General features: G+C 49.6%; 8 protein-coding genes and 2 long non-coding RNA genes across 14 annotated transcripts; 6 read left to right on the plus strand and 4 right to left on the minus strand.

Annotated features, from left to right (window-relative positions):
* The first annotated feature begins 4,787 nt into the window (after positions 1-4,787).
* Acot11 (acyl-CoA thioesterase 11) lies at positions 4,788-57,846 on the plus strand. 4 transcript variants are annotated; one of them, XM_087904772.1, is made up of 17 exons: positions 4,806-4,913; positions 8,535-9,204; positions 32,463-32,670; positions 33,265-33,334; positions 38,574-38,634; positions 39,516-39,614; positions 39,943-40,078; positions 43,521-43,674; positions 44,986-45,105; positions 46,312-46,456; positions 47,492-47,547; positions 48,787-48,853; positions 49,162-49,245; positions 50,172-50,302; positions 52,355-52,486; positions 53,050-53,176; positions 53,996-57,846. In XM_087904772.1, the coding sequence occupies exons 2-17, from the start codon at positions 9,040-9,042 to the stop codon at positions 54,149-54,151; spliced, it is 1,911 nt and encodes a 636-aa protein (XP_087760898.1). In that variant the 5' UTR covers positions 4,806-4,913; positions 8,535-9,039; the 3' UTR covers positions 54,152-57,846. The 4 variants fall into 4 exon arrangements, with proteins under 4 accessions (XP_085542483.1, XP_048309218.1, XP_087760898.1 ...); XM_085686357.2 differs by lacking the exon at positions 8,535-9,204 and having other exon boundaries at positions 4,788-4,913; XM_048453261.3 differs by lacking the exon at positions 8,535-9,204 and having other exon boundaries at positions 4,798-5,018.
* Positions 54,189-68,245, minus strand: Fam151a (family with sequence similarity 151 member A). Its single transcript, XM_048453262.3, has 8 exons — positions 67,842-68,245; positions 65,930-66,076; positions 60,091-60,243; positions 58,886-59,045; positions 56,718-56,942; positions 56,155-56,294; positions 55,374-55,517; positions 54,189-54,942 (listed from the first exon to the last, which is right to left on the minus strand). The coding sequence occupies exons 1-8, from the start codon at positions 67,966-67,968 to the stop codon at positions 54,269-54,271; spliced, it is 1,770 nt and encodes a 589-aa protein (XP_048309219.2). The 5' UTR covers positions 67,969-68,245; the 3' UTR covers positions 54,189-54,268.
* A 4,437-nt stretch (positions 68,246-72,682) lies between these two features.
* Positions 72,683-125,661, plus strand: Mroh7 (maestro heat like repeat family member 7). The gene is made up of 24 exons (XM_048453253.3): positions 72,683-72,746; positions 77,768-77,803; positions 78,715-79,890; positions 88,838-88,902; positions 93,091-93,150; positions 94,337-94,416; positions 94,646-94,775; positions 96,595-96,690; positions 97,486-97,590; positions 97,713-97,848; positions 100,713-100,825; positions 101,523-101,699; positions 102,056-102,210; positions 104,570-104,708; positions 104,909-105,099; positions 109,766-109,903; positions 111,711-111,825; positions 115,036-115,176; positions 115,814-115,993; positions 116,332-116,487; positions 117,090-117,212; positions 121,184-121,286; positions 124,645-124,707; positions 125,256-125,661. The coding sequence occupies exons 3-24, from the start codon at positions 78,789-78,791 to the stop codon at positions 125,498-125,500; spliced, it is 3,813 nt and encodes a 1,270-aa protein (XP_048309210.3). The 5' UTR covers positions 72,683-72,746; positions 77,768-77,803; positions 78,715-78,788; the 3' UTR covers positions 125,501-125,661.
* A 1,244-nt stretch (positions 125,662-126,905) lies between these two features.
* Positions 126,906-147,108, plus strand: Ttc4 (tetratricopeptide repeat domain 4). The gene is made up of 10 exons (XM_048453252.3): positions 126,906-127,335; positions 127,865-127,982; positions 129,422-129,583; positions 132,166-132,243; positions 134,212-134,336; positions 135,222-135,308; positions 140,815-141,032; positions 141,466-141,547; positions 144,943-145,025; positions 145,917-147,108. Exons 1-10 carry the CDS (start codon positions 127,225-127,227, stop codon positions 146,011-146,013), a joined length of 1,161 nt encoding a protein of 386 aa, XP_048309209.1. The 5' UTR covers positions 126,906-127,224; the 3' UTR covers positions 146,014-147,108.
* Positions 147,109-153,187: 6,079 nt separating this feature from the next.
* Pars2 (prolyl-tRNA synthetase 2, mitochondrial) lies at positions 153,188-157,769 on the minus strand. Of its 2 annotated transcripts, none has more exons than XM_048453251.3 (2): positions 157,717-157,769; positions 153,188-155,309 (listed from the first exon to the last, which is right to left on the minus strand). In XM_048453251.3, exon 2 carries the CDS (start codon positions 155,294-155,296, stop codon positions 153,869-153,871), a length of 1,428 nt encoding a protein of 475 aa, XP_048309208.2. In that variant the 5' UTR covers positions 155,297-155,309; positions 157,717-157,769; the 3' UTR covers positions 153,188-153,868. The 2 variants fall into 2 exon arrangements, with proteins under 2 accessions (XP_048309208.2, XP_048309206.2); XM_048453249.3 differs by lacking the exon at positions 157,717-157,769 and adding an exon at positions 155,631-157,676.
* Positions 157,770-167,791: 10,022 nt separating this feature from the next.
* Positions 167,792-188,605, minus strand: Ttc22 (tetratricopeptide repeat domain 22). The gene is made up of 7 exons (XM_048453248.3): positions 187,478-188,605; positions 173,573-173,628; positions 173,322-173,437; positions 172,119-172,237; positions 171,307-171,468; positions 169,405-169,557; positions 167,792-169,053 (listed from the first exon to the last, which is right to left on the minus strand). The coding sequence occupies exons 1-7, from the start codon at positions 188,036-188,038 to the stop codon at positions 168,517-168,519; spliced, it is 1,704 nt and encodes a 567-aa protein (XP_048309205.3). The 5' UTR covers positions 188,039-188,605; the 3' UTR covers positions 167,792-168,516.
* LOC125412469 (uncharacterized) lies at positions 170,398-173,071 on the plus strand. The gene is made up of 2 exons (XR_007235606.3): positions 170,398-170,741; positions 172,782-173,071. It is a non-coding gene; the product is annotated as an uncharacterized LOC125412469 (long non-coding RNA).
* A 4,430-nt stretch (positions 188,606-193,035) lies between the features above and the next one.
* On the plus strand, positions 193,036-218,412 carry Cimap2 (ciliary microtubule associated protein 2). The gene is made up of 10 exons (XM_087904773.1): positions 193,036-193,144; positions 194,334-194,421; positions 194,764-194,928; positions 195,110-195,232; positions 197,166-197,303; positions 197,420-197,563; positions 199,700-199,861; positions 200,682-200,807; positions 203,952-204,085; positions 218,118-218,412. Exons 1-10 carry the CDS (start codon positions 193,092-193,094, stop codon positions 218,188-218,190), a joined length of 1,206 nt encoding a protein of 401 aa, XP_087760899.1. The 5' UTR covers positions 193,036-193,091; the 3' UTR covers positions 218,191-218,412.
* A 9,775-nt stretch (positions 218,413-228,187) lies between these two features.
* Dhcr24 (24-dehydrocholesterol reductase) lies at positions 228,188-258,159 on the minus strand. Its single transcript, XM_048453247.3, has 9 exons — positions 257,871-258,159; positions 254,867-255,022; positions 245,790-245,895; positions 245,137-245,255; positions 243,410-243,673; positions 238,382-238,525; positions 231,283-231,480; positions 230,759-230,937; positions 228,188-230,675 (listed from the first exon to the last, which is right to left on the minus strand). Exons 1-9 carry the CDS (start codon positions 258,099-258,101, stop codon positions 230,522-230,524), a joined length of 1,551 nt encoding a protein of 516 aa, XP_048309204.1. The 5' UTR covers positions 258,102-258,159; the 3' UTR covers positions 228,188-230,521.
* Positions 258,160-268,583: 10,424 nt separating this feature from the next.
* On the plus strand, positions 268,584-269,309 carry LOC125412611 (uncharacterized). The gene is made up of 2 exons (XR_007235641.3): positions 268,584-268,721; positions 269,085-269,309. It is a non-coding gene; the product is annotated as an uncharacterized LOC125412611 (long non-coding RNA).
* The last annotated feature ends 13,555 nt before the right edge of the window (positions 269,310-282,864 follow it).

Here is a 282,864-nt window from a genome sequence, read left to right on the forward strand (position 1 = left end):
CACAATGTATAATATAATATAAACAAAAAGTATTTGTTTAATCTTAAACAATTATGTTTTAGAAAGAGTTTTTTTAAATCAAAACAAAACAAAACAACAAAGAAATTGAAGATCAAAGAAATAAGTTGGCACGCTGCAATTTGCAGAGCCAGTTAGTGGCAGAGCTAGATTCAAACACAAGTCTTTGGCTTTCAGTCTAGGGCTCAGCTCATTTTCTGACAGAATCTCTCTGGTCAAGCACATGTTTAGGGGCTGGTATGGAGTCAGATGTGAGGGTAGAGACAAGTTAAGTCCTCCCACTTAACTCATGTAGTGAGCTCATCCTCTCTAGTACTGGAGGGCAGACATGTCCACAAACCCTTATAATCTAGTGTGCTAGGTGTATGACCATGTCATGATGTGAAGTTTGGAAATGAGAGTGTTTTGACCACAATCCATTAAGACTGCTGTCTCTTCATTTTGACTTCCCCTTCATAGAACTTCCACCAGGTCAGGCAGTGCTGGAATAGCTGTGGGCTCTTGTGATATGGCTACAGAGAAGTAGCACTGAGACCACATGTATTATGGATTTAAGAGGATATATGTAGGTGGTTGGTTTTTAAGTCACTCCCAATATAGTTATCTTATTGATAGTTATCCTTGTTTAGATTTGGAGGAACAATAGATACCCAATTAATTAAAAAGAAAACAGAGATAGAAGATAAAGAGAACATAAGTAGATGAGACCAAAAGAATAGATCTAACCAAAGAATGTCAATAATCACATTACTTGTAAATGGCCTAAACATTCCAACAAAAGGGGAGAGATTGTCAGATTAGTTTAAAAAATTAGATTTAAGGATCTGCAGCGGTGGTTCAGCCATTAAAAACACTGGCTGCAGCCAGGTGGTGTATGCCTTTAATCCTAGCACTTGGAAGACAGAGGCAGGTGGATCTCTGTGAGTTCGAGTCCAGCCTGGTCTACAGAGGGAGTTCCAGGACAGCTAGAGCTATTACTGTAATGGATTAATACAAAATGCTGTGGATCCCCAAGTGGCTGCAGTGGCAGAAACTGCAGGTCAAGAGGTGGCAGTGGGTAGTGGGTCCTGAGAGAAGCCAGTCCCAGGCAGGGACTGCACATGAGACCATGCTGCAGGTCTCTGAAGGTCTCCCAGGCAGCGAGCCATGTGTCACAGGTGAGAGACAGATAGATAGGCACGCCATGCAGAGTGAGGCTGGATAGTTATTTAGTGGGTTATAGAAGTATGGAAGGGAAGGGGGAGAAGGAGAAGAACAGAGAGAGAGAGAAAAAAAGAAAGAGAAAGGGAGAGACAGAAAGAGAAGGGAAAGGCAGAAGCTGCCTCTTCAAGAGGAAGATGGAAAGGGAAGAGACTCAGGTTGCAAGCAGGAAGGAAGATCTGCCTGCTGGCTGTGGCTGTGGAGGGAGGGAGTGTGGCTTGTCTCTTAAAGAGATAAAACAGATCATTACAGTTACTCAGAGAAACCCTGTCTCAAAAACCCAAAACAAACCACTGGCTGCTCTGCCAGATTACCTGGGTTGGATTCCAAGCACCCATATGGTGGTACACAATGGCTTGTAACTACAATTGCAGCAGATTCAATGCCCTCTTTTGGCCTCTGCATGTATGTGGTGAAGAGATATATATGCAGGCAAAAATGTCCATACACACAGAACAAAACAAATCAAGAGAAAACAAAAAGTAAGCTCCAAAGACATGGTGTTTATAAGTACTATAGTCTTACAGTGTAAACTCACAGACAAAAAAACAAAGATTATAAAAGATACAGTGTGCTAAAATTAATCAGAAGGAAGTAGATTCAGGAGCAAAGAACACCATTATTGTATTAGTTACTCTCACTTTTCGTGTGTGACAAAAACAACTCAAGGAAAGAGTTTATTTTGGCTCACAGTTTGAGGACACAGTCCACCATGGTGGCTCACAGTTTGAGGGTACAGTCTGCTACAGTGGCTCACAGTTTGAGGGTACAGTCCACCACAGTGACTCACAGTTTGAGGGTACAGTCTGCAATGGTGACTCACAGTTTGAGGGTGCAGTCCTCCACAGTTGCTCACAGTTTGAGGGTATTATCTGCCACAGTGGCTTACAGTTTGAGGGTACAGTCCGTCACAGTGACTCACAGTTTGAGGGCACAGTTCACCCTGGTGGCTCACAGTTTGAGGGTACACTCTGTCTTGGCAATTCACAGTTTGAGGGTACAGTCTACCGTGGTGGCTCACAGTTTGAGGGTACACTCTGTCTTGGCGACTCACAGTTTAAGGGTATAGTCTACCGTGGTGGCTCAGAGTTTGAGGGTATAGTCTGCTGTGGTGGCTAATAGTTTGAAGGTACAGTCCGCTATGGTAGGGAGGGCATGGTCACATGTTGTCCATAATCAGAAAGCAGAGAGAAATGAATGCTGATGCTCAGGTCACTTTCTCTTTTTTATTCAGGGCAAGTCTTTACCTCACTAAACCTTATAGACACACCTAGAGATGGTGTTTCCGTGGTGAGTCTAAATCCCCTCAAGTTAACAAGCAAGACTAGTCTTAACATATATCAAGGATAAAAGATGATAGTTATATAATGATAAGAGAATCATTTTGTTAATCAGCCATTACAATTCTGCATGATTGTACACTTAATTACAAAGAATCAAACTACGTGAAGCAAAACACAATAAAATTTCAAAAAGAAATTAACAAATACACAATTATAGTAGATTTCAATATCTCCTTTCTCTGAAATTTTATTTATTTATTTATTTAGGCAAGGTTTTTCTGTGTAGTCCTGACTCTGAAGACCAGGTTGGCTTTGAACTCATAGAAATCCACCTGTTTTTGCCTCCTGAGTGCTAGGTTTAAAGGCGTGTGCTACCACCACCTGGTAATTGGCTTTTTAAAATTCCATATATAAGAAAGGTCAGGTGGTATTTGTAGTTCCGTACCTGGCTTATTTCACTTTAACATAGTGCCCCCAGGATTCATCTAATTATTACAACTAATAGATGCGATGGTTAGTTTAAACTGTCAATTTGACATAATTTGGGATGGGAGTCTCCACATGGTGGAGCCTCCACCACCCTAAAGGTGCCCACTCATACAGGAACGCATACCCTACCACTCTGAGAGAGCATAACCAGTAAGGTTATTTTCTAAAAAGGACAGTTTGAGGGCTGACTGTGTGACTCAATTGGTAGAGTGCTTGCTTGGCATCCACAGAGCCCTACGTTAAATCTACAGCACCATAGCAAACAGGCGGGCCCGCAATCCTAGCACTTGCAGGTGGAGGCAGGAGGATCAGAAATTCACAACCATCCTGGCCCACATAGGCCGCTGTCGGGAAAACAAACACAGTATCAAGATAGTCTGAGGGCTGGGATGTAGCCGTGTGATAGAGTATGTGATTAGGCCATGGATTCATTGCCAGCTTCACAAAAAGAAAGAAAAGGAGATAATCTGAATTTCTCGAGGGTTCCACCACTTGCTTCTGGTGTCACACTAAAGTAAGCCATGGTTGATGGCAGACTCACGGCAGTCTGCCAGAGCGAGAATTCCCCTTCCCTGCAAGATCTGGTAGTCCCATGGGGCTCCTGGTGTCCCTGGATGTGTCTCATCTGCACTTGGAAAATGGTCTTGCTTGTCATTTGCTGTCAGAGACACCTAGGTATCTAGGAGCTGAGGCTGGGTCTTGATGCTCCCAGCTGAGGCAGAGCTGGTCGGTGGCTGACTGATGCCAAAGCCCATGGCTCTGACTGTGAAGGTCTCATTCTTGGTGTGCTCTAAGCAAGGTCATACAAGTGACGGAAGGAAGACCTTTGTTGTCACCAGAGGTCTCCCACTGGAGGACTTCTGGGACCCAGTGTGGGTAGCCTCAGTAGGTGGCTCTTTGTTCATAAACAGCTATCCTTTTGTCCCTAGAGTGGCTGGGGCAGGCCAAGTTCCCAAGGAACTCTTTGGGCGTCTGTCTGGAGGGACAAGCTCCTCCAGGTCCCACCTCCCTGTAGAATGCACTGGACTACTAAAGTCCCCACCTCCTCTGCTCCTCTTTCAGGGACCGCCATTGAGTTATCTGATCCCTTCTGAGTTTGACAGATGAGCCAGTGTCTCAAACATGAACACTGGTGGGCATCTTTTACGTGGCCCTCCATCCAGTCCTATTTGTGTGTTCAGTAGCAAGTAGTTCATACTGCATATTGTGTAAGGTAAATATCAAACCCAGGGCAGGGGCAGGTGGGGGGGGGGTCGGTGTTGAAGGATAGGGTTGGGGGCTGCATCCTCACCTCTAGTCTATCTGGAAGCCACCCCTTTGTGTTATCAGTGGCTCTCTCGGAGTGATGAGGTCAGTGGGTGCTGTTGCCTTTGTCTAGTTCTGAATCATCTATTTTTCTGCACCCTCCCTCCCCGAGTCAATAATCCTACGAGTATCCTGGGGGTTCTGTGTAGTATCTCATCCTAGCACACACATGGCAGTACTGGGCACATAGTAAAGGTCTGGTTGAATAGCAGCTAATACTAAGACTAGCAAGCACCGCTTGAGAAGTAGCAGTCAACTTTTGCTTCCAGTGGCGAGCAGGTGCCCACTTTTCCACCTCTGTCCTGTGACCAGGGCTTGACAACTTCCGGGCTGAAGTGTCTACTGTCGGTTGGGGTCCTGTGCTCCAATATCGTCCACCCGGGACCTGGACCTCTGGAATCTGCTGACCCCACCGCCCTGGCTGGCCCCACCCGCTCCAAGCATGGGAGGGAGGGCATAGATTGGCCCAGGAACTTGTCTGGCCGCTCCCGCCTTCTGTCTACAGTCGGCGCTTCCGCCGCCGAACTCCAGCCTCCCTATGGTCGCTGCTCTGGCACCCAAGGAGTCCTGGACTCCGCCCTGCCAACCGTGGGGGGTCAGGATTATCCCAGCACTTGGGTAAGACCCCCGCCCCACACGCACGTGTCACCCTTCCTCTTCTGGAAGGGCACACGTGTCCCTGGCGTCTCAGCTCGGTGGGTCGCCTTCCTGTGCAGCTCTCAGGTTGGTCTCTGCTAGGTACGGTCCTCTACTCAGGCGAGCGTTGCTTGGGTGCTGGCCTCCATGAGGATGGGGGAGGGCCTCAGGCTGGCCACCGGGGACCTGAGGGTTCAGACTCCCCAGAAGGTGCGCCTTGTGATGACTTACTCGGCATAGCGTGAGGTGAGAACAATTCTTGAGCAAAAGCCAAATCTGGAAAGTTGGGCTGGGTCCAGACCCTCAGCAGCTGGCCACGTGGGAGGTCCACTCGCACCAGGAGCTGGCAGAGACTAGATTCCGTGTATCAGAACCTATTGGGCAGAATGGTATTCAGGGTTGGCTAAACTCCGCTCCCCACCTCCGTGAGCGCTGCCTCTCCTTTCCCTGGGGCAGTTAGTGGGCTTCCCCTTGCTCCCCTTTAGAGGCTTTTTCTCCACAAAGCGTGGGGTTTAGAGCGAGTGCTCGACTCTGGGCTCTGAATAGTCACCTCCGTTTCCTCTTCTGCGGGTGTCACTACTCTTTTCCTAGCCCCTCCCTTCACTGATGCCCCACCCACTCTTTATCTCAAAGCTTCCTTTAATCTGCCGGGCCACACTGCCGGGCCCCAGAGGCTGTGTGACAGAGAGGGTGACAGTATTCCTGCAAGCCTTCATTTGATCAGAGGTTTAAGCAGGCAGGTACTTCCGTTCACTGTGTCCCCTTGTAAGATTGCTAGATGCTCATTGAACGTCTGTGTTCAAGGCTCTCACTGTGAAGGGACAGGGTGTTCTGATGAATCTGTGCCATCTCCACTGCCAGCTTACTTGAGGTTAAAAAAAAAAAAAGAGGACACCAACATAAATCAACTATAGAGAAAGAGCACTTGGTAGGGAACGTGGTCTTCCTCCCATGCACAATGCCCTGGGCTCGAGTTCCAGCAAGGACCAGGGATACAGGACTGTGAAGTGTGAACAGGCCCATGCTTCTGTGCAGACTATTGAGGCGGGGTCGAGGAGGCTACCTGGAGATGGGACATTTCAGCTGCTGTTGCTGTGGCGACAGACTGTCAAGTCTCTGGGTCTCCTTATCATATCCCCACCGTATTGTGCCATTGATCTGTCTCTCTGGTCCAGCAGAATTGACATCTCTAGGGGATTTGTTAGGCAGGCTTAACTTCTGCTCTACTGAAACAAAAACCTTGTCGAATGGGGGCTAGAAAGATGGCTCAGCAGTTAAGAGAACTGGCTGCTCTTCCAGAGGACCAGGGTTCAATTCCCAGCACCCACATAGTGGCTCACACCCATCAGTTCCAGGGGATCTGATATCCTCTTCTGACTTCCAAGGGCACTAGTGGTGAAGTAGCTCACAAACATACATGCTGGCGAAACACTCATCCATATAGAATTAGAAAGAAAAACAAAAAACCTGGGTGGAACCCAGCACCCTGAACATTAAGGGGCCCTTTGGGTAGCCCTGCAGGCTGAAGTTTGAGCCCTTCTAGGACCTAGTACAGGCACCTGAATATGAGACTGTGGTCTGGATGTTGGGGAAGGGGCTCAGAGATGAGGGAGATGTGGTCCCTGTCCTTGAGACTCCATGGATGCCCTTGGAAACATCTCTGTAGTAACAGGTGAGGCAGAACCTCTGAGGGCTCACAGGAACCAGTTCAGACAGGATATTGCTCTGTGAGTCGCAGGAGCTTCTGTAGAGAGATTGAGCTCTCTGTTGTGCACTCCTGAGATTTAGCCTCACTCAAGCCCTCTCTGATGTCTGAGTGAAGCTCCTCCCACAGGGTGCCTGTGGCAGATTCAGTCGCATGGGGTTCTGGACTTATGGTCAGGAGCTGAGTCTAGACAATTTCCACCAAGTATGTCTTTTCAAGCATCCTTTTCCATCTCTGGTTTTTACTTTGTTTGTGTCTAAGATAGAGGCGCTGGACTGAGGCTGGTGAGCCTGAGGCTGGTGAGTCTGAGGTGGTCCTCCGGAGAGAGGGGAGCCTGGGGTTGGAGGCTGTGAGTTGAGTAGCCTTACCTGACATTAGGTATGGACTCAGTAAGATGAGCTGAGTCCAGGTCTCTTGATCTGCTGTCTTCCTTGCAAGGCTTCATCATGTTGGGCCTGCTTACCAGGCACAGAGGAGCCACAGTGCTTAAACCCTGTTGCTGGTCTGTGAGTCCCTCTGTGGCAGGTTCCTGCTTTCCCGTAAGGTGGCACTCCCCAAAGCCCAGGACTATGCTGTCCTATCAGGCCTTTCCCCATACCCCTCCTCCCAACCTGCCCAAGCCCATTCAGGCTCTAGGCTGGCATGAGTACCACCTCCTCTAGAAGCCACCTGGATCTCTCTAGTCCTCAGTGCCATGTGTGCTCTGTGTGTGTGTGTGTGTGTGTGTGTGTGTGTGTGTAGGCCAGAGTTATCTTCTTCAATTGCTTCCTCATCTTTAAAACCATTTTCATTGATTTCAGTTATTGAGTATGTGTGTGTGTATGCCAGCGGGGCACATGTGCCACACATCTCTAGAGGTCAGAGGGCAACTTTGTGTGGTCAGTTCCACCACTGTGTGGTTCGGGTATTGTTGGGCAGAGTCTTAGTCAGTGTTCTGTTGCTGTGAAGAGACACATGACTAAGGCAACTCCCATAAAAGGAAGCATCTCATTGGGGGCTTGCTCACAGACTCAGAAGTTTATCATCATGGTGGGGAGCGTGGAGGCCTCAGGCAGACATGGTGCTGGAGAAGTAGATTTCCACATCCAGATCCACAGGCAGGGCAGCAGGTCAATACTGCAGCTGGCTTGGGCTTATGAATCCTCAAAACCAGTCCCCCAGTGACACACTTCCTCCCACAGCCCACACCTATTCTGACAAGGCCACACCTCCTATTTCTTCTCAAATAGTGCAACTCCCTGATGACCAAGCATTCAGATATATGAGCCTGTGGGAGTCATTCCCATTTAAACCACCACAGGCAGTGAGCACCCTTCACACGCTGAGCCTCCTCATGGTCTCACTTTAGTTTTTGAGACAGGATCTCTCAGTGAACCTGAAACTTACCCATTCTGTTAGACAGGCTAGTCAGCAAGCCCCAGGGATCGTGTGTGTGTGTGTGTGTGTGTGTGTGTGTGTATCTGCCTCCCTAGGGATCACAGGTGCCCACCACTCAGGTCTTCATGCGTGTAATAACAAGCACTTTGCAAACCGAGCCATCTCCCCATCCTCCACCTCGATTCAGAGGATATTTGTTTTTAATGTGTCTGCATCCAGATGTGTATACATGAATGCAGATGCCCTTGGAGCTCAGAGACATTGTATCTCCTAGAGCAAGAGTTACAGATGGTTGTGAGCCACCTGACATGGGTGTGGGAACCGAACTTGGCTCCTCTAGAAGAGCAGCAAGTGCCCTTTGCCACTGAGCCATTTCTCCATTCCCTTAGCCTAGGCTGGTCTTGAATTCATGGCTGTCCTTCTACCTCAGCTTCCAGAGTATTGGGATTGCAGGCATGAGGTAGCACGTTGGGTGCCCATCTTGCTGTCTTTGGTGTACAACTTCAGTTTCTCCTTTGCAGAGGCCGAGTGCTGGTAGCTGACAAGAATGCACAAGGCAGTGCGTGAGAGCCCTGGATTCCTAGAGCAGAGGCTTTGAGAGAGGAGGGGACTTGCTCGGAGGCCTGGGCGTGAACTCAGAGCCTTTGGCAGAGGACATTTTATCAGCTGCGTAGTGAGGACGGAAGAAGAAGCAGGAAGAAGAAGCAGGGGGCAGACGAGACCGTCAGACAGTCCCATCTGCTCTGTATTGGCGCCTAGGATGCATCCCTTCCCAGCCCCTAGGACTGTCCTTGTGGGGTAGGAGCAGGACCAGCAGGAAGTCTGAATCACAGAAGGGGTCTGGTGTTCTAGGACTCATCTTTAGCCACTTGTTCACCTTTCCTTTGGCCTCCAAGACTTTTTTGTGCTGTCCAGTGTGGGCGTTAAGCCCTCTGGCTCAAATCTCTTGCAGAAGTGACAAAGGAAAGGAAAAATCCTGGAGGGCTTTCACCTGTTGGTGGCCTTGGAGGCTAACTACTGCGTGGCATGCAGAGTGGACTTTGGCAGGTGCCTCTATTAGAAGAAGAATCACCGGTTTATAAGGAAGTGGCTGTTGGGGGCTGGTGTACTGTCTCCCGGTTCAGCAGTTGCGGGGTACAGGCAGCCTGGGCGCAGGAGCCAGTGGGCAGCACTCCGGAAGGTGAAATCCTGGTAGGTGGGTCTGGTGTCTCTCTAGGAGGCGTTGGCAGCTCTCTGGCATCCTGCCATGCTCCAGCCTGCCCTCTTGCGGATGAATGGAATCCCTGGCAAGAGAGCTGGAGCTCTGGGATCTTGGAGCCATTCTGTTAACTAAGGGCAGTGGGTAGAGGGTTGGAGTTTGGCTGAGTCTAGAAGCTTAGTCTGGTGGTGCCAGTAGGTGGGCACCAGTTCCCATGTGGCTGTGGCCCAGCTGGCGGGTGCTAGGGAGCCTGCTGTGCTAGGGTTGGGGGGGGTGCACAGAGGGTGGCTTGAGGAGAGGCCAGGACACGGGGCGGAGATATTAACAGCTGGCTCCGGAGGGGCGGGAGCTCGGGAGGAGGAGCTGTGAGAAGCCGGCTGCTTTTGGAGCTGCTGGCCGCCTGTGGCCCAGGTGACCAGAGGCCCTTGAACAGCGCACAGAACCCCCAGGGCCTGGCAGGTTGAGCAGCAATGATCCAGAATGTGGGAAACCACTTACGAAGGGTATGGAATGGTGGGCTAGGGTGGACCGGGAACCAAATGTGGCTCTTCCCTTATGTGGGGCCCAGAAAGTAGATGCTTTCGTCTTAAGTCAGGATCTGCATCTCCAGCCTCACTGTCTGCTGTTCTGTAGTTCTCTCTGGAAGGAGAACTCACAGAACCCACGGACTTCTTAAGTTACAACTGGTAGAGTCGCCAAAGAGCCCTGGGGAGAGCAGGCTCCCTTAGGCTGGCAGTTTAGGGCTGGGTGGAACGGAATCCTCTGTAGCAAGTTCTGGAATTCATCCTGGTGCTGTGTGTGTGTGTGGTGTGTGTGTGTGTGGTGTGTCCGTCCTGTGTACAGCTCTCTTGCCTTCTGAACTCGGGGCTCGGTGTCTCATGACCTCCTATCTCAGGACTCCAAGTCTATGGACCTGACAGAATTTAGGGTGTGAGGGAGTGTGTGTGCAGACAAGAACAGGAGAGTAAGGACACGACCCTGTGAGGAACAGGCCATGTGGGAAACGTCCTGTGGGGTGACCTTTGGGAATATATTTTCCTGGAACCTCCTAACTGGGACTTTGGAGCAGAGATAGATGCTGAGGTCCCAGAAACACCCAAGCGCTCAGCGACTCACTGGGGGCCTTTGGCCTGGTGCCTGGAGAAGGACCCAGGACCGTCTGGACAGCCTGTGCGTGGCACAGTAGGTGCCAAATGAGGACGTTTTAGAAGAGGCCTTTAAAAAGGGACCCTGGGGGCAAGTACATGTCTCACCCGCCTCTTTGCCAGCTGCCATTCAGCTCAGCATTCCCAGCCCCAGGGGCTGATATCTCATCAAGTCCCTTCCATCTGCTCTCACAGCAGAGGGCACCTCTGAAGGTAAGGTAACTGTGGCACCTGCTCACCTGCTCAGACTTACCTAGCAGGTCACCGTCTTGGTGGCATGCTTGCCCTGGTCTCTCTCCAGGTCCCATCATCCATCCCTCTGTGTTGGTAGTAGCATCATACTGACTGGCCTCCTCTGCCTCGGTGAGCCCCCTAGACTCTCACCAGTTGCTGCACACTCTGTACCTCCCCCCCCCCCCCCAGTGATCTCAGCCTCCCTGTGCCTCCCCTAGCCTGCTGTCTCTCTGGTAGCTTCCGTCTCAGCCCTCAGATTCAGCTGGGATGCTGCCTCCTTCAGAAAGTCTTTCTAGATTTTCCATGACGCCATGTACCCTTTGTGAGCCCTGCTCTCACTGGGATGGGAGCTTGGCTTGTATCTCCATCTCCGTACCCCAGCGAACTTTACAAGCTGTGCTTAGCGTACCTAGGCCTGGCCAGGGGCCAGAGGATACCTAGAGAATGAATGTGGGCATACAGTTCTTCAGCCAGGCCCAGGGTGGAATCTGAGCCACTGGGCCTCTTGCTTTTGTCCCCTGAGCCCCGGGTAGAATGTCCTCAGACTCTGACTTTGCCAGGCGGCATGCTGAGCGCATGCACATTTACTTGCTCTGTTCAGTGAGGCAGGCTTGTTTTACCATCCCCGTGGTGGCTACTCTTCACTGTCAGCTTGGCTGGGCTCAGAATCTGGGGATGTCTGCGAGAGTGTTTCTGTAGAGGTCTAAGTGAGAAGGAAGACCCATCCCGAATGTGGGTGACACAATCCTATGACTGGGGCCCTGACTGAATAAAAGGAGAAAAAGGAGAAAGTATCAGGGTACCAGCACCATCTCTGTGCTCCCTGACTGTGGACACGGTGTGACCAGCTGCCACCATCAGGTCCTTGCCTGATAGACTGTGTTTCCTCAAACTGTGAGCCAGGACGAGCCCTCCCGTCCTTAAGCCCCTCTGTTGGGTATTTGGTTATAGCTGGAAGGAAAGCAACCAATGCTGTCCACCCTGCTGCTCCCTCCCCATCCTCAACCCAGGTAACTCAGGCTCAGAGGGGTCAGCAGCCTGTTAAACAGCCCAGAGGCAGGAAGTGGCAGAGCTGGGATTTGAACTCAGTGGTCCTGGTTCAGAACTTTTCTGAACATGAGCGTAGCATTCCTACCCTGAACCCTGACTCAGCTCGGCTAGCATCTAGCCGCTGGCTATGGATCTGGGTGTTGAGTGTGGAAATTGGGCCACAGGGCCCCAGAAACCTCACATTAGTTAAAATGACATTCCTCGCCACCTTTGAACTTGTGCCTGGTTGGCAGATCTTGAATTTCTGTGGCCTCTTCTTAATTTCTTTTGCTCCTATGGAAAAAAAGAAGAATTTGGGAACACTTTCTTTTTCTTAGTACTGAGCTATTTTTATTTTTGTATTTGAGACAGGGTCTCATGTAACCCAGGCTCATGCTGGTTTCAAATTTGATGAAGATGTTGCCAAAGATGACCTTGAACTTCTGATCCTCAGTTCTAGCCCAGTCCAGGTCAGCTTCCTATGGGGCTTAGCAGCTGTTTATTTGACCCCATTCTCCTGAGACTCCTAATGGCAAGCTGGAGGAGACCAGAACCAGCGGTGGGCATCTGTGCTCGCTCATAGGCCTGGGTGCTACTGCAGACCTCCATAGGACCCATTGATTCCTTTGAACCCCAGGACACCGGAAGTAGCTTCTCCTTCCTCTCCAGCCTTGTCAGGGGTCTAGACCAGAAAACGTTGAAGTTTGGGAAACAGCCCTTGGATTGAAATCTTGCTTTCTCCCTCCCCCTACTATTTCTTCCTCTTCTTTTTTGTTTTGTTTTGAGATAGTTTCACTATGTAGCTCAGATTGGCCTCCTATTCCTAATCCTCCTGCCTCAGCTTCCTGAGTAATGGGATTACAAGTATGTGCCATCGTGGCAGGCTTGGATTAGAATTTCATTATCAGGTCTGGGAAGTTGGCTCAATGAGTAAAAACGCTTGATGTGCAAACAAGAGGCTATGCATTCAAATCCCAAGCATCTATGCAAAACCTTGGCACAGCTATGAGAGGCAGGAAGTGGCAAAACTGGAATTTGAACTCAGTGGTCCTGGTTCAGAGATTTTTCTGGACATGAGGCTTAGCATTCCTACCCTGAGCCCTGACTCAACTCGGTTAGCATCTCGCCTCTGGCTATAGATCTGGGTGTTGGGTCCCAGCACTGAAGGATAGAAACAGGTCGATCCCGGGAATTAGCTGAAATTCTAGCCTAGCTTAAATTGCCAGCTTCTAGCTTAGTGAGAGATCTTGCCTCAAAGCGATGATGTGGAGAGGACAGGACACTTGACATCACCTCTGACCTCGCGCATGTGCACAGACATACATACCTACATGTGTACCACACACACACACACACACACACACACACATACACACACACGTAGGAAAAAAAATCTCATGTTCACCTATTCATGGTGTGACTTTAGGTCAGGTGTTTGTCCCCAAACCCCTGTGTGCTGGGCGATTCTAGAAGTCCCCAACCTTGGGTCTGAAGAGTTGGCATACGCCTCTGATGGTGGTCCTCACCATGTGGCAGCAGAGGGGAGGCATATAGACAGAAAATGACAATGCCCATCATACAGGAGTGGATGCATCGAGGCTCAACAGTTTGTTCAGGAGCTGCATGTGAACCCCAGACTCGGCCACGGACTGATGCACAGTGTTCTCGATCTGTCTAGTTGGTTAGTTTTTATCCTAACACAGCTCAGTCATCACTTCCCCTTTGGCTCCCATCCCACGTGACCCCAGAGTTAACAATGCCACCTTACAACGCTGCACCCAATTCGCTTGCTCCCTGCATGGGTGTCGACTGAGGGTATGGCAGGTGCACGAGTGTGCTGTGACTTGTGATAGTATGGATCCCAGCTGTTGAGCTAGTAGAGGAGAGATAAAGGCAGGCAAGCCATGGCAATGGACACCTGCCATAAATACTGCAAATGACCGTAATAATGAGTGTCATCTAAGGATTACCTGTGTCTGAGCATGCATGGACTCAGTCCTTATAACTCCGAATACTCTTGTGCCCTCTCTTAAGGATGAAATGGAGACAGAGAGGTTGAATCTCCTTCCCGAGGTCACACAATTGTCAAGGGACGTTGAATGGCTTTAAACTCAGGCTATCTAGAGAGCAAGAACTGAGAGGGTGGGGGTGGGGTCCCGAGCAGGAGGTCTGGAGGCTGAGGAGGTGGGTCTCATCTGGGCAGAGGGAACCCTTCCCTTGCAGGCTTTAAGGCAGGGGAGTGCCAGGCACCTTGAGTTCTGAATGAGGCTTCACTGGTTCAGAGTGCCTGAGCCTGGGAGGAGCAGCTGCCAGCTGGCTGAAGCTGGAGGGAGTACAGTTGGCCTTGGAGTCTGGGCTGGAGTCTGGAGCCTTGTTGGTGTTATCTTTGAGCTTTCTGGGGGTTCTCTGGTCCCCTGCTTTAATTTTTTTTTTAAATTATTTTATTTTTGAAACAGGGTCTCACAATGTAGCCTGGGCTGCTCTTGAACTCCCAGAGATCTGCCTGACTCTGCTTCTCCAGTGAGGGGTGGAAGGTATAGACCACCATCCCTGGTGTTTCTTGGCTTAATACCTGATTTTCTTTAATTGCCAGCTCCAAATGGTCCCAGCTAGCTTCCTATCCCCACTGCTCCTCACAAGAGGGAGTTTGGTTAGGACCAACCAGGAACCCATGAGGAGCCTGGGCTTGGGAAGTTGCTAGCCTGGGGCCCCTTCTTTCATCTTCAGTGTGACTATGGAAGCATCTGCATCTCCAGTGAGTGGCCTTGCTGTCGTCCCTTGTGAAGTTTCCTGTGCTCATTCTGTGCACTGACAGTGTAGGCTGGGGCACCCAGGCTGTCTGAGCTGACCTCACAACACACTTGCCAGGGTCTGGGGCTCCTGGACCACCGCTCCTCACCCGTGCCTAGTGAAGGGGTCCAGAGACACCAACTCATTTTGCCGGTGTTGACCACACTCATCATCTGTGAGCCACTTCCGCCTCTGCGGGTGTTGTTAGGAGCGGAGATGCTGGTGAGCCACAGAACTTGCATGACACTGGTCGGGTTAAATAATCACTCCTGTTTCTCATCAATCTGTGGGTTTCTGCCATGGTTCAGTGGCAGGGCTTGTTGGTCAGGTGAGATGGCAAAATGGTGGTTTCTGCTGAGGCCCTGCTAAATGTCAGTCCCTAAGTGTTTTACATGGCTGGTTTTCAACTGGCTTTATAGCTGAGAAAGTCAAGGCCCTGGTTTTACATCACTTTGAATCTTGTCTGGGGACTAGAGAGATGGTTCAGCAGTTAAGAGCACTTATTGCTCTTCCAGAGGACCCCGGTTCTATTTACAGCACCCATGGTGGCTAAAAGCCCTCTGTAACTCCAGCTCCAGGGGATCCAATGCCCTCTTCTAGCTCCACAGGAACCAGGCACAGCGGAGTACCCAGATATACAAGCAGGCAAAGTACCCATATACACAAAATAAATACATTAAAAATAAAATTCTTGTCTGACCCCAGGCTCCAGCTGGGCAAGACCCTGAATGCTGTGGCCTCTCACCTTGTCCTAGGCCGACCTGGGAGAGTTGACAGCCTGGCATCTTTGCCTTAGGCCTGCTCTGTCCAGTGGCTCTAGGACAGATGGTACAGCCAGCTGGGTCCCTTGCCAGTCTCCTGGCCACAGGCCTGTGTGTGTCCCTGCCATTCCGGGAGTAGCCTCCCTGCAGGTAGGGCATGGAATTAGAGTCATGGCAATGATGAAAAGGACCAGTGTACGTTAGGGACATAGGAATGACCCAAACCAGACCTGGCCTCCATAGGGCAACTGAGGTGGCCATAAACTGATATTGACAGCACAGCATTGCTAGGCTGTGGCAGAGGAAGACTGAGGTGGCCCTCATCACTCAAGAGCGGCCCAGGCAGGCTTCCTGGAGTAGGTGACAGCTCACCCTGTAAACTTCTCTATGGGGGCAAGCAGGGTTCAGCAGAGAGAGGCACATGTATGGAGAGCCAGGAAAGAGCCTGTTCCACAAGTAAAGGTGAGTGGCCCTTGTTGACTGAATTTCTGTTCCCCTTGCCATGTGATATAGGTACCTTTTCAAGAGCTTCCTCGGTAGCCATTACCACCCTCGGTAGATGATATGTTGATGAATTAATGTTACTTGAGGCAGCCCAGAGGGCAGAGCCAGCTCTGAGAGTGAGAAAATCAGGACCTTGGTGACATATTCGTGCCTTAGGCAAGTCCTGTGGACAACTCGGCTTCCACTTCCTTTCCAGTGGCGGAGGGAAACCTGTCTCTGGCAGGATTTGCTGAGATGTAAATGACTATGTGTGCAGAACCCCAGTAGGAAGTCTGTAAGGGCTGCCACACTGCTGTAGGAATGGCTGCGTGCTGTACGCTGGCTGGCTCTCAGGGCGTCTCTCTCCCTCTCTCCCTCCCTTCTTCTCTCCCTCCCTGTTGGGATATTTTAGACACTTTGGCCTTGAAATATGTGGTTGAGGCTGTCCTTGAACTCCTGATCATCCTGCCTCCCCTTCCCAAGAGCTGGGTCTTTGGTGTGTGTCACTGCTGGGCTTCTCAGGATATTTCTCACCTCCTCATGGGCACATTCACTTCACAGTTTAGGGAGTGCTGTATGAACCTTGCCTTGGCCCTTCAGAGGTCTTGGAACCAGCGCTACACCAGCGGCCCAGACTGGACCTTTGTCCCACATGCTCGCTGGGACCTGAGGTCCTGCTTCTCACTCCTTGGCCTTGCCCTATCTGTGACTTGAGAACAGGTTGTGATCCACCCTGGGGTGTGTCCTGGCCTGGGTCAAAGAACTAAAAGAGCTGGCTGTGGAACTCCTTAAGGCAACTCTGGTTTCCCAAAGCTATGCGGGCCCTCATTTCCTTCAGGTCCCTTATGAGGCCTGAAGAGACCAGACCAGCATCTTGTTCTTCCCAAGATTACAGTCCTGTAAGGTGTGTGTGATTTTCTTGTGTGCATGAATTCTGTGCACACGTGTGTATATTGCATATATATGTTCAGGACTCATTGATAGAGGTCAGAGGAGGACAACAAGTGTCTTGCTCTATTCCTCTTCTTATTCCCTTGAGACAGGTCTCTCACTGAACTTGGGGCTAGGCTGGCAGCCAGAAAGCCGCAACAAACTTCCTGTCAAACACACACGTATACTCACACCACCACACACATACACCATACACACACACACATACACACTCACACACACACTATAGCATGACCCCACAATACCACACCACACACACACCATCACATTCACACACCACACACACACACACACACCACACACCACAATCACATATACACACACCACACAACCACACAACCACATGCCACATATATACCACACACACCACAACCATACACACACCACACCACACATCACACACACACCACAACCATACACACATACCACACTCACACACACACACACCACAACCATACACACACACACCACACTCACACACACACACACCACACACACACCACACACACACCACAATCATACACACACACCACACTCACACACACACACCACACCACACACACACACCACACACACACCACAATCTTACACACACACACCACACTTCCCTCCCACATCACTGTGCTTTCAGGCCCACATGGCCATGGTTGATGTTTTATTTGTATACTAGGGTTTTAATCTCATGATTGAGCAGCAAGTGCTCTTATCCACTGGGCCACCCCGCCCCCAACCATCTGACTGGCTCTCTACCAGCTCTCTCCCAGCCTGACTGTAACTGGGCATGTGGGGTCCTGCTGGGCCCTGTCACTGAGCAAGTTTGTATTAGCCGACATTTCCATGATGGAGGAGATTCATTTTCAGAGAGCGGGTGATGTGTTTGGTGAGGAGCCTCTGGGAGGTAAAGGCATTTGCCCCCAAGCTCTGTGACTCCAGTTCCATCCCTGAGATCCACGTGGTTGAAGGCGAGACTGGAGAACTGCCTCTCACAGGTTGTTCTCTGACCTTCCTCACACAGGCGTGCTGCACTCGCCTCCCCCAACCGCTATACGTAAATAACTAAATTAAATGTCGTAAAATTTTTTTCAAACGAGAGCAGTGAGCCAAAGGTTTAATGACTGTGGGGCTAGGGAAGGGGCCATCTTTAAAGGGAGCCAGATGTTGGGGGGGAAGCCCTGGTTGTTTCCCAGCTCCCCCCCCCCCCCAGCCTCTCCCCAGGGCCCTGAGGCCCTCTGAGTCAGCTTAGTCCACCCTTCTCTTGCTTTGAAGATAAAAATCAAGCTTCCGGGGTTGCAAGGCTGGGAAGGTGTGTCTCACTTGAGGTGAATTTGAGCCTGTTGCCTTGGCCCTTTGGTTGGGGGATTGATGGTCCTGACCTGGCAGCTCTGATTTTTTTTTTTACCTGAAAAGAGCCCCAAACCCAGGAGGGCCCCACTGGTCATACTTGCTCTGGCTGAGAGCCAAAAGGCAACCTTGGAGAGTCTCTGCAGTACCTCGCACTGGTGACCGGCTCCCTAGGGATCCTCCTGCCACACCTGTGCTGGCTTTCCTTTGCCCTTGACTGGCAGTCCTGGTGCGGAGGGGTTCTCTCTCTGCCGTCCATGCCTCCTTCCCCTCATCTGCTCAGTTCAGGTCGCTGTTTTACAGAGTAGAGCTGAAGATGAAGGGTTACCCAAGGGCTCAGCCCAGCATACAGTAAACGCACACCAAAGAGCGGATTTCTAAAATGGACCTTTGAGCTGGTTCCTGAGCACTTCTTAGATGCTAGGTGCCTATGCTGTGGGCAGCTCTCTGACTCTGGGGGCTCCCTCCATCTGCTGTACCCCTTAGCAGATGAACAAGTTCCAGGATTTCCAGCCTCCATGTAAGCAAAGCCATTCGAGTCCCAGGTCGCCTGCCAACCACTGCTCGAGGGGTCCCGGTTTCCACTTGACTGCCTCTCAACCTTTTCCCAAGTCACTCTGCCTGGACTAGGCCCCTGCATCTCTGTCCTCCTTCCCCATCTGCCTTCACTCTGCTCACCATGTCAGGGAGCCTGTCAGGGGCTCCCTTTGCACCAGGCTGATGGCTCCCTGGGTCTTTTCACAAGTTTATTCCTGTCTACATCCTCCCCCGCATCCCGGAGACCATGTCTGTTGTAGTTTACTAGGACTGCAAAGCAAACCACACTGAAACTCCGTGGCTTAGTGAACCCACCGGTTAGTGATGCATTGTGATTTGCGACTTGGAAGCTTGGACAAGGCTGGGCGGAGCTCCGCAGGGCGATTCATCTGCCCTGTGGCCCAGGTGGAGGTTACTGGGTGGTGTCTAGCTTATGGGTAAGCTCACTGCGGGTATAGCTTCACTAGCATTGTGGTGAACATTGGTTGCCAGGTCGGGCTTAGCCGGGAATGTCATTCAGAGCACCCTCAAGCGACATGCGGATTCTTTGTTGAGATGATCAGATTTCTTACCTGGCGGCTAGGTCCCCCACAGTTCCAGGAGGCCTAGGCTTCCCATGACATTGGTTGAAATGTCACTGAAGGTGACTCAGACCCAGGGGAGAGGATTAGACTCCACCTCCTCGTAAGTCTTCATACCCTTTATACAGGTCTGGAGTCCCGGGAACCTCAGAAGCTAGTATGTGCTGATGGTTATGTTTTTACTTGCTTGTTTTTTAACAGAGCGGCGCAAATCAGAACTTTGATATATTCGGTGCACGTTTAACACTATCTGGAAAATTCTTTTAAATTTTATTCTTATTTCGTGTGCTTTGGTATTTTACCTGTATATAGGTCTGTGTGAAGGTGTTGGATCCTGGAGTTACAGACAGTTGTGTGCCGCCATGTGGGTGCTGGGAATTGAACCAAGGTCCTCTCCAAGAGTAGTCTTTTTTGTTATGTTGTTTTTTTGAGACAGCATTTTTCTGTAGCTTGGAGCCTATCCTGGAACTTGCTCTGTAGACCAAGCTGCCCTTGAACTCACAGAGATCCACCTGTCTCTGTCTCCCGAGTGCTGGGATTAAAGGTGTATGCCACCACTGCTTTGTGCTGAGTCATCTTTCCAGCCCTTCTGGAAAATTCTTGATCCCTTTCCTTGCTCATTTTTTTTCTGGGTTCCCCCAACTCAGTACCTATCACTTCCTGCTTGCTTCAAGCCCCTTCCCTCCTTGTCTCTGACTCTAAGCAAGGACTCTCAGCCAGCAGTTCTGATGCTAGCTGGATCTCTGACATATGCCCTGAACAGGACCTACCCAGGACCCAGGTGCCATTCCTTCCTGCTAACAGCACTGCTAGCAAGCAGACCCTCTTCATTCTGAGGCCCCCCCCCTCACACACACACACACACACACACACACACACACACACACACACACACACGCCCAGTGTGGGCAGACCTGAAAGGCAGGTCCCATCACCCTCCACTTACAGACTCCAGCACTTTGAGTCAAATCTGCACTCTGGGGATCTGCCCAGCCTCGGGCCACGTGGACCACGCTGCCTTCTCGGCTTCTCACCCACTGCCCTCTGACGTCATAACTATCCTCTTGGGGCTTCGCATCCCCCTTCTTTAGAAACCCCCCTCCAAGTCTTTCATAATTGCTTCTTCTCATTCATTCATGCATTTAGCCAGATCTCAGCAGGAGCCCTCCCCCATTACCACCTCAGACTGGAAAATTACCTTCTCTTTTCTTTTGTTTATTTCTCTTTTCTTTGTGAGACAGGGTCTCCTGTAGCCTAGCCTGACCTTAAGCTTTGTAGCTGGGACTGAACTTGAACTTCTGATCCTTCTGCCCCCATCTTCCAAGTCCTGGGATAGTATCACAACTGCTTTATGCAGTGCTGGGGATCAAACTTCCTGAATGTTAGGCAAGCACTCTGCCCACTAAGCCACACCCCTAGCCCTGTTTTCTTTCCTTCTTTAAATGGTCTTGTCCCCTTTTTGCTTGTCGTGAGAGAACAGACAGACCCTTCTTTTCAGTGTTCTGTAGAAATGAATGGGATCCTCCCCTCCTCCCCAACAGGGTTTCTCTGTGTAGCCCGGGCTGTCCTGGAACTCACGCTGTAAACCAGGCTGGCCTCAAACTCAGAGATCCACCTGCCTCTGCCTCCCTAGTGCTGGGATTAAAGGTGTGTGCCACCACCACTTGGAACAAATGGGAGTTTTAACAGAGATAACAGCATCGATCTGTAGAGCTGGTTTCTTTCTAACTGCTCTTCTGGAGTCCTCTTGACCTTCCCTCTTAACTGTTACCCTCCAGGCCTGGTTTTTAGCCAGCCCTCAGATGCTCAGCTGGAGGACTGAGCCCAGACCATGCCTAGTCAGGTACCCTCCCTGCTCTCCCTCCAGCCTGTTGTCTGTCCTGTCTGGAGGCTAGTCCCACTCCTTCTGGTTTCCCACTCACAGGGCTGGGCCTCAAGCAAATCCCAGCCTGTGGATGCCCCCTCCACGCTGAGTCATTCCTTCCTCTCCTCCCCTCTCCCACTCTACTGGGCTGGCAAGCCTCAGCCGCCACAGGGCCGCACTTTGGTTAACAGCAGGAGTTAAACAGCTGAGTTTAAGGACAGATGAACTCAGGAGGCTGTTTTCACATCAACAACTATTAAGCTGGTGCCAGCCCTGCACTAACCAGAGGACAGTGACAGAAATGCTGAAACACAGGCCTGTGAAGCAGGCCTTTTCCCGGCTCCCCAGCTTGGCTTTTTGGTCTGTTTAACCTTTTAGGCAGCTGCTGATGAGCAGGCCCATCTTTATTCAAGCCATTCGATGCAATGCTGAGTGGAAAAGAAAATGGGGCTCCACGGGAAATGCCTCAAGCCTCCATCTCCACGGCTTGGTCCTGTACAAATGCAAAATACTGAAGATAGTTCATTGTGGCCCAGCAGGCTTCTCCCAGTGCTTGGCCCACCTTGTTCCCACCAAACCCCAGCTGCCCTCCAGTAATCCCAGACTTTAATTCCAGGAGCCTGTTTCCTGCCCAAGGTTCTGGAGCCTTCCTAGATCTGGGTAGCATAGCCTTGTGGCAGTCATTAAGTGTGGGATGCCTACGAGGACCACAGACTCTGTCCTGACCAGCCATGATTCTCAGTTGAAATGAAGCCCTAGTGTAGACAGGCTTTGTGTCCAATTGGTAGTGAAAATTGGCAAGAAAATTGAATAGGTAAAATAATTGGTAGAAAAAAGGAATGTTATGGCCACAGGCCCTAACTGCCTTAGCATTCTCTGTACAGACTACCTGGCCCTTCTCAGCAGATGTCTTACCTCTGGGCCCTGTGGGCCTAGGGTTTTGTTTGTTTGTTTTTTTTCCCGAGACAGGGTTTCTCTGTAGCTTTAGAGCCTGTCCTGACACTAGCTCTTGTAAACCAGTTTGGCCTCGAACTCAACGATATCCGGCTGCCTCTTCCTCCCAAGTGCTGGGATTAAAGGTGTGTGCCACCACCGTCAGACTGGGCCTAGGTTTTTTAGCAACACAAATTGTTGCAGTGTATGACACTTCCTGTGTGTCAGGTCCTGGTCTAAGCACCCTGACTCCTTCCTGTGTACCAGCTTTTCCATTTTAGAGATGGCTTAGGCCACTCCCTGTGCTGAGTGACAGGATATGTTCAGTCAGTAAATCATGCCCCTGCTTCCACCACCCTGCAATGCTTCTTGGGAATGCTTCTGAAACACAGAGGAGAACTAAGTTGGGTTGAGTCAGAGGAGGCTGGGTCAGGGGTGGGGGCAGGGAGGACAAAGTGGCAGAAGGGTTTGAGGATGCCTGAGGGTTAGTAGAAGGGGCCCCACTTGCTGGGGGAAGGCCTGAGCACCAACCCTTAGCAGGGTGGAGGCGGCAGGGCCTAGAGAGCAGCTGGAGGGGCCCAGCCCGGCTGCCAGCTTCCTGGGGCAGGAAATCTTAGCTGCCCAGAGTCTCACAAACTGTAAGCAGCTCAGGCCCAGGAATGTATGGTGTGGAGTGGGGATCAGGAGGGGCCTCTTTCCTGTCCTTCCTCTCTCTCTCTCTCTCTCTCTCTCTCCCTCTCCCTCTCTCTGCATGCACTCTTTTTTTGTTTTGTTGCACCCCAACCTGTTGCTTCCCCCCTTTTTTCTTTTCTCTTCTTTCTCCCTCTTCCCAGCCTCCTTTCTTTTCTCTCTCTGATTCCCCACCCCCATAATGGTTTTGTCCTTTTCTTTCCCTTCCTTCTTGTTCTCTTTTCCTCTCCAGAAGGAACTGTGATATCTATGGCTGCTGTGCCCAGCTCCAGGGTAAATGAGGTGGCTTGCAGGATGGCAGGGTCTGGCTGGGCCCATTGCCTGGCTTCCCGTTGCCATGGTAACCCAGAGGCTGGCCGAGCTGCATTCTTGGCCCTGTGGTGGGGAGGGCGAAGGGTTCTGATGGGGGAGAAGCCAGGGCTTTTCTTCAGAACCCCCTGAATGGCCCACCTCAGTGCCAGGGCTCCCTGTGGAGGATTGCTGGATGTCGGCGATTTGGGGCTGGGTGTGGTCAGTTTGGTTCTTGGGCCACACAGTGGGGTCAGTTTACATTTAGGTCAGACTGCTTGTGCTCAAAACATTCTAGCCTCTTCCTAGTTCTCTTGGTGATGGGGTGGGCAGTGGCGGACAGCCTGAGGCGGGAGGCCCACAGGGAGGCGTGGAGGAAGAGGGCGGGAGACAGGAGGCCTGGGCAGCAGAGGGGTTTACAGGAGCGAGTGAGGCCCTCTGTTTCTGGGGCAAGCTTGCTCATGCCAGACAGCCACAGGAGTGCATGTGGTGGGTTACAGCACTGGACCCGAGCAGGGTCTGACCAGCTGGCGTCACGTGAACCCATTCCCCAGAGCTGCGGATGGGCTAAGTCGCTTCCAGCATTTTCCTCCCTGGTGGTGAGCAGCTGGACAGACAGGGTTTCCGAAAGAGTTTTGATCTGGGTCCTGACACCAACACTGCCCCTGCAGGAGGACATGAGGCGGAGTCTCAGGAACCCAGATATAGGTGTGGGTGCTGGCCCGACCTGCCTGTGGTAGTATCAAACGCCCAGAGACGGAACTGACTCTCCTGTCTGCTAGATGGAAGTTAGTACAGCAAAGCTACACAAGTGTGTCCCAAGTCCCAGTCCTATCCTTACAGGCATGTGATCTTCTGTATTTATGGGCCAGTCACTTATTCTTCTTGAGCCTCTGTTTTTCCATCTGTAAAATGGGAACGGGACACCCAACTATTAGGGTTGTGTGAAGATTAAAAAAGTAAACACAGTGGGGCATGGCAGATGGAAGTCTGTAATACCAGTGCGTGGGAGGCACTGGCTAGTTTGAGACCAGCCTGGGCTGCATAGTAAGTCTGAGATCTGCCTGGGTTATAGAATGAGACCCCCATCTCGAAAACAAAAATGTCCTTAAGGGAGGGTAATTATTCTCCATCTCACCCGCCCCTCACCGTGTCACCGACCCCTCTCAGTTTCATGAGCTGAGGAATCTGAGTTCAGAGGGCGAAATACTTGCTCACAATCCACAGGCTGTAAGTCCTGGTACATTGTAGGCCCAGTGCCCAAACAATACAGAGAAGTTGGAGCAGGGATGCTGTCCAGGGGAAAGCTGAATCCTGGTCACATGGCCCCCGCACCCCTGGATGTGACAACGTTGCCCACGCTACTTCTTGCCTAGTCTGTTCTCACCTGAACCCTGACTCTGGGACAGCAGCCTGCTTAGACCTCCTTCCTGGGCAGGCAGACCCAGCCTGGTGGCAGGTCCTTGCACGGACAGAGGCCAGACATCTGTGATTGACAAAGTCCTTTGACTGTGTCCCCTCGTTGGCAGCCCAGGTCATCCTTACTAAGTCTTCAGAGCCTCATTTTACAGACAAGGAAACTGTCCCTTGGGGCTGCTGGGTGGCTGGGCAGAAGGGAAGAGAGATACCCAGGCCCTCCAGAGAGGGCTGGGCTGGATTAGACGCAAATGCCATTCAGACTCTAGAATCTTCCTTCTCCACATTCCTGCTTCCCAAAGTGGGAGATGGGCTGCTGGGCTCTGGGATGTCTACCCAGCTACTCCTTGCTCTCCAGCCTTTTCCACATAGTGCTCCTTGGCGGGCCTGGGTAGTTCTGGTGACTAGCTGATGGCAGGCATCCTATTGCGGATGAGGTTATTTTTATCCTTGGGGTGGAGGGAGACAGATGATGATGTGCTGTGTTCTAGAATGGTCCGCATTCTTCCTGCCTGTGGTTGGCATTAATTGGAACTGAGGGCCCAATGAACAAACTCTTGTATTTATGCCACAACAGGCCAGGCTTGCTTCCTAGGCCTTGTGGGTACCAGGAGTCGAGAGAGGATTCCTGCTCCGTGTGTCTCTTTGCTTGAATGCGCCCAGAGTTAAAATAATAGCATCACCATGGAGAGCAGTATTGGGGGGAGGTGTACTGCCTTGGAGGCCTGGGCAGGCAGTTCTTCCTGCCTTTCATGGCTGGAAGGTCTTGACAGTTTGGCCAAGGGCCATTTGAAAGACGAGGATACCCAGAGCTAATGACCCCTGTTTCTCAGGCTCCCACCGTGTGCCAGGTGTCATGCTGGTGTTCATGTTATGTGCAGGTGGATGGGGCCAGAGATCGATGTCATGTGTCTTCTTCATATTATTCTTTACCATATTTGTTGAGACAGGGTCCCTAATTGAACTTGAAGCTTGTATACCTGTGTTTTTTTTGAGGACTTATTTTGATTTCTTTGAAAAATAAAAAAAAGTCTTGGGACTATACTAGGAGCAGGAGGGCTCAGATATTAGGTGCTTCTGGTTAGCTTTAAAAATTTTGGTAAATTATGCATACATATGTACGCATGTAGGCTTGTGCACGTGTGGCTGCTCACTGAGGTCAGAAGAGGGCGTCAGAGTCTCTGGGGCCAGACATATTGACATTTGTGAACCTTCTGAAGTGGGTGCTGGGAACTGAACTCTGGTGATGTTCTCCTGCAAGAACGTCACACGCTCTTCACTACCGACCAATGTCTCCAGACCCTCGGTTCAACCTTCTTTTCCGAGGAACTAGCCTTCCACGGGTGTTCAACACTTCTACATTTCTGCCAGGACTCTAAGGGATCCTGTTTCCGTGTCTTGCCCCACCTCCCCACTTATTTCCCATGAATTAATTAATTAATTAATTAATTAATTAATTAATTATGTATACAGTGTTCTGTCTGCATATATGCCACCAGACCAGAAGAGGGCACCAGATCTCATTATAGATGGTTGTGAGCCACCATGTGGTTGCTGAGAATTGAACTCAGGACCTCCGGAAGAGCAGGCAGCGTTCCTAACCTCTAAGCCATCTCTCCAGCAACCCCCCCATGATTTTATTTTATTTTATTTTATTTTATTTTATTTTGAGACAGTGTCTGTATTAGTTACTTTTCTGTTACCATGATAAAACCACCATGACCAAAGCATCTTATAAGAGAAAGCATTTGACTGAGGGGTTTGCCAACAGTTTCAGGGGGTGAGTCCTTGACCATCCCGAGGGGGAGCATGGCAGCAGGTGGAGATGCTTGGCAATGGAGAAGTAGCTGAGAGATTGCATCCTTGTGTGCAAGTAGGAGGCAGAGGAGAGAACGCTAACTGGGGATAGTGGGGCTTTTGAAATGTCAAAACCCACCCCAGAGACACACTAGGCTATACTTCCTATGTTCTGCCAACAGTGTGTGTGTGTGTGTGTGTGGTGGTGGTGGTGGTGGTGTGGGAGAGGTGGGATGGCATATGATAACATAGGACAAATGTTCAAACATACGAGTTTACGGGGCCGCCATTCTCATTCAGACCACCACAGAGTCTCTGTGTACCCCAGGCTAGCCTCTTTACTTCCTGATGAATCCAGTGGCTGGGTGGTTGTCCTGGCTGCACCCAGCTCCCTGAGAGGCTGGGGCCATGGCCTCCTTTTGAGGACAGCACTCAGTGCAGGCACCCATTACATGGCACAGTGCTGCCAACTTCAGACAATGAGGTCTTTCATGGGGCCTGACTGGTGGCTCCCAGGGTGGGCCAGAGGGTCCTCTTCCCACCTCCTTTTGGGATGCCCTTCCAGCCCTTCTCATGGCCCTGTGAGAGACAGGATGACGGGGGAGGGGAGCGAGGAGCTCTAACAGCAGTCTGTGCCCTGTGGTCCAGTGGCCCGTACGTTGCTGGTTTTTCAGATTCCCTTAGCATCCCTCCCAGGAGGATGATAATTGGTGTCTAACCCCACCCCACCCTCAGCTGCTCTGTGGCCCTGCTGAGTTCACAGTAGAAAGGACAGCTTCTCCTGGCTTAGTTTCAGAAGTCTGACTCAGTTTTATAGTGTTAGATAGTGCTCAATAAATATTCTCTGTGGGTGGATGTGTGCCAGGAGCATAATATCGTAATAGGTTTGATCTCCTTTAGCGTCATCCCCGAGATGACCCTTGGAAGCAGATATTACGATCCTATTTTTTTTCTTTTCTTTTTTTGAGATGGAGTCTTTCTATGTAGATTGGACTGTCCTAGAACTCTCTATGTAGACCAGACTGACGTAGAATTCACAGAGATTTGCCTGCCTCTGACCCTATGTCCATGGGCAAGGAAACTGAGGCCTGTAAAGAGGTGGAGCAGCTTGCCCGAGATTCTACAGGTTCATTACGTAACTGCACTTGAATCCAAACCCGGTGACCCAACACCTGTTTCATGAGTTTCTTCCAAGTCTTTCCCACCTACCTCTCCCTCCAGGGTATTGTCTCTCTTGCCCTAGGGCTGTGGTTCTAGAATTGACCCACAGACTGTGCTGCCTGCCCTCACTAACCGCTGTAGGCTGTTCCCTCCTCCTGGGTAGCCTCATCATACCCCAGACCTGCCTTCATGCTTCAAGGTTCAACTGGAGCTCCGTTTCCTCTCTCCCTTCTACAGGTGGTTATTGGGCACCTGCTCTGTGCCTGGCCTGGGTTCCTCTCTTTATCCTGATGGGGAGGCAACACTGCTTGGTCCGTGCTGTGATGGAGACAGTAGGAGAAAGGGGAGGAGAAGAGGCAGGGCCAGGTGTGGGGGATTTTACAACAGAACAGAGCTGAAGCGAGAAGATGCTCTGAGGATCCCGTGTAATTCGGAGCCGTGAGAACAGCTGTTGGACTTGCAGTGGCTGGATCTCGAGCCTGACAGCAGTGGAGAGCCATCCAGTGGTCTCGAGCAAGGGACATGCCTGGTAGGACTACTCTTTAGGAAGGGGCAGAGTGCCACAAGGAGACCTGTGGTGGGGGCAGCATTATGGAGATCTGATTAGGCCTCCCGGGGAGGCAAGGCGTAGCAAGTGGCTGTGGTTGAGGGTTTTGTTTTAATGGAGCCTGAGAGTGGCCAGTAGATTGTGGGGACCTGAGGCCAGGCTGTGGAAATATGTACAGTGAGAAATACAGGGGCCAGCGTGGGCAGGCAGTGGGCTGAACCATGCATTTAAGGAGTTGGGATCACTGGGACTTGGCTATTTGTACCGTGGAGGAAATGGAGGAGAGGCTGTTGTCAGGTTGCCTAGCAGCAACGTGGATCATGAGAGCTTTGATTGGCTCTCCATCTAGGTGACACTGGGCAGCCTTTTGCTTCGTGTCTTTTCTCTCACTGTAGAGGGTTTGGACAAGGTAGCTTCTTCTTCTCCAACCCAATAGGTCTGTGATATGACACTGGCCAGGACGGGAACCCAAGCCCACGGATGGCATAGTCAGCTGGGGCCTAGGTCAGGACTCAAATCTGGCCAGGTTTGGGGTGGCCTGGAGCCAGTGCCTGGCATAGCTGCAGTCTGGGAAGCTCTGTCTCTGACCTCCACATGCCCGCCCTCCCTGTCCGCTATCTTGGCCCTGCCTGCCTGGCCCTGACTTCATCCCAGACTTCTGCTCTCCTGGGAGGAGTGGCCGTACTCTCGAGTCCCCATTGGCTGAAGCTTGCCTGCTGCACACACCCCTGCCTCCTGCTGGCTGCCTTCCCATCTTGGCTGCTGGGATTGAGCCCAGGGAGAGAGTGGAGTCTGAGACACTTTTGCGATAGCAATTGGAGGCCCTGATCTTGTTGCCTGGGCGTCTGTAAGGTTCTAAGAACTCCCCACCATGAAAATGGGGTAGGGAAATGGAGCCTACCTGCCTCCTCCCTGTGGTCCCACGTCCAGAACATTAAGTCCCTTGTATCAACATCCATGCAGACCCCCAGTGCACAGTTAGGCTGGAGAGGCTTTTGGCAGTGGTTTCCATGGCGATGGATCCTGCTACTTGAGTGTGGCAGCCGTCAGGCAGCCTTTGAGAGCCTGAAAGGTGGGTAACTGTCTGTGTGGACTCCCACCCAGGCCGAGAGTTCCTAGGTCTGCTGCCCTCTTCTCCCCTTGGGGCCTAGTGCTGCTTTGCACCCAGGTACTCTTGGGAGAGGCGCAGCAGTTGAACAGGCCTGGTTCATCTCTGTCGTGCTAGGCTAGGAGTCATAGGCTTTGAACGAGTTACCTTGGGAAGTTTTGAGTTTATCAGGTTCGCTCCAGGACCTTAATGAGAGACTGTGGCCCAAGAGCCAGCTCTGTCCTCATCCCACAGCTGAAGCAGGCTCACACCTGTTTCTGTCATGTGACTGGCTGGGGTTTTGTGCTGCTGTTTCCGAGGCCTGGAGCCATGGCCTGCTCTTGTCCTAGGAGACCCTGGGGACCGTGTATATAGCCCGAAGGAGCTCACATCACACTTAGGGCCCCAGGACTGTGGCTGCGCTATGCCATCACCTCCTGCTTCAGTTTCCTTGTCTGTGACATGGTGTTACTAGAGCGCCTGCCTCACAGGTCTGTGGTTGGAATAACACTAGACCACCACACGTGTACCCCTGAGAGAGTACGCAGCACCTGAGTGCTGTGTCAGCAAGCTGTGTCTGTGACTGCCACTGACCGTGAGAACCTGAACCCAGTGTTTGCTGTCCCCCCCCCCCCCATCAATCCTTCTCACAAGTGCAGGTGTGCCCAGCTCTGCACACTTCTGACTACGGGGACAGATAAACCAAGATGGGACAGCAGGTCTCTTATCAGAAGGGCTACCCGGTATGTCCCCCTTTCCATCTGGTGAGTAGGAAAAGGTACACACTTATATGTGGGGTGCAGAACTTTCTCTGTTGGCTCTTCATCTGGGTCAGGTGACAGTGATACCCAAGACTCCATAGTCAGTAGATTTGAATGATGAAGAAGACAACGCTGACTGAGGTATTGCTTCCGAGGCCCTCAAGGAGAGGGGAGCCTGAGAAAGGGGTCTGCGGCCTGTGGGGAAGAGGAGCCACACGTGGGACACTGTATTGGGAGCGATTCCCAGGCTCCACTGACTCAGGCCTCCTGCGTAGGAGGAGCATGAGTCTTCCTTTTATCCCTTCCTTTTCCTTCCCTTTCCTGCCCCCAACCCCAGGTCTCATTTTTTTTTCTTTTGTCATATAACTGTTATTCTTTACTGAGAGAAGCTACTCCTTAGCCCACACATTCATGTTTCATTGTTCGGCAACACAGGTCAGTGGTGAACCTCTATGGAACTCCATCCAAAGGATTCCTTACCATTCTGAAATCACTCGGCACCTTGATACCAGTCTTCCTCGTCTCTTCCTAAATCTCTCATGAAATCTTAATTCCTATAGAAATCTGCACATACCTTCTTTCTTAGTTCAAAGCTGCACCAAACTTACAGGGCCACTGTGAATGTGCCAACAACATGAGCCCGCAGACGCTTGCCTGGACCGCCATGCCTCTGAGGTTTCGGCAATGCACCGGCAGTCACGGCAGTGAATGCCCACCACACCAACGTCCTTCCTGGGTCTCAGACCGTTGGAGAATCTGGCTGTCACTTTTCACAGTGTGCTCCTTCCTCGGGTCCTACTATTTCCAGCGCAGCCTGGCTGTCTGCTTTGACCTGGAGCATTTGCTCCATTTGTTTTCCAGATCACTACTTGAGACGTTCTCATTGTTATTATTTTTAAGCAGCATTTCACTGTGGAGCCCTGGCTGGCGCAGGGCTCACTCTCTATGTGGTTCTGACTGGCCTTGACCCACGGAGTTCTAGGTGTCTCTGCCTCCTGCATCCAATCCTGGGATTGAAGGTGTATACTACCAGGCCTGAAAGTTAAACATCTTAAAATATGTAGTTCAGTGGAATTAACTGAATTTGTATTGAGCCCCCTTGACCTCTATCTCCAGAACTTTCCACCTTTTTGAACCAGAGTCCCCACCCCATGAAGCAGTAGGTCAGTTCTTAGCCATACCATGGTACTATGAATATGATCCAAGGGTGTCCTATGAGTGACTTCTTGTGTTTGTTCTTTGGTGACTGCTGTGTCTTAGTATAATGTCAGCCATTTTCATGTATTTTTGAAAATATGTCAGAATTTCCTTCCTTCTTAATGCTGAGATAGAGACATGGCACTCCATGCATATACTTGCTACATTTAAAACATTTTTTTTTATTTATTAGTATTGTCTGTGTAAGTGTGTGTGTGTGTGTGTGTGTGTGTGTGTGTGAATGTGAGTGTATGTATGTGTGCACACAGAGGCCAAAAGAAGGCATCAAGGATCTTTCTTCACCACTTTCCACCTGTTCCTTTGAGGCAGAGCTTCTCTCTGAACCCAGAACCCAAATTTTCTTAGCTAGGCTGGAAGCCAGTGAGCTCCGGTGTTTCTCAGATCTATTGGCTTTGGGGTTCTGGGTAGTCATTGTCGGTCATCAGACACAACTGAAGAGCCAACAGAGAAAGTTCTGGAACCCACACCTGAGAAGTGGGGCTTTGAGCTTGGTGTTTCCTTTCCTGTTCTCAGGCAGGATGGTCCCTTTCCCTCCCATGAGTGCCACCCATGGTTCCCTCCTGGCTCTGTTCACCTTGGGGCTGGGGTCACAGGAGTTTGTAAGGCGCTCAGTGTTTTAATGGCTTTTGCCGTGAAGAGACACCATGACCAAGGCAACTTGCAGAAGAGTTTATTGGAGGCTTACAGTTTCAGAGGGTGAGTTCGTGACCATCATGGCACTGACTATGGCAATAGATAGGCACACATGGCGCTGCAGCAACAGCTGAGATACAGCCGTGATGCAAAGAGCTAACTGGAAATGGCATGGGCTTTAGAGCCCACTCCAGTGACACCTCCAACAGGGCCACACCTCCTGATCCTTCCCAAACAGTTCCATCGTCTGGGGACCAAGCATTCAAGTATATGAGCCCGTGGTGGGGGGCATTCTCATTCATACCATCATGTTTGGCTTGCAATGTGGGTGCTGGGATCTGAACTCTGGTCCCCAGGACTTTGCTGCCAGTGCTCTTACATGCTGAGTCATCTCTCTAGGCCCCTACCATCTCTTTTGGGAGGGGATGTCTTTCAAGAGAGAAACTCAAAATAAAATATGGTGGCATACCTATAATTCCAGTCTTTTAGAGACTGAAGAAGAGCAAGAACTCAGTCAACGTGATATGCTGTTTAAAAAAAAAAAAGATTGTCAGGCACATGCTTTTAATCCCAGCACTCAGGAGGCAGAGGCAGTTGGAACTCTGTGAGTTCGAGGTCAGCCTGGTCTACAGAGCTAGTTAGTTCCAGGACAGGCTCCTAAGCTACAGAGAAACCCTGTCTTGAAAAACAAAAACAAACAAACAAACAAAAACCAAAAAAAAGAAAAGAAAAGAAAGAAAATAGATCAATCAAAAGGGAAACTGTAAAGGTTGCCCACAAGTTGTAACAAGGAAGTAGACACACCCCTAAGAGGGAGCTGGCACAGGTGGCATTCCCCTGAACTCTGAGAGCATGGACTGGAGGATCATGGGTGGTGGCCAGTCTTGATTGGACTGGTGAGAGGTGGTCTTCACTGCTCCTCCTCCTCTACTTGAGGTGTCAGGGTTGGCAGAACAGAGACATGCAGAATGCTGGCCGACCATGTTTTCCTCCCCTGTCCCCAGGGCTTTGCCTCTATGTTCTCTGGTCGCACATCCCGGAAGTCAATCTCACATCCAGAGCACGAAGACACCATGGCAGAGGGTGAGGAGTACCGGAACCCCACGGAGGTGCAGATGAGCCAGTTGGTGCTGCCCTGCCACACTAACCACCGTGGGGAACTGAGCATCGGACAGTTGCTCAAATGGATCGACACCACGGCCTGCCTGTCAGGTGAGGCCCTGCTCCAGACTCTCCATCATGTCCCCACTGCTTGCCCTGTAGAAGCTGGGTAGGGGCCTTAGTTTTTAAAGAGGGTCCCTTTCTCTCTGATGATCACCACACTTGTCCTCCTCTGGCCTTAGTTCCTGCTGGTCCCTTGTCTCAAAGCCTCTGTTCATCTCCTAGCTGTCTGAGCAGCCTGTCCATCTCCTCTAGTCCCCTAGCCCTGGGTGTTGGTACTATGTGGATGTCCTGGTCTGCCACTACTGCAGCCTTAACCAAAGCTATTTCCCAACTGGCTGGTAAAGACCGGGCACGGACTGATTGTGAATGTGCATGATCCTTTCCATGTTGGCTTTTGTCACACCTGTGTTCTCCAGCCTTTAGGTCTAACGCGGTGACTTGGCTATACCAGCAGGGTTTTTGAGAGGCTCTAGCCACCCATGGGGTCAGGAAAAGGGCTCCACAAGGGACAAGGGACTGAGGCAGGGAAGCAGAAGTGGGAAAAGAAAGATGGCGGAGAAGCCTCTGGAAGAGGGGGACGTGTTCAGAGACCTGTGTGACATGGGGAGGCAGCTAACATTTGGCTTTCTTATTCTGAGCCAGCGGAGAGGCACGCTGGCTGTCCCTGTGTCACGGCTTCTATGGATGACATCTACTTTGACCACACCATTAGGTAAGTGGCCCTCCAACGTCACTACCCTCCTGGTCTCCCCACCTCCAGCACAGGACTTGCATCCCTATCTCCCCACCTACCAGGCTGTGTGGCTCTTGGAGCTGACTCAGTCCACGGAGGGTTTTGGAAGGTAGAACCATGGTGTCTTGGGGGTGGAGCATCTTTCTGCAAGTGCCTGAGATAGTGGTGGGTTAGGAGTGGCCTTGTTGCTTCATGCTGTCCGGGGTGGGGCCAGGGAAGTTGTCTCAGGTTTACGGTTGGGAAGAGGCCTCTGGTGGAGTATGGAGGCCCAAGGCAGAGCCAACAGCTCAGGGCTATGTGACTTTGGGTGGATCTCTCTCTCTGGACTTTTCTTTCCTTACCTGTAAAAATGGAAGGACTTGAATTTTCTGGGAAACACCTCCTTTATCTCAGACATTTCTTCATAGGTCCCTTGTCACTGGATTCTAGGGAGGCTCCCCTGACAAGGTACCAGGGCCCAGCCTGTGCTAGAAGAGTGAGCCAGCCTTGGCTCATACCCATCTCAGCTCTTACTCAAGGGATGCCTTTTCTTTTTCAGTGGCCATACAGCTTACAAAGCTTGTCGTTAGCCTGCATGCTTTGCCCCTGTCTTCATCCTGCTGGGACACAAGGAGGCTGCTGAGCCCTCGGCCCGGGACAGGCCTCACATAAAGCTCTTGCTACTGCAGTGCCCACTCCTAGACATGCCAGTGTATAAGCTAAGGGCTTGTTCAGGGCTGCCTGGCACCCTGTGTGTGACTAGTAAGGAGGATGTTTGGCCAGTCCCTGTACTCAAGTCAGCCACCCGTTCACTACACACTCAGTATTGGTTAATGTGTTGGCTGGTTTTATGTCAACTTAACCCAAGCTGTCATATTCAGAAGGGACCTCAAGTGAGAAAATGCTCCCATCAGATTGACCGATGGGCAAGCCTGTGGGACATTTTCTTGATTACTGATCGATGTGGGAGGGCCCACTCTATGTAGTAGCACTTGGGCAGGTGGTCCTGGGCTGTCTAAGAAAGCAGGTTGAGCAAGCCACGGGGAGCAAACCAGCAAGTGGCGTTCCTCCACGGTCTCTGCTCCAGCTTCTGTCCCCAGAGCTCTGCCCTGACGGCTTTAGATGATGAACTGTGATGTGGGGGTGGGAGTGAAATAAACTGCTTCCTCCCAAGCTGCTTTTTGGTCATGGCGTTTCATCACAGCAGTAGAAACACTAGTAAAGATCGCTCAGAGCCTTTCTGGGTTGATGTCATGCTAGGTTTGGGGACACAATTCACCAGAACACAATCCTTATGCCCAGGACTGCCCAGTCTGCCGAGGGATAGATGGAGAAATGCCATTTACATTTGTAGTGGGAAGGTGGGGCCTGAAGTGTGGCTCAGAGCGTGTGTTCAGCATGCAGGAGCCCTGGGTTCGATCCCCATCCCCACCATAACAGAAAAGCAGCAAGTCCTACAGTGAGGATGAGCTCTGACAAGGTGTTGCTTTGTCATATACTTTACCCCTTAGCTCTGGATCAGTTTCACCTTGACAGAAAGGCTTCATCCCTGAAGGCGGTGCTGAGTTCTTATGTGCTCCAGCTCAGTTCCCTTTTTTTTTTTTTTTTTCTTTTTTTGGGTTTTCAAGACAGGGTTTCCTCTGTGGCTTTGGAGACTGTCCTAAAAGCAGCTCTTGTAGACAAGGCTGGCCTCGAACTCACAAAGATCCGCCTGCCTCTGCCTCCCAAGTTCTGGGATTAAAGGTGTGCGCCACCACTGCCCGGCTCAGTTCCCTTCTTATCAACATCTTTTATATTTTATCAATATGTTGCTTAGAATGCCTTTCTGACTTGTTAGCCTATTTAATAATGAGGTATGAGGTTTTTGTTGTTAGTATCCTCATTTTGTCGAGGAGGAAACTGAGGTAACTTGTTCAGGTCACACAGCAGGCAGAAGACCCAGGACTCACTCTCAGGCACAGAGTCTGGCCCTAGGGTCCTTGGGCGTTGGGGGCGGGGCATCAGGGCAGGTTGTCAGGGGGACTTCCTGGCGCGGTCTGAGCTGGCTGGGAGGACAATGAACTTTGTGCTTTGTGCTTTGGAGGGTAGGATGCCTTATCTGGGTCTGCTCTGGACCCTGCTGCTGATTTGGGGTCTTCTCATCAGGAAGCATGGAGAGGGCTAGGGTGCACACCAGGTGTGGGGACCAGAAGGTGACAATGAGTCTGTGCAGAGGAGTACAGAAGGAGGGTACATTGTAGGGAGCCTCGATAGAAGGTGCAGCGCCTGACCACAGGTGCAGGTTTCCATTTGTTTGTTTTAAGTTTTTGCCGTTTAGAAATATTTCAAGCCAGGCATGGGGGTGCACATTTATAGTCTTAGTGTTTGGGAGGCTGAGATGGGGCCATTGATTTATATATATATATATATATATATATATATATATATATATATATACTAATTGAATTAAGTAAAAATAACTAAAAACACGTAACACGTCAAGGGACCCCCATGACTGTAATACCACTACTCAGGAGCTGAGGCAGGAGAATCATGAGTTCAAGGTCAGCCTCGAGTACATAATGAGACCCTGTGCCAAACAATACAATACAAAGCAAAATGTTTTCAAACATATCTGTCAGGACAAGAATTGATTTTATACAACTTTTGCATGATTACCGCGTCTGAAAAGTGGCCGATTATTTCTCCCCACCAGTTTGCAAATCAGCTCTGTGTGTGTGTGTGTGTGTGTGTGTGTGTGTGTGAGAGAGAGAGAGAGAGAGAGAGAGAGAGAGAGAGAGAGAGGCCAGTGGAGGCCAGAAGCATTCGATTCTTGGAAGTGAGTTTATAGGTGGTTGTGAACCATGGGACATGGATGTTGGGAACTGAACTCAGAGTCATCTCTCTGGCCCTCTCAGGCCTCTTCTTGTACCACAGAAAGATAAGTCAATTTTAAATCTTCAATCTCCTATTCCCTGTGAGGAATCTATTCCCAGACCCCTGATGGGTGCCTGTAACCCTGACTGGCACCAATCCCTTCACATACCATGATGCCTCCTGTAGGTACACAGCCATGATGAAGCTTAATTTAAAACTAGGTACAATCAGGGTTTAACAAAGAAAGGCTATGCCAGGCCTGGGGGCACAGCCTATAACCCCAGCTATGCTGGAGCCTAGAGTGGGAAGATAATGAATTCAAGACCAGCACGAGCTACAGAGTGAGTTCAAGGCCAACCTGGGCATCTTGAAATTCGGTTTAGGGATAGAACCTGGGACCCTAGGGTCAATCTCCAGCATTGAAGTAGAGGAGATGAGAAAGATTATAATAAAACTGATCAATTATAACAATATGCTTTCACTAGAAACTTTGAAGTTATTTATCTCTTTTTAAACTTCTAAACTAATTTTATGTGTATGGATGTTTTGCCTGCATGGATGGCTGTGTACCATGTGCATGCAGTGTTCACAGAGGCCAGAAGAGGGCATCAGATCCCCTGGAACTGGAGTTTTAGGTGTTTGTGAGCTGCCATGTAGATGCTGGAATTGAACCTGGGTCCTCTAGAGGAGTAGCTAGTGCAGGGTTTCTCTGTGTATCCCCTGTGGCTGTCCTGAAACTCACTCTGTAGACCAGGCTGGCCTTGAGCTCACGGAGATCCACTTGCCTCTGCCTCCCAAGTGCTGGGATCAAAGATGTGCCCCACCACCGCCTGGCTCTTTTCTAACTTCCGGTCATGAAAACTTCTAAGCACATGGGAATTAGGATACACCATTATTGCTAGGATCCAACAGTTGCTGCTTTGCTGCCTTGCTTTAGCTACACATGAACAATTGTGTGTAAAAATACACGTTACAGAGGACACTTTTCTGCCTGAGTGCCAGTATTGCTGAAAACAGTAACAGAGGTGACATGTCCAGCTCTGTGAGAGAGGTCACTCACCAAGCCCCTGAACTGACTAGCCAGGTGCTGGGTCAAGCCACCCGCCTCTCACTGGGTTGTAGAGGTTTACACAGTCCTCATGCATCCTCAGAGCTATACACAAGGAAAGGAACTCAGAGAAGTGACGTGACTTACCCCAGGTCACCTACTGGTGGTGTGACAGTTAGAGCAGACCACGACAAACCTAGTCTTGTGTGGCCACACTATGACCTTGTGACCGGAATGCTCAGTGGAACTGATACTTCCAGGCTTTGGTGGGGGGCAGTGCACTCAGCATGTTCATGAACCAAGGTGCAGAGAGGTCAAAGGACTTCTTGAGGTCACAGTGATTGAACTGGACCAGCTTTCTAGCCTTTTGTACTCCTCATCCCCATAGCCCATCAGCTGGGCATACTCTGCTGTCTCCAGTTAGGTGCAGGGCTTTACTTGGCTCCTGGAGATCTAGGTGGACTTGTGAAGTATTCCCGAAAGGACAGGCTACAGCTGGGAAGAACTGGGCTGGTTCATTCAACACAGCTCATCTAGAATCCCGGCCTTGTTTGGTGTTAGTTGGGAGACCTTGTCAGCTGGGTGACCTTGGACAAATGACTTAACATCTCTGATGTTCAACCCCCTCCAAACCCATCTTCAAGTTGGAGAGTCAAATGTGGCAATGCACACACAGCATCTTGAAGTGTTCCATTTCCCTGCCTGTTCCTCTCTCCACCCATCAGCACTTGGCAGCATTTGGTATATGTGGATGTGTTAACTTGGTCACTGTTTATGGAGGTCTCGCCCTGCCGCAGGGGCTTGGTGTGTTGTTGAGCAAAACATATGCTCCCTGGGCAGGGATGTGGCTCCCAGTCGAGCTTCCCACACAGTCCCTGGCTTTATGAACCACAGAAATGAAACAGAAGAAGAGAGAACAAAAACCAGGGGCTTTGGCCCAGGTGGTTTAAGGGCTGGGGAGGTGGAGGTCACACTCTAGGAGGAATGTTGGAAGGTGAGCTCTGGACACTGTGCAGGTAGGGGAGCTGCCTCAGGGAGGGAACTGTAGGCAAAATGAGGTCATGTAGCCCCTGGACATTGTGGGCAAGCGGAGGAATCAAGATGCATAAAACAGTTCTGGAAGCTCTGATGTCACCACCAGGAACCTCCGATGTGGAATGACTGCTCATGTCTGCTGGCTTGGGGACATGGCAGATGTGAATATGTTCTGGGAGTCTCCAGTGCTCTTGTCAGTTACCCCCCTCCTCCACTATCTCTGAGGTGCTGGGTGTCTGAGGCCCCTGTCCTCTTCCTCGTTCCCTCTGGAAGGCTCACCTCCTGATTTCCTCTCCCCAGTGTCGGCCAAGTGGTGAATATCAAGGCCAAGGTGAACCGGGCCTTCAACTCCAGCATGGAGGTGTGTGTGGCTGGCCCTGCTGGGGGTGGGAAGACATTTCTAGTCCACTCTGTTTTTGAAGATCCAGACCCAAGACCCTTCACATCGTAGGACCCTGACTAGAGTTCCAAAATGGCCGACCAGAGGAGGCACACCCTAAGGCCTTCCTTGATAATATCCCATAGCCAGGAGGGAGCAGGGAGGCCAGGAAGGGGAGTAGGCTTGCTCAGGGCTTCCACTCCTGGCCAGACACATTCAGTAGCAGGTGGTGAAAGCCGAGGAAGGCAGTACTGTATCTGGTCACGGTGCTGCAGTGGGAGAGACTGGGCCTTCTCCTATTAGCTCACCTCAGTGGCCTCTGTCCCCACATCTGTACAGTGGGTCATGGCTCCTGCATTCAGGACCCCGAAGGTTTAGTCAGTGGATAGCTTTGTGAGCTACCAAGGACTTCATTTCTTCTCCTGGGCTTCATTTAGGTCGTGTAATTTCACCTAGTGAGCCATTGATTCCTGAGAGCTCCAGATGTTGGAAGAACAGGGTCCTGACCTTGCTTCTGGGCAGCACACAGATGCCCAGTTCCTTCCGAGGCATCCCACAGATCTGTTCTTTCAGTATCAACAGTGGACAGGGGCACATTTTAACCCCTTTCAGTGATCACTCCCATTTTATAGATGAGGACACAGACTCAGAGAAGGGAATTGCCCAAGGTTTTCCAGGGAACCAAGGGAAAGTCAGAACCAACTCCATGTCCCTGGTGTTCCACACCTGATGGCTGATATAGAAACTCCAGAGACCCAGCCTGGGTGGCTCTTTAGTCGCACCAAGCTGCGGGCCTTGAGTGGTCAGCTTCCTTCCCTCCCTCCCCCCACGCCCTTCCCCCTCCTTTCTCTCTCTCTCTCCAGGTGGGCATCCAGGTGGTCTCTGAGGACCTGTGTTCAGAGAAGCAATGGAGTGTGTGCAAGGCCCTGGCTACCTTTGTGGCTCACCGGGAGCTCTCCAAGGTAGACAGCTGCCCCCGCCGCTCTGTTATACCCACCTTTCCCCTGGTGGGACCCTCTGCAATTCTACCAAGGTGCCTCCTCCTCCTTTCCCCATCTCTCCCTGCGTATTTCAACAGGAGGAGTCTTCAGAACACTGCATTCTAAACAGATCCCTCTATGTTCTGGGCCTTTGCCCAAGAAGGGATCTTAGTGAGAATGGGGACAGGAAGGTGGGCACAGAGGGGAGAGATCTCTGCAGTGCCCCCTGCCCCCCAGAAACACATACCAGCCTCAGGCAGGCCACTGTGCTGTCTCAGGAAACTTGCCCCCCCTATCTCTTGGCCAACAGGTGAAGCTGAAGCAGGTCATACCAGTGACAGAGGAGGAGAAAACGGAACACGGGGTGGCAGCCGAGCGCCGCCGCATGCGACTAGTCTACGCAGACACCATCAAGGACCTCCTGGCCCACTGTGCCATCCAGGATGGTGAGTGTGGGTATATGCATAAGAGGGCAGCTGGATATACGCAGGAGGGCAGCTGGTGTCCTCAAACCCCCTTTGAGTGGAAAGAGGAAGGGATTCCCTATGGACCTGTGTCCCTGGTAGCCTGAGCCTCCTCTGGCCTCCTGGGCCTCCAGATCCCTTCCAGGGAAAGCAGGTGCCAGGGCCACTCAGTCACAGCCCCGCAGCAGTGGAGATGGGGTGGGGACTTATGGAAATCCCTGTCACTCACAGTCCGTTTGGGCCTTTGGAGATGTATGGGATGAGAGTGTGGGAAGGTGGTGTTGGGCTAGGCTTTGAAGACTTAGAGGAATTTTAAAGTGTCTGTGTACAAGCGTGTATGTTTTCCTTTTTCACCCACAAAAGTAAAAAAGATGAAAAGCAAGGCTCCCTCCATCCCAGAGCTCAGGCCATCTCTCCCGAGGCAAAGACTGCTACCTGGGTTTGAATATCTTTCTAGGGAGGCTCCCTGTAGATTTAAGTAATATGTGTGTTATTTGGTTTCCTGGTTTTTTGCCCCAGAGGGAACACATAGGATACATTGTTGTGTATCTTTATCTTGATTCATTTTTTCTATAAATTTCTCTCTCTCTCTCTCTCTCTCTCTCTCTCTCTCTCTCTCTCTCTCTCTCTCTCTCCAGTATTTCTCTGTGTATCTCTGGCTTTCCTGGGACTCATTCACTCTGTAGACCAGGCTGACCTTGATCTCACAGAGGTCCACTTGCCTCTGCCTCCCTAAGTGCTGGAATTAAAGGTGTGTGCCACTACTGCAAGGTCTTATCATTCTGGAGACTGAGGCAGGAGGGTCGTGGTTAGAGGCCAACCTTGATTACACTTGATTACAAATTCAAGGCCACCCTGGGTGACTTCGGGAGCTCTTGTCTCAAAACAAACAAACCAAACCTGAGCCTTGGCTGGGTGTAGTGGTTCACACTGGCAGTTCCAACCCAACAGTGATACAACACAGGAGGCTGAGGCAGGAGGATCACTGTAGTGATAGGAGCAGTGGTCTGCATTCCCGCCTGGATCCCGGCTAGATTACACCCATAATAATTACACGGAAATTGTATTCTTTTAAACACTGCCTGGCCCATTATATCCACTCCCTTATTGGCTAACTATCACATATTGATCTAACCCATTTCTAATAATCTGTGTATCACCACGAGATCATGGCTTCCCGGGAAAATTCTAACCCACGTCCATCTCAGAGAGGAGAGCCATGGCGTCTGCCTCATTGCCTTCTTCCCAGCATTCTGTTCTGTCTACTCCGCCCACCTAATTTTCTGCCCTTTTAAAAGGCCAAGGCAGTCTCTTTATCAACCGTTGAAAGTAACACATAGATAGATAAGCCTTCTACATCACACGAGTTCAAGACAAGCCTGGCTCTACAACAAGTTTGAGGCCAGCTTGTATGACATGAAACCCCATCTCATCCCCTTACACCTCCCTCCTCTCAAAATACTTGCAAGAACACCTGGTGCGGTGGCTTATTCCTGTAATTCTAGCACCTGGAAGGCTGAGGCAGGAACTTGCTGTGAGTTTGTTCCTGAGCCCGTATAATGAGTTTCAGGCAAGTCTGGGTTACAGATAAGGACCCTCTCTCAAAAACCTCGGGAGAGGATCAGTGAGCTGGCTCAGCATGTAAAGGAACTTGTGCAAGCTTGATGACCTGGGTTCAGTCCCCGGAACCTACTTAAAGGTGGAAGGAGAGAACTGACTCCCCAAAATTGTCCTTTGACTTTCAAATGCATCCTGTGGCGAAAAGCAACCCCCACATCATCATCATCATCATCACCCCCACTTCTCAATAATAATAAATTAACAAAACAAAAAAAGAGCCAGACAGTGTGTCAGTCCCTATAATCTCAGCACTTGAGAGGCAGAGGCAGGAGGATCATCACAACTTTAAGGCCAGCCTGTTCTGCATATTGATTTCCAACCCAGCCAGAGCTACAAGGAAAGACCTTGTCTCAAAACAAACAAAAAAACACAGAGGTCCTGGTAGAGTACTTGGCTAGCATGCACACGACCTTGCGTTCAATTCCCAGCACTGAAAACAATGAAACCCACAAGCCAGGTAATCGTTGCCAAAACAGGGAGAGAACAGACAGAACTCACTGACTGCGTGCTGAGCTCTGAGTTCCCTGAACCCCGTTGTGCTGGACTTAGGGGATGCTAGAGGAAGCCCAACTCTTCCAGGTGGTTTGTTTCTATGGATCTATCCATTCCGTCACAACCCCCCCACCCCACATCCCTGCTTTCCCGACAACCTGTCTATAAGGATCAGTCTAGGTACCTCTGCCTGGCATCCAAGCCTCAGACTTGGGCTTAGGTCATTCTCAGCTTCTGCTTCCCTGTCCTGCCTTTCCTGAGACATCTCACCAAGCTGTTCACCCGAGTAAAAATCATCCCTCTGTTGGGTGCTCTGCAGAGGACTCTCTTAGGATTCTGTAGACACATAGCCCCTTACTTCCATAGCCCCTTGCTTCAGTTGGGCATGTTGGCATTATCTCCCTGGACCCCTGAGGCCCTGTTTGCACATTGACCCTTTTCTACCCTGGGTATCCTAATGCTACTCCTGCAAGGAATAGGGGCTGGTCATTAGCAAGGAGCAGGACTGTCCTGAAACTGTAGCCACTGACTGAACTGAGCACATTACAGCCACAACCATCCCTCACTGACACACAGTCCTGTCTGGCTAGGGCTGATACTTGCTCCTTACAGATGGGTGTCTGAGAACCAGTAATTTGCTTGATGCATCCAAGGTCATACAGCCTGTGTTGGGTGAGGCAGGGGTTGGCTCAGGTGTGCCTTGTCTCACAGCCCAGCCATGCTGTCTGCTTTTCTGTGGTGGGCTTATGCCCCTCCTCCCATATAACATTGGGGGCTTGCTTCCTGGGCTTTCTGTCCTGCCCTGTTCCCACAGCCAGCAAGTCCCAAAGAAAATCACACAGAGAGTCTACATTAGGTTATAAACTGATTGGCCCATTAGCTCTGGCTTTGTATTAGCTCTTATAACTTATATTAACCCATTATTCTTATCTATGTTAGCCACATGGCTCAGTACCTTTTTCTGTGATGCAGGTCACATCCTGCTTCTTTGGTGATCTGCACAGGACTGGCAAGGGAGCTTCCTGTTTCCCAGAATTCTCCTATTCTTATTGCGCCACCTGTCTTGTTTTCCCGCCTATACTTCCTGCCTGGCTATTGGCCAACCAGCACTTATTTAAAATATGATTGACAGAATACAGACAATTTTCCCACACCACTCCCATGTTCTTCTATTATTTACCCAGGGCCGGTCTAGGCTTTGTGATCACTTGATATTAAACTAATGCTCCAGGGTGGGGTCGGTGTTTTGGGCCTTCTACTGACAGTTTATCCTTAGGGATCTTCTCACCTCCCTGCCTTCCTCCCTGACCAGACCCCGACAAGGACTTCAGTAATATGGTGCCCGCAGAGAAGACCCGAGTGGAGAGCGTGGAGCTGGTGTTGCCTCCTCATGCCAACCATCAGGGCAATACGTTTGGGGGCCAGATCATGGCCTGGATGGAGAATGTGGCCACCATTGCAGCCAGGTGAGACAGCCTCTATTTGTGTCTTCTCTGCCTCTGCCAGAGGTTGTTTCCTTGGCAAGAGAAACCCTTCCTATGTCAGCACTCAAGGCTTTAGAAGCTTGGGTGTTCTGTGAGGATAACCCTGACTTTTCACACCTAGCGAGCCAGAGAGCAGCCATGTCTGTGAGCTGGCCATGCCTTCTTCTACCCACCCATTGCCACATTCCTTGTGGCCACTGGGAGTCTCCCCAGCAGACTGACTGACCCCGAAGCCTCTCCCTGATCTGGCTTTACCTGCACTTTTGCTAGTAACTGTTCCTTCAGGTTCTGTCCCTGCCCCCCCACCTTTTCTAGCCCTTCATTTTGCTCCTGGTGTGACTTCCCACTCTTCAGCATACTGCCCAGCCCCACCATAATGCTACTGTTGAACGTCCTTTTCTTTTTTTAAAAGATTTATTTATTTATTAGGTATATAGTGTTCTGCCTGCATATACGCCTGCAGGTCAGAAGAGGGCACCAGATCTCATTACGGATGACTGTGAGCCACCATCCATATGTTGCTGGGAATTGAACTCCGATCTCTGGAAGAACAACCAGTGTTCTTAACCCCTGAGCCATCTCTCCAGCCCCCACGACCCCCTACCCCTGTCCCTCTTTCTAATGGTGAAAATAATTTCTACTTCCTCCAACAGCCTCTGTGCTGGACTGGTGTTCATGGCATTCCAGTTGTCAGGGCTTAAAAAAATAGTTGTGATAACCGGAGGTCACCAGTCGCCACTCCTGTGCCTCCATGACTTTGTTGTCCTCTCAGCGTCCCCTAAGCCACCTTCCTCCTCTAGGCTAGTTTTCATAGAGCCCAGCTCAGGCCACCTCTTCTCTGCAGTTTAGTTGGAGATGGCAGCATCTGAGGAGCTCGGCCTGTGAGTGTGAGACTTGAGGAGCCCAGGGCCTGGATGATCAGGGAAAGCTTCCTGGTGGAGGAACACCTCTGGGGCCTCCCGTGACAAGAAGCCTTTTTGGGAGGAGTGGGCCTCAGGTATCAGGAGATGTAGACACTGAGGCAAAAATGCCAAGGGAAGGCGTTTGCTTCAGACCATGCTCCTGCTTTCTCCTGGCCTTGAATTCAGCTTCTTTCTAGCTGTACACAGTGGCGAGCATGCTAAGCTGGAAGCAGCTTTAGTGCCATGCACGGAGCAGAGTCATCCCTGGTTTGGGCCAGAGGACCATGCCTGTGATCCAGGATGGGTTAGGGGCTAGGGAATGGAGAAGGCTGGCCCAAGCGCCCTGATGCAATACCGACCATTTCTTCTGTCTCCCTATTTTTCCTCCCAGCCGGCTCTGTAATGCCCACCCAACACTCAAGGCCATCGAGATGTTCCATTTCCGAGGCCCATCACAGGTGGGGGACCGTCTGGTGCTCAATGCCATCGTGAATAATGCCTTCAAGCATAGGTGAGGTGTCATCATGGGTAGGACTGGTTCACCAAGGGTCGAGGGTTCTTCTTGACTCTAGAAACTACCTAAGGCAAGCCCTTCCCCAGCAGACGAGGTCTGAATTGCTGAGTTGTTCACATGACCCAAGTTTAGCTAGTATTCCCTCTTCTGGAATGTTCTATCACTCCCATTGTTGTCCAGTGGCAGTATTGGGGTTCTTCTCTAGGTTTTCCATAGGTGCTCTGTCTCCCACCAGCTGGGAAGTTGCTCTGTGCTTGTGTGCCCCATCTCTCTCCTGCTTGGCCAGAGGATTGAGCTCTAGGGGTGCACAGGTCACAAGGCCTCTTCTTGTTCGTGTTTCCCCGATCCTTTCCTACCCTTGTCCTAAACAGGTATTCTACCATCTCACCTTGGCGTGAGTTTCGATGTCTATTCTCACCACAGCTGGCTTTAAATAAAGGCTATTTTCTGAGAACCTGGGTGCTCGTTAAGGATGAGCCATCTGGGGCTGGTCAGCCTGGGTTCAAGTTTGGCTCCACTTCTCACAGGCCGTGTGACTTTGAGCAAGTTATTTAACGTCTCTTTCTCCACATCCCCAGAGTTGGGATTATAAGGTTGGCCTCCTCCGGCCTCAGCATCATCAATGTTGAGATTACTAGCATATGCTAGCTTGTCCTTCTTCATTTGTAATTTCCAAGGGCGTACTTTTAAAGAAATTATATTTATTTATTTACTTAGTGTGTGTGTGTGTGTGTGTGTGTGTGTGTGTGTGTGTGTGTGTGTGTGATGCCTGAGCATGCCCACGTGGAAGTCAGAAGACAATTTGTGAGGATCAGTTTTCTATTTTTGACTATGTAGGTCCCTGGGATCCAACTTGGGTCATCAGACTTGGTAGGAAATGCCTTTTCTGCTGAGCCCTATCACCTGCCGTCTGGTGACTTTTGGGTGTTTTTGCTCTATTGACTTCCTGGGCTGTCAGCCAGAAGCCTGCTGGGTAGGTCCATTCATCACTGTGTTGCACACACTAGGTTCTCTGTAAGATTACTGAAGAGGACATGTGTGGTTCTGGTCCAGTTGCCGGAAGAGCTGCAGGGGAATGTGTGTATACTCTGTGTACACCTGCCTGCCTGTGTGTGTACTTGTTAGTGTGTGAGTGTGTGATGTGAAAGGGCGTGGCGTAGGGAAGATCTGTTGAACTTGACCTTATCGTTCACTTGACCTTAGCATGGAGGTGGGCGTGTGTGTGGAGGCTTATCGCCAGGAGGCCGAGACTCAGCGGCGACACATCAACAGTGCCTTCATGACCTTTGTGGTCCTGGACAAAGATGACCAGCCTCAGAAACTGCCCTGGATTCGTCCCCAGCCTGGAGTAAGTGCCCTTGGGGATCCAAGTTCATCACTTGTCACCCTGTGACAGTCCTGTCTCTGGCTCTTCACTGAGGCACAACCAGATCAGAGCGTCCTGGTCTTGACTCAGAGATTCCCCCATGAAGCTGGGCACCTACTCTGCCTGCCAGGACTGGAACACAATGGGGTCTGGCTGATGTTGGGGGATCATGGACCTGAACAGCCCATAGTTGCAGAGACCCCTGGCTTGGGAACCCTAAGCTGATATAGGGTCTCCCCCTTGCCACATTCTTGGACATGTATTTCTGTGAGTTTCAGTTCTTATCTGTGTGATTAGTGTGTCTGCAACTTTGTGGCTGTGGGGAACCAACTGGCTACAAAGCCTTGGAGCCCTTGAGAAGTTGTGATGTCCAGCATTATGGGGACAGGGCAGGGGCACATGGATGCCTGGGTTCTGTGTCAGTGAAGACACACACTCTTGGCTTGCTGAGGGCCAGTTGTTGTCTTTGTGTTTTTGAATGGGGCTAAGGCTATAGAGGAGGTGGGCTCTGGGCTCTGAAGCTGGCCTTCTGAGTTCTGACCCTGGATCAACCCCATACTTCTATGACCTTGGAAACCATTCAACTCACGGGGCCTCAATTTCCTTCTGTGTAAACTGGGAGTCACAGGCTCTAGGCTCAGGAACGGGGAACAGAGAACGGATGTGGTCTCAAGCAGAGCCCTTGTGATGGCCTAGTCCCTACCAAGTGTTCAATGAATGTGACTCTGGGTACCACTCTGAGGTCCTTTCGTCATCCCAGTGTAGACTGGGGAAAACCCAGTGGCCCAGAAGGGGACCAGGGTGCCAGGGTCCCTAAAGGCTCCACGGAGACCTAAGCTACAGCTTGGGGGCCTAACACTTTTCCAGTAAGGACGCTTTGACTCCTGCTGCTGTAATGAGATCTAGGCTTCTCTTTGAACTCCAGGGTCCTCTGGACACTGGAGGCAAGGATGGCAGAGCTATGGGCTATCTGGTCATCCCACCTGAACCACACACCTGTCCCTGCTTCCTTCCTAGGAGGGCGAACGGCGATACCGAGAGGCCAGCGCCAGGAGGAAGATCCGCTTGGATAGGTGAGTGGGTCTGGATAGCGGGAGGGACATGCTCCACCGGTGACTCCAGGACATCCGAGCTTCTCCAGGGATACTCCTGGGCGCAGTACTGGGTGGTCCTCCCCCGACCCCTCTATTTTTATTTGATTTTATTTAGAGATAGGATCTCATACTGTAGCCTGGGCTGGGCTGGAACTCGCTAAGTGGTTCAGGCTGGTCTTGAACTCTTGGAAGTCCTCTGCCTCTTGCGGGCTAGCCCGTTGCGCCGCATACGCTTCTGCATTCAGTGATGTCACATGCAGCGTCTCACTGCTCTTTTATACACCAGGACACCAAGGACAGAGGGTGAGGCCTCTTGTCCTTAGGACACACAGTTGAGTGAGATCTGCTGTTGTTCCTGGCTTGATCTGGGTGTTTTTAAATCTTGTTTGGCCTGTCTGATGAAAGGGTCAAATCTCAGCACTTGCGGGGATGAGATAGAGGATTGCCACAAGGCCAAGCTGGGCTATATAGGGAGATCTGTCTCAACCAAAACAAATCAACTAGAACAAAACCCAAAAAGGTTTAGAGCACAGACCCAGTGGCTCAGACCTGCAACCTGGCGTGTCTACGTCCTCTGTAAAACTGTAGATTGGGGCTGGAAAGATGGCTCAGCAGTTAGAGCACTGGCTTCTCTTTCAGAAGACCCGGATTCAATTCCCAGCACCCATACGGCAGCTCACAGCTGTCTATAACTCCAGTTCCAGGGGATCTGATGCCCTCATACAGACAGACATGCAGGCAAAACACCAATGCGTATGAAATGAAAATAAATAAATCATTAAAAAAGTTAACAACAATAACAACAGCAACGACAAAAGTGTAGATGATGTAGCTGCACCCAGTTTCATACCCTGTATTCATAAGAAAAGTCTACATTTCTGGGACATTTACCATCGGCTAAGCACTGTGTGCCTCGTGAAATCCCTCAGCGGTAAAGATGACGTGGATTCCATTCCAGAGGAGAGAATACTGAGGCGTGGGCGAAGGGGAGCCCGAGTCTTGTCCTTTTGTCCTTGCCAGTCCCCTGTGAACTGTCTAGGGTGCTAGCTGAACTCATGTTCTCAGGTGCTGTTTTCTGGGGGTCAGCATACCTAGTTGCCCTGCCAGGCAGAGTCTTCAACCCCACGGGGCTCAGCACCATCCTGGCCTGCAGTAGGCAATGACATCTGCTAAGAACAGTGAACTCTGAGAGACCCAGGGTGTTCTCTTCCCTCTCAGGAAGTACCTTGTGTCCTGTAAGCAGTCGGAAATGGCCCTGTCTGTCCCCTGGGATCCTAGCAACCAGGTAAAACCCTTTGTTTCCAGGCTTCCAGGGCCCCTTTCCTTTCCTCTGGTTGGAGTGACTTCGGAGGGAGACTCACAGGGCCAGGGCCATGGGAAACCCTTTTCTGCTTTGTGAATGCTATTCACGGGTGTGCCCCTGTTTTGCAAGACGGAGTAGAGGCTCTGATTGTGGCTGCTCAAGGCTGCGTGGAGGGCTTGTGGGAGCCTGGGCACCTTTCGCAGAGCCCAGTCCGTTCCCCATATCAGCACAGCCCCATCCAGGGACCCCTGGGGCAGGAGAAGGTAGCATTTATGGGTGGTCTCTTCCAGGTGTACCTGAGCTATTACAACGTGTCCTCTCTGAAGACGCTTATGGCCAAGGACAACTGGGTGCTGTCCGTGGAGTTTGGTGAGGTAACCGATCTATTTGCCACCTTGCTTTCCTTCACATGTAAAGGTGTTTAGCCTGTATGTGTGTCTGCGCACCACACGCGTGCCCAAGGGAAGTCATAAGAGGGTGTCAGATCTCCTGGAACTGGAGTTACAGACTCTAGTGGGCTTAGAAGCTGCCACATGAGTGCTGGGAACCAAGTTCAGGTCCTCTGGAAAAGAAGCCAGTGCTCTTAACCTCTGAGTCATCTCTCCGGCTCTGATTACTGCTTCTTCTTTTTTTTTGATTTTTTTAAATATTTATTTATTGATTATGTATACAGTGTAGGCCAGAAGAGGGTACCAAGACTCATTACAGATGGCTGTGCGCCACCATATGGTTGCTGGAAATTGAACTCAGGACCTTTGAAAGAACAGGCAGAGCTCTTAACCACTGAGCCATCTCTCCAGTCCCCAAATGTGTAGCCCAGGCTGGCCTCGAACTCGTGATCCTCCTGCCTCTGCCTCCTTCAGCAAATCCTACCGGCGTGCGCCACCACTACCGGCTTTTCTTGATTTTTAAAAATAAAAATAATTTATTTAACTTTATTTTACGTGTCTTGGTATGAAGATATCAAATCCCCTGGAAATGGAGTTACAGGCAGTTGTGAGCTGCCACGTGGGAACTGGGAATTGAACCCAAGTCCTCTGGAAGAACTGCCAGTGCTCTTACCCCACTGAGCCGTCTCACCAGGCCCCATTACTGCTTCTTGAAGAAGTCTTTTTCGTCTGTCCGCACTGAGCCCTGTCAGAGGTCCATTCTCATGGGGCTGTGACTAAGTCTCAGAGAGAGTCAAGCCCTCCAGTCAGACAGCGTGTCGGTGGCAGTCCTGACCTCAGGAGCCGTTCTCTCCCAGCAGCCTAGTCTGGGGGCATGGAGCAGGAATGAGGTCACCCTCTGTGCTGCACAGGTCCGCCTGTACACCCTGGAGGAGGAGTTCCTGTCATTTCATTTGGAGATGGTGGTCCACGTGGACGCTGCCCAAGTCTTTACGCTGCTCTCGGACCTGCGCCGGAGGCCGGAGTGGGACAAGCATTACCGGTGAGTGGACAGGGGACGGCGCTAGGTGACAAGTGGGGGGGATTGCCTGCTGATGATGCTAAGCCTCCCCCATGGTGCTTTGTTCCGCTGACCTTCTGTAGGGATGGATCTGGCCATAGGATATAGTTATGTGCAGGGTGGCAGTAAAAGCCAGGGGCATGTTGAGGCCCTAGGGAAGGGACTGAGCCAGGAATTGGATGTGGAGGCCTGAGTTTATCTGTTCTAAATGGCTGTGCGACCTTAGTCAGGTCATTTCTTTTCTGAGCCTCTGTTTCCCCCCTCTTCTTAAGTTTTATTTATTCGTTTTATGTTTTTGGAGACGAGGTTTCTCTGTGTAACCCTGGCTGTCCTGGAACTTATGTGATAGACCAGGTTGGCCTCAAACTCAGAGATCCATCTACCTCTGCCCCCTGAGTGCTGGGATTAAAGGTGTGCACCACTACTGCCCAGCATGTGTGGCTATTTTGCCTGCATGTTTGTCTGTGTACCACATGTGTGTCTGGTGCCCAGGAAGTCCAGAAGAAAGCACTGGATTCTCTGGGACTGGACTTACAGATGGTTGTAAGCTACTGTGTGGGTGCTGGGTTCAGTGGTGTCTACCTGTGTGCCTGTGCATGTGTGCCCATGTGCGAGCATGTGTGCCCATGTGCAAGCAAGCATGTGCTTATATGTAGCATTTGTGTTCCTGTGTCTCTATGTGTCTTAGCTTCTTTCTCCTGTTGCTGTGATAAAATACCCTGACAAAAGCATCTTAAGGGAGAACGGGTTTATTCTGCCTCAGTGTTCAAGACACAGTTCACTATGGTGGGGAAGTCAAGGCAGAGATGCTTGAAGCAGTTGTTCATAACTGCACCAATAACAAAGTAGGGCAGGACAAATGCATGCTGGCGCTCAGCTCACGGTCTCCACTTTATACCAAGGGAATGGCGCTGTCCACCGTTGAGATGGGCTTTCCTACATCAATTCATATAATAAGATAATCTCCCGCAGGCATGCCCAGAGGCCTGTCTCCCAAGTAATTCTGAATTCTGTCAAGTTGACAACACTACAAGTTTGTATACATGTATTTGCTTGAGTACATGTCTGTGTACCTATGTGTCTGCGTGTGTCTATATATGTTTGTGTATGTCTCTGTATATGCATACATATGTGTCTAGGCAGCAAGATGTCTCTGTCAGCTCTAGAGTTTTGGAAGTTGCTTACAATGCACTTCCTGTTAACTTAGGTAATATGATATCCTTCTGGGATCTTTGATCGAGTTGAAGAATAATTATAATTACAGTTTTCCTTAGTTATGATAAAAGATAAAGTAGATATAAGTATTGTAACTTTAATTCTTGCTTGATACCTGTTTTGTTATATGTAATTTTACTATGTTAAAGTTAAAACCTTTCTTTTCATTGAGACAGAAAAGGGAAGGTGATGTGGAATTCCCCTCTGTATGCTGTGAATGTTTTATTACTATTGGTTAATAAAGAAGCTTCTTTGGGCCTATGGCAGGGCACAATAAGTCAGGCGGGAAATCTGAACAGAGATATAAAGTAGATATATATAGAAAGTATAGAGTCAAGGAGACGCCATGTAGCTGCCAAAGGAAAAAAATGCCATTCGCCAGTCAGAACCTTGCTGTTAGGCCACAGTCTTGTGATTCACAGATTAATGGAGATGGGTTAATTTAAGATGTAAGAGTTAGTTAGAAATATGCCTAAGCTATTGGTCAAACAGTGTTGCAGTTAATACAGTTTCTGGGTGATTATTCGGGTCTGAGCAGTAGGGAAATGAAAGAGTAGTCTCTGTCAACACATATGCATGTACCTGTATGTCTGCTTGGGTGTGTAGGACTTTGTGTCTTCTTGTGCATGTGTGTATATGCTTGGGCACTTGCATATACTCATGCACGCATGCATCCTGGAGGGCCTCTCTGAGCTGTGCAGTGGTGAGGACCGCACTCCAGGACTGCTCAGAGGGCTGCAATCTGCAGGGTCCTGGCAGAGCTGTTCTCCCATTGAGAGCGGCAGTGGCTCCCAGGTCCTGACTCCAGCCTCCCAACAGGAGTGTGGAGCTGGTGCAGCAGGTAGACGAGGATGACGCCATCTACCACGTTGTCAGCCCTGCCTTGAGCGGCAACACCAAGCCCCAAGACTTCGTGATCCTGGCCTCTAGGCGGAAGCCTTGCGACAACGGGTGAGTGCCTGCGTTCTGAGGGGTGCTGTAGAGGTGGGGAGGCCTCACCTCCCTCTTCAGGAGGTGCAGCAACTTGGAGTCCGAGCTCTGCTGCCCACTGGTGGTTGAACTCAGACCCTACCGGGTGTGTTTGTAGGCTGCTCGTGGGGTTCACCATGACAGCCAGGGCCTATACTGCTCCCGAAAGCAAGGATGTTCCTGGTGCTTGTGACTGAGGCTACCATACTTAAAACCACAGTCAGGGCACCTTTTATATGGCTTTCCCTTGGCCTCTGCCCCCCTGGGAGCTTGTGACTGGTACCTGCAGCATGAGTGCAGCCAGGATAGGTGGCATCTCTTTTCTGGAGACAAGGACCCGAAGAATGAAAAACCTCAAGGCACACAGATCCATGGGGACACGTGAGGCCTGAACCTGATGCTGCTAACACAGATGCTCCATCTCTACAGCTGGCCCTGAGCAAGACACCAGGCTCTGAGGGAATAAACCCATGCCTGGGAACAGGTCAGGGTCCCCACCTTTTCCTGTGGATGATCTCTGACTCCTCACTCTGACTCCCCTCCAGGGACCCTTATGTCATCGCACTGAGGTCGGTCACACTGCCCACCCACGGTGAGACACCGGAGTATCAGCGTGGGGAGACTCTCTGCTCGGGCTTCTGTCTGTGGCGGGAGGGGGACCAGTTGACTAAGGTGAGGCCGGGTGTCATTTCTACCCTTTCACCTCTGGGTGAATTGAACTCTCTGCTATTAGGCTGGGACCCTTTCCACACCTGGACCCCTATAACCTCCCAGTTTTACCAGAAGTCAGAGCACCAGAGACTGAAGAGACTTCATTGAGATTTAATCAGTGTAGTCGGTGAGCGGCCGCTGCTGGGGCTTAGAAAAAGCTCTGGACATGGACTACAGAAAGCCCTGATCTGATTGAAAATTCTGCCTCATTATTTATTTACTGTGTCCCCCTTCTTGTCTGGGAGGGATTTATATGGCTCTGAGGGCCTATAAAACTCAGCAGGGTAGTCAGTGTTAATTGAAAAGGTAGGGAGGAGGTGGAGGTGGGAATGCTGCATCCTGCCCCCAGCTTGCAGCCCCTTGCAGTTCTAGATTGACTCTGCGCCTTGCCCAGCGGCTGAGTTGGCCAGCATTGCGAAGGACCTATACAAAGCTGGTCCGAGGCTTATGCCTATCCTCTTTCTGTGATGTTAAGTGGATTCAGTGATAGGCTTTGGAGACTCAATTTCTGTTCCCCGGGGCCGCTTGGCCAATAGGGAGGTGCACAATGATCTTATGGTGTGCTGTGATAGGGTAGCCAGGGTACCCCAAGTGCCTGGGAGAACCTCTCAAAGGAGACCATGCCTGTCAGTCAGGCTTTCTAACTGAGCTCTCCAAGGCCCAGGGTTGTACCTGTTGCCTTCCCCGAAGGCAGGCAAGACTGACTCCCCACCTGCCTGCTGCCCAGAAGTCCCTGAGTCTCCCCGTTCTGCTTCCCTGACTTGGCTTTTCACCCTGCAGGTTTCTTACTACAACCAGGCCACCCCTGGATTTCTCAACTACGTGACCACCAATGTGGCCGGCCTGTCCACGGCGTTCTACAATACGTTCAAGGCTTGTGAGAGTTTCCTGTTGGACAACCGGAATGACTTGGCCCCCAGCCTCCAGACCCTCTAGGCACTACCCCACCTTGCCCCAGGTCTTACACACTGCGTGGAGCAAAGCAGAGGCGTTTATTCACTCTGACTCCCCAGGGAAGCCTTCCACATTAGATGGTCCAGTCCTACTGGGTGGTCAGTTCCTGCTCACATCTGCCAGCAAGTCTTCTCGGTACTCCTGGGGTATCCTGTAATAGACTCGGGTCCTGTCCATGGCCCTGGCCACCCACAACCCAGCCCAAACGTCTGCATAGTTGTTCCCAGCCATGCTGTGGTGCACCGTGACCGTGGCTCGAGGGGAGGCTGCCAGCAGCCTGGCCACAGCTTTGGCCGAACTCCGGCCCAGTGGCCCAGCCTGCAGCTGGAAGGACACAGGTTGCCAGAGTCCCTGACACAGCTCCAGCATATCTGTGACCATCTGCTCCTGATAGCCGCTGCCCAGCGCCTCTTCAGGCCAGCCTGGTGCCACGGTCACATGAGGGAAAATTTCAGCCACAGCTGTAAGCAGTTCTCTGCCGGCCACATGACCAGGGACCACAAAATTACCATGTGAGATTGTAGCCCCCACCCACACGGGCCAGGGCAGATGGCCAAGGGTGGAGAGGCGTGCCAGTGTGGCCAGGGAGGGCCGGAGAGCTGTGGGTTCCACTATGTTCACATGGATGCCCCAGGACCCGGGGTGAGCAGCCAGCTGCAGCAGACAGGACTCCAATGTCAGAACAGGAACACCTCGGGTACGCAGGATGGGCACAGGGTTCCCAGATTCAGATTCCTGGAGGCCCACATCCAGCAGGATCATGCCTTCTCTGTCTGGAAGAGGCAACAGTGTTTGGAGTACCTGTCATTATGTGATGTCATTCTCTCTTGTTAAAAGGGGCAGTGGAAGTCATGGGAGCAAACAAGGAGGAAGTGGTGCCAGCCATTCTTGAATCTGATGTTCCAGACTCCAAATGCTGTGACTGGTGACTCTCAGGCAGACATGACAGATGGCTGGCTCAGTTCTTGGCTTTCCTAGTGACTCAGACCTGGGTCACCACCCCCTCTTCTAGTCACAGTGAGGCTGGGGACTCAAGGCTGCAGGCCTAAGGTCAGGAGTTCCTGCTCTTGACATTGTTCCTCCCACTTTGTATCCAGTGCAGGGCTTACCATGTTCCCATGGTAACAGAGAACCAAGTTACCCACCCAAGCAAACGACAGACCTGTGGGTTAGCCACAAGCTTTACTACTGCAGGCAGACTCACCAGGGACAGTAATGGCCGTTGTTCTCCCGCTGCCATTCACTTGTAGATCCAGCCACTCTACCTCTAGGCCATCACCCCTGGGCTGCTGGAGAAGAGGGATCAGGCTGCCACCTGTGTAGTAGGTTCGCTTCCGGGTGCTGTTCACTGTGGGACCCAAAATTGCCAAGGTGAAAGGACCACTATCCATGGTTACGCCCTGGCTCTCCTGCATCCTAAACCTTGTAGCTGTCAGTTCCCTCTTGGATAGATGTGAAGTCATTGTTTCCAGGTTTGACAACCAGCAAGCAGAGTTTACTGGGCCAGAAACCAAATGGAGATAGAGTGGTAGGACCCCAAAGCTGGTTTCCTCCCCTTTCCAGACATGGTTCTCTCAATAGGAGTGGGACCTGATGTGACCCCTTGGAATGGCTTAAGTGTGGGTGCTCCTAGACTCAGGGTCAAAAGTACAAGGGGTTTGCCTGGTGGCATCTGGCTCATGAATGAGTGGGCACAGAAGAGGGCTGTGGAAACACAGGGAGGAGGTTGAATTGGCTAGGGTCTGATCGAGCTGCTTTTCTATTAAGTCCTTAGAGTTTCGACTTCAATTTCCCTCTCTATCAACCAGACCCCTGCTTTGTGGATAGGAGAAGCTTGGATAGCGTACTGTCCCTGGGGCAGAAGACAGGTTCTCAGAATGGTTCCTGTCTCCTGTTTCACCCAGAATTTTCCCCGTCTAGACCTCCCTACCTTTGCTCCCATGCCCAACCAAGGCTCCACCTCCCCATCTAGGCCCCCTTCTTACAGGCCAGCTGCTTGAACTGTGACAGGACGGGCTCAAAGAGGTCATAGTAGATTTGGTGGGTGGCGCTGTTGTCCCGGATGAAGAGGAGATCGTCTACTGACACGGGGTCCGAGGCACCCTGCCACAGTGTCAGGCTGTACCTGGGACCAGAGAGTTGACTCAGTGCCCCCCTGGGCCCAGAAAGACCCTGGGCTCTACTCCTATGCTCAGAAAAGAATGCCAACTGAGCCCAGGAGTGGAGCATCTGCCCTCCAGCTTCCCAGTAGCCTCTCCTCTTGGGTACCATCCCTTCCAGGGGATGACGGAAAGCAGGAGTTTAGGGGATGAGAGGATGTGCCCACTCTGGATGTCTATTTCTGAATTATCCAAGCAGAAATAGAAGTTATGGAAGCAGTGAACAGCCGGCTTGTCACCAGAGGAGTGTAAGCCAGAGGCAGGGCATTTATTATAGGAGGTGGCTAGGCCACCGGGGCCAGGACAAGATGATCTTTAGAACACCTCCTGCCGTGTTCATCTTAGATCAGAGCCCAGGATAGATTTGGAAGGAGCAGAGGAAGCTTTACCTCTCAGATTGGCTCAGGAGCCAGCTGAAGTGGGGCCAAGCAGCCCGTACCATGAAAGCCCGAGCGGGGAAGGTGATCCTCTGAGGCAGCGCCCCCACCAGCTCCTGCATCTTCTCCACCATGGCTTGGGTGTAGGTGCTGCTTGGCAACTGAGGCACATACAGAGTAGTGAAGCCAGGAGAGATGGTGACCTCCGGATACTTCTCCTGTACCAGCGCCAGGAACCTGCAGCAAACAGAGAGATCCAGCTTTGCAGACCACTCTGGTTCATTCTTGTAGGTTCTGGTCGCAGGGACTTGGGGCAGCCAGGCCAGTTGAGTCTGTGCTTGGAGGCTGGCAACACAGCTCTAAAGAACAGCAGGGGTTTGCACATCCTGCCGATGTGACCACCCTGTGCAGCCCGGGAAGTCTGGGCTCAGGGTCCTGTTCTGCCTCTGGTGGTTACTTCAGCCTTTGATTCTCAGAGACAGTGACCGTCTGCCAGGGCAGAGCCTTTTAAACGTCCCCATATGGATGAAAGGGACTGAGTGAGATTTGTGAGGTGTGCAGATCTGTAAGCTGCCAGCTGGCTTCGAGTTTCCAGAGTTTCAGATTTCTAATTATTTTTTTTTATATGCGCCGAGCATGATGGCACATGCCTGTAATCTCGGCACTTGGGAGGTGGTGGTAGTAGAATCAGGCCTTCCTTCATCCCCAAGTACATAGAGAGTGCAGGGCTAGCCTGGACTATATGAAACAGTCTCAAAGCAATAAATCAAAAAGAATGATTTGAATCTTATTCTGAGTACCCTGAGGAGAGAAACCTTATTTGTCTCAGGCCCTAGATTACATTTAAAAAAATTATTTTCTTCAAGTATACCTCAATTTAAGAATCACAGAAATATTGGGTGGGTGGCTGGGCAGATAGAGGGAGAGATGCCTGCAGACCACAAAGCTTGGGGAGGGAAGGACCTGCAGGAACCCTTGCTCTGCCGTTTTGTAGACTTCGGCCATTTAACCTATCGAAGATAGTTTGTATACTGACAGAATGAAGATGACTAGTTGCTACCTCATTCTCCTAAGAGTTCGGCTATATGCTGCAAGTAAATGCTTGAAACAGTGCCTGGGGCACAATAAACATGCAACAGCATGCTTCTGTCATTGTGAGTTTTCAAATCTGAAAAATGGGGAGAAAGATACTCCTAGCCAGTCACGGGCCGGATTTTCTAGAGGGCTGGGGAGGGAGCCGTTTCTTTATAACATCTAGCAGGACACGTCCTGTGCATGTCACTGGGGTGGCAGAAAGGACATGGCCGTCTGCTCCCCAAGAGTCCACCGTGGAGCAGGGGTGACCAGCGTGTAAGCCAACAGAAACAGTCCAATGGAATTAGGGCTGAGGGCCAGGGGAAGTTCTTCAGGAGCCTGGGGTGCTGGGGACACTTCTGAAGGTGGCAGAGCCTGAGCAAAGACTCACTGGAGAAAGGAGGAAGGCTGAGCATGCTGGTGCACACCAGATATAGCAGCGGTGGAGATGGGAGGACGATCAAGGCCAGCTTGGACTGTGTGCAGAGTCCAAGGCTGTTCAGGGCTACATGAGAACTTGTCTCATCCTCTCCCTGCCATAAAAAAGGTAAGGAAAACGAAACAAAACTCAAGAAACAAACAAACAAAAAGAACCAGATCCAGCGGCCTGCAACTGTAATCCTGGTACCAGTAGACAAAGGCAACAGGAACCCCACAAGTATGAGGTAGCCTGGCCCATATAGTGGGTTCCAAGCCAGCAAGGACTACACAGAGAGATTGTGTCTTAAAAACCCACAAAGGGGCAGGCATCCCAGGCAAGAGGGAACAGAGCAGGCACATGCTCAGAGGTGGCTGGCGAGCTGGTGCTTGCCGCCAAGACTGATGAACCGAGTTAAAACCCCAGCAGCCTTCATATGGTGAAGAGAAAACCAATGCTTGAACGTCGGCCTCTGACTTCCACATTGCACCATGGCCTACAGGCACGCACACACACACACACACACACACACACACACACACACACACACACACCAAAGGAAAAGGCTCAGAGCTGTGGTCTCACGGCGGGACCGACACATTCAACAACAGTCCCCATGGCTCCCCTTTCATGCTCCTTTCATGACAGAAGAGGGCTGGAGCCAGCTGGGCAGAGGGTGAGCACTCACTGTGTAGCATTGATCTCAACTGAGATGGGCACATTGGGGCCCCTCAGGATATCAGCATTGATCCACACAGGTCTCCGAATCTTGCCAGCCTCAGTCATCTGCCGGAGGAGGTCCAAGGAGGGCCCCACAGCCTTGAGGCTCTTGAAGTCCAGTTTGATGCCTGCAGGAAAGGGGCAGGGGCTGGGAAACTGGAAGTTGACTTGCTGGGTAGGAAGAGCTGGTAAGGGTGGGGCAGGTCTTGGGAGAGAGTGGGAAGGTGGGGAGCAGATAGTGGCGGGGTGCCGGAACAGCTTTTAGGCAAGGGAAGCCAACACTTGAGAAGAAGGGGTCCCTTCTCCAGCCCAAGTAGGCAGAAGCAAAAGCCAGCTGAAGGCCTGGGCTGGTTCAGGGAGATTCAGGCATGAGAAAGGGCTTCAATTTCTGGACAGGGCAGATCTGAGACCTGAACCCCAACAGCCTGTGAGGAACCCACTAGGCCTCCAGGAAGAGACATCCGTGTAGAGAGGTTATCTAGATAGAAGAAGGGCCCAGTATAAATAACTGCCCATCTTAACTGTGGAGACAGAGCTGAGACTTCCAAGTTAGAGAAGCTGAAAGCCAAGCCAGGACAAGGGCAGCCATGGAGGGTGAAAGCAGAGAAGCCACAGGCGTGTGTGGCAGTTAGATGAGTCTGTCTGAGGAAGACAGTCTGTGGGAGAAATGGTGTGAATGTGACTGGAGTTAGAGTCAGCAGGGGATGAGGGAGATGTGGGGGATGAGGGGAACGAGGGGAATAGTGGGATGAGGGGGAGGACGGTGATGAGGAGGATGAGGGAGATGAGGAGCGTGAAGGGAATGAAGGGAATGAGGGGAGTGAGAGAGAAGTTGATGTTAGGGTGAGACCTAGATCTGGACTGGAAAGAGGAGTTGGGCTTTGAACACATTGTACCATCCAGCTCTGTGCACTCAGGGACACCGTGACCCTGTTTGGCTCTTTACATTTTACTCTTCATGTTCACACCTCTGTCTCCCCTGTGGGCTCTGCAGAGAACTCGTGGGTTGCAGCTCCTCTGGTCTACCTCACTTAGCTCCCCCTGAGCCAGAGTGATGGAAGTCTGGGGAGTGAGCAGCTCAGGGTGGGCCCTGGATTCACCTCACCCAAGAGGGATCCCTACTTAAGGGCAGGAGTCTGGGGAGTCAGTAGGGCTGGGAGAGGGATGCCTTACCCTTCTGAGACGAGGAGAGTACAGCTTCCAGCCACTCCTGCAGGGTGTTGTCACTATAGATGGCTGGAGGGTGGGCCATAATAGGCACCCCGGTCTCATTGACTGTGGTGAACCCCTCTACATTGACATCTGCCTCCAAAACCATGATATTGCCTATTTTAAGAGGGAGAATGCAATTAGTACTTTAAAAAATACTTGTCTGTCCGTCTGTCTGTCTGTCTATCTATCTATCTATCTACCTATCATCTATATATCTGCCAATCTATCTACCAACCATTTTTCTATCTACCTATAATCTATGTATCTATCAATCTATATCTATCATCTATCTACCTATCTATATCTATCTATCTATCTATCTATCTATCTATCTATCTATCTATCTATCTATCTACCTATCTCCTGTGTGCTTGCCCATACACTATACTATGGCTTATGTGTAGTGATCAGATGGCAGTCGGCAGAAGTCAGATCTCCATCAACCATGTAGGTGCCGAGGATCACACTCTGGTCATCAGCCTTGGTAGCAAATGCCTTTACCTGCTGAGCCAAACAAAGGGCTCTCAATCAGTACTACTTTTTCCTAAGTGAATCTCTGGCTGGTCTGGAGTTCTTGTTACGTACACTAAACTGGCCTCAAATTCACAGAGGTCTGCCTGACTCTGCCTCCTGCATGTGAGTGCTGGAATTAAAGGTGAAGGCCACCACACCTGACCTGCTCTGGTTTATTGATTACTTTTTATCCCTCTGAATAGAATTTGAGCCAGGCACACACAGGACCATCGGAAAGCCTCCATTGTCAACGTACTGTCCGGAACAGTGGTTTTGGCTCCTGCTTTCCACCAAGACTACCCTTCTATCTGTGTTCTCACTAGCAGCTAGGTGCTTTCTTTCTCTGTTAGCTTTATGCAGTTAATTCAGGCAAGCCCTTGAATACTTAGTCTAAACGGAGCTCAGACCTCTGGCACCAACTTTAATGTGTCGTAATAGCAACACAAACATGCAACTGTCGAATTGTAGGTTTTGATCTCGAGTTTGGGATGGGGCCGAGATTTTCATCTCTCAGATGCTCCCCAGTTAGACTACTCTTCCATTCTGGAGCACTGACTGAAACTATCTCTTCCTAAGGGACGCAGCCTTCCTGAGTCTCCCCTCCATGACGGTGGAGCCTGTCAACTCCTGAAGTATTTTAGAGATGACTGGTGATGATGAACGTGAGCAAACAATGACAGAAAGGGAAAGACTATGCTGGTGTGGGGTTATAGGTGTAAATTCTGTAATCCCAGCATTAGAGACATTGAGAGAGGTATTACTGTGAGTTTGAGGCCAATCTGGGGTACATAGTAAATCCAAGGTCAGCCTGGGCCAAGTACTGAGATCTTACCTAAAAAGCAAACATACACAACAAATTCAAGGCCAACCAGCTAGGCCCAGGGAAGTGACACAGCTCTTCTACTGGCTCTGAGAAATTTTTTAAAAATGCATTTGCTTTTATTTTATGTGTTCAAGTGATTGTCTACATGTATGTGCATGTACAAGCCCTGTGCCTGGTACCAGTGGAAGACACAAGAGAGCATCAGAGCACCTGTAACTGGAGTTATAAGCAGTTGTGAGCTGCCATGTGGGTGCTGGGAACTGAACCCAGGCCCTCTGCAAAAGCAGCAAGTGCTTTTAAGCACCGAGCCTTCTCTCCAGTCCTGGTGCCTGAGAATTTTTATTAGTTTTCTTTAAGGAGTTGGATTTTTAGGAGGGAGAATGAAGTCAAATACAGGCTATTGCTGGCACTGTTTTTTTTTTTTTTTTTGAGGACAGAATCTTACTCTAGTGCCTGAGGTAGCCTGGAACATAATGTATAGCCCAGCCTGGCTCAGGCTCATGCACAGTCCCCCTGCCTCTACCTCCTAAGTTCCGGGGTTCTCGATGTGTGTCAGAATGCCCAGTGTTTTACTTCTGCTTTTGAAATAGTTTTGTTTTGTGGTCCCACTAGCCTGGAACTTGAATCCCCTGCCTCAGCATCCCAGGGCCAGTGGGAGTTTTGTATCAGTCCATCCTATCCTTGTATTGTGTCCTATACTTCGAAGTTGGGACTGTCGTCCTCATTGGCAAGAAGGGGCACGTTCCCTAGTCTCAGAACACCGTCAGTGACCTCAGAACCCATTGTGAGCCCTGATGGCCTATGGATGTAATGAAATGAATTTTAGTTTTGTGACTCAAACCCAAAGTTTTTTTTTAAGGTATGAGTAGTAGTTTGAATGTAACTGACCCCCATAAACTCATAGGGAGTGGCACTATTAGGAGGTGTGGCTTTGTTAGAATATGGCCTTGTTGGAGGAAGTATGTCACTGTGGGGGTAGGCTTTGAGGTCTCCTATGCTCAAGCTACGCCCAGTGACAGAGTTCCCTTCCTGTTGCCTGTGGATCAAGATGTGGAGCTCTCAGTTCCTTCTTCAGCACCATGACTGTCTGCACGCCACCATGTCCTGCCATGATGATAAAGGACGAAACCTCTGAAACTGTAAGCCAGCCCCAACTAACTGTTTTTTTAAATAAGAGTTTTTGTGGTTATGGTATCTCTTCACTGTAATAAAAACCCTAACTAAGACAGTCTGTGTTTTGCCTGCGTGTGTGTACCTGATGCCCCCAGATGCCAGAGGGCATTGGATCCTCTGGAGCTGGAGTAACATACAATTATGAACCACCTTGTGTTCTTAACCTCTGAGACATCTCTCTAGCATCAACCAAGGTTTTTCTTGACTTTTGCCTAGTTGGGCATACAGTGGGCATAGCCCATTGGGTTTGGGGACCAGAGAATCTAGGCCCAAGTTGGATACCTGGCAGACATTAGTGTGGCAGAAACTAGGCGTGGTGGCCCACATCAGAAATCCCAGCGCTTGGAACCTGGAGGCAGGAGGGTTAAGAGTTCAGGGCTAGCCTAAGTCACACAGGGAGAGTCTATATTTCAAGGGGGAGCTGAGGTGTAGCTGACTGGTAGAGTGCCTGTGTGGTGTGCATAGGCCTTGGGATTAACCTCCAATCCTGCCAAAAATAAAGTCATTCCAAGCCAGGCCTGGTTCCTCTCTGCCATCCTAGCAGGGCCCCTGCTGCTATTGCTCCATAAAGGGGATGAAGACAGATGGAAATGGTGCTCTCAACCCGACTGGCCTCCCTGAGGTGGTCACTTGCATGTCCTGTCTTTCTGGAAAGTCCTCTCCCTTAATACTGAAAGTGATGGATATCCTAGAAGCTGGGCCAGGGGGCTGACTTGCTGGGGGAGCGAAGGACCAAGGAAGTGAGCAGGACCTTGCATCCTCTCAAAGATATTCCCTAAAAGGCAGGGAACACGTGGTTGCCAGGCCCTCCACTCACCCACCACTGAGTCAGGAGAGCGTGGTGGCTGAGTGTGCAGACCCTGAAACCACACACTTGCAAGCTGTGTGACGCAGGCCAGATTTCCTGACCTCTCTGTGCTCATTTGCTCATCTGTTGAGAAGTAAATAGTAACATCTCCCAGGTTAGGCATTCACGAAGTGTTAATTATTATTTACAATCACCTAGGGTAACCCAGGGCCATCTGGTGAACTTCTGCTGTCTCAACACAATTACTAATAATGACCTTGTTTGCAATCAAGCGTTCCCCAGTTTGAATGACCAATGACTCACTACCAGCCCACATTTACCCCAGGAGAGGAGGTCACTTGCCTGGAATCACTGCCTGCACTCCCCCATCCCACCTTCAGGATCTCATGTAGCCCAGGCTAGTCTGAAACTTACTATAGGGCTCAGGAGGACCCTAAGGTTTTAATCATCCTCCCCTGACCTCCCCAGCGCTGGGATTACAGACGTGGCCAGAACTGTGGCTACTAAACACCAAGGTAAAACTTGAACTCTCTGGGCTGTCTCCCCTGCACTCTGACCTCTGCTCTCTACCTGGACATTCAGTTCATGCCATCCTAACTCGGCCAGTTCCCTCAGAGGCCTGCTCCAGGGCCCCGACAGCAAGGAAACGAGGCCTCCCTCTGCCAAGGGTGAGTTTTTGTGTTCCCTGCTGCCAGTCCCTTCCCACCCCCTCATTGTGCCAGGCTTGTCTGGTGGCAGGCCCTTTTGGCATCCCCTCAGGCCTTATCTCCCCTTTCTCTCTGATTTGGTTCACTTGTCAGAGCAGAGGATTTTCTGATCTGTTCAGGTGTGTGTGTGTGCGCGCACACACAGGGCAGGGCTCACCCTTCTCTAGTGAGAGATTCTCAGCACTTGGATAGAAAGGAAGAACTCCTCATTAGTGCACAGTTATAGCCTCCAGCTGTTGCTCAAATAGGCCCAGGCCAGGTCAGAAATCTCTCGTAGCTTGTATGGCGATAGATACTGTCATCGTCTTGTCTAGGTGGCCACTGACCATCCCAGGGTGGTCTTTTCATCCCCACCCCATAGGGGATTTTTCCCAGAGCTAAGCAGATTTCCCACAAGCTAAAGTTTTCAGGCTCCTAGTTAAGACCATTTTATCACTAGCAACAGGACTGACAGTCTGTGCTCTTTTCCAGAGAATGAAGAAGGAGCTAGCAGATACACAGCAGTAGAAGCCCGTAGCTCCGTGTTAGCACTGTTGTCTCAGCTTGGAGCCGCTTCTCTTTCCTGTGTCACCCTGTGTCTTCTGAGCAAGCTGGAGAAGCATAGCTGATGTCAAAACTTGCCAACTCCTTTTCTCCTTCGCTCCCAGTCACCTGACCCAGGTGTCAGAGGACACAGCAAAAGCAGAGGTGGGCTGGGTCTCTCCTGGCCTGGCCTGGCCTCTCCCCATGGACCAGTTAGGCCTCCGGTCAACCAGTTCTACAAATCAGGCCGCTGTATAGTGACCTGCTGGAGCAAAAGTCAGCGCCTATGACCGGGCCTCCTCTGCTTTCAACCAGTGTGTGACCCTGGATGAGACTCCGGGATGCTCAGCTGAAATCAGGAGAGCTCCCTCTTTTTCTCCACCTTTCATTTTTTTCTGACAAGGTCTCGCTGTGTAGCCCATGTCCACTTGGGACTAGTGATCTTCCTGCCTCAGCCTCCTGAGGTCTGGGGTTACAGGTCAGCAGGATATTTGTCTTGAGTGGTGGTCCTAAGAAGCAGCGTGGCCCGGGGAGCTCTCAGGCCACATCCACAATGCTGATTGGCACCTGTGTCTTCTGAAGCAAACTCAAGCCAGGCACCCCCTACCCCCACCCCCGTCTTCCATGGCTTGGAGGTCATGAGCATCTCGACAGCTCCCAAAGAGAATGTTTCCTCATTGTCCCAGTCTGGGAACAGAGACCACAGACTTCGGGGCTGATGTACATTGGCCTCACTCCTCTCCGAAAGCAGAACCTCGATCACCGAATTTCTCTGAGCTTCATAGAATTTCTTCTGTGAAGGGTGCTCACGAGCAGGTGGTATCGTTTCCAGGGGACCTCCCTGCAGTGTGTGGGGGGTGTGCCTGTCATTGACAGGACATCATGATTGTTTTGCATGCAGACTCTAAGGTACTGCTCAGGTGTCCACAGCATGTTTCAGGAGCACTGTCAAGTTCATGGCTCTGGCTTCTTAGTCCTGGAGGTCAAAGGCCTCCTTAGCAGGGACTGTCAGCTCTTGACAGGTTGAGGGGTTGTTGGAGTGGGTATGGTAGAGTGATGAGCCTGGAATTAGCACCTGGTCTCAATCTAGGGCTCAGAGCTCACTGATTGCTCAACCTGAGTGGCCTTAGTCCTCAGCCCTGTTCCCTGAGGGAGACTGTGGCAGGCAAAGAAATAGCCATTATGGTGCTGCCGTGACCATGGTGTCAGCTGCCTCCTGATCCCCCTGACCCCAAGCAGAATGGCTAGACTTACTGTCCAGGGCATCCTGCATCTCTTTCTTGCTGTTGGCTGCGTGGTACCAGGTGATTAGCAGGCCATCCCGGTGACTGATATGGCCCGTGCTCAGCATGTAGTCCAGCATGTCAGCATCTGAACGGCAAACTGCATCTTGATCACAGCCTGGAACCAATGGGAAGGGGTTGTTATCATCATCTCTTGCTCAGCCTAGCATGCTTAGGTATAATTCTACCACTTGAATCTATCTAGTAGACAGACAGCAGGACCCATGGCACCTGGTTTAGTAAAACACAGTGAGACTAGCCTGGTGCTGTGTGTCTCTAATCCTAGCAGTTGAGAGGCCATAGCAGGAGGATTGGCACCAGTGTGAGCCCAGCCAGGACTAAATAGTGGTTCTGGGTCAGTTGGACTATAGAGTGAAAATCTCTTTCAAGTAAATTAACCGGGGCTGGAGATGTGGCTCTGTTGGTGAGGTGCTTGCTTGCTTAGAATGTGAGACTCTGGACTAGCCAGCACATAAACCAGCTGTAGAGGCATATACCTGGCATCCTATCACTAGGGTGGTAGAAGCAGAGGAATCAGAAGTTCAAGGTTGGGCCGGGCGGTGGTGGCTCATGCCTTTAATCCCAACACTAGGAAGGCAGAGGCAGGCGGATCTCTGTGAGTTTGAGACCTGCCTGGTCTATAAGCAAGAGCTAGTTCCAGGACAGGCTCCAAAGCAACACAGAGAAACCCTGTCTCAAAAATAAACTCAAAACAAAACAAAAACAAACAAAAAGTTGTCCTTTGATACATAGTAATTTGGAACCAGTCTGGGGTACAGGAGTCTTGTCTCAAAAATCAAACGAGGGCTGACAAGATGGCTCCAAACCTCATGACTTGAGCTTAATTACTGAACCTCACATGGTAGAAAGAGAAAACTGACTCCCACAAACTGTTCTCCTTTGACACACACACACACACACACACACACACACACACACACACACACAATAAATAAATAAATGTAAAAACAAAACCCAGCCAGAAGACAGGGAACTCTATGGATTCCTGGGGCTGAAGAGACCATCCGTTGGCTTTGCGTCCTTAGGAAAGGGAATGGCGTTTAGGAGGTACCTGGACAGAAGGGGAGGATATAGGTAATTCTGGACTGAAAGAATAGTGTAGGTTTAGCCATAAGAAAGAATGTTTGTAAGCCGGGCAGTGGTGGTGCAGGCCTTTAATCCCAGCACTTGGGAGGCAGAGGCAGGAGGATCTCTGTGAGTTTGAGGCCAACCTGGTCTACAAGAGCTAGTTCCAGGACAGGCTCTAAAGCTACAGAGAAACCCTGTCTCAAAAAAAACCAAAAAAAAAAAAAAAAGAATGTTTGTACAAAGACATGGGCACTACCTGGTCCTCATGGGAGAAGGAAAGCTTCATTTCCAGTGGAGGAGTTAAGTCTGTGCATGGAAAAGGACCAAGAGAATTGTTTAGAAAGGCCACGCTGGCTGCAAAGAGTCCAAGGAGACAGAATCCCTGCAGGAGTCTCGACAAGATCCCCTGAGCTTCTGAGGGCAGTACTAGTGGGGGATAAGACAGGAGGGTGGGAAGCAAAGCCTCAGAATCAGGATAGGTGTGGGTTTGAGGGGGCTGACAGCCCTTTATCAAGGAGAGACTGCAAGGACCAGCAGGTGTGTAGGAGGAGTGTGAAGGCTGCTCACTGTCTCCAAGAGGGAACGTCCCTCCAAAAGCACAGGAGGAAGGTCTTGACTGAGGGCTGAGATTTGGTGATCAGGGAAAGTCAATGGCACCTTCTGCTAGGGATGAAGGTTGGTAGGGCTGAGTATCAAAGAGCTGAATAGAGCAAGATGTATGGGCAGAGCTTGGTGGGGTAAGGGATGAGAAATGGCAGGGGTTAGTGGGGAGTACGGGAAGGAAGAGTTCCTACCTGGTTGGGTGCCCCGATGCAGGGTGAGGCCCAGGACCATTGAAATGGTCAACACCAGGGTTACACTGATACTGCCAGCAAGGATCCACTTGGTCTGACTGTTGGAGCACCACTTCTTGCAGGACATTTTGACCTTCACTGGAGAGAGTTCCCTTCCAGACTCCACAGGCACAGCCCCTGAGGCAGGAGCCTGCAGGTACCTAGTCCTCCTCAGCTCTGGCCACTCCTGCAGCCTGGGCGGAGAGCGCTTAGAAACCCTGCCCTCCTTCAAACTCTCCTCTTCTTCCCCTCACCCAGGCTGTATCTTCGCAGGCTAAGCAGAAAGTCCTGCCACCCCCCCAAATGACCTTTGAACACAGCAGGAAGCAGAGGAGGATTGGACGGAGTCCCGACCACTGGTACAGGAGTAGGGATCTACTCCGGCTGGGTGGGTTTCCTGGTGGCCTGGAGCAAGCCAAGGTATCCTCCCAGGCCTTGATCTACCCCTGTGTGGAAGGAAGCAGCAGAAGTGGGCCACCTCTTTACTCTTTTCAATCTAGATCTTTCTGTCCTGCCCCAGGGACACGAGCAGATTAGATCTGCCCCGAGGACATGGATTTCCTTCTATCTGAGATGGTGGCTGATAGACAGGGCTGGGATGGTGGCTGATAGCCCTGGCATGTGAACCTGGGTGAGAACAGGCCACCTCTGGCGCAGCAGAGCTGTGGGCAGGGTTGAGTCGCCTGCCCAGGCAGACAGGCAGGGTTCTAGGGGCAACAGGATGAAAAAAGTTAGAGACGTCCCCTATTCCACAGGCCAGGGAACTCAGAGGGGTTAGAACCAGTTATGATAAACTTGCAGGAGGCCTGCAGTTTAGAGGTTAGGAATCCCCAACAGCCCACAGGTGAACGGCTAAATGAGGGGCTCTCTCTTATCCATTCCTTGGCAATGACAATGAATAAAATATAGCTTTTCCAAGAAGTTTATTTCTTTTCTTGTCTGTCTTTTTCTTTTTTCTTCTTTGATTTTTTTGAGACAGGGTTTTTCTATAGCTTTGGAGCCTGTCCTGCAACTAGCTCTGTAGACCAGGCTGGCCTTGAACTCACACAGATCCGTCTGTGTCTGCCTCCTGAGTGCTGGGATTAAAGGCGTGCGCCACCACCGCCTGGCTTCCAAAAAAGTTGATTCCTTGTCACAAGACCACCACCAAATGGTTCCTGTATTCCTGTGTCACAGACGACTTTGTCCCAAGTCACATTTGTGCCCCATGTAAGCAGGGCCACCTTGCCCACCCCTAAAAAAACTTTGTAATGTTTTTAAAAGTTCAGTTTTGGGGTTTTCCACTGAGATTTGTTCAGCCCTGGTATTAAATATAACCCTAAAACAATGCCCTTCTCTTTGTCACTTGGGGTTGGTCTCTTCATGTTCACCCCGAGGTGGCTCAGTGGGTAAAAGGTGCTTGCCAACCAAGGCAATTGACCTGAGTTCAGTCCTCAGGGCCTGTATGGCAGAAGGAGAAAACCAACTTCTACAAGTTGTCCTCTGACTTCCATACAAACCCCTACTCACCACAAAATAAATGCAATTTAAAAATGAAAATATTTAAATTGTTTTGTGTGTATGTACTGTGTTTGCCAGTGCACATGCATTTGTGTGTGTAAGCGTGTGTGGAGGCCAGAGGTCAACGTTAGGTGTCATCTACTTTATTATCTTAAAATATTATTTTCTATATAAGGGTATGTAAATGTCCGTTCAGGTACCCCAGGAGGCCAGAGGCACCCGGGTTCTTCTGGAGTTCCATAGGATGGTTGTGAGCCACCCTATGTGGCTGCTGGGAACTGAACTTGGTTCCTTGCAAGAACAGAACAATCTCTACATTCTCTTAAGCACTGAGCCACCTCTCCAGCCCCTACTTTAGCATCTGAAAGCCTCTCCTTCGCCTGGACCTCACTGATCAGGTGAGGCTGCCTGGCCAACTAGCCCTAGAGTTTCTCTTTTCTCTGCTTTGCCTGTACTAGGGTCACAAGCATGCTCCCTCATGCCTGGCGGCTTAGAACTTAGTTCTTCAGGAGGACCTTTGATGTTCAGAAGTGTTGATTAAGTAGTGGAGACAGGAGTTCAAGGCCTTCCTCACCTACATAACAAGTTTGAGGTTATCCTGGAAATCATGAGACTCTGTTTCAGAAATGAAAACAATAGGTTCTGGGACTCTCAATGCTAGAGCATTTGCTCTCTCTCTCTCTCTCTCTCTCTCTCTCTCTCTCTCTCTCTCTCCCTCTTCTTGGGGGAACAAAAGGGAGCTGGCAGAAATGAGGGCTCTGCAATGTTCTCTTTCTCTTTTTCTTTTGCATGTATGTTCATATGTGGTGTGTGACGGCCAGAGGTTGACACCTGTCATCTCTTCTGTTGCTTCATGTTGTATACCGAGGCAGGGTCTCTCACTTGAAACTGCAGCTTGTTGATTTGGCTACTCTAGCTGGTCACCCTGCTCTGGGGATCCTTTATCTTTGCTTGCTGAGCACCGGGATTGCAGGCCGGCCATTGTGCCCAGCCAGCTCTTATGTGGGTGCTGAGGATTAGAGGTAGGGAAAAGAGAAAACCACTTATTCTACGGCAAATAAGAGTGAGCCTGACCTGGGAGCATGGGTTCAAGTTTCCCTAAATGAAAAAGGTTGCATGGATTTTTATAATGCTAGAAAAAGCGTCAGTGTATTTATAGAGTGCGGTGGGGCTGCAGCAGGGTAGAGAACAGATATAGAGGCTGTCTGATGGTATTCTTAGTGTTAGAGCCGGTGGGGAGCTAGCTGTGTCAAAGTGACACTTTCTGAGATGTTCATGGAAAAGTCAAGAAGATATTGGGTCACGTATTGGTAGGTGGTTGATAGTAAGTGGCTATTAAGAGTGGTTATGAACTAGACAAGGTGTCACACACCTTTAACCCAAACACTTGGAGGCAGAGCCGGAAGAATGGCCAAGTCAACGTCTCTCTTTTCTCCCCATCTCTCCCCTCTTCTTTGGTGCAGGTATCTGAGCCATGGTTCTAGAACTCACTTTGTAGACAAGGCTGGCCTTGAACTTATAGAGACCTATTTGGCTCTGCCTTCCGAGTGCTGGGATTAAAGGCATGTTCCACCACACCCAGAAGTAGTAGATATTTATTAATGCCAACTGCAAAACAAAGGAAATGCTGTACTTTATTGATTTAAAGGGGAGGAATCTCTGACTATATGGTGAATGTCTGCGAAGCTGCTATGTGCTAGATTAGATACAATGCACAACCATGAACCAGGTTACTTTGGGCCTAGCGGCAGGACGCCGATTCTGTTGTCTTGCCTGCCTGGGGTCTCCTGTGTTTGATAGTCACAGCAGAGAACCATCTGCTGTACTAGGGACGGGGGGAAGCTGTAGCTGATCTCACAGTGACAACATCTGTAGCCTCACAGGAAGGACCCCCTCCCTTTCTGTGGTTCTTAGATTGGACCTGAGGCCTCACATATGTTAGACAAGCTCTCTAGTATAGAACCTAACCCTGAGCTGTTGGCTAAGTTGCCAAGGTGGTCTTGAATTTTCGGTAGCCCATTCAACTTGTCGACCCCCTGCCTTGGCTTCCCGAGTAGCTGAGATGACAGGCGGGTGCCGCCAGGCACACTTTCCTCCTTTGAGACAGGAATGCACTTTATAGCTCATGCTGCCCTTGAACTCCTAATCTTCCTAGCGCTACCTCTTGAGGTCTACAGGTGTGTGCCGTGGCTAAAGAAGGACTTTAGTATTTTTTGTGTGAGGGTGTTATGCCTGCATCTATGTCTGTGTAGTATGTTCATGACTGGTACCTAAGGAGGCCAGAAATGGGCATCGGTTCCCCTGGAATTGGAATTGCAAATTCCAATTTGAGCCAACGTATGGCAAATTTCAATTTGAGCCAACGTATGGCAAATTTCAATTTGAGCCAACGTATGGGTGCTGGGAATCAAACCCAGGTCTTCTGAAAGAGCTGCCAGTGCAGGGAGTCATCTCTCCAGTTCCAGGAAGGACTTTTCTTTTTCGGGTTTTTTTTTTTTTTTTTTTGAGACAGGTAGCTTTGGAGACTGTCCTGGAACTAGCTCTTGTCGACCAGGCTGGCCTTAAACTCACAGGCCAGTGCTCTTAACCTCTGAGCCATCTCTCCAGTCCCCTCATTCTCATTTTGTAAGTGGTACCTTCAAAATATTCCTATCTCATCCCTGTAATCCTAATTATTTTAAGTTATTGCTCATCATTAAAATGTTGTTCTTGGGAAACGGGCGGTGGTGGCCCATGCCTTTAATCCCAGCACTTGGAAGAAGCAGGCAGATCTCTGTGTGTTCAAAGTCAGCCTGGTCTACAGAGTGAGTTCCAGGCCAGTCAGGACTACACAGAGAAACCTTGTCTCGAAAAACAAAACAAACAATGATGTGCTTGGGAGAGACAGCCGTGGGACCTTAATTCTTCGCCACAGAGCTAGGTCACACACAGTGGCATCTCTGAGCCCCACCCTCCGCCCCACCCTACTCCATACTCTTAGTCACTGGCTGAAGCAGGGAGGAACATGGAAAAGAGCAAGGACTTGGGTTCAGGGTTCATGTGTGCCGTGGCCTTTGACCTTTCTCTTCATTGTTGCCTGTCTCCAAAACACTTGCCACTCTAAGATAAACAGAAGTACAAGGCCACAGGACTTGTTCTAGGGGGTTTTGAAGTCCCCCTGAGACTCAGCCTTTGCTTGAGTCAGGTCCTGTCTAAGTGGTTTTGGGGGTCTGAAGACACCCCTTTTCTAAAGATTCCTCTGTTTCTCTCCATTGTGTGGGCAGGACCAGGAGCCTTATTGGCTGGTTGAGCGGGGGTGGGTGAGGCTTCTGGAACATGGTGACCTCACAAAGACTGTAAGCCTAGCCTGGGCTGGGGGAAGTCCAGGTAAGCTGAAGGGTGACTTTGGGGAAGTAGCAAGGGTGGGGTCAGCCTCCACGGCCTCCACGGCCTCCACGGCCTCCACAAGGCAGTTACTACCTTGACCCCACCCCCACTAGGTAAAAGTCTTCAGGTCTGGCTATATTCCCACAGTAGTAACTGCATACCCTTGGATTAAAGTTGACTTTTCTGTTGCCATGTGGATGCCCCAGGTGGAGGTAACACATTAGCAGCCCAAGGCTCACAGAGAGTTTCGCTGTCTTGAGAGTGGAGGGTGGGAGAACAGGGCAGGGAGGGGATGGTGAGTGAGAAGATCCAGGGGGGATTTCACAGCCCGGGAGGGGCCGGTGCCAAGGACCCGGGCTAGAGCACCGCCTGTTCTCACCCAGGGAAGGATGGTGTGTGGATGGACATGTGGGGAAGGCCCAGTGCGGCCCAAGAGTGGCAGAGGGAATTGGGATGAAATTCAGGAAGGTGCTTTTTCCACTGTGGAAGTCCAAAAATCTCTGTGTGGGTTGAGAAGTCACCTCTGCCATGTGCCGGGGACTTTACAAAAATCATTTAGATCCCTGAACAGTCTCTATGTGTTAGTAAATGAGGGCAGTAATATCTGTGTTGAAGAGCTGTCATCCGTTCATTCATCTGAATGCTTTCTGACTGTCTGCTCTGTGCCAGGCCCTGCGTGGGGTCTGGAGAAACAGGAATAATAAGATCATCAGACAGGCGGTTCACGTTCTAGTATGGAGACGGATAGGAAAGCAGAGAGATCCTCTGACAGAGGGACTGACCACAGGAAGAGGATTCCTCGACAGCATCTGGGATTTCAGGAAGATTTCCTGGGGGAGGGAGGCATCAACCCTGGTCTGAAATGTGGCTGGCTATTCCGCATGAGTCAGATAAAGAGCTGGAGGGCAAAGTGGGCATCTGGAGGAGGGTCCCAGGGAGCGGAAAGACTTTGAAAGACTCTGCAGCAAGAGAGAACTCCAGCACATCTGAGAACCCAGAGAAGTTGAGAATGGTTGAAAAGTGGGTTCAAGGCCAGGGCAGGAGACAGTGTAGTTGGAAAGGTGGAGGAACTACCTGTGGCCTGAGGAGCCTGCTAAGGGAAACCCAGAGACCAGTGTGCACACTGGGGCTGTCATCTTCGGGCAGTGGTGGCATCTGTAGGTAATACTTTGGTTGCTATCAAGATTTTTTTTTTAAATGATGGGTGAGCGTGGGTGGTGCACACTTTCAATCCCAGCCCTCAGTTGCTCAGGCAGGAGGTTAGGCTACATAGCGGCTTTAAAGGCAGCCAGGGTTGTCTAGTGAAACCCTATTTCAAAAGACAACCAAAAAATAAACCAACAAAAAAGCAAACAAAAAGCAAAAAACAACCAAACCAAACCAACAAACATAAAAAAACAACAATGAAACAATCCTCTCATGGTTGCTTTTAGTATTTTGGCATGGACTTTTTTAGGTTTACCCCAGGTTTGCTCACTTTTTCTGAATCTATAGGCTTGTATCTTTTATTAATTTGGGATGTTTCCAGCCATTATTACTTTGAATGTTTTTCAGCACCCTTTCTACTTCTGAGGCAGTAAGTGTAGAAAGCTAGATACTTTAATATTGTCCCCAAGAGTCTGTTGTTTTCCCCTGTTGCTCATACTAAGTGCATTTTTGTCTTTTTTATAGATTTATTTATTGTTTATTGAGACAACGTCCCACTGTGGAGTCCTAGCTGTCCTGGAACTCGCTCTGTAGGCCAGGCTAGCCCCAAACTCACAGAGATCTGCCTGCCTCTTCCTCCGGATGCTGGGATTAAAGGCGTGAGCCACCACACTGGCTCTTTATTTTAGTTCATTTTTTTCTTCTTGAGGCCTGCAACCCAGACAGCGCTGGAACTTGCTGTTTCAGAGGGAGACATCTGGCCCCTTCATTTTCCAGATTCCTAGGACTGGAATACAGGCCTGGATGACCATACCTAGACAGATTAAGCAGATTTTAGCAATTTGCCCTTGAGTTCAGGCCTCTGCCTTACCTCTCTACTACTGAGTCCGTCAGACAAGCTTTCCAAGATTCAGTTATGGGGGGAAGAGGAAACAGTAGTCATTGCTTAGAGGATGTGTTTCGGTGACATTGGAAGAACACATAGCAGATGCATAATGTATTTTATTTATTTATTTTTGTTTGAGATAGGGTCAAACTCTCTATCATAGGCTAGCCTGGAACTCACTACATAGCCCAGGCTGGACTCAAACTCCCAGTACTTCTCCAACCTCAACCTGGGAAGTATAGGTATAAGTCCCCATGCCTGACTTTGTTGATGTTTACAAGAAGATCTTACTTAGTAGCCCAGGATAGCCTCAAACTTGTTCGTTCTCAGTCTCCTGGGCCTTGGAACCTCAGTGCTTTCCCACTACACCTAGCGCAAGAGACCAGATCATATATTAACTTTTGTTTGTCTATTTTTCAGACAAGGTCTCCCTGTATAGCCTAGCCAATCTTGGAGCTCACTGGGTATTCCAGGCTGGTTTTGAACTCCTGGTGATCATCCTGCCTGAGTTTACTAGTTCTGGGGTTACAGGTGTGCCCTAACATAACTGAGCTATTTGTTAAATGTTCTTACACACACAGTAGCCCACTCATGCAGAGATCACAGACACAGGGACTTTCCAGAGGGAATTTGTTTAATACTCTGACTGTGATGATGATATCCTATTGATATAAATTTGTCCAAACTCATCAAAACATGTACATTAAACACAGGCATTGTAATTATTTTTTTTTAATTTTTTATGATTTATTTATCTTTTATTTTATGTGCATTGGTGTGAAAGTGTCATATCCCCTGGGACTGGATTTTCAGACAGTTGTGAGCTGCCATGTGGGTGCTGGGAATTGAACCTGGGTCCTCTGGAAGAGCAGTCAGTGCTCTTAACCGCTGAGCCATTTCTCCAGCCCCACTGTAATTGTTTTTATAAAGCAAGGTCTTGTGTAACCCAGGCTGGCTTTGAAGTCTGATCTGCCTGCCTCTCCACCCAAGTGCTAGGATTACAGATGTGTGACAATCCCCGCTCCTCTTTTTGTTAAAAATTAATTTAAAAGATATTGTGTGCAAATGAGTGTTTTGCCTGAATTATGTTTGCACAATGTGTGCATGCAGTGTCTGTAGAGACCAGAAGAGGGTGTCAGATCAACTTTAACTGGAGTTAAAGTTAACTGGAGTGACTGTGAGCCACCATGTGGGCACTGAGAATCAAACCTGAGTTCTTTGGAAGAGCAGCCCCTTAGTTTCTTAACTGCTGAGCTGTCTCCAGTCCCCACCTCCTCCTTTTTTTTTTTTTTTTGACAAGGTCTTTCTCTGTAGCCAAGGCTAGCCTGGACTTGTGTAGATTAGGCTAGCCTAGCCTGAAACTCACCGAGTTCTGTGTCCCGAATGCCAGGATTAAAGGCATGTACCATCACTCCCTGCTCCCTTCCTCCCCTCTTAATGAGCAATACCCACATGGCATAGGGCAAGCTACAAGTTGTTTCACACTTTTAGGACCCTCTGAAGACTTGACCACCTGCAGCAGGGTGGAGGAGGAGAGCAGGGAGCAGAATATCTCAGGGAGAGTCTGTCTATCCTGTCGATCTGTCCTGTGGCAAAGGGAGGGAAAGGCAAGCTTGAAACTGTCTGCTAGACTCAGGTCCTACTCACTGCCTTACAGGTTATACTAGCCTGTATTACTCCAGGTCAAAAATGCCTCCTTTTGAGAACTGTGGTGTGTGTGTGTGTGTGTGTGTGTGTGTGTGTGTGTGTGTGTGTGTGTGTGAAGCGAGTACATGTGCAAGTACCTGTGTATATGACATAGAAACATATCAAGAGGAAATGCAGGCCCCTCATCAAGTAAAAGGAGGAAAAATGATGGGCACAAAATTGAGACCAGGGCTTTGGCAAGGACCTTGAAATCAAGGAGCCCCAATCTTTTCAGCCCCTTGGCTACAGGTAAAATAGTTTTTGGAGGTGATGGTAAGGCAGCTCTTTCAGCTTTATGGCCACAAAGTGTTAGGATGCACATGGCTTCCCCTGGGCACCAAGGTTCTTACTGCCCTGTGCCCCAGCCTCTAACAAAGAGGAACAGAAGGGTGACCTAGGAAAGCCTTCTGCAGGCCTCACACTCCCTGCCAGACACCATAAGGGCCATGTCTCTATAGGACAGGAGCTATTGAAGAGCACAGAGTTAGGGTGAAAAGTCTCTTGTCCAGGTCCGTTCACTCACTCTAGTGAGATGAGCTACTCTATGAACTCGGGACTCCATGACTTGAAGTGCATGACCCTTCCAAAGCCACGCCACACAGATGCAGCTCGGTGGAATGAACAAATGATTTAGGGAGCCAGTACATGAGTGAATAAGTGAATGGAAAAGGCTGGAGAGCTGGCTCAGCGGTTGAGAGCATTGGCTGCTCTTCCAAAGGTCCTGAGTTCAATTCCCAGCAACTACGTGGTGGCTCACAACCATCTGTAATGAGGTCTGGTGCCCTCTTCTGGCCTGCAGGAGTACATGCAGGCACACAATAAATAAACCTTAAAAAAAGAGAAGTAAATGGGAAAGAAAGTGACCTAGTGAAAGAATCGATGAGCAAAACAATAAGAAGGTAAACCGAGAACCCTTCCTGTGCTCGGGTGGTATACCAGATGTCAGAAATCAGCAGCGAGCAAGACAGAGGCAGCTCCTGGGGGAGCCAGATGTGTGTACCAGCAAGATGCTCTGAGAGCTTACAGGTGGCCTTCACCTGTTTAGGGGACCTCCAAGGGTGCAGCTTTAGGTGGTAGCTGGGGTAGGGAAATGGAAGGAAGATGCCCAGCCTGCAAAGACAGAGTGGGAAGGAGGGGAGGATATAGGACCGCTCAGGGTGCTGCATTAGAGGCCTTTAGGTTTTGCTAACAACTGGCGACTGTTCGAAGGACAACAGGAAGCCAACGTTTAGGCAGAGGTGGGTGGTACAGAGATGGCCTGGTCTCTCTGGCTCTCACCTGATGTCTTTGCATGTCTTCCCAGGGGCCCACTCCTGCTTTAAGAACACCATGCCGGCAGGTGAGTGGTTCTTATAGATCCTATAGGGGGAGGGTGGCTCAGGAATAGGGCCAATAGGTGGAGGATTGGGGAATTCACCCGCAGTTAGATTGCTGGGCAAACAGTTCCGTCTTAGTAACTGCTGTTGCCTCCTCTTGCCAGGCTGTAGGTTATAGGGTGCTCTGGCAAGGGGCCTTTGAGACTCTGGGCTGGGACCACTGCAGAGTAGTTCCAATAGCATAGGGGTTTGCCCTAAGATTCAGGGATCCTTGTTGGTGAGCTGAGGTCACGTGGGCCTGACTGAGTATTGGATAACTCATAACAAAGTCCCTTATTATTCCATTCAACCTTTAAGTGGGAGAGATGGCTCATTTGCCTGCTTATAGAGTGGTTTATGTGCCTGGTATTGTCTGGGAGTTGGAGATGCTCCAGGATCCAGGATACTCACAGTTTTCCTCCTCCTCCATCTCCTTTCCTCCCTTCTGTCCTGTTCTTTCTTTCTTTCTTTCTTTCTTTCTTTCCTACATTTTTGGAGACAGGCTGGCCTTTAATTATCCTCCTGCCTCAGCCTCCTAAGTGCTGGGGTTACAGGCGTGAGCCACCAGGTCTGGCTAGAATAGCTGTAGTTCTTGACACCTAGAGCTTGTCTCTAACAGGGGTCAGTCAGTCATTAGAATGAAGAGGGATGAGTATCTTAGTAGGAGAGCTGTGATCGGCAAGGCATAGCGGGAGGTACCAAGCCAAGGGCCGTGCATTGTTAGGAACACAAGGAGAGGGGGCACAGGATGTGGTCAGGGAGGTCAAGATCCATGGGGTGAGATGGAGAGAGTGAGAAGGGAGCTGAGGTGTGGTGGAGCTGGGAAAGAGACCCTCATCCATGGCAGTGGGCATAGGACAGGGTTCTAGCAGGCTGCATTCATCTTCTCTCTCAGGGGTGCCACAGGAAGCCCCACAGTCAGCGGTTGGAGAGAAGGGACAGTGGCATTGAGAGGCTTTCCTACTGGACATGGCCCTGAGTCGGGAGGCTAGCCTCATTCTCCATGAAGACCTAGAGAAGACACCAAGTCCCAGCTCCTATGAGGTACCAGGAATAATGTCTAGCACCATGCCTAGGCCCACCCCAGACCTGGTCCTTAATCATCTCCCGGCACATGGTTTGGCTCTCACTCCAGTCCTTCACCCAGCACGGAGTCCTGACTCAGAGGGAGTCGCTGGCCTTGTCTCTAATGACGCCTCCAACCCCATTGCCACGGCTCCAACCTCCGTCCAGATCAACAGTGGCTCTGTGGACACCGGAGAGCAGAGTTTGAATCACATCTCCAGGCCCGACTCAGCAGGGACTCTCTGCCCAGGCTCACAACCAGCTGGAAGCCAGAGCGCTACCCAGGCTACTATTTTAAGTACAGAGAATCCTTCTAGGCCATGCTCTGAGGATGTCCCCAGGTCCCTCTCAAACAAGGTTTTCGATTTGGGTCAGAGTAACTCTAATCCATCCAGGCCCGAGCCAAACTTATTTGTAAGGGCTCTTTCCAGAGACGCTCTGGTCCGGAGCCAGAGCATCTCCAGGCAGGGCTCTCAGGTGCCTCTTCTTCTAGCCTCCAACACTTCTTTGGACCATATGCGCTCTGGGAACATCTCCAAGGTGAACTTGGGTGTAGCCCCAAACCAGAAAGAGTCCATCACCTTGACTTCACGTACCATTTTTGCGTCTGTTTCCAAAGAAGCCTTGAGTGCTCCCTGGAACTCAGGCTCCCAGGGCTCCATCAATGTGACCTCCAGCAGCCGGTCCAGGTCTGGTTTAAATGTGACTGTTGCTCGGGCCTCACGCGTCAGCCTGGTCCCTGGTTCCAGCGGAGGTCTCAGCCTGCACTCGAGCGCCCGAGCACCCAACTCCACGCTCTCTCCATCTTCCTGCATGACGCTAATCCTGGGCTCCGAGTCCCTGAGCATGGATTCCAGCTTCCTGGTGAGTGACACCTCCACCTTGACCATGAGCAGCCAGCAGGATTATTCTGAGGACAGCAGCATCCGCACCATGCCCCTGGAGGAGAATCTGGGGAAGTGGGACAGCCTGCAGGGTGTCACGGCCTTCCGCAGCCCTCCTGAGGGTGAGTAGGGAAGAGGAGGCAGCCTAGAAGGATTATCTATTCAGAGCCGCAAGACAGGGTGGGCAGCGGAGAGGAATGAGAAGGGAGCAGATGGCATTCATGGTGCAGTGGTAACCATGCTCTGACCGGCACTTTGGCCAGCCATATGACTTGAGGGTCAGTTTCTTAAATTATAATATGATACCCCCCCCCCTTTTTGACAAGGTCTCACTATGTAGCTCTGACTAGCCTGGAATTCACTATGTAGATCAGGCTGGCCTCAAACTTACGGAGATCAACCCCCCTCTGTATCTCCAGTGCTGGGATCGAAAGTGTCCCACCAGGCATTGATCCTTCCATTCAATCCAAATCCTGAGTCCATCCACTATTCACATGCTCCATTCAGAATGTCTTCCTCTTTTCTGTAAATGCCAGTCCTGACTGGCCAGAGGAGCTGGGAAAGTCTAGGCTTAGCATGATTGCCTCTGTAGCGATTTGAAGAACCCACTCAGGCCCTGACCTCTGGAGCCAATGCCTCCCTCCGAATATGCAAGAAGTCTGCTGCTGTATGTTCTCTCGGCTGGCATTTCTTTTTTTCTTTTCTTTCTTTTTTTGTTTTTTGTTTTTTGTCGAGACAGGGTTTCTCTGAAGCTTTGGAGCCTATCCTGGAACTACCTCTTGTAGACCAGGCTGGCCTCAAACTCACAAAGATTCACCTGCCTCTGCCTCCCGAGTGCTGGGATTAAAGGCATGTGCCACCATCGCCTGGCTCAGTTGGTATTTCTTTCGTATCTTTTGGTAGACAGGGTCTCATGTAGCCTAGGATGGTCTCAAATGTGCTCCAGACCAGAGGACGGACGTGAGTTCCAATCCCCCTGCTTTCACATTTCAAGTGGAGAGATGGCAGGCTTGTGTCACCACATCTGGATCAATCAATATTTCTTTTTTGCTCCTGTACCAGTGTCTTACTATGATTACGTGTGTGCACATGTGTGTACCTCAGGCTTCACTCCTTAGGTGTCCTCCATCTGGGTTTTGAGACCAGCAGGGTCTCTCATTGACCTGAAGCTCACTGTGTGGGCTAGAGGCTGTTTAGCTAAGGGTGCTGCGGGGGCTCACCTGTGTCAGTGTCCCCAGCACTGAGATTACAAACACAGACTACCGATATCTGCTTTTTCCATGGTTCTGAGGTTTAAACCCAGATCATCATAGTTCCCCAACCCCAAGATTGTGATTTGAAAAGTTAGCATGACATCTAGGCACAGTAGCACAGGCTGGGATCTTGGCACTCAAGGGGTGAAGAGAGGGTAAGAACATGTGGCCAGCCTGGGTTAGATAGCAAGTTCAGGACCAGCCTGTGTTACGAGACTGTCTCAACAAAGTAAAAAGCAAGCAAGCAAGCAAGCAAGCAAGCAAGCAAACCCATGGCTTTGTAATTATGCATGCATATCTGCCAGGACGAGAAGCCACTCATAAAATCTCACTCAAATTCACTAGCCGTTAGTAAACCTCTCCCTCCACACACTTTTATTAGTATTGTAATTTTGAGTCAGAATCTTGCTGTGTAGTTCATGCTGGCCTCAGACCTGAAATTCTCCTGTCTCTATCTCCCAGGAGTGAGATCAGGAGCAGGCCACACCTGGGCCTTGAAGACTTTATTTTAAACTAATTAATACATTTTTGGTCTTAAGGATCAAACCCAGGGCCTTGAATGTGTTAGGCAAGTGTCCTGCTCACTGAGCTACATCCCAAGTCTGTACATTTTATATAAGTGGGGTTATATAATGTACATAACTTGTGGCCCTTTGTAATTGGCTTATTTCCCACAGCAAAACCTTTTCAAGTTACGCTCGTACTGTAGTGTGGGCCAGCAGTTCATTCTTGTGTCTGAAAGTATCCCCTCCTGTGGATATTTACATTTTGTTAATATCTGTTTATTAGCAAATATTTTAACCTCAATGGAATCACAGAACCAAGGAAACGGATCCTTGATTGACCAGTAGAGCAAGGTTAAATCTTGCTATGTAGCTCAGACTAGACTCCAATCTCAGCCTTGCTGTCTCTATTTCCTTAATGCTGCTATGCCCATAGGAAGATGTGTCTTTGGTGGCTGGATGCAGGATAAGCAGGGAGGAAAGGCTCATAGACCAGCTTCTTGACTTGTTGACAGTGGAGAAGTCATAGATACAGAGTCAAAGAAATGACAGGAGAGATGGGCTGATGAAGAGAGATACTCAGTCCTTTCCCAGAGTCGGTAGAAAACGGCTGGGAATTCCTTTTTGCTCTTTTTACTATCTTCCCGATGTTCTCACGGCAGCTGTTAGCTGTCAGGGCAATGGTGGTGGCGTGCGCTCGCGACGCTAAGATTTAGCATGTAGGTGGATTGTAACAAAGTTAGAGGTTGGCTGGCAGTTTTATTCCAACTGGGTTTAGCTGGTGCACCTGGAGAGACTGCAAAGATAAACAAATCAGGGCAGGATAGATGCTCAACTGAGTCACCTGGGCAAGGTGACAACTGACAGACATTTGAGTTTTCTCTGTATTCTGCTTTTCTTCTTCTTCTTCTTCTTCTTCTTCTTCTTCTTCTTCTTCTTCTTCTTCTTCTTCTTCTTCTTCTTCTTTCTTCTTCTTCTTCTTCTTCTCCTTCTCCCCCCCCCCATCTTCCTCTCTTTCTTTTAACAGACAGGGTCTCTTGTACCCCAGGCTGGCTGACCTTGAGTTCCCTTGAATTTCTAATCCCTCTGACTCCCACCTCTAGAGTTTGGGGATTACATACATGGCCCAGCATGCCTGGTTTTATAGGATGGGGATCATAATCAGGGCTTTGTACATGCTAGGGAAGCATTCTACCAGATGAAACACATTCGCAGCCCTCTGTTGGCTCTTTTGATTTTTAAAGTCACATTGGCTGGTTGATTGATTGCCACTGTGCGTGTGTGGAGGTCAGAGGATAACTCGCAGGAGTCAGTTTTCCCTGCTGTGTGGGTCCCAGGCTCTAACCCAGACCATCACGCTTGAAGGCAAACACCTTTACCAGCTGAATCATCTCATTGGCTCTCTTCTGCTTATTTTAAACAATGCCACTATTGCCAGAGTGAGGGAGGGCAAAAGCGTGCGTCCAGAGAGTCCCAGTGAAGTGCCATACCAATTTCCCTAGAAAGTTCAAGTTGAACAACTTTGAAGGCCAGAAGGGAGCTTTATTCTCAAGGAATCCTGTGGGAGAGAATGGCGGTCTCACCGGCAGGCACTTGTCTAGGGTGCTCTCGCAGTTTCAGGGTTACACAGGTACCAGAAACAAAGGTTAGGGTTGGAGAGTTGGGGTTTCCACAGTGGTAATCCAGGTCTGCTTGCACTGGCCACAGGCTGATTGATAGTCACTTCCTCCATTGTAAAAGGAACGGTGGACAGCTTCTCGCCGCCCGCCCGGCTAGCTTTATCCGAAATAATTACACGAAAACTGTATTCATTTAAACACCGCCTGACCCATTAGTTATAACCTCTTATTGACTAGCTCTTACATATTGATTCAACCCATTTCTATTAATGCGTATTGCCACTTCACTGTGGCTTACCGGGAGGATTCTAACCTGCGTCTGTTTCGGAGAGGAGAGTCATGGCGACTGCCTCATTGCCTTCTTCCCAGCATTCTGTTCTGTCTACTCCACCCACCTATGTTCTGACCTATCAGGCCAAGCAGCTTCTTTATTAATTAACCAATGAAAGCAACACCTATATCACTCCATTTTCTCAGGAATGTACAGGCAGAGAACTTTGTCTGCACCGAGAAACCACCGTGTTGTGTGGCGTGGTCTGGGTCGTTTATCTTAATGTCTTCATCAGGCCTGGAGTTACTGGGACAAACCATAGGGAAGAGAGACCAAGGAGAGCCCGGAAGGAGGAGAAACAGAAACAATATGAGCTACCTGTGTCAGTGACTGGGCTTTCTTGGTAGCAGAGTCCCTGGCCATGTGACGAGTGGGAGGCGTGTCTGGCTTTGTCTTCCTTCCTCCACAGTAACAGCTAACTTCTAGGATGTGCAATGACATCTGGTGCCGAGGATCTTCATAAATCCTGACCGGCCATTTGTGCACCTTCTCTGGAGAAATTTCTGTTTCAAATCCTTTGCCCATTTTTGTTTTCTCTTTCCTCCCTCTGTTCCCCCCCCCCCCCCGCCCGCTTTTTAATCTGAAACACGGTCTCATTCTGTAGTCCAGGCTAACCTGAAATTCACTAGGTAGTGTTGATTGATATTAGATTTGCAGCAATCCTCCTGTTTCAGGTCTCCAAAATGCTGGGATTACAAGCATGAGTCATCATGCCTGATTTTAATTTTTTTAATTATAAAGTGATAGAACACTTGCATAGTGCATGCAAGACCTGGGATTCTACTTAGAGAGGAGAGAGAGAAGGAGGGAGAGAGAGAGACAGAAAGATGAAGAAAGGAGAGATAGAGGAGAGTGGGAGAGATAGAGACAGGGAGAGAAGAGAGAGATAAGGATAGAGGGAGAAAGAAAGAGGATTTTTTGAAAAATGTATACAGGGTTTTGCTCTGTAGCCCAGGTTGACCTGGAACTCATGATCCTTCTTTGGTCTATTGAATTCTGGGACTCCAAGTGTGAGCCTGACTCTCTCTTATTAGGTATACCTAGAACAGTGTGATCAGAGAGTAGGCACATAGCACACGTGTGTCTGTTGTATGTATGTGTTTGTGTGTGTGTTGGGAATGATTTGAACTCAGATGCCCATGTTTGTATGACAGGCACTTTACTAACTGAACCATCTCTCCAGCTCTTTACTTGTTTTTTGTTTGTTAGTTTTTATGATACATATGAATATGTGGTATATGTGCATGTATGTGCCTGTTTACATGTATGTGGGTACACATGCATTTTGATGGCTGAAGCTGACGTTAGGAGTCTTTCTTGACTGCTCTTTATTCACTGAAGCAGGGTTTCTAATTGAACACAGAGATTGCCTGTATGGCCAGTCTAGCTAACCAGCTTGCTCCAAGGATCCCCTCTCTGCCTCTGAGACTCTCACTGGCAGGCCACCATACTCATCCTGTCTGTGTGGGGGTGCTAGGAATCTGAACTCAGCAAGTGCTTTATCAGTGAACCCATCTCCAGCCCCTTAGTGTTTTTTTTTTAAAGCTTACAGAATAGTCAAAAGCACATCATTTAAAATCTTTCTTTCCCGAGTCACTTGTAAATAAGCCCCTAAATTTTCAGCATATTTCTTATATAAAAAAAGGTACAAAATATAATCACCGTAAACAAGGCATTAATGTTTCTATGTCTCTCCCCCAGATTCTCGTTCCCTACTCAAGTGTGGTCAATTCTCCCAGCACCGTCCTCTTAGCCCCGGCTCCAGTTTAATCTTGTCATTCTGTCTGTCTTGTTTGGCCTGCTTCTGTTCTTGGTCTTCTCTGCTTTTCATTTCCTTGTGTAAGGTTGGGGGCTGGCCAGATTCGGGTCCCACAGCATTGGCTGGAGTAGCTGGGCAGCCACACTGGCTTTCTCACTGCACCCCCTCTGGCGGCTCGTGGTTTTGAATTTTTTTTTTTTTTACTTTTTAATGTTTTTATTGAGCTATACATTTTTTCCCTACTCCCCTTCCTTCCTCCCTTCTCTCTTTCTAACCTCTTCCCTGCCCCCCACGCTCCCAGTTCTCTAGAGCTGAGGACTGTCGTCTGGTTATCCTTTGCTTTGCTTTATTTCTTCTATCCACTTATGGGTGAGTACTTACCATGTTTGTCTTTCTGAGTCTGGGTTACTTCACTCAGGATGGTTTTACTCAGGATGGTTTTTTAGTTCCATCCATTTGCCTGCAAATTTCATGATATCATTGTTTTTTTACAGTGGAGTAATAAATACTCCATTGTGTAAATGTACCACATTTTCTTTATCCATTCTTCAGTTGAGGGGCATCTAGGTTGCTTCCAGGGTCTAGCTATTACAAATAATGCTGCTATGAGCATTTTGAGCAAGTGTCCTTGTGGTGTGATTGAGTATCCTGTGAGTCTATTCCCGAGTGATATTGGTGGGTCTTGAAGTAGATTAATTCCCAGTTTTCTGAGAAACCGCCATACTGATTTACAGAATGACTGTACAAGTTTGCACTCCCACCAGCAGTGGAGGAGTGTTCTCCTGATTTCACATCCTCTCCAACACAAGCTGTCCTCAGAATTCCTGATCTTAGTCATTCTGACTTGATCTGCTGTGATATGCCATTCCCAGAGGACAAATAAACTAAAAGCTTATGTGTTTGGGGTCTGCCGTTTATTGGGTATTAGAAGTATCAGGTGGCTGGGCTAGAGAGATGGCTCAGGTTAAGAGCATTGACTACTCTTTCAGAGTTCCTGAGTTCAATTCCCAGCCACCACATGGTGGCTCTCAGCCATCTATAATGAGATCTGGTGCCCTCTACTGGTGGGTAGGCAGAACACTGCATACATAATACATTTTTTTGAAAGAAAAAAAAAAAGATGGTATCTCAGAGTCGTTTGATTTGCATTTCCCTGATGATTAAGGATGTTGAGCAGTTCCATATATGTCTTTTGGCCATCTGAGTTTCTTCTGTTGAGAATTCTCTATGTAGCACTCCACCCCATTTTTAAATTGTTTTGTTGTTGTTGTTGTTGTTTGTTTTTTGAGACAGGGTTTCTCTGTAGCTTTAGAGCCTGTCCTGGAACTAGCTCTTGTGGACACTGGTCTCAAACTCACAGAGATCCGCCTGCCTCTGCCTCCCGAGTGCTGGTACTAAAGGCATGCAGCACCACCGCCTAGCTTGGTGTCTAGTTTCTTGAGTTCTTTATATATTTTGGAGATTAACCCTCTGTCCAATGTGGGATTGGTAAAGATCTTTTTTTCATCCTGTAGGCTGCATTTTGTCTTATTGACCATGTCCTTTGCCGTACAGAAGTGGCTCAGTTTCAGGAGGTCCCATTTATTGATTGTTTCTCTCAGTGTCTGTGCTGCTGGTGTTCTATTTTGGAAGTGGTCTCTTGTTCCAATGTGTTCAAGGCTACTTCCCACTTTCTCTTCTGTCAGGTTCAGTGTAACTGGCTTTATTTTGAGGTCCTTGATCCACTTGGACTTAAGGGTTTTTTTTTTGTTTGTCTGTTTTGTTTTGTTTTGTTTTTTTCAAGACAAGATTTTTCTGTAGCTTTGGTACCTGTCCTGGAACTAGCTCTTGTCGACCCGGCTGGCCTGGAACTCACAGAGATCTGCCCGCCTCTGCCTCCCGAGGGATTAAAGAAAGGCATGCACCACCACCGTCCAACTTTGGGCTTGAGTTTTGTGCAAGGTGACAGATGTGGATCTATTTGCTATCTTCTATGTGTTGACATCCAGTTATGCCAGCACCATTTGTTAAAGATGTTTCCCCCTTTTCCATTGTCCCTTTTTGCCTTCTTTGTCAGAAATCGGGTGTTCATATGTGCATGGATTAATGACACGGTCTTCAGTTCGATTCCATTGATCTATGTGTCTGTTTTTATGCCAATACCAAGCTGTTTTTATTACTCTAATTCTATAGTAGAGCTTGAGGTCAGGGTTGGCGATGCCTCCAGAAGTTCCTTTATTGTACAGGATTGTTTTAGCTATGCTGGGCTTTTTGTTTTTCCATATGAAGTTGAGTAATGTTCTTTGGTTTTGATTCTTGGTGGGTCGCCCCCATCATCTGGCAGGAGGGCTGTACTGAGGTTCTACACTGGGAAACCTTGTTTTTTCCCCTGTAATATCTTGTGATGAGGGAGGGCACTGAAAACACATAATTATCCCGCTCATCTAAATTTTCAACTTATGGGTACATTTATTTGTGGCGTTTTCTAGTTTATTTAAGGACTATAAACCAGTTACTATCATAGTTATGTTGATAAGATTTCCCTAGTTTGTGCAGCAGAACTTCCTCTAGGTAAGCATGTATGACCTTCCATTCTGCTCATAGCTCTCCTTGTTTTCTAGGGCCAGAGTCCCAGGCTCAACCTGGACTTTCCTGGGACCTGCCATTCCTCCCAGGAGCCTCTGTTTTCAGTGGAGAATAGTAGTTAGAAGTCAATGTTTTAGACCAGTTGTGTTCTCTTCCCCCTTGGCTCAGCCCTCTAGCATCCTCTGACAGTTAGACCAAGTTTCTCCTGAATCCCAGCTCACCCAGACCCTGGTGGCTTTGACCTCAGATGGATAGAGATCTGTTCTCCTTCAGTGTCCCCTTAAACACAAGGCCCTCATCAGCTAAGTACCCATCCCTGGTCCTGTCAGTTAGGGGAACGGGACACTCTAATTGGCCAAGCTTGGATTGCAGACCAATACCTCTTTGAAAAGGAGAATGGGTGGTTTTTTTTTTGTTTTGTTTTGTTTTGTTTTTTTTTTTTTGTTTTTTTGTTTTTGTTTTTTCCCTCATTGCTGGGAATAGGGACCTACAGGGAAGAAAGAGGCTCTTTCACCCAAAGTAAAGCGAGGAATCTGGGCTGAGAAAACAGCAGTCAGCCACTGTAACAAGGGTGTGTCGATTGGGATAAACCCTGAAGGACACGAACAGCTTTCTCTTATCCTGGAGGCCAGGAGAGGCCTTTGAGAGGTGTGGCAGGCAGGGTGAGGCCTGAAAATGAGATCCCTAGGGCACAGTGGCTGGAGCAGAGTAAACCACCTGACCAGAAGCTTGCCTGGAACTGGACAGAGGTCAGTAGAGACAGAGTCGGGGATGGAGAAGGGCAGGGGAGATAAAGCTGGAGAGGTGAACAGGGAGACTGACTCGGCCGGGCCACAATACACGATCAATGACAAGGAGTTTCACTGAAGGCTTCTAGGGAGAGTCCACAGCAAGAGCTGATTTACGTTTTTCCAGGCTTTGTAGGTCTGGTGAGAGAGTGAGGACTGGAGAGACCCATTGGGGAGGAGAGATGGGAAGATGACTTCCTGGGGACCCCATGCTCTACTTTTCCCTCTTTCCCCGAATCTGTGACATGCAGGAACCTCTGAAGATGGGAAGGTCAACGTGCCAGAGGACAGAGACGAAGGCAACAAAACAGCTCTGGTAGGCTCAACTGCCCGACCCTTCCCTCTTTCCCCTCCCTCATCCTTTCCTCTCTCCTATCCTGCCCTCCCTGCCCGTCCTTTTTAGGCACCACACCCAGCCCTGGCTTGGCCCCGCCCACCCCTTTGCGTTGTCTTTGCTCTCTTCTGGGAGCTCTGCACTATCTGATGTGCTGAGTGGTCACCAGCCCCTCTTGTTGCTCATCCGCCTCCATTTCCTTTGTGGCACTGTGACCGAAAGACCCGACAGAAACAGTTCAAGTGGGGGGGAAGGTTTATTTGGCTCACGGATTCAGAGGGTGTCAGTCAATCACAGGGGAGGCGGGGCGGAGCTGCTCGGCTTACGGCAATGGGACTGTGTGGCAGATACCGCACATCCAGCAGACCAGTAAGCAGCAATGGTGAGGCGGGAAGCGGTCCATACCCCCAACACCCTCCATTCAGACCGGGCAGCCTAAAGGATCCGCAATCTCTCCTCACAGCGTCAGCGGCTGCAGATGGAGCGCTCCAAACACAAGGGTTTTGGAAACATTTCAGATTCAGATCCCAGCAGTCTCTCCTGCTAAAGTCTTCCATAGAAGGCCAGGAATCTTTGTCTGTCTTATAGCCGAGCCTTCAGCAGGCAGAGTAGTACTTAGCATATAGTAGGTTCTAAATAAAAGTCTTCAACAACTGAATGACTTGTGGGAGGGGCTCTGAAAGGGACAGAAAGGCTAAACATAGTCTGGACTGTGTAGCAGAAAAGTCCAGGCCAGTAGGGGCTGACAATTGTGTGATACACATGTGTGGATGTGGTGGGACGGTCTGGGGTCAGGAGCAGTCTCCTGCTCTAGAGAGTGAGCCCATGGAGTAGAAGTGAGGCCCTTTCAGACCCAAGCTCAGCGCTAGTACAGGAAAGGCAATCTCTGCCATCATTCAGCGAGCTTGACAGGAGTCTACAATGTGCCGGATGCTAATTCCAACTCCAAGCACAGAACAGTGACCTGTTATTTTAGGCTGGGTAAATAGACCTTTCCCCTTATGTCGGGGGTCAGCCTTGACAAAAATACCCTCTTCCAGAGTGGAGGCATTGTAATGGATTAAATAAAAATGCTGTGGATCCCCAAGTGGCTGCAGTGGCAGAAATGTTGCAGGTCCCTGAGTAGTGGAAGGCAGCAGGCCATGTGGCAGCAGGGGGCAGCGTGGTGGGTGAGAGACTTCGATGGGACAGCCTCCATGAGGAGAGACAGACAGATGGGCATGCCATGAGACCACGCCACAGATTTCTGAAGGTCCCAGGGAGGGAGTCACACTGCGGGCGAGAGACAGAGACATGGATAGGCACGCCATGCAGAGTGAGTTTGAGAGAGAGAGAGAGAGAGAGAGAGAGAGAGAGAGAGAGAGGAGAGAGAAGGGGGAAAAGGAGAAGTAAAACATAGAAGTAAAACAAAAGACTGCATTAACATACAAATTAAAAGTCATGGGCTACATTCATCACTCATGCCCTAGACTCACGCCCTAGACCAAACACTCTGTAGACAAACCACTCCCTGGGTGGAATCCCAAGTTATTTCCATAAAGAGAACTGGAACTTAGTTGAATCCTTAGACTTTTGTTTTAGGTAGGAACCAACTACTTCCCTATTTCAGAAGGTCTGGCCACTAGCCACACCTGTTGACGATAGCCTAGAGAGAGCAGAACTCTGATTTACAACTAGGTGGGACCTTTGTTGGGTTAGAAGCACAATAGCTTTGAACAGACTAAAAACCAATCCCAAACTCTCTTCGGGCCTCCACACCCTTCCTCTTGTTACTCAGAATTAAGCCTGACTGTCCACTCACGAGCGGCCGTCCCTGACTATTCTCTATTTATATGTAGGTATATATTCTATATTTATCCTATACTGGCACTTTTCAAACTGCAATTAATTAACCCAAAGCAGTTCAGTTCAGTCCGCTGCTGGGGAGGAAGGATTCTCAGGGTGACCTTCTCCTTGCTGATGTTTGACTGAATTCAGCTGGGTGGTTCATCTGCTCTACGTTGTACAGACAGATCTCTTAGGGGGTTGGAACTCGATTGTCTCTTATTCACCAGGCTCCCTGTCTGCATGGGTTCATTCCTCCTTAGTCCAGCCTGACTTTCCTTCTAGCATGACATCTGGTAAACCATGACACACGTTCCTTCACAGTAGTCTGAGCCAGAGCTGGAGAAGGTTCTGTCCACTGAAGGGACTAGCGGGAAAGAACTTGTTGTAATGGATTAAGTAAAAATGCTGCAGATGCCCAAGTGACTGCAGAGGCAGAAGCGCTGCAGGTCCCCAAGCGGCAGGCAGTGGGCACTGGGTTCAGAGAGCAGCCAGTCCCTGGCAGGCACGGTGCAGTTCCCCAAGTGGCTGCAGTGGGCCACGAGGGGCAGCGAGTTCCATGAAGAGAGAAAGACAGATGATGCCACGAGACCATGCCGCAGGTCTCTGAGGGCAGCTGGTCCTGGGCAGGGAGCCGCTTGGCGGGGAGAGATAGAGACATGGATAGGTGAGGTTGGATATTATTTAGTGGGTTGTGGAAGGGAAGGGGAAAGGGGGTAAGGGAAGAAGGGGGAAGAGTAGAGAGAGAGAGACTGAGAAATGGGGGAAGGGGAAAAGTGGGGATAATGGAGCGAGGCAGAAGCTGCCTCTTTGGGGGAGAGATGGAAAAGAGACAGACTCAGGCTGGAAGCTGAAGATCAGCTTGCCTCATCAGATAAGGGAGGGAGTGGGAGTGACTTGTCTCTTAAAGGGACAGAGCAGACCATTACACTTGTGGCCATCATTAACATTCCATAGTCTGCATCAGATCAAGGTGGCTTTTTTTCTTCACTGTGTAATGTTAAGCAATTCATTTCATCTGACCCTGTCTTCCGTCTTAAGATGATGGGAATCGATGGGTTGACACAGACGAACGGGCTCCATCTCTCAGGTAGCAGAATGCCTTAACTGGACTGGAATTTACCAAAAGGCTTAGGAAGAAGTGTTACTGATGGTAGAATTTCAGGTTGAAGTGTATGGACCCTTAATGTCTGTCCTCCTTTAGTTGATTAGGGAGGGAAGGTGCCTTACAGTCCCTCAAATGTAACTTCAGGAGCCATCCTTCCCATCCTACCATCAAGGTTCTTCTTCCTCTTCTTCTTCCTCTTCTTCTTCTTCTTCTTCTTCTTCTTCTTCTTCTTCTTCTTCTTCTTCTTCTTCTTCTTCTTCTTCTTCTTCTCCTTCTTTGTTTTTTTTTTGGGGGGGGGCGGTTTGAGACAGGGTTTTTCTGTAGCTTTGGAGCCTGTCCTGGAACTAGCTCTTATAGACCAGGCTTGACCTCGAACTCACAGAGATCTGCCTGCCTCTGCCTCCCGAGTGATGGGATTAAAGGCGTGTGCCACCACCGCCCAGCTCTAATCTTCATATATACCCAGACACCCCCTGCAGGAACGTGTCCCTTCTCTTGGGCTGTGATAGTTTTAATTGTCAGCTTGATGTAACCAAGAATCACCTGGGAAGAGAGTTCCAGAGAGAGTGTCTAGACCGCGTGTATATGTCTGCAAGGGATTATCTTGATTACATCAGTTGAGTACCCGCCCATTGTGGGTAGCATCATTCCTTAGGCAGGGATTCTGGACTGTTCTGAGAGGGAGAGAAAGGAGCTGAGCACTTGATTGCATGGATTCTTGGCTCTCTGTTCCTTGCCTATGGATGTCATGTGACCATTCATTACTCCTGTGACTTCCCCACCCCATGAATGGTACCCTGAACTGGGAGCCAGAATAAATCCTTTCCCCTTAGGTTGCTTTTGTCAGGGTGTTTATATTTGTTTATTTACTTTGGGTTTTTTTTTGAGATGGGGGTCTCTCTGTGTAGCTCTGGCTGTCCTGGAACCTGGAACTCATTCTGTAGACCAGGGTGACCCAAACTTACAGAGACCCACCTGCCTCTGTCCCCCACCACCCCCAATGCTGGGATTAAAGGTGTGCGCCACTAGGCCAGGTTTTGTTGGAGTATTTTATCACAACAATCAGAAACCAAACCTAGACATAGACCGATGCCAGGATTGGGTGGCTGGGGAGAGATGCAGGTACTGGGTGGCCAGAGGGTGTTGTCCTTGCTGCTCAGATGGAGGGCAGGATTGAGGGAAACCCCGTGGTTCTGCTTCCCATGGCTCTGGAGGTAGAGAACACCATTGCTTTCCAGGAGAATCAGGACCTGATGGAAACAAAAGGAGAAAAGGAGACAACGATGAAGATGATGATGGTATGGGGGCCACAGGCCCAGTGCTGTGGGGGTGGGACTTGCGGAGAGCGCTGGGACGGGGATAGGAGCAGGAGGCAGGCCTCTGGGGCTTGAGGCTCAGTTCTACCTCTCACTGCCCCTCCCGCCAAGAGGGAACATGAGCAAGCCATTTCCCTTTTCTGAGCCTCACTCTTCCCATCTCAGAAATGGGTGTGATCATGCCTAGCTTTGCTTGTGGGAAGACACAACCCAGGGATTAGCCCATTGTGAAAACTATGCAGCCGAGAGCAGCTGCTGTCAACCCTTTCTCCGCCCCCTTCCCCCGAGATCCCTCTTGGTGGGTAACTTCAGAGAGCTCCCTAAAGCAGCTTCCTCTTAACCATACATCACTCACCACGGGGGCCTTCACAGTTATATTTGGCTTTGTGGTCCTTAAAGAGAAAGCGGCTAGGAGGCTTAGCCCAGACCCCAGACAGTGGTGTTTACCTCACAAGAAAGCAGAGTTTGAAGCCCAGAACGCACATAAAAATCAGGCATGGTATTTAGACACACCTTTATAATCCCAGCGCTGAGAAGACGGATAACAGGCACTTTGGCCAATCAGACCAGCCTAACTGACCAGCTTTGGAACCCAAGGAGAGCCCTTGCCTCAAAACCAAGATGCGTGACTCCTGAAGAATGATAGCCTCTGGTCTCTGCATACATGTGCACATGAGTGTGCGCACACACGTGCACGCGCACACACACACACACACACCCCTCAATACACATCTGCCCATACACAATGTATAAAAGAGAAACTCTCTCCGTTTGATTAGCTGACATTAATTATTAATTGAACACCTACCTTGTGTAGTTGTTAGATGACTAATGAAAAGTAGGAGGATGTTTGAGGAATTTGACTGGACAGCTCTCAGCGGCCATGCCTGGTGCTTGTTACGTATGTCAGTTCCACGGTTTAGCTGTCAGTCACAGAAAGGGTACCACGGGGGTGACCCTTACTGAGCTCTCCACGTGGGACGTACAGATCAGGGCGCCGAGGGTTGAGGGGTCTTGAGCTGAGAGCTTGAGATTGGTCTAGGCGGTAGCTGGCTCTCCTACCTGTCCACTGGGAGAGTGTGCCCAGGCCCAGAGCCTGCATGGCCTGCTGTCTGAGCCGGGGAGTCAGCCATAGCTGCCTCTCACTGGCTCTGTGTTCCCCACCCAGAGACAGATTCAGGAGGAGCCTGTGGATTCCCTTTTGAGCCCTGTCCGCCGGCAAGCCATGGAGATTCTGGCACAGCTGAGGTACCCACCGCTCGTATCTCTCTCTCTCCCAAGCTCTGCTCCTTCTCCTGCGTCTCTGTCCACTCAGAGCCATTTCCTCCCCCCCTGCCCGGTCTACACAGAACAGGTCACCTCCACGCCCTTGCTCACACCTCAACTTGTCCCAGGTGGCCTAGCTGAGTCAGGTGCCCTCTTCCCCACTGTGTCTTTGACCCCTCCCTCACTCCACCCCTCGCATCTTCTCTCTCAGTCACACCAAGCCTGCTCTGAGTGTGCGGGAGAGGGTGGAGCTGGTGAACACCTGTGTGCGGAGCGTGTTCTCCCTGCCCTCGGTGCGGGCCATGCAGGAGAAAGACGAGGCCAAGGCAGAGGTCATCCAGGTGAGCCCGCTCCTCCTGCTGGGTCTTTAGGCTGGGGACATGTCCAGAAGGGACAACTCGCAGGGATGAGTAGGGGCTTTCTAGAATTAGTCTGTCATGAGCCTCCTCCGCCCCCCACATCTCCCAATCCTTGACGGTTGGTTTCACCTCTCCTGTGTCAGCCTAAATAGGCCCTCGATAACTGTTTAACAAATGAGGGAACTATTGCAGTAGTGACTACCTAGGAGGGCTTGTCCACTTGTGTAAGCCCTGTCCTGTATCAGGGATGTAGACAGAGAATTCAGAGTCATAGGAAGGGGGCAGGTTTAGAGGGTAGAACCGAGGACTGGGCCGTAAGGAAGAAGACTGGGGAAAACTGGGCAGAGATCTGGAGGAGCAGAACCTCAAAGGGGGTTTGGGAAGCATCCTTAAAGCCTTGGCAGAGTTATTCCTGGAGGTACCGCTGGGGTGGGGCTCAGCTGTAGGATGCTATAGGATGCAAGGAGAGCTAGGGTCACGTGGGAGGTTGAGTGAGAGGAAGTCCAGCTGTTCCATCCCCCTTCCACTCAGCAGGTGTTAACCGTGTCCCTGGCCACATCACTACGGCTGTCTTGCAGCAGTGGGGGGTGGGGGTGGTGGGGGAAGAATGCTATCAAAGAATCAGTCAAATGCAAAATCTCAGGGGTGGTCAGCACTACACGCATAACCTACGGGGTACCAAAAGGAGTGTGGATGAGGGACATGGCCTAGGGAGGGTGGGGGATGTTGTGATTCCCTGAAAGAGGGTGGCATAAAGAACCTGTCCAGAACCTGTGCCAACTGCCAAGACGACGGCGAGGCCGTGTGACTGGAGCCAGAAGGGTGAGACAGGAACTCTGAGAGCTTAGGATGGTCGGAGTCAGGCCACACAGAAAGATAAGCTCTGGCTTCTGGGTTCTCAAGTTGGTTCCATGAGAGGACTCAAGGCCATTGCCAGAATCCTTGCTGTGGAAAGAACAGGTTCTCTTGCAGCTCTCTTGTAGTTACGAATCTTGCCGGCAGAGGGCAGTAGTGTCTAATAAGCAGCAACAGTGGGCAGGCAGGAGAAGGTAGTGGCCTGCAGGGTTTGCTCAGTGGTTGCGATGTAATCCTAAAGGCCACTGGCTCCAAAGTGTGTGAAATTAGGAAGCTGGGACAATGACAACCCAGGGAATAGATTTATGGAAGCCAGCAGAAGTAGAGCAGGTAAGAAAGAGAGGGTCTTCCCGTAGCTGTCTGAGCCCATCTCTCAGCTTTGCTTGTTCTCACGGAGCAACTGTGGGACTGTAGTATGGGCAAGCGAGGAGGAACCTGGGCAGGGCAGAAATGGCTTCCCTAAGGGTCGCCTGGGATCTAGAGGGGTCTGGAAGTAACAGGAAGCAGAATACTTTTGAGAAGATAAAGCCAGATGGGTCTGGTAGCTCTCCAGCCCTAAGTCTATGTTCCTTGCTGTGAGACCTTGGATAGGTGTTCCTGGATCTGCAAAATGAGAAAAACAATTTAAAGACCAAGTAATGGAGGATGTTCAAATCACTAGGCACTTGTCTGGCTCGTGCCAGGCAGCGAATGCCAGGCTTCTGCTCATGCCCCACCCCCAGGAAGTCCGGAGATACTAATTCCCGATTTGTTGCTAAATAAGCTGGAGTCCACAGAGAGGAAGTAATTTGCCTACTACTGTCTATTAGGTGAGGCACAGAGATGGGGGCAGATACAGTTTTCGTGTGTGCAAGTGCGCCCTCCTCCAGGACCAACCCAGGGGGTGTCTGGGGCTGGCAGCTTTGCTGGGAGCCCCCCAGCAGCCCTGTCCTCTTTCTGTCTACAGACACTTTACCACCAGACCTTAGATTCCTTGCAGAAACTGCTCAATGCCCTCTTTATCGAAGACCCTACCCCCGCGGGACTGAAGAGCATCTTGGAGGTGTGCAGCACAGTGGCTGGGGAGGGAGCAGGGAGGCAGAGGGAAACAGGGAAACTTGATAGAAGTGGGAGGTGGATCCCAGAGGAGTGGCTCGACTTCAGGACACTGTCTCAAACTCATGCTCTGCTTCCTCGTCGTATTTTATACCGTTTTATTGAGTTTTTGGTGATGCTGGGGGTTAGACCTAAGCCCTCACACCTCCTAGGCAAGCTCTACCTACTGAGCTACAGCCATAGCCCCCCCCCCCCCTTTTATTTTTGGTTTTTTGAGACAGGGTTTCCCTGTGTAACAGTCGTAGCTGTTCTGGAACTAGCTCTTGTAGACCAGGCTGGCCTCGAACTCACAGGGGTTCACTTGCCTCTGCCTCCTGAGTGCTGGAATTAAAGGCATGCGCCACCACTGCCTGGCACCATAGCCCTTTTAAAAACTTTTTATTTGTAGACATTGTCTTAGTGAGCTGCCCAGTATGACCTCCTGAGTAGCAGGGGTCACAGGTCTGGACCTCTGCCTTTTCCCTGTCTGCTGTGCTCCCTACAGCCACCCCTTGCCTCACCCACTTTCCTCCATCCTGACCCCTGTCGCTGTCCCTTCCATGTTTCTAACTTGACCCCTCTCCGTCTGAGTCCTATTCTCAGCTCAAACCCTGTCTGTCTTTGGGGTTTGAGCCACCAGAGGAGGAGGAGGACTATGGCTAATTGCCTTCTTCTGGAAGATTCTTGCAAGCTATTGGCTTACATGTTGGACAGCAGGGGCTGGCAAGTCAATGGTAGCAGAATCTCTCCCTTGTCCCCATAGCCCCTAGGGCCCTGGATGAACTCTGGGAAGGCCCATGAGCGAGCACGGGCTGTGAACAGTAACATCTCTGTGCTGAACCACACACTCGTGACCCTGCCTTTCTCCGTGAGTATTCCTGGAGGGGTGGACATGCTGGGGACTCTTCTCCACTGATCCACTGCTGTCAGGGCAGCTTGCCCTGCACTAGATAGCTACAGATTCCCTCCCTGTGGTTATGACACTAACAGATGTCCTCAGGGTTCCCAGCACTGGGTCTGCTGCTGGGGAGGCTCCTTCTTCGTATCGGGGATCCTGATGAAGAGATTGGCCGGGAGGCTCTGGACGGCATCACCATCCTCTATACTATCCTGGATCTCCAGAAACGTATGTCCCAAGCAGCTGCACAACTAGAGAGGGGAGCTTGGTGGTACATCTGGGCAGTTGGAGGCAGGGCAGCAAGGGTCAGGTAGGGATTGGGAGCTGATGTGAAATCCTTATCTCCATACAAACTAGCCTTTATTTTACATGTTTTGTTTTAGAGACAGGGTCTTAACTATATTATTGCTAGCCTCTCAAGTACTGGGGCTATATGCATGTACTGCCCTGTCTAGATAGCAAATTCATCTTGATGGAAGCTGCCCTTCGTTAACGGAGCTTTGCTGTATTGTTCCAACCTTAATTACTCCTTCCCCTGGTACCATGGGTACCTAGGCATGATGGATGACTTCTTCTTTTGTCTGTCGTTCCTACTAGGCTGTAATACCACGAGGGAAGGGCAAGGTCCTCTCTTTGTCCTTAGTGTAGTCCTGGCCTGGCATATGACTATATTCACAGACTATGCATTAGGAACTAATGAAGGCCAGGTCCTCCATTAGAATCTGGAGCCTGGAAGTGAGAGACCGTCCTGAGATTAGGCTTCAGGGAACCTGGGAGATGACATGAGCCTACCTCTTCCCGGACTGCCCAGTGCCAGCTGCCCCCAGCCTCCGGCCTCTCTTTCTCCTTCGTCCTGGCTGCTGGTTGCTTAGACTCCCTGACTGTGGAGGCAGAATGGCCTGCATAGCAGACCTGGCTGTGACGCTCGACTTTCCCAGCTGGGTGACCTCAGGCCAGCACTTGCCTTGCCTAGGTTTCCTCACCTGTACAGGGTTACGGTAGAGTGTAATTCATAGCTCTTTTTGCAATATTAAATGCTATTCTTCATAAGAGCTCATGGAAAGACCAGCTCAGGGCTCCATGTCATAGGCCCTTATCACACAGAGCTTTCTTCTTCCCCCACCCCCCGCTTCTGGGATCTTTTTGGGGTCTCTGCTCTTTCTTAATTCCAGCATTTGGGGCAATGCTTCCCGAGGGAATCCTCCACTGACTGGGGATGTTCATGGTAGTCTATAATATTGATCGGCCCTAGGATGGGGACAGTATAGACCAAAGCGAGGCTGCCGGAGATGGCTGGAAACGGAGGACGCTCAGTTTAATTTGATTGCAGATGAACAATGAGTCACTTTTCAGGTATCTGAGTATGATCCGTCCTGCTGAAACCCAGGTTGAGCTGAGAGTCCCAAGCCACAGTCAGTCTGAAGGAGGGAGACATGAGCTTGGATTGGCAATCCGTGGGAAGTGCAAGGCTAGCCTGGAGCTGGCTCTGCCTGGCCACAGAACCCCAGGCCCTTCAGCCTCAGCAACCCTTTCTTGTGTCCAGGCTTTGTGCAGACCAAATGGCTCCAGGAAGGACCCAGGCCTGGCTCCGATGAGAGCATAGTCCCTAAATGTGTTTCCTTTCCCAGAAGACCAGGAGGCTCTCTGTGCCAGGCACTGCCCTAGCTCGGGGGGCACAGCCTCGAGAAGAGATTCATTAAGCACCTCTCTCTTTGACTTACCTTCTCGTTGCCAGGAGACAGATAATAGGCAAAAACAAACAAGTAAAGCACAGAGTAAGTTAGATACAAAGGGAACAAAAGCAGCAGAGGCTGGAGAGACTGGTGTTCACTAACGGTGTCTCCAGGGCTGGGTCTGGTGGTACATAGTGGCAGTACCAGTATGGATGGGAAGGTCAAGGTCATCCTGGACAAGAGACCTCGCCTCTGGAGACACACACAGTGGACTAGAGATGGTGGTGCACAGCACTCGGGGGAGGGAGGCAGGGGCATTGGCCTCCAAGTCATCCTCCGCAGCAGAGAGAGCTGGAGGCCAGCCTGATTTATGAGAGCCCCCGTGTCTCAAGAAAACCAAGCATAAGTAACGATAAGCCAACAAAATAAAAACACCACATGAACACAGGAACAGCTCAAATCCAAAAGAGGATTGCAAAGCTGTGGGTATCCAGTGGGTAGAGTGCTTGTCTAGCATGCGCCAGGCCCCGGATTCTATCCAAGAACTAGAAACGGGGTGAAGCAGATGTGGGGGCCACACACCTTTAATCTCTGCACTCTGGAGGCAGAGGCAGGTGTGTGAGTTAAAGGCCTGGTCTATATAGTGAATTCCAGACCAGCCAGGGCTACATGGTGAGGCCCCATCTTAAAAACCAAAACCAAACCAAACCAAACCAAACCAAACAAACAAAAAACATTTTTAAAAAAAAAAAGGGAAAGAAAAGCCACTGGCTACTAGAATTGCAATAACAAAATGAAATAGATAATGCCTTGGGCTGAAGAAGCAGGGATTCTTGCACACTGCTAGGGGAGATAGGGCTGGGAAATGGTCTAGTACGTCTCAGGAGGGTGAGTCCGAGCCTACTGTGAGTCGGGGATTTCTCCCCTGGCGCATCCCTGGCAGATGTGTCAATATGTTCACCAGGAGACTTGCTGTGTGCCCACAGCAGCACAGGGCAGGAGGGCTGGAAGCAGCCTAGAGGTGCATGCCAAGTAAGACAGGCATGCACGCTGCAGCCCTCCTAGCGTGGGAAACTGGACCACACTGCGAATGAATGAGAACGCGTGCCGGCTGCTGCAGGGTGGAACCATCCACAAGGGATAACGTTTTGCGAGTCCATTGATGAAAAGTTCAAAAGCAAGGCCCTCTACCTAGGGCCTCAGAAACCAGAACAGTTGTTGCTCTGGGTGCTGAGAGGGGTAAGAGGAGGGGGCTCCTGGGTGGAGGGGGGCTGGTTGTGTGGTTGCTTGACTTGGGTACCAGCTGCCTGCACCTGTTCACTATGTGAAGACAGACTGTGAGGATGATGATGTGGGCTTAACAGACAGTTCAAAGCAATGGTGGGGTCAGGGTTCCTCAGAAGGTGTCTTCTCCTGTAGGAACCAAGGACAAGGAAGACACCAACAAGAAAGAGCTGTATGAGATCAACAAGCACTTCCTAGGGCCCTACAACCCTGTCAGCCCATGCCAGAACATTCTGCGTGTCATTGCGGTGACTACCAGTGGTCCGGGCTCCCAGGCCGGGATGGGAGGGACAAGGGGTTGCCACTAGAAAGCATCCTAGGAAGGAAGCCTTCTTGGGCGGCACACCCTTCCTGGGTGCCCTCTTCTGTCCTCTCTGTTCTACTTATGAACTCTAATGTGACCCTGTATATCAGATATTTACATTCCATTTCACAACAGTAGAACAATTATAGTTATGAAGTAGCAGTGAAATAATTCTATGGGGGTCGGCACAACATAAGAAAGTGTGGGAAAGGGTAAAGGCATCAGGGAGGTTGAGAACTGCTATTCCAGACCATGACTTCCTTCTCCTGGGCGCTTGCCAGCCAATTCTGGCTGCAGGGACCATATCATCCCTGCCTGTTGTCCTCTCCTTTCTCTCTCCCCACCCCCCTTTCCTTCTTTTAAAGATGGAGCCTTGTTATCCTCCTCGGGCTACTCTCACAAACCCCTGGACTCATGTAGTCCCCCTACCTCAGCCTCCTAAGCAGCTTGGACTACAGGAGCACCTTAGTGCCCGGCTGTCCCTCTGACCTTGTCAGCGGGTCTAACATGCACGCATTAGAGAATGTGTGTGGCACTTGGCACCAATCTTTCTCTTCGAGCTGGGTGGAGTCTGCTTCTCTGTGTGTCTCGGGGGATCCGCCTTACGCAACAGTGCCAAGACCTCTCTACCTATATTTCAGGAATTTGGAGACTTCCTGGGGCCCCAGCAGGTGAAGGACCTGCTGTTAGCGGCTTTGGAAGGCCTGAAGGACATCTCAGAGGCTCAGGGGAAGGACTCTGGGGAGATGATGCAGCTGGCCTCGGAGGTCACACTCAGTTCTGTGCTGGAGTGGTATCGCCACAGGGCGCTGGAGGTGGTAAGGCCTCTTGGAGGCAAAGGCCCGGATATCAGACTGGGGGAGTCCCCCCAGGATCTTGCTTCTCCTGGGACAGCCTGCCTGTGGGCGGGGTTGAAGCTGAGCACTGGGCTAGGGAGGAGGATGCACCAGCCCTGAGTGGGGAGGTCAGTTAGGGGTCTGTCTCACTCCAGGGGGAGTGGCAGGCCCCTGAACATCTCTCTCCTCTTCTGTCCTGTCCTGTGACCCCTCTCCCCTGTCTCTTTGGTTCCCTTTTGTTACTCTACCCTACACCCTTCTGCCGTCTACCCATGCTTCTTGTCCCCTCTCTGCTTCTCCCATGGGCCTGCCTTCCCCCTGCTCATGGTGACCTCCAGATTCCAGAAATCATGCAGGGCATCTATATGCAACTGAGCCACATCCAGGAGCCGCGGGCACGTGAGGTGGCCCTGCTGCCCATCTCCTTCCTGGCCAGCTCCTTCATGACCGAGGTCGTGGTGGCCCTGTTCATGTGCCCCCTCCCACTGGACAGGTACCAAGCATGGAGTCTTCTGTCTTCTAGACCTCAAAGGGTTGAGGCAGTCTTGTCTCAGGCTGCGATGATCTTGTCTAGAGAAGCCCCACCCTTCCCTGCTCCTACACAGTCTGCAGTCACGACAGCCAGCCAAGCTCTTCCTGAGCATTGCTGGATCTATACTGAAGGTCCATTCTCTAATTCCCAACTCAGCTCTGGTCTACAAAAGTTGAAATGAGGCTCCGGAGATATTTCTTGGCCTCTATACCCGTTGAGGCATTGCTAGCGTGGGGATCTACACTCAGATCTGACTGACTCCAAGGCCTGGAGTTCTTTCTTTACGGTAGCTGCTGGTCTCAGGTAGCCCGTGTGCCCTCTCTGGTCTTCAGCTTTCCCTTAGGGAAGACTGCTCCACAGTGTCAGTGAGCAGAAGGTGGCTCCCCACTCGCTGCCTCCATGGAGGTTCTTGTCTGGGCTGGAGAGGAACCTAGCCAGATGGTGACAAAGGACACGTCTTGCTTCCTTTAGCCTGCTGGACAAGCCCATCTATTGCCCCTTTAAATGCATGAATCAGGACAGGGACTACATAGGATGGTTGTTTCTGAGGAAATGTGGAAGAATATGCAGACCTGTGCAAGAGGGGGTGTGTTCAAGGGAGCAGGTCAATCACAGAGTCAGGATCAGGGGATCCCAAGAAGTTAGCCATTATAGCTGTACTGCCCACCAGAGGGAGCTCTTCTCTCTCTCTCTCTCTCTCTCTCTCTCTCTCTCTCTCTCTCTCTCTCTCTCTCCCCCTCCCTCCCGTGTGTGTGTGTGTGTGTGTGTGTGTTTCTTTTGTCTGTCTGTCTGTCTGTCTGTCTGTCTGTCTGTCTGTCTGTCTCTCTCTCTCTCTCTCTCTCCTCTCCCTCTCTCCCTGTTTCTCTCTCCCTCTGTCTCTGTCTCTGTCTGTTTCTTTCTCTCTCTCTCTCTCCCTCTCTCCTCTCTCCCTTTTCTCCCTCTCTCCCTTACCCCCTCTCTTTGTCTCTGTCTCTCTCTCTCCCCTCCCCTTCTCTCTCTCTCTCCCCCCTTGTCTCTGTCTCTCTCTGTTTCTCTCTCACACACACAGGGGTGGGAACACACAAGAATGGTGGGGAGACAGGGACAAGGAGAAGAGGAAGAGAGGGGGTGTTGTTCATTATATATCCCAGACTGTCCTCAAACTCATGACAATCCTCCTGCCTCCTACTTTCAGGTACTGGAATTACATTAGGGTCTTTTTTTTTCTTTATGCAGTGCTGGGACTCAAACCCAGGGCCATGCTATGCAAGTGCCCTATCACTGAACTGCAGTCTCAGCAGGGTTCTTTTGTGATCTACTCAGTCACTAGGTTTACCAGGGCTGCCCTCGACTGGATGGCCCCTTTTGTGATCCCGAGAGCGAGGGCCTCTCACTGTTTATTCCCTATATGCTTCCTAGGTAAAACCTGGCTGTGAGGGTAGGCGAGCCAGGGGACTCAGAGGGACCAGAGTCTCTTACAGGATCCTTGTTCTCTGCATCTCTTCAGAGATTAGTCCAGCCATGAGGGTCACAGTCCCTGGGAAGCCCCACGCGCTAGCTGCTCCATTGGTTCTTACAGTTAATGACAGTTCCTCCTGACCCAATGTTATGTACCAAGCAGCTATAAACATGACCATTTTTACCCTAAGCAATGTTGCCTAGCAACGTAGTTGAAATACTATCTTTATTGGGTTTCCAGGAGAACAGAGCTGGGAAATGAGCGGAAGGTTCAGATGCTCCGGCATTCAGGCAAAAGGGTTTCAGTAACCCTTTAGCTCACCGCCGATTGCCCAGAGGCTGCCCTGGTGCTGCTTGCTGCTCCAGCTGGAGTAGCTTCCGGCAAAGGGAAGAGTCTAATAAGGGCAAGATCCAGGCCCCAACGGGCTCTGTGACCTCCACTCCTGCTCTTAGGAGACAGCTTCGGAGTCATCAGGTGTGGTCACACCTGACCTCTGCAGCCTGTTAGCAGCAGCATCTTGGACTCCATTCTGCCTCTGTAAAATGGGAATAATGTCCTTTATTACTGGGCGAGAAGTCGGTGACTTGGAGCGTTTCCGGGCATCTGCGTCTGTATCCTCAGAGATTCGCCTGGTGCCTGGTACACAATGCCCACTCGAATGAATGTTTGCCCAGGAACACACTACACGAGGATAAAGCCCTGGGGCTGAAACCTGCAAATGAGGTTCTCAATCACTGCCAGCCTCCTGCCTCATGGAGAATGCTTTCAGGACCACTCCTTGTGGTCCTTGATACGTTTTCACTGGCCCTGCACCGCAGCCCTGAAGTCATTTGGCATGAGGTGGCCCCTGCCTTATGGACTAACTGTCCTCCCTCCTGTTAGCAACGGGGCAGAGATGTGGAGGCAGCTAATACTTCGAAAGCCCAGCTGTGACGTCCGAGACCTACTGGATCTGCTCCTGACTACCCTGAAGGAGAAACCCATCACCAAGAAGGGCCGGGCCTCCATTGTGCCCCTGGCGGTGAGGATCAGGCACCTGCTTTCCTTCCCTTTTACCCCACTCAGCTTGTTGGTCCCATCTGCCAGAGGCCACAGGCACCATGCTTTTCTAGACTGAATTAGTGAACCAGTCCCAGCCTCTCAGAGCAATATGCTAGGCTATAGCCAGCGGTGCTGGGAGGGTGGACTGGGTCAAGCCACTGGCCTCCCCTCTACCCCTAGGCAGCCAGTGGCCTGTGTGAGCTCCTGTCCGTCAACAGCTGTGTGGGCCGTGTGAGGCGCATCTACCCTCAGCTGCTCCTGGCTCTGCTCATTCAGGTCCATTATCACATTGGCCTCAGCCTGCCCAGCCGCGTGGCTCCTCGAAAGGATGCCAAGGATGACACACAGCTTCCTGCCATCTTACCTGTATGGTAGGCCCCATCATCTGTCTACCCTGCTATCCTTGCAGTGGGGGAGGGCTTCCTCCCCAGGAAGGGTCCCTCAGACATCTTATTCATAGACATTACTCAAGCACTAGAAGTGGAACATACATTTGTTTTTAGAAACAGGACCTTACGTAGTCCAGGCTGGCCCAACGCTTGTTATGTAGATGAGGGTGATCTCAAACTTCTGATCCTCCTGTCCACATCTCCCTAGTCACTGGGATTGTAGGTATGCTCCACCCTGACCAGTTTATCTGGTTCTATGGGTCAAACCTCGGGCTTGGTTGCACTGACCAAGCATTCTCTATCCACCGAGCTGCCTCTCCAGACACTAGAGATGCCATGTTACTGGACTCACACCCCTGTTCCGCAGCTGGTCCCGAGCCCCTTTCTCTGCATCCCGCGGCTCTGATCAGTGCATGGTGGCGTGACGAGATGAGTGGTCTGAGCATCTTTACCCGCTGCCATCCCCAGTGGACTTGCTCGTATTAGATGTGTATCACAGACCCACCAATGTTCATATTTATTGGAACATAATCCATGGACACTGGGGGCAGGGAGCAGGGCATTAAAATCAACTCTCTTTTTCCTCTTTGTACCCCAGATACCTTCCCAGAAGACAAGCAAGTTTTTTTCCTTCATGCCCTTTCAGGGGTAGTTAGTGTAGATGAGCACATGGCTTTATATTTTATTTTTACGGGTACTAGCCTGTGACACAGGTATACCTTTGCTCTTAGGTATCTGGTCTTGGAGACCTTCATACATACAGCTGCCTCCTTATTTTTGACAGCTGCAGGGCATCCTTATGTACAGAGGTTCAGTCCCATAGTGTGCAGCCCTGCAACCCTCCTCCTGATTTGGTCACTTCCCTACCCTTTGCGATGGCAGAGACACTGCTGTGAGCTGGCTTTCATAGAGACACACATGTAATTGTATGTGTAGGATGGACTCCTGAAGGGAGGGTAGGGCGTCGATGGACTTCTGCCTGGGGATACTAAAATAGCATAGGAATGCATGAGAGGAAAGTTAATGACCACTGAGTGATGAAAATTGAAATGAAGGGCCAATGAGATAGTTCAGCAAATAGGGGTGCTTGCTGTCAAGCCTGAGTTTCATCTTCATGACCCACAAGATGGAGGGGAGAACCGATTCTCTGACCTCTGAAGGTGTGCATGCGTGTGCACACACACAGGCACACACACGGGCACACACACACAGAGATTAGCTAAAATGTAGTAATTCCTCCACTGCCCCATCTGCCAGGGTGCACAGAGGAAACTGTCACGAGTGGTTGTGGCCTGTGCCAGTGCCTACATCCCCACATCTATTCTTGGCTAAGGTACTGCAGAACATTTTAATCTTTGCAAATCTGAGCTGCAAAAAAAAAAAAAAAAATGGATTTCTTTCTTTCTTATTCTTTTCTTTAGATAAGGTCTTTAAAAGGAATCATGATTCTCCTGCCTCATATCCTGAGTGCTGGGAGGGCAGGGTTCCGCCACCACACCTGGTACGCACGTGCATGTGTGCACACGTGTGCTGGGGTTTTAGTTTTCATGTCTCTCATTTGAATGAGGCTGAGATTTAAATGGCGTTTGTATCCCCGTTTATGTGAGCAAGTTGCCCTTGCCCTTTGTCTATCCACATAGGTCTATTGGGGATTTTTCTTAGCAATGTTTAAAATTATTTTATTTTCATTTTCCCTATTAATGTAGGAGAACCTATTTTACTAAGGGAATTAACTCTGTCATTTATATTATATTTGGCCACTTAACCTGTGATTATTTTATGGTTTTTTTGTCATTCAGAAAGTTAATTCTTTCCATGGTGTGCTCATCCATTCCCCTTCTCATCCTTGTGTGTTGCACTTAAGAAGCATATTCAGAGGGCAAAGGACAAGTTGTGTGTGGCCGGAGGCCTTTGATGCAGAGCTGTTCATCATGTTTGCTCTGGTCTTTTTCCGCTTGTTTGTTTTGGTAGTTAACCTTTTGGCATCCCACCCCCATGAGATGAATGGCTGATTTCTGCCTAGTGGTTGTGAGAACTGATAGCCTCACGTGCCGCTAGAGAGACACCCACCATCCATGTGCCCTCTTGCATCTCTTCCTGTGCTTTCTGGGGCTGATTCCTGGGCAACAGTAGGAGATGAAGGGGTGCTGCAGCCACAGTAGGAGGAACGCGGATGGAGGCATCCCTGCCTGGAAATGATAAAGGAAATGGTCTCCACGAGAGGAGGATTGAACTCAGCTAAGACCACAGGACTGCTAGAAGGAAGCCAGAGTGCCCACCCTACCTGTAGCCACAGCGGCAGCACACCCTACACACAGCCCATGGACTGCTCATCTTATCCATAGCCCTGCCAGCGGGAGCACAGCGCTGCCAACACCTTTAATTTGGGTTCCGGCCTCTAGAGCCAGCAGTCCTTTCTGCTGCTTTACGGTTACCTGTGGTAGCTAGCCACGGCAGCCACGCTGTTGTGTGGCCTTTGTGTGACTCCTTGGTGCTCCAGATTCAGTGACAGATGAAAAAGTCACCCTACAGAAGTAGTCACATCTCCTGTATGGAGAGGGGCATAGGCTATGAATGTGACAGCTCTACTGCTACCAGGTGACATGTCTCATGTGAGTTTGGAGGAAAAGAGGGACTCCTGGATTCAAGCACAGGGACACAGGCGTGGCCTGAGGGCTCTGGCAGCCCTGGGCTTTCCAGTTGTTCTGTGTTGTGCCGTGGCTGTCCAGTCACCATTCAGGGACTGGGGATGAGGTCTCAAGGTACCCTTTGCTCTCCTTTGCTGGGGAAATCTGCCAGGAGGGTGAAACTCGCAGGTAGGTTCCTGGTGGCCAATAGAACCACTCCATCACTTGGGCTTCCTGCCTCAAGTCGCCAACTCTGCCTTTTCGTAGGTGGCTGGTGTCATCTCACGTCCTTACAGGCAAAGCTTGAGAGTCGGGTAGAGACACAGGGTTGTTTTCGTCAAACGTGAAGCCTGGTTGAAGAACGTGGGGGAGAGGAAGGAACTGGGATGCTGTAGCTTTGACCCAAGCACAGAGTCCTCTCCCTACAAGGTTACTTACCAAGCAGGTCTTCTGGCCCAGCTGAGACCTTGTTCCCGCACTAACACAAAAGTGGGGGGATGGTAACTGAGTTGCCATCCAGCGTTGTTTTGGAAGTGGGCTTTGTGCACTGGAGCCAGGCCTGGGAGGGTCGGGCCTGATGTGGCTGTCTGGAATTCCTTCACTTCCTTTCCTTGAAGCTCCTGAGCTCAGTGCTGCCCGCAGGACAGTTGGCATGAAGGGGACCAAAGCTGTCCTCACAGAGGGGCTGTGCAGGATGGGAGAGTAGCCTAGTTGCAGGGAACATTGATGGGGCCTCGCCTGCTTCGTGAAGCTATTCCTGTTGAAGTTGGGGGGAAAAGCCTTTCTCCTAGCCCAGGTCTGATAGCTTGACTTAGCATCTAGGAGCAGGATGGGATGGGAGGCTGTATTCTCCCTTCCCTCATTCTGTACCTCCCCAGCTTCAGTACCGGAGCTTGAACATAGGGCCTCATGAATGGCAGGGAACTCTATCACTGAGCCATATCCATCTTTTTACTGTTTTGTTGTTGTTGTTTTGATTTGTTTTTTAATTTTCAAGGCAGAGCCTTACTGAGTTGTTAGGGCTGTCCTTGAACTCATTCTGTAACTCAGGGGCCTTAAGCACTAACGTGTGATCCTCCTGCCTCATATCTCAGTACCTACCAAGAATGTCTTGTATTTTCTTTCTCTTTCTTTCTCTTTCTTTCTCTTTCTTTCTTTCTTTCTTTCTTTCTTTCTTTCTTTCTTTCTTTCTCTCTTTCGTTCTTTTTTTCTTTCCTTCCTTCCCTTCCCTTTCCTTTCCTTTCCTTTCCTTTCCTTTCCTTTCCTTTCCTTTCCTTTCCTTTCCTTCCCTTCCCTTCTCTCCTCCTCCTCCTCCTCCCTTCCTTCCTTTCTTTCTTTTTCTTTTTTCCCCCCGAGATATAGTTTCTCTGTAGCTTTGGAGCCTGTCCTGGAACTAGCTCTTGTAGACCAGGCTGGCCTTGAACTCACAGAGATTCGCCTGTCCCTGCTTCCCAAGTGCTGGGATTAAAGGAGTGTGCCACCACTGCCCAGCTTTTCTTTCCATTTTTATGTGTGTATATGATATATGCATATGTGTGTGCATGTCTGCATGTTCATGGGTATGCGTGTAGGGGTGTGCATGCACATGTGGCCTGAGGTTGACATCAGGACTCATCCTCAGTCACACTTCTGCCTGATTCCTAGAGGCAAGGTCTCTCAATCAAACCCAGAGCTCATCTAGTCTCACTAGCTAGCTTGCTCCTGTCTCTACCTTCTGAGAGTGAATTGCACACAGGCTTCCATACCCACCCAGCATTTCCATGAGCTCTGGGGGTTGAACCCATCAGTATATGTCTGTAACTTAACTATTGTAAAGAGACAATAGGCTGGGCTAGACATCCAGTTGGTTAAAAGGTGGCAGCAGCCTCCAGGATCCCTGAGCACACTTGGAACGTCTGAGTTCTGCTCAGTTCCCTGGGTGTGACAACTCCCCAGGACCTTCCTGAAGGGTCCCGAGGCCAAAAGGGCGCCAAGTAGAAGGCACACAGTGCACAGGAGACTTTACCCCCTTGTCTCGGCAGCTGGATGGTGAAGGTGGTGAAAACCCTGCTTCTGAAAATGGGCTGTTCATATGAGTCTACGTTTCTGGAGGAGCAGGGTGGCTGGGAGCTCATGGGCCAGGCAGAGAATCACTACCGGGGAGTGGCCCTGCTGGCAAGGTGAGGTGCGGACCTCAGTGGGGTAGGGCAGGGTAGGGTGGGCCCTCTGGATCTTCAGACAGACCCAAGCTTGCATCTCTGAGCAACAGCCTTGGTCTCTTCTCTGCAGCTTGGGGAATACTGTCCTAGCAGGGGGACAACACCAATGGGAAAGATGACATCCATCCTCGGGAGGCAAACTTGGTCCTAATGGTGTCTCCAGTTTGTAGATCCCCGAAATAATGATGTAGTTAGCTCCTTGGTTTTTTGTTGTTTTTTTTTTTTTGTTTTTTGTTTTTTTTTTTTTTTTTTTGGCTTGGTGAGGTGGCTCAATGGGTAAAGGTGCTTGCTGCCAAGGCTGCTGATCTGAGTTCAATTCCCTGGACCCACATGCTGGAAGGCAGACCCAACTCCCACTAACTGTCCTCTGACCTCTACATGAGCACCGTGGCACGCACACCCACTCACATATACATGCACATAAAATAAATAAAATTGTTTACTTACAAGTTCCCTGCCTCAGCCAGGCATGATAGCACCTGCCTTTAATCCCAGCACTCTGGAGACAGAGCAGGTGGGCCTCTGTGAGTTCGTGGCTAGCCTGGTCCAGGACAGTCAGAGCTGTTACACAGAGAGAAGCACAGACTGCCATATGGAGGCTGGTGGCAGGCCAGGGTTTACATGTACACATTTTGCACAGGAACGTGGCTGGGTCATTTATTCAAGGCCACACAACTGAGAAGTGGTAAAGTGCTTGTCCTGTGTCCTTCACCAAGGCTCCTTCCCACCCTGGCTCAGATGAGTGCTCCCTCTCCAAACATACACCCTTTCTTGGGCTACAGAGGGGCATCTTGACTTCTGAGCTGGTGCCGTGACTCCTGCCACAAGAGCCTCTCCCTGGGCTCAGCACACAGTCGCCTGATGGAGCACTAACTGTTCTCCAAGCACCATGCAAAAAGGGACTACATGGACAATGACTCCATTTAGGTTCTTACCAGCACCAAAGAAACAGTGCTGTGACTAACTCAGGGTTAACCAGGAGGAAACGGAGGCCCAGAGATGAAGTGCCTGTCCCACATCGCACAGCACATGCTGGAGTCAGGATTTGAACCCAGACTCTCTCAGCTTCAATACTGTATAAGACAGTTATTCTCTTAGATTCAGTGACCCATGGTCCTCTTGGCAGGCAGCACTGTGCCCTGAGTCCTAACCTCAATGGGTGTGGGCTAGGGTCCTGAGAGTGTCTTCAGGTAGTTTCCATGCGGTGCTGATGCTGGCTGTGTGGGTAGGGGTACTTTGATCACCTGCTGGCTCAGTGGGATGGGTGAAGCAGCCGGAGCAGGAACTCGTGGTCGGGACCACAGCTCTGCCACACTCCAGCTCTGGGAGCTGAACCAGTCCCGCTCAGAGCCTCAGTTCCCTCTGTGACCTGGGGATATTGAAGGTGGCTTGTCTGGAAGGGTGGTGAGGAGACCCCATATAATCACGACAAGGTGGGAGACTGGCGGTTGCTGGCCTCAGGGAGTGAAATCTCACATCTCCTTCCTTCTGCCCTGGCCTCCTGCACAGTCGCGGGAGGGTTTCAGCTTGCCCAGCTCACTGATTTGCCCTGTGCCCTCCGCCAAATCTCCTTCCCACTCTGTACCTTATTTCCCCAGCTGTGTAAAGAAGCAGTTAGGTACAACTGACTTCGAGAAGTCACCCAGGTGAAAAGACTGGGGTCCCGGAAACCGAGGTGGCACTGACTGACCAGGGTTGGTAGTGTCCCTGTTAGACTTCCGTCAGCCGGTCTTGTGTGACTGGGAGCCTGAGGGTCTGCCGTCCCTAGGGCCATGGTACACTACTCCTGCCAGGAGCTTTGTCGCATCCTCTACCTGCTCATCCCGCTCTTGGAAAGAGGTGACGAGAAGCACAAGGTCACGGCCACCGCCTTCTTTGTGGAGGTACGTCCTGGGGCCCTGGGAACCTGGGGACAGTCACTCAGGGCCTTCTGGGGAACGGCACTTTACAATTTCCAAAGCCTTCCCAGATCCTCCATGTCTCTTCAATAGGAAGGCCCCATAGGTCTCTCTCCTGGGTCTCCCCCTCTGCACCCCTATACCCCACTCTTCCAGATTTTCCAAAAACCCCAGGCACCCGTTAATCTTTGCTTGGCACCACCACGTGTCAGGTACCAGAGATACAAATGATGCCACCCTGGCCTTGAGGAGTTCTCAGTGTGGCAGGGAAGACAGAGAGCTTCCCGGTTATGGTGTGGGGTGCCAAATTGCGACTTGCATGAAGCTGGGGGCAGTCATGGGAGAGCAGGAGATTGGAGAGAGGGGCTTTGGGGAAGAGTTTCCTGAAGGAGGTGACGTAATTAGAGCAAGCATGGCAGGAAGTGCCAGGCAGGTTCAGGAGACAGGTCGGGAGTGGGGAAGGCCAGCCGCAGCAGGGCGATGCATGCAGAGTGGACTGATATTTACTGAACGCTTTCTGTTCTCCCAGCTTGCTCTCAGTTTATGCTAATTGGCTCATTTCATTTTCCCTCAAATTCCATAACTTAGATACTAGTCTATGGCCACCTCAGAGAAGGCAACTGAGGTCCAGTCTCTTTCCCAAGGCCCAGATGGCAGCTAGATCCAGGATTCAAATCTTTGACTCTCACTCCTCCATGCCTCTCTCTTCCTTAGCTTATTGTGGTAAAATCTCCACAACACACAAGACACAAGGTCATTTGAAGCCCTCAGTAGTGTGAGTTCCTTCCTATGGCTGTGTGATTGTAACTATGTAACTCCAGGACCTTCCCACCTGCCCCATCAGATGCACACCCCCACCCCCGTTACACACAAGCCCTCTGGTTCTCCCCAGCGCACGAACCTCCTGCCTTCTGTCTGCAAGCGCACCTGTTTGCAGTATCTCCTCTAAGTCAGAGAGCTTTTGTGCCCAGCGACTTTATAGAATCTCCCAGTTTATCCAGGCTGTAAGCATCAGGTGTCCCCTCAGAGACGCTGAGAACATTCCCACCTTTGCTTACACCCCATTTTGTTCAACTTCTGTCTGTGAGTGATGTTAGAGGACCTGCTCACTCATCTGACAGTGATCATTCAGAGGGCTCCAGGGTTTCACCAGAGCCTGTAGAGTGGGGATGGCTTACCGCCTGCCTAGGTAGTGGGAAGGACAGGAAGGCTTCCTGGAGGAGGTGACATTTAAGCATGACCTCAATGGGTGAGTACGGTTTGCCAAAAGAGCATTCTTCTTGACACATTTCTTAAAACATTTCTGCCTCTCCAGACTGTGAGATCAGAGCAGGGACCATGTTTCTACAGCAGCACTAGGCCTGGACTTGGGGGGACATCCACAGTGGGGACGGGGAGGCAAGCAAGTGCTTTGGAGAGCACTTTGCCTGGCCCTGCAACGCTAGCGCCTCCAGAGAAACAGACTGCTCTTGGGGTTAGGGTTTCTGAGTTTCAGCCCCAGGTTGGCCCAGTTCTTCTGGACTCTGTGGTCTGGTGAGATACTATTCCTGTGGTCATGTGTCACACACTGCCAACCTCATCCTTGCATCATTCCAACAGCTATCTAATTCCACAGAAGGGATTGTGCTGTTCAGAGACAGGCGAGGTCAGGGGTCACTCAGCTAGGAGAGTCCAGGGGTCCCGACCAGGTCTTCCTGACTCACTCCTCTATTCTACCGGCTCTTTGAGTTTGCTCATGGCTGCCAACAGGTTCTCGGGGGACGGGACAGAGGCCAGAGCTTGTCAGACCTGGAGTCCTGAGCAGCATCTTTGTTTCCAGGGCAAGGGATCCCAGGGTTTCCCTCCTCCCTGGGAGAGAAGCCTGCCTCTCAGTGAATCCAGTACTTCCGTGTTCCCTGATCTCAGATGTCACTACTAGACACCTAGAGGCCCCTCTCCATGATTATCTGTGTATGTTTTCGCCAGTGGCAGTTTTTCTCAGACTCCTCAGTGAGTCTATGGTGTCTCGTGGCTGTAATCCCAGCTCTTGGAAGGCTGACGCAGGAGGATGACTATGAGTTCTCGGCTAGCTTTGGGATGCCTCGCCAGTGCCAGTCCAGCACAGGCTACAGAGTGAGACCTTGTCTCAAAAAACTAACTTATTTGGTTAACTGAAGTATCCATGCTCCACAAGAGATGTGGCTCAGCGGTAGAGGGTTTGCCTGGCACATGTGAGGCCCTGGGTCTGAGTTCCAACATTGCAAGTAAAAGAGACAGGAGCCGTTATCCCCTGTATCTCAGGCTCGGCCTGCAGCCTGGTATACAGCAGGCCTGAGTCGCTTGCATGGACAGACAGAAGGCAGCAGCGGTGTGTCCTTCCTCCCTTCCATCTCCTCTGGCTAACTGGTGACCCTCCCCCGTGCACCAGCTCCTCCTCCCAGTTCTCCCCATCTCATAGACCTGGCTCTCCACCGTGGCAGCCAAGATGATAGAGTGTGTTTGTGAGGATGAGCCGGTGAGAACCAATGCCTGTTAGCTGCCGAAGGGAGGGAGGGTGTGAAGCAGGTCAGGAAGGTGAGGATGGGTTTCCCTGATGGTGCCAACCCTGCAATGGAAGAGGAGCAGTCCTCAGAAGGGGAGGATTTGATCCATGTAGTAAACACACATTCTACCCCAATTCTTAGATTGAGTGATGCCCCCAAAAGAGTTGGCTGAGTTTTTGTCCTGTAGGAAGGTCACAGAGGTCCAGGGGGACAGACGGGCGGATGGAGCGCTGAGGTTCCTAGTTGCTGCCTCAGGAGGATGCCCAGAGCTCCTGGGACTCGGGGAAGCGTGTTCAACCTGGGGCTGAGTTTTGGAAGGAGCTATGCCAGGTGTGGGTGTGAGTGTGCTAATGGCTATCCTAGTGGCAGGGCATCCTGCCAGCCCAGAGGGGACAAACGAGCCTGGTCATTTGAGGAATGGTGGAACATGGCTGGCCAGTGTAGGAATGGGGGCAGCAGGGTGAATACAGAATGAAGGAGGCAGGTGATGCGGAGGCACAAGGGAGAGACAACTTCAGCGTTCCCATCAGTTTCTGATGACTATTAGGTGGAAAGCAGTAGCTACTGTCAGTTTTCCAAGTCTGCGGCTCCAGGAGGCAGATCCTGGGAGTCCCAGGGAGACCGTGGGCCATGTACCCCTGGGCTCAGGAGGCCGTGCTGTTTGCTCTCTCAGCTGTTCCACATGGAGCAGGTGCGTCGCATCCCCGAGGAGTACTCCCTGGGGCGGATGGTGGAAGGCCTGAGCCACCGCAACCCCGTCATGAAGGTGCTGTCCATCCGGGGCCTGGTCATCCTGGCCCGTAGGTCTGAGAAGGTGAGTGGAGGGTTGAGAGAAGCCCAGCTCTGCCAGGCCTTGGGCTGGAGGGAGGGAGGGCTCAGCTGTCACAGTCTGGAACCAGAGCTTATGTTTGCCTGCCCTCAGTGGTCCCATCTATAAAGTGGGCCTGCCAACACAATCTCTATGTATTATATTCTTTTTCAACATATCCTGATCCAGGTTTCATACAGTGTTCCTACAGGCAGTGTGTAGAAAGGGATGGCAGTAATTATCCCTATATTGTGGATCAGGAAACTGAAGTCTGGAAGGGTGATATAAGCTTAGCATTGTAAAAAGTGCCCGTTTTCTCTCCTAGGGACCTGTCTGACACAGCTTGGCAGAAGGGGCGGGGCACAGACTCAGAAAGCTAACTTGTGATATAGGATATCCGTCACCTGGGGCCAGAGGAGGGCATAAGTCGGATGGATTCAGCAACCCAGCAGGGGGGAATCAAGGAGACCAAAGAAGCCTTTAGAGAACAGCCAGAGAGGGAGCTCAGAATAGGAGACAAGGTCCAGGCAGGGCCTGGAGGTGAAAATAGGGCTGGGCTGCTCAGGTCTTCTGTGAATGGGAGGCTGCATCTCCTATCTGCTGGCCCAGGCAGTACCCCCTCCTCCGTGCTTCTGTCTCCCAGATGGCCAAGGTACACGCCCTGCTGCCCACCATGGTTAAATGCCTGAAGAACATGGATGGGGAGCTGGTGGTGGAGGCCGTTCGTGACCTCAAGACCATCTTCAAGGGGCAGGGCAAGAAGCTAACGGACAGCTCAGTCTATGTGGAGATGCTGCAGATCTTGCTACCTCACTTCAGTGATGTAAGGCCTCGGGAGGGGAGAGGGGAAACGTGGGAAGAGGAGGGTCAGTCACTTCCTGGGGTTGCAGTATCTCCCACCACACTGGAGTTTGTGCAGAGCCTCTCCAGATTAGAGGAAGGAGCACCTTGACCCAGCAGCTTTTCCAGAAGGGAGTTCTTTTGTGATCAGTTTTCCCGGAGAAGGTGGACTTATGCCACTGGTTGGCCTATGTCGGTCCCACCACATGGCCTGGGCTTTTCTCTGTCTCTGTGCCAAGGAGGTCCTACAAATGAGGGACAGGAAGGCCGGGGAGCCCCCTCCTGGGAGAGAGGTCCTTCTGAGCCTCCGGTTTGTCCCAGGCAAGAAAAGAGGTACGGGTCTCCTGCATCAGTGTATACGGAAAAGTGGTCCAGAAGCTCCGGATACCCTGCACTGAAGCCTTGGAGGAGCAGCTGACCAGCACACTGCTGCCCTTGCTCCTCATCATGCAGGAGGGCAATGCCAAAGTGAGCCAGGTGAGAGCAGGCACAGGTGGCCGGTCCTGAAGGGGCACCTCCTTTACAGAACCAAGCCAGGATTGGGGCCAGTCCGTGGAAGCAGTTATTTATGTCCAGCCAGGTGTGTTTTCTAGAGGCATCTTGGACAGAATTCCCCCTCAAATAGCTAACTTTATTTGTACCCTTCTTTTCTTCCTCTAAGTTTTATTTATTTGTCATGCTGAGGATTAAGCCTTGCTTAGGCTTCACGTATGCCAGGCCGGCTCTCTACCACTGAACTACAGTCTCAATGCTTCCATTTGCACCTTTCAAACAGGACTTTTCAAACACTTTTCAAAAATCCAACTAAAAAAAAAAATGTGCGTGTAATGTCTGAGCATGGGCGCACATGCCACAGTGTGCACACGGAGGTCAAAAAACAGCTTTGTGGAGTTGGCTCTCCCCTTCTACCTTTGTGTGGGTTCTGGGGATTGAACTCATGCTGCCAGGCTTGAGTGGTGAGCCCCTCTATCCACTGAGCTGTCTCTGCAGTCCCCAGGCCAGTTCTTACGTGCCTTTTCCCCGAAGGTCTGCTGCCTGGAATCCCACACTGCTGGTATTTTCTTCCTCTTGGTCTGCAGAAATGTGAGAAGACCCTGTTCCGCTGTGCTTGCTTCATGAAGTGGGAGTTGCCTAAAAGGGCTTACAGCCAGAAGCCCTGGGAAAACCATCTACAGACGGTGACGAAAATTTGCCAGTATCTTGTGAGTGTTTCCTGTAAGCTTACTGACTCTTTACAAGAGTGTTGGAGGCCAGGTGTCATCCTTCCCCCCTCCTATTTCAGGTTCTGACTTGTGGTTCGCATGACTGCCTCCATCCAAGCTATTGGTTCTTAAGCATCCATATCTACTTCTGACTTCTCCTCTTCTAGAGTCCCCCTCCTCTGAATCACTGGATACCTCCAGAGGATATCAAGCTGCTACCTGTCTGTCTGTCTGTCTGTCTATCTATCCATCCATCTATCATCTATTTATCTATCTACCTACCTACCTGCACTTTCTTTGTACTCCCCCTGCTCTTGTGTGTGTGTGTGTGTGTGTGTATGTGGCTAGGGACCAAACTTATGATCTCATGCTAGGCAAGTGATTTACTATACTATACTATACTATACTATACTATACTATACTATACTATACTATACTATACTACACTATACTATACTATACAGCCCCAACCTATCTATATTGTGGCTATATTGTACCTTCTGCCTAGATGGTCTGCCTTTTCTTTTCCTTTTTAAAACTTTTTGAGACATGGTTTTACTATGCACCTCAACCTGGTCTAGAACTCACTATGTAGCCCAGGCTGGCCTTGAATTCACAGTGACCCTCTGTCTCACCCTCCTGAGTGCTGGGGTCAAAGGTGTGTGCCACCATGCCTGGATTTTAGGCTCCCTTTTCTGCACTAGAATTATTTCCCAGGCAGTGTTTCTAGTGATGGTCCACAGGGTGGGGATGCTGGGGGCAGGGGTTCTGGGGTGTTGCAAATGCTGAATGCTTACCACGACCCCACCGATTCACAGTGGCTTCAGAGGGCTTGGGGTTGCTCTGTGCCGAGGAATGACAGTTTTGGTTGCTGACTCACGCTTTCTTGACCTTTCTCGGCAATCTCTGTGAATAGCTAAGCAGGGAGTGAGCCACAGACATGCTGTGAAGGTGTCACTGTGGGTCACGGAACCTTTGGGGACGTCTAGTCCCACTCTCCCTTTCCTGTTGTCATGAGACACACAGGCAGGAGTCCATGTAAAAAACAACAAACACAGAAAGTATCTGGGTGTGGTGGTGCGCAATTGTACTCTCGGCACTGGGGAGGCAGGGAGGATCCCTGGGACTCACTGGAAAAACAAACAAACAAACAAACAAAACATTCCAAGTGGACACACCCAGATAACAGCAGCAGCAGAGGTTGTCCTTGGGTCTCCTCAGACAGGGGCCCTCACGCCTGACCTTTTGACTCCCTTTCCTGCAATGCAATTTCCCAGGCAGTATTTCTAGTGACAGGAGTATCCTTGTGCATGCCTGTACACACACACACACACACACACACACACACACACACACACACACACACACTAAAGCATTGTATTAAGCTGGGTATAACCCTAGTACTTGAGAGGCTGAGGCAGGAGGACTGCTATGAGTTTGAGCCCATCTTGTGCTATAGAGTGAGACTCTGTCTAAACAACAACAACAACCCCCAAAAGACCTACATACATTGCGCTCAGCACCGTTCTGTAGACCTTTGGGGTTTGTGGCTGTCAGTTTGTACGTCTGTGGTCGATCCCTCTGCTTTGCTTTTCTGCCCATTAATGGCTTTGCTCACAAGAAAGTTAAATTCTTAAGCTAATGGGGCTGGAGAGACGACTCAGTGGTTAAGAGCACTGGCTGCTCTTCCAGAGGCTCTGAGTTCAGTTCTCAGCAACCACATGGTGACTCACAGCCATCTATAATGATATCTGGTGCCCTCTTCTGGCATGCAGGCATACATGGAAGGAATGTTGTATACATAATAAATAAATACATCTTAAAAAAATTAAATAAAAACCCAGAGGCAGAAATTGAGGTTCAACCAGAAGGTCAGAAAAGCAAAACAGCCAGCCACTGATTCTTACCTCTACCTCAGTCTAAAATGGCAATCCTGCCTCCAGGAATCCTCAGAATGAGATGCTGTATGAAACCTGTCTCCTCCTGTTTTATATTCCTCTCTAGTGCTGGGATTAAAGGCGTGCACCACCACTGCCCGGTTTCTGTGGCAAGCGAGTGTGGCTACTGGGATTAAAGATGTCTGTTACCACTGCCTGGTCTGTAAGGTTGATCAGGGTGGCTGTTTTACTCTCTGATCTTCAAGCAAGTTTTATTTATTAAAATACAAATGAAATATCACTGTAAGATCTGGTGTCCCCTTCTGGCCTGCAGGCATACATGCAGGCAGAACACTGTATACATAATAAGTAAATAAATCTTCTAAAAAAATTATTGGGCTGAGTACTGCAGTTCAGTTAGTAGAGTACCTGCCTAGCATGCCTGAGACCCTAGGCTAGACCTTTAGCACCCCATAACCCCAGCTTGGTGTGTGTGTGGTGGTGCATGCAGGAAGCCAGGACAGGCTACATGAAACCCTGTCTCAAAAAATAAATGAATACAAGAAGCGAAAGCTACACTCTAGTAGCCTGACGAAGAGACCCGTGACTTACTGCTGATCAAGGAACTAATCAACTGTAGCTCATTCATTCATCCAGCACAGTGCTTCTCAACCTCCCTAAGACTGTGACGCTTTAATACGGTTTCTCATGGGGTGCCGACCCCCACAACTATAAAGTTACTTTTGTTGCTACTTCATAATTGTAATTTTGCTACAGTTATGAATCATAATGTAAATATCTGTGTTTTCCAATGGCCTTAGGTGAAAGGGGTTGGGACTCACAGGTTGAGAACTGCTCTTTTAGCTGTTTCTGGTCACCAGCTCCAATACAGGTCCTGTCTAGGGTGCTGAGGACTCTGAACGGAGTGAAAAGTTCCCTCATCTTGGAAGAGTTCTGTATGCAATAGGAGAAAGGGTGTACAATTAAAAGCTACCGTTCTGGGTACCATGACTGAGGATGTGTGGGATGCTGCAGAAGCATTAAGAATGGTGGACAGCCAGGTGGTGGTGGCTCATGCCTTTAATTCCAGCACCTGGGAGGCAGAGGCAGTTGGATCTCTATGAGCTTGAGACCAGCCTGGTCTACAGAGTTAGTTCCAGGACAGCCAAGGCTATACACACAGAGAAATTCTGTCTTGAAAACCAAACCAAACCAAACCAAAATGGTAGATGAGCATCCCCTGAGGGTCATGAAAGGTTACAGTGGGAGGTAGCATCTGAACTGAGACTTGAAGGATGCAAGGCAGTTTATCAGGTAGAGAGGGGAGGATACCATAATTAGGAGCCATCCCCATACAGGGCATAGAGGTTGCTATGGCTGGTCACGTCCTTGCTGCATAGCCCCATGAGTAAGGCAGTGGAGGCAGTGATGGGAAGCTGTCAGACTCAGTAAGATTGCGAAGGCTTTGCCTGCCAGACCTGGGATTTCAGACCTTGGCCTCAGCCTGAGGAAGTTGTTAACAGACATGAGTCTTCTCTCTCAGTTGCCTCTTACCTGAACAGTTGCTCCCAGTTCTCCGCACCGGAGTCACCCCGATGGCCTCTGTCAGGCGATCTTGCACAGAGCATGGCTTTGTCACTACTAGTCACGAGTGAAGGCTTGCACGTCCCAGTGCAAGAGGACGCCTTGTTTGTGCCCGGCTTCGAGGACTGCTAGATCCTCCAGCTAATTCCCCATTGCTCTGTAGCCCCAGTCTTTCATCCTGGCCGGCCCAGTTTCCCTTTGTGTGCCATGCCCCATGCCATCTCTCGTGGGATCTGCAATGTGGAACTTTTCCTCCATCACACCCGGGAGATGGATTGATAGGAGACCTGGGCTGGCACGCCATTAGAAGTGGTGATTTCAGTTAGATAAAAAGTTTTTTTTTAGATAAAAGAAGACAAAGTCTGGCCCCCGGGGGCCTCTCAGCAAAGAGCTGGGCAGTAGGGATGTTTAGGAGCCGGGTCAGGGTAGTGCTGATGGTGGTGGGGAGAATAGCTGCCCCTAGCTGTGAGGTAGTGGACCCAGCCTTTGAGGGGTTTCTCTTCTCTCCAGGTGAACTCTCACCGAGACAGTGTCTTCACCTTCCTTAGCCAGAGCCTGGAGTTTGCCAAGAATTCACGGGCCTCCCTCCGGAAGTCCTCTGTCATCTTCATAGGTAACCTTTTCTGGTATAATAAGTCCCCCTGCCTGAGTTCCAGTCTGAGTTTCCCAGAATCCCAATCTCTGGGGGAAAGATCGATTACAGATTCTCTTTGCTCAGGATTCTTCTTACGACCCTTCTAACAGCGGCATCAGGGCTGCCTCTCCCACCACATCACACTACATTCACTGTATTATATTCCTAGTCTCCTCTGCCCAGATAATCACAGTTCCTTCACCAGGGTCAGGAGACCTTACTGCAGAGAGGCCTGGAGGTGATGACCCCTATGAAATGACATTTATTTTAGTGTAAATTCATTTGCTCTTTCTCATACCCCATCCACGCACATACCTACCATCCATCCCTACATCCATCCATCCATCCATCCATCCCTACATCCATCCATCCATCCCTACATCCATCCATCCATCCATCCCTCCATCCATCCATCCATCCCTCCATCCATCCCTCCATCCATCCATCCATCCATCCCTCCATCCATCCCTCCATCCATCCATCCATCCCTCCATCCATCCCTCCATCCATCCATCCATCCATCCCTCCATCCATCCCTCCATCCATCCCTCCATCCATCCATCCATCCATCCCTCCATCCATCCCTCCATCCCTACATCCATCCATCCATCCATCCCTCCATCCATCCATCCATCCCTCCATCCATCCCTCCATCCATCCCTCCATCCATCCATCCATCCCTCCATCCATCCCTCCATCCATCCATCCATCCCTACATCCATCCATCCCTCCATCCATCCATCCATCCCTCCATCCATCCCTACATCCATCCATCCATCCCTACATCCATCCATCCATCCATCCATCCATCCCTCCATCCATCCATCCATCCCTCCATCCATCCCTCCATCCATCCATCCATCCATCCCTCCATCCATCCCTCCATCCATCCATCCATCCCTCCATCCATCCCTCCATCCATCCATCCATCCATCCCTCCATCCATCCCTCCATCCATCCCTCCATCCATCCATCCATCCATCCCTCCGTCCATCCCTCCATCCCTACATCCATCCATCCATCCATCCCTCCATCCATCCATCCATCCCTCCATCCATCCCTCCATCCATCCCTCCATCCATCCATCCATCCATCCCTCCATCCATCCCTCCATCCATCCATCCATCCCTACATCCATCCATCCCTCCATCCATCCCTCCATCCATCCATCCATCCCTCCATCCATCCCTCCATCCATCCATCCATCCCTCCATCCATCCCTCCATCCATCCATCCATCCATACCTCCATCCATCCCTCCATCCATCCATCCATCCCTCCATCCATCCCTCCATCCATCCATCCATCCATCCCTCCATCCATCCCTCCATCCATCCCTCCATCCATCCATCCATCCATCCCTCCATCCATCCCTCCATCCCTACATCCATCCATCCATCCATCCCTCCATCCATCCATCCATCCCTCCATCCATCCCTCCATCCATCCCTCCATCCATCCCTCCATCCCTACATCCATCCATCCATCCATCCCTCCATCATCCATCCATCCATCCATCCATCCCTCCCTCCATCCATCCCTACATCCATCCCTCCCTCCATCCATCCATCCATCCATCCATCCCTCCATCCATCCATCCCTCCATCCATCCCTCCATCCCTACATCCATCCATCCATCCATCCCTCCATCATCCATCCATCCCTCCATCCATCCATCCCTCCATCCATCCCTCCATCCCTCCATCCATCCATCCCTCCATCCATCCATCCATCCCTACATCCATCCATCCATCCCTCCATCCATCCCTCCATCCCTCCATCCATCCATCCATCCATCCATCCATCCACTTATCCACCATTCATCCATTCATCCTCCAATCCATCTACCTATTTACCCACCCACCATATATGTAATATATTCCATTTTCCTATCCTTTTATGTACCCATGCACACTCATCTGTCCATTATCTACCCATCCATCCTTCTAGCTATTCACTCACCAATCCACCCACCTACCCATCTGCCCATCCATCTACTCACCGGCCCATCCATGCACTAACCAATCCATCTATCCACTTGTGCATCCCCTCATCCATCCATGTGCCTCCCAACCCGTCAGTGGTTTATTCAGAGAATGACTCCCTGCTCTCTTTCAGGCGTGATGATTAGGTTAGAGAAACCAAGAGCTGCTGGGGTGGGTGGGAGTGAGATGGGGCTGGGGTAAGACACAGGGGTGGGATGAGGGGACTGCCGACATTACCAATGTTGGGACACAGGAGCGGGGCAAGGCCAAGGACATATGGCATACATCAGAACTAAGGGGCTACACGGAGGCAGGCCCTTACATGCTGATTTTTTTCAATCTTGCTCCAACTTACCCTACCACTGCACCCCCCCCAAATGGATATCAGATTAAGAAATTTATAGTCTGGTGGGAGATAAAGTCACACATAAATCAGGGCCTGGAGATGTAGCTTAGTGGTAGAATACATGCTTGGAATGTTTAAGACCCCGAGTTAACATAAACACATAAATACATGATTTGTAAAGCACAAGTAAAGTAAAACCAGTGTACACAGACCTAGTGTATACAGACCCAATGTATATGGGCTCAATGTATACAGGCCCATGGTATATATACCCGGTGTACACAAGCCTGGTGTATACAGACCCGGTGTATACAGACCCAGTGTATACAGGCCTGGTGTATACAGGCTCCACGTATACAGGCCCAGGGTATACAGACCCGGTGTATACAGGCCCACGGTATATAGACCTGGTGTTTACAGGCCCAGTGTATACAGATCCAGTGTATATAGACAGGAAGCTCACTGAGACTCTGAGACTCTAGGTAGGCACTAGGCTCAGCCTGGGTCAGGGTCAGGAAGGACTTCATGGAGAGTCACTTTCTGAAGTTAACATACAAGGACAATCAGGAACTTCTCAGGAAAACACATGAGTGAAGACTCTCTGGGAAGGGTAGATTATAGCCAGGACCAGGCATCATGGGAGCCAGGTACACGGCACAAGAACACCTCAGAGGCCCCTTGCAGCTGTGGCTGACAGGTGTGTGAGGCTACTGGGCAGGGAGGCAGTACTTTTCCAGGTCACAGACAAGGAAGCTAAGGCCCAGCCTAGGGTAGCACTGTCAATTGGTCACATCCAGGATCCCGTGCCATCCTGGTTTGATCCTGCCCACTGGACCAACACCTCCCTGGGACTCCTGTTGGGAATCTGCCCTCAGGTCATAACAAAGCTCCCCTTTCACGCCCTCTAAGGGGCTGGAAGAGGGCAGACAGATTCTCTGAGACCATCTGATCCAAGAATGGGAGGAGCAGGTATCAAGGTAGACTCCTTCACCTCTTGGATTATCCAGGGTCCCTGGTCCCCTGCATGAAGAACATTATGACCGAAGAGCGACTGAATGAAGTGAAAGCCAGTAAGTCACACCCGGGGTTGGTGGGATTGTCGAGGGAATAGGTACATGAGCAGAACCCAGAACCACAGTGCGTAACAGGACAAGAGAATGGCGTGGGTCAGGGCAAGAGTCTTCAGTTCGTTCTGCTGTGCTAAAGTGTTATCTGTAGTGAGTGCAATGTTAGCTACTGTGGGGTTACCCAGAGGCAGAACGCACAGCATGCTGGGGAGCTTGTGACTTCATTAGGCAAACGAGGCTGAGAAGCAAGACCCAAAACCATTTAGCACAGGGTGGATAGTTTAAATGCTTAAGGAGGCACAGGCTCAGCTTGCACCTGAGAGCACTGATAGGAGCCTGGAAGTAGGCTGGAGAACTCTTGGCAGGGCTCCTAAGGGAGGCAGACTTCTCATACAAGCTTTGAAAGATGCGACAATCCGGATGATTGGGGAGATGCGTCCTAGAGGGGTATCTAAGCCAAGGCTAGGAGGTGGGAAGGAGGGGTGAACTGTGAGCTCTGCTGAGAGAGGAATCTTATCTAAGCAAGTGGCCTTTCTCTTCCTCTAACCCAGCTCTGGAGATCTTGAGACATGACCCAGAAGCGTCAGTATGTATCTACGCAGCCCAGGCCCAGGACCACATCATGGCTAGTTGCTGGCGGAACTCTTGGCCACTGCCACATGGGGATTCATGGGTGTGTGACCCATCCAGTTCACACCGCTGGAGCTCCAGCTGTGAGAACCTACCCACATCCCACCAGCGGCGCTCCTGGATCATGCAGGCACTGGGATCCTGGAAGATGTCTTTGAAGCAGTGACATTGCCAAAGCCCCCAGACGGATCGCTGGAAATACCACATGGGCAAGCTCTCCATCCGGATGGCTTCCTCATGAGAGATACCCCAGGCCCCTGTGTAGCCCCACCCTGACGAGTCTGTGAAAAGAGCACGACCTTCATTTGTTGATTCAATTGACCTTTACAGATGTGTGCAGGCTGCTTTGTTCACTTAGCATAACAGGATGGGGTACCAAGGCACAGAGGTGAAGTGGCTTGACCAAGGCCACCCAGGAGGTCTCCTGGACATCTCAGTTTCCCTTTCCCCAGTGACAAGAACAGAAGGGGTGATGGTTTAGGTGGCTCTTGTGGAAAGGGAGAGAGAAAAGACTCCCCCGCCTATGGCGTCATACATATTTGGGAACCCTGGTCTCTGAGTCTTACCCATGGGCCTTTGCCCAATAATTGCCCACCCCTAACACAAAAATACCTGAAGACATTTTTGTTGTGGCCACCTGAAGGTGTCAGTGCTACTAAGTTCTGGTAGGCAGGGAGCAGGTGTCAGGGCACACTGTTAAATACCTTACAGTGTTCGTGACAGCTCCCATGTGGAAGTGGTCCAAAGTTCTAGGACTGAGCTCAGCAGGGAGGCATGGAGACTATGGCATCCAGAGGAGGTGTGTGTCAGCTGAGGTTCCAGAGAAGAGATTTCTCAAGGAGGTTTGGAAAAATAGCCACATTTGGGCATCTATGGGTAGACAGCAGGGCATGTGGGACCAAAGACCATCTTCAAAGTCACGGTGAGACGAAACATAGAAAAAGAGAGGTGCAAGGGCCAGGCCTAAGGTCATGGAAGCTGCGCAAAGGAGATAGACTTCATCCGAAGGGCACTGGGGAGGCACAGTGGGGTGCTAAGAAGGGAGATATATGAGCAGATGCCAACTTTAGAAAACTCTCTGTGGGATGTAGGAGCCCTGGGCACTGCTGGTGTGGCAATAGATGGATGCAGCTATTCTGAACAAGAATCTGTCACTAGTCAGTAGTGGGAGCTTAGGAATAACCATGACCCAAGGAGTCTACCTATAGGCATACATCTTGGGGTGATCGTCCCACAGGTCCATAGGGGCATGTATGAAGATGTCTGAGGTGAGGTGAGGTGATGTGGGGTGAGGTGAGGCGAGGAGGAGTTAGGCTGGGTACCCATCCTGAAGGGTAAGCCCCCACGATGTTTCATGTGTAGTTATAGGTAATAGGGATGTACTTAGTTCCATTGGGGACCCCAAGCCTTGCGTTGAGTGAAAAAAAAAAGTGTGCTAAAATTTGTGTGCACAAAAGTTTTTTTTGTTTGAAACTGGGTCTAGGTGGTCTTGAACTTGTGATTCTCTCCTACTAAACCTCCTAAGTGCTAGGATTACAGACAGATGTTACCAGGCTTGGCTAAGAAATCACCTTTTGAGAACATTTATAGGAAAGACAAAACATCAGGTTTGGAAAGGGTGTGGAGGGTTCAGATACAAAAGGGAGCTTAGCGAACTGCTACCAGAAGCCAGGAGACTGGAAGCTAGGCAAGCTCTGCCTGCGTACTGCGGTAGTGGAGGCTCCCTGTCAGGCCACGCCCCCGTCCGGCCACGCCCCCAGCCAGCGGAACCCAAGAGGCACGGACAACGCACAGCCCGGAGAGCAGAGGGAAGGGCACCTGGGCCGCCGCCGGAAGGAGCGGCACGCTTCTTGGCTCCTCCGGATTCAAGCGCTAGAGTCACGAGCTGCAATGGAGAATTCTGAGCCTGATCCTGCTGATGACAGTAACATGGACGCATTCCTGGAAAAGTTCCAGAGCCAACCTTATCGCGGCGGCTTCCGCGAGGACCAGTGGGAGGAGGTGGGCGGTCCCGGGGACTCCGCTGGGGTGGGAGTGTGGTCCTCGTGTCTTGATCGCTGCCAAAGGACGAGTGACTGCCTGCCTGTTGAGTGCCAGAAGCCATGAGGTTTTGAGGGTTTAAGTTGTCAGTGCAGTTAAGATCACAGGGTTTGGCAGTCAGCCCTGTGACCCACCACCTCTTGGTTCTGCTACTGGATCGGTTTCCTGAGTTCTTTGATCTGGGTTCCTCATTTGTAAAGTTGCTTTACCTACAGCACCTTGTCGCTTAAAGTTAGGGCAAAGATGAAAGGAGCTGGAGAAGGGTCAGGAACGCGAGAGCGCCCAGCTAAAGGTGGTTACGATCACCCCTGGAGAGCTGAGAACTCAGAAGCCCAGTTTTCCACCCTAGAACCTGGAGCCTGTATAGATCCAGCCAATCATGAGGATTCGCAGATCATGACCATTGAAAAAGACTTTGACGTTGCGTCCTGGGATTGAATCTAATTCAGTAGACAATACTAATTATGTGCTTTATTCTTTTAAAATCTAGGAATTTGACAAGATCCCCCTATTTATGAAGAAAGCACCATCAGAAATAGATCCCAAGGAGTTCCCCGACTTGGCTTGCCTTCAGTCGATTATTTTTGACGATGAGCGATCTCCAGAAGGTACTTTACATGACTAGTGTTTGCTTGTGTCTTTGCTGAGTCGAGGTAAAGTGTGAGTGAGATGGCTAACTTGTCGCTTTTCACTCCACACGGCCTCAAAGGTCAGACTCCAATAAAAAGAAGCCAGATTGTCCCAAAGAATCAGGAGATATATGTGATAAGTGTCAGTAAATATACTACTGCCTTCGTGGGCACACCCAGTCGGAGCACTGTGGGGGCAGGGGTGAGCTCACAGTGGGTCTGAAGTTGAAACTAAATCTTAATAGTTTTGTAGGTTGGTCCCAGAAAGAGGAGGGAAATTTGCATTTCAGTGAATGAAACAATGTAACAGAGAGAGTAGTATAATTTCCTCAAAATGATTCTTAAGCTCCTTCAAAAACTAGGATAAAATCCTGTGTTTGTGTGTATGTATGTGTGTGTGTGTGTGTGTGTGTATGTGCGCACGTGCGTGTGCATGCACGTCTCACTGGAGACTGAACCCAGAACCTCACATATGCTAGGCAAGTGAGCTGTACCCCCCTTTTTAAAACTCTGAGAGTATGTGTATGTGTGTGAGTGTGTGTATGTACATACAGATGGAGGTCAGAGAACGGCTTTGTGGCATGACTTCTTTACCTTTATGAATGTTTCTGAGATCAAACTTAGGTTGTCAAGCTATGGGCAAGCGCCTTTACTTGCTGAGCCATCTCTTAGGTCAGGTTTCTTTCCCCCTTTTACAAACAGCATTCACAGTCAGGCAGTGGTGGCACACCACACAGCACTCGGGAGGCAGAGCAGGTGAATCCCAGAGTTTGAGGTCAGCCTGGTCGACAGAGTGAGTTCCAGCATAGCCAGAGCTACACATACCTGGAATTGATAGTAGCATTAACTTTGCATGACATTGTGTCTCTATATTGATGCCCATTTTATCATACCATTAATTTGATTTTTTATTTCTCTATTGGTTCCATTTCTTTCATTTATCTTATATGTGTTAGTTTGCCCTCTTCTTACAGTACTAAAAGAGTGACCAAAATGAGCTTGGGGGAGAAAGGGCTTATTTTAGCTTACAGGTTACAGTCAGTCCATCACCGGAGGAAGTGAACTCCAGCTGGAACATAGAGACAGGAACCGAGACAGAGACCATGGAGGAGTGCTGCTCGCTGTCTTGCTGCCCTTGCTGTGTTCAGATTTTTATACAGCCCAGAACCACCTGCCAGGAGTAGTATTGCCCACAATGTAATGGCCCCTCCCACAGCCATCATTAATCAAGAAAGTGCCTAAGACAGGCCAATCTGATGGAGTCATTTTTTTATTTGATGCTTCCTCTTCCCAGATGACTCTAGCTTGCATCAAGATGCTAACAACCCAGCCTGCACAGTATTATATTACTTCGTGGTTTAGATTTTTAGTGAGCTTTCTAAAGGTGTGACATGATACTTATTTCCTTCTCTTTGCAGATCAAGCCAAGACCTATAAGGATGAAGGCAATGACTACTTTAAAGAAAAGGACTATAAGAAAGCTGTGGTTTCCTACAGCGAAGGATTAAAGAAGAAGTGTGTAGACCCTGATTTGAACGCTGTCCTTTATACCAACCGGGCGGCAGCACAGTACTATCTCGGTGAGCACTAATTATGATGCAGTTTGCTCCGTTTCCTGTATGTGTGTACACATATAGGTGGGTGGCTGTGCATTGCAGGGTGGAGGTTAACCTCAGATGCCATTCTCAGGTGCCGTCTACCTTTTTGGTGAGACAGTTTCTTATTGGCCTGGAGCTTTCTGAGAAAGGCAGGCTGGCTGGCCAGCAAGCCCTATGAATCCATTTGTCTCCACTACTTCTTCTCCCAGCGTGGGATCAAAAGCACATGCTATTACAGGGAGCATTCTTAGGGTGCTAAGAACTGTGTTCCGGTCCTCATGCTTGTTCAGCAAGCACTTTACTGACTGAGCTCTCCCCTCAGCCTGACTTATTGTATGAAGAGAGGGCCTGCTTTTGGTTCCGACCACCCGGCTAGCTTACACCCAAAATAATCACACAGAAATTGTATTAATTAAATTACTGCCTGGTCCATTAGCCTTTCCCATTGGCTAACTCTTACATCTTAATTCAACCCATTTCTACCAGTCTGTGTAACACCATGAGGTAGTGGCTTACCGGGAGAGATTCTAACCAGCTTCAGTCTCAGGCAGGAGGAACTTCATGGTCTCTGCCTGTCTGTCCTTCTTCCCAGCATTCTGTTCTGTCTACTCCACCCACCTAAGTGCTGCCCTATCAAAAGGCCAAGGCAGTTTCTTTATTCAACCAGTGAAAGCAACACATAGACAGAAGACCCTCCTACATAGCTGACTTTATTATTTCTGAAGAATTTACTTAGAGGGTTGAAGAGACATGTATCTCAACAGTTAAGAGCATTTGCTCTGCTTGCAGAGATCCTCAAGTTCAGGTCCCAAGTACCCACATCAGGCTGTTCCCAGCTGCTTGTGCACAGGCACAGCTCAGCTCCAGAGGGCATCAGACATCTTCTGATGTCCATGAGCACCCACACACACGTGCCTGGCTGGCTGGCATTCATGTGCATGCATGCACATGTATACACGTACAAATTTTTAAAAAAAGAAAAGAAAACAGGAAGAAAGACTTTACCTTATGCCTCTAATCTTTGAATTTGAGAGTCAAATGCAGGTGGAGCTAAGAAATGTCTTAAATTCTGTGTACTGTTTTCTTTTTTTTCCTCCCTCCCTCTTTCTCTCCCTCCTTCCTTCCCTCCCTCCCTCTCTCCCTCTCTCTTTTCTTTCTTTCTGTCTTCCTTTTTCTTTCTTTTCTGATTTTTGTTTGTTTATTTTTTTTCAAGACAGGGTAGCCTGGCTATAATGGAACTCATTATGTAGACCAGGCTGTGTAGTGGCATTTCATTTGTATTTTAATAAATAAAGCTTGCCTGAAGATCAGAGAGTAAAACAGTCCAACTGGTCAGCCTTACAGACTAGGCAGTGGTAACACATACCTTTAATCCCAGTAGCCATACTAGTTGCCATAGAAATTGGGTGGTGCATACCTTTAATCCCAGTGGTGCACGCCTTTAATCCTAACCCTAGAGAGGATTATAAAATGGGAAGAGATAACTCTCAGTCTCATTCTGAGATTCCTGAAGACGGGATTACCATTTTCGAACTGAAGTCTAGTTAAGTCTAGTTAAGAGCCAGTGGCTGGCTGTTTTGGTTTAGAATCTTTAGGTTGAACCTCAATTTTTATCCCTGAGTTTTTATTAATCGTGCTTTAAGGCTGTCCTCAAACTCGCAGAGATCCACCTGCCTCTCTCTCCTGAATGCTGGGATTAAAGGCATGCGCTACTACTGCCAGGCCTGTGTACTGCTGAAGGCTCTATGCTTAGTTTTCCTTTACTGGATCTCGCTATGCCTGGGGCTGCAGTCCAGAAAACCTGTTTTTGTGTCTGCCTAGAATAAACTTCCAGTCACGCCACAGGTTTGGAGCAGGCTGGGTTCCAGCAGTGGAAAGTCCGGCCTTTGGAAATCTGCTGGTCCTTCAGTCTGCCTCTGCTCCCATTGCAGAGGGCCTGGTGCTCGTTCCTTCTGTGGTGTGGCTTTCTCTCTGCTTTCTGTTGTCAAGCCTGCCCCTTTGCCTTCCAGCTTTCAAAGTGTATTCTGTGCTCTACGCGCCTTTGTGAGTGTCTGACGTATAAATCTCAGCTACCTGGGAGAGTGAGGCAGGAGGATTCCACATTTGAGGTCAGCCTGGTGGTTTCATGGAACCCTGTCTCAGATTTCAGTACCAGAGGGAAGTAATGGAACTCACTTGTTCTTCTCACCGCTCCTTACATGTTACCTAAGTATTTTTGAGAATGATTTCCAGAAGAAAACTTGTTTCAAGGAGTGTGCTAATTTATTCTCTAATTAGCTGGACACTGTTCTTTTTCATGTCCTCACCTATTTCACGCTGACTTTGGTTTCCCAGCCACTAGTGACAGTGGCCATCTTTTCACGTGCTTATTAGCATTTCAGATTCATCCAGACTGCCTGATCCTGTGAACTTTTTAGGACTTGATGAGCATAACTATATTTTTCCAGAAATATGTTCAGTTGTTGTGATTTCTTGAAAATTTACAAAAATGTTTTTGTTAATGCCTTGATATTTTGGAAACATTTTGATCTTATTTTTTTTTTTACTTATTGACATTTTGTTAGGCAATTTTCGCTCTGCTCTCAATGATGTGCTGGCCGCCAGGAAGCTAAAGCCCAGCCACCTGAAGGCCATAGTAAGAGGTGAGTCTCCGTGAGCTGCGGGGTGGTCGTCACTATGGAAAAGCTGGCCTCTGCACCAAAAAACGCCACTGAAAACTTTGTTCCTGAGGTGCTGGGGCCTGGGGGAGTGGCCGCAATCCTGCAGTCTCCATGTGACGTTCCTTGCTGCTCCTTGGCACTGCATGCCACTCGGCACTCCTAGGAGGCTCTGTCCTTTATGCTGCATTTGTATGAAACTGAAACTCCTCATTTTAAATTAGTAAAGAATAAGATTAAGACACATCACATTCTGATTTTCTCCCCAGTTTTGCCGATTGAAGGGCAAGATAGTCAATTGCCTTGTTAAAATGAATGAAAAGATACGCTCTGGGGGCCTTTGCAGAGAACGCTAGTGCTGGACCGTCCTCTCCTTGTTTCCATCCTAAGGTCTGATCTTCGTAATAACAGTGCTTTATTCCTTTATTCTTCAACTCCTCTCTGAGCTTAGGGTGCTTTAGTCTTCATGTATTGAACCTTCCTCCTTGCCATGAGCCAGCTTGAACTGTGTTATCCTTCTTTAGATGTTCATGGCTGGTGGGTGAGAAGTAGGTCCTTGTCCCTTGACCACAGGACAGAGGTCCTGAGTAAACACTGGCCAATAGAATTAGTCCCATTGAGTCATTGTCAGCCTCAGCTTACAGTATGATCTTAGCAGGGCATCTGCTCTTGGTGTGAATTCGCTTATTTCTGGATGATGAGGATAGTCTTTAAAAAAAAAAAGTATGTGTTTTGTGGAGGTCAGAGGACAACCTTCAGGAGAAGGCTTTCCTCCTCCTCCATGTGGGCTCTAGGGAGTGAATTTAGGACATCAGGCTTGGCAGCAAGTGCTCAACCATCTTACCTATCCAGGGTTAGAGTCTTTGACAGCCAAGCCTTTATAATAAAGTTCTGATATTTTCAATTTCTATTAAAAAAAGAGGTTAACTCTTGAACATGATTGCATCATTAATTTTAGAGCCTGGTGGTGGTACATACCTTTAATTCCAGCACTTGGGAGGCAGACGCTGTGGATCTCTGTGAGTTCAAGGCCAGCCTGGTATACATAGTGAGTATAACCCAGGACAGCCAGGGTTACACAATGATGCCTTGTCTCAAAAAAACAAACAAATATATTAAAGAGACATTTTGGAACTGGAATCAAGGTATGTAGCATAGTGGTAGAGCACTTCCCTAACATGCACAAGGTGCCTCAGATTTCATCCCAGAATGCAAACCAAACAACCCCCAAACCAGCCAAACAAAAACCAAAAGGGGCCAGCTTAAGCAGACGGCTCTATTAAAAAGGAAAATCAGAAGAGGCCCAGTGCTTGGGCTTTGGTGTTGATTGGTGGCTGCAGAAATTCTGCTTTATAGTAAACGTCCTCTGGGGGCTGGGGAGATGGCTCAGCAGTTGGGAGAACATTTACTTTGGCAGGGCACCTTTTTCAGTTCCCAGTGGCTCACAGCTGTCTGAGCCTCCAGCTCCAGGGCTAGCCAACATTTCTAGCCTCTTCAGGCAGAAACTGTTGTGAATCTGCCCACCTGTAAACACATACGCACACGCATACATGCACACACATACACACACAATTAAAAATAAATCTTAAAAAAAAATACACATCTGAGATTTGCAGATGAGGAACCTGAGCTCAGACATAGCCCTTGTCCAAAGCCCAATAGGTGAATGACAGACATTTTCTAGCCCAGCTCTTTCTGGTCCCAGAGCCTGTGTTCTTTGCCATGAGCTATTGCATTTTAGGGTTCTTTGTACCAGGGAGACTTAGACGTTTTCAACTAAATGGGGATGAGAGCAATTTCACAAATCCTTTCCTTGTCTAGGAATTGAGCTGCAAAGAGCTGCGTCCTGCTGTGCCCCCTCCCCCCCCCGGGGCTGGCTGGTGCCAATGGGGAAGGAGGGTTTGTTTAAGGTGTGCCCGTTGTTCCTAGATCTCAAGACTCTGGTTTCTGCAGGTGCCATGTGCCATCTTGAACTGAACCACTTTACTGAGGCTGTGAACTGGTGTGATGAGGGGCTACAGATTGATGCCAAAGAGAAGAAACTTCTAGAAGTGAGGGCCAAAGCAGACAAGCTGAAGGTTGGTGACTGTCTGCAAATTCCTCAGATTGTGTCTCAAGTCACTGTGGGAGTATCTGGTGTATGTGTGCTAGCTGTCTAGTAGTGGTGTTTAACTCTACCCTGCCAAGAGCAGGGTGCAAATGGGGATTCCAGCAGGCAGAGCTTGCCGAGAGATGATGACTGAGCCGGAGTTTATTGGCTCTGTGACGCTGAGAGAAGAATATTCCAGGCAAGAGCTCTAGGAGGGATACGTCAGCAAATCTGAGTTTGAATACTACTTTGCCGCTGCTGAAATGCATTAGACAAGTTCCTGATATTTCTCGGTCCAAGGTTTGAAACTGGAGACTATAATATATCCCTTGAGTGTTTTTAATGAAGATGAAATGAGCTAAGCAGTTTTCACATTCTAAAGAGTCAGAAAGAAAACCAGATAATGCACAGCAGAGACTCCATGGTCTGCAAAGCCTAAAATATGTGCTTTCTTCCCTTTGTAGCAGATGTTGGCAGATTCCTATCAACTGCAAGCCCAGGAGTGAAAGCAGGAGCTACTGGTGTTGGACAGACTGGGGTGGGGGTAGGGGGTGAGCAGGAAAGAGAATCTAAATTCTCTTCCTGCCAGACTGAGTAGAATGGTGGAGTTTTTCTCTCATAGGTTGTAACTGTGCTGAGGGCAGAGCCTATGAGTTTTTGACATGGGTTCTTCAGCCACACCAGAGAAGTTAGGGTTCCCATGCAGTACTTGTATACTCCACTGGGGTCCTTGAATGGGAATGCCCTTTCTTCTTTATTGGTGGCATCTTCCTTATCTCCCTAAGCCCACTTGGGGGCAGAATCAGTCCTGTAGGCTGGAGGAAAATGAAGGAAGAGCTCCCTAGAGCTGACGGCATCTGAATTTTATTTCCAGAGAATGAAAGAGAGGGATCTGAGGAAAGCGAGGCTGAAAGAAAAGAAGGAACAGAGTCAGAACGAGGCTCTACTCCAGGCCATCAAGGTGAGTTCTCAAACCAAAGGCCCCAAGTGTATGAAGTCCCCTGGTTGTGTGAAGCCTGCTGGAGACTTATGTGGGATGTACTTGTGTATATTTGTTGTTTTTATTGGTTGATGAATAAAGGTGCTTTGGCCAGTGGCTTAGCAGAGTAAAGCCAGGCAGAAAATCCGAACAGATATAGAGAGAAAGAAGGCAGAGTCAAAGCTGTCAAAGGAGACAGACGCTGGAACCTTACCTGTAAGCCACAGCCTCCTGGCAATACATAGATTAATAGATGTAAGAGCTAGCTAGGAATATGCCTAAGCTATTGGCCAAACAATGTTGCAATTAATGTAGTTTCTGTGTGATTATGGGTCTGGGCAGCCGGGAAATGAAAGGCAGTCTTTTGGTTACAGGGGACCTCGGGATGCTTTTTCTTCACACTTGTGCTTACCTTAGGCTCTGGAGTCAGACCACCATGTTCAGTTAGCTCTGCCCCTGCCTTTGCTGGTCTCAGCAACATACTGAGTGCGTGCTCTGGGCATTTTCACAGCAGCCATCTGGGAAAGGCTTTCTTATTTGTTTGTTTTATTTTTAATTGAGCTATACATTTTTCCTCTCTTCCCTTCCTCCCTCTCCTCTCCCCTTCCAGCCTTGGGGAAGGCTTTCTTTTTTGTTTTATTTTTAATTGAGCTATACATTTTCTCCCCTCCCCTTCCTCCCTTTCCTCTCCCCTTCCAGCCTTGGGGAAGGCTTTCTTGTTCCTGGTTTACTAGCCTTGGGTGAGAATCTCATGCATCTCGTGGGTGTCAGAGCCTGGTCCTTGCTCTTTACTATAAGTTATGTTACAACCTGAGAAAGCTGCAGTTTTAGGAAGTCACTCTAACTAATGATGATAAAATCCTCCCTGTGCTGCATTCTGAAGTGAGTGTAGTCTAGGAGACCCAGTGGCCAAGCCAGTTAGTGCTTGGTTCTTACATGAAGTGAATGTGTCTGACCCACATGGTCTCTCATCCTTGACACCCAGCTAGTTTCCCATTTGATCTTGCTCTGCCCTTACAAGGGAGAAGATGCCTCCTGGGTGAGGTTGTAGTTTCATTCTGTGTTCAGACGTTATGTACCCATTTATTTCAGCTATTAACTTTGAGAATTTAACACTGCTAAACCAACCAGCAATCTGTTAACACATATTAACAAGTTAAATATGGGGGCAGGAGAGATGGATGGCTCAGTGGTCAAGACTCCTGGCTGCTCTTCCAGAGGACCCGGGTCCATCCCCAGTATCCACATGGCAGCTTACAACTGTCTGTCTATAACTCCCAACTCCAGGGGAACTGACACTCTCACACAGACGTATATATAGATAAAACACTACATAAATATAAATCTTTTAAAACAAACAAACAAACTAGGCTGGGCATGTGGCCTATGCCTTTGATCCTAGCACTAGGGAGCAGGTAACAGGAGGACCAGAAAGTCGAGGTTAGCTCTGATTACATGAGACTGTGTTGAAAAGAAAAGAACAGGTTTTGCCAACTCCTACTGTTTGTGTGGAAGCCTCACCCAAGGCCCTGGCATCCATATATTCAAAGAGTCTGGACTGTTTCAGTGGAAGCTCCATCCTAAGCCCCCGCCCCATCTCTCTCTCCAAACCCTGCTGCAACTCAGAAAGATCACATGATGACCCTTCCCCCAGAGTTGCTCAAGAACACTACCACTGAGTATTTAAACTGCCCCCCAGAAAACAGACATGTAGTTTTCTGGTCTTCTTTTCCTGTCTCCTCTCTGGGGGGCTGGAAAATCATTCAGGAGTGTTGTATCCATTAAACCTGGGCTTTTTCTAATTTGGTTTGATTTGGTCTGATTTGGATTGTTGTGTTGGTGGAGAAGCTTATCAGGGAGTAGAAACTTTTCACCTACCTTAAGAGATATCACCACAACTAATTTTGATTTCCCTGGATGTGCTAATCGTAGAAACCTTGGCACACATAAGAGGTGGCCCCATCCTTGATGGTTCTTTACTTTAGTAAGGCAGTCAGGATGAAGTCAGCTTTACTTCTAGCATCCCAGGCTCTCCCCAAAGGGAAGTGTTTCCATTCCTGTACCATCGCACGCTTGCCCTGTCCTATGCTTTTGGACATGCCAGTCTTTGGGCTGGGCTGCTTCTCCATTCTCCACCTTCCAGAGTCACTCTCTAAGGTTTAGCATGCTCAGATACCACCAGCTACTGTCTGTAGGCAGAGACTGCTTGTTTGTATCCTGGCTTCCTAGACCTGAATAATCACACAGAAACTATATTATACAACACTGTTCAGCCAATAGCTTAGCCACTGTTCAGCCAATAGCTTAACCGTCTTTCTAGCTAGCTCTTATATCTTAAATTAACCCATTTCTATCAATCTATGTATAACCATGAGGTTGTTGCCTACCAATAAAGCTCCTTCAGCAGCTACATGGCATCTCCCTGACTTCACCTACTTTCTATATCTCTGTTCGGATTTCCCACCTGGCTTTACTCTAAAACTATTGGCTGAAACATTGGTTTCTTTAATAACCAGTGGTAATAAAACATATTCATAGGGGAATTCCATATTATCTTCCCTTTTCTGTCTAAATAAAAAGGAAGGTTTTAACTTTAACATAGTAAAATTACATATAACAAGATAGGTATCAAGCAAAAATTACAGTTACAATATTTATATCTACTTTATCTTTACCATAACTAATAAAAACTATAATTATAACTATTCTTCAACTCCATCAGTGACTCCAGAAGGATATAGTATTACCTAAGTTAACAGAAAGTACATTATAAGCAACTTCCAAAACTCTAGAATTGACAGAGACATCTCACTTCCTGGACAGTCACCCAAAGTTCTTCTGTACCGTTGGGGCATCCATCTTTAGCCTACAGGCCCGTAGTATCTTGCAAACTTTTCCATGAAGCAGGAAATTTGAAAGACTCTTGTCTCTATTGGACACTTTTTTGGTCCAATAGAGTTTGTTGGTCACTTTTTTCTCTATCCTGCAGAATGTCTGGCAGACTCTTTTATGAAGCAGGAACCCTAAAGGTAACTGTCTTACCTTTAGGCAAGTTCAGCAGTCATTTTTTTGTGTGGGTTCTATATGTCCAGTTCATACAGCATACTATCAAGCAGTCCAAACAAGAGCAGCTTCTTGTCTAAACGGCTAATAAACTCCATAAGGAGCCTCTTCGATGCCCATCATCCTCTTGAAGTAGATTGGTACTGCCAGGAGCCAATGTGTCTCATTGTCATGAAAAATCCTAAGTTCTTTTTTGTTTGTTTGTTTGTTTTTGTTTTTGTTTTTTGAGACAGGATTTCGCTGTAGTTTTAGAGCCTGTCCCGGAACTAGCTCTTGTAGACCAGGCTGGCCTCGAACTCACAGAGATCCGCCTACCTCTGCCTCCCGAGTGCTGGGATTAAAGGTGTTTGCCACCACGGCCCGGCGAAAAAATCCTAAATTCTTAAAACATTTTAAATGCCATATTCTGTAAGTCTTTGAAGGGTTTACAGTATACCTATCCATCTGAAATATATCTGTCTACATCTAGAAAACCTAACTAAAATGACTACAAGCTTGACTATTATAGATGACTATTATTAGCCTGTATTTCATATACAGTATATGCACAAACACAATACTTTAATCAAGAACAGTAGTATATATATAACAAAATTGACCTTAAATTTGTATCAATAAACCAAGACCCATACCAATGCAAAATATTCATCTCTATAGTATATCCCCTTTTAAATGTAAGCATTTATAGACAATTATTTAGGGAATTTGGGTGTTGTTCTCTAGACTACTTCCTGCTGATTGGGGGTGCTGTTAATCAGGTCTTTCATGGGGTATCCTGTGTGGTAGGTCCATTTCAGCCAGCAGTCCTGAAGCTGATATGGATTTTGAATCATCTGACTATTGTTTCAGGGGCTCTTGTTTGATCAAACCATATTAGCTGGTAAGGAACCCACAGCTTTCTATCCTCTGTGGAAACAAAAGCAGAACCTTTTTTCCAAAGCAACATATTCTTAGACCCAAATTTTGAAGTCAAGATACCTTTATGTTTGTTTAACTTAGCAGCCCCCAGAATTAAATGTCTCTCTGCAGTTAAAAAATTCAAAGAAAGCACAGTAACATACATAATCCAGATTTTCTATATATGTCATCTTTATGTGGCTTATTTTTCTTGACTCCTTTAATCTATGAGTACTCTGTTATGTTTACTGTCTCTTTAAAGACTTTACTTCTTTTTATCTTTTTACTATCTATATTCTTTTTCTTCTCACTCCCAAGCCTGTGTAAATTTTTTGAACACACAGTGTTTTGTTTAGAGGTCTTTTATGTCTGAATCTGTCCTATTGCAATCTGAAATTCTTTTCTGACAAGGAGCATTTTAAAATGGTAAGCAGCTGGGTCGCAGAGGCTCTGGATGCTGGCTCTGCCTCTCTTGGCCTTTCAGTATGGTGGAGGTACATTTACTATCAGTTCTGGGACTGCTGGGTGGGAGCTGTGCTCACCATCTCAACTCTGGCAAGCACCATGCAGCACATAAAACCTTTTTGTCTGAGTAAAAGCTAAATCTGCCATGCAGCACATTGTGTGGCCTGGAAATGTGTCTGTGCATGGCAGTGGGAATCCGCCATGCTTTCCTGCCTGTGCAGTCCTAACTGACCTGATCCTGCTACCTGCCCGGGTGGGGAACACTGAACCACGGGCGTGGTCTCAGCTACTTTCCTCCCAACCCTGAACAGGCACACAAGCACCTGGACCTGAAATGGGTGGCAGGCATCAGCCCCAAACGTTTGGGCACCATTTTGTAGGCAGAGACTACTTGTTCGTATTCTGGCTGCCCAGACCTGAATAATCAAACAGAAACTATATTAATTACAATACTGTTTGGCCTATAGCTCAGGCATCTTTCTAGCTAGCTCTTATATCTTAAATTAACCCATTTCTATCAATCTATGTATAACCATGAGGCCATGGCCTACTGGTAAGGTTCCAGGACATCTGTCTCCTTTGGCAGCTACATGGCGTCTCTCTGACTCTGCCTACTTTCTCTCTATTCTCTACTTGGATTTCTCGCTTATCTTTACTCCACTAAGCCATTGGCTGAAACAGCTTCTTTAATAACCAACGGTAATAAACATATTCATAGCATACAGAGGGGAATCCCACACCAACTGTCTGCAGTTCCTGAGCTCCACTTCCTACCTTCTGTTGTAACTGTTCCACAGCTGCTCCCACTAAACCAGGAACAGCCCTGAGGGTAGGGAACCATGTCCAGCTCCTCTTTTAATGCAGGGCCAAATACAACTCATTCATAGTGAAAGTAAGTTCAACAGTGGTGCCTGCTGTGTGCCAGGCTGCCAGGACAGTTAGGGTGGGTCCTGTGGAGCGGGCCCTCAGGAAGCTCATAGGGCTAGGGTGTATTTCAGTGGTGTGTGTTTGAATCTTCCTACAGGAGAAGGTAGTTTGTGCCTTTCTTTCTGTCTTAATCCAGGCTAGGAATATCAGGCTTGTCTCTGAAGCAGTGGGTAAGGATGAAGATTCATCCTCCGATGGTCCAACTGAGATCTTCCTGGATGGGCTCAGCTCTGAGAACCCTTGCGGAGCCAGGCTGAGCCTAGATGATCAAGGCAGGCTGAGCTGGCCTGTGCTGTTCCTGTATCCAGAGTATGCGCAGTCCGACTTCATCTCTGCTTTTCATGAGGACTCAAGGTACATACTCCAGTGGCATTTCACTCCTGCTCGTGTGCGCCTCCTGCTGACTGCCCAGAGAGACAAGCGGGCTTTTGCTGAGTAGGAAATAGTAATCTAGAAGTTATCCCCAGCAGGCTGACAGGCTTCTCTGTTGTGAATCTGTTTACTAGCTGGCCACACAGGACTTGCCTTGTCACTGTCTGGGTAGGTAGTTCATCCGTATAACTTGTGTGCGTTTATTAGAAAAGGTATAGATTGCACTATTTAACTTGTGATTTCAAGTGAAATGCTACAAGTGGTACACCTTCCTATTTTGGCACTGTTGTCAGTGTGAGTTAAGCCTGAATATCTTGCCTTATCCATCGCTTTTCTCTCTGGATTGGTGTCCAGGGACTGATGTGGGAATGTAGATGGAACATTGATACCCAGAAAGCACATCTTCCTCTCTTAGGTTTATTGACCATCTCATGGCGATGTTTAGTGAATCACCCTGCTGGGACTCAGAGCAGAAATATCACCCAGATAATTTGGAGGTAAGAAAGTTCTATTTCATTCCCCTGAGGGATTTTGGGAGAGTGTTTACAGAAATTGAGTGTTTTAAAATATTTGTGTATGATTTGCCATAGCACATATGGAGGTCAATGGACAACTTTTGGGTGTTGGCCTTCTCCTCTGTAGGTTTTGGGGACTGATCTCAGGCCATCAGCCTTGTCTGTCCATCAAGAGATTTTACATCGTGAGCCATCTCACTGACCCTTGAGTGATTTTTGTTGGTACAATATTTATTATAACAGTTACCATTTTACCATTTAGGCCCACAGTTCAGTGACGCTCTCAAACTCATTCACACTGTTATATGCCCATTACCACTGCCCTCTCTATGACTTTCCATCTTCCAAACTGGAACCCCACACTCATCAAATGAGTGGCCTCCACCCCTGCCCTTGGCTGTGGTACTTCCTGCCTCTATGAATGTGACCGCATAGAAGCAGAAATATGCTGTGTCTGGCTGATTTCACTTAGCATAGTGTCTTCAGGCTTCAACCATGGTCTAGAATGACTCATATTGTAGTGTATATGAGCCTTCTTTTGTAAGGCTGAATAATATTTTATTGTTAGAATTTTTAAAATACAACATAACTAGGGTTTACTGATTAATGAATTGTTTTCCAAGTGTTTGAGAGTAAGACACCAGCAACCTTGAGTTACTCTCAGCCATGTTTTCTGTAGACAGAGACATTCTTTATAATTTATTTCAAAAGAGCCGTCAAGGCAGGAAACTAGCGCTGGTTGCCGACTACAGCCTCATCCTCGGGCTCCCTCCAGGGGCCACAGATTGTCCCAGGGAGATTCCTTTTGTTCAAGGAGCATGTGGTGTATTGTGTCCTTTACTGCCCCTGCCCTGACCCTGAAGAGCTGTTTGTGTGTCTGTCTCCTCTCCCGTGTTTCCTGTGACTGGATCTGGACTTTGTATGTTTGGCTGGGCTGTTACAGGAGTGATGCTGTGTTCTCACTGTGGCCTTTCAGGTGGGCTCTCAGTGTCCTGTTCTTGCTGATGATCACCCTGGTTACCAGATCTCTACTGCACAGTCCCTCTGTATACGTTACAGTTATTTCATAGGAGGTTCTTTGAAATGATATGAAAATATCACTAGTTTTCAAACCTTCAACATACATTGTGTGTGTGTGTGGATGTCAGGAGACAGCTTACAGCAGCCAGCTCTGGCCTCCTGTCCTGTGGGTTCTGAGCTCAGGTCATCAGGCTCAGCAGGAGGTACCTTTACCACGGAGCCATGTCACTAGGCCAACATTTACTGTCCTCGGTGGATTCATTCAGGGAGTTCCTTTGCTACTGTGGCTGTTTATGTTCAGACTGTGCTAGACTTGGTGAGTGGCACTTTCCTTAGATTTATTCTTATAGATTAATTTATAATTGCTTGTTTCTGGCCCAGAATGCTCTGGCTTTGATCTGTGCTTTCCTCACTCTAGCTCTGATAGCAGCCATTTTTCCCCCAAGGAGCCTTGGCTGTTTCTTCTGGAAAATGCTATTTAGAAGCCATGGTCTCTGTGCAGTGGATATACTGTTACTATTGGGAACAGGGACTCAGGGCTAGGGGCTGAGTGTATGGGGAACATTATGTGTCTCCAGCTCTGCTGTGGCACCATGACATTTGTAATGAAGACTTTGGTGGCTTTTTGGTTCTTGAGTCAGAGTTTTACTGTGTAGCACAGGCTGGCTTGGGACTCGAGATGGTCAGTCTCCTACCTCAGCCTGTCCTGAGTGTGCACTAGGGTTATGGCTGTACACTTCCACCCCCAGCTGACCTTAGTGTTCTTTAGTCTGTTCCCCTCCATCACTAGCTCCGGCACCTTTCTCTGTGGAACCCTCAGCCCCATGTTGGGCCACTCCCTCAGCATGGCAGACTCTGACATCCTGAATGACTCAGCCACCCTTCCTCCTGTTCAGCCTCTAGCCCACAAAACAGGCCATCCTAGCTGGTCTTAGTGGCATTGGCCTGTAATCCCAGCCATGTGGGAAGCTGAGGTGGGCGTCCAACTTGGACTAACAAGGAGTTTAGGGTAACTAACTTTTTTTTTTTTTTAAAGGAGGCTGTGACTGAGTTTTGGGGCACTTGCCTAGCATGTGTGGGTCCCTGGGTTCTAACCTTGGTACTGCAATAGCAACAAGAGAACAAAGACAACAGGGCATTCTCTGCCATAGCCTGCTGTCATCTTTCATCTGTTGGGGGCCCGATAGCCCCCATTGTTTGTTCCACCCCACACGTGGATATCGTTTTCACTTCTCTTGGGCTCCACCTTGCTGCCCTAGGCTACCTGGCTTCCAAGGAAGCCTTTCACCGTGCCCAGGCTGGCTGGCTCCCGGCATGAGTGCCTCCCTCTCCTGGTTGAGCTCTGACGTGCCTCCTGTGAGGTGGCCTCACGCTGCTCTGGTTTCGGTGCCCTGCACACATACTCTTCTCGCCTGCTCTGGGTCTTCCTTAATTCCGGGTCACTGTGGCTTTCTCCTCCCCACCCCCATGGCACTGGGACTAAACTGAAAGCTGCATGGATCTTTTACTGCCTGTGTGACATGAGGAGCTGCTCCCCTTCCTTCAGCTGTGGAGAACACAGCCTTCTGGGTAGCACAGCAGGGGCTGAGCTGTTGCACCTGAGCCTGTAGCAGGGGCTGAGCTGTGCACCTGAGCCTGTAGCAGGGGCTGAGCTGTGCACCTGAGCCTGTAGCGGGGACTGAGCTGTGCACCTGAGCCTGTAGCGGGGACTGAGCTGTGCACCTGAGCCTGTAGCGGGGACTGAGCTGTGCACCTGAGCCTGTAGCGGGGACTGAGCTGTGCACCTGAGCCTGTAGCGGGGGCTGAGCTGTGCACCTGAGCCTGTAGCGGGGGGCTGAGCTGTGCACCTGAGCCTGTAGCGGGGGGCTGAGCTGTGCACCTGAGCCTGTAGCGGGGACTGAGCTGTGCACCTGAGCCTGTAGCGGGGACTGAGCTGTGCACCTGAGCCTGTAGCGGGGGCTGAGCTGTGCACCTGAGCCTGTAGCGGGGGCTGAGCTGTGCACCTGAGCCTGTAGCAGGGGCTGAGCTGTGCACCTGAGCCTGTAGCGGGGACTGAGCTGTGCACCTGAGCCTGTAGCGGGGGCTGAGCTGTGCACCTGAGCCTGTAGCGGGGACTGAGCTGTGCACCTGAGCCTGTAGCGGGGACTGAGCTGTGCACCTGAGCCTGTAGCGGGGGCTGAGCTGTGCACCTGAGCCTGTAGCGGGGGCTGAGCTGTGCACCTGAGCCTGTGGTCCTGTGGAGGAGGCGGGTATTCCACTCATAGCAGTTGCTACCCCAACTTCTCAGAATTGCCGCCGCATGTGTATGGCAGCTTACACCCATTTGTCTCTGATTCTCTTCCTGGTTAATCTTGTAGGTCTACTTTGAGGATGAGGAAAGGGCAGAGCTATACCAGGTGTCCCCTGGGAGCACTCTGTTGCAGGTGTTGCAGCACCCCAGGTGAGCACCTCGTTGGGATGATGGGAAATGGGCAGACCCTTCCCAGGGTCTGGTTAGTTCCTCTGCTCTTTGACACACAGCAGTCACAGGAGGCAGCCAGTGGGACTGACTGGCCTGGCCTATTAAGCCGAGCCATTGGCCAAGGAGGTTGAAGAACAGGGACAGCCTAGGCCAGGGGAAGTGAGTGGCCTGGTCCCAGAATGGAAAAGCTGCTTGGCTTTTACAGCAGAAGGCAGCTGGGGTAGCTTCCATTTTCTGATCGCACTTGTCTCCTGGCACCAGTACCTGGAAAGAGCATTGCAGACACCTCTGTCCCCTGTCTGTGCGACCCTGAGCACATTCTGCCTCGCTGGTTTGCCCTTCACCAGCAGGATGGGGACATGGTTCTAGGGTACTTTCCAGTAAGGAAGCAGGCAGGGGTCAGAGTGCACTGTCCTGTAGACATGGTGCAGTCTGGGGGGAGGATGTCTTTGTTATCAGCAATGGCAGCAAGCAGTATCCACTGTGGCCTCTCAGCAGCATCCGTAGAATACCCAGAGAGTTAACAAGTTCACTCCTGGAGATGTTTGCTTGTTGGGGTACAGATTATTACCTCAAGTTAGTAGGAACCTGGCTCACCCCTGTTACTCACAGACTAGCTAGTGAACGAACCGATAGCTTGTTTTGTGGTCTTCCATGTTTTGTTCCTGTGTGCCTGATGTCAGAGGGCCCATCTAGAGGTTGGGGCTCAGTTTTAAGGGGAGACTGTCATGGTGTCCACAGACAAAGCAATGGGCTAAGTTGTATTTTAATGTTTCTGTACATCGAAAGGTTCACCTTGAGTGCGGTTGGGAAGGGTCATGGCTAGTGGGGAAATTAACCCAGCTAACCACTCTGTCGTGCTCCCCGCAGGTACTCTGTGAAAGCCCTCACACCAGCATTCCTCATCTGTGTAGGATCCTCTTCTTTCCGTAAGAATTATCTTCACGGGAAAAGGGTGCACAGGTAAAGTGGGAGCCAGACCCTGGGGTCTCCTCCCTCAGCTTCCTCTGCCTAGAGTCTACACACTTGGATCAGACAGACAGACGTAGAGTCCAGCACTTCTCTATCCAGGACAGTGGTTCCTAGCCTCATGCTGGGGGAGAAGCTGCTGGCCTCCCTGAACCTCAGCCTGTCTGGCTGAGTGCCAAGCTCCAGCTGGGCCTCACCCTCCTGATTCACAGCTCTGCCCTGGTCAGAGAGAGCATCCTTGGAGTCCATCTCTGAAGGAGCGCCTGCCGCAGTTGCCAGACTAGCTGGCCTTGGTGACTCCCTGGCTCATGGCACATCGACAGCCTTAACCTCTGTGGCATCAGACACACATGGAAGGGACTCCAAGGCAGTAACCAACCCTGCATAGTATTCTAAGGCGTAGGGCTGCGACTGGTCCAGTTTCTCACCAGAATGGAGAACTATAAGGATGCTGCGGATGCCATGAGGTTAATGAAGCCATGAAGCCACTTCCTGTTTCTGCGTTAATGACTGTACAAACTGGGATCCTTGGGATGTCTCAGAAGTCTGCCTGTTCCCCTGACCTCCCAGTGTGAGAACTGCAACAGACCAGACAGCAGTCCAAGTGCATCCCGATTCCTCAGCTCCAATCATGTTCCTGCTCAGCAGAAGAATGCTGGGTTAGCGTGTGCACCACTGTGCCTGCTAGGATTTCATACCTCTTGATCTGGAAAGTCTTTGTCTGCTGTAGATGGTTTTTGTCTTGGGCTGTTCATCCTAGAGACTTTGTACTCTTACCTGAAGCCAAGTGGCTTTCCTCAGTGCCCGCCCCATCTCCCAAGGGGAGCAAGGGCTATGAGCAGATGTGACTCATGCCACATCTGACAGAAGCCTGAAGAGCCAGTGGGCAGTGAATGGCAAGTAGACTTGTGTTCTTTTCCCTCTCTGAGGCCCCATTTCTCAAATAGGAGCTCAGAGCAGCAGCCTAAAGCCACTGATCGTAAAGTGAAAGGCAAATGTTTTCTGTAGTAAATACTGAGATCTGGGGGTGTTTGTTACCATAGCAAAACTGACTAATACATCATTAAACTGAAACCAGCTGGTATCCTTCCAATGGGCTGATTCAGGGTCTTGTGTTATATGCATCCTTATTTCTGGAAGAGAAATTGGAATATTTAGGGAGGCCAGTGCAGCTTTTTTTTCCCAGGGCAGGTTTCTGCAAATCTAGCCTCTCTTCTCCCCTGGTTTTGGAAACACTAGACATTCTCTCCTCAGCTAGACTGTCCCCTGACTTTCTTTGTAAGAACTCAGAAGTCTATGTAAGGGGCCCAATGGTTGGCAACAGACCAGCAGGCATTGCAGGATCCCAGGAACAGCCATTTCTAGCCACCTCACTGTCATGGGCAAATGACATTCCACTGCGCCTTCCTAGATAATTAGAGATATGACCCGGATGAGGCTGAGTCGAGGCGATGGGTGAAACGCACCTGGAAGACGTTCTTCTGGAGCCTTCTATCCTCAGACCCTGCCCATCCCATCAGCCAGCCTCTGCTGTGCCTCTAGTCCTTGACCCTCTGGAATCCAACCCAACTTACAGAAGAGTTTCCTGGGGCCTGTGGTTCCAGTGGGTTAGAATCCAAGACTCACTGTGAACAGGTCCAGCACCTATGGAGACTTATAAAGTTGAAGAAGGTGGATGGTCCAACCAGAGCCATGGCCCCCTGAGGGAGCATCTTCAGGGCAGCACCCGCTGGCCTGACTCCAGAGAAAGAACAGCCACCTACCAAGCACCTGGGCCAGGCCAACAGCATTCTAGGTGCTTGGTGCACTGGCTCCCCGAATCTTCCCGCGCCTCTAGGCAGCAGGCAGTGTATAAAGACGGCATGGACAGCTTAAGCAACCTGCCCAAAGTCAACTAGCCAATGAAAAGTAGAACAGGGCTTGAACTCAGGACCCTCTTGATCTCTTCAGAGATAGCAAGACTGTAAAGACTGGGCCTGCCTCCTGGCTTGCCATGGGCCCAGGGCCTTTGCACCCCTCGCTCCATGCTTATGGTACAGTCGCTGGGCCGTGCAGCATTCCCAACCTCCTAGCTTGGGAGAATGTGCTCTCTTCAGAACCCCCAGCCAGAGCCTGCAGCCACAGAACTCTGTCAGTGGGGCTCCCAGTCCTCTTCCATTCTGTCTTCTTTAGCAGCACAGACTTAATACCTCACAGTTCTGTGGCCAGAGATGTACCCTGGCTCAGCTGGTATCTCCACTCTAGGGCTTACAAGGCTGAAGCAAAAATGTTAGCCTTTCTGGGCTCTTCCTGGGGATTCTGAGAATCTGCTTCAGGCTCGTTCAGATGGCTGAGAGAATTCAGTTCACCGAGGTAGAACTGAGGCACCCCTTGTTTCACTAGTCCTCTTTAGGTTCTGGAAGCCTCTCTCTGGTTCCTGGGTCTCAGTGACTAACTGCTCCTCTGTGGCCTGTTAGGTTCTGTGTCTCATGCCTGGTTTCCCCTGTTACATCTGACACTCCAGCCAGGGGAAACCCTATGCTTTTAAGACCTATGTGGTTAAACTGCACATCTAGATAATCTTGTTTTAAGGTGTGCAGTACTTTCTAAAATATTTTAAATTTAAATTGGCACATAGTAACTGGAAATTCTTGGTGTAGTGTGACATTTCTATACATGTATGTATTGTGTAATGACAGTCACATATACATCATTACTTTGTTGGAAACGTTGAAAATCCTCTCTACTGGCCATTTTAAAATAGGCAGTGAAGCACTGTCAACCAAGTTGATCTACTGTGCTATAGAACTTTAAAGGGACTCCTCCTATTTAGCGGTGTGTCAGCCGGTCCCTCCCATCCTCCCTGTTTGCTGGTAGCCACTGTTCTGTTCTTCATGTCTTTGAAATATACCTTACTTCCACAAAAAGCATGACCACGCCTGGCTTACAGCCTGTTTTTGAGGGGAGCCCTAGCAGCAGCATCTGCCCTTGCAAACGGGATGCATGGTTGCCATTACCTGGTATGTGCCCCCTCTGCACCTTGCTGACCCTGCAATGTGCATTAGCCAAGGGCAACTAAGCTCAACCCTGGGAGCTTGTTAGCAGCCTGGCAAGCCGCTGGCTTGACAACAGGGACTCAGTCCCTCACTAGGATTCTGCCTGAACATGGGAAGTATAAACACGTCACCCTTTTCTGCTGGTTCATTGTGCCCTTCCCCCCCCCCCCCCGCTTACATGTGAAGTATCACCTAATGTAAGGGTAGTTGCTACTTACCATGTACCTGCAAAAGGCCCACTGTCCCCATTTTACCTACATGAAAGTTGAGGCTCTAAGGAAGTCTCCTTCACAGTCATAGAGCTATTAAGTGTATCATGTATCCTTAGTGTCTCCAGTCTGGATTCTCACACTACAGTGTAAACCATTGTTTGATATTAGGTGAAGTACCTTGTTCGTTTTTAATGTTACTTAAGTTTGCAGTAACACTTAAAATTTTTTATTTCCCATCCTTTTCCCAATAAAACAAAGCCATTGTAGCAAAACAATCCACTAAAGCATACAGGCATCTTAATATAGAAATGGACTGCAGGAACTCTTAAGCCTGGCATCCAAGCATTTAAAAAAGGAGCAAATTTCAACATATTTCTGCAAAGTTTCTTTATTGATGGCTCAGCAGGTGTTTCTTCCATTAGAACACAGAATATTAATGGAGCCCTGATTTACATGATGGGTTTGTCGTGTACCAGCCTTTGTCCCCAAGTACTAATTCAGCTGTTTCCCAGCCAGTTGCCGCTAGACCTCCCCAAGGAAGGAACAGTGATAGTTCTGCCTGTGTGAATTATCCAGCCAACATCTCAGTCATCAGTTTATGGCAAGAGGTAAAATCCCTGGGTTCAGAAATGAGTAGGGTGTGTTGTTTGGATGTCCCAAGTTGAAACATTCTGTTGGTGTGTCCCACTTGTTTGACTCTTCCCAGGATGGATACAAAGCTTCAACTCCCCCAAACAAGATCCAGACCTTAGGATAATGTTAGTGGCAAAGCCAAGCCTCCTGGGGGATTTCCTAAGTTATGGAAATGCTTCCTCGGGGAAGAGAAGGGTTTCTTGAGTGCACACTGAAGGTTAAGTGTCCACACAAGTGACCCTGTCAACCCCATATCGCCCTATGAGGAGGCTACCACTCCTCTGAGCACCTTGCCAAGAATGAGTGTGCTAAGGACAATTTGTCTTAGGTCACAATCCCAGGAAGAGCGAAATCTAGGATTATGCCTCTTCTCATCTCACCAAATTACACTGGCCCTGCCCACCAGAACACTAACTAGTGGTCCCGTGAGTCTAATGCCTAAAACTCAAGGCTGGCCAAGGGTGGCACTGTGCTTGCATTTAACTCCTTGTGAGACAGAGAATGGGTACCAGTGGCAGCAGCGTACGAGGCTTTGGCAGCTCAGTGGCTGACCTGCTACTCACCAGGCACATGGCATGAGACACTTTGTCTCTACTCCAGGCTGTTTCCCATCTGTGAACCGAGTACTAGAAAAGTTTCCCCGTCCCCGCATGTGGGGTTCCTGAGTTCCGCATCATTGTATTCAGCTTGCACATTTATGAAATGTCTATTCTCTATTCTTGGAATCTGGCTTTTAAAGTGCCTTTAGGCTAGCTTTCCTTAGTAAGTTTACAGAATACACATCTGTTGTAGGAGGCCACTTGTTTTCCCAGCTGCCCAGACTCCCAAAATAACCACACAGAAGCTATATTATTTGCAATACTGTCTGGCCAATAGCTTAAGCGTATTTCTGGCTAACTCTTATATCCTAAACTAGCCCATCTCCGTTAATCTGTGTATTACCACGTGGCTGTGGCTTACCAGCAAAGTTTTGACAATACCTGTCTCTGGCAGCAGCTCCATGGCTTCTCCCCAGCATTTCCCCACCCACCCATATTCTGCCTTGCACAGGCCTAACAGTTACTTTATTAACCAATGGTATTCATAGCATACAGAGGGGAATCACACATCTGTAATTAAAAAAGCCAGCTTAGCCTGCTGCACAGTGAAACCCTGGCCGAAAAAAAAAAAAAAAGGAACCTGAGGATGTATGGGACTCCAGCTCAGTAGTAAACTGCTTGTCTGGCACGTGTGCAAGGCCCTTGGTTCAACTCCCTGCACCAAAATGAATAAATTAAAGCACTCGTGTAATTTTTTTCATTTGTTTGAGGCAAGGTCCAGACTGCCTGTTATGAAGCCAAGGATGACCTTGAACTTCTGATTCTTCTGTCTCCATATGCTGGGATGACAGACATGCACCACAATGCCTGGTTTATGCAGTGCCAGGGATCAATCCCAGGACTCCATGCCTGATAGCAAGTACTCTGTCAACTGTGCTGCATCTCAGCCCATGTGCATGAATTTTAATTCCTCACAAGGTTAATGAGATAACACAGATTCAGTTTTGCTTATTGGAACCACTTTTTGGGCAGAAGTCAAGTAATGTGCAAAGAAATGCACAGCTTAGGGCTAGCATCTGAATCCCAGGTGTGATCCTCAGTACCCACGCATCCTTAAGATAGAAGACTAAACGGAGCCTCCGGTTCCTCATCTGTAAAGATTTTAAGGTCTAGAAGCAGCACATGAAGATGCTCACAATAGAGGCTTGAGGCAGGTCCTCAGTAAACAAAACCATCAAAAGTAGAGGGCTGGGGGGCTGAAGAAATGGTTCAGCAGTTAAGGGCACTGGCTGTTCTTCCAGAGGTCCTGAATTCAATTCCCAGCACCCACATGGTGGCTCACAGCCATCTGTAATGGGATCTGATGCCCTCTTCTGGTGTGCGTGAAGACAGAGCACTCATATGCACACACAAAAAGTATTTTTAAAAAAAACAATCAAAAACCCAAAAAACAGAGGCTGGCATCAGTGTGATGCCCCACTGAAATCACTCAAAGAAATAACCGACAATGTGAGTTCGGAGGCAGATGATCTTACTCCAGGAGCTCTTGATGATTCTCACTGCAACCAGAGTCCTAAGCCACGGCCCCACTGGAACCAGAAGCTCTGTAAGGGACCCCAATGTGCAGTAAACTAAGAGCCTCTGCCAGGCAACCTAACCTACTTTTGCTCTCAGAACCCTGAGTATTACAAAGGCAGATTACATCTCATGTCACTTGATCAAAAGACCCCAAAGAGACAACCCAAAGAGAGACTATTTGGGTTTCAGATTCAGTTCAGTCACATGGACCCATGCGCTTGGACTCCAGCATGTGGCTGGAGGTGGCTGTCCACTTGACGGCTGGCCAGAAGCACTAAGTGGATTGCGGATGCTTGGCTTACTTTCTCTTTTCCTGTCTCTGTCCAGCTGCTGCTGTTCTGCAATAACTCCACCCTCAAGCACAGTCAAGTTTCCCAGGGTAATTTATCTGCCAAGCCCCAATAGCTCCCAGGACCTGCTTTGGCGTCCAGACACCTTTCTGCAACTTACCTTCCTTGGCAAGTTGGTTGGATTTAGAATCACCTAGATTTGTGAGGCCCGCCTCTGTTATGTGTCTGGGAGAGCCTTTCCGGAGTGTTAGCCAAGGTGGGGAAAACCCTCCTCGAATGTGGCACTATTCCATGGACTAGTGAGCTGCACGCATGGAGATCACAGCAGGCGCTGGGATGGAAAGCCCAGCTATGTTCCTCAGCCGGATGCTGGAGGAATGAGTGGAGGTGGCCCTGCTGTGAAATGCAGCCCCTACTCCCATTTTCCCACAGAATCTAGTCAGCTCTCAACCAGTCACTCCTGTTATGGCTCTGGAATTCAAGTCAGAACCCAGGACAAGGTCATGGTGGTGGGGAGTGGGGTGTGGGGGTGTGGTGGGAGGATGGGTCCTATTGCTCCTGAAGTCTGGGAGAAACAGTTTAAAGCACATTTTCCCAGCCCCCTGCCATCCTCCCCACCCCAGCAAGTGCGGGGGGCATGCTATTGTATGTACTGCTGAAACCAATGCTGTTTTTTAATTTATTATGTGTACAACATTCTGCTTTCATGTATGCTTGCGTACCAGAAGAGGGCATCAGATCTCATTACAGATGACTGTGAGTCACCTGGTGGTTGCTGGGAATTGAACTTAAGACCTATGGAAGAGCAGCCAATGCTCTTAACCTCTGAGCCATCTCTTCAGGCCCCAAGATGCTATTTTTGTTTCAAATTAACACACAAAAAACCTCATCCTAAAGCCTGACTTTATTCCATCAGTAGAACATGATCTCAGTGCTGAAGTGAACCCAGTAATGTCAAGTCTCTGGAGGTAGCGTGGGCCCATCAGGCAGTTAGGACAACTTCCTGGGAAGCTTAGAGGAATAAGGAACGAGATCCACATGTCGAGTGGAGTCACTCAGTGAGAGCTCTGTAGTCCTTACAGACCTAACTCTATCTCCCATCTTCAAATGGGAGCCCCAGGCCCCAGCAGGGAGCAGGCGAGTCAAATCACCAGTGAGTTAGCAGCAAGTGCCTGATTCTCTGGAGCTCTTAGCTCCTCAGTGGAGAAGGGCCCTGCTCTCTTGGACTGAATGAAGTGCAAGGCATGTGTCAGACTGTGGGATGAGGTTGGGGAAGCGTGGTCCCCAGCTTCCAGCCATTCTGGTCTTACACCCAGAAATCAGCTTTTCAAGGGAGTGACGTAGGTCACTTTCTTTCTCACCTGTCTAACAGAAGTGTCCACGTGCAAAATGAATGGCACATGGTAGCGTGGCCAGCCCAGAGGATCAGCTAATGATTAAATACGAACCATTCTAAGGAAGGAATGGGTACAGGGTTCCCTAGCATGGTCTCCCTTCCACGAGAAGCCAGAGAAGTGGAGGGAACTACAGTGGACACCAAGCCCAGGGACAGGTGTGGTTGGGCACTTAGACAACACAAACACCAGCCAGTAGTTCCAGGACTCCCTCTTTGGTGAGGAAGACCACCTCACCAGTGTTCTGGCACCAAACCTCAAAGTGGGCGGGGTCCTCCAGGGCCCTCTTGCCGGCAATGACCACATAGGGGTAGCCAAGCTTGTTGGCGTCTTTCAATCGATTTCCGATGGTCAGGTGGGTCCTGTCATCCAGCAGGACCTCCCCTCGGAGCTGTGCCACCGCTTCGATGATGTCATCATGTAAGCGTTCCACCATCTCTGTGGCTGCTGCCTCCTTACTACCCTTCTTAGGGGGGATAAGGCAGACTTGGTAAGGAGCCAGAAGACTGGGCCAGCGGATGCAGTCTTCTGTAGAGAGGACTTCGATAGCAGCAGCCAAGATCCGAGTGACCCCCAAGCCATAGCACCCCATCTCAGCCAGCGAAGGGTCCCCGTGGGCATTGGTAAACTGGGCACTGAAAATGGAGGAGTACTTGGTACCGAGGTAGAATGTGTGCCCCACCTCAATGCCTTTGGTTTCTGTCAGTGGACCCTGGCAGTCGGGACAGACTTTTTGTGACAAGTCTAGTAGCTCTGTGTTGGCTGAGAAGTGGCAGCTGGGACAGACTACAAGCCGGTCCTCTCCAATATCCACTGGCAGCTGGAATTCATGGGACAATGTGCCCCCAATGCTGCCCACAGCTGCCCTGGCTTTCGTCCATCGTAACCCCAGCCTATCAAACAGTCTGCAATAAGCATCGCACACCAGGCCATAGGTCTCCTGGGCAGCCTCAGAGGAGGAGTCAAAGGAGTACATGTCCTTCATATAGAACTCCCGGCCACGGAGAAGACCAAAACGGGGCCTCGGCTCATCCCGAAACTTCCTGGTAACCTGGTACAACAGTAAGGGAAGCTGCTTGTAGGACAGTTTCTTCTGGGAGGCGACCAGGGCTGTAACTGCTTCCTCATGAGTTGGTCCCAAGCAGTACTCTTTGCCATGCCTGTCTCTCAGTCTCAGCAGCTCCTTGCCCATCAGGTCCCAGCGGCTGGTGGCTCGCCACAGCTCAGCGGGGCTTAGGCTCGGCATGTTGATCTTCTGCCCCCCAATGGCCTGCATCTCCTGGTCTATTACCCTGACGAGCTTCTCCATGGCACGAACCGTGTAGGGCATGAGGTGGTAACAGCCGGGGCTTGCTGGGAGGATCAGGCCCACTTGCAGCATCAGTCGCTGGCTCTTACAGGTCAGATCGCTAGCTCTGCCCTCCAGAGGAAGCACCTGGTCTTCCCTGAGGTTCTGAGGCTGGAACATGCGGGATAAAACCAAGCGCTGCCGCCTCCCCGGCGCACAATGGTAGCATCTGTGGGTAACGTACCTGGAGAGGTGGTGGCTGCAGAAAGCCAAGGCAGACAGTGTTGTGCATCTTTTCAGCAGCCCTTCCATGACACCCTGGTACCTGGAGAAAAACGAGCCATGTGGATGATGGTTAACTGGGTTTACAGCATGGGCTCCAACTAACGCCTGGACAGAAGCTCATCTCGGGAGCCGTGGGTCCTTCCATTTCTAATAGCCCAGCAGACCACAGCACCACTTCTCTTCAAACAAAGTTCGGCCAGGTTTAGGCACCCACCTTCAATCTCAAACCTTGGGAGGCCAAGAGAGAGGCCAGCCTGGTCTACAGTGAGTTCGAGGATAGTCAGGGCTATGTAGAAAGGACTTTTATCAATGAACAACGGAAGAATCCTATTATTCTGATTATGAAAATGTAACAGTGTACCTGGAGACAGCATCCAGCGTGCACGCACAGGCTCTGGAGAAGGCAGCCTGGGTTCTCGGCCAACTTCCCACTGGAACTTCCTGCAGCCTAGTACATCTGTCTCTACTCATGTGTACTAAAGTTCATCATGAAATGGTATAACCACCAGATTTCCTTTGTATGTTCACTGTGGGCACTTTGTAAAGATGGGGAAATTTTTTTATTCTTCAACAGTTTTTGGCATATATTGTGTGCTTGGTGGATGTTTACTATTGTTACTATTTTAGGAAGACCCTGTAGTTGTATATTCTTTGACTCTATCCCCATGGTGGAATGCCAAAATGTTCCTGTTTATTTTACTCCTTTGGCTTTTTGGGGGAGGGCGCTACCCAGCTCCCAAATAAATCACACATGAAGGCTTATTCTTAGTCATGAGTGCCAGCCCTTAGCTTGGCTTGTTTCTAGCCAGCTTTTCTTAACCTGTCTACCTTTTGCCTCTGGGCTTTTTTCTTTTCTTACTTCTATATATCTTAATTTCACTCTTATTCCGTGACTGGTTGTTTACCTGGCCCCTAGTGTCCTCCAATCCTTATTCTCTTGCTCCTCTTCTCCTCCCAGATTTCTCCTACTTATCCTGCCTGCCTGCCAGACCCTCCTATCCTTGCTCCTGCCTTATTGGCCGTTCAGCTCTTTATTAGACCATCAGATGTTTTAGACAGGCAAGGAATCACAGCCTCACAGAGCTAAACAAATGCAGCATAAACAAAAGCAACACACCTTAAAAATAACCTTCTACAACAGAACCTGGAACAAACCCCACTGTAATCCCACAGCCAACAGCTGAGGGCAGTTTTGTCATTCCTTGTCTTTATTCCCAACCTCCGCTTTTATGTCAGTATTGCCAGGCACTGTGGCATATCCAGTAATACCAGCATTGGAGAACCAGAGGTGGGATTACCACAAGTTCAAGGGCAGCCATGTTTGCACATCAGAGTTCCAGGCCATCTGAGGATATATAATGAAACTCTGCCTCAAACAAAAAAGTCATTCTTGTTTTAACTGCCCTTCTCCCTACACATTTCCAGCCAGTCTGCATCTTTACTCACTGTGCAATCTGCTGAACTTAAGACCTGCACACTCTCCTCTTCTTTGGAGAACACAGCACACAGCTATTTGGAACTTGATGACCCAGAATCTCTCTTAACAACGGTGCCCCCCGCAGATCTGAGTATCACCCTGCAAGGCACCAGAAGCACCCTCCGGCCAAACCAGAAACCTGACCTCATCTATTCACTCCGTAATACCAAAGCTCTCCACCTGACCACCCTGCCCCTCCATCCCAGCTACCATCATCTTTCATTCAGCCTGTTACAACAGCCCGCTTCCAACTTTTCAAAACCCAGGCAGCAGTCGGGAGAGTTGTCTGCTGCCTAGGGAGTGCACGCAGATCCCACTGTGAGATGTTCCCTATCCTCTCCCTGTTCCAGGTACACACGACAGGACTCAACAGTCAGGAAAGCTGTACACAGAGCGCTTCCAAGTGCCCGGTACACAGGAAGTACCATAAAGGTTTGGCTATTATGATGCCCATTTCAGAGGCTCTGAGATGGGGAAGTCTATCTGTGTAAGGCGACAGCAGAGGGCACAGGGCCGTTCTGGAAGGCAGGAACTCGTCTCCAAATTCCACCAAGTTGCCACCACTGACACCGGCATTTCAGCACCCGGCTCTAAACTGGCTCGTCCTTCAGGAGAGTGACCCTACCCATCTTCCTCTCTCTTGATTCAAAACACTAAGGCGTCCAAACCAAGAGGTTTGGTCCAAACCCAAGGCTGCTCTAGAAACTCTGACTCTTAAGGGCCACGCGAGGCTGACCAGGGCGGAAGTGCTGCCCTCAGATACAGCTGGGCGGGGGTGCAGGGACTAAGGGCTCCTCTATCCAACTGTCCGTGGTTGTGACTCCGCCATGCACTGTCACTGTTGTGACAGGACGCACGTAGGAAAGCAGACACCAGATCCTGGATTAACGCGCCCAGAAACCGTCTCTAGATTCGCTTGGGCCCTCCCTGACCACCCTCAACTCAGCCACGCTTCCCAGCAGCACTCTACCTGCGCCGCCTGCTCGTCCGCCACGCGAAGCCAGTGCGCCTGCGCCGGCTCGGTCTGAGCTCCACCCCCACGCTTCTCGCCAATCGGAAAGCCACATTCTCGGGAGGGGGCGGGAAGCTCTGACTCCGCCCTACTGGAGAGGGACGAGCGAGAGTTTCCGGAAACTGAGCCAAAGAGCCTCGCTCTCCCGCCAAGATCATAGATTGGCCTGGATCGCTGCACGACGATCATGGTTCCGGAAGTGCCCTCTAGGAATTAGCAAGGTGCGACTCTATGATCAAATCCTACTTTAAAGGATTTGCGTCTGTTTACCACCCACTGCCAGGACCTGTTGACTCTTAGGATAACAGGTGCGCTGATAAGTAAGCTTAACTTTGGCTGCACCCGGGAAGCTATGTTTCAACTTTACCCTATGATTAAAAAAGCTTAAATTTAAATGAGCTTAGGATCGTAAAACAATTGGACAAATTATTACAATGTCCAGGGAAATCTTTTAAATTTTTTTATGAAGCAGAAATGGAGTTTAACAAAGACATTTTAATATAGACTTAAGCACCAGGCTTGAGAGAATAACTCAGAAACTGGAGAGCATGGGCGTGGGCTTCTCAAAGAGGAGCCTCCCTGAGTCTTGAAGGTATGAATTAAAACTTCCATTTACTGTGCTGGTTAAGACCGATTGCTGCTCTTCAGGGAAAAAGAGTTCGGTCCTCAGCATTCACTTTGGACAGCTCACAATCACTGTAACTCCAGCTCCGGGGAAATTCATGACCGCCTTCTGAGGATACCCACTTATATCATATGTATGTGCATAAATAAAAATGAGTCTTTCTCCCTATACATAATATATACATATTTATGTAAGTGTGTTGCGTGGCATAAGCGAATGTTTGCTTGTTTGTGTGTGTACAAGTATGAACTCGTATGTGGAGGTCCAAGGCTGACAGAGGTGTCTTTCTTCCATCTTCTAGACGGAGGCCCTGAGGCCCTGAGCTCTCCTCTCACGGAGGAGCACTTTTGCGTGGCAAGCTCTTTACCTGGTGAGCCTTCTCCCTAGCCCTCACAAAGTATTTTCTGAATAGCTACATTGTACAAGCCCCTGCTGAAGGTGTGGGGAAGAACAGAATGAAGAAAACAGCGCCTAGCTTGTTCTGGAAGAGACGACCTGTAAGCCAGCACAGCAAAACTTTAGCAGAATACCTGTCTCCGTTGACTTTCTGCTGCTGTGAGAAAGACCACAACCGAAAGCAACTTGGGGAAGAAAGGGTTTGTTTTAGCTTACAGGTTACAGTCCACCATGGGGGATGGAGGTCAAGGCAGGAACTCAAGACAGAAATCTGGAGACAGGAGCTGAAGCAAACACCATGGAGGAATACTGCTTACTGGCTTGTTCCTCATGGCTTGTTCAACCTGCCTACTTAGACAATGTTGAGCCGCCTGTGCAGTGGTGGTACCTCCACAGTGGGCTGGGCCCTCCCATGTCAATCATTCTTAAAGATGTCTCCCGACGGACTTGTCTACAGGCAAACCTGATGGGGGCATTTTCTCAATTGAGGTCCCCTCTTCCCAGATGGCTCTATCTCTCTCATGTTGACAAAGTAGAAAGTGCTGCAGGGAAGCAGGGCATAAAGAACTCAGAAACTAAGACAAAAAAAAAAAAGGATTTTGATAAAATTATTTTTTAAATCAAAATTAACAAAAAATTCATAGAAAGAAATTAAGTTATCAGCCCAAGGGTATTAAATGTTCCAAAGACAAGTTAGCTTAAGAAGCATGGAGCGGGAGCTAGGTGGTCCTGATGTAAAACAGGTCGCCCATAGAAAGCCTTAGCACGAAGGCAGCTTTTTAACAAAGAGCTGAAGGAGGGGAGAAGCCAGAGCCTTGTAGTTGTCTGGGGGAGAATGTTACAGACACAGAACAGAATGAAAATGTCCTGAGCAGCGGCTGCGTTTATTTCAGTTCCCTTGTTCAACAACACTTTATAGACGGCCTCAAGTGTACTGGACCCACCGCAAGACACTGATGACTCCGATAATGGTCCAGACAGCTCTCAGTGCCTCAGGAGCTTCATGAACAACACCTGCCTGTGATCAGTAGCCTCACTGGAGCACAGGGAAGGGGGAGGTTACTGAGGAAATTACCTTTCAGTTTACCTTAGAGATGAATATGTTTGCCAGGCAGGGGGCCAGAACAATCAGAGGCATGGAGTGGACTATGATGATGTCATACAAGGGGATAGACTGGCGCTGGGAGAGCATCGTTGTTTCTCACAGCTCCTGATGTGCCAGAATTGTTAAGGGTCAGAACCTAGGTCCCGAAAACCCCAGTAAGCCAGATTCGGCCACCTATCCTCAACAAGCTGAGACTAGGAGTTAGACCGACTCCCTGGTGGACAGACAAATGGGAAGAGAAGCCATGGCTAGGTAATAAAGGTGGTGAATTTCCAAGATGGCTAACTTTTTTCTCACCCTCCTGATCTGAGACAACCCATCAGCTTAAAGCAAAGAAAAGCCTTGTAGGCTTCTGTTTCCCACCAGCAGGCCCCGTGGTGACAGACTGGCTCAACATACTGAAGGCCTGATCAGGACAAGTCGCACCACAGTTCTGGGCCAATCAACCATCCTTGCTTTCTTCAAACTGACTAATCCTAAATAGCAGAAGACCCTTCAGAGGCTTTAACACCCCCAGTCCTAGAGGAAAGACTGGATTTTCCAGCTGAGTGTCCCCTCTGCTTTGCAAAGGATCTTTTTCTCTGTGTCTGCTCTGTGTGTGTGTGTGTGTGTGTGTGTGTGTGTGTGTGTGTGTGTGTGTTTCCTCGCTCCCAGGGAATGCCTTTCTCCAACTGCTGATTCTGTCTGAGGTGTCCGAGCTTTCTCTGCTGCCACCTGTGGTGCTTCAGACTGCCCCTGCCTTTTAACTCTTTAGCTGGCAGAGAAAAGACACCCAGTCAGGACCCCTGGACTGTCTCAAAGCCGTCACTGTCACCGTTTCTGGACTGTCCTGAAAGGTGACCTGACAAATTGCAGTCCTCTTCTGGGAGATAGATTTATTTATGGGTGACTGTCTTAGGGTTTTTATTGCTGTGAGAGACACCATGACCACAACAACTCTTACAAATAAAACATTTAACTGAGGTGGCTCGCTACGGTTTCAGAAGTTCAGTCCATTATCATGGGGGGGGGGAGCATGGCAGTGTGCAGACAGATGTGATGCTGGAGCTGAGAGTCCTGCATCTTGACTAAGAGGCAACAGGAAGTCTACTATCACACTGAGTGAAGCTTGAGCAAAAGAGACCTCAAAGCCCGCCCCTACAGTGACACACTTCCTCCAGCAAGGCCACACCTCCTAAGAGTGCTTCTTCCTTTGGGGGCCATTTTCTTTCAAACCACTACATTGGCTCAGACTTTAGTTGTTTCCTTCCCCTTAGTATGAGATTTCCAGAGGAATTCTCATTTCTTGTGGCGCATTGTTTCCATAGCCACAAGGTGGAGCACAGTGTCTCTTTAAGAATGTCTGTATTCCTCCCAGGCATGCAGGCTCCAGTGACAATGCTTAATACCCAGCCAGAGCAGTACAGGAATCCCCATGTACCTCGTCACTGAAGTGGGACAAGCCCAGGCACTGATATTTTAACGTCTCCCCTAGAATGACTGAGTTAGATGAGTAGGCCTGCAAGAAAGATACTGGACAACTTGGTGAGGGAGGGTGGTAGATATATGGGATCCTCATACCCTTATGTTGAGGAAGACGTGGCTTGGCTAGAGCACATGAGAGCACATGACCATAGTGTCTGTCTGGTGTAGGAGGCCCTTCTGTATTTGTGCTGCTTTCATTGGTTATTAAAGAAACTGCCTTGGCCTAGTTGATAGGGCAGAACTCAGGTAGGTGGGGAAGACAGAACAGAATTCTGGGAGGAAGAAAGCAGAGACAGGAAGACGCCATGAAACTCCTGTCTGAGACTGACGCTGGTTAGTATCTTTCCCGGTAAACCACGACCTCGTGGTGAACACAGATTGGTAGAAATGGGTTAGATCAGGATGTGAGAGTTGGCCAAGAAGAGGCTAGATATAATAGGCCAGGCAGTAATTTAATTAATACAATTTTTGTGTGATTATTTCGGGGGTTAAGATAGCCGGGTGGCTGGGAGCCCTGGGCAGCTGGGATGAAAAGCAGGCCTGCTCTCCTTCATACAACATCTGTCAACCCGCTTAGAGGACCAGGCTGAGCTGGTGGGCCTGAGTTGTTCTGTCTCTAAAAGCCACACTGGGTCCCCGTGGCCCAGCTCTATGGGAGGGGTTTTCCTCGGGCACTGGTGTCTCTCAGGTTTTGCTGGAGCAATATTCCTCCTACTGGGAGGGAAGTCATGCTCGGAATTTCTTGGGATCCATGTGTCCACAGTGACCTTTCATTCTCCCTCTGCCCACACACGTAGTTATAGCCCTCCAATCTGGGAAATCTAGGCAGTGCCCTTTATACCCTGAGGTGTTAATTATTTCTCAATTAGCAGTCCCCAGGCTGCAGAACACAGTGGTATGAAGAAGGCCTAATGACCTACAGTGTTTATACACCCCCGCATCTTTAGAGCACTTAACAGCAGTAACTAATTAAAGCTCACGACCCCCTCGGGAAGCAGACCAGCGTGCTGTAGTGATCTGTAAGTGCACAGGAGCTTCTGCGGTCTGGAGTGGGGGCCTGGCTGGACAGTCACAGAATCCAGGGTGGCAGAGACCCAGTGTCTGACTCTGCCATGCTAGCAGATTTCTGGGACACATTTCAATCAATCAATTTATTGGATGCCTTGATTTATAGTCACATTCCTAGTTTAGCTCTACAAGTTAGAAAGGCTCATTTCTTTTTCTAGTTATCAAAAAAAAAAAAAAAAGGGAAAGAAATGGGAGCCTCAGGTCTTCGCCCATTCTCAGCCAGGACACCCTCTTCCCCTCTGCAATCCACCCCTTCTCACGGCATCCCCTGCGTGCTTCATACCCTTGCTTCAATCTCCTCTCTAATACTTATCACTATTTAACATAGTAAAGGCTTTTCCAGTGTGGGGGCTCACTTGGGTTTCATCCTTCCCCCACCTCTGTCACCTTAGAATACAGTGATACACTAATGCCTATCCTGGGGGTACCAAACTTTCTTCTTCAAGAGTTAAACAGTACACTAGGTACTTCAGGCTTTGCGGGTCATATGGTCTTTTTCATAGCTATTCAATTAGGTCATTATCTAGGAAAAGTAACCATACAAGAATGTAAACAAATAAACATGGCTGTGTTTCAGTAAAACTTTATTTAAAAAAAAAAACCTGGTGGCAGACCAAATTCACCCATAGTTTACTGGACTAGATCATTGCCTGGCACATTATAAATGCTTGATAAAACTTTGCTGAATTAATTGGTGAATAAAAGAATGAATGAACATGAGGCGAGTGCTACAGTGTCTCACACATTTGGTATGCAATAAAATAAATACCGCAATACCCGTTCCTTCCTATTTGCACTTAGGAAATTTAATAAGATAGATTATGATATATAGAGGCGTGTAAGGACAGCACTGTGGGAGGACTGAGAGAGTGGGCCCTTCCTGAGAAGAGAGAGCATTTGTATAGGTATCTGCATGAGGGTTCTCCAGAGAGACAGAAATTATAGGGTGTGCGTGAGTGTGTGCGTGTGTGTGTGTGTGTGTGTGCAATGAGTACAGTTGGCTCCAATGATTATAGAAGCCAGTAAGCTCAAAAATCTGTGGGTTGGGCCAGCTAGAGTAGCTTCTGTTGTAGTTGTAGTCCAAAGGCCTTTAAAACAAAGTTTTTTATTTATTATTATTAGTCTGGTGCCCAGAAGAAGGCACCGGATCTCATTACAGATGGTTGTGAGCCACTATATAGTTGCTGGGAATTGAACTCAGGACCTCTGGAACATCAATCAGTGCTCTTAAGCTCTAAACCATCTCTCCAGCCCCTAAAGGGTCTTCTTGCTGAAGGGAAGTTAGTCCTTGTTCTACTGAGTGAACAAGGCTACACACATTAGGGACGGCAATCCACTTTACTCAGAGCTCTCAGGGGTAAATACTGGTCTCATCCAAAAGCATTCTCACAGAAACATCCAGAATAGCGTTCTACCAAATATCTGTGCTCTCTGGTTTTCTAAGTCCATATGTGCTACTATCACAAGATACTTGAGACTGGATAATTTCTAATTGTGCTTTTTAAAGATTTTTTTCTTTTCTTTCTCAAGACAGAGTTTTTCTGTGTATCCCTGGCTGTCCTGGAACTCACTCTGTAGACCAGGCTAGCCTCGAACTCAGAGATCTGCCTGCCTCTGCCTCCCAAGTCCTGGAATTAAATGCATGCACCACCACACTGCCCTGCCCAGCTCTTAAGATTTCTTTCTTCTCTTCTTTTCTTTCTTTCTTTCTTTCTTTCTTTCTTTTTTTCTTTTCTTTTCTTTTTTTCTTTCTTTTTTTTTTTTTTTTGGTTTTTCGAGACAGGGTTTCTCTATAGCTTTGGAGCCTATGCTGGAACTAGCTCTTGTAGACCAGGCTGGTCTCGAACTCACGGAGATCCGCTTGCCTCTGTCCCCTGAGTGCTGGGATTAAAGGCATGCGCCACCACCGCCTGGCTAAGATTTATTTTTTAAAATGTATTTTATTTTTGATTATGCATATGTGTGTCTGTGCGAAGGTGAGTACAGGTGCCCATAGAGGTCAAAGGCATCAGATCCCCTTGGATGTGGAGTTAGAGGCAGTTCTAAGTTGCCCAATGTGGGTACTGGGAACCAAACTCATGCCCTTTGAAAGATCAGCAACTAGCCTTTAGCTGCTGAGTCTTCTCTCCAGCCCCAGAGACTGGGAAATTTCTAAAGAAAAAAAAAAAGTCAGAGATGTGTGCCTTGCATTCTAGGAGCTGGGAAGTCCAATATTAAAGCGCTGGAATTTGATCTTGGGGAAGTGTATTTACTATTTTTCTCATTTCTGTGACCAAATGCCTGTCAAAGACAATTTAAACAGGGCATACGTTAGTAAATCCTGCAAAGCCAGCTTGAGTATTCCTAGGTGCCCTGCAAACATCTCCTCCTATCACCCACTGCCATCTTATTCTTTCGGTTCACAGTTGTTGGTGTTGTTTTCATTTATTTATTATGTATACAGTATTCTGTCTGCATGTATGCCTGCAGGTCAGAAGAGGGCACCAGATCTTATTACAGATGGTTTTGGGTCACTATGTGGTTGCTGGGAATTGACCTCAGGACCTTTGGAAGAGCAGGCAGTGCTCTTAACCTCTGAGTCTTCTCTCCAGCCCTACAGTTTTTTGTTTGTTTTGTTTTCAAAGTTTAGTTCTTCAGAGTAGGAGAAGGCAAAACGGAGTGGCTCAGTCTGTGGGAGCACATGGTGTCAACATCTTCCTTTGGCAGACAGACTGCAGGCAGCGACCAAATGGGAATAACTCTCAAAGGACTCAGGCCCTGTCTCCCACCCAAAGGTTCCTTCAAAACAGCACCACAGGCTGTGGACCCAGCATTAAAATAAAATGAGCCTGAGAAGGGGTCTTGGGTCAGGGCTCAGTCGTATCCACATTAATCTTTGCACTATCGGGAGATAGACTGCGAATGCTCCAGAAACCAGACTTTCTGCAAGAAACGTGGCAAGCAGCACTCTCTAAACACAGCACGCATCCCTCCCATCCCCCCCCCCCCCGAGCAGAGGCAGGGAGGTGTGGTAGCTGGGGCTGTTAGTAGGGGTAGCTGTCAGGAGGTGGTGGGGTTGAGGGTAGATTTAGAACAGGTGTGAAACCTGATGTGAGCAGCTGGATGTGGCAAAGTTGGGAGAGGAGGGAGCCAGTGACGCTGGCCCCAAGAACTGTGGGGCGGGGGCGGGGGCGGGGGCGGGGGCGGGCGCGGGGGAGGGGCTCTGGCTGCGGAGCTTCAGTCCGCAGTGCTGGAATCTGTTTCCATCTGCTCATGTAAAGTGCTAAATGTCATTATCCTCCCCTTCCCTAAACAAGAAAAGTCAACAGCCCGAGAAGGAGACATTTCACTTCATTTGGCATCCAGCCACATCATCCATGCAGGGTGCTCCCTTGGCGGGGTGGAGGTGGGGGGTGGGGGGGCTGTCTAGGGATAGAGAGAAACCTTGCACTAAGCAGTTTTTAGCCGCCCACACCTATGCACCTTCGCTGTGAGCGCCCAGGTCAGAGCATAGCCTAGCCTGGCTGGCAATACTGTACAACAGCACCATGCTAGGAAGAGAATGGTGAGCAGAGGAAAGAGTCTATTCAAGGTCACTTCACTTATTAGGGTCTATGCTCTATGGCCCCAGAAAATGAACTTGAATTGGGGAAAATCGTTTCAGAAAAGGTATCAACTCTATAAAAGGACAGACCTGTTGAAAATGAACTGATTTGTTTTCTGTGGCTTTCTCGCCATCCTAATTTTTTCCTTTCCTTTTAAAAATGTCTTCTTTTATTTGTTTAGCTTTCCAGGCAGGCTCCCACTCTGCAGACCTGGAACTCACTATGTAACCCAGGCTGATCTTGATCCCAAGGCGGAGCCTAAGGAGTGCTGGGATTACAGGTGTGAGCCATTATACCTGACTATCAATTGATTCCTTTGTGATGTAGCAATCTGCCTGTCTGCTGTAGGTAACGGTTTGTAGACACTCCCACTTGGCGATCAGGAGATGGGAGGCCGGAGCAGGTGAGAGCTAAGGGTCTTTGAAAGCTGCAATTGAGGAATCCTGTTCATTTTTATAATCTTTCACATCCCTCGCCCATACCTCTTAAACAAATGTTCCCAGCGGCCTAGCAGCTGTGAGATCCAGGAGAAGAGAAGGCAGGCAGTGCAAGGACCAAGGCTCCTGCGGCCTCATCTGTGTGATAGTGGTCCTCCCAGCCGCTCAGCGGGCAGAGCAAGGAACTTCCAGGCCTGACCTGACAATGGCTTATTGAAGAGGAACAGCCAAGATCCAGGTCCTGGGACAGCACATTCTTTACTATGCTATAGAAGGACCACTCAGGATAGCTGAGGACAGCTGGGGGCGGGATGCCTTTCAATAACTTCCTTAGGTCTCTAGTAGATCTCTCTCTTTGTAGATCTTAAGTCCTGAGGGTGGTTCGTAAGGTGTTTTCCTAATTGCTGTGCATGGTCCAGACTGCTACCTCTCTGAAGGCAAGGCAAAGACAGGGTTGGTTCTGGCCCCAAAGCTGTTCTGGAGTTTGGCCTGTGCTTACCACGTATTTGATGAAACAGGAAATGGAAGAACTGAGGTTCCCATGGACTTGACAGAAGTAAACGGCATCCCCGAAAGGACTGTGAATGGGGTGGCAGTTTTGGGCTTGACCTTGGGCCAGTCTCTGGGCTTTAGTTTCCCACTCATGGAATCGGGGAGTTGGCACGAAGCTGAGCAGGAGGTACAATGGCCACGGCTCTGGCTGAACTAGACCTCAAGAGTCCCTGGGGTACAGTCCTGGTCACAACATCCATGAACGTCATACGGCAGGATACAATTCCAATAAACCCTTCGTGTTGAGAAAGGTGGGGTTCGTGAGAGGTGAGAGGAGGCAAAGAACTTCCAGGGTTGGGGGATTGCCTCTGAGCTGAGCACTTGCTAGGACGGTAATGGCTGGGGAAAGCCAGAGAAGAAACAAGATATGGAAGGGCACAGAGGCCACAGAGTCAGGAGCAGAGATGGGGAGGAAGGAGAACAGGCCCAAAGCGCACCAGGAGAGCCCAACTCTGACCAAAGAGGACACATCTGTAAGCCTCCAGTCGGGAGGTGACGGAGTGGGGTGGTCTGCCTCCGAGATGACTCTTCATCTGTCTGGGACCTGGTCCGTGTCTGTGTCATCCATGAAGTGAAGAGGTAATGCCACTTGATCTATGCGTAGCACATAGTGGGCAGTCCAGGCAATGGGGTTCTTGACCTATGTGACGTTTGGTTGGTGTGCAGAGAACCCAGGGGGAAATTAGAATGGGTGTTTGCTGACTGCCCATACAATGTGCGAATGAGGTTTTCATAAAACAATAAACAACAAAAAAACGAAACAGGACAGGAGCAGGGGTGCAGAGAGGACAGGGAAGGTGAGTGAGGGTGTTTCTGAAGAGTTTTATTTCAGGGACTTCGGGATGCCTTCCAGGAAGGCTGACCAAAGCAGAGAGGCTTGCTAGGTGCTGATGGCGAGGTAGGAACTGGCTCTGAGCACCAGGGCTTAAGTCAGAACCCTGCCGGCACCCATGCACCGTGCTACCTTGGTCTGTTTCAGCTAGACTTTTCTGGCTGAGGGCTTGAGACTACTCAGTTAAACTTTCAGTGTGGCCCTTGGGACTCCAGTGGCAGTCGCTCAGACACCTGGGATAGAAAGTCACATCGGAGACAGCTATCATCTTTTCTGTCAGGAGACTTGAGAACTATCCTGTTTTCCCTGCATGTTTGTAAAATTCTTTTCTTCAAGCGGCAGTTTCAGTGACCTCTCGTGCCTGCTCCCAGACTCCTTGCTCTGCAGAATTTCCTGCAAGTGCCCCCTTTCTGCCCTACGGGTATTTCAAATTTGTAGAACGTTTCAAAACACCCATTCATAATTTCAATGGGGGGAGAAAATCTGCTTTGATTTCTCCCACCCCTCAGGTGTAGGAAACAACCCAGGGCCTCAGTGTTTGCTAGGTGAGCCTTCGACTAAACTATAACTCAACGCAGAAAACATCTGGCTCTGCTTACCCTGCCGGGTGGCCTGTCTTGAGTGCCATAACTAGACTCAATTATCCACGTGGGGCTTCTTTGGGATCCGACTTCATCAGGGCATCAGCACCTGACTCAGGAGGAAGACGCTTGATTTTTGTATGGTCCTCCAGCGTCCTCACCCTCTTGTTCCATGGTCTCAAAGAGCAGCCGCACTAGTGTTGGCCGTCCCTGGGCTACCAGGGCACTAGCCAGGCCCAGGACCTCATCTGTGTGGCTGCGCCACACCCGCTGCAGCTCCTGGCGCAGGCGTGCCGCTGGGTACTTGCTCTGGGCGTGGCACAACCAGATGTCCACCTCGCAGCCCACCTCGCTGTCGCTCAGCTGTGCCTGGCTCCACTGAGCCAGTAGCGCCTCGAGCAGGCAACCGAAGCTCTCGGTGTGGCTGGATCCCATGTCGTCCAGTTCCACTGCACGCTTGAAGCAGGCCGCAGCATTGGCATCCTCGCCCTGGACTCGCAAGCATTTGCCGCGCAGCAGCTGCAGTTCGGGCAGCGTGTCTCCCAGCTCCAACTCACCAGCCTTCGCCAGGAAGACCAGCGCCTGGTTGAGCGCAGCTTCATCCACAGCCAGCAGCTCCCTCATGGCATCCACGCCCATGTAGTAGTAAACCTGAATGGGGTGGCCTCTTAGCCTTTCTCCTTCACACCCTACCCACCTAATCCGTTCCCACCATTTCTCCTGCCCCCTGGAAAACCCTGTACCAGGGTTCTAGTCCCAGCTCCTCCACACCTAGCCTTAAGCCCTCCCACATACAATTATGATCACCTTTGATAGCCCTTCCCTGAGCACATTATGGCCTGTACTGACTGCTGAGGGAGTAGAGGGTGGGATGAGGGAGGCTTCTAAACATCTACACACATTATTTAGTCCAATCCACAGGACAGTCGGGGGAGGAGAGAACAGGGCAGACACCACGCATTCCTCTCTGTCCTCAGGGTCCAGGTAGCCCTTGTCTCTTACCTGGCCGATGTCTAGGTAGGTCCTGAGGCCTGGGTGCACCTTGATCACTTCCTCAAGGTCAGCTTTGGCACAGGCCAGGTGGTTCCTGTCTGGCATGCCCCCGAGTCCCACCTTGGCCCGTTCCAGGTCGTGGACATAGGCTCTGATTCGAACCTGCAGTAGAGGGGCAACTCAGGGGAAACCCTCTACACAAGGCATCTGCCTCCTTTCTGATCTCACGAAAAGGCCAGGTTGCTTCTTGGCAGCAACCAGGGGCATCCTGTGTGGCTGCAGAAAGCCTGCCACCCCAGACTGGGACCCAGGAGCCCTGGGTCTTAGTTCTGTGCCAGCTAGGGTAACCACTCTCCATTCTGGACCTGCCTCCCTGCTTATACAGTAAGCAGCAGGATGAAGTAAGAGCATTCATCTATCCGTCCCTCCATCCCTCCATCCATCTATTCTTCCAGCAAACACGGATTGAACGCCCCCGCAATCTGCCATATAACCTGGAGGAAGTGTCATAACATCAGAACTCCATTTTCTAAATTGAAAAGCTGCCAATTCCCAAAGCAAACTATGTGCCAGGCACTGAGGACACAGTGGAAAACAAAATGACGAAGTGTGAGCTTCTGTGTCAGTAAGGAGAAGCAATCAACAGGACAAAGAGTAAACCGTGTCTTGGGTGTTAAAAAGGAAAAGTAGTCGAGCGGTGGTGGTGCACACCTTTGATGCCAGTACTTGGGAGGCAGAGGCAGGAGGATCTCTGAGTTCGAGGCCAGCCTGGTCTACAGAGTGAGTTCCAGGACAGCCAGAGAAGCCCTGTCTCAAACAAACAAACAAGCAAAAGAAAGAAAGAAAAGTAAAGCAGGGAAGGTCAGAAAATACTGGCAAGTAGTTTGACATTTTCAATAAGAGGCCGTTAGAAAAAAGCTGAAGCTTTGTCAGGCCTGCAGGAAGGGAGGAAGTCAGTCAGATATCGACCAAGCAGGCACTCTAGGTGGAGACCCAGGCCAACAGGATGGAAGAAAGGCGTCAGGACAGGAGCTGGACAAAGCTATCATAGCCAGGTCTGGGCTCCCGGCTTCCATCCTTGTCCTGTGCGTTCCCTTCTATCCATATTCCTTCTTGCTCTGGTCATCTGAGTAGTAAGTGTGACCTTTGGAGCCACAGGGAGCAGATGGAGGAGCTACGGCTGTCATTCTAGCAAAGTGAAGGCAGGACCCCGAGGAAGCTGGCTGCCACCCTGTGCCATGCCTCATCTGTAGACCGGCACATGCCTCACTTCTCCGGGGATTCTCATGGCGATTAAACAGAGCACAGCTTGGAAGATTTTTGTAACACTACCTTCTGGCTTTACAGTGAGTATCCTTATTATCAGTAGCAACTGCATCAACTACAGGGCAGAAGTTTTCTGTTTACTTTCTGCAGCCATGGAGACCGGATTGGAAGCACAATGAAAAGGTAGTAGAGCCGATGAGGGGTGTGTGTGCGGGGACTTATTAACCTGGAGAAAAATGAGTTCAGAGCTGTAGGTGTGGCCTCAAGCAGCTGGGTTCTGAGGGGGTCAGAGGTAGATAGAGCTGGGTCCAGCAAGGAGAACCGAGGGAGGCAACTCTCACCTCAGCGTGTGACTGGGAGCCCTGAGGATATGGTGTAGCCCAGTCTCCCGACAGACAGTGAAGTCGCTAAAGATGGACCTCATAATAGCGATCAGTCAGTCACGAACGGACTCCTGGGATACGTTTGCTTCTGTGTTTACACACAGCACCAAACAACTCTTGGCTCAAAAGGCAGGCATTTCGGGTGTCTAGACAATTCCTAAGCTCTCTGCCAGGAAGATTCCAGGGCACTGGCCCCAGGATCTTTGCCCTTGACCTTTGGCCTCTTATTCCTGGACAGCAGAATGAGGCGGGGCTGTCTCACCTTGGCCCTGGTGCTGTATGCCTGCCAGTTGAGCTGTGGGTCTCTAAGCACATCCAGGGCCATGTTGCAGGTTCCTATGGCCATATCCTGCTTTCCTAGAAAGTGGAAGATTTTGGCCAGGCGATTCAGGATGGGAGGATGGTCCTTGGCGATCTCAATAGCCTAAGAAGGGAGGAAGGGAGGAATGAAGCATAAAGCTGAGCCACCACACTCACAGCTCCTACCTACCCATGGCCAGCATCCCCATGGCTTTAGTCATACAGTAACCACTTTGGGCAAACCGACCAGCCCCAAATTCCTTGGAGTCTAGCTCACTGGCACATTCTTAAGCTTTTCCTCTCCTGTCATGTGGCTGATAAGACCTAGGCCAGAGTCATCCTCAATCTCCTCATACTTATGGGGCTTCTAGCTGGGCCAGGGGCTCCCTGCCAATGTTGGTATTGATTGCTGATTGCTACAGGTGGTTCTAAATGACTTGTCTCAGGGCCACAAGGCCTGAGGGCAGACCCAGTAAAGAGATCCCAGTAAATCTGTCCCTGGGAGGGAAAGGAAACACAGCCAGGAAAGAATTGTTCCCATTTCAAGGCTGGAGGGATGGGTGTGGGCCATTTCAGGTGGGCATGGTGTTGACCTTGGGCAGAGCAGAGCAAGTGTGAAGGAAGGCTTGTCCTTTGGGTGAGGAGAGGATGGAGATGGAGGGCTGGAGTAGGGTCCTTTCTGGGTCGGTCACACGGTGGGGTTGACCCAGAGAAGCAGAGGGCTCTGGGGAAGCCCAAGTTTGCGAAGTGGGTGTACCCAGGACATACACATACCTTGCCAAAGCAGTCCAGGGGCTCCGTCCCTGAGTACCCGCATTCGTGGACACCCATGGGGGTGGTGAAGAAGGTGTCCTTCCTCTCCAGCAGCATGCCGACATAGCACCAGGCCAAGGCTGGGTGAGGGCAAGAGAGGGTGGGGTCTCTAGGCAGCAGTGGAGGCAGGGTGAGCGTAAGCGGGGATGGGGGCCACCTCCTCCTCTGTAGGCATTGGTCCCCATAAAGATAAAGAAAAGGACCACAGTGTGAGCCAGAGACAGAGAAGAGGAAAGGCAGAGGGAGGTTAATGGCAGGACAGGTCTGGGGCTTACTCTGTGTCTAAACATGTCACACAGGAGATGTTATTTCAGGGACATAGCTCTTCTGGCTTCCTGGGGGGTGCAGTCCCTGTGATGGCTGTTTGGCCTTCAGAACGAGTGACTCACCTGTCTCCTACACAGTCTTCTTCCCTAACCATAGACGGGGGCAGAAGTTGGTGGAGACACATGCTGTATATTCCAAGATATGGGTCTGTGTCATTGTACGCTTAGTGGGTTTGTGTCTGGTGATGGTCTTACCATCTAACACAAGCTATTTTAGCACTCTGGACGTCCTACCTCAGGCTTCTGAGTAGAGAAACAAAAGGTCCCAAATAAAAGCAAAATTCCTATGCTTTTACAGCCTGGCCACAACCTTTGGAACCTGACCCCATGGCTCCTTGGACAAATGACCAATCTCCAGGGAAACAACTTACTGCCAAAGTTCCTACTAAACAAGATGACGCGGGGTGGAGCCTCTTCACCCACTTAGGGTTCTCCACACAAATGGTGTAGGAAACAACGCCAAGTAACCCCCCTCAACGGCTGTAAAAGAAACTCCCTCTCAGCGGCTACTCTCTCTTCCCCGAAGAAGCAGTGATTTCCCTGCTACTTCCTTGAAGCATATCTCAGTAAACTCTTTTTGCCTGTTTCCACGTGGGTAAATTGTTTTAGCACCGGTTCAAGCTCTCTGTATGATGTTTCACTTGCCACTCAGTGCTGGGACCACAGGTTTTGACACCTGGGTCTGCTCTGCTAAGGAGCTTGGGCTTCCTTGGGTAAACATAGGTTTGTGAGGTGAGCCAGGGTGAGGCCAAAAGAGACAGGGATGGAGTCAGACAGAACTACTGACAGGGGCAGGACAGCAGAACAGAGGCTCTTCAACCCCACCCGGAGTGCCCACCTTGGTGTCGGGAGTCTGAGGCCTTGAGGACTTGGCGGAGCAAGGCCAGGGTGCGGTTGAAGGCTGGCAGTCTTTTCTGCTCCTCACTGCCCATCTCTAGCAAGATGCCGTCCAGCCTGCGGACAGGAAAGGGCTGTGGCCATCCTCAGAGTGCTGCCACGGCACCCACCCACCTCTACTCCATCTTCAGCCTGGCTCCCAGGCCACGCCTCTTCCACCATCCCCAACCCATCTCCAGTCCCAGGCCTGACCTGATGAAGAGCGTTGCCATGGTGAAGTACCAGCTCCTTTTCTCTTCTATTGGGATCTAGGAAGCAGAGAATGACATGCTGTATGATGGTTATGGAGACACTCAGGCTGGTGCTCACAGGCACCCATGCTTGTGAGCCTGAACTTGAAGAGGCAACAGGTACGGGGCGGGGGTAGGGGGGCCTTTGGCCATCAACAGCCTTGATGTCGGTGCCTGTTTGGGCAACCTTAGGCAAACTGCTTTACTTCTCTGATCAAAAGGCTTTTGAGATGAGCCACATGAGTCCCCAGTGAAGCAGCCCTCGCAGAGCAGGTGTGGAACATGGTCTTCCTCAGCTAACTGTACCCAGTCTCTGGTCCCCCAGCCCCAGCTCTGCTCAGCTGTGTTCTCCTTTCTTCCTTCTGGAACCTTCCGCTTCCCTCTGGCACCTTCCCCACTTCCACCTTCCCAAGAAAGTCTCTCTGGGGATGTTAAGTGAGTCCACCGAGCTCAGCTCACCCGGCCTCCCTGAATATTTTCCCATTATTATTCTTGCCAACCCTGCTGTGCATTTAGACTGACTCGGGCACCCGATAAAATATTTATGCTGCTATTTACGGGAGTAGCTCCTCCTGCCTTGGGAAGGAATTTTAATGAAAACCAATAAAGTCCCCAGTGCATATCGGGCAGCTCTGCCTCTGCCTCTGGCCCCTCCCCCACAGTCATCTCCCTGCCCACCTCTCCTGCCTTCTCAGCTCTCACTTGCCTCATTCCCTACCCTTCTCCCCCCTCCAGCAATGTTCAGACCAGCCAGCCTTCCTGAGCACCTCTGAGGTGCTGCGGGGATGTGGCCTCCTGTGACGATTGAACCCTGACATTACGAGGCTTATAAACTGGCTAGGGAAACAGACCTGGGTATGGAGCGGCCTGGTGTGTGTGCCAAGGTTCTCATGCCCGTTGCCTGAGCTCACAGCAAACCTAGGACCTGGATATTAGTTCCTCTACAGGTAAATACACTGAGGTGCAGAGAGGGAAGTGACTTGCCCGGGATAGCACAGTAGGAGACGGCAGCTCTGGGGTTGGTTTAGCTCCCATAGCCCATGTTCCTGGTTCCTGTCACCATGCAGACTGTCAAACCCTGGAGGAGGGGCAAAGTCCGACCAAAGCCCTGATAGTGGTGGCAGGACCATCTACAGCAGGAAGACGCCACTCCCAGCCAGAGGACGTATTTTATTTTATTTTATTTTATTTTTTTGAGACAGGGTTTCTCTGTGTAGCCCTGGCTATCCTGGAACTCTCTCTGTAGACCAGGGTAACCTTGAACTCAGAGATCTAAATGCTGGGATTAAAGGTGTGCATCACTACTGCCCAGTTAGAGGATGTATTTCCAAGCTGGGTCTTGACTAGGTTGTGGCACTTCAGAGGGAGAGACAGGGACCAGGGTATCTGGGGGCGGGAGGGAGGGGGCTTGAGCAAAGCTTCTCCACGTGATATGAGGGAATGAGTAACCCGGAGGGCAAAGAACACTGTGTGTGTGAGTGAGGTGGAGGGAGTCACAGCCAGTGAACGGGATCTTGGGTAAAGTGTGTGTGTGTGTGTGTGTGTGTGTGTGTGTGTGTGTGTGTGCGCACGCGCGCGTGCGCATGTATGTATGTATGTATGTAACCTGGAAGGCAAAGAACATTGTGAAGTGAGGAGGAGGGAGCCGGAGCCGGAGCCGGTGAATGGTGAACGGTCCAAGGCTAGGCAGTGATGTCAGGAGAGGGAAGGTGGTCCCATCTTGAAGGCTTTGGCCAGATGTAAAGGCACAATTAGAATGGAAGGGCTGAAGGGGCTGTGAGAGTCCTAAGGAGATGTCCTCCCCAGACTGGGGTCCCCCAAGGCTTTCTGAAGAAGTGGCACTAGAACAGTGTCCTCAAGGAGAGAGGGTGCCGCCAGAAGGATACAGCAAGAAATGCTATTCCCGGAGGACTGGCCATCATGGGCAGAAGTTCAGAGATGGCAGGAGAGTGAAAATGGGGTCTGCATGTGACCAGGACTGGAATCCCTAACCCAAAGAACTGGGGAGCCATGGGGGAACATTGTGAAGGGTCAAAGTACAAGGCTTAGAATTTGGTGTGCTTTTCTTCTCCTAACATTTCAGTGGGTTAAACCGTTCCTAGGAGGGGCTATGTATGCCAGGGCTTTGACTGTGAAAAGCACTATGGGGAACAGAGGGGCAGGCCCCAAGGGTTCTGGGGCATCCTTGAGAAATGGGGAATATTTCCAAAGCACAAAGTGGGGATAGGATGGTAGATTACCTGTCTATTGTCCTTACACTGGTCCTTGGAAGGGAGGGAGGGCTCAAATTTATGGGGCACCTTTTCTGGGCTACCCTGGTCAAACACTTGCCCATGAGTGGCCTGTGGTGCCTCAGGCTGCCTGGCTGCTTGTCGGTGTGACCTCAGACCTCTGGTCTGGTCACAGGCCTGCTTTGTGATGGTCTAACATGAGTCATGGAGGGAAGAGGCCCCATGCTTTCTTCCGTGTTTCTGATAAGGGATGGGAGAGGCCCATACAAGAGCTGGTAGAGTGGATTCTGGTTTGGAATGAACAGAGCAGAGGCTGGGTGGCTCATGGGTCTGAGTGGTCCAATTAGGTGGTCCTAGGGATGAGTATCTAGGGGCTGCATCCTTATCTGCAGAGGAGGGTAGTGCTGTCTGCCTCAGAGGCAAACACTCCTTCCATCTCTCCTGGTGTGGGCTGGGGCTGCTTTGTCTACTGTATGTGGTAATCTGCTTCAGTGCCCCAAATGGCCCTAGGGCTTCAAGGCCTGGAACCTGAAGACACCCTCCACACCTTATTCCCATCTCTAGGGCTACAGACATCTATCTGTCTTGCTTCCATAGCACCCTGGTATTAGATGTGCTCATCCATTTTGTTTTGTTTATTGTTTGAGACGGCATCTCATTGTGTAGCCTAGGCTGTCCCGGACTTGCTGTGTAGCCCAGGATTGCTCCAAATGCGTGATTCCATGTGATTACATTATAGGTGTGTACACTACACCCGCCTGACCCACTGCCTTTGGGCAGGGCTCCTCTTGTGTGTAGACACTCCTTCCATCGGCACTCAGGTCCAAAGACATTACCTTATTTGCCCAAACCACATGGCCAGGGAATGGCAGAGCTTGGAGCTAAGCTCATCCCTTCACAGTCCTAACCTCCAGCCTTTCCCACAACCGCCGCCGCTGTTACCAATCTCCTTGTTAAGTATCCGGGAACCCTGAGACCTAAGAGGTGGGATGATTTACCCAAAGCTCCACATGCGTTAACATCAAGGCCTGTGAGCAGACACTTCCCCCGCCAGTCTGCTCCCTCTCAACACCCTCGGATTCAGAACCTGCTTACTAAGAATTTCACAGTGGAATTGTGGCACTATCTGAACTGCAGGGACAGCTCTTCGGCCTATACTCTTCTGTCTCCCCGGCCCTCCAAATTTGGAGACTAAACTGATTTTCAGAACTGTAGCTCTCTGACCGACACAAGTGACAAATCTCACTTGTGATGCCGAAGGCGGGCTTCTGGGTTACGGATGGGGTCAGCGGATATGGAGTAGAGGCCTCGGAGTGGTTGCTGTCAGCCAGGAGCAGCTCCTGGATGCTGTTCCCTCTGCAGTGCAATGCCAACATGAAAATAGCCTGTCCCTTTAAAAGTCCTGGCTGTTTCGGAAGCCGCAGCTGAAGCTGTTACCAGGGGCAACCTGGCAAGCCACGGTGCATTAAATTAAACAGGCCTGTGGCTGCTGTGTGCTCCTGCTGAAAGGAGGGAGATACTTGCCTCTCTCCTGCTGAGGAGTCTTAGCGGCAGGCAAGGGCACAGCCCCAGGGTTCCCAGCTCCCAGAGGCTGAGGGTTTAGGCAGCCTGGGAGGAGGCAAAGGCTGAGAACGCAATGAAAGGAGTTTCTAGGACCGCCAGGTCTGGGCTCTGCCTGGGACACCCCATGAGAGGGGGCAGTCAGCATCAGAGCCTAGGTGTCAGGCTGGCCCTCTTCCTGGGGCAGATTCTCGAGAAGGAGCTGCTTGAGGCCCAGCCTGCGTCTGCAGTCACCCTGGGACTAGCTGCAGGTGAGCGCGGGTGGGGGTGGGGGTGGGGGGGGGAGGATAGTCCCTGAGGGGTTCCCTAAGTAAGCATCAGCCTGTTCCCCTTCTCATTTTGCGCCTCCCCGCTGAGATGGGGAAAGCCACCTCTGTCTTCAAGTTCACATTTTTTCCCCACACTATCCAACAGCAAAGAGTCAGGGTTTAAACCGTGGTTACCACTTGCAAAGCACATTCTCACAGCTTACTTAGGGCTTCTGACTGCCCCGCACGGAAGGGAAAGTGAGAATCATTACCATCTTAGTACAGATGGGAAAACTGAGGCAAGATGCTGTCCTCGAAGTCACATGACCGACGTGAAAGCCTGGACCGAGACATACGGACGCTCCTCGCATTCTATCCACCCCACACACCCCCACGCCCGTTTAATGAGGGAGGGTCTTACTGCATGTCCTGGGCTAGCCTAGAGCCTTACAGCATCCTGCCTCCATCTCCTGCTAGGAATCCAGGGGTGCATCATCACATCCAGGCTTAGCTGTTCGTTATGTCACACGATGTGATAGTTAACAAATTCTGCTGTGCAGAGCAGAACATGTGCTGGCTCATTTGACTCCTCAAGAGTTCCTTGTTAGGGAGGTTGTAGGAGAGACAGCTGTGATAGAGAGGTGAGAGTTGTGAGATCTCCATGAGTTCGAAGCCAACCTGGTTTGGGTTTTTTTTTTTTTGAGACGAGAGTTTCAACCTAGTCTGAAGTCTAGGTTGGCTTCAGACTTGCAGCAATCCTCCTGCCTCAGTCTGGGTGTGCTAGGATTACTGTGTGAGCTACCAGGCCTGACTTAGAAATGCAAAATCTTGATTCACCCCTCTGTGGCTCTAGAGGTATTTCCCAGGAGGCTGTGAGTCCTCTCTAAGGGTCTGAGTTTGAAAGCCACCGGCTGGACTCCCTACAGAGGGTGGAGTGAAATGGGCTGAGAGGTGTGTCCCTTTCCAATGGGCCAAAGGACCAGAACTCTCCTCCTCCGGGTTGCTTGCTTCTGTGGCTTGTGGCATAAGAGACAAAGGCGGGTAACCTGGCAGAAGCAGTGGGATGAGACACAGTGTCACAGGGCAGGTTTCTGTGGACTCAAGCGTGTCCATGGGTGGAGCCTCAGAGACAGGGACATTGGAAGTGATTTTAAAGGATTTCAATTCTTCTCTCATTAAACCCTCAGTTCACAGAACTACAGACTACTGATTAGACTGGGTTATCAACTAGGCTCTCAGCGAGTATTTACCTGGTAGGGTGAACTTTGCCCTGGCAGCTGCTCTTTACATTCCAGAGAGGCCCCTGAGATGACTAATACTCTCCTGGGAGGGGACTAATGGAAAGGAAGAAGGCTTCTCCCAGGTCACTAGGCTTGCGGGTCATGGTGGCACCGGATTCTCAGAGCAGCTCAGAAAAGTTAGGTATCGCGTCTTCCTTGGATGGATTGGAAAACAGTCAAAGGGCCACAGCTCTGCCACACTGCCAGGTAGAAGGACCAGGATTCCATTCTGATCTGCCTCCCTCCAAAAACCAGTCTTTCAATAGCATCCTGAATCCCTGGCCTTGTGAAGGCGGACACTGTAGAAATAATTGCAGGTGTCAGACCCGCCTGAGAACGTGTCCGTCTAGTATAAGTGGAATGTCTTCAGTGGTGACAGACAGCGGCAGAGCACACTGGACAGGACAGAGAGAGGTCCTCCCCACCCCTCTGTGGGGACTAGTGTTCCCCTTGACTTGCCTCATTGAGGCTGCAGAATCACAAAAGTCCGAGGTCCCCTCCTCTACCGAGGGATCCTGGTCACTGAGCCAGCTTCAGTGTCTGTGAACATCCTGCCCGTCTAAGAAGCTTGTGGTGGGGTATTAAATGGGCTGGTAGAGGGTGTTTGGGAATTGAGTGCCATGATTTGGTGTCTGTCAGCATCTTGGGTCCCCTGGGGAATTTCACCTGGACTTCATGCTCTGAGCAGATCCACGGCAGCTCCCTGCTGTCCCGTAGTCTGTCATACCTGCAGGCCCTGTGGGTCATCTTCGCTTCCTGCAGTCCCTACACTGACTGCACCTTGAGGAGCCACGTCTCTATTTGTTGCAGATCTAACTCAGACTCAGAGTCTGTAGTGGCTGTGTGCTGAGGACATTTTGAGCTCTGCCCCACCATTCATTAAAGTCTTAAAAGAAGTAGCCAGTTCTGGGAATTGGCAGGGTCATCGTTAGGATAATTTCTTGATGATATGGAACAAAAGGAGTTAATTTTACTAGGAAAAACCTTAGAAGCCTTAGGCATTTGCTTGGGAAGTATGTGCAGTTGTAAACAGAAGGCCTATGAAGCCTTTCTTGTGGGAAGAAAAAGACCTAACCTAAGCTGACAACATCTGAGCCTGAGAATTGTGAAGGGAGGAGAGTTGAGGTCAGTGATATGGAGTGAGTTTCAGAGAGGTTCGAGACTATGTCTTTGAAATTTCCTAGCAGAAAGTTTTCCCAGGGAGATAGTAGCCTTCTTCTTTCCCACCCAGGAGCACAAGGTCACTTAACTCAAACCAACCAGCCACCTGGTACAGACTGATAAAGATAGCCTAGCTCAAGGGCAATGGCCTCTCTGAAGGCAAGAAAAGGAGTCAAAATATGAGAGCAGAAGTCCTTGTACCCATGCCAAAGCATCTTCAAAGATTCTTTTTGTTTTGTTTTTTTTTCCCTTTTTTAAAAATATTTATTTATTATGTATACAACAGTCCGTCCGTGTGTATACCTGCAGGCCAGAAGAGGGCACCAGACCCCATCATGAGATGGCTGTGAGCCACCATGTGGTTGCTGGGAATTGAACTCAGGACCCTTGGAAGAACAGGCAGTGCTCTTAACCACCGAGCCACCTCTCCAGCCCCCCAAAGATTCTTTTTGTAAACTGTTTTATGCTGTTCTTTTCTGTTCTATGATTTGATGATGTATGCCTTTGCCAAGTTCTTTGATTGTAAAAAATATATAATCTTGCACTAAAAAAAGTAAAATTGCAGCAGCATTTTCAAATACATTGAGGGTGTCTGCCTGTCATTCCTTGTCGGATTTCTGAATTCTCCTGCGCCTTCATCCTGTTCTCCCAAGGTCTGAGTGGCTCCGTGGCAGCTGTGGGTCTGAGGGAGTCTTTTGCCCTCAGGTAAGAGTAGAGAGCCTCACTCTCCTCCATTCCCCACTGTGCAGAGCCCTGTGGACATGATTTCTTCTGTCAGGCATAATTGAATGAGACGATACTAAAAATGCCTGCCCTCTGAGGTCTCACAGACTACAGCCCTCAAGGTTACCAGTTAGTGGGGAGAGAAGGCAGCGGCATTCCCAGAAGCAATGAGCAGCAAATGTGAGCGGCTCCAAGGACACCACAAGGCTGAGGCAGGAATGCTGTACCCTGAACCAATGCACCCGATTTTGGTCCCTGCCTGTCACTCACAGCTGTGTATACCTTGGGCAAGGCTGCACCTCTCTGAGCCTCTGTTTGCTCATCTGTAGAATAGTGTGGCATTGCCAGCATTTCTATGAGATCACGTGAGATGATGTAGAAAAACACAGGCATGCTCAGTGCCCAGCTCGTTAGCCCATGACCTGGCATCCTCCTCTTGTCAGCTTTGCGTCTGGCTTCATCCATCCTGAACCGAATCAGAGCTCCCAGAACTGTGGAGGTGTGTGTACCCAATGTGCACACAGGGACCCTGGGTTTGCTGACTAGGGTCCCCTTTCAACCCTGTTAGACGTGAAAGATGGAATGCCCACTCTGTGAAGCTGGCCTGAGGCATCACTTCCCTGCCCTCCAGCGTCCCCGATGATGAAATCCAAATGATGTAACCACACGGGGTCCTCCTGGAAGGTTGCTTCCCCTCTGGAGCCTGCTGTGCCCTGCAGTGAGGGGAAACACAATACCTGACTGGCGGTGGCTCTGTGACGTCTGAGTTAGACAAAAAACGCTAATGAAAGTGCAGTTCTGAGCTCAGACAGCCCACAGGCTCCAGTTGTGGATGGGTCTCACCCAGGTAGCTTTGAGGGGTGGGGAGGGGCAAGAGCATGCACATGTGTGAGCACTTACTTGTGTGGGTATGTGTATGTGCAAATGCGTGTTCATGGGTGTTCACATGTGGATCTGCAAGCATATTAGCAGGCATATGTTGTAGAGGACCACACTCCAGGCAAAACTGTCACCATCTTTGGGAGTTCTGCTGGCCTGCTCACAAAAGCTCAGTATAACTGGGCCTGTTGACCTTCCCTCTTAGAAGGAGGGGGCGGGGAGGGGGGAGAGAGAGAGAGAGAGAGAGCGCGAGAGAGAGCCAGCATGCTCCATGGGACCCTCAAGCTGCTTATCCAGTGACTCCTTCCAACCACTTGGAAGCAATTCTGCCCTAATTGCATATGGCCTTGGATTCCTGGAGTGGGAGGCTGGAGGATTTAGGTGAAGGATTATGGAGGGGGCTCTCTCTATATAGTCATGGGGGAGTCATCATCCACACTGAGTTCAGACTTTCCAGTGTGGTTGCTTTAAGGTCACCTATGTCCCTTTCTGTAACCCCTCACCTGTTGCTTGGTAAGTAAACCTAATAAACACATTGGTTTCCCCAGGGTGAATTCTGATGGAATTGTACCTTTCTTTGTCATTGGAACCTTAGAAAAAGAGGTAGACATTGTTTATGTCTCTCCCAGAGAAGGAATTTTATCAACAGCGTGTGTGTGAGCATGTATGTATTGCCCATGTGTGACTTTACATGTGTGGATGTGTGTACATGTTAGCTCATGTGTCTGTGCATGTACAGTATATGCATGTGTATGAGTTATGTGTGAAGGTTTACATACATGTTGATGCATGTGTTAAGTCAAAATTTTGAGAAAAGAAAATGAAATAACTGAGTGGCCTGGGGCAGGGCTATTCCTTTTCTGGAAAAATAGAAAAGTTCAAAGTTTTTAAAGTTTATTTTTAAAAAACAAGGATTTTTTTAAGACTTAAAATTGAGTTATTCAACTCAATTAAATTTTTAGCCAGGCAGTGGTTGTGCAAGCCCTAAATCCCGGCACTTGGGAAACAGAAGCAGGTAGATCTCTGAGTCCCAAGGCCAGCCTAGTTTTCAGAGTGAGTTCCAGAACAGCTGGGGCTACACAGAGAAACCCTGTCTTAAAAAACAAAAAATAAAATTAAGAACAGCCCCAAGGATCCCATCTCCAGGTATTCATTCCATCTCTACTAACCCCTGGAGGGGGCAGGTAATAAAGAGAACATAAGACAGGGCTCACCCCTCATGGGACAAAGCAGAATTCCCTCCAAGAGGAACCACAGACACTGTCTGGTACAGAGCTACACACAGTGTCTGGAGGGGCCAGATGCTGGGACAAGAATTGCACAGGATCCCAGTTCACATCCTACCTGGTGCTTTCATGTCCTGGTCATCTTCCCAGCAACCTTGGGACAGTCGTGCTAGGATCTCATGAGGCATGAACTGCCTGCAGCCACCTGGGGCTGGAGCAGAATCTCTACCTGATCTGTCTAAAGACAAATGAGATCCGTGCCAGGAATCACTCTCCCTGCAAATCAATCACTCCATCTTCTTTCTCTGCTTCCCCCCACCCCTGTGCATGCATGCATGCGTGCGTGAGTGCGTGTGTGTGTGTGTGTGTGTGTGTGTGTGTGTGTGCGCGCGCGCGCGTATGTGTAAAGGTGGTCTTCAGAGGATGGAAAGAGTGACAACAGCAAGACATCTCTTCAGAATTTTGTCCAGGACGAGGAGCAAGGCTTAGAGGCGGAGCTCAGCAATAGATTGCGTGTCTAGTGTAGCAAGGCCTGGATTCCACCGCCAGTATCACAACCCCAAACCTACCAAAAAGGAATGAACAGAGAGGCCAGACATCCCAAAGAAGCACCCCCCCCCCACCCATTTACAAGTTGAATGATGAGCTAGCTTCACACTGTTCCCTCTGTAGTAGCGGTGAGTCTACAGCCACTAAACTCCAGCAGGCACTTGTCCTCTGGCCTCAAAGAGCTCCTGGTTCATGCTGCCTGTCTCTTGCAACTCCTCCCAACAGGTGGAAAAGCCTTCTGCATTGCACAAGCTTTGGTGGCCCCTTCTCACCTCCATTGCTCCTACAAGTGCTCTTGAAGCTGGGGAGTCCCTCCTCCTACTTCCCGCCCTGAGTGCCTCTACCTCCTGCCTTCAATGATCTCACCAACAAATGGCGCCGACTGGCCTGCCTGAGCTCTCTCAACATTCCCCATCCCAGATTCCTGAGAGTGCCTGTGAGGAATCTCCCTCCCACCACCAAGAAAAGACCCCGAGGCAAGTTAGGATGGGAGTATTCAGCTCCACTTACTAACTCACTCCCATCAGGCAAACTGCTAGCCTGGTATAAGATGAAGTCGGAAGGTGCCCAGAGGGGGCAGCTACATGAGGAGGCTCCCAGAAGGAGGTGACAACACGGGCTAGGCTTTGATGGATGTCTTTGCTTTCTAGGCAGAGGGCAGTCGTACTTAGCGAGGGAGAAGGCTGCACAGATGTCCGGGGAATGGTATATTAGGATTGCTGTGAGAGGGAGCCAACACAGTCAGGGAAGATGTGGCTAGTGAGGAAGGTGGCACCCGGTTTCAGAGCTCATATCAGGAGCTCTTGAGTCGCTATGCTATCTCCACAAAGCTTCAGGCTGCCTCCTGGCCCTCATCTCCCGCCCTAGGTAACTGTCTCTGAAGTCCTCATGCTACGTAAGCTCCTGCTATATCAGGCCTTTACAGACATCATGCTGGGCAATACCTCCTCTTATTCCTGCTAACAGATTTCTACCTCTTCCAGAAGCTTCCATCAGTCACCTCTGCTGAAAAGCATCCCTTCTCTGGAACTTGCACATTGCTTCTCTACTCCACAGGACCTAGATTTTCCAGGTCACTGCTCATGCCAACATTGGGTCCCCATGTGCCGCTGAAGTCTGTGTCCATCGTCAGGCCCCGGGGAACTGGTTTTATTTCAGAAAGCATGCTTTCTGGTGCTCACTAATTAGAGAGTGTCATGTGTCATGGGCGTGTGACCTCGGGTAGCTGCAGGGGCATCTCTAATTTGTCCTTTGGGCTTCTGCTCCCAGAGGAAGGGCTTGGGTAAGGTGATTAATGGAGGAACTAATGTTTGCTTTCTCGGTTGTTGAGGAGTTTCTTAATGCTGGGGCTTCTTAAATACAAACCTGGCATACAGGCGGTATGGATAAATGCAGAGAAATTCAGTAACCACCTGCTAGGCAGGTCCAGGTTTCTCTATTACTTGACAAGATAATCACGGTGCATCTCAGAGAATGATACAGAGCTCAATATTGGCCTCTGTGAAGTCTGCACAGAGGCCGGGGGCAAGCAGCTTTTCCAAGTCACACAGCAAAACAGGAACAGAGCTGAGTTTTCCAGATCCAGCCCCTAATGCTGACGGTTGAAATCACTGTTGTCCTGTTCACTGAGCACATACTCGGTACCAGGTATTTCATGAGTACAGGCTTATCTATTCTTTGGCAGATGGGGCAGGGAGCAAACCCTACCTCTCTCCCTGGACCCCAGCTGCTCTGCACAGGCCTCGGGCAGCTCCCCAAAGCAACAAACTCTCAGCATTCCACCCTCTGGCAGTGCCCGCTGTGTCTTGTGCTGACTATACAGACAGGAGCTGGCCTCTGTTCGCCCGCCACTCCTCTAGGAAGCCTTCGTCCCCCCCAACACCTCCAGAGATCAGAAAAGGACCTCAGTACCTATGAGTTTCCCTTCCTGTGCTATTCCACAGATGGGGAGATGGCAGGGTGGGGAGAAACCTCTACCCTGGGTGTCCCTGAAGCCGAGTCCCTGAGCCTTGGGCTCCCCTGCCCAGGACTCCTTCAAGCACCACACTGTTATTGTGACTCTTGACCACAGTCACACTCAACACATACAGCGCTGGCTTCCCTACCCATGCCCAATGACCTGGCATTTAATTTCAAGTTCAGAATTTAAAACCGGAGGTCCCTATGGATGCCGAGTCCTTCTCCCTGCTGTACCTAGCTTAGGAGTAGAGGAGGCTTTGTGGGCGAGGAAACGGAGGGCGAGGGAATCCCCTGTGGCTGTCTCCATGTAGGCCCTGTCTAGAAACTTAACAAACATTAACTCTTAATTATGCCATCAACCAAACGGTGTCGCCATTATACCATTGAGAAAATCTATGACACACATGCCATTATTACCTCATTTCCCCGAGAGGGAAAGGGCACTCGCAGAGTCAGGTATCTGCTGACTGGAGCTAAAGAGCTCAGGGAGCTGGGGCTTGGACCTGGACCCTTGCAGCCTAAGTCCCCTCTCAACCTCTTCCTGCACTGTTGTCCTTAGGTCAAGTCCACACCCTCCAACGTGGCCTCCCTGAAGTCACCATTCCAATATTTCTCCTTAAAGAAGTTGTACACTGGGCTGGAGAGATGGCTCAGAGGTTAAGAGCATTGCCTGCTCTTCCAAAAGGTCCTGAGTTCAATTCCCAGCAACCACATGACAGCTCACAACCATCTGTAATGGGGTCTGGTGCCCTCTTCTGGCCTTCAGGCATACACACAGACATGTACACAGAATACTGTATTATTATTATTATTATTATTATTATTATTATTATTATTATTTTATTAATAGTTGTACGCTTTGGTGGGAAAGACACCCAGGGTGAGTGGAGGTTTTGGGAATGGGCTCTCAAGAGAATAACATGCCCACATCACTCTTGAATCAGCCTCAGTGACAGGCAGCCTCTGGGATGCCCCAGTGAGTCCCACCTGCTGGTATTTCTGACCTGTGTTACCCCCTCCCCTGCAGTGTAGACTGGACCCATTGGTTTGTTTCTAAGAAACAGAAGACAGCAAAACATCAACCAGCCAGGAACCATACCCTATTGATTATGAACTGGTGTGGCTATCGACGGCCCCCAGTCAGGCAGACCTGCAGAGGACTCCATAGCCCCAAGCACTGAGTAGAGCCATACCTTGATTCCAGACCTACGGGGCTGCTCATGATAAGTGCTTATTGTATAGGCTGCTGAACATAGGGCCCTTGATCTGCAGGATAAATAAGTATACTAGGGTCTGTTAGTGCCAGGACCTGAGTGTTACTGAGTACCAGACTGGTTTACAGTGATAAATCAGATGAACACTGTGCCCCCCTCTGTTGAGACTGAGCTGGAGGGACACTTGGAACAGTGTTGTGGAAGCTGAGAGCGTGCTGTGACCAACCTGGAATCACAGAGGCTTCCCCGGGAGGGGGAATTTGTGGCAAATCTGAAGGGAGGGAGCTGTGAGCAGCCTGCCCACAGGGAATGGAGCAAATGTGGGATATAGTGACAGCCTGGATGAAGGACTGAGGGCCACAAACGCCACTCAAACCCAGGACTCATTCTGCCAGCCTGAGGCGAGGGGTCTGAGCGGAAGACGTGACCAGTGAAATGCAGCAACAGTATCAACAGCTGAGTGAGGCATAGGTCGGGAGAGTTCCCAAGGCTGGGCTAGCAGAGAAAGGATGGGGAGGAGACGGAAGTCCGCCCACTGAGGCAGCAGAGCTGACAAAATTTGGGGTCTAAATAGATAGGTAGGTGGATTAGGGGAGAGAAAAGGAAGAAAATCTGGCAAGTTTTGGTGCCTGATTGAGCCTCTTATTAGGTGAGCGTGCATAGGTCCTTGCTGGCAGAGGAGCGAAAAGGGATGAGCTGGCCTAGTTATATTTGCCTTGGTGCCGAAACAGAAAGCTAAGTAGGCAGTGCCAGGAACCCGAAGCTACTCGGCAGCCTGGGTCAGGAATGGTGGGGGCATCCCTACAAAGGAAATGGAAGAGTCCTGTCAGCACTCACCTGCTGCCCATAGCTCAGCGCCTTGTCGTAGAGTGCGATGCCCGCCTCCAGCACCTGGGCACGCTCCTCAGGACTGGCACAGCCCACGTCGAAGCCGTGTGCGTATCCCTGCTCTGCCAGGCAGCGGGCAGCGTGGAGCCGTGGGTCTCCTGAATCCTCGGGGTCCCCTGCCAGGCCCATGAGGCCAGCCAGTCGCGCGGCGCATGCTTCCTCCTCTTCCTCCCGACCCAGCTGCCCGTAGACGTGTGCCAGATTGGCCCAGGCATTGAGGTTGCCAGGGTCTTCGCGGGCCACCTCCAGGAAACGCTCGCGGGCCTCGTCCAGCTCATCCAGATAAAAGGAAAAGGTTCCCAGGAGGTGACGCACGGCAGGCAGCTGCGGGGTGGCCACCAGCTCCAGCTCCTGCCGCAGACCCTCTCGTTGGAGCTTCAGATCCCGGGCACGTAGCTGAGCCGGTGAGCGCGGCTCGAAGTTGAGCTGCATCTCCAGGTGGAAGTGGCCGGGCAGGTAGTCCAGTTCGTCGATGAGGGTGTCCAGGTCCTCGGTCCCGGGCTCCGTCATGGCTGCCCCGGGCTGCCCTGGCCCCTCCTAGCTCCCAAGGCTGCGGAGGACAGTGGATGGGGCGACCCTGAGGGAGCCCCCCACGACCGCAGGCCAGTCCTGGGCACCTCTTGCGAGTGGGTGGCTCCTAGAGCCGGCCTAGGACTCGCCCTGTAGGTGTTTCCGCTTTCGCTGCTAGACATCAGCATTGCACAAGCAGGTGTGCCTGAAAAACAGGTGTGGTTCATTGCCAAATGCAAGGCTCATCAACTCGTGAGTGGCAAGGGCAGATTTTGACTACTCAGCAGACAAAGAAATAGGTTCAGAAGAGAAAGGTGCTGGCTAAAGTCACAGAACCAGGGCATGCCTAAGGAGACCTGGAACCTCAGGTTGCCCAGGCCAGCCAGATCCTTCCTCAATTGGCACTGCTCCGCCCTCCACACAGCTGTCAGGACAGGCCCTTCCAGCCATGCAAGCGTCCCTCACGCTAGTGCTGTGGAGTGTCCTTCCACAGAACACAGCAGACCACTGCCCTCCGGTCTTTTTCCAGCCGGTATGCATCTGGCCTGTCACTGGAACACCTTTACTCCGCAGTGAGCCCAGACGGCCAGAATAAGGAGCCCAAGAGCTGTGTCTACTTTTGCTTCTCCGTCCCTAATAAAGCACAATTCTCCTTGAATCGGCTGTCCTCTTCCGTGACATGATGCAAACGCCTGGGGGGCGGGGGAAGGGGGAGAGCCGGAGAAAGATACTTTGGAAACTGATGAATGACCGCTCTGGATATGCGTGGACTTCGAATTGGTGCCCAGCTGGTCCTGCTGCCTGCCCCGGACCCCAGTTTTCTTGCTTTATCCTGTCTCCTCAGGTTGGAGCTGGCTCTAGAGTGCCAGTCGGACAGGTGCCCGGTGTGGCAAGACAGAGTCCCTGTAGACTAGGCTTCTCCGTGGTCTGGACCTTGGACTCTTCCGCACTCATCCTGTGTTTGGGCTCTTGCCTCATCCTCCTCGAAAGGATTTTACAAGGGAAAATAGACTCGTTAGTGAATTTGAGGAAAATACGACTTCAACAGTATTTTCAAGTCAAAACATCTGGGTGCTGTCTTTACCTACTAGTTTTAGATTTGAAGCATAATACATTTAATAATTTTTAGTGCAAAACTTATCATAAGTTACTGCCCATCATGAGATGAAACAATCTCTTATTGCTTTGGATTATCAGGGAGGAACTTCCAGAGAGCTTTGCTTTTTGATTTTTTGTTTTCAAATTGCAGCAGTATAGTTAATATAAAAATTTCCATTTGACTTTAAAAAACATTTTATTGTATGTATTTATGTGGTGGGGCACACGTGTCATGGGTACCCCTATGTAGACCAGAGAACAGCTTTCAGGAGTCAGCTTTTTCCTGTTCTTTGGGTTCTGGGGTTCTAGTTCAGGTTGTCAGACCAGGTAGCAAGTTCTTTTACCTGTTGAGCCACCTCCCCAGCCCAATTTTACCGATTTTGAGACAGGGTCTTTCCATGTTGCTCTGGCTGGCCTGGAACTCGCTATAAAAACCAGGCTGGCCTCAAAACCAGGTCAGTCTGCGCTGCTCTTTGGGGCTACACTACCACACCCAGCTGTTCTGGGTTTTAACTGTACAATTTAGTGACATTAAACACATTCACATTATCACCTCCTTCCATTTCTGAAACTTTTCCATCTTCCAGAGTTGAAACTCTGTATGTCTACTTAAATAACTCCCACCAGATGCGGTGGCTCATGTTTTAATATCGGTTACTCAGTAGGAGGCTGAGGCAGGAGCATTGCTAGCTCAGGGCTCATCAGATTAGCCTGGCAACACATGAGACCTTATTTCAAATATTTTTTTTTTTTACAAGGATTGGAGATGTAGCTTGGTGATGGAAATAGGATTCCATCCCAGTTCCTGTCCCCCTCCCCCAAATCCTCGAGTGCCTGGTAACTGCCATTTCACGCTCTTTCCACAATTGAATACTCTAGCACTTCGTGTAAGTGAAATAATATTTGTTCTTTTATGCCTGGCTTGTCATTTGGCATAATGACTTCAAGCTTAATCCGTGACGTAGCGTGAGTAAAAACTTCCCTTTTTATTTTTGTACTTTTCTTTCCAGACAGGGCCTCTGTGTGGTCCAGGCTGACTTCATACTCACTACGTAGCTCTGGCTGGTCTGGAACTTTCCTCCTGCTTCAGGATCCCAAATGTTGGGATTATGGTGCCCACCGCCATTGTTGGACAGTGTTTCCTCCTTTTTTAAGGGTGAGCAGTATTCCATGGTCTGTTGCCTATACCTTTCACTCCTTGTTTACCCATCATTTGCTGGTAAACACATGGGTTGTGGTTATTGTAAATGATGCTGCTGTAAACAGGGGTACTGTGTGTGTGTGTGTGTGTGTGTGTGTGTGTGTGTGTGTGTGTGCATGCGCACGTGCGCATGTGCAGGTGTGGAATGTGTGTGTGTGTGTGTTTGGGTGTCCTGCCTTCAGTCGTGTGGCACATACTGAGAAGCGGTATTGCTGGGTCATGTTACCATTCTGTGTTTTGGTCTTTGAGGAACCACTGTGTTTTACAGTGTGTTCCCATCAACGAAGCACAGGGGTTCCAATTTCTCTCCATCCTTGCCGGCACATGTTATCTTCTCTAATTCTGTTCATATTAACATCCTGGCTAGGCTTTTGAGCTGACTCGAAGAAAATGAGTAGGAGTTGGGAGGAAAGGGAGTAAGTGTGCTGCGGAAGCTGGAAAAGTTTGAAAAGGCCAGGGGTTTCTCAACGCAACTTAGGCTAGAGCTGCCCTATCTGGAGCTCACAGAGTGTGGGAAAGAGGTGACAAGAGATAAAGGTAGTGGCGGAAGTCCCTCACATCCTGGCTGAGAAGCTCGATTTGTTCGCACTGACAATGGAGTCTGGGTAGGTTACAGATCTCTCAAGCCTGGGTGGGCTGTGCGACCCCCATGCCTTATTAGATGTGACCAAGACAATTTATTCTGTCAGTGCCTTAGCTTCCTTTCCTCCAGCATGAGGGTGGGGAAGGAGAGTTGTGATGGCACCTATGAAAGAGAATGAATTCATTGGCCAGACAAAGAAGTTTCTATAAAAGGGAAGGGTTGGACTGTCCAGAGCAGTATCCTCAGGGCAGTATCCTCAGGGCAGTGGCCTCAACACAGAGCTGACTCACACTGGCCTACTCAGGCCTGGCTTGCAGCAAGGACTCTGGCCCATGGACCTTGGTTTTGTATCTTCTACCACCCCTCCAGCCAGCCTGCAGCCAAGAGATCACTGTAAAAGAAAAGATGCAAGCGGCTGCAGCCATCCCACTAGAGTGCCTAAGGGGGCCTAGTTTGGTGGAACGGTCTTCTGCTCGATGCAAGGACAACCACAATTCCATGGCACTTCAGTGTAGCTCTCCAAGAAAGCTCCCGTCATATGTCCTGTCCCAGGTGGGGACATGAAAGCCCCGTGGGCACACCATGTCCAAGAGAGAGCAAGGAACAGCAAAACCAGCTAGGGAACAGCAAAACCAGCTAGGGAACAGCAAAACCAGGCTAGGAAACAGTAAAACCAGCCTTCAAATGTATGGGTCCCTGAGAAACTGGGATACATTTCTTTATCCATTTTCCATCATGCAACAGATATTTACTGCACATTTCCTAAGCGTGCTGGGCCAAGAGTGAAGGACACAGTCTCTTTCCGTGGGCCTCTCAGAGGCCCTTTCCGAGGCTAGGAATGGCTCTGAACTCTTGCACCTAAAGTAGGTCATTTAATCCTCTCGGGAGTCTGGGAGCTAGAGTGTTGCTTCATTTTCCAGGTAAGCATGCTGAGACTTAAGAGAAGGAAGTGATGACTTTCATGAGGGCCCAGGGCTGGGGAGGGATGGAGGCCATGGCAGGTACCTCTGACCACCAGTTCAGTGGTTGTACCATGGGCACCCTGTCAGCTACAGGGCCTGGAGTCAGAAGTCCAGCTCTCCACTTAAATACCAGCTTTGGTAGTGGGGGGGGGGGGGATTAAGAGGCCTGCTGTGCCTCTGGGTTGCCATTGGTTGGATTCAGGACTGTGCATACCCTCTGTCTAACCCGTTACCCTGCCAGAATCTAGGGAATGGGGTGTAGATAGATGTTTGTTCCATCTCTGCTGGCAGCCCTTAACAGGATCAGAGATAATGATGGAGACATCAGACATTTCCCTAGCACAGCCAGAGGATGCTGTCTGTGGGAGAAGGTAGTAGGCAGAAGAGCTGGTCATGCCAGGTTGGGAGCACAGCCTCCTGTCTTTCTTCATTTCATGACTGCTTCCTTGTTTGCGATTCTACTGTCTAAAGCTTTCCCTAAGTACCTGGCCCATAGGCTGGGTCCACCCCCACCTCCTCCCCTCAGTCTGGCCAAGCTGCGAAGGAGGTTGTTGTTTTCCCCACTACACTCAGAAGACAGGGACATTTGGGTTGCAGCCATTATTCAGCGTCTGCTCACAGCGGTTGCCTGAGGATGGACCAGTCCCGATGGTACTACATCCCGCTGGATGTTCCCAAGACCCTTCATCTGCCTCTTCACCTTATTTGCCCTCCGTGCTCCATCCTCCTTGCTCTCCCGTTGCTCTCCCTCCTTGCTCTTCCAGTAGAGATGGAACAGAATTCCAAGTTTGCTCTCCCGTTGGTTTCCCTCAACACAAGGTGAGCAAGAAGTCAATTCGTGAGCCTGGGCTTTGCCAGGTCCAAGCAGAAAAAAACAGATCCTCACCGAGTGAAAGGAACACTCTCATTAAACCCCAGAAGGGATTCTAAGGTCTGCAGGATCCCGAGAAGGGTCTCTGGCAAGGCCACATTGGGAATATAAAAATGAATGAAAACGTCGGGCGGGGGGGGGGGGGGGCAGCCAGCGCGCTGGTAAGGCCCCACGTGGCACGAAGCAGGTCTGTGCTTGCTGAATCACAACGCCCAGGTTGCGGGTTGCCTTGGCAGCGGGCAAGATGTCAGGGTGGTGTGGTGTGCGGGGGTGGGGGGAGGGTGGGGGCAGGCTGAAGACCAGGCTCAGTGGGACACCACGGCCCCCCTCGCAACACCATGTCCAAACCAAAGTGGTTCAAAGGGGCGCCCTTCGGGGTGCAGAGTCACAGGTGGGGCCCAACTGCTTCCTGGCCTGACACCCAGAGTCCAAGGGAGTTCTTGTGGGCCCCACCAGCTCCTCCGCCTCGGGAGAGGGAGACCAATCCCGAGGCCTGGAGTCCGGGGAAGAAGGGAAGAGGGCTGGGTCGCCCCTCCCCAACCTCTCACTTCCCCGCCCAGGCTCTACCATACTGAGTCTTTTCTTCTTCTCCTCCTCCTCCTTCCTCTTCCTTCTTCTCCTCCTCTCCCCTGCTCCCTCTTCTCACGATGTAGCCCTGGCATTGAACTCACAGAGGTCTGCCTGCCCTTGCCCCCTAAGTGCTAGGATTAAAAGCGCACACAACCACACCTGGCCTCCAAACTTTTTGTTTGTTTGTTTCACTTCTGTAATAAGTTCTTGCAAACTATTTCTAGAACACCTATGTGGCATATTCAGAGATGCTACACGGCCTATGCATGAAACACTCAGCTGAAAAGTTCTGAGTGGGTTTGCAGCCCAGGTCTCATTTCTCCTTCCTTCCTTCCTTCTTCCTTCCTTCCTTCCTTCCTTCCTTCCTTCCTTCCTTCCGTCCGTCCGTCCTTCCTTCCTTCCTTCCTTCCTTCCTTCCTTCCTTCCTTCCTTTTTTTTTTTGTGTGTGTTATTGGTGGTGTCTTTTTTTTGGTTTTTTGTTTGTTTGTGTTTGAGACCAAGTCTCTCTACATAACCCTGACTGTCTTAAAATTCATTATGTAGACCAGGCTGACCTCAAATTCACAGCAAGCCACTTGTCTCTGCCTCCCAAGTGCTGGGAATAAAGGTGTGTACCATTATGCCCAGCTATCATATTTGTTTATAGTATAATTGATGTAGTTGCATATAAATAGCCTATGTTCCACACATGGTTCTAGGATCTGAGGTCCTGATCTGGTATGGATAACCATCCTATATACATTATTAAAATGATACAAAGTCTACACTGTGCAGTGTGACTATCCATCTAGAGGTGGGGAGGGTAACAGGACTTTGGAGAGAAATGAAGCTGTCAGGAGAAGCAGAGCAGAGGCTGTGATGGTGATGGCTAGCGGTAGAACATCTCTGGGATGCTCAGTGGAGCAGATCCAAAGTCAGGTCTCCTGGGAAACCAACTCCCTTGTACCCAGGGCTGCTCCAGCCAGGCTGTCCCGGCCACGGGGCTCTCATTTGGCTGTGTAACTCCCTAGATTTGATGTCTCTGCTGTTTATCCCAACCAGAAGAAGTTAAGCACATTCACAGAGGCCCCGTACTCCATGCATCATTCCGTGGAACAGGTGAGCCTGCCTCCTTGCATCTGGTCTGTATCCTCCTCCACCCACCTGTGAATGCTCCCGGACTGTGGCGGAAAACTGGGAGTTTAGGGGCCACAGGCTTTCTTCTGTAGCCTCAGCACCAGCCTGACTCTATACTCTATGTCCCTGAAGTGGGACAGGGCCAGCGACAGGGCCATCAGGGCTGACTTGAGTGCAGAACCCTGGGTATCAGGCTTGGGGGGGGGGGGGACTGTGTGGTTCCATTTCCAGGTCAAAGGTGACTTGGGGGAGGATTTGCTGGGGCCTGGGAGGGGCTAGATCGTTAAGACTGATTCAGTCAGCTCTGAGCCTGCTCTAATTTAGTCCCATATAGGACCTGGGACCTATAACTCCAAGGATACCTGCTTCAGCAAGAAGTTTCTGGAACAGAAGTTGGGCTCAGGCTGGGCTCGGGCCCAGGAAGCCACTCGACTAACCCAGCTACCCCACTTCCAGTACCAAAGTATTATGAAGGAAAGACAGCAGCAGGTGAGTCTTAGTACATGGCCTTCCCCACCTCCAGGAACCAGGCTCCCTGTCCATATGGCTATTCCTTAGAGTCCCGGTGGACACAGCTTACTCCTGGAGAGTTCCACCATCCCTTGGGCTTCCTCCTGGCTGGACCTTCCTTGGTTCCTTTTTCATCCTGCGGTCTCTTCTGTTGGGGCAGGTGCACAAGCTGGGGCCTGGCTCTTACAACTTCAAAGACTTCTTGACCCAGCTGCAGCAGAAACCACAGAGCAAGCGGGGGCTGCTCAGCTCTGGGGAGATGCGCTTCCGAGGACTCATCGGGGTAGGTGCTCCTGTCTCTTCCAGCCCCTGACCCTTGTGGGAAGGGTTTTGCAGCTTGGATAGATTGAGATGCCCTCCCGGGCTCCTCCCTAGGCTTGGTCAGGCTCTCCTCTGGCTCCCTGGCCCTTCTGCGCTCTCCTGCGTCTCAGCCTTGAGCCCAGTGGCTGTGAGATCTTCCAGAAGGGACAAACGTGGTTCCTCTCCAGGTCTCAGAGGAAACCCGGAATATATCAGAAGCTTAACAAATCCATCCAGTCCGCCTGCCAGCCAGGAAATGACGACTAAGCAACAACAGAATGCTGTGTACTGAACCAGGCCTTGAGAGATCTGGCAGGGATGAATAGAGTAGGTGCCCAGGGACGCAAACCACAGTGTGAAGGACATACATAGCTGGCCAGAGTTTTAAGGGGGAAACAACACAAGGAAGGGGCGCTGTGGAGTGATTCACAGACAGCAGTTTGGGACTCGCACAGGTCATAAGCAAAGGGGACCCATGATACCTGATTCTTGCCTAGAGCATTCCTGGGAATGGGAACAGTACAGGCTAAGGACCCAAGGTGGGGATACACTTGGCTAGTTTGAACAATAGCCAGGCCACAGAGAGCTGGTGAGGTGGGAGATGAGAGGGTTCGAGTGAAGTCTGTGAGGGCCTTGCAGCCCAGGGAAGGCCTTCAAATGTCCTGCTAGGGGCTTTGAGAAGACACTGAGGTCTGGGGAGGCCAAGGACTTGATTGAGCGCTGAGGGAGCGCCTTGGAGGGAGAGCCCAGTGCATCTGTTCAACCCGACTTTTAGAGACAAGCTTCCTGTGTGTTGATTGTGTGTGTGTGTGTGTGTGTGTGTGTGTATAGGGGGTGGTGGTGGAGGGGGTACTGACTTGCTTTTTTTCTGGTTGCTGTTAAGGCTTTGGGAGCTAGTCAGCACAGTTAGGGGCCCAGTCACCTAACAGTGGGGTTTTCTCCAGAACACACCACCTACACTCTGGGCAACGGGAGGAAGCAAGACTCGTCTCATTCTTCTGGGGACAGACAGATCCAATCCTCATAGTGGCTTGATTTTCCCTGCACAGGTCTACCTCCTCTCCTAGGTCTGGCTCCCCTAGGGTTTGGTAGCTGAGCCCAGAGGAGAGGTGGGTTGCATCATCTGCGTAGCAGTAGTGCCCCCATGTGGCTAAAAGGTGCATATCACCCAAGACAAGCCCCCAACTCCCTGCACCACAAATCAACTCTGCTCATTGCACTTCTAAAACTAACTAGAAGCTAATCCAGGCCTCTGATACTAACCACAGTCACCTCACCCTGACTTGTGTGATGGGACCTACTATGTGTCAGGCCCTGGGCAGAGAGGTCTTTGCAGACATTCAACTCTGTCATCATTCCCTGCAGGGAAGTATTACCATCTCTACGTTAATCCCACCACGGACCATGCTGCTCAGAGGCCCAAACTCCCCCAGCTAGGTAGGAGCAGAGCTGAGGATCCCCCAGCCCAGAACTCGGGGTGCTCATCCATCCCAGCCTGTTCACATCACAGTGATGAAGCTGGTCACAGATCTGTAGGTGTTGTCGACAGAACAGCTGCCTGTGTGTGCTGGGTAGGAGAGTGTGGGTCCCAGGAGAGATGGTGTCTGGGGATCCTTGCAGGGTTGGCATGATTGCCCCACCGGAGGGTAGGAAGGGGAATTCTGAAGGATGAAAGCATTGTCAGCAAACAAGAGCAGGGAGACCAGGCTGAACTGCAGGTGCAATTCAGCAAGGCAGCGATGTAGCCGGTCCTCGAGCTAAAGGTGTGAGCCGTGGAGGAGGCAGGGTGGGTAACACAGGCACAAACTGAAAACCTTGTTCCTCTTGAGATGTGAAACCCCAGGCGTCTCTTCCTCAGAGGAACCAGCGTGAAGAGTGGGACCGGCAACTTTGCGTTTCTGTCTCCTGTCCTGCAGAACTATTACCCAGGCCCTGGAAATTATGGGGAGAAGGGTAACCCATACACACGGCTGGAGGAGAATGCCTGGAACCGCTCACATTCCGAGGGCCTTATGTGTAGGATGTCCAACAAGCCGCCACCCTTGTCTCACCAGGTAACTCCCCACCAGGCTCACCCTGCCTGGTCCTGGAGGGGGACCCCAGGCACAGGGAGGCTGAAATTCCACTGTGGCCACTCCCCTGTAAGCACCTCCACTACTTTTGTCTCTAGGGCAGTGGCCTGGGACCTGGGACCTACACTATCAAAAGTGCCATCGAGACCTTTGTGAAACGATCCACCGGGACACGTGGCCCCTACGACATTTTCTCTGGCGATCGAAGCAAGCCTACGCCCTACGGACATTATTCCACGCAGGTATGTGCCTGGGTGGGTGTCTGTGAGCTCCCCCTCCCAGCCGGCAGGCTTCATGGCTTAGCCACAGGAACACAGTCCTGTGTGCCGCGTGTTGCTGGGAGGAGGGGTCTTCCCTCGCTGACTGTGTGCCCCTGCCAGGGTGGGATATAGTTCCCTGTGTCAGGGCAGGGGCCAGAGCACGGTTTTGCACATCAGATCCTATGGTTAGTTCTCTCCTCAATACCAACACGAGCTGCACTGATATACAGATGGTCCATCATGCAGGGCTGGTATGTCAGCTGCCAGACCTGCGGATACCCCAAGGGTACAGGTGCGGTGTCTGTTTGCAAACATTTCCCAGGCTTCATGGATCCGAGCTAACCCAGCTTAGTTAGTGGCAGTGCTCTGGGTAATAAGAGTCCCAGCGTAGAAGAGGAGAGGTGACTAGGTTGCCATTTAGTTTGCCAGACCCCTTACCAATCCCCCATCAAAATCTTGCTACAGGATTTCTTAGCTTTCTGCGGTTTGCTGTCTTCGGGCTGACAGCTAGAGGGATCAAGTATGTGTCCAGACCTGTTTGGCCTGCCCCCATCTTGGAGTCGCTGCCTGAGCAGGGTTAGTCCAGTTCGCAGACTAGATGCAGGGAAATAGCCTGTTGTGGAACTTCCAGTCGAGGAGAAAGAAAAGTGCAACCGGCCAGGAGCAGAATAAAAACTGTTGCTAATGGGAGATCACTGTGTTGGCAGACAGTATTAGCAGCACTTAGGAAGGAGGTGAGTGAAGTGGGAATGCCTGTGAGCCACGTGGTAAGCCATCACTGTCCTGTGTCCCATAACGTGGCTGAGCTTAGGGCCTCCCAGATCTACCTGCCACTAAGGCCATGTGCCCAGCACAGTAGGGTCTTGGGAGCCACCTCCTCTGACCCGTCCATCCAACCCACCCCACCCCATTGCTACTACAGCCAAGGCTGAACTTCTTTGTTACAGATTTTATATTTTAGGGAAATTTTAGGTTCACAGCAAAATGGAGAGGCAAATACGGAGTTTCTGCTTCCTCTCTGCCTCCTGCACCACAATCAGACCCCATAAATCGTTTAAAATGTGCATTCGTCTATTTATTTGGGTGTGCGGGGTTGGGTCATGGCATGCTTGTGAAACTTGCGGGAGTCGGCACTCTCCTTCCACCAGGTGGGATTGAACTCAGGAGCTCAGGCTTCACCTTCACCGTGGGCTCTGTCCCCATCCCTCCCTTGCCGTCAGAGTCCCACAACAGAGTCGTGCGTGTGTTAGTCAAGGACCCTCGGGCACAAGCCATTGCTACCATGGTGGGATTCTCTTCTCGGCAGTCATTCTGTGGGCTGGTCTTGCCTTTTGTTTTGTTTTTAATTTTTATCTCCTTTCTTTCTTTCTTTCTTTCTTTCTTTCTTTCTTTCTTTCTTTCTTTCTTTCCTTCCTTCCTTCCTTCCTTCCTTCCTTCCTTCCTTCCTTCTTTCCTTCCTCCGTCCCTCCCTCCCTCCCTCCTTCCCTCCTTCTTTCCTTCTAGCTGGGCATAATCTCATATGCCTTTAATGGCAGCATTCTGGAGGCAGAGGCAGGATCTCTATGAGTTGGAGACTAGCATGGTCTGTACAGAAAGTTCCAGGCTAGCCAGGGGTATAGAGATCCTATCTCAAAAACCAAAACAAAATAAATACCCAAAACATTTTACTTATTTATTTATTTGTTTGTTTGTTTGTTTATGTGTGTATGCCCTGGCACGTGTGTGGAAGTCAGAGAGAGAAACTCTATTGAAGCAAACACCTTTCCTCACTGAACTACCCTGCCAGCCTATTCTGTGGGTTTTGACTTTTGTGATTGGGCACAGTAGCTTCACTAGCCTAAGGGGGGAAAAAAAATCTTTGCTCATACTTGGTTTTAAATATTTGAAACATCTTTCCTGACTAGCACAGTCAGTACTCAGCAAGTGAGAGAAAGAAAAGAAGGCATCGGTAAAGGCTAACTGGGTAGCAGTGTTGACACATGGTGGCTGGGTTCCAATTCAGGCCGGCTGGCCTGCTGCCTACACAGTCTGGTCCCTCAGTGCCGCTTGCTTTTCTGTGAGGGCTAGTGAGCCTGTGACCTTCCTGGAACATGCTTCTTTTTCTCTTCGATTCCTCAGAAAAAGAAGTCGAGGGAGCTGACAAATTTCAAGAGCTTCGTGGAGGAACTCAACTCACATCACAACAAGAAGCGTGGCGCCTTTTCGAAACTTCCCCGAGAACCAAAATGCCCCACAGAGAGAATTTATTGGACTACCCTTAGTCAGTGCCCCAGAAATCTGGTCAGTGTACCCCATGGTTTGTTTTCTCTCTTGGAAGGCAGTCCTCCAGTAGGCTAGGGAGGTTGCAGGAGGTGGGGTGCTGTGTCTGGTTGCCAGTCTGGCCTTGCATTGGCTAGTCCCTTTCTCAGCCCCCATTCTGCACCCGGCCTGTGAGTGTGGCCAGTACTCGCAGCTGTGATTAGGATTACCAATGTGGACCCCATAGCTGAGCCAGGCCACCAGGAAGTCCCGGCCAGGGATGCCTTCCCATCTGCCCTTCCTCCCCTGGCCTTAAAGAGCTGGAGACTGGGCAAAGAAGACTGGGCAGGACGGAGTAAGATAGGGTCCATCCTCAGATTTACCTACCTGCTCTACCCAGGGAGGGACAGTGGCCAGTTCTCCGAGCGGACCCTGGCAGGGTCTGCCCCAAGGGAAGAAATGAAATAGGGGAGGAAAAGGGCTGGACACTCTGACTACCTGCTAAACCACTGTCCATCCCTCTCCCATGGGAGTCTGGAAGGGACACCGCTTGCATTAGACAAATGGAAACTGGGGCGCAGGACTTGAGAAAGGTTCCTTGGGTTCCCCCGGAGGGGCCAGGAGACCGTATGCAGGACTCAGCTCTCTGGCTCCAGGACCGATGAGCCTCAGTCCCAGGCTGCTGTTCTGAGCACTTCTCTGGTCATCTCAGGGGCTCCCGGGAACCTGTCAAGAGGCATCTGGTTGGGGGTGGGTAGAGTGGGGGTGCTGGACAGATGAGGTCAGCTGCCATGAATCCTCAGTTGTCCTACCCGGGCTGAGATTTCTAGGGCTTCCTCAGTGGGTCCCTCTTTACCTCTAGGATATAGCTGGCCCTGGTTCTTGGCTTCCTCATGAGACGGAACAGAAACACGTCAACCCACCTCCATTCCTCCTGGCCTCCAAGCGGTCAGGCAATAAGGCCAACCAGATGATTTTGGGAAACTGGGTGAGTGGGTCTGGGTTGGGGGGCATGCTGGTGGACAGGGAAGTTTTCCCGCTTCTTCAGATAGCTCCAACCCTTTGTGCCCCTGACACAGATGCTCTCTGGGCCCAGGACTCTCTCTTTCTTTCACCAACTCTGTCTTATTTTTCTAGGCACTTGCTTTCTAGGGTCTCCCACATGAGCAGGTACGGAGGACTTGGGTCAGGTCAATGGGTCCTGTGCCAGGGCTTCTGATTCAGTATGCCTTGGGGAGGAGGGCTGGAAACGACCTCTCCAACAGGTTTCCGGGGTGCACTAGTTTCCTTTCCTATTGCTGCGGTCCAATGATCCTGACAAAGGCAGCTTTATGGAAGAAAGGGCTTATTTGGCTTACAGTTCCAGGTTACGGTCCGTCATTGCAGGGGAGCCAGAGAGGAACTAGTCACATTGTGGCCATAGTCAAGAGCAGAGAGCAATGGGTTAACGCACGCATGCCTCCTTGTGTCCAGCCCCCTCTCTATGCTTACACATTTCACAACCCAAACATGGAATGGTGTCACCCACAATGGGTGTGCCTCGATGAATGGAATCAAAACACCCACCCCCAGACATGCCCACATGCTAACCTCATCTAGACAACTCTTTATTGAGGTTCTCTTCTTGTGTGATTAAAACTGATTATCACACAGAGGCCATACTTTGAGAACCAAAGTGTTAAGAGGCCCCACCTGCTGGACAGCTCTCCCATCCTCTTCCCTTCCCTGGTCAATGCTTCCCCTGTCTCTCCGCTAGTTGTGGGGCCTCAAGGGCAGGTGGTGGAGATGAGAGCTCATTTCTTATGCCTGAGTGAACAAATTCTCTTCTGTCCCCTTCCCTCCCTGGCTCTTTTTGCTGTCCCCAGGTGTGTGATGATGCCCTTAGTTTCGTGTGTCACAGGCTTGTTCTAGCGCTTGTGAATACTTTAGCCCCCATGCAGCTTTTTAGTGCACATTTATCAGTCACATTGATCCACTACACGTGCACAATTCCTTGAGTCACAAAATCGTCTTCGTCCCCCTGCCACACACAGGTCTTGCTTCCTGCCTCCAGCAGCACAGGGAAGCTTTGTCCAGATCTGAACTTGATGTTTTTAAGATCTTTCCTGGTCTGGGTCAGTCACTGTTTGCCATGGTGAAAAATATCCCCGAGAAGAGTCAACTGAGGGAGGACCGGTTTGGTTTGGTTTTGATTTCAGAGGTTTCAATCCACCGCAGTTGGCTCCATTCCTTATAGGCCAGGGTAAGACAGAAACGCTATGGTGGAGGAAATCTGCTCCCCTCGTGGTAAATGGGAGCAGAGAGAGAGGTTGAGGGGGGTGATAGGGGACAGGGCCCTAGCATACCTTCAAAGTCATGTCCCCAGTGAGCGACTTCCTCCAACTAGGCCTCAGCTTCCGGTGGCCATCATAATCCATTCACCACCAAACTGAACCACCAGCTGGGGACCAAGACCTTTGGGGGCCCCTTCATATCCAAGCCATTTTCAAACCGAACTTCATATCCATAACATAGTTTCTCTGAGACACATCTTGCTTATAATTTACCTGCCTTTGCTTTTTAATCCTGTTTCCTCTCGCAGCACTCCACACGCCAACCCGTTCTAGACAGTTCCTCACTGAGATTCTCTTCCTCGTGATTCTAGGCTGTGGACAGTTAAAACTGACTTGAGTTATCATCAACATCTGAGCTCTCAGAATCCCAAGTCACGAGTTTAGACTGGAGCCAGACGGCCATGCTGTTGTCACAGGGCCAGTGCCCGAGGCTCATTTCTGTTGCTATGATAGAAAGCCTGGACACAGAGCAACTTGGAGGAAAAGCAACTTTATTTCAGCTCACAGTTCCAGACTGCAGTCTGCCATGGCAGGCGGCCAAGATGGAGGGAGCTTAAAATAGCGAGTCCATCACGCCCGTGGACAAGAACAGAGAGAGATGCACACGTGCGTGTTGCTCAGCTTTTTCTCTCTGCTCTTGTACAGCCCAGGACCCAAACCCAGAGTGGCATTGGGTCCCCCGTGGGTGTGCCCAGAGGCCAACAGTTGTGACTCTTCCTAGGTGATTCTAGATTGTATCAAGTGACAGTTAAAACTAACTCACAGCCAATTATGCAAAGTGTGGGCCAGTTCCCAAGGTAGGGCGGGAAGGCCCTCTGGACACTCCTGCTTCCGAATGGCCTGTGTATCCAGAGGTTTCCAAATAACCACTCTGAGGCTTAATATTAATTACTAAGTGTTTAGCCTATTAGCTCAGGCTTATTAACTAGCTCTTACAACTTAAATTAATCCATTTCTATTATTCTATATTTTACCATGAGGCTCATGGCTTGTTACCTCACATCTTGCTTCTCCATCAACTGCTGGTGTCTCCCAGACTCTGCCTTTTTTCCCCCCTCTATCTTTACTTGGATTTCCTGCCTGACTCTATTCTGACTGGCTATTGACCAAATCAGATTCTTTATTAACCAATGGTAATAAAATGTATTCACAGCATACAGAAGGGCATCCCACATCAGGCCTAGACTCTGACCTTATTGTCTCCTGTGCTTCTCTATCATGACCTTACTATGCCATCTTGAAAAGTTATGCCTTGTCTCGGAGCCTCTCTTATGGCAGACACATGGGCAGGCTGGCCTAGGTGTCATTCGAAGGGGAACAAACCAGGTGGGCTAGTGACTGGAGCTGTACCCTCACTGCTCTGGATGCCAGAAGACTAGAGTCTGTGCTCCCTATGGAACTGATGCTGGAGAATCCTTCCTTGCCTCTATGCAGCTTTTGGGGCTCCTAGCTCATGACTGGACCATTCTGATCATACACTGATAACTCTGTGTATGACTGCCATCAAGTGCCTTCTCTTACAAGGGCACCCGTCATACTAGACCAGGCTCCTACCTGCTGCATGGCCTCCTCCTCTCAACCCATTATATCTGCAACAGCCCAACTCTCCAATAAGGTCACAGTGAGAGACACTAAGAAGAGGACTTCAGCACATACTTTTTTTTTTTTTTTTTGGTGGAGGGGCACAATTTGATTCCTCACAGTTGGGGGTGTCTGGGGCCTGAAGGGAGGAGAAAAGGTCTGAGGGTAGGTCTTCAAGCCATGCTCACTAACATCCTGTTGTCCTCTTCCTGGCCTAGAATCCAGTTGGGGTAGGCCGCTACCTCAATACCACACTGATGGAGACCAAAGACAGAAGGCAGCGATTCCGCTCTCTGTTCCTGAGTGGACCCAAGCGCTACCTGGCAGACCCAACCCGAGACAGACTTTTGCAGTGAGTATAGCCGGGGCTCTTAGAGGGGGCTGAGGGGAGGTAGTATGCCCCTTGGTGGTCTGGAGGAGGGGCGTGCTTCGTTACCATGCCAGCCACACAATAGAGACCCTTCAGTGTAGGTCTCGGTTTAGCGCATACTGGCTATGTGAGGTGGGTTGAGTTTTGTGTCCTTCAGCTACTGAGTAAGCGAATGGCTGAGAAGAGGCCAATGGGGTGGTTGGTCTCGGGAGAGGGAAAAAAGGTTACTTCTTCAATCCTCCACCACCTAGGTTTAGCCCTAGGTGCTTGCCTCTCGCAGAACTCCAGGCTCTTGGTGTCCACTGAGGATTGGTAAAAGTCATTTCAGGACACTGGGAAGTCAAGCATGAGAGGCCTGTGAAGGCCCGTGGCAAACTATGAAGAGGCCACAGACCCCAGCTACTGCTGTGTTTTATTGATCTATGAGCCCATTTGGCTAAAGCAGAAGCTTGAACCTGATGGACGTGCACTTTAAAATTGAGTATTTCTTTGTGGGAAATTACTGAGTGGGCATTATGAGGACCCAGGGGTGGGAACCAGATGATTTGCTCTTTTTGTTTGTTTGTTTGTTTCTTTTCCCATTTTTCATGTGTGTGTGGATGTGCATGAATGCATGCCTTCGCATGTGTGTGGGTGCTCATGCATGTAGAGGCCTGAGGTTGACATTAAGATTCGTTCTTGAACACTCTTCTACCTTATTCATTGAGCCGGGGTCTCTCCATCAAATCCACAGCTCACTGATACAGATATTCTTGCTGGTGACCTTGCTCTTGGGATCCCCACACTCCATTGCCCTAGGTGAGCATTAGAGGCAGGCTGCTACACCCACCCAACATGGGATTTGGGGATCCCAATTCTGACCTTCATTCTTTTCTGGCAAGCAAGCCTTTTAATTGCTGAGCTATCTCTAGTTTTTAAATGTAATTTCAGATGATTTTATTTGAATAAAATAGTCCTGTGGCTCTGTCTTCCTTGGTTTGAGCCTTTGTTTGGGGGTTCTTGAGACAGGGCAGTGGGAAGTAAGAGGTTTTTTTTTAAAATATTTTTTTATGGTTTATTTAACTTTATCTTATGTGCATTGGTGTGAAGGTGTCAGATCCCCTGCAACTGGATCTTTAGACAGTTGTGAGCTGCCATGTGGGTGCTGGGAATTGAACCCACGTCCTCTGGAAGAGCAGTCAGTGCTCTTAACCACTGAGCCATTTCTCCAGCCCTGGGAAGTAAGAGTTTTAATAGATTTCATGTGTGAAAATGCTGTTCACCCTCCCTGCCTTCATGACTGATGCATAGTTTGGCTGGAAATAACCAAACTGGAATTCCTTTTCCTTCAGGATCTGGAAGGCTTTGCTCTATACTTTCTAACTCCCAGCTTGGTTCTGAAGCCTGACATCATTCTGTCTTGTGTGTGTGACCTGCGTGTTTCTTTCTGGAAACTTCCAGGGCTTTCTTTGTCCCCAGTGTTCTGAGTCTTCGTGCTGTGCTGTGCTGAAGTCTATTTTCAAACACTGTGCTGGGCACTTGGTGTGCTTCTGTCGTCTGGAAGCTCAGGTCCTTCTCCTCTGGGGAAGTTTGATTTTAGGGTTTTGTCTGTAATGGTTTCTAATGTCCCCCTTTTCTTCTCTCTTTTAGATGTCAGATGTCTTTATTTCGCATTCATTTTTTTTGCCGTGTATATGTGTGTGTGTGTGTGTGTATGTATGCATGTGAGAATGTGTGTGGGCCCACGTATATGTGCAGATGTGCATACATGTGCACATGTGTGTTAAGACTGAAGCTGACATCAGTGTCGAGGTAGAGTCTCTCTCAGTGGGACCTAGAACTACTTGATCACCTAGTCTAGCTAGCCAGGTTAGCTCAAGAACCCCTCTCCCACCTCCCCTTTCTGCCTCCCAAGTGCTGGGATTACAGGAGACTGTTGTGACTATGTGGCTTCTACACACATTCTGAGGATCCGAACACCAGTCCTTCCCAGTGTAAGGATGAACTTACACGTTGAGTGATCTTCCCGGCCCCTAGTTTCTTATTTTTTCTTTTTATGTTTGCTTTTTCTGTCCTTTCTGGTAAAATGTCCTTGTCCTAGTTTCCTGGCCCCATTCTATCGTATTTTTAAGCTCCAAGAGCCCTTCCATCTTACCGCTTGCTCTTCTTCTTTCATGGTGTCAGTTCTGTGCTGTTGATGAAGGATGCTCTCTTATCTAAGGATGCTCTCTTATCTAAGGATGAGAGACTGCAGTTTTTCCTTAGTGTGTTGTCTCCCGCTCTTCTTGGCTCTTCCTTTTCTTCCCCTGTTCACTCGTATTCAAGAGAAAAACACGGCAAATGCCCCCATGAGTCTCAGGGGGAAGGACTGGCTGGATCCATCATTCGCCTGTCATGCCCCTAGGGCTTTCTCTGCCACCACTGGGATTTCCTAAAGAAGAATCTTCTGTTCCCGGTGAGGTTGGTGCAGTGTGGGTGCACATTGAGCTACCCTACCAGCCCAAAATTGTTTAAAAATTAAATTAACCAGGCATACACTTGGGAGGCAGAGGCAGTTGGATCTTTGTGAGTTCAAAGCCAGCCTGGTCTACAAGAGCTAGTTCCAGGGCAGGCTCCAAAGCTACAGAGAAACCCTGTCTTGGAAAAACAAAAAAACAAAACAAAAAAAAAAGGAATTCTTGAGATAAAGAGAACACAACTTAAGAATTCTTTTTCAGTGCCATTTCCGGCCAGAACTCACTTCATTTTCTTCCAGTCCTCAGCTTTCCAGTCTGTAAGGAGAATAATTTATACCTACAGGGAGGGGCATACTGTAAAGCTGAATTATGGCTTATGGATGATACTTAGAGGGTCTCTGTAGGTGTCAGATTTGCGTTGGGACTTCTGTGGCATTGTTTAGTAAGGCCTCACTCCACCGGGACCTCTTGGACTGGAGAACTGTGCCCCTCAAGTGGGGAGGTCAGCAGGTGTGAGAGATTCCCAATTCTGTGACTTTTTTTGTGCTTTTATCAAGTGGTCACTTGTGAGGCCTGCTGTGCTCCACCCTGGGTGTTTCTGTTTTCAGGCGAGTGGAAATAGTCCCTCACCCACTGCAAACGTCATTTTTTCCTTCCTCTTTTAGCCTCCACACTTGTGCGTTCTGGATGTTTCTGTTAATGGCAACAAGTCCTTATTTCATGGAAGCGCTGCTTTTTTCACCCTTGAAAAATAAGAAGATGCATTTGTTTGATACAGACTCCCTTTCTGTCCAATCTCATTCGTTCTCTGTTTTGGCTTCGATCTTCTGTTGATTTCCCACAGTGTCTTCTTGTCCCTTGTTTGGCATGCCATGCCTGTCCCACTAAAACCTCCTCAGGTGTTCCCTCTGCACTTTCTGGTAACTGATGCCGCCACAGAAGAATGAGTATCAGTGCTCATGATGAGGGTGTCTTCTAGTGCCGTTGTTGCTAGATCTTTGTTCTTGGCCTTGGCCAGAGAAAGCTTTCTTGGGCATCTAAGTCCAATCGCCTAAGCGCTTCCATGTAAGTGAAGGGGAAGAGGTTAGAAAAAATAGGCAATCATTCCATTTTCACTTAATCCAAATTTTACAAAGTGGTGCTCGTTGGGCTGCAGAGATGACTCAGCAGTTAAGAGCACTTGCTGCTCTTGCAGAGGACCTAGCTTTGGTTCCTAACACCTACATATTGGCTTATAACCAACTGTAGCTCTAGTTTAATGGGCTCTAACACCCTCTTTGGGAATTCCATGGGCACCAGGCACACACATGGTATACATGCATGTTGTCAAAATACTCATATATAAAGTAAAAACTTTTCTATAAAACAACAAAACCAACATGTTACACATGGGTTGTGTATGGTGGTGCATACCTATAATCCTAGCATTGAGGAGGTTGAGGCAGTAGGATCAAGAGTTAAGGTCATCTTAGGCTATATAATGAGTTAATTACAACCTAATTATACATCAAGACCTGATGTGAGATGCCCTTCTGTATGGTGTGAATATGTTTTACTGGCTAATAAAGAAGCTTATTTGGTTAATAGCCAGACAGAATAGGTGGGAAATCCAAGGTAAGATACAGTGAAGAAGAGTGGGGTCCTGAGAGATGCCAGCGAGCCGTCAGGGCAACAAGATGTACTAGAGAACAGGTAATGTCACGAAGCCACGTGGCAATACACAGATTCATAGAAATGGGTTAATTTATATGTAGGAGCTAGCCAGTAAAAAGTCTGAGCCATCAGCCGAGCAATTATAATTAATATGAAGCCTCAGAATGATTATTTTATAAGTGGCTATGGAGACCAGTGGGCAGGAAAGAAACTGATCCAATGGGACCAGGCAAGACAGAGAAAATCTTTCAGCTACAAAGACCCTATCACTGAATGAATTAATGAATACATGGGATGGAATAGGTAGGTAGGTAGGTTAGGTAGATGGATGGATAGAGGGACAGAGAGATAGACAGATGGATGGATAGATGAACTGATGGATGGATGGACGATGGATGGGTAGATGGGTGGATGAGTGAATGGACAGACAGACAGAGTACTCGGCTGGTGTCACTGTGAATAGAGAACCTCAGTTTTTAAGAATAAATCTTCCATCTTCAACAAGCTGAGCACCAGCATTTATTTTGCTCTCTGCTTCCTGATTGGGGACACAGTGTGACCAGGCACCTCACACTCCTGCTGCCACAGAAGAACTGTGGCACCATCATCTTCTCATCATGATGGGCTATACCCACCAATTCCCTTCTTTCCTCAAGTCACTTTTGCCAGGTATTTTCTTATGGCAATGTGTTGTAAGAAAGCCGCTTGTTTGGCCCCAGTTGCTCAGCCCCAAAATAATCACACAGAAACTGTATTATTTAAATCACTGCTTGGCCCATTGGCTCTAGCTTCTTATTGGCTAACTCCTACATTTTAATTTAATCCATCTCCATTAATCTGTGTATCGCCATGTGGCTGTGGCTTCCTGGGTAAGGTTCCAGCGTCTGTGTCTAGAGGGGCTACATGGCTTCTCTCTGACTCCACCCTTCTTTCTCCCAGCATTCAGTTTAGTTTTCTCTGCCTACCTCTATTCCCTGTGTAGGCCCAAGACAGTTTCTTTATTAACCAATGGTATTCACAGCATACAGAGGGGAATCCGATATCACCTCCCCATTTCAGTTAAAATAAAAAGGAAGGTTTTAACTTTAACATAGTAAAATTACATACAACAAAATAGGTATCAAGCAAGAATTATAGTTACAATATTTATATTTACTTTATCTTTTATCAATACTAAGGAAAACTATAACTATAAATTCTTCAGCTCCATAAAAGACTTCAGAAAGATATAAGATTACCAAAGTAAACAGCAAATCCATTGTAAGCTACTTCCAGAACTCTAGAATTGACAGAGACATCTCACTTCCTGGACAGTCACCCAAAGTTCTGTAACACTGGGGCATCCATCTTCAGCCTACAGGCCTGTAATATCCAGCACACTTTTCCATGAAGCAGGAAATTTCAAAGTCAGTTTCGCCTATATTGGCACATTTTCTGTGCCCTGCAGAATGTCTAGAAGACTCTTTCATGAAGCAGGAACCCTGAAGGATTGTCTCACCTTTAGGCAAGTTCAAGCAGTCATTTCTCTGCGGGTCCTACATGTCCAGTTCGTCAAACAGTCCAGGCAAGAGCAGTTTCTTGCCCAAATGGCTAACAATCTCCATGAGGAACCTCTTCGATGCCCATCTTCCTTTTGAAGTAATTGATGCTGCCAGGAGCAGATGTGTCTCACTGTCATGAAAAATTCTAAGTTCTTATTCTGTAGTTTTTGAAAAGTTTAAAGAATACCTATCCATCTGAAATACATATCTGTCCATCTAGAAAATCTAACTAACATGACTATAAGCTTGACTATTATAGGTGACTCTCTATTAACCTCTATAATAGAGGTAACCTCTCTATTATAATTAAGAAATGTATAATTTCTTAATTATACATTACATTTTAAAATGAGCTGCACAATCACAATACCTTAATCAAGAGCAGAAATATATATACACAATATAACAAAATTGACCTTAAGTTTGTATCAATAAACCAAGATCCATATCCATGCAAATCTCTATAGAATATCCCCCTTTAAATGTAAACAAATATTTATGAACAACATTTGCTTCCTGACTTTTGTTGGGCAAAGTAATTTTTTAAGGGTATTCAAGGTGACCTTTTAGAGGGTCTTGGTCCATCAAACCACACTAGTCTGGAATGATTCCACAGGTTCTCATCCTCTGTGGAAACAAAAGAACCTCTTTTCCAAAGCAACATATTCTTAGATCCATATTTTGAAATCAAGATACTATATATATATATATATATATATATATGGTTTAGCTTAGCAATCTCAAGAATCAAATGTCTCTCTGCAGTCAAAAAATTCAAAGAAAACACAATAGTACACATAATCCAGGCTCTCTGTGTATTTTCCATCTTTACATGACTTTTCCTAGTCTATTACTTTTTACTCCTTTAGTCTATGACTGTCTGTTTGTAAACCATTTATTCCTTTTTATAACTCTCTGTACTCTTTTTCTTCTCTCTCCCAAGCCTACATACATTCTTTAAACACACTGTGATCCATTTAGAGGCCTTTTATGTCTGAATCTGTCCTTATTGTGAATCTGTAAACCTTTTCTGACCAGAAGTGCTTCTCAGAATGTTAATCCCTTCTTATGAACTTAAGCGGCGTCGTCGCTAGGGGAAACACAGCACTGCCTGCTTGCCCTGCCCAGTTCAACATGGTGGAGCAGAGGTCTGTTTAGTGCAAGTCATGCTCACAGCCCCATTTTTAGGCACACAGTGTTGCCATTAAGCAAGTTGTAGCACTCTGCTCACAAACCCCATTTAAATGCTCCGTAGCTGGACCTCCAGAATCAACAACGAGAAAAGTAACTATATAAAACATTTACAACTAAAACCACTGTGTTAAACATTCTCCAAGGTACCTGCCTGGCTGCCGAGAGTGGCGTAACAAACTGACACTATCCAGGGTTTCTCTCTGTATTCCTGTTTGCATTCCATTTCAGTCCCATTTCTAGTGGTGCCTGATGCTGCCAACTCTTTAGTCTTTTTGAGTAGGAAATTTCTTAGCTTTTCCCTCTGCTGACTTGGGGCTTAGATTCTTGGATCTTCTCCATTACCACTCTTCCACCCACCTTTCTACGTATGAAATACTCTTTTGCATATTGATTCTTCCATCCGTTTGTTCGCGTAGGTCTATGCTTTAAGAGTTTTGCTTTATTTTTGGAGAAAAGTTTATTATAGACTCACAGGTGGGAGTTTAAGTGGGAGAGAAAATGCCGTGCCATTTAAGTTAAGCTGGCATGCAGGTCAGCTGCATGGCTAGGAAGGAGGGAAGCCCAGTGTTACATGAAAAAGCATACTTTAGCTCTGGCCCACACAAGCACACCTCTAAACAGCTCTTATATCTAGGAGAAAAATCAAGTTTGAAGTTTTGAACTGTTTAGAAAATAATTCCAACAAAAACTGTAGATACAAACCTGTGAAATACAGTCAGTTGAAGCACCTGGTCCAGGAAGACCCTCAGCTGTGGCTGCTTCCAGTAAGCAGTGGGAGGGGTAGGGACGGGAGGGAGGACTCTGCTGCTAAGAGCAGGGGAAGCTGCAGAGGACTCAGGTTTGGTTCCCAGTCCCCACATTGGTGGCTTACAACTGTCTGGGGACCTGAGGCCCTCTTCTGGACTCCTTGGGCATCTGCATCCACATGTGCATACACTCCCACACAAACACATATTTACACTTGATTTAATCAACAAAATAAAACCCCAAAGAAAGCGTGTTGAAGAGATGGTTTTAGTAGTTAGGAACCCTTGCTGCTCCTGCAGAGGACCGGGATTTCGTCCCCGGCACCCATGTAGAGTGGCTCACAATCTTCTGTAACCCCAGCTCCAGGGGATCTGGCCTCAACATGCAGCCATATCCATGTACACGTACACACACACACACACACACACACACACACACGCACACAGAGCCACACATTTTTTTAAATTTAAAAATCAACAGCAGGAATAAAGCAGTGAAAATAAATAGAGACTGGACGGGAAAGGGTTCTCACTGAATCCTTACCACCCTTCTATGCTGATGCCTGCCATTGATCCAGGGTGGTGGCTGTGGTCCTGTGTGCTTGTGGTTGTGAAATGTGGAAGGCCACAGATAGCAGAGGTTGCTGTCGAAATGGCTGGTCTGCCATTTTCTCATCTTTTAGCTCAAGTAAGCACGATTTAGCGAGGCACATGAAGGGATCTGCCAAGTCCCGCCGGAGAGCAGAGACAGTGCAGGGAACAGAATGTGTGCTTCTGACTCTGACCTTGTTCATTATTGTCACTTTCTGGTCCACGGTGAGAGACATGTCCTTTCCTAGTACGCTGTCTCTAACCCGGGTGAGGGAGAGCATGTGTGAGAGAGGAGCAGAATGTGGGAGGCCATTGTCTCTTTCTCGGTCACCTGCTTCTTCTTGGGCTGGAACCACTGGGCCTCAGGCTTCCAATCAGGCAACCTCTGATTTAATTCCTGCCTGGGAAAGAGTAATTTTCATTCTACTGTGTGTAGAGTAGGTCCTTCCTAAGTGTGTTACCTTGACAGCAGACCTCCTTCTGGCTACCTTTCTGGATCTTCAGACTAGGATATTTTGTTTTAGTTTATTATAGCCCCCCAGATCTTAGTATAACTGACTCCATGATGGAAGTACCCAACACGTAGGCAGCACCACCTGCAACAACAATAGCAAAGACCAAGTCTACCAAAGTCCACAGTTCTGGAAAGTTCCTAAATGTACTGACCTTGCCTTTTGGTTTCTTTAGTTCTGTTTCTGGATAATTATGCTTATTAACCAAGGTGTGTCAGTCCAGGATGTGATTTTCGTTCTTCTCAGAGTTCACCCTGAGAAAGGTTCAGGACTGTACTTGGGTCCTGAGTACCCAGTCTGCGGTCAATGACTGGCTAATACAGACTTTCCCTTGACTTGAATCTGTGTCCGAGTAGTCTTGTCTCTTAGATACCCCACAACATTTCTGGTTTTGAGACAGACTCTTTCCATGTAGCCCTGACTGACTTGGAACTAACTATGGTATGTAGACCAGGCTGACTTCAGACTCACAGATATCCACCCACTTCTGCCTCAAGTGCTGGAATTAAAGATGTACAACACCACACCCAGCCCTGAACTAGAATTTTAAAGCTCTGGTATAATGGTGCATACCTTCAATCCCAGCACTGAGAAGGTGGGTCTCTAAATTTGAGGCTAGCCTGGTCTACATACCAAGCTTCAGGCCATACAAGGCTGCATAGTAAGACACGGTCTCAAAAACAAACAAAAATAAAACAAAAAAGAAACTCTGGCCATGTGGAACAATGCCAGCCTGGCCTCTCCCTTACTGGCCTAATCCTAAAGCCATTGACTGTACATGGCTGTTTAGGGCTTATCTGGAACACGCCTATGTATCAGCCATAACTCCGTGTAAGTACAAAAGCTTCCCTGATTTTCTGGACAATGTCTCTTTATTCTCAGCCTCTTGCACATCCCAGGGTGGCGCATGTGTCCCCGTGGTACTGTGACTTCCCCACATGCCCACAGTGAAACTAAACAGAGCGTCTCTGTTCCCAGGCTCCAGTGTTTTGCTGATACCCAGAGGAGAAAACTCATGAACACTTGTTAAGTGATAAGCCAACACATTCATTAATGAAATGGGCCAGCGTCTTGATGACGCCACAAAAGGAATACTTGAGAAACTTCTGGTTTTATTTGGCAGAAATTTACACTTTCTTTTATTTATATTTTTTGCGTGATGTTTTATTATGAAAAAAATTGAACACGTAGGAAAGTTGAAAGGATTTTATACTGTACACCTCTACACCCACATCATTTAGATTTGCTGCTTTGGGCTAGTGGGATGGCTCGTGGGGGTCAAGCACTTGCTGGTTACCTGAGTTTGATCTCTCATGCTCACATGGTGGAATTAGACAAGTGCCTTTGACATATGGCACAGCATCCACATATCCTTTACATACAAAATTATTATTATACAAAATAATCACATTACTGTTTTAATGCTCAATGACGGATCTTCTATTACTCTGTCTATTAGATAGACATCTTTAAAATATAAAAACTTTAAATTATGTGCCTGTATATTTTATGTGGGTATGTGCACATGGGTGCAGTGCCTGGAGAGACCAGAAGAGGGCATTAGATCTCCTGCAACTGGAGTTAACAGTGGTTATGAGCCTCTGGATGTGGGTGCTGGGAGCTAATCTCAGATCCTCTGTAATAATGTACATGTTTTTAACCACTGAGCCTTCTCTTCATTCCCTCTTAAACATCTTTTACTTTTAATAAATTTAGGGGAAATGGCAGCATTCATACACTTCTCCCAATACACTGAAATACACTGAAAATGAGGTATTCTTTCAGAATTTTAGCTTAAAATGTCATATTCTTTACCTAAAAATATCAACTTGTTCCTAGTCATAATAAATTATTACATTCTTGGAGCATGTTTACAGTATACACAGTGTTTTTAAATGTACATGTGTTTACATAGTTACTATTCTCGTTGCCATAAGAAGATACCTGACAGAGTAACTTGAGGGAGGAAGGGTTTCTCATGGCTTGGAGTTGGTGGGCATAGTCCCCCATATGACAAGATGGTGCCGCAGCTCTTCTGTGGCAGCGGGAGTGTGAGGTGCCTGGTCACACTGGGTCCCCAACCAGGAGGCAGAGAGAGATGGATACTGATGTCCCCTGATGCTTACCTTCCTGCACTTCCTGGACATTTGCATATACTCTTTGGTGAGAGTGTTGGGTGTTTGGGTCAGAAAGTGGGGTTCTAGGAAACCCCTCGCTGCACTTCAACCCTAATCTGAACCCAGGGAAAATCCCGGGAATGGTGTATGCTGCGTCTGAGTAACAGTGAGACCGGGGCGAGGGGTGGTTCAGTCAGTCATTAATGGCCTTGGGCATGGAGCCAAGATACTTGGACTTCCTTCCGTGAGAAGTCACGCATTTTCATACAAGTCAGATATATTTACTTACTTATTTATATGTTTCATTTACCTTTATTTATTTTTTTGTATAAGGTCTTGCCATGTAGCCTAGGCTAACTCGAACTCACTATGTAGAGCTTCCCGCCATAATAATAATGGACTAAACCCCTGAAAACCCTAAGCCAGCCCCAATTAAATGCTTTCCTTTATGAGAGTTATGGTCATGGTGTCTCCTGACAGCAACAGAAACCCTAACTAAGACAACCATCCTCTAGCCCCGAATTTTAAAAATGTGTTTGTGCCATCTGGAAGCTAAAGGACAACCACAGGTGTCATCTCTCAGGAATATGGTCCTGCTTACTTGGGGGATGGGATCTGTCATCGGTCTGGAGATTACCCACTAGGCTAGGCTGATTGGCTAGCAAGCCCCAGAGATTGCTTGTCTCCCCCTCCGCAGTGCTGAGGTTACAAGTGCATGCCACACTCCTACCTTCTTATGTGGGTCACACCCAAGTCATCATGGATGCAATGGCAGGCACTTTGCTCACTGAGCCATCTCCTCAGCTCCTGGTTTCTGAGTTTGACAGATACATATAGCTGAGAAACCACAAGCTGGGAAGTTCCTCCATGATGCCTCCATCAAAGCACTATGTACATGCCAGTGACTAATATGCTTGCCGTTCCCAAACGGAACCGGCCATGCACGGATGCATCTTTCCCTGTCTTGTCACACACAGTGATCTTGAGGTCACCTATGTTGTAGAGGAGGCTTGTTCCTTTGATGCTGAAATGTATCCAGTGTGTGTTTGTCTGCTTTCTGTTTACATCTCAACCTTCATGAAACCTGCCTTAAAGAGCTTATACAGCTCTCTGGATAGCCAGATTTTCACCTCTTTATAGTAACTAGCCCAGTATGGGATTTTCTAGGTCACTTGGTAAGCGCTTATACAGCGGTCTAAGAACGTCTCTAAGTATTTCGGGATGCTGTACTCTGTATTTCGCCAGCAATGTGAGAGGGTTAACTTGCTTCACACTCGGGTTTCGATTTTGTATGACGGTGCTGGGGATCGGACCCCGTGACTTGTGTATGTTACACAAGCTCTCCACCCCTGAGCTACAGCCCAGCCCCACCACATCAGTGTTCATGTCGCATTTTGAATTTTTGTCATCCTAATTGTTTCACCATGGTTCGGATTCACATACTTCCACGACAGGATGGTGAATATTTTTTTTTTCACTTCTTCGCTGAAGTATTTTCAAAGCTTTTCGTCTGTTTTAAAGAGCAGGCTGCTTCCATTTTTACAGTGTCTGGAGACGTCTCTGTCTTTATTTTTGATTTTTACCTATGTGTCCGGGGGTGTGTGCACATTAGTGCGGGTGTGCACATGACGTCGGGTGCCCACAGGGGCTGGAGGCTTCAGATCACTGGGGAGCTGGGATTATTGTGAGCCTTCCCATATGCATGCTGGGAGCTAAATGAGGATCCTCTGCACGCAGCAGCTGAGTCATCTTTCCGGCCCCCACATTTAGAGGATTCTTTAAATATTATTGGCATCAGTCCTTTCTTAGACATCGCATTTACGAAGACGAGTAAATATTTTCTCCCAGGTGCTCAGAAGGGTTTTAATGGGAAGTAACACTTGTGTTTTAGAAGCTACTCGGTGGCATTTTAGGTGGGTAATTGGGACAGAGACAAAGATTCTGTCTCCAAGTCTAGATGAGAGGTGAGGCTATAGGCAGGGGTGCAGAGATGTTAGACACAGACCCACCGGTGGCAGGAGAGGCTCCTTACTCTAGTGAATCCCCTCTCCCTCCTTCGTCCTTTGACTAATATCTGTGGCATATCCACTCAGCTCCAGGTCATGATTGAGGATAAGGAACAAAAGCATATAACAACCATAGCTCTGTCTCCATGGAGACCTCGCCTGTTTAGTAGGGAAAACAGGCAGTAACTGAGAGTGTGACGCATGTCACCATGGCTGCTAGCTGCTATTGGTCACAGATAGCTAGGCGTTCCTATAAGGAAACCGTTTCCAAGTTGCTTGCAGGGTGGAGATCTGGTCCTGGTAGGGGCAGGGTGTTCGACTCCTGGCTCAGTATCTAAATGGTGGAAGGAGCATGGGACTGAGATTGGAAGCCCAGGGATGCTGGGCCCGAGTCCTGACCCTGACCCTGGCTTTACATGACCTCGTGCTAGCTTACCTATCTCTCTCTAGCCCTCAGTTTCCCTCTTAGGGCAGTGTTGTGTAATCTTTCATGTGCTATGGTTTTGTTTGTTTGTTTGATTTTGAGAGGACTCACTCTGTAGCCCAGGCTGTCCTGAAACTCACTGTGTAGCCCAGGCTGGCCCCAAAGTGACAGTAGTCCCTTTACCTCAGCTTTCCAAGTACTGAGATTCCAGACATGAGCCACTATACGTAAGTGGCCAATTTTCTTTTCTTTTCTTTCATTTTTAGGTAGGGTCCCACAGAGCTCAGACTGGCCTCGGGCTAACTGTGTAACTAAGGTTGGCCTTGATTTCTTGATCTTCCCACCTCTTCCATCCCAAGTACGGAAATAGCACATGCCACTGCAAGCGTCCAGCTTACTGGTTCTTTTTTTCTATGTCTGCTTTGCATGTGTATAAAACGTGTGCGCACATGCATATGTGTGTGTATGCCCACGCACATGTGTTTATATGTGTGTAGAGGCCTCATTGACATTGGGTGTTTTCCTCAGTCACTCTCTGCTAGTGTTTGTGTGTTTTCCCATTGGAGCTCATATAAGACATTCTAACTGATGAAATGTATACAGGGTAGAGATCCCTCCCTTAGAAAGGGGTCCTTTCTGGAGGTCAGGAATCCTGGCCTCTCAAACCATGTAGGAATCCCTGTGAAGCACAGCTCATCTCTGGTAGGCCCCCTCCTCATCTCGGCCCCCTCCAGGGAAGGGGAACTCATTGCCTTGCAAGGGATCGGGCCCATATTTCTCTCTCTCTTTTTACAGAGAACGGATCACACCTTTTACGAAGAGCAACTGCCCTCCAACTGTGGATTACAATTCGGATCCTACTCCTTAAAGCCACAGAAGGACAGCCTGATGTGACCAGAGGGCCCAAGGCCGGAAGCGAAATCTTGGGATGGGAGGATGGAAAACGAAGCAGGGGTCTTGAGGAATGCCTGGGAGAGGGGAGAGACCAGGAGGGCCATCTTTGCCACAGCCCTGTGGCCAAAAGTCACAATGTCTGCTGAAATTGCAGGGGGCCAGGTATCTTGTTACAAGAGATGCATTGTGCTAAGTATTCCGTCAGCTGGTGACATGAATTTGGGGGCCAGGCTGCAGGTGGGTGGAAAAGGGGAATGTGGGCGACTCCCTGGAAACCCTTCTACTGTAAAGCCAGAGCGTGGGTCACTGTCGTCCCAGAAGGGAAGGGAGGGGAGCATTTGCTATGCAGCCCTCTAGGCCCCTGCAGGAACACCCCATCTTCATGGTAGGAATGCTTCTGGAAGCTCAGTAGGGCCTCATGCAAGGAGGAGGCTACTGACTTCCAGGCGGTGTCCAACAACTGGGGGAGCCTCTGCCCCCAGAGTCAGCACTGTGGGAGCACAGGTGGGTGTGGGGGTGACTGACAGCATCCTGAGCCGCTGCTCTCACTGCATCAGTGAGAGTGAGGTGGGGTGGGGGAGAGGGCTGTCCCTAGAGAAGGGGGTGCTGGGACCCGATGGACTCAGCCACAGAACTCACATAATAAAAACACATCAGACTCTTTCTTCAGAGCAGATTCTGTCTCGACAGTTGTGGGAGAAGAGAAACCATCTCTATTCACAGAGATCACAAAATCCTCAATGCAAAACCCAACCCACTGACTCCTTCAACTGCCCTGACAGTTAATTTAGCAAGGAAATAAGATCCGTCTAGCCAATGAACTTTCCATAGACCAGAAACAGGGCTGCAAACTAGAAATTTAAACCACCACCAGCAATAGCTAGGGAGGCCCCCCTCCCCCGCCCACTGGCGTTAGAGCCATACATCAATCACATCATCTAGCTTTCATGTGGGTCCTGGGACTCATATAAAATAAAAAGTAAATCTTTATTAAAAGTTAGAAAATAACTGTAATAAGACTTTAAAAAAAGACCACCTTATAAAACGAGTATATTTTAAAAAATATTTTTGCCAGCTATTACATTACTGGCAGTCGCTGTCACCATAGAAAAGGTGGTCGGCTTTGTAAGCCGGCTTTGTAAGCCTTGCCTTTGTAGGCGGGGAAACCTGGGAAATTTATTTAAATATTTTGTGTGGAGGGCCGGACCACATTCTCCATTGCTTCTAGGAACAAAGGTAGAGATTGACCTCTGTGACCCCAAGGTGTGGCGGCACACGCCTTTAATCTCAGCGCACGTGCTTTGTAACTCTCTACCGCTGCGTCCCTGCCTACTCCCGAGGTTTCACCTGGGACTGGGAGCAGTCAGCCAATCCGGGAATGACACGTCCAGGGCAGGGTCTGTTTCCTTTATAAGGGATGGGTTCCATCTTATCTGGGTCCCCACGGCCGTGTTGGCTTATGCTCTGCTCCCAAGAGACATAAAGCTATTCTGCAGAAGGATCCTAGTGTTCCGTGTGGTTCTTGCTGGCGAGACGGTAGCGCGGGACATCTGGTGCCGAAGCCCTCGGGACGCCGAGGAATCTTGACCACCGCACCGACGGGGATCTCTTGGATTCACTTTGGATTCAGGAAGGATTCAGAACTGCAGGGTCTGCATATCAGAGAGGTAATGTCTGTTCCTGGATTTTTCGGTTTTGAGCTCGACTTGTCTCCGCATTGGGAAGGTTTCATACAGGCCTTGATGCTTATCTTAGCAATTCTCTTATTTTCCATCAAAAATTGCTTAAAAGATGAATCTTGCCAAGCGGTTGTTGCAAGGGCGGAGGAAATTCAGGACAGAATATCAGAAACTGAATGCAGTGGGAGGTTAGACGCGCGCGTGAGAGAAAAAATTAAGGAAAAAGGACCCTCCAGGAATTCTAAGGAAGTAGAAATGGGGGAGAATATTGGCCCACAAGGCCAAAAGTCTTCTGCAGGAGAAGAGGAAGGAGAAATGGATACAGAGGAGGAAGTAGAATTAGCCAACGGCAGGGCCATGAGGTTATCCCAAACGGTCCATCCGCCTCATTATAGGCTACACCTTCCCTCAATTGCCCCTTCGGCGCCTCCTTATGAGGAAAGCCTTGGGCCAAAGACCTTTTCATTTATCCCTGATAAGGTCAAGAGAAAGCTACACTTGGCTTTCCCCGTTTATGAAGGGGAAAACGGGCGATTACATGCACCTGTGGAGTACAATCAAATCAAAGAATTAGCAGAGTCAGTCAGAAAGTATGGAGTGACTGCTAATTTTACCTTAGCCCAGTTGGATAGATTGGCCTTGTCTGCCATGACTCCAGCGGACTGGGAAACAGTTGCAAAAGCATCGCTCATCAGCATGGGTCAATATTTGGAATGGAAAGCGCTGTGGCACGAGGCAGCCCAGGAACAGGCCAGAGCTAACGCTCAGGCCTTAACTCCAGAACAACAGCAATGGACATTTGACCTCCTGACTGGGCGAGGGCACTATGCCGCTGCCCAGACAAACTACCCTTACGGCGCCTACCGCCAGATAGCCGATACAGCTGTAAGTGTGCTTTCTAATGAATGGAAAGGCCCGGATCCCATCTTATTGAGATCCAGGGGAGCTGTTTGTGTTTTCCCACAGGATCAAGAAAGCCCATTCTGGCTGCCAGAGCGATTGACCCGAACAGTGAAGAGTGATCCACAACACACGGATTCGCCTGAGGACCTGGCTGCTGTTCCTCTTGTCATTTTGCGGATGGATGACAGAGCACCGATGGAGGACACTCTCAGCCTTCCTGAAGTTGTTACCAGTCAACCATAGGATGGCCGTGTCTCCCCGATTTTTTACAACCAATAAGACTCTGGGCCCCCTCCCTACTGTCCTAGAGATGATTTATAAGCTTGGCCGTAGGACTTCAGTCCTGGGCCGTGTCTCTCATTCCCCTACTTCAAAGAATGGGTGGGGGTGGAAATGTTTTGGAACAGTCCTATGCTATGGATTAGTGTTTTTCCTATGGATGGTCTGCTGACTCAAATCCCAAAATTGTAGGGACAAAGTGGTTATTGCACAAGCGCTGGCTGCCCTGAAACAGGGGGCCTCTACTGATGTGTGGTTATCTAAAGCAGTAGGGTTTAAGCCAACCAGCTCCTGCACCCCTAGGACTGTGGTCCATTGCACAGGGTGGAGTGCTTGGCTTAGCTAGCCCTGAAGGTTGTCGAGCTGAAGAGCATCGCACAGAGAATGGCCCTCTCTGAGAGATAAGTCGCTCTGCTTAAGGGTTTTCTGCTGTATATTCCCTTTCCCAGAAAAATGGCAGAGGGCAGGCCGGATAGGTTCCAGGTGTCATGAGCCTAGGGACAGATTCCGTGTAAGCCCATTTTTATGTTTTCATTTTGGGAAGTGCGACCTCTATCTTTACCTTCCTAGGGAGTTGCCTTTCTGCAAAGAAGTAAAAAAAGGGGGATATGTGGAGGGCCGGACCACATTCTCCATTGCTTCTAGGAACAAAGGTAGAGATTGACCTCTGTGACCCCAAGGTGTGGCGGCACACGCCTTTAATCTCAGCGCACGTGCTTTGTAACTCTCTACCGCTGCGTCCCTGCCTACTCCCGAGGTTTCACCTGGGACTGGGAGCAGTCAGCCAATCCGGGAATGACACGTCCAGGGCAGGGTCTGTTTCCTTTATAAGGGATGGGTTCCATCTTATCTGGGTCCCCACGGCCGTGTTGGCTTATGCTCTGCTCCCAAGAGACATAAAGCTATTCTGCAGAAGGATCCTAGTGTTCCGTGTGGTTCTTGCTGGCGAGACGGTAGCGCGGGACAATTTTGCCTGAGGTAACCGGTGAGCTTGGGTGTTAAGAAAGTCACGTGTACTGTAGGACTCCCACCTCTCACAGGTTTGTCTGACAGCCAGGGCCTTCCCAGAAGCCCCAAGGACACCACCCCTGCAGGAGCTGCTCTCCTGGGTGGAAGCTGGCATATCAAAACTCCCAGCTTCCCAGCCAGCGCCCAGGCAGGACTGAAGTGTGTTTCACACAGGCGTTTGTTTTCCCGGTGTAGGTGGCTCTAGCTGCCCACAGGGCAAGCTGGCTGAGAGCGCTCACCGTGCTCACTCCTGGCCGCCACTCCTCCTCACTTTCCTTGTGGTGTTTTCTGGACCTCCCAGTAAACCACCTGTACTCGGGTTCTTAGTTCCAAGTCGGGGTTGGCCTCTAGAGAAGGATATACCACGATGAACACTGATGTTTTTCCTGACATCCCACGAGTAGCACCTGTCTCAAATTGTAAACGGCTCCTTTGGGTGTGAAGCTGACGTGAGACTCGTTGAGCCTTTTGCCTTTCACCTGGACGGGGCTTGAGCAAACACCCCAGTGCTGAGGTTTGTACCCTGGAGCCCAAGAAAACGTCTAAACAGCTCCATGCTGATTACATGCTGGACTTTTCCTAAGTGATTTGGGGAACAAAGAGCTTCAGAGCCAGTGGCACATCATAAACATTTGGCAGCCACCAACTCTAGTTCCATCTCCGAGGACCCAGGTTGAAGGACTGTCAGACACACAAATCTTCCAAAAGTTGCATCCGGTTCTAGCATCTCTCCCATTGCCCAGCAACTTCCATCACCTGGGTGTGGAAACCGGCCAGGTTGTGAGGGTCCTGAGCAGGGAGAAATTGCCCCTTTCAAGCCATGCTATCAGACCCCACAATGTGGGCCACCCCAATGAGTGGACATTACATGAAGGCAGTCCTAGCGTTAGCATCCAGGCACACTGTGTCCCCACACCTGATGTCCCTTGGGGACCTGGCAGAGTGCGTACACGGCAGACAGGACCCTGTCCTTTTAAAAGGCCATCCGTCCACATCTCTGTCTCTCTCCCTTCCCTTCCCCCACCCCCTTTATCTCAATAAAAACTCCTCACTTAAGTTCTGTCTGCACAGAGTGTTTGTCCTTCATCCACCGTGGGCTTCACTCACCGTGGCTCAGACCCATCTGCCGCCAAGATCCCTCTCACGCAGAATTATTACACCTAGTCTAAATCCTGTTAGTACACGGGGCAGGTGGGCACTGGCAATACTTTGGTAGAACTGAGCATGACTTTGCATGGCCGCTTGTGTGGCACAGAAACTGAAGCTCAGACGAGGCACATTCACAGAGAGTGCCCAGAACCTTTCCTTTACTAAACGCAGAACTGGGTTTTTCTTCCCAACGGCAGTGCTTTCTTGGGGACTCCATAGCATCACTGGGGCCGAAACGCAGGGCCTTGGGCATGCAAAGCCAACACTCTCTGTATACTGGCTAGTTTTTGCTTCAACTTGACGTGAGCGACAGTCATCTGAGAAGAGGGAGCCTCAACTGAGAAAACGCCTCCACAACATCGGGTTGTAGCCAAGCTAGTAGGCGTTTTCATAATTAGTGATGTGGGAAGGCCCAGCTCCTTGAGGGTGGAGATACCTCTGGTAGTCCTGAGTTCTAAAAGAAAGCAGGCTGAAGTTGGGTGTGGTGGCACACACCTTTAACCACAGTGCTTGGGTGGGAGTGGGAGAGAGAGAGAGAGAGAGAGAGAGAGAGAGAGAGAGAGAGAGAGAGAGAGGAGAGAGGGAGGAGAGAGGGAAAGAGTGAAGGAGGGAGGGGGGAGGGAGGAAGAGGAAGGGAGAAAAAGCCCGAGCAGCCTCCTCTATGGCCTCTGCCTCAGCTCCTGCCTCCGGGGTCCTGCTCCAGAGTGAATTTCTGCCCTGGCTGCTTTAGATGATGCTGTTACATGGAAGTGTGAATAAAATTAACCCTCCCCTCCTCAAGTTGCTTTGGGCCATAGTGTTTTATCACAGCAATAGTAACCCTCGCTAAGACCACCACTAAACTACACCCTCGGTCCCAAGACAATTGGTTTTTTTGTTTGTTTCTCTTGAAATAGTCTTGTTATATTGCTGGGGTGGCCTCAGACTCGTGCGCTCGAGTCCTCTTCAGTACCCTGAGTAGCCAGGATGGGTATGCACCACCAAGCCTGGGGCCCCTTTCATTCTGTGTGTGGTCCTCATCATTATGAGCTGCCTAGTAACTGCCCAAGCCCAAGCAGGCCTGGCCCCTGCTGCAGTCTTTCCTTACTCTGAAGGTGCTGTATCCGGCCTGGCCCGGGAGTTCCTCCTCTTCCACTGTCGCTCAGGCCTTATTGGTCCACTCACTTCCTGGGCCCCTGCGGACTCATCCAGTGACAGGGGATTTAACCAACCAGAGCACAGATGGGGTGTGGAGTGCTAGGGGGCTAACAGGGATGCACACCAGAGAGGTGACTGTCCTGGACCTCGGAGTATAGGACTCCTTCCTGCTGACCTAGCATTCATGTGCGTGCTGAAGACATCTGATACCTGGTGTGTTAGGAAACCGTCGACAGCTGGCTCTCAGAACAAAACAGGATGATGTGCCCGTGATAGTTAATTTTTATGTGTCCGCTCGTCTGTGTCACGTGGTACCCAGGCATCTGAGTAAGCATTGCTTGGTCATTTGCACAGGTATTTCTGAGTGAGATAAGACAATCTGGTCTAATTATTTACTGCGGGTAGTTTGGGTCTTGGCCAGCCAGCAGAAGCCTTGAGTGTGGCAGATTGAGTGAGACTCCTCCTGCCCAGGGACTGGAGCAGGGGCATCCACCCTGTTTGCCCACCTTCGTATTAGAATGGAAGGATTAGTTTCTTCCTGGACTGTTTAGCTTTCAAACGAAACCGTTTTTCACTTTTCCTGGAGAGACAGATGCAAAGAAACACCAAACTGCTACAGGGAGGACTTCAACAGACCAAACAGACTATTCCATTCAAGTCCAGCTGATGGCTGAGTGAGTTTATCAGGGTTCCTGCGGGAGTACAGGTGGAGGGCTACTTACAGGAGGCTGACTCTAAGGCAGCTACACCACGGGAAAGTCCGACACCAACACGGGAACTCTGAAAAGTTGACTCACTGGAATCCTCCCCCCCTACAGGAAGTTGGGAGGAGGCAGTGGGGAGTGGTGCCTGGAATCACAGGTTATCACAGGTTAGGTTCCCGTGACAACGCCTCTTTCTTCAAGGGAATGCTAACAGGCCTGGTCTTGTTAAGGTCTCTCGTGCAGAAAACCACAGGCAGGGATCAAGACAGCCAAGGTCAAGTCAAGGCTGGAGGACAAAGTTCAAAACAAGCCACACAACTAGTTTTTCCTGGGTCTCTAGACCTTGGGCCAACGCTGCCTCCACAGCCCTTCTGAGTCAACACCTTGAAGTAAGCACCCCGTGCTCCCCCCCCGTGCTCCCCCCTCCCTTCCCTGCCACTTCAGCTGTTTCTCTGACCACACCACCAGCAGAAAGCAAGCTTGTTCTGCAGAGCTTGCCAGGTTCCACGGTGGCATGAGTGACGAGCTACCCAGGCCACTGAGCTTAGTGAAGTCCAAGTGGAAAATGTGACAATGGCTCTTGTATTGCCCCAGCCATTGTCCCCTCTCCTGTCACTGTTCATGACTTCCTCCTCTGAGACAGATTTGATTTGCGGGGTACCTAGGAGTTCCAAGGTCACACATGTGAGGCCTTCTGCTTCCAGCTTCCGGGCTTGGCGTCTTCCTCTTACACACTCTGACACTCCTGCACAGGCGGCCCAGCTGACAGCAAATGAGGCTTCTCTGACTGCCTCTCCCAGGTCCCAGGGCATGGTCCTTGGTTTCAGGCCCAGAACTAGAACTGGGGCACAGGAAGAAGCAAGCCTGGCCAGGATGGGCACCTAGAGACCTGTTTCAGCTTACCAGGAAGCTCCGAGTCCAGCTAGCACAGGTATCAGCCTAGACAGGAAGTCACTCAATTTTTTTTTTCCCCCTTGGATCACAGAGTGATGGGCCAAGTAGAATTCAGCTGTTTGAGTCCCGTATCCCCACGCTCTTTCAACATCTCCTCAGAGAATGTGACTCTCTGATTGCCAGTGGCCTTCTCCGTCAAGTTCTACAGTGACTTTGCCTCCCTAACCAGGTCATCGCCTTGCTTAGTTCCTGGGAAGGTTACTCTGCTGTGACTAGTCAGCCTGAACCCTTGTCAGCCTACCGGCAACTCACTTGACCTTTCTTGAGCCTCATTTTCCTCATCTGCATAATGGGGAAAATGACCCCCCCCCCCCATGCTGGCTAATTTTATGTCAACTTGACATAAGCTAAAGCTATCTGAAAGGAGAGGGAACCTCAACTCAGACGTCTTCATAAAAACAAGCTGTAATGATTGATGTGGGAGGGAGGGCCCAGCCTATTGTGGGTGGTGCCATCCCTGGGCTGGTGGTCCAGGGTTCTCTAAGAAAGCAGGCTGAGCAAGCCATGATGAGCAGGCCAATAAACAGCATCCCTCCGTGGCCTCTGCAACAGTTCCTGCCTCTAGGCTCCTGCCCTGCTTAAATCACTACCCTCACTGCTTTTGGTGATGAACCTGTTACCATCAGCGGTTCCCAACCTGTGGGTTGCAACCCCCTTGGAGGGGGAAGGAGCATTGAATGACCCTTTTGCAAGTTGCCTAAGACCACTGGAAAACACAGATATTTGCCTCCTAACAATTCAGAACAGTAGCAAAATTAGGCCACCACAACATGAGGGCCTGTGTTAAACCACTCGAAATGCGAGCAAACCAAACTCTTTCTCTGTAAGTTGTTCTGATCATGGTGTTTCATTACAGCAGTAGTAACCCTAAGACCCTTCCCCTTTTGTCACAAGACTGAGGATTGAATAAGACACCATGTGGTGCACACTCATTCAAACGTTAGATGCTGTCAAGGGCTGACGTGCAAAAGCTCATTTTAATGTAAGTCTGGAGTTGGAATGTCTTCACAGTGCTTGGTTCTTTTGGGGAGGGCTTAGTAGGAGGCCTTTGGGTCATCTGGGATACGCCTGTGAACAGGGCTGAGGGACCCCCAACTCCCTCCTCTATTTTCTTTGCTCCCTGGTTTGTTTGTGACTGTTTTCTCTGCCACACCCACCCATTAGGATATGCTGTTCCACCACAAGTCCAGCAGACAATGGAGTGGAAGCTCTGTAAAGGTGAGCCAAAACGAGCTTTTCCTTGTTATCCCTCGACTAGCTCAGGCACTTCGTTATAGTGAAGGAAAGCTGAAGATGTAAAATACGGCCTGGAAAACTGGGGAAGGGGTTTCCTAATGGCTCCTTGAGGAGAGCTTCGGAATGATGTTCACCTGCCACACATGTTCTATAAAATACCCACTGTATACATTTCTGCAAAACTTTGAGTGTTAAAACTTGAGTCTCCTGACTCTGGGCATTTAAGCCTCACAGCTCTGGAGGCGGCTGGGGTGAGCCAAACTGCTCACACAATAGTTATAAATCCAGAGGGGCTCAATCGTAACAGAAGTTTATCACTGTGTCATGCCAGCCCAGAGCGGGTAAGAGGGTGAGCAGTTCTCCGGTGATGCGGACACCCCGCTTCTTTCCAGCTTGGGCTCTACTACCCTTCTGGCATGTGCATCCAGCCACTGTGGGGTGGGGGGACAGCCAGAGAGGTTGTATTTCTGTTCACGGTCACTGCAGAAAAGTAGTTAACTCTGAGGACACCTGGCTGCAAGGAAGGCTGGTGGTGTGCCCAGGTGAGGGCAGTGTTGTCTCCTGCTGGAGAGTCAGTGGGTTCCTCCAGCTTTTGGATGAGGAAGTCTACACAGGAGCAATTAGTTTGTCAAAATTAGTTGGTCACAACCAAGTAACAAGGCCAGGACAGCGGCCAGACCTCTGATGGCATGTCTGGTGCCTGAGGACAGTGCCCACCCGACCTGAGCTGCCATCCTCTCTCATACCACCATGTCTTCATTGCAATGACAGACATTTGCTCCCTGCTTCCCCCATATTCTTTCAGCTCCTGTCTGTGGGTGTTCGTGTTCAGACAGGACATCAGAGCCGAGCGGCACCACCTGCTGCTGAGTCCTGGTTTGACTCCACACCATGGTCCTCTGAGCAAAAAAACGACAAAGACTAGCTTCCAGGCCGTATTTTATTTTTACAGAAGCGGTGGCCCCACAGCCACAGGGACGTGTGTTCTGGAGAGTAGGCACAGCGCCTGAGGCTACAGGAGCCTGATAAGCGGGACTCATGCCTTCTCCTTGGTCCCCATGACCAAATTAAAACAAAAAAACAAACAAAAAAACCACACAGCACACACTGCCACAGCCACCCCCTCCTCCCTTCCAGTAACAGCCAATTCAGCTTTCCAGCCAGACGGTGGCTACAACTCTGACTTTCCAGAACACCTTCATGCAGCCAAGAAACCAGAGTCACGGAGGGGAGAGGCTTGCTCTGACGTCCCACATGCACTGTCCTGCAGCAGCGAGGTGGCTCCACCAAGCAGCCCCTGGATGGCTGGACGAGGACAGGACTGGCTTGTGAGGAAAACCTGGGACCCAGCTTACTACACTTGGAAGACGGCCAGCCACTATCAGGCAAGATATGACTGGAGCCAAACACTAACCTGAAGCTAATATCATTCAAAATCCCTTCCCTTCCCAGGTCCTGGGGCATGTCTGTGGAGGGCTAGAATTTGGTTCTTTAGGGTGACACACGTTGCTGGCATCACTGCCACAGTCCCAGTGGCTTTGGGATGGAGGCTTGAGCGGTGGAACGATGGTGCTTCAGATGTCACGCTGACTAACCTAGCTCGCATCGACCACTCATCTGCAGCAAGCAGAGTCATCGGTCGGCGAGGACGAGGATGCACACGGGCCACCGAGAGAGCCCGTGCCAAGAACGCATGCTGCACAGACAGCAAAGCGAAGACTACTTCCTTCACAGGCCAAGTGGATGTGGTGGTTCCTCCGCCTTCCAGCGGCCACGAGTGCTCCAGCCTTTGCAGGCCACACGGGCACTGCGCAGTATGTCAGTTCTCAGCGGCATCAGTGAGCATCCTTCGATTAAAGTATGACTCTAAGGGTTCTGGCACATGCCAGACAGATGAAAATGACAAGGGAGCTGGCTTGGGGGTGGGAGGAAGAACTTTAGATGATGGACAGTCCCTAACTGTCACCTGGATCGTTTATGCTCCCCCAACTTCTAACACTAGGCTTTCTACTGTCTAACACAGAAAGGCTTCAGGAGCTCTTACATTTCAATGAGACTTGAGAAAAGAGCAGCTTAGCGGGGACTGTGACCAGCTCAGCTCTTGAATTCTGGCTTCTCTTCCAGGACTTGATTCCCCCCCCCCCGCCCCCCGGAGACTCGGGGTTTTCAGCCAGGCCAGGCAGTTCTGAAGGTGGGGCTGTACAACCAACCACACTTCACTAACAAGGCAGAAGGGCCTTAGCGGCCCTCCCTCTGGAACGGAAATGGAGCTAACTTTCTCTGAGCTTAGGATTTGTAAGGCACTGAAATTAACTAGAGCTGGGGGTGGGGGAACATAACAGGGGGAATGAGTGACCCCGGAAGCTTTCCTTCCAACCCCAGGGAGGGTCCTCACAGTAGCACAGGGCAGACACCCCTTTCTTACTCAGTGTGGGAACCACCCCTATGTGATACAGTCATGAGCATGCGCCCCCGAGGTGACTCAGTGGGTCTTAGAGGAGGTCTGGATGGAGGGAGTTAAGAAAGAAAAGCCCAGGAAGGTCAGGCTTCCCATCTTGAGGTGTCTTTTCCAGGAACAGTCCTGAGTGGGCCCAGTGATGGCTGGGGTGACCCTCAGGCCTGAGCACACAGGAAGAAGGGGCAGGATGGCCCAAAGATGGCAGAGAGGACTTTGGACTGGACCTGGCTTTGGCACAGCACATCCTGGGCCTGCCTGCCCATCATGTGGCCCCCCCTGAGGTCCGGGGGGGGGGGAAGGAGAAACCTCCTTTGCCCCCACGAAGGGCTCTTGTGGCTGATGCAGGCAATGCAGGTGCAACCCCAGGGCACCCCCTTCATCATGCCAGCCAAACCTGTGCATGGGTGACCTGTGGGGGGCAGGGGTCAGATGTGAGGTTGAATGGGAAGCAGTGGCGGTGGCTGCCACTTGTGAAGCTCCTCCCATACAACCAGCCCTTTATGTAGATGATGGCCCAACAGGTAGGAATTTTTACCTCCTTCCACAGATGAACACAGGGCACAGAGGGGCAAAGTGAGCAGCCCAGAGTCAAGAGTCGCACGGCTAATGAGTGGCTAACCTGGGGGCGGGACTGAGAACTGTGTGACTCCAGATCCCTGTGCATTTCCTTCCTTCCGCTTGCCTGAGCTGCCCTGGAGATTTCTGGAGGGGTTTCTTTCTGAAATCTGGGAAAGCAGAGACGCTGGAGCGAGGGAGAGCAAGTCCATTCCCATGCATCGGGCTCCCGAGGTGCCCCGCTCAGTGCCTCGCCGCCTTGCAGATCTTGTCGTACACTTCAGGGAAGGCATCCTGGCAGCCGAGCTGCTTGCGCAGCTTGTGGTACAAGGAGCCGTCAAACATCTCCCAGAACTCCTCCCGGTTCATGTAGCAGTCGGCGTATAACATCTGGAACCTGGATGGGAAGGAAGGGGTGAGGGTGTGAGGATGGGGGGGGGGTGAGAGGGTCCCTGTGCCCCGACACCCCAGGCCACTCACCCGTGCACACTCCGCACAAACTTCTCCAGCTGCCTCATGCAGGACCTGGCCTCGAAGTGCTTCACGCGTGGCTCCCCATACGCCCCAATGTCCACGTAGAGCTCAGCCTCATCTCCCTTGGGGTGCACCAGTCCTGGCTGGCTGGGCAGGATGAACGGACACAGCCAAATGGGGTAGACCTGAGGGGCCAGGGAAGTGGGTTGGTCTCAGGTAGCAGACACAGGACTGGCCCTACCCACATCCCACAAAGGGAGACTTTGAGTTTGCAGCCCTCACTAGAGGCTCCCAGCTGTTCCCTTCTTTGGCTTCCTCTCCACCCCTGCCAGATACTCCCACTCTATCTCATGGGGCCAGCAGCCCGCCTGGCCCCCCTTTCTTGCCGCCCTGTCTGAATGGGCCAAGAGACTCATTTTATAGTTGGAGGAATGGAGGCCCAGAGGGCAGATACACAAAGCTGGGTGACATGGCTCTAGAGAGGAGTGCTGGATCCCACGGAAGCATGCCCGCCTGGCCACCCGGCTTACGTGGATGTCGTTTTGGAAAGTGTGCAGGGCCTGAGACAGGCACTTCATGGGCACCAGCATGTCCTGCACCACGTGGTGCTGTTCGTACAGCTTGCGGAGAGTCTCGCCCTGGGTCAACTTCAGGAGGGAGATCTTGGGGGGCACCATCCAGCCAAAGAGGTAGCGGAAGATGGGGTTGTTGCCAAAAGGGATGATATCCTAAAAGACAGAGAAGGGGGATGGGAAGACGGAGTCACGGCCAGGTCCTCAATCCACCAGGGACAAATACTCCAGGGTGCGAGCCCCTCGTTAAAAGGTACAGGGGCCTGGACTAGACGGAGCCGGGTTTGATCCCCAGCTCTCACATTCACCAACTATGACGGCCTTGGGCTAGTTACAGAACTTCTCTGAGCTCAGCTTCCTTATCTGGGAAAAATGACATGCGAGGCAAACAGTGATATTGTGACCTCCCCCCCCCAGCCCCGGCCAGGAACACAATGATAAGATGGCTACCATTCCCGTTCTCGAGATTAAGAACCGTCTGCGAGATGGTTCGCATCCCATAAATATTTGCTAAATGAATGCTGTCCAGCGAGAAAAGGGATACGCAGAGAGCTTGAGCAATGTTTCTAAGGTCACGCAGCAGGGATGCACCAGGTAGGTGGAATCGAGGCTCCTCTGCCTATGTCTGCCCAGCAATACGCGCACTGGCTGTTAAGTTCCCGGACACGGGTAACTTCAGATTAAATGCTGTGGGTCTCTTTAACGGACCCTATTTCAGAAGCCTGTACTATCTTGTACTCTGAAACTAGAGGCGAACACCGCTCCTCGCATGCCCACCAGCACTGTGCGGTCACACTTCCAGATTCCTGCCGTTTCCATCACAGGTGAGCACCCCGTGAAGCCTGCTTTTAGCCTCAGTGAGACTGTGTCACCTTTCTCGGATCCACTGTATCAGTCAACATCGTCCATCTCAAAAAGCAATGTTTAAACACTCTTCTGCCACCCCCTTACAATCTGTCCTTTGTCCCTTTAGTGACCTGGGGTCCCCAAGGCCCTGGCTTCACTCTTGTCCTGTCCTGCCAATACACCGAGGCCACGCATCCCAGCCAGCAATCTTCCCCAAGTTGCTTCATCCTCAGGCTCCTGCCACCTCTGCTTGGGTGGGCTGGCTGCAGGGCTCCAGCGATGACCAAAGATCTCGAATCTCCTTTCTTACCCATGTTACTCGCCCCCACTGGCTAACAACGGCTATGAAAATGGCCACGAAAGGATGACATAGGCCCGGGCTAGGACTTAATAGGAAGACGAAGGTCAAAAGAGGATGTTCATGTACCCAAAGCAACATAGTCCTTGTACGCTTATGTACGTATGTATGCAAATGCATGCCTGCAGAGGTGACATATAGAGGTCAGAGGACAGCTGCGGTGTTGCCCTTGCTTTTCACCTTGTCTGAGATGAGGTCTCTCTGGTTGTTTGCTGCCCTGGGTATCAGGCTAGCTATCTGGGAGGCTTCCACAGATTCTCCGGCTCCACCTCCCATTAGGAGCTCTGGGATTAGAGATGTGGGTCATCTTGCCTAGCTTTAAGTGGTTCTGGGGATTCGAACCCAGGTCCTCACTCTTGAACAGCTAATGCTGTACTCACTGCATCATCTCTCTAGACCAAAGTATCATCAAGGCAGTGGGTGTCAAACCCCCTCTCCCCGTCCAGACAAACCCCATTGTGCTAAGGATCGAATTTATGGCCTCATGTGTGCTAGGCAAGCTGCCATCACTGAGCCCCAGAAAATGCTCTTATATTTAAAAGATGAATGGTAAAATCCATACTAATTAACTTAGAATGATTTTTTACTTACTATGTAAATACTTATGACAGGACAAAGGAACAGGCGTTATATTTTAGAACTTTTAGAGGCCCTCTAGACCTGTTCTGTGCATCGGGCCCCACAGGTTACCTAGCTAGCCCTGAACTTGGTGCTGCTCAGTGACCCAAGTCGGGGAGGAAGGGAGATGCTTGAGGCGGCCAGGCTGGTCCCCTGTGAGGGGTGGACTGACTCATCACCCAGAGTGCAGGTTCACCCAGTTGTTTCCAAAAACCCTTTTTCCTCCCGGGAGTAAGCTGAAGTGAAGGCAGCCAATGGAAGGGAAGGTGCATTGACGGGAAAGCCTACGTCCTGAGACCCATGGGTGTGTGTTCCTTATCAGAAAGGTCTCTGCTTAGCTGGGGGCCCTACCCACTTCCCCAGAGACTCACAAAACTGGGCTCCTCCTCAGGAAACCACCCTAGGCAGAAGGGAGAGGAAAGAGGCTGGTCTAGGGGCAGAGGTGTGGGTAAAGTCCATTGATCTCTAGGGTAACAACATTCTGCAGGCCAACTCTGCTTGGCGCTCCTGCAGGCCAGTTGAAGCCTTCCTGTGACTGACAGCTCGGCTTCTGCAGCCGGCTGCCGCCCAATCCTATTTCCCTATTGCCTAGCATTTCTAAGTCCCAAGAGTAAATAAACTCCAGGTAAGCAAACACAGGCTTAAAACACCTGTTCTTCCAGTTCCTCCCGGCAAAGGAAGGTAATTTAGGACAGGGTTTACCTAACAGAGCAACAACAGACAGCAAGCTTCATTTTGAGCACAGACTGTGAACAGTTAAAGATCTATCTATCTCCTTTGGAGATGGGGCTCAGCGCGCCTCAGCTGGAGTGGGTTCAACTACATGGTGCTATCAGTTAGGATGTGGTGGCAGTCACTGTCAACCGTGACAGGAAAGGCACACTGCAGAATATGCCTGAGTCTCTCTTGCATGAGGCTTTCGTGGGGGAAGCCAACCGCTTTGCTGTCTGCTGTTAGGCAGCTCAAGGAGCCCACCTGGCCGTGAGTAAGGGCTTCCTCCATCCATCATCCATCGCCTCACACTCGTGGGCCCTCCCCTGAGCCTGACCACTGCAATCCCCTTACCCCACTTTTTCTTTTTTTTAAAAAAATTATTTTTTAAAAAAGAAAACAAACTTAACCTGTTTTCATTTTATAAGCAAATGCCAGTTCCCACTCCCTCTCCTCCTCCCATTCCCTTCACCTGCCCCTCCATCTCCCACCTACTCCTCAGACAGGGTAAGGCACACTGCTCTGAGGAAGAACCAAGGCCCTCCATACTATATCTAGGCTGAGCAAGGTATCCATCCAAAGAGAATGGGTTCCTAAAAAAGTCAGTACAAGCAGTAGGGATAAATCATGTTGCCACTGCCAGTGGCCCCACAGTCTGCCCCAGCCATACAACTGTCACCCACATTCAGAGGTACTAGTTTGGACCTATGCTGTTCCTTCCCTGTCCAGTTGGAGTTGGTGAACTCCCATTAGCTTAGGTAAACTGTTTCAGTGGGTGTCCCCATCATGGTCTTGACCTCTTTGCTCATATTCTCATTCTTCCCACTCTTCAACTAGATTTGGGAAGCTCAGCCCAGTGCTCCGCTATGGCCCTTACCTCACACTCACGGCACCCCTCAAAGGCCCTGACTACCGCCTCTGCTCATCCCACACTCATGGCTACCCCTCACTGGGCCTGGCCAATTGCAATCCATCACCCCACATCACCGAGGCCTGGGTCACTGCGCCCCCCACCCCCCGGCACAGATGCCCTCCCTGGTTCTGAACCACTGCGTTCTCCTTCACCCTCGTACACCGCAGCTCTACTTCACGGTGTCTGTGGTCACTATCATCTTCATTTCCACTCACAGTCTGTGATTTTAATCCCCACACCTGTGCTCTCCCCACACTTTGGTACCCGGCTCCCCAGTCTGCTCGCCTGTCTCCCAGCGGTCTCGTCTTTTGCTGAGCTGGGCTAGTGCTCTCATGTCGTACCTCGGAACAGCTGACAACACTGTCACCATGGTGATCTAATCTCAGAGCCAAATCAGTCCTGGTGTATCTTTTCCCAGAGCCACCCATACCACACTCACTCACCGCGGATGGGAACACTGCAGTGCCCTGTCGCAGCAGAACTCAGTTGCTGGAGCACAAAAGTATCGTCCAGTTGGTCCTTTAGGACCGTTTCTGGAGTCCCAGACAATCAGTGTCTATCTTCATTTATTCCACATTTCCTACTGGCCAGGTGCCCCTAGAGGTGGCCCACTACTGACCTGGCACCCGCTGTCACGGTGTGAAAATCTACAGCCACATGCTGGCCTTGCCATGAGTTCATGGTCCCTAGTCACAGGAAGCTGAATCCCCTGGCCATCCCCAGCCAACGAACTTCCTATTCTGTGAGGAACAATTCACATGTCCCCTCTCAAGTGGTCTGTCACCATGCCCTGGCTGAAATTCCTACTTCTGATTTCACTGAGAAATTACAGACAACCAACTGATTTCACTGAGAAATTACAGATAACCAAAAGGGAACTCTCTCGACTTCCCACCTCCCAACTGTCCCCAGATTCCAGTGACTGCTCCCTCCCACACATGCTATCACAGGAGGCCACTTTCTCAGCTGAGCCAAGGACTCATCCCACTCTCTAAACACCCCCACCCTGTACTGTCATTTTCTCCATCAGCCCCAGGACACATAACCATGATGTCACCTCTTCTAAAAACAATTGCAGATTCTTTCTTAGTCCCACCCTCCTTCCACCATCTGTCCTGTGTCTATTTGTCCCTTTAAGTAGCCTTGGAGATTGGTTTTCATGATCCCATTCTTTCAGGCTCAGCCTTCAAGGGTTTCACCTGCTATTCAAAGCTGATTCTATTCCTTTGTCTCACTTAGCACTCACATTATCCTGAAGGTCCCCAGGGCTCTGGCTAAAGGACCTTCTCTTCTGTTGGTTCCTCTCCCTGGGGAGGTAGGGGACATCTCCTCCAGGGCATTTTCATGCACCTACTATCAAGGCTTTAAATAACATTTCTGAGAGAGAGAGAGAGAGAGAGAGAGAGAGAGAGAGAGAGAGAGAGAGAGAAAGAAAGAGAAAGAGGCCAGCTGTGGTGGAACAGGCCTAAAAAGCTCTGTATTTGGGGGGGGAGAATGTCGGAGACTGGGGTTGGTCTCATTGACATTAAGACCAGCACGAGACTTTATCTCAAACACAAAACAACCAACCACACACACAAAAAACCTCCCACAACCTCAGAAACATTTCCCTACCACCAAGGCCCCTATTTACACACACGATCTTAACCTCGCTGAGGCCCCCTGGTCCTCACACATGGTTGCCTGGCTACCAACTCAAGATCCCATCTGTGTGCTCAAAGCAGTAGCTTCAACAGATGTGGTCAAGGCAGAACGTCCAGTGTCCTTTACTACGCCTCCCCTGCTTTCTGTGGTAGTTAGGGGTCTCCAACCTTGAGCACATGCCAACCTGTCTGGGAATCCTGCCTCAGTCCCTCGAGCTGCTTTTTGCTTCTGTTGCCTCTCAGACAACAGACATGTTTCATCTCTTTTTCCAGGATCACTTAGTCCCCAACCTACCTCACACTCCTTCCAGCTACCAAAGATTTCCTTTAAGATTAAAAATAAAAAAGTAGGACACATCGCCTTCCTGCTCAAAGTGCCCACTGGCTTCCTATCACACCTAGAATAAGCATTAAGTTCTCACTTGACCTACAAGAGCCATGTGACCCAGCCTCTGGCTGCTGGGTGACCTCATTCTGCACCCCGGCTCTAACTCAGCAACCTTGCTGGGTTTCAGACATATGCAGCCTGCAGGGACAATAGAACAGTGAGGTCCTGAGTGACTGCAACTGACTCCTGCCTCCCATAAGAGGGGCAAAAGGGTCAACATAATCGAAGGAGCTATAGCCTTGGAGGCAGAGCCCCTGGAGGCAGGCATGGGTGGGGGTGGGGATGGTGAGCAAGGATCTTCCTGATCTCGCATCTGTTAACAAATTCTTTTATTTTGTTTTTTTGAGACAGGGTTTCTCTGTGTAGTTTTGAAGCCTGTCCTGGAACTTGCTCTGTAGACCAGGCTGGCCTCGAAGTCACAGAGATCCACCTGCCTCTGCCGCCCAAGTACTGGGATTAAAGGCGTGTGCTACCACCACCTGGCTGTTAAATTCTTAAATAAGACACTGAACAAAATGGGTAAGTTAGACTTCACTGACATGAAAAGCATATACGCCAACAGACATTGTTAAAATGGTGACAGCAATGTGCAGGATGGAGAAATATTTGCGAATCACGTGTCTGCGAATGGTTTAGCATCCAGAGCGTGTGAGGAGCACATACAACTCAGCGACAAACACAAACAGCCTAGGGAAGGATGGACAAAGTGGCCAGTGAGATGGCTCAGCGGACCAAGGCGCTCGGTGCCAACCCCGATGACCTGAGTTTGACCCCGGGGAGCCACAAAGCGGAGGGAGAGCACTGGTTCTTGAAAGTTGTCCTCTGATTACCATGGCACGTGTGTTACACATATGCACACAAACACACACACACACACACACACACACACACACACACACACACACCAAAACAAATGGATGAATGGTCTAAAATTAAACAAACAAAAGACCCCACAAATGGCCCACAAGCACCTGACACAAGGCTCAAGATCAAGAAACCACTAAGGAACTACAATCAAACACCACTAGACAGCACTGCCTTTCTGGGGACGGCTGGAATAACAATACCTTACAGATCAAAAAATCAGCATTGGATAGATCAACGCGGAAGCTGAAACACTGTGGGAAACATTTTGGCAGAACCTCTGCCAGTTAGACACAGAGTTACCATAATCCAGCAATTCCAATTCTTACTTGTGTGTATGAGTGTGTCCCCCAAAGAACGTAAAAGCTGTTCACTTGCTCTTGTAGTACAAAGAGAATACCTGGGACCCTATCGAGGTGGCAGCTACACAGCATCACGAGTGTACTGTGCTCCCTCTCTTGGCCCACCGCTGGCCATTCCTCTGCCCAGGGACGCTCCTGGATGTTCTGAAAGATAGAGTGGCCTGCTTGCCTTCCTCAATGTATGACCCCACTGTCAGTGTCAACGGCAAAGGTCAATGTCTCACGGCAGCAGCCCAAACACAGTAACTGCTCCGCTGGGCCATTCACTTTACTAAAAGGACAGAGAATGGTGGCCCCAGTGTGAATGGCCTGCTGTCCCAGGGGAGCCAGGGCCTTGAGAGAGCCAAGCCTCACCTGGAGCTCCCAGAAGATGCTGCGTGTGTGGCGGTGGTAGTAGTGCCGCAGGGGAATGTACTCGAGGCCCTCCCGGTTTGTCTTCAGGTAGTTCTCGACATGCTTGAAGAACCACGGCTTGTAGTAATTGCCGATGCTATTCAGCTGAAATGACAAGAGGGTATTGTGATCAGGGAGTGCCAGACAGGAAGGAGGTGGAGGAAGCCACCAGGGAGCAACTGTGATCTGACACTGTCAACTGTGGCCTTGGAGAACCTTCAAAGGCAGGCGGCTTGGGCACAGCAGGCCCTCACAGCAGAGAACAGACACTCAATGACCTCAGTGCTGAGCACAGGGCCGTGGAGCCGGCTCTGCAGTCTAGGAAATTTAGTGGCCCATCTTAGCGGGTGACCTGATTCAAACTGAAGCCAATGTTCACAGTGCCAGTGACACTTCAGGGCTCTGCACAGTTAGCTTCCTGCTGCCCTCTCCGAGCCAGTGAGGCTCACCCTCACTGTTGCCCACAGCTCCAGCCAACCATGGCACTTTCTTCCTGTTTCCAGACTTGGCTCCAGTCCTCTGGGTTCAGGACTTTCCCTACAGTCCCCATCTCCTGGAGGGAAGCTCAGGTTACAAGTCCTGGTCCCTGGCTCTGTGTCCTCCAATGACACTCTGAATTGTTGGCTTATAGCTCTCAGAGGTTCAGGCTTTGATCTGGCTGGTTCCAAGGTGACTTAGCTGCTCAGACCCCAGCTCCTTCTCCTCTGTAATGAACTCTAGGCAGGTTCTCTTGGGAAGACAGAACGTTCTAGAGCTGGGAGGCTGGGGCACATGTTGCCTGGCTATACTCTAGCTGTGTGAACTGGTGCAGGCCACTCCCTTGATGTGGGATATCCTTCTGTACATGCGTTGCTTTTATTGGCTGATGAATAAAGCTGTTTTGGCCAATAGCTTAGCAGAGTACAGTCAAGTGGGAAATCTGAACAGAGATATAGCGAGAAAGTAGGCGGAGTCAAAGACGCCATGTAGCTGGCGAAGGAGGACACAGGTCACAGCTCGTGGTGATACAGATTAATAGAAATGGGTTAATTTAAGATGTAAGAGCTAGCTAGAAATACACCCAAGCTATTGGTGAAACAGTGTTGTAATTAATGTAGCTTCTGTGTGATTATTTGGGTCTGGGTGGCCAGGAAAATAATAAACACCCTGTTTACACTCCTGAACCCTGTTTCCTGCATATATAAATTAACAATAAAAAATACATATGTTTCAGGGCTTTATTTCTCTCAAAATAAAACAAAAACAACAAACAAAAAGCAGGACTATACTACACTGTACATACTGTGTGCCAATCTGCTCTTCCCATGTATAAGCTAGGCTGATCCTTTAGCCTGCTTGTCTCACTTTCTCTATGGAAAGATATTGATGCTGCTGACTGGAGTGGCTGTATAGGTCAAAACACACAACACAGGACACACCTAGCATGGGCCTGGCCCACAGTGGGCCACAGCATCAGCTCCTTGCTCTCCCCCTGACTTTCAGCCTTTCCCTCCACAGTCAGCACCTGCCACTTTCTGGGTATCACCCTTGTGTGAAGCCCTCTCCGTGACAAGCAGTTCTGCAGAAGAGCCTGTTTGCCCAAGCTGGCTTCCCTGTGGAGAGTGAGGCCTCTGCTTGGTAACAGAAGGGGAGCGAAACTCAGCGGCAGATGGAGCAATTTGATCTAAGGTAGCTGAGGCCTGGCCACTTGCCTGGCAGTGGCATCCACTATGTAATTAAGTCGAAACTTGGGGTGCCTCGGTCCAAGGTCTTAGGGAAGCATAGTGCCAGAAGTCCCGAAACGGTAAATAAGCCAACCTAACTACCACTCAGGACACACGGCAGTTGGGAAGGCCAGGCGGCCGCAGAGGCTTATTCTGGCCTTAATATATCACAGAGAACGGCTGCTGCCTGACTGTAAAGTGAGGGGGTCTCATCCTGGATGGTGACACCAGAGGGCCCGTCACAGTGCCTGACTGGCTTCTAAACTGGGACATTTGGCCTATCTAACAGCATCCTTTCCCAGCTCGGCTAACATCTGTGTCCTGGTCTTGCTTGTTAGGACAAAGGCAAGAATCCCTGGCCTCTGGGCTTTCCTGCCATTTGTCCTAGAAGGATCTTGGGGCCTTTGTTCCCTCCTCAGGAAACATAGGGATCAGGCCAGCTGTCTAAGCACTTTAAAAGCCAAACAATTCCTTTTAGTAATCATCACTTTGATGGCATCTAATCCATCAAACAATGGTCAAGTTATTTTCGTAGGGTGAGTGGCTTCTCCCCTTGGCCAGTCCCCTCAGCTTTATGCTGTGGACAACCTCTAAGGAAAAGCCAGGGAGAAGCTGGAAGACCTTTGGACCAGATTCCCCTGATAAGTGATTAGGGGTGGGGTGGGGATGGGGCCTCACAACGACTAGGCCTGAGGCCATGGAGAGCCAGAGGACTTGAGCTCCAAGGCTGCTGTTGCCACTAATGCTCTCCAGACCTGCCTCCCACCAGGAATCAATGCTGTGGATGCTGCTACACTCTAGAAGCTGGGACTCAGGGACCCACATGAATCAGGAGCCAGAGCCCAGAATATAAATCTGCTATGCTTGCTGGGCATCTCCAGGAGCCTCCGCCCCTCACTGGGCCTCATTTCCTAATGGAGAGGGAAAACTCCACATGATGTGTGAGTCCTTTTCAATTACTGCATTTAACTAACACCAGGGCTTCATTCACACTAGGTAAGCACCCTACCAATGGGGCTACACCTCTAGCTCTCCTTTCCAATTAAACAAAATTCATTCATTCATTCATTCATTGTGTGTGTGTGTGTGTGTGACAGAGGACAACTTGTGGGAGCTGGTTCTTTCCTTTTGCCATGTAGGTCACAGGGATCTAACTCAGCCTTGTTGGGAAGTACCCATATCCACTGAGTCATTTTGAGGCCCCCAATTCTAAAAACATGTGAAGAGTGTAGGTACAGGTCAAGAGCCTTAAGAGGTGCCTACACTCCTGATGTACCACTACTTTAAGATATTCTTCAAGGTCTCACTGCTCCACTAATTAAATTAATAAACAAAACTGGAAGCAACTTCCATTTCCAACCACGGACAGTGGTTTTCATTAGCAACAGAGGGCATTTGCTCAATGCACTCTTCTGAAGACATTAAAATCAACGAAAGCCGAAGAGCACAGGACAATGCTTACCCACCGGACAAGGCAAATTTGAAGAGGCGATTGCAGATAAAGGTAGACAAACTAGAAAACTCTGCAAAAGTGTGTTCAATCGTGCAAGTAACAAGAGAGCTACAAAATAAAGAGGCACTATTTTTAACTTTATCAGATTGGCAAAAATCAAAGTGTGATCCTCTCACCACAGCTGGCAAGGAGATGGGGAAAGGCCTTCAGCCGCCTGCTGCTGGGTGCGTGCACAAGCATGACTACCCCACTGGGGGCTACGGGGTTTCACCCACCCCTATTTAGGGTGCTTACACCTTGGCTCAGGGTTCCATTTCATTCATTAAAAACGCTGGTGTGAAAGGACAAGAGGGGAGTCTTAAATCAGGGCTGTAGGTACACAGGTCTTTCCCCCTTTTCTTCCTGGCGATTCTCAGGGCCTTTTGACCTCTGGTTCCCTGGAGATTCTGCACTAGCACTGGCTTGAGGGTATAGTTTAGAAAGAACTTGGCTCTCTTTTGTTATGGTAATTCCACCTGTAAACAAGGTTCCAGCTGCGGGCCCTATACACCTGCCACGCCTGGCTCCCCCAGCTGCTTCTAGCCTGAGGCGCTGGGCACCTGTAATCTTCTTCTACTGCTCCTGATGGGAGGGGGCCGTGCCCCCGTTGCCCACTAATATAAATACCCGACTTGAGTTCAATAAAGTGGCCTTTTACTCTTTGGTGAATGAGCAGGTCTCTTTGTGTCGTGTGTTTAAACCCTTAGGACAATCGTCCATTCTCATGGACTCAGTTGAGGAAAGCGCGCCTGGATCGGGCCTGGGTATCCACAGAAAAGTGCGGAGGCTAACACAGGGCCAAGTACTTACATTCAAACAAGTGGCCCGGAACAGGGTAAGAGCAGGACATACCTAACCATGTATGCTGAGCTATGCATGGCAGACTGAGACTGTGGAAGTGGTTAGTTACTGCGTGTGTGTGTCTCTGCGTGAAGAAATGCACCTTAACTTTCTAACTTAAAAACTTGAAAAAGGTTTTACAAATGCACGGTGGTGGTGGTGGGGGAACCAAATGAGGAACAGCTAGTTAGCTTTGGGTCATGTGTGTCGGTCTTTCACTTGTTCATAGCTCCAAGTCTCTTACAACGGGCACAGATCCTTTCTGAATGGAGAAAAAAAAAATCCCTCTATTAAAAATCACTTGGTTGCCAGGGATGGTGGCACACGTTTTTAATCCTGGCACTTGGGAGGCAGAGGCAGGAGGACCTCTGAGGTTGAGGCCAGTCTAGTCGACATGGAGTTCCATACCAGCCACGGCTGGTTTGAAAACAAACAAAACCAACAAATATATTCTATCATTGACTCACACCTATAATCCCAGAACTTACACACTCGAGAGACTGAGGCAAGAGGATGGCTGTGAGGTGGAGCTTAGCCTACATTACACAGTGAGTTCCAGGACAGCCTGAGCTAGCATGTAACCCTGTCGGAAAATAAATAAAAATTAAAACATTACACACTTGCTACGTATAACTAAAATATGTTAATAAAACATTAAACGTTGTATGGTGGAAGCTAAGGGTGTGCCCAGTTGGTTTGCCCAATCCTGTCCCTGCCATCCTGTGGAAATTTAAATTAGCCCTTGGAGTACCAGTTTCCTCATCTATGGCACGGGCTGTCGTTAGACATTAGGTTTTTGTCTACCACAAGGCGAGCACAGACAAGCAGCTGGCAGGAGTGGAGAAGACAGGACTCTTGTGGCCCCTAACACAGCTCTGAAGGAGTCTGGTTCCGGCATCCTGGTGGACTGCCTGCCACAAGCAGTCAAGAAGAGGCCCGGTCCCAGCCACCTACCTTGCTGGGTTCTACGTCATCCGTCATGACCCCCGTCATGATGACAGCCTCATCTAGGGAGTACAGCAATCCCTCCACGAAGTGGTTCTCCGGCCGCTGGGACTCGTGGGTGAACTTTTCACAGATGGTCTCCAGGCCCCGAACCGGCTGAAACCGCAGCTTGACGTACTTCTTGGCAGGGATGATACGGATCTCGGCCGCCACCAGGAAACCCAAAGTCCCACAGGACCAGGGCACAGCATAGAAAAGGTCTGAGTTTTCAGACTGCGAGACAGAAGTGGTGCATGCTGAGAACATGACCTCTAGACATGGTCAATAAAGGAACATGTAGGGCCTGGGCCAGATTCCTGCCTACTGCTATCTTGAGCAATGTTACATTATGATCTGTACTCAATTTTCCCTCTGCAGTCCCTACTTTATATTTAATCTCCTACTGCTCCTTGTATCAGGAATGCTCAGCTAAACAGCATCCACTACCTACTGCTGAAGCCTAGCCCCTGAACCACACACTACCCAGCAAGGGCATGACCAAAGACCAGACAGGGAGAACGAAAGGGGGGCCCCAGCGCAGGCTAAACGAGATAGATCGGTATGAGAGCCAGGGTGGCCAAGAGGCATGAAAATGTGAACGTGCCCCCTCCTGAGCGGGCACTAAAAGCAACAGTGCCTTTCTTGGCCCACATCACCTTATTTCAGAGCCTGGCAGGGTACTGCCTGCTTTGACAGGTGAGGAGCATGAGTCCCTACTGAGGCAGACCTGCCTCGGTCAGGGTTCCTAGAAAGTCAGCTGCAGCAGCCGGGCTCAGGCAGGATCTCCCAACTCCGAAGCAGTGGTCTCCCTACAGCCTCAGGTTCTGAACATCTGAGCCTGCTGGTCCCACAGACGGGCACTGCCTTGTCCATCGGCCACGCTAAGTTAGATTCTTTACGTCTCCAAGAGCCTTTTCCCAAAACACTCCAGCCTCGGGCTGGTTTGCCAATAGGCCAGTGGTGTGCCAGCTCTACTAACCTGCATTGCCTTGGTGACAAGCAGGACAGGGAGCAGTGGGCCAGGGGACAAGGAAGTTCTGTGGCAGGCAGCAGGATACTGTCAACCAATCCCTTTCCTGGGTTACTTGCTTATCTCATGCCCAGGTCACAGCAGCACAAACTCCCAAAATAGCACCCCTGGCTCCGCGCCCAGGAACCCCGACACTGCCCCTTCCCCCTCCAGCTCTCGCAGCTGCCAAGGAAGGAACCCTGCCGGCCTCAGAGAAGCCCTTGTCTCCTTTCTTCCCTGATGACACGATAACAGGGCTCAGGTGAGAGTGCAGGGCTGAACCACTCACTGTGACGGATTTCTTGGCTGACTGCGAAGTATTTACCCCAGACCCAATCTCCTGAGCTACCCATCTTTCCTCGGGCTTTCCTCCGTGAGGCCAAAGCCCCGGTGGCTCGGATGTATCCACCTTGAACCCGGTGACCCAGGTTTAAGTTCTAGCTATGGAGGACTTCCTATCTGTGTGACCTTGGGCAGGTCTTTAGCCTCTCTGTGCTTGAGTGTCCTACCTGACTCCTGGCAACCATAGTTTGTTGGAGAAAATAAACACCGTAACATATATACAGCATTCCAACAGTGCCTCAGTGCCTTTTAGGGGCTGTTCAGCCCAATAGATGTATTTACAGCAGAACACCCCAGGACGGACACCCAACTCCACGGTCCCCAACGCCCCCATCGCTGAACTTACCGGCGTGCAGCGCACAAAGCTGCCGTCTGCCAGGACCAGCTCATATGCAGTGCAGATGTGCTGGAACAGACCGTACTTGTGGGAGGATGACTCGATGCCTGTGCCCATGATCAGGCCGCCTGCGGAGACGAGCGTGTCAGCAGGGAAAGCTGTGGTGTGCAGGGTGAAGCTGGTGGGAATGGAGCTATTCAGTGAGGGTATTCCCCATCAATCAATTTGGAGAGCAGGAGTGAGGAGGTCTCCTTGAAGGAGGGTCACCACCCTCACCTCCGGCCAGCCTCAGAGGTTAAAATATATCTGTGTGTGCATCCACGTTAAGAGGAACTTTAATGAAAAGGGAGGTTACTGGGTGGTGAAGTGCTACAACCTATGGGAGGGTGCTGGCCCTGGACAAAAGCTTTGGTGGTCAGAGACCCTGCAGGGAGAGGAACCAAATTTACTCCAAGTGGGACACAGGTAGAACTGGAGCATCAGTCAGTCGTGAGGAAGCAGACGGCATCAGATTACCTGAACTGCTCAGAAATGGAGCATAGGCATGCTATATCATGGAAAAGCTATCACCGAGTAGATCTGCTATATGGAAGGGGGTCGATGCTCCTCCACTGTGATACTGGGACCACCCAGTCCTCCGACCACGAACACGGAGCACTCACCCACTGTGAGGTCATCAAGTTCAGGCAACACAGGCAGGGTCCAGCCAATGGAGTTCAGCAAAGCTGTCACCTGACCCATAGACACCAAGGGCTCCACTCGAACAATCTGTAGATGTGGACCAGAGAGAGGCTGGGTCTGAGGGAAACAGCAAACCCAACAAGAATGCCTGCACGCAAAGCACGGCATCTCAGCCTTCATGGATCTTTCTAGAATACTAGACTGGCTTTAATTAACGGTGAATGACCTCTGATTCTGAGTGAGCAAGTGTTGAATGCCATCCTCTTGAAGATCTCACAACTGTTGGGTGTGGTGGCACACAGTGAGAATCCTAGCACTTGGGAAGCTGAGGCAGGAGAACTACTTGCTACTAGTTGGAGGCCAGCTAGGGCTATAGAGCAAAATCTTGTAAAAAAGCAAACAAAACAAATCCCAAACAAACAGAATAAATACAAGAAAAGTTCAGTTACTTTTTTTTCTAGATTATAGGAGAAATCTTAATGTGGAAGTTACAGCAAGAAACAGCAGTCATCCACACTAACTATTCACTTAGCAAGGACAAGCATGAAGCAGATCTGTCTTGCTTTTCCATATGTCTATGCTGCTCTTTTGTATGTTTTCATACAACATACATACACACAAGTACAAACCCACACATGCACATCTGTTTGACTACTAAAGATTTAGTCCTAGAGGGGGCTAGATAGATGGCTCAGCAGTTGGGAGAACTGGATGCTCTTTCAAAAGACCTGGGTTAGATTACCGGTACCCACATGGCAGCTCTGCAGGCACCAAGCTTGCAAGCAATGCAAAAACACGTATGTAGGCAAAAACACCTGTATCTGTAAAGAAGAAACTAGCAACAGAGATTACGGAGACCACTCAGTGGAAACCTCAAGTGCTAGGACAGAATTTCAGACTCTTGGCACCCATGGAAATGTCTGGTAGATGTGACAACCAGCCCAGTATATGAGAGTTAGAGACAGGGGGTCCTTAGAGCAAGCTGGCTAGCCAGACCCACCAAACTGACAAGTTCTGGGTTCAAGTGAGAAACCCTGCCTCAATACATACGGTGGAGAGCAATTACAGAAGACAGCCCACTTGCTATGGGGTATTTCTACACTGTGTAGTGTGTAAATGGACTGCTTCTGTTTCCACAGAAGAAATGCTATGGGTACCATCAAGACTGAAAAAGATTAGATTCGAACGGATATTTGAACTTGATAGGGGAGGTGACAGTTCCTCAAACAGGTTGGTCATTCAATCCAAACTTCTAAGGCTAATAAAAGCCTTCCATTTGATCAAGTATGGAAAAATAATTTTTTTTATTATTAAAAGATAATGCTTGTCAAAAATCATTTTGTCTTAACAAAGATATAACCTGCTAAAAAAGGAACTCGTCAAAGTTAGGGCTGGGGCAGGGTTTTGGTTTCGTCTTTTCAGGAAAATAAAAGCATCCAACTAAGGAATCTGAAGACCACTGGACAAACGAGACATCTGAAGAAAAAAAGACAAACATCCAGAGAAAAACGTCCCAAGAAAAAGAGTAAAACTTGGCCTAATGGTAAAGCACATTTCTTTTTTCTTTTTTACCTTTTTATTGATTTTATTGAGCTATACATTTTTCTCTGCTTCCCTCCCTTCCTTCCCACTCCCCTTTCTGCCCTCTCCCATGATCCCCAGGCTCCCAATTACTCAGGAGGGCTTGACTTTTTCTACTTCCCATGTAGATCAGAGGTAAAGTCCATTTCTAACAGGGTAAAATTTCATAAATCTTCCCAAATATTTGTTTCTGAAAAGGCAAGTGGTCTGTTTGTGGTCCTAATTCAGTTAAAAATCAAAGCTGGCTTTGGAGTTAGAGCATGGCTGTCTCCGTCTCTAAACTCAAGCATGTTGTTGAAGGAAAATCCAAAGTCTCTGTCTCATGTCAGAAGAGCCACCTGATCTGGGACAGAAGAAAACTTAAGGGACTATTCTTCTGTCCCTAATGTATAATATTATCTCTAAAATTATGAGATTATTATATACATATTTATATGTATATAATATACAGTATATATATTACATGTACATATATATACATACATAAATATTTAGAATTAAGTTGCGTAGCCTGGATATACTTAATAGATTCTGGTCCTTTAACTTCTCTGAGATCTGCTGCATATGATACTTAAAATATTTAAGTTTTCTGCAGTGAACCATGATCATTTTAACAGTGACCTCTGAAGTCTCCAAAAAGATGCTGGGCCCCACAATGACGAGTCCACCTAGACTGTGGCAACTCCACTAAGCTGACAAACACCACCCAAAGATCAGCTTTGAACGACACACTGCTCAGGACAATTTCAAGGCAGTGAGTTGAGACGGTCCAGCCTGCAGCCTCTCCAGCCAAGACTGTAGACAAGCACTGGATTTTCCCATCACACAGAGACTAAACAAAAATAACACAGAGCTCTCCCAGGACTTGATCATTATCGCGATTGCCCCCAGTCAGCAGGAAGTCATTTTAAGAAAATGATGCCCACATTCCCAGGAGGTGGGGTGGGTGGTTTCTGATTGTTCTATCGGTTATGAATGTTTGTCCTTGTTTAGTGGGGTTGATTGCAAATTGTTACTTGTCATGGTAAGGGAGGAAACTAAGCAAAGGAGGCTGGATTCAAGGATCTCCTTCTAAAAAAAAGGGGGGGCAGTTACAGAAAGGACATAAAAGAACAGATTACTGAGTTTAATTTAAACTAAAAATTAACTATTAAATCTCAAATATTTTAAATTGGTATGGATTTTTATACACTGATACAAATTTAAGGTTACTTTTGTTAGAACATATTCTATATATGCTCCTATTCTTGTTTAAGGTATTATTGCATACTAATACAAATTTAAGGTTATTTTTGTTATGCTGTACATGTTTCAACTCTTGTTTGAGGTATGATACCTGTATAGCTCATTTAAAAATATAATGTATAATTAAGAAATTAGAATAGTAGTTATTCATCCATAATAATCAAACTTGTAGCCATGCTAGGTATGTTTTCAAGGTTAAATAAGAGATATATTTTAGATAGATGGGTAGTCTTCATACACTTCAGAGACTTATGAAATATGGCAACTAGGATGTTTTAATGACCTAAGGCTTTTCTTTTCTTAAAAAATTATTTCTTTTTACTTCATGTGCATTGGTGTTTTGATTTCATGTATATCTGTGCGCGGGTTCTGGAGCCACTAACTAGAGTTACAGACAATTGTGAGCCGCCACATGGGTGCTGGGAATTAAACCCAGATCCTTTGGAAGAGTAACCAGTGCTCTTGACCACTGAACCATCTCTCTAGTCCAACCTAAGGCTTTTCATGACAGTGAGACACATGGTCCTAGTAGCATAAATTTACTCCAAAAAAGGATGTTGGGCATCGAAGAACCTCTATATGGAGTTTGCTTTTGCTGTGGCAAAGTTAGCCACTGGGCAACAAACTGCTCTTGCCTCGACTGCTGAGAGTATGCTGTCCAAATTGGACAATCAGGACATAAGCAGGCAGCTGCCGAACTTTGCTAAGACAATCCTTCAAAAGTCCCGCTTCACAGAAGTCTGTCAGATATTCTGGGCCTGTAGCCGAAGGCAGATGACCGTCCAGAGAGCCAGCTGCTTCTGTTTCTTAGTTTTGGAAGTTGCTTGCTCTGCACTTCTTACTAAACAGTTAATGATACTTGAGAGAAAAGGAACAAACAAGGCAAGCTCTGAGACTATCCTCACCTGACCAGAGTGAGGGGAGCAGGGAGGGAAACCCGGGCGGAGACTGCATCATTATGATTTGCTAGACCAGAGTTCCAGAGGACCAATCATAAAAGTGTTTGCAGCACAGAGTTTCAGAACAGTGTTGTCCAGAGAGGAACTCCTGGAAGAACTGAAAAGAACACCATAGCATACACAACCTATCTCCTGAGGCTGAGGCCAGAGGGTAGAATCACCAGGGAAGATTACAGGTAGACACCAAAAGGTCATCCAGGGCATAGTATTCACTCCCATAAACCAGCCTGGAAGACTTGATTCATGGAGCCTTGGGCAGAGTCCTTACAATGCCTTGCCTCAGTATTGGGGAAACAACTAACTCAGATTAGATGATATTCTGCTCCTGCCTAAGAAATCAAGACCCAACAGGATCAAATTGTTCCCCAGGATTTTAGCTGCCTCCTAGAAACACAACCTCAAGACATGAAGGACTGCAATACCCAAAGCCCACGAGGAAAAGGTCAGAATGTCACAACTATCCGGTCAACACTTACAGCTAGCAAAGACGAGGGAAACTACACGATGAGAAAAACCAACCAAGCAAAACAGAGCTAGAACTGACAGACAACAGAAGAGCAGCCAGGGACACCAACTGAATTCTCTGTGTTCAAATAGTTAAGTTTGAGGGCCAGCAAGACGGTTCTGTGGAGAAAGGAACTTGCCCTGCAAGCCTGAAGACCTGTGTTCAGTCTACAGAATTCGGGAGCGAACTGACTTTTGAAAACTGTTCTCTGACCTCCACATGTGCCCCTCAGCATGTGCGTGTGTGTGCATGCACACGCATACACATAGATACACACACACACAAAGAAATAAAACTACAAAAGATATTAGCAAGACCCAGTGTCTGGAATGAAAAGATAAATGGGCTGGGCTAATAGCAAACTGCGAATTACAAAAGAAAAATTAGTGGGCTTAAATAGAGGGCAATGGAAACCATTTACAGTGAGACCGGAGGAACAGCTTGAGGAACCTAAAGAGGCCTAACACACCTGTGATAGCAGTCTCCAAAGGAGGAGAGATAAGGGAGGCAGGAAAAAAAAATTATCCTCAAAGCTTCAGTGAAAAAAACCAACAAATTCTAAACCCAAGAATTACGAAGAAAATTGTACCAAAACATCACAATAAATTGCTCAAACCTAGTGATTAAAAAACAAAAAAACCCAGTGATTAAAAACCTCTTAGCAGAAAAGGGGGGAAGCCTATTAAGAAGGGTGCTATTCTCTTTTTTCACATGTAATCCTTCTTTTTTGTTGTTTTGTCTGTTTGTTTTTTCAAGACAAAGTTTCTTTGTGTAGCCGTGGCTGTCCTGAAACTTGCTCTGTAGACCAAGCTGGCCTTGAACTTAGAGATTTGCCTGTCCCTGCCTCCTGAGTCCTGGGATTAAATGTATGTACCACCACCACCTGGCTATGAGTTTAGTTCCCAGTATCCATGTTGGGCGGTTTATAATCACCTGTAACTCCAGGATCTGATGCCCTCTTCTGTACTCTATGGAGACTCATGTATGTGTGTGCATATATATTTATATAGACACGTAAGTAAAAATCGAATACACTAAAACAAAAACCCCTGACAGAATTCTTGCTAGAGACAATGCAAGCAAAGGCAGTGGACTAACTTCTCCAAAGTACTGAGAGAAAACACCTGTCAACCTGGAAAAATGTGCATGTGTATATATTGTGACATATACAAGAAATATTAAGAGGTCCTTCGGACAAAAGTAAAACAAACCGACAGAAATTTATCTCTAGAATAGACAGTAACTACTCCATGGACAAATAGATATTTTTATTTAAATTTCTTTAATAGGCAACGGGCTATTAAAATAACGACAGAAACACAGGGCACAGTTAGGGAGAGTGTGACTACAGAGCAAAGGGCAGGAGGGAGGACCTGGAAGTTTATTGTCCTCAGATCTTTATACCGCATGTGACGTGAGATAGCGCACTACTGGGCCTGGAGGAAAACACATACTGGAAACCCTGAAGCCCTGCTACAGCTTAGGAAGCCAGAAAGGACGCTAACACAGGATCACTAAGATTATTTGATAATCCAGAAGAACGCAGGGAAGAAGAAAGAAAAAAGCAGCAGGGGATAAATGAGGCACATATGCAGACAACGAACAGCAGGTGACAGGCTCAAAGCTCATCAATTAAGGACATTAGACGCAACGGTCTCGCCACCTCAATTAAAAGACAGAGGCTGCCAGGTTCAATTTAAAAGAAGCAAGACCCAACTGGGTGTTGCCTAGAAGAGAAACACACTTTATTAGGTCAGCAGTAAAAGGATTAAAAAAAAAATACATTATCATGCCACTGCTAGTCCAATGAAAAGGCAGTGGCTTTATCAATATCAGACTAAGATTTCAGAGGAAGACTATAACTGAGGATTTTTTAAAAAAGGCAATCTTGGCCAGATGTGGTGGTGCACACCTGTAATCTCGGCATTTGGGGGGAGGTAGTAAGTGTGGGGTTCAAGGCCAACCTGAGCTACATCTTTAGATAATGAAAAAAAAAAGACTAATCAAAAGGATATTAAAAAAACCTTATACATGTTTGTTTATTTATGCCTAGTAACAGAGTTTTGAAATTCATGATGTGAAACTGATACATGACGGATAGAGAATAAACAAACAATAACAGGCCGACTTCAGTCTCCGTGATGAGCGGAGAAGAAATGTGCAAAGTCAGATTTGAACAAGACTATGAGCCATGAGAAAGAAATGACATTTGTAAAACATGTCAGTCTAAAACTGTGCACTCACAAGAGCGCATACACACATACACACACACACACACACACACACAATACTAACCTGGAGTATTTTTTTTTTTTAAGTTGAAAGCATTCAATTTTCTGGCAATAGCTGAATGAAATCAGAAATCTGAGATAGAAGGAGTTTGCTAAATATCTGGAAACTAAACATCCCTGTAATTACCCAAGGTCAAAACATAAAGCAAAAGGGAAATTAGAAAGTATTTTAGGATGGGTGACATGACTCCGTGGATAGACACTTGTCACCAACCTGACAACTTGAGTTTGATCCCCAAACCTCTAAGATGGAAGGAGAACTTACTCCCACAGCCGTCCTCTGACCTCTGCACGCCTGCACGGGCAATGAAATTCTGGTTTTCAAAAGTCATGGACAAAGAGAAAATATCGAATGATTTTGGAGTTTAAAAAATTAGCAAAGGATCTGAACAGGCCTCAGAAAGACGACATGCCAACGGCCAGTATCTGCATGGAAAGATGGCCAGGGTCTTCCGTCATTAGGGGAGAGCAAGCTAAACCGACAAGGAGACGCCACCGTAACACACACACGCACACATGAGAACGGCTAAAATCAAGGACCACTACGACAGGTCCAGCAATACGTAGCAGCACACACACACTGCTCACAAGGCTGTAAAATGTGCTACTCCTTAGAAAAACAACCCGACCAAGCCCTTAAACATACACAAACATCCACATGCCGTGACTCAGCCATTCTCCTCCTTCACATTTGTCCAAGGAGAGACTTTTCAAGATTTGTTATTTTTTTTAGATTTCTTCATTTGGTTTTAAACTATGTGTACGTGCGTATCTGTGTGTGGGGACATGTGTGCAGGTGCCCTTGGAGGTCAGAGGCTTTGGGTCCCCAGACCTGGAGTTACAGGTATTGTCAACCCTGTATATGGGTGCCAGGAACCAAACTAGGGTCCTCTACAAAACAGTACACGTGACTGACCGATGAGCCATCTCTCCGGCCCCCATTTTAATTTTTAAATTATGTGTATGTGTGTGTGTCTGTGGAGCTCAGAGGTATCCAGCAGCTTCCCTGGAGCTGGAGTTGTAGCTGGTAGTGAGCTGTCTGACATGGTGGGTGACAGGGACTGAATTCGGGTCCTCGCAAGAGCTGAGTCAGTTCTCCAGCCCTAAAGGAAGACTTTCCATGTTTACAGAAAGCCTGTTCAGAAATGTTCCTGACCAAAATGGAAATAACCCGGATGTCCACCTGCAGGTAAATGGCTAAACAAACTGATCTCTCCACGCAAAGGATACTTACTATTGAGCAGACAGACAGTATGTGCCAGGCACACACACTTCAAAATGGACGCGTCTTAAAAGACCCTTTTAGAGAACCCGGACCAGAAAAGTATGCACTAAATGGCTTCTGTCAATGGTCTCTAAAGTCTTGCATTCATTTACAGCAACAGAAGAAGATCACTGTTAACCCAACGCTGTGGGTGGAACAGGTGGAGAGGGGCTTAAGGGGAAAAAATTACTAAGAGCCACGAGTAAACTTTTAAGGTTGTCGGGTACGCTCTGTTTTAATAATCGTTTCACTGGTGCAAGGCTGTCAAACTCATGTCAAAATTTATTACCCAACTGTACACTTTAAATAGGTGCAGTTTATTATAGGCCAGGCATATATCCAAAAAGTTGTCTTAGAGAAGACACAGTGATGCGTGTACTTTGGCCAGGGTCTCACAGTACTGAAATGACACCAAGTGGCCACGCTGTATTCAGTAACTCTCCTGCTGCTGGATATTGCGTTGTTCTATTAGAAATGAAAATGTAATCAAAATCTGTGTGTTGGAGATCTCTGATTACATAGAAGCCCAATTCCCTTTTCCTTAAGCTATGTTTGGAGAAGTAGAATGACTACACCTTATCTTAGCTAAAAGACCCAGAAGGCATTAAGAAGTAGAATTAGTAGCTAGGCCAAAGAGTGTTTATATTTCTAGGCAAGTAAGTTCCCCTTTCCTGGCTATATCCTGCCCACACACACCTTTTTTTCCACCAGCACACCAGGAAGGGGTAAGCAGGTTCCCTTTCGTCACTCATGTTTGCCTGTGATTTCTCCATCCCTAATTTTTTATGAAATTAAAATGATCAAAAGATTCCCTGGAGTTCTCAGCTTACATGATTGGCTACGGTCAAGTCTGTCCTCCCAGTGGCTGTGAGGCTTGGGACGACATTGGTGGGTAGAACTAGTTAGTAATAATAAGCCTGAGCTATTGGTCAAGCATTTATAATTAATATAAGCTTTAGTGTGTTTATTTGAGAGCGACTATGGGGCAGGAAAACTGCCAACACAGAACCTTTACTGACGGCCTTGGTCCTGTCCATTCTGGGATGTCCTTGACTGAATACATTTCCCCAGCCGGGCAGTGTCCACCTGCTCCCAGAGCCAGGGTACAGCACGAACTCACTTGGTTTTGTTCCCCCACCCCACTCCCTGGCCTTTTGTCTCCGTGAATGCTAGGTAAACTCTCTACCACTGAACTCCAAGCCCAGCCTCTCACCTGCTTCTTGGTGTCCACCTCCAGGATGTCCATCAGATTGATCATGATGTTCTTATGGGTCTTCTTGTATTTCCCAACACGCAGTGAGACGGTGAGCCAGCCAGGACGGCCCGTGCACATGAAGGTCTTGCTGCCCTGTTCCTTCCATTCTCGTACCTGCAACCACAGGGTGAGACTTAGCTGGCTCTGTCTGGCTCCCCAGAACGGCTCACGGGTCCTCTTTCAGGATAAGGGACCTGGGAAAGATGTCTTTACCCGGCACCACTGAGGAAGGAGGATGGTGAATCCCTGAGGGCCTTACCCTGTGGAGTCTCCCTGGCTTACAAGGCCAACAGGAGAGCAAATGCGTTGCTACTGTACAAGAAAGGATGAAAAACAAACTAGAGGACAAAGTACCCTGAAAACATTAAGTGGAAAGTTCGGGAAATGCTTTACAGTGGCAACAGACTGATTATCTAAATGATGATCATCTCCAGGGCACACCCACCCGACTAGGCACCTACTCGACACTGTCTTGTCAATCTCTCAATCCCAGGAGGCTGAGGTGACCCCCCCTTCCCCCCACTTTGCAGATGAGGAAACCCAGGCAAAATAACTTGTCTAAGATCATTCAACCCATGGCTGGCAAGCCCCAGATTCATAGCCAGGACTGACCAATCACAGAGCAGGGAAGACCAGAAGACAGATGGGCTTAGTCCACAGAAGAACAGCTACTTATGAAGTGGGTTCTGTGCCAAGCCCGGTTGTCAGCATCCACACATGCTAACCCCTGTACCACTCTGACAGGGAGAGGAGGGGCGGGCAAGGAGCAGCCAGAATGGCAGTAGGTACTTTGGCAAAACCTCCATGCTAGAGCAGAGAGGGCGCCGAGGATGACATGCTGGTGAGGGATAAAAGACGTATCTTGTCCCTGCAGACGGACAAGGCAGGCACAATGCATGGCTGTAGTTAGGGCCTCCATGGGCCATCCAGCAATTCCTCTTCCTCCACCCAGGTGAGGCTGATTCCACCCGGCTGGCCACACTCTCTTTACTGAGGTGGGAGCAACCCTGGCTGAATCTAAGCCGGAGACTGTTGGGGACTCCACAGGAAGCCAGCACCCCAGGAGAGCCAAGTCAACTAACTCAGGAAGGAAGAGCCAAGAAAGACGGACACAGATGGCAGAGGGGGGTCCCGGGTTCAGTCACCCCTCAGTCAGCTGTACTACTGGATTTTCAGGACACAACCTAGGGCAGCTCCTTTGTACTCAAAACCAGTTACGTTTTGCAAGAGTCCTGTCAAGGGTCAGACTTCTGGGGAAGGTGCCCTGGAGCTGTCAGAGGGCTCAGGATGGGGAGGCGGCTCTCGGTCTGGAAGAATGGTACTACTGGGAGCGGGCGGTTGAAGGGTGAGTTCCATGACCACCCAGCTCTGCCTGACTCTGCCGTCGGAGACTTTATGGAAACAGAGTGTGAATGAGAGGAGTTGGGGTACTGCTGGACGGTGGGTCACACAGGCAGGAGCTATCAAGCCTGGAGCATTGGTTAGATTCGGGGCAAAGAAGCAAAGGACGGAAAAACCATTCTCTGTCAGATTCTCGAGAGAGACAGGAAGGGCCCAGAAGGTAGGCAACAGCTCAGGCAGTTATGGTTAAGAAACCAGAGTCATGGGGTGGGCTGGAAAGCATGGGGCTGAGGGAGTCGAGAGTTCAGGCTCTTTACCCCAAGCCAACGTGAGTCCCTGCCCTATTTACCAGCTGTGTTGTTCTGGGCAAGACTCACAATTTAAACCTTATTTTAGTAAAACAGGTACCAGACACCAGGTACGTGGACAGCAAATCACAGACACGAAAGGCACGGGCCCCATTGTTTCCTGTTCACCGCGCATCCTTCCATCTAGTTTGCATTAGCAAGCACTCACTAATATACTCTGGGCCCCCAGGGGAGCTGTCACATAACAGTCCAGTCTTCAGGAGCTCACAACCTGACCAGGGCATCCAGCGGGTAAATGCGGGACCTGAACCCAAAGAAAGACCTAGGAAGAAGAGTGCAGGTGGGGTGAGTGGACAGCAGAGCCGTGGGGCCGTTATTGTGCGCTCCAAAACCCAGACTGGTGTGCCAAGTGCTTCCACAGCAGCACCCTCAGCACTTCGCCTCTCCCTGGGCAAGGTCTTCTGCTCTGGAGGTCAGTACGCCTGCACCTTCAGGCTCAGCCTGCAGCATACTGCACGAAGTAAATAGAACAAGAGGTTGCCTGCCATGAGGGCGGCAGCAGGAAGCAGACGCTCTCTGCAGTCGCTCTCTGCAGTCGATGCCGGTTAGAGAAATCCTGTAAGGAGGGGCAGAGGGAGCCCTTCCAGTCCTGGATGGGGGAAGAGGGCTTCACTGTGAAGGTGTCTCAGCCTAGGTGCCGGCTAGCTTATGTAAACTCATCATCTACTTACTGGGAGGCGGACAACTACTTCTGGGTGCAGCGTGACTGCACATGGGGTTGGGGCTGGAGTTCACCTTCTCTCTTTAGTCCTTTATTCGAAAGGAGCCCAAAGCACCTCGGACTGCAAAACAAAACTTTCACCTCTTTCTTACCATAAGGCTCCTCTCCCAACTGACTTTCTAACCTTCTTGCTCTCACTGCCTGTGCTCCTCTGCTTCCCTACCTTTGCACAACCAATCTCTCCACTTGGCTCATTTCCCAGCACCACCTCCCGGGGGTCATTCCTCCTCTGGAATGCAGGGGCCTGAGTTACCTGACTATGGCCCACCTCTGAACGTTTAGAGTCCCTCATTTTTCAGGCACTGCGCATGCCCTGTACCTAGCGGACACTCCATAAGTCTCCAAGCAAGGTTCTGTTAGTTGCCCCAGTGCTTTTGCTGATTCCGTCTCATCCTCTGGGCAGTCCCTCCCCTCCCCCCTCATCACACGCGGGGTCCTCGCGATCCCCCTCCCACGCCCGCTCTTCTGGCCTGGCATACCGCCGCCCGGCGGACCGCTAGCCCGGCACACAGCCGCGCCCCGCTCTGCTCACCTGCTTCTGGATGTCCCGCACGCGCTGCTCGTGCAGGCGCGGCGCGCTGTTCAGCTTGAACACCACCCAGGCGCGCACGTAGTAGTAGATGTCGAAGATGAGCGAGAGAGGCAACAGGAAGAGGCACACGAACACCCAGCGCTGGTGAATGAGCACGAACTCCAGTCCCTTCACTCGCACCCAGAGCAGAAAGAGCAGCGCGCACACGGCCAGCGACACGGCGGGCTCCATGGTGTCGCGGCGGGCTCCCGCCGCCCGTCACGGCAACCCGCTCCGCGCTCCGCCGGCTCAGAGCCTGCCGCCGCCGCCCCGGGAGCCTGTAAGTCGGGCCCGCCGCCTCGCGATTGGCTTGGGTCGCCAAGGTTCGGTGGGCCGAGACCCAGGCGGCGACCAATGGTGAGCCGCGCCGGGGATCGGACCAGGGAGCCGCTGCGTTCATTGGCTGCGGGAGCCGGGATGCTCCACCTTCTTCTCCTAGCCGGCGTGCGAGGAGGGGCTGACCCGGGCTGGGGGCGCCGGTAGGGTCGGCCCGCGGCCGGGTTGGCGGGACATAGGGTTCCCGCCCAGGAGGCTGCGGGACCACCATGATCTTCCACTTAGCTGTCGCCTCTCGTGGAAACAACGTCAAGCAGTTGCACATTGGGTTACCTCCCGAGGGTGGGACGCGCTCCAGACAACCACCCAGCAGCCCTTGGCGGGAGAGTCCCCTGGCCTTGACCCTGGCAGGTCCTGTCGCTCCACTTGCGCAAGACCAAAAGTGGCATCTTTCCAATTTTCAAGGCGTCTATCATAAATGCATTTGAACTAACCCCCTTAGGAGTTCTGGCCCGTGGGCGTTGGGACCCCATTTTAAACACGATGGGGTGTGAATTCCACCTGTCAGTTTAAAACCTGTGCAGTTTAAAAGCACAGGGGTGATGGTGGCATTCTTCCAAACTGAGGTCAAAGTGATGGAGGCCTGGAGACAGAAAGGGCTTCAAGGGCACCGCAGCCCTGGGTTAAGAGTGAGAACCGAGCACATGGTCCTGACTTTGGGGAGCAATCAGGTTCAGGCCATGGAACAACCTCTGACCTCGCCAGAAGCTTAAGCCCAGTGATATTTGCACTGTCCCTGAACAGATTAATCTTTAGAGATTGTTTTTCAACCCCGTCGTCACATACCAGACCCCTCTCTGCCTTGCATGTCTTTCCTGATTCCCTCCCTTTTCACCTTTGCCCGGTCATACACTCAGGCACTCCTGGCTGCCATCGGTGAATCTGTCCCTAGAATGCCCGTTCCCATCGTGCCACTGGGCTAAAACAGTACAACAGCCAGGAGGTCCCACGGTGCCACCTCTCAAACCGCGTTTGTGTTCTTCCTTCAGAGGCTCACAGTTCTTTTCATTTTTGTATGATTGTCCCTTTGTGTGGCTCCCACTCCTGCAGAAGGAGCTTTAGGGCAAACAGCACCTTGCTAAGCCAGCACTTCTGAATTTCCAGTTTGTAGCATAATGACTAGGGCATTGTTGACATACCCGTCTATTCTCCAATGGATACCCAAAGAATGTAGGTGGGAGTTCGGATAGCCAATAGCAATCAAAGTTCAAAGCCAGAGGTTGTTTCCAAAGGGAGCAGTCCAGGCCCAGCTGCCTTTCCCAGCTGTGACAGCTGCTGAAGGGCTAGCAGTAGCTTACCCAAACCGAAACGTCCTTTAAATGTATAATACATCTTCATAATCCTCACATTCTTTGTCAAAACGATTACCTCATTTTGGGTTAATATTAAACATTTTAACAGTTTTCTTGGTGTGTGCATGTGTGAAGGAGTAAGTGCATGCATGCGTGTGTGTGTGTGTGTGTGTGTGTGTGTGTGTGTGTGTGTAGATCAGAGTTCGATGCTGAGTGTCAGTCTTAATCACTCTCCATCCTCCTTTTTGAGAAAAGTGACTTTCTCTGAACTTGGAGCTTGCTAGACTGGCGGGCCAGCAAGTCCTAAGGAAACCACCTGCTTTTTTGTCTTCCCAGCGCTGAGATTGCAGGTGTGCACTGACACACCACGCTTTGGGGGGAGGGGAATTTTAAGTTTTTATGTGTATGTATTTATATGGGTATGTTTTGTGTGTGTGTGTGTATGCTTGCATGAGTTCACGTGTGTCACATGAGTTCAGGATCTTGCGAAGGTCAGAAGAGGGCACTGAATGACCTGGAACTGGAGGTACAGTCGAGAGCTACCGTGTAGGTCCTGGGGACAGATCCTTCGGTTCTTGACTGCCCCCCCCCCCCACCTGGCTTTTGAGATGAATGCTGGGGACCTGAATTCAGGTCCTCTTGCTTGCGTGGCAAACACTTTTGCTGAGTGAGCCCTCTGCTATTTCATGTTTTAAAGGTAGTTTCTAGAGAGTTAAAAGCGACAGGTTTGTGTCACGTTGTATCCTTAGAAGCTACAACCCAGAGAGGCTGTCAGCAGACAGGGAGTGTGTACAGTGTCTCGCCCTGGCCCTGTCCGATGCAGGGGTTCAACCAGTACTTTTATTTTGGCAGTTAAGTGTTCTGAGGGAAGCTCAGGCAGACTGTAATCCAGACACCAAGTTTAACTGAGAAATTAACTAGCGTTGAGCATTTTGTAGGAGAAACTGAAAATTACTAATGAGGATAGTTTTATCCCTGGGAAGAGAAGAAGGAAGCCCATAAAAGTAGATTCAAAAATTCACTTTTAGGAACAGCTGTCCAATGAAAGTGACGAGCCCGTCCTCAGAGCGGTCTCACGCTGCTTGGACTTGTGATTCTTTCTTTCTCCCTCTTTACAAGCTTTAAGCCTCGGGTTGCCATTCTCTGAATAAGAGAAGTCTCCCTGAGCGCGGCCGTTAATCTATACACTAAGCGAATGTACAGTCAGACAACTTACCTTAGCTCTTAGGCTTCTGTAATCACCACACAAGGAGGGTACAGACCGGTCCTGTCTCTCCAAAACCTCCCTCTTGCTACCTCTCTGGAACAGGATTCTCCTCTCCACGAACGCCTGGCATTACTTCTCTGGTCTCAGTCACACACAGAGAGACCCTGAAGGTCACAGCAATGACATCATAAAGGAAATAATCTTGAGCCAATTATTAATTTTTCCGAATGTCAAAGCCTCTGCTTGGACCAAGAATCTCCTCTTAAGCACACATTAGCTATGGTTGATGAGGCGTGAAAACAGGGTCAGTCAGAATATGGGAATTTCACAGATCAACCAGAAATTAAGAATAACCCCTGTGATAGTTTGACCACATATCACTCTTCCTAAAATGTACTTCTCCATTTCCTTCCTGTTAAATACAGTCTAATCAACACAGTTCTCCCCCCTCAATTAAGCAGTTTATTAAACACCAGAGTCCTGGCATTTCTTGCATGTATGCATTCAGTACAATTTCTCAGATCATTTGGTCTTCACAACCAGCTCGAGGGGTTATTCTAAGTAAATGGAGACATTCAGACTCAGAGAGGTTAAGTAATTTGTTGTTGTCTTATTCTGGCACGCAGTGAAGCTGGAGTGTGGATCTCACGGTCTGGGTCTTTGCAGCTCTCAAATCTTCTCTCTTGATTAGGGGGACTATCAAAGCGTGGTCTGAAGACCAATTGCATAAGGATGCTTGCTAAATTGTGCTCTAGACTGTCACAGCTCACTTGATTCTAAATCTCCAGCAGTCACTTCCCTTTGTTCCCTCCCTTCCTCCCTCCTTCCTTCCTCCCTTCCTCTTTTCTTCCTCCCTCCCTCCCTCCCTCCTCCCTCCCTCCTTCCTTCCTTCCTTCCTTCCTTTTTTTCTTCCTCCCTTCCCTCCCTCCCTCCCTCCCTCCCTCCCTCCCTCCCTCCCTCCTTCCTTCCTTCTCTCTTTCTTTCTCTTTTTGGTTCTGGATATCAAACATAGGGCTTTTGTATCCTAAACATGTCCTCTACCTTTGAGTTACATCCCCAGCCCCTCAGTAGGAGCAGTAATAACTTTGGTTCTCTTCCTCCCTGACTCCCTCCTTCTCCCCCTCTTCTTTCTCCTTCTATATTTAAGGTCAGTATTGGTTTAACTGTAACATCAACCACTGGTGAGAATATAATATTTCCCCTAATTTCCAAATACTTACTGGATTGCTAAAAACCTAGACCACCACCACCAGAACTAGTCATGGATTCAGGGGACCATCTTGGAACCATGTGGAGAACTCTACCATTGGCATCTAGGAAGGCTGGGGAGGAACACATCACGAGAGACAGAGGAGGGCCAAGGAAAGCCCTGGCAGTAGGATGGGCGTGGATGCATGTATGGGCGTGGATGCATGTGTTTGTAACCTCAGCACTAGAGGTGGAGATGGTGGATCCCAAGCGCTTACTGGACAGTCATTCTAACTAGAAATGGAGAATGTTTGATTCAGTGAGACATCCTGTTTGAAGGTAATAAGGAGGTGAGCAGAAGAGGAAGACACCTCATGTCCTCCTGCTCTGGTCTCCACATGTGATGCATGGTGGGGACACACTCATGACATGCGCGCGTGTGCGCGCACACACGCGCACATACACACACAGAGAGAGAGAGAGAGAGAGAGAGAGAGAGAGAGAGAGAGAGAGAGAGAGAAAGAGAAAGAGGCATGCATGAACGCATGTACACACAGTGCTGATAGACTTTTCTTTCCTGTGTGACTGTGGACAGAAAGGGCTTCTCACATACAGTATTTATAAATATGCTTAAAGTGGACAACTGACTGTGTGAGTGTGCTTGGGGCCCTCCAAGATATCCTCCTTAATGTTTACTTTGGGACTGTGGAGGGTGTCATCACCAAGAAGAAACTAGATTGCCTCATCGTAGGAGGAGGAAAGTCACTGGTCTGAGTGACTTGGTAATTGGGGTATAGGTGCCAAGGTGCAGGTAGCCTCTCCAAACTGCCTATCATTTGCCACTGGTGCACTTCCTGATCCTATGCTCTCCAGAAACAAGTCCTTTTGACCTGGACAGAGAGGTCTTTGTTTTGTTTTGAAAGATTAAAAAGGAGAAGAGTTGGACAGTGGTGGTGCATGCCTTTAATCCCAGCACTCAGGGAGGCAGAGGCAGGCGGATCTCTGAGTTTGAGGTCAGCCTGGTCTAGAGAGCAAGTTTCAGGCCAGTCAAGGCTACACAAGAAACCCTGTCTTGAAAGAGAAAGAAAGAGAGAGGGAGGGAGGGAGGGAGGGAGAGAGAGAGAAAAGAAAAGAAAGACAGACAGACAGACAGAAAGAAAAGAAAGAAAAAGGAGAGGAAGGTCTAGGCATGGTGGCGCACGCCTTTAGTACCAGCAATGAATGCTCTTGCTCAGTTTGGGATCTCAGCACCCCAGCACTGGGAATGGCACCACCCACAATGGGTGGGTCTTCCTACCACAGTTAAGAAAATATCCCCCACAGGCCTGCCCAGAGACCCCTAGCTGATTCTAGATCTGACCATTTTGACAACTGAGATTACCCATCACATTGTATATTCAGCCTCAACTCCCTACAAGCTGAGCTGGGCCCTAGGTGGAAGGACTCAGTCTGTTCAGAGACCAGTCTTGGATCTAATGGAGGAGAAGTGAGATCAAGTTGCAAAGTTGGATCATAGACAGCACGAAAAAACTTAGAACAAATAAAACCACTGAAAATGCTGGAAATAACACACACCTACTCATAATTACATAAGATAGTAATCCATCCCCCAAAATGTAGGAAGTAAAGTGATGGCTTTGTCTCTGACGCTGACCAATAGAGGAGGCATGGGTACATTGTTGTAAGTAAGGCACATTCTATTGGTGAATTGTCACGTGCTGTTGGAACTTACTGAGAAGCTGGCTCTGGAAGTGGGGTTGCCCCCATACCCCACATTTCATAATCAAGTATATTTGTCTCAAAGTATCCTGCTAGGTCCCTAGTCTGGGGATGGGTTGTCTCCCAGCTCTGTGATGAGAGAGAAGAACAGCAAAACAGCCCTAGAGTAAAAACACTATCCTTGAGAACAGCTGGAAGGTAAGACACTTCCAGCAGAGGTACCACTATTTATCCCATGATCTTAAAATGCTCACAGTGGGAAGGAGAAGCTGAAAATTCAGTCTCGGGAGGCTTGGCCACAGAGAGGAAGCTCAAACAGGAACTCCAACTCAACTTCCCCAGGCATTTTCTGGTAGATGCTGTGAGCCGACCTGGTGTTCTGTCATCAGTAGTTGCCATAGATATGTCCTTCCTCATCCTAAACTCAGGACCATGCTGTCATTATCAGCTCCTATCAGAAGAGGCAAATCTCTGCACTTACTAAGCCTATGCCCTCATTTCTTGATACAAATAACGTGGTACCCGGGTCACAGTCCATTGACTTAAATGGATGTGTATAATGATGGCTTTGATTCGATGTGCTTGGTGGCTTGGCATTCTGCAGGCATGGGTGGAGAAACTACTTAGGCATAAGGAGAAGGGACAGCTAATGGCTGAGCATGTACTGCAAATACAGCAAAATAGTTACAAGACAGCAGCCGCCTGCTCTAATGAGGTACAGACCGTCCTCTTGTAAGGATCCTCCCGGAGGGCATGGCTGCAGGTCAGGAAGCCATTTATGGTAATAGATATACATAATGATACAGAAGTAGTCATAAAAGGCCCAATATGTTCAGTGCAAGCACTCGTTCCCACAAAAATGATAAGTAATAACTTTTAGAAAGACACTGGAAGATTGGAGGTGTATTTCTCAGTGGTCGGGCAGCACACTTAAGGACCTGGGTTCAATTCCTAGTACAACAAAGAAAAAAAAAGATGCTTAAAGATCTCCAAGAAACTGCTCACTGCAGGTGCCCACACACCAAAAAACAGTGCTTCTTGGATTTCTGGGCAGCTTGTTTGTTTGTTGTAAATTCTGGATTGGCGTGTGGCTATCCGATGATTGTTTTACCGTGTGAAGACACTAAGGGCTGTGCCAGGCATCGTGGCCGAAGACTTTAGTCTTAGCACAGAGGACGAAGAGGCCAGTGAGTTTGAAGACATCCTTGTCTACATAGCAAATTCTGTGCCAGCCAGGACTACGTAAGACTTTGACTCAAAAAAATAAAATAAAATAGACAAAACCAAAGAAACAAACAAAAACTCTCAAACTCCACCCCAAACACTAAGAAACAAATAAACAAAAGAACTACCATCTACACCCAGATGATAGTGGCTCACGCCACTATCACGGGACGTGGAGACAGGCAGATCTCTGAGTGCAAGGTCAACCTGGTCTACAGAGTGAGTTCCAGGACAGCCAGGGCCTCACAGAGAAACTCTATCTTGGTAAACCAAAAGAACAAAAATCAATCTAACAAGCAAAACCTACCATCACCTCTTTCATTTAAAAAAAAAAAAAGGAGATTGTAGCATCAGGGACAGGAGGGTACTTCAAATATTAGAATAAATGTAATTCCTTTAGATTAAATACAGTCACCAAGACGACAGACTTGTGACAACTCATAATTTTTGCATTCCCCTACAATTTCTGGAAGGGTTGTCGAGCCTGGCCAAATGACCCTGCACTTAGGAGCAGCTGTACAAAGGTTCTCAGGCTGTGTACTTGGGGCCAGCATCACTACCTCAGAACCAACCAAAGGCACCGACACCCTGACTCCACCCCCAGCAGGATGAAGCCAAGATCCTGGGCACCAAGCGAGGCTTTTAAGCCCCATAGGTAATCCTGGCATGCCCAAGCTTGAGGGTGATTGCTGCAACCCCTTTCTTCTCATGGATCTCACGGGCCTCCCCAGAAAACCGCCAGGGACAGCTTTCTACCACCTCCCAAAGAAATCTGGTTAACGTGGGTTATGTCCGGTGACTGGAAGCTTCTACAGACTCCTCTGTATGAGTTCTGTTGTCCTGAGCGGCACTGAATGGGTCTTTTCTGTCTCGTTACCTGGCAATACCGGGTGTATTTGATAACTAGTATGGCTCTTCACACCCAGGCAAGCACAGCCAGCACTAACCGCTCCTTATCCGACTCAATATGTAGTCATCTCCTCAGTCCGCCCTGGCTGTCCTCTTATTAATATTTATATTATTGTCATTAGTAGTCATAGATATTAGTATTATTAACTACTATTTATTGACCTAGTATGGAGATGTTCTATAGGCTCTTGAATTCTTTGTACCAGGCCTGGAAGGTGGATCTGTAAGCTCGGAGTTGTAGATACAAAATAAGCTCACATCCAACATTCCTTAGCTTGTGAGTGAACCTGGATTCTACATTCGTTACTGTGGCACCTCAGGGCCTTCTGCTATTTCCATGATAGCAGACTGTCCTGAAATTTCTACCAAAAAAAATCACTAATCTAGGCAAGGCTGAGCCAGGACGCGAGTTGCAGGATTGGGTATATAGCGTAACAGGAACAACATGAGCTCTGGAGTGAAATAGATCCAGGTTGAGTTGTGCCTACGCTATTACTAGCAATGTGGGTGATTTTGAGTGGGTTGCCAATCTCTCCAGGCCTCGGTTTCCTCTTCTGTGAACTGGGGATTTTAATAGCATCCCTCTAATAAAATTGATATGAGCACAAAATAAATCAGCGCTTATGAAGTACTATGCTAGCTAGTTTTATGTCATTTGACCCAAGAAAGAATCACTGGGGATGAGAAGACTCAATTGAGAACATGCTGCCATCAGATTGACCTGTACACTTGTCTGTGGGGCGTTTTCCTGATTGGTGATTGATGTGGATAGGTGGTCCTGGATGCTGCATCCTGAGAAAGCGCCTCTCCGTGGCTTCCACCTCAGTTCCTGCCTCTAGGCTCCTTCCTTGGGTTCTTGCCCTGCCTTCCCTCCTTGAGGTGCTGTGATGTGAAACCGTAAGCTAAAACAAACCCTCAAGTACAGAACAAGAACTCGACATAAGACCTGCTAGCACTCCTGCCTGTGCGTTCTCAGCGGTTACATAACGATTGCATAGATGGGCAGGTCCAGACACATGCACATTACAGCAACCTAAACTCTCCTTTGCCCTCACTGGACACCCGCCTGTGTCTGGCCCCGGGACTCTTCAGCACACCGATAGTGAACTCCCTGACCCCGTGGCTCTCTTGGCAAGCCAGCCTCCATGTGTGCAGGCTCATCTTCCTAAAACCCACCGCTAACGCGCCATCCTCAAATGAAGTCCCAAGTTTCTTCTCTTGCCTTCCTAAGGTCGTTATACCACGCAGCCCAGTTCTCCCCCTACTCTATTCCCAGTGCTGTGAGATGTGTCCTGTGGTGTCAGGTGGACACCTGCCTTCCTGCTTAGCTCAGATGGGCTCTTTTTATCCCAAAAGCCACTCCTCCCCACCTCCTCCCACTCTTTAGCCCCAAGGTCTTTCTAAACATTTTCTCCCCCCCCAGGAGTAAGAAAAACATTATGTTGTAAAAGAGAGAGGAGTTGGCGGTAGGATCTAGGTAAGGCGGGCATTGCAGCGGCCTTGGGACAGGGCAGGTAGTTGTGCAACAGGGCGGGAAAATGAAGCAGCTGGAACTCTTCTTTCATGCATGGGCCCAGACCTGCCCACGCTATGTATTAAATATAATTGCTGAACATGTAGAGTCAGTAGCGGTAACAGATCTCGGTGGAGAGCTTGCTGAGTACCGGGTCCATTGTTAAGTGCTTTATAAACACTAATTCATTCTGTGTTCCCAGCAGCCTGATGAGAGGGTGACTGCTATTATCCCCATTGTACGGAGGAGGAAATTGAGACCCAGAGAAAGCGGCGACACACTCCCGGCCACATCGTTAGTCATTGTTCAGAAGATTCAACCCAGATTTGTTTGTCTGAGGCTCATGTTCATACCCATTAGTTTTCCTGCCACTCCCAAGGAGATGCGGCCAACGGATCCTCTTTAATTCACTTGATCTTTAGTTCTTGGCTTATCATGAAGTTATGAAAAGAGCTTGGATTTCGCCAGTAGAAAGATGTAGGCTCAAATTCCCAGTCTCCCTCTTATCAGCATATCATGCCCACAAGACTGAATGTCCTCATCAGCAAGTGGGGATAGTAAATCTCCTTGTCATCATATCTGTGGAGACAGGATGAGGCCAAGGAATCCAAGGTCCTTGCTTGGAGCCTGGTTCCCAGCTGGTTCTCTGCTTTCTGTCCCCCGTTCCCTTCTCCCGTGTGACATGGTTTGCCGAGATCAATGACTTTTAACATAGTCACGGTTGTGCCTCGCAGTGCTTAGTGCAGTGTTTATAGATGTGCAGAGGCACACGGGACGAGACTGTCGCTTCCTGGCTAAGGGGTCTCTGCTTAGTCTTTTCCCATATACCTTTTCTTAAGTTATGATGGCAAAACTAAATCTCCCTTCCACCCGAGCCCTTCTTTCCCCACTTTCAACAACATTTGTTGCTCTCTCTGTGTGTTCAGTGGGGCTACCAGGAGCTGGGCTGTCAGGGTGTTTGAATTTTGGCTCACAGTAAAGAAACACAGCCTCGCCCTGGTCTTGTAGCTAGAGCTACGCTGCCAGCGTTGGGTGTAGGCAGTTTGGCACAGTTGGAGATTATTAGATAGTAATAGTTAATAAAAGTCTTTCCCCACACCGCTTCCCAACTCTCTCCTCTTCTTAGCACTGTGGCCATGAAATGAGGACAGGTGAGACTCCACAGTTGTGGTTGGCGTGATAGTGTGACTATAATTGGCCCCTATGAGTGCATAGGGAGTGGCACTGTTAGGAGGTGTGGCTTTGTTGGAATGGGTATGGCCTTGCCGGAAGGGTGTCACTGTGGGGGTGGGCTTTGAGGTTTCCTATGCTCAGGATACGGTTGAAAGTCTTAATCAACTTCCTGTTCCTTTCTGATCAAGATGTAGCCAGCACCACACCTGCCTGGGTGTTGCATGAGGATAATGGACTGAACCTCTGAAACTGTAAGCAGGTCACCCCAATTAAATGTTTTCTTTCTATGGAGAGTTGCCGTGGTCACGGTGTCTCTTTATAGGAATAAAAACCCCAACTAAGATAGCTGTGTACAAGCTTGTCTCATTTTGCTTAGCCTGATTACTTTTTGTTTTATTGGTCTTTTGGTTTATGTTTTTGTTGGGTTGCTTTTTGTGTGCTTCTTGGTTTTTGTTTATTTTTTTTTTAAAGAGAGTAAGGTCACGGGATTGGGTGGGAAGGGAGGTAGAGAGAATCTTGGAGGAACTGGGGGAGGGAAAAAACATGATCAAAATACACTGTATAAATAATTTTTTTTTAAAAAAAAGTAAAAAGCTTTTTTCACTTTTTTTTAGATGATCAAATTTTATTTGTGTGAGTCGTTTGCAGACAGTGCCTTCAGAGGGCAGAAGAGGGCGTCGGAGTCTCTGGAACTGGAGTTACAGCTGGTTGTAAGCCACCAAAAGGGTGGCAGGAACCAACCTTGTCCTCTACCAGGGGCACAAGTGTCCTTAACTGCTGAGCCATCTCCCCAGACCTTAAAAAAAGAAAAATAAAAAATCCCTTCTATTGATAAAGAATTTTTTGTGTCACAAATTCCCCATGCAAAGAGTATGATTCAGTAACGGCCGTGCAGCTGTCACCGTCTCTGTTCTAGGGTACGTCTATGCTCGCAATAAGCTGACTTGCTTATCTTCATCAGACAGGCTGAGCTAGTCAGTACCTTCCCTAAAGCTGAGCCGGGTCCTCCTCACCCGCTCAGTGACAGTGCTGAACTCGTGGCTAGGATGACAGACTTGAGGAATGCCTTGTGAACAGGCATCTTAATTAGACCGTTGAAGTTCACTTGATGAATGGCTTGACACAAGAGGGCAGCCCCCGGGGAGACTCTTTAAAGGAAACCGGAGCTCTCTGCTGCCTGGGTGTGGCTCCTGCTGCAAGATGGGGCTGGCCTTCTCCATCACCCTGTCTTCGGAAGAGCTCCTGCTGCAACAGCGCCTGCCACCTACCCCACCTGCCCTTGTCCCCACGTTCTGTCTCTCTAGAGGGGCTCTGAGGGGACCTTGCTCTTGCCTTTGGCCCCCATTTCTCCATTTCTTTATCCATTGCTTTCCTCCTTTGGCCCCAGGGCTCTCTCTCAACTGCCAGTTCTACATCACCTGTGACTTTAGAGTGACCACACCTAACGGCTTTTATAGTCTTCCAACCTGGTGGCTGAGCCTCTCCCTCTCTTCCTTGAATCCCACCCTCTCTGTGCTGTGTCCTGGGGCCTCCTTCACTGTCTGGCTCTTGAGTCTCTCACCTTGCTCTGCTTCCGCCCCTATGTCTAGCTGTAGTAGTGCTGCAGGCTCCCTCCTTGACCCATTGGTCTCCGGATGCTTGATACCCCATCCCCAGGGTAAGCCCACTGGTCACGGTGGCAGAGGCTGTAAGGCAAGGAGAACTGGTTTTCAGCCAAGCGGCCTTGGTGCTGACCTTCCAGTACTGTGGCATTGCGTGGGACTCTGCTGTTGGCCTTGTGTTCTGAGATGAGCTGGTTTCAGTCAGCATAGCTTCTGACCTTGAGGTTAGAGACATCGAGGTACAGTCCCCTCTCTGAGCCACTGCCCTATGACCTACAATTTTGTGATCCCAGGGTGGTTTTTCTATATAAAAAGGTGGGGTGTAGCTTGAAGTACTTTCCATCCCGCTGGTCCCCCTGGACCGGTTTTTTCTCTGCCCACCTATTCCGGAAGCTGCTTATGAAATAATCACTCTGAGTTTTATGATCAGCATAATTGTTTGGCCAGTGTCTTAGGCTTCTTACTGGCTAGCTCTAACTATTAAATTAACCCATTTCTATTAACCTGTGTATTGCCACGAGGCTGTGGCTTACTGGTGTGGCATGTTACTCCTTCAGCGGCTATATGGCATTTCTTTGACTCTGCCTAATATCTCTCTGTTTGGATTACCCACCTGACTTTACTCTGCTAAGTCATTGGCTACAACAGCTTAATTCATCAACCAATAAAAGCAACACACATACAGAAGGACATCCCACATCAGTGGGGTTTTCATTTGTTTTGGAATGTGTGTGTGTGTGTGTGTGTGTGTGTGTGTGTCTGTGTGTCTGTGTGTGTGTCTGTGTGTATCTGTGTCTGTGTTTGAATTTGGCCAATCATTCCCATTCGGGGAGATGAGGAGAGCCTCAGGACAGAGCTCCCAGGAGGAAAAATTGGGAGGTCTGACAGGGAACCAAGGGTGGAATGGAGACGGCTAAGGGCAAAGCCAATCCTGGCCCAGCCTCAGGGGCCAGGAGGCCTCAGATCATAGAACTTCGGGGATAGCCAGCAAAGTGAAGCCTGGAAAGTTCTCAGCATGCATGCTTGCATGCATGAGCACGCGAGTGCGTGCGCGTGTGCGCATGTACACACACATACACACACTCAAAGAAAGGCTGCCTTAGCTAGGGAGGCTTGTAACCCCACCTCCATGACCCTTCACAGGGGAAATAGATATGATGATCTCTCACGGCATCTGTGGAATACAAAAACCCTAAACTGGAGCGCTCCCATGACCCCTGTACTGCCCTCCCCCCCAGCCCCAGACAGATTTGCTACTGGTGGCCCTGGAGGAGGGTCTTTGATCCTATCAACTGGTCACGACCCAGGTCAAGACACCAGAGAGTCTTGACAGAAGACTAAGAGGCCGAGAGTGGCTGGAGCGGATTCCCCTGTGCTTCTGCAGCATATAAGGAGAAAGCGTCCACCTGGAAGGTGAGCCAGTTAGACTGTCATTATGTTGGACAGCCATCACCAGTGTCTTCATGACAACAGAGGGGTCTGGCTGAGGAGCAGAGCTGCTAGCTCCCACCTGGACCTGTAAGCCTCAGCTATACAAATCTTCCAAGGGTTCAGGAAAGGGCTCAATCATATTACCTAGTGGCTGTGTGATGTTCTCACATGGCTCTCTAGACTTTGTGTTGGGGACAGTCAAATGAGTATGAATGACAGTCACACCTAGCTGGGAGCCACAAAAAAGGAGCCTTGTCCGTGGACAAGTAGGCTAGGGCCATCACTACCACTGATCACAGGAAATGTCATTCAAGCTTGGCTCTGTACTAAAACCTTAACCCAGACACTGGCAGGTACAAATGAAAGCAAGGTCCTTCCCATGAGAAGGCAGCCATTTGTAAGCCAGGAAGCAGGCATATCCACTGACACCTTTACCTTGACTTCCTAGCCTCCAGAACTGTGGGAAGGAGGTTTATAAGTCACCCACTGTGTGGTGTTTTTGCTATAGCAGCTTGAACACAGCATCACAGGCTTGGACTGTGCAAATCTTGGGTTTTTTTGGTTGTTGTTGTCTTTGTTTTATTTTTGCTTTGCCCACAGGCTCAACAATGAGTTTGTACACAAGCTCAAAAGAGAGAGAAGGCGTCAGAGGGAGGGAGAAAGGGAGAGAGGAGAGAGAGAGAGAGAGAGAGAGAGAGAGAGAGAGAGAGAGAGAGAGAGGTATTCAGCTGTCAGTTTGATGAGGGATGAGACATTTATTCCTTCCTGTCTACATCCTGAGGACGTCCATGTGATCCCCTCCGCTGAAAGCATCATCCAGCATATCCAGCATCTTCCTTCTATGTGGTCCCCTCCCCTGAGAGCATCATCCAGCATCTTCCTTTTGTGTGATCCCCTCCCCTGGGAACATCACCCAGCATCTTCCCTCCATGTGATCTCCTCCCCTGGGAGCATCACCCAGCATCTTCGGTGAAGTAGTAACTTCACTGGCAGCATCTGGGTGGGTCCAGACTTCATATTTCCAAGGGCTTGCAGGACTTCCTCCAGCCTCAGTGCCACCAGCACCAGGCACACAACTCCCTTCACAAGGACTGACTGCCATGCCTTGGGCCCCTCCTCCAAAGCTTGCTTTTTGTGACTTCTGCTTTCTTCCCAGCCCCGCATAGACCTCGGGAGTGGAGGGTCTTCTCCACTGTTTTCTTTGTGACCTTTCAGCTACGGAGTTAACAATTTCAACTCAGCTGGAGTTTCTCTCTCACACATTCTCTGTTAATGTGATTGGACCTTGACTAATATGCTTTATGATATGCCAATTTAACAATAAAAAGAATATCCATTCCAGCTCTGAATTCCTGGAGGGCAGCCACTAGGTCACTGGAATGAGTCTAACATCCATTAGTAAGAGCTTGGTGCAATGTAGTGTGTGTGTGTGTGTGTGTGTGAGAGAGAGAGAGAGAGAGAGAGAGAGAGAGAGAGAGAGAGAGAGAGAGAGAGTATGCGCGTGCGTGTGCATGCGGGCATAAAGCACAAAGCCATTATAAACATTAACCTTCAGGCTAGGCTGCAAAAGGGCCTTGTTATTAAATATTTGCTGGTTGAATGGAACACACATTTTTAGCTTCTTAGAGGTGGCAAGGAATGAAAAGTTCAAACTTTAGAACCAACAGGACTTGGCTCTAGCCTCTGTCCTCCCACATCTCAGGCAAGTTTCTCCACTTTCTCTATCGAAGGCGGTGCCGGCGGCCAGGAACAGCTGACAGAGCTGTTGGGTGGCTGCCAGGGCTCAGTGTGTTAAAAGGACGCTAAGTTGAGCTTCTAATCAGGTTCCAGATGAGAAGAACAAGAGGTGCGTGGTAACTTAGGGAGATTAAATTATCCATGGAGATGAGAAAAATGGGAGGTCAGCTTCGATGAAGCAGAGATAAGGAGTGAGCCAAGGCTAAAGGCTTCTCTGAGGAGGTTCTTCACTGACAGGGGCTTTTGAGATAGTTGGTAACCACCGCGAGTCAATCGATGCACAAATCCCAGCCCTGTCTATCAGGCCCTGTACTGGGGACAGAGACGAAGAAGTGAGAACTTTTGTTTTCAGAAACTCAGTAAGTACATCCAGCGTGAGTCTGCTGAGGGATGATGGGGTGCTGTGCCCCAGGATGGTGGACAAAGATGGGTTACAGCTGGCTTCAGGAGGCCGGGGAGCTGGCTTCACGGTTAAGAGCACTTGCAGCTCTTCTGGGAAAGCCTAGATTGATTCTCAGCATCCACTTGATGGCTACAACTCCAGCTCCATGGGATCTGACGCCGTCTTCTGGCCTCCAGAGACACTAGTCATGCATGTGCTCCATAGACATATATGCAGGCAAACCAACCATACCTATTTTAAAAAATAATAATAATTACAGAAAAATAAAACAGTCAGCAGTTCAGAAGTCAGTAAGGGGCAAGTGACACCAAGAGCCAGGACCTAGACCTGGGAGCTCACCTCTAACAGCTTCCTGTCTTTCTCACTTTCCACTCCACCCCATTCCCTGAAAGCTTCCTGCCACCCTGTTCATGCCATTAACTCTCAGCTCTGCCCCCAGAATGAACTGAGCTGTAGAGAAGAAACATACGGTTTCCGTTCAAATCCTATTCTTCCACTTGCTACTCATGGGACCTTGAGCCAGCCTAAACCAGACTAACATCCTGGACTGCTCATCTGCCCCCCAGGGGTTGTGGGGAGAGCCAAGTGGGATGATGGCTGCTGCACCATTTATTTCTTCTGAAATCTGGTTAGTCACTTTATTGCTCAGGAAACTCAGGGAAGAGTCCTGCTGGTTTGAAGCATGGTGCGCTCTGTCTTTGTTTCTGAGGAGTGGAAACTCCTGTCTTGCTTCCTAGGGGAGTGGCTTATTAGATGGGAAGGGGTGTGTCAGAGAAAAGAATTGGGTCCCTCTCCTGTTTGGAAAGGTCTTTGGGTCTGTCTGACTTTAATCCTCAGATCCTCCCACTACCCACAATGCCTCTTGCTGTCCTGTGTCCTCTCATGTCACACGGCTGCTTAGAAATGGTCAGTGGCCCTCTCACCCACAAAATCAAACAGCAGCTCCTCCTGACCTTAGAGGTCTTTCTAACATGGGGCTCTCCCTTCAAGGCCGCAGCATGCCCTTGAGTTGGGCTAGCCAAGGGTGGCATGCTCCAGGGGCAGTTCCCTGCTGTGGGGCACACATGGAACCCATTCCCGTGACTTCCGATTCCCCCAGTGCTGACACAGCATCCTCTACTGCATTCCTCCCCATATCTGGGAAGCTCCAAAGCTGGAGCCCGCGGCTCATGGGCAGTGCCACAAACAAAACCTGACAAGGCCGAATCACAGCTTTCCTCAAAGTTACAGACCAGATCTGACGCCTGGACTAGACTCCATGTGATAGCTGGAGGACCAGGTAGGAGGGTGCGGATGGACAGACCTGCTGGGGAGGTCATGGCAGTGACTGCAGTGGCTCCATTAGGTTCCCTGAGACAGTGTCAGGCCTAAATCACAGTGTTTACCTCCCTAACCAGTCAATGTCCAGTGGCAGCGGAGGTCTCAAGGGGGCTCCCGGGGCTTTGTGGCTAGCCTAGCCTCTCAGCCAGGTTCTCTAGTCCTTCCAGCAGGCAATAAGGTGCCCACAAACCTCTAGCATTCGCCTCCTCTGCTCCTGTGTCTGCCAAAGGGGTGTGCTGCATGCAAACGAATCATCCTTCTTGTGCGCTGGTCTCCGCCAGGATGCCGAGGATGTAGCCATGGCAATGCTGTTTCTTCTCTTAGAGATCCACAGTGCAGTGGGCTATGAGGCTATGTGAATAGCATCAGTTCCCAGGGATCCACTCACCTAGCCTTTGGGGACTCAGCTCTGGGATAGCTACGCTGTAAGCAGAAGTCAAGTTAGAGTTGAACTCAAAAGTCAGCAGAGAGTAAACCCGTTCACTTTTTCTCTCTATCCACACCGACCGGGGAAAGCCCTGCCTGCTCTTCATAGTAAGACCCACCTGCGGTTTCTCTACAAAGGCCCTGTGACCCCAGCCCCTGCCCTGTTCCAACTTTCAGAAAGGTTAGCCACTCCTTCCTTGGGCCCTGGTCACTGTGTTATGCTGGTCAGGAATTGTCCCCACACCATGGTGAGACCAGGGCACTGAGAGGTCGGATGTTCTAAGTACTTTGTGGGCAGAGTTAGTAGTACAGACATAGTGTTGCAGAATATTATTTTAACTATGTAACATTTGTCTATGCTGTGGAATATTACTTTAGCGGTGTAAAGATATGTTCCGTTTGTTTTGCTGCATTTGTTTAACTAAGTAAAGATGCGTTGCTGGTTCACCTTGCTTGTCTAAGGCATCTGATCGGTCTAATAAAAAGTTGAATGGCCAATAACTAGGCAGGTGAGGGATAGGCAGGGCTGGTGTCAGAGAGAATAAATAGGAGGAGCAATCTAGGCTTGAAAAGAACAAAAGAGAAGAAGACTGGCAAGGGCGAGGGAGAGATAGAGGGACACACCTGGGGACAGAAGCCAGGCAGCCGCTGGTCAGTCACACAGGAGAACAGTGAAAGTAAGAGATGCAGAAGGATAGAAAGGTAAAAAGCCCCAAGGCAAAATGTAAAGAGAAATAGATTAAAATAAGATAAGCTAAGGCTCTTATTATTTGAATAAGAGCATTCAAATAATAAGTCTCCACATCACGATTCAGGAGCTGGGTGGCGGTCCAAAAGACGAAGGCTGCTACAGCTCGGCCTTGTAGCTGTGTCTGGCCCATGGCAGTGCCTACACCTTGACTGCCCTGAAAGATGAGACTGTCAGCTGATTTCACAGATGAAGGGTTAGGGAGCTGACTCATTTGGAGCCATGGAGAGGCAAAGCAGGGTGGAACCTAGGTTCCCGTGACTTCAGAACTCAGAATGTTTGACTGTTAGGGCGATGTGAGGACCCACCTTGCCTCATTGCTTGTTCTGAACCCCATGCGCCCAGATGTTTGATGTCCCTCACAGACATGGATTCCAGGTTGTCATCCCAGCCCTGCTTCCCACGGGCTCTGTGGCTGTGTCAGCCACTGAGTCACAGAGTAGCCACCAGAGGATTCACAGTGGGAGAGTGGGGTTCTCTGCAGAAAAAGCTGCTTAGCAGTTAATGGGCATCCACAGAGTGAAAGGAATGCTCGGTCAATATTCTAAAGTTCTTGGAACGCGTTTTGCGACACACTGGCAGTGCTGGCCCTGGAAGGGAAGTGGTGATGATAATTGTGGATGGAGTAGTAGGGCAGGTAATTGAGGTTGTGGGAGACAATTAGTGACATCAGCTGTGGAGAAGTTGCTGCACGTGCTGATGGTTGGCGATGGCGATGGAGTGATAGTGACGAGCAGAGTAACACTGATCGCAGTTACAATGGTGTTGGCGATGGTAGAGGAGGTGGTGGTTGCTATGGTAGTGACTGTAAGCCCCTCAAGCCACTTGAGTGGCCAGGCCCCTCCCCCGGGGACCTCTAACTGCCAGGTTCCACCTACAGAATACTCTAAATTCCTTAACTGCTGGACCCTGCTCCCCTCAACCCTGTAGACTAGCTCACTCTTTGCGCTTGAAATCCCACTAGACTCCACCCTGAAAATCTCCACTCCCTTCCCTAAAAACTCTTTCTAAGCCCTGCATCCTGCTCAGTTTGGAAGCTGTCCTTTTCCACCCTGGCAGAGGCAGCGGCTCTCCTGGATTCCTCCCTCCCAATAGATCTCTTGTGCGAGGTTTGTTGTGCAGTGTGACTTTGCGGTATTCCCTGGCTCCCAGCTACCTGGATACCTTTTCATCCGAGCCGCAACACTTACAGTGATGGTGTTAGAGTCGTTGGTGATCACAGTGCAGTTGGAAAATGGTAACGGTTGTGGTTATGACGATGGTAGTGATGGTAGATGATGTGGTGATGGTTAAGGTAAGGGTGGCCCACAGCTAAGGTGGTGGTAGAGATGGTGGCACTGGTTGTTAGTGGTTGGCAGTGTTGGTGATGACCATGGTCACAATGTGGAGTGATTGGTGAAGGCGGAGATAATATTGATGGTTATCGTAAAGGATGTGCTTATGGGAAGGCATAAAAATGGATGATGCATAGGACTCTGGGTTCAAGCAGACCTGAGTTCAAATCCCAGCTCTACACCTGTCTTAGTTCATTTTCTGTGGCTGTACTAGAATGCCTAGTCTGGGTAATTTACAAGGAAAGAGATTTATTTAACTCAAAGTTTCGGAGGTAGGGGATTCCAAGATCTGATTATTGTCACTGGTGAAGGCCTCAACAGTGTCATAACCTGGCTGGTGGTATCACAGAGGGGAATACACAGAGAGTGGTGAGCAGGTGTGGGTTGAAAAGAAAAAAGACAAAGAACAGCCCACAGGATTCCTGGAAATTTGCTCATTCTTCCAGGAACTGGCCAATGCAGCAAGAGAGGCATTCATTCCTCTTGAAGGTTCCACGCCCCAATACCAGTTTTGGCAACCAAGTTTCAACACAAGGGTTAGTGGCGATGAGCCACATTCATTCTTACTGATTGTGGATTTTCTGTGCAGCCCAGAGCAGGTTAGTTGTTTGTCGTGGTCTGGTAAGTGAGAAGGCTTCACTGAGCCCTTTGACTTGTTCATCCAACATTGCTGCACAGTATCAGCTGAGCAGGGTGATGCAGTGGCTGGAGATACAATCCTCTGTGAGACTTGCGGGGTTAGATGTGATGCCCACATTAATATTCCTTAAAAAATACTGGCGTGACCATGGCGGGCTGGCAGAGCAACCGCTAGTCCAGCAGAGACAGCTGTGGGTCCCTGCAAGGTCCCTAGGGGCCATGTCAGAGCAGGCAGGAGTGCGTCCCAGGCAGGCTGGCTGGAGACAGAGACATGTAAATGAGATTAAAATATTTATTCAGAGTTATGGAGGAAAAGGGGAGGGGCAGGGAAAGAAAGAGAGAGAAGAAGGAGAGGGAGAGAAAGAAACAGAGAAAAGGAGAGAGAGGAAAGACAGAAAACACGTGTGCACACGCCAAGAGAGGGAAGAGAAAAGAAAGAAAGATGGCGACAACAGGTCAGAAGTCGCTGGGAGTGGGTGTGGCTTGCCCCTTAAAGGGACCAGAGATCAAAAGGAATAACACGCATCATCAACACAGAAGCATGCAAACAGCCAGAGGAGTGACATACATCTCGGTCCTGGAGTTATAGGTGAATGCATTTCAAGAATGGGGCTTATAGTTGGTGAGATCCAACCATGCCCAAAATTCTCAACCTGTGGGTCAAGGCTCCTTTGGGTCAAGACCCCTTTCTGGGGGGTTTCCTAAGACCATCAGAAAACACAGATATTTACGTTATGATTCATAACAGTAGCAAAATTGTAGTTATGAAGTTATGAAGTAGGGATGAAAATAATTTTATGGTTGGGGTCACCATAAGTTGAGGAATTATATTAAAGGGTCACGGCACTAGGAAGATTGAGAACCACTGCTCTAGGTGGAGGATCAGGAAATCTGTTGGAGCCCACAAGACTCTACAGTGAATGCACAGCGGACAGACCAATAGGCAGACCCACGGGAAGTGTATACATACCCGTCCACATGGAGCAACTCATTCTGCAGAGCTGTGGGAGCACTTGTCTTTTGGAAAAGTCACTGTCATATCTGTAAAAACCTTGTGAAGCCATGATTCTCCCCCTTTGAAATGGGATTCGTTCCCAAATCACCTCAGTAGTATGACTTCTACACTGGCAACAGAGTGACCTTGCTCCATTCCCCGACACCATGAGGCTTTGGAGCAATGACATTCACTCTTTGTTCTAACAGTCAAATTTACATAGAGTCAATCTCGCAAAATTACCCGCTAACAGACCACATAGAAATTTCTATAGAAAATAGGCACTGAGTGGAAAGGCAGCATACTCCACCTTTGCTAACAAACAAATCTGGGCATCCCCAAAGCTGGTTATCACAAAAGAGATTGGGTGAATCCAGGACTGTTTAATAACTTTATCCAATGGTTTGGAATGTCAGGTACTTCCCCTTGAATGCTGGCTCTTTCCTGTTCCAGAGTACTGCTTTGTCAGGTTCTTCCTGCCCCTTTTTGTGATTTTGTTATGCATACTATCATTGTCCTTGCCTGTGGAATTTTCCAATTATGTCTGTAAAACCTAGAAACCTTGTGGAGATTGGCCCTTACTCTTCTTCTCCTTGCTACTTCTGTTTCTTCCTCTTCCTTCCTTCCTTCCTTCCTTCCTTCCTTCCTTCCTTCCTTTCTTCTCCTTATTCTTCCCCTTACTTTTCTTATTCTTCCTCTCCTCCATGCCCCCTTCACTTCATTTTTCCCCCTTGCACGAAAAATAAAGAAGATGCAGAGGTAATGTACTCAAGTTAATGTTTTACCCTCAGATCCTCACCTGCCATAAACATCCAATCTTAGCCCTGAGTAGGTACTGAGGCTGATACTCAAGGCTCCCAATAGAAATCTGTGATACTTCCTCTCCCAAACTGACCACCCCAGGTGGAGTGAACTGGTCGAGGTGAGAGAGAGAGGGCAGTTGGCATCTTGAATGGCTTTGAGTAATGGACTTCAACACTTTGTTCAGTCTCCCATGATAGCTCCTCTTGTCCAGCTGAACTCCTGATGCCCCAAGGACACCAACAGTTTGACCTGAGAGCGGGAGAATGCCACCCACTGCCAGATGACACAGATGACTCATGTTGTTGACCAGAGGCAAGGACATGTCCAAAGTTATCAGTGTTGTTTATCTTCATTGCAGAGTGGAGAGAGGAAGGGAAGAAAGGAGGAGAGGGGAAAGGGAAGAGGGAAAGAGGGGGAGGGGGAGGGAGGGAAAGTGCGGGGATTGTGTTGGGGGAGGCCGCTTGTTTGTTTCCCAACTGCCCTGACTCAGAAACTATATTGTTTGCAATACCCTTTGGCCAATAGCTTAAGTGTATTTTTAGCTAGCTCTTATATCTTAAGTTAACCCATTCCTATTAATCTGTATATCTCCACGTGGCTGTGGCTTGCCGGCAAGATTCCGGTGCATCCATCTCCTCCAGCGTGTTCATCTCTTCCAGCGAATCCATCTCTGGTGGCATCTACATGGCTTCTCCCTGACTCCACCTACTCTATATCTCTTTCAGCCTGGTTTTACTCTATTAAGCCATTGGCCCAAAAGCAGCTTCTTTATTAACCAATGGCAATAAAAGATATTCACAGCATACATCACCTCCCACATCAGGACTGTTTAGAGTTGGTTTGGGATTTAATCAAAAGCATTCAATAGCAAATTTAATTCTGCTCAGCTTTTCAGCTACTGCCCCAGCCCACACCTCAGGATAGGGTCCTGACTTATCCAAGCAGATCAAGGAATCTACTAGCAGGGTATAGGGAAGTTTGCAGACTTGCAGATGCCTTGGGGAAGCTGTGCAGCATGACTGGAGTCAGAAGACTTCTCTGGTATTGCCACCTGGATATTGATTGCAAGGCAGTGGAAGATTTCGCCCCAGGCTACAATAATCCCTGCTCAATAAGCATATGGGTGTCATCCTTTCAAAGGTACAGCCCAGGAGCACAGTCTCAGGATGCATCCAAACTCTGCCCAGCAGAGGTGCCAGCTTTTTTCTGAGTCTGCTGTCTGCTTCCTGGGGTTGGGATTTCATAGCACAGGAGAAGTTGCTTGGATATTACAGCATGGACTTTCAGACTCAAGGTAATCAATTTTATCCTCAGTGTAACAAGATTGATTAGACAGCAACGACTCATCAGTTCAGAGCACTGGCTGCTCCTCCAGGGGACCTGGGTTTGAGTCCCACCTTGTACATGGCAGTTCTGGTCTGGGGAATCTGATGCCCTCTTCTGGCTTTCATGGGCACTGCATGCACAAACAGCTTATAGATAGAACACCCATATATATGTATTTGTGTATATACACACACATATATATATACACACACATATATGTGTACATGTATGTACATACACACACACACACACACACACACACACACACATATATATATATATATATATATACACCTCCATTGTCTGTGGCAGGTGAGGAATGAGTGAGAAAAGAATGGTCTCTGCCTTTGAAGGTGGGAAGGCAGCTTTTGTCTGGTCTCCTATAAGCATCTCCTGGGAAACCCCAGAGATAGTAGGAGCCCATCTCAATGTAAGGTCATCTATTTGGGATTGACAGAATGCTTGGAAGGAGTGGGTATGTCTCTGGGACTGAGTAGTCTTGTCTCCTTTCTTAGTTGTACTTACAAATAATCCCCAGTGTTTTCTTCACTAGGCCCAGGCTTCAGGGAAATGTATTTCAGAGGCTCCTCCTAGACAGGAGCACAGAATTTTAGCTACACTCTACAGCTACCCAAGAGACAAACGTCCCCCCATATTACTAAACATCCGTGGTACCTGAACTTGGGTCAGCATTAGGAAAAGGCTAGGATCCTGCCTGTAAGGAGAACTCAGCTCACAACAGGGCAGACATTGTTCTAGAGCAATGGTTCTCACCTTCCCCATGCTGTGACCCTTTAATACAGTTTCTCATGTGTGCTAGTTTAAATGTAATTGGCCCCCATAAACTCATAAGGCGCGGTACTATTAGTAGGTATGGCTTTGTTGGAGCGGATATGGCCTTGTTGGATGAAGGGTGTCACTGCGGGCAGACTTTGAGGTTTCTTGTTCTCAGGATACTGCCCCGTGTCTTAGTTGACTTTCTGTTATCTTCTGGTCAATATACAATGGACATCATGTCTGCCTGTTCACCTCCACGCTTCCCACAAAGCTCCCTGCCATGATAATAGACTAAATTTCTGAAACTGTAAGCTAGCCACCCCAATTAAATGTTTTCCTTCTAAGAGTTGCCATGGTCGTGGTGTCTCTTCACAACAATAAAACCCTAAGACTCTCATGCTGTGGTGACCCCAACCACAAAATTATTCATAACTAGACTTTTGCTTCTGTTATGAATCATAATGTAAATATCTGATATGTGACTCTTATGAAAGGGTTGCTCAATCCTGCTGCGGGACAATGGTTTTACTCTGTAAAGATTTGTTTCTTGTACTTGTTTAATAAAACGCTGATTGGCCAGTAGCCAGGCAGGAAGTAGAGGCAGGGCAATGAGAATAGGAGAATTCTGGGAAGAGGAAAGCTCAGTCTACAGTCGTCATCCAGACACAGAGGAAGCAAGATGTGACTGCCTTGCCAGAAAAGGTACCAAGCCACATGGCTAACATAGACAAGAATTATAGGCTAATATATGTTATAAGAGTTAATAAAAAGCCTGAGCTAATAGGCCAATCAGTTTATAATTAATGTAGACTTCTGCATGTTTCTTTGGGACTGAATGACTGCAGGACCGGGTA

This window comes from Myodes glareolus, chromosome 3, assembly GCF_982192425.1.
Source record: "Myodes glareolus chromosome 3, mMyoGla1.1, whole genome shotgun sequence".
Lineage (NCBI taxonomy): Eukaryota > Metazoa > Chordata > Mammalia > Rodentia > Cricetidae > Myodes > Myodes glareolus.

Bases quoted from the DNA above. Each gene is read 5' to 3' on its own strand.
- Acot11 (XM_087904772.1), top strand. From the start codon at position 9,040: ATGCAGAGTGGACTTTGGCAGGTGCCTCTATTAGAAGAAGAATCACCG. The intron at 39,615-39,942 runs GTAGACAGCTGC...CTTGGCCAACAG, and splicing joins CTCACCGGGAGCTCTCCAAG to GTGAAGCTGAAGCAGGTCAT. The intron at 43,675-44,985 runs GTGAGACAGCCT...TTTTCCTCCCAG, and splicing joins GTGGCCACCATTGCAGCCAG to CCGGCTCTGTAATGCCCACC.
- Fam151a (XM_048453262.3), bottom strand. From the start codon at position 67,968: ATGTCCTGCAAGAAGTGGTGCTCCAACAGTCAGACCAAGTGGATCCTT. The intron at 59,046-60,090 runs GTAAGGCATCCC...CCTTTCCTGCAG, and splicing joins ACTCTCCTCGTCTCAGAAGG to GCATCAAACTGGACTTCAAG. The intron at 55,518-56,154 runs GTAAGAAGGGGG...TGGGTCCCACAG, and splicing joins ACAGTTCAAGCAGCTGGCCT to TGAACAGCACCCGGAAGCGA.
- Mroh7 (XM_048453253.3), top strand. From the start codon at position 78,789: ATGGCCCTGAGTCGGGAGGCTAGCCTCATTCTCCATGAAGACCTAGAG. The intron at 104,709-104,908 runs GTGAGGATCAGG...CTCTACCCCTAG, and splicing joins CCTCCATTGTGCCCCTGGCG to GCAGCCAGTGGCCTGTGTGA. The intron at 116,488-117,089 runs GTGAGAGCAGGC...CTTGGTCTGCAG, and splicing joins GCAATGCCAAAGTGAGCCAG to AAATGTGAGAAGACCCTGTT.
- Ttc4 (XM_048453252.3), top strand. From the start codon at position 127,225: ATGGAGAATTCTGAGCCTGATCCTGCTGATGACAGTAACATGGACGCA. The intron at 132,244-134,211 runs GTGAGTCTCCGT...TGGTTTCTGCAG, and splicing joins CCTGAAGGCCATAGTAAGAG to GTGCCATGTGCCATCTTGAA. The intron at 145,026-145,916 runs GTGAGCACCTCG...TGCTCCCCGCAG, and splicing joins CAGGTGTTGCAGCACCCCAG to GTACTCTGTGAAAGCCCTCA.
- Pars2 (XM_048453249.3), bottom strand. From the start codon at position 155,740: ATGAGTAGAGACAGATGTACTAGGCTGCAGGAAGTTCCAGTGGGAAGT. The intron at 155,310-155,630 runs GTACACTGTTAC...GTTTTTCTCCAG, and splicing joins ACGCTGGATGCTGTCTCCAG to GTACCAGGGTGTCATGGAAG.
- Ttc22 (XM_048453248.3), bottom strand. From the start codon at position 188,038: ATGACGGAGCCCGGGACCGAGGACCTGGACACCCTCATCGACGAACTG. The intron at 173,438-173,572 runs GTCAGGCCTGGG...TCCTGTCCGCAG, and splicing joins ATGGCAACGCTCTTCATCAG to GCTGGACGGCATCTTGCTAG. The intron at 169,054-169,404 runs GTAAGAGACAAG...CACCCCATTCAG, and splicing joins CCTACCTAGACATCGGCCAG to GTTTACTACTACATGGGCGT.
- Cimap2 (XM_087904773.1), top strand. From the start codon at position 193,092: ATGTCCAAACCAAAGTGGTTCAAAGGGGCGCCCTTCGGGGTGCAGAGT. The intron at 194,929-195,109 runs GTGAGTCTTAGT...CTGTTGGGGCAG, and splicing joins TGAAGGAAAGACAGCAGCAG to GTGCACAAGCTGGGGCCTGG. The intron at 204,086-218,117 runs GTGAGTATAGCC...CTCTTTTTACAG, and splicing joins ACCCGAGACAGACTTTTGCA to AGAACGGATCACACCTTTTA.
- Dhcr24 (XM_048453247.3), bottom strand. From the start codon at position 258,101: ATGGAGCCCGCCGTGTCGCTGGCCGTGTGCGCGCTGCTCTTTCTGCTC. The intron at 245,256-245,789 runs GTGAGTGCTCCG...TCGTCTCCGCAG, and splicing joins ACTTGATGACCTCACAGTGG to GCGGCCTGATCATGGGCACA. The intron at 230,676-230,758 runs GTGAGTGGCCTG...CTTCCCATCCAG, and splicing joins TTTGTGCGGAGTGTGCACGG to GTTCCAGATGTTATACGCCG.